This window comes from Dermacentor albipictus, chromosome 6 (assembly GCF_038994185.2).
Source record: "Dermacentor albipictus isolate Rhodes 1998 colony chromosome 6, USDA_Dalb.pri_finalv2, whole genome shotgun sequence".
NCBI classification, from domain to species: Eukaryota; Metazoa; Arthropoda; class Arachnida; order Ixodida; family Ixodidae; genus Dermacentor; species Dermacentor albipictus.
This window is the reverse complement of record NC_091826.1, coordinates 37,684,306-37,965,878: the sequence shown is the minus strand read 5'-3', so window position 1 is coordinate 37,965,878 and position 281,573 is coordinate 37,684,306. Positions and strand designations below refer to the sequence as shown.

The following is a 281,573-nucleotide window of genomic DNA, read 5'->3' as shown; positions in this document are numbered from 1 at the left end:
GACACAATCTTTCCAGCGCTATTAACTGCATCTTTTACCATCATCATCATCAACAGCCTGTTTTACGTCCACTGCAGGACGAAGGCCTATCCCCGCGATGTTTAGCATGTTTAGCAGTATTCAAACTGTTAGACTAGGAGGGCTTAGGAGTGAGGATAACAGCGAATTACTCAGCAGCTCTCGGTTTGTCGATGGCATTGTTTCAACTGATCTCCAGTTTTGCAGAACAGGACAAAAGATTGAGTACCTTAACAGAGCAAGCGCATGAGTGCAGTTCAAGGTCAATATTCAGATCAAAAGCAAGGAAACAGGAACTCATGATCGCCAGTCAGGCTGTAGAGTACCATGAAAAGTAAATTTATGGAAGAACAAAGATGGGTTAGAATGGATACGGCAGGCATTACCAAATACTGAATGGCAGCTTATACCTGTCATTGAAAAAAAAAAAGCGTGTAATCATTGCATTCTACCCGCGCTAACATATGGAGCAGAAGTATGGAGGTCAACAAAGAAGCTAGAGAGCAAATTAAGGACCGCGCAATGAGAGACGGAATGAAGAAAGTTCAAACGGCGATAGCCGAGATTCTACGTCACTATTCTAGGAAGCGTTAGCTGGGGTCCAACCCCGATGCTGCCTATTCAACCACATGTAAAACGCAAAAAGGCTTTTCAGAGATAGTCCCTGAACCGATTCTAATGGAATTTGTTGAATTTGAGAGAGAAAGATAAATTCAAGTGACTGTTGGAAGCAGAATTTTGATTTAGGGCCTGCATTTTGTTTTAAAAAAATTGGAAGAATTCGCATGTTAGAAAATTATAGACGCACGAAGTTCACAAATTAATATCGCTGCATCGAGAACAGATATCGAGCTTATATAACCAGCATCCATTAGATCATTCAAGCTTGTCTAATTCGATATGTCAATTTGTATCTTACGTGAATTTGTTACGTTGTTTACAAGGGTTCTGCAAAACATTTATTGAATATTACTAAATTTTTTAGAGTCATATGTAACATACGAAATTTGTCCGACTTAGATGTACTATCAGATTCAATTAACAGAAAGAGTACGCATTTGGGCTGGTTGGTTCATGATTCCGAGCAATAAAAACCGCGCTAAACGACAGGACGAGTGAAGGGACACAGACAACGGCGCTTTGGTTGTTAGTCAGCGCCGTTGTCTGTGTCCCTTCACTCGTCCTGTCGTTTAGCGCTGTTTTTATTGCTCGCAATTAACAGAATTGTGATATCATATTTTGTTGCCGAAATACAGAGTTGTAAACTTCACAATATCGTTATGTGAAAATTTTCTATTTTTGCCCATTTTTAATAAAATATCGACGAACTAAATCAAAACTTTCAAACGAACCATCGCTGGATTTTAAGTTGTCTTTTAGATGCAACAAACCTCATCAAATTTGGTGCAGTGGTTGCTGATAAAACGAATGATCCTTTTACATGTGTTTAGACAGGAGCCCCCGAGCCAAAAGGGCTTCCTGTTAACAAAACAAAACATCGAGCTGTACAGGCCATGTAATGCGTAGAACCGATAACCGATGGGCCATGGGAGTTACAGAATGGGTGTCAAAGGAACGTAGTCGAGAACGGCAGAAAATTAAGCGTGGTGATGAAATCACTGCAAGACAAGGATAATTGGAGATTGCCGGGAGAGGCCTTCGTCCTGCAATGCATATCCAGTTTTGCAGAAGAGGACAAATGATTGAGTACCTTAACGGAGCAAGCGCATGAATGCAGTTCAAGGTCAATATTCAGACCAAAAGCAAGGAAACAGGAATTCATGATCGCCAGTCAGGCTGTAGAGTACCATGAAAAGCAAATTTATGGAAGAACAAAGATGGGTTAGAATAGGCGCCCAGGCGCAAACTCACGCGCACAGCTGCGTGGGGTTCAGAAGGAAAGCACGAAAGCTGATGACGGTGGACCTGCTCTGACAGGAAATAAATATCATTATTGTTGGTATCATTATTACTAATTATTTAGAACCACGATCTGATTACGGGGCGAGCCTTAGTGGGGGAATAATCTTGACCACTTCAGGTTCTGTCCCGTGCCATCTAAATTTCCGCGCACGCAAGTCACCGTGTGACGTGTAACGGATGCGTATATTAACACGTGATTCAAGCTCGCATTACGAGTCAGCGGCACTATGCGACGTCATACCAGTCGGCAGATTAAATTATGAGAGCGTAGGCAGCGATAACTGCCCAGCTGGCCAAGCTACTGGTCAACGAATAGAGGGCGGTGCCTGTGCCGTTCCCGTAGCCGAGTGGGTGAAACGTTCAGTTCGCAACCGCGTGAACGGTGGTTCGAATCGCGGTACTTGCTTCGCTTAAAAAGAATCATGGCGATGCGGCCTCGAACTGTCGTTGGTGTAGGGCCGAAATGGATCCGGCACGCGGAACTGGATCCTAGCGTCTCCATCGCTAATGCGCTGATTTCTACGTTTTAGGGGAAAATTATTCTTTGCCTAATCGTTCATTTATCGCTTTAAACGGCATTTACACAAGCCCAGGGACTAATATATGCGCAGAACGAACGCTTTCGAGGCACATTATTTTTCGTCGAAAAAATGCTATTTTCATGGGCTATAGGCTTAGTGTTTTTTCAATTTTCGGGCGAAAATTATTCTTTGCCTAATCGTTCATTTATCGCTTTAAACGGCATCTACACGAGCCCAGGGACTGATATATGCGCAGGACGAACGCTTTCGAGGCACTTTATTTTTCGTCGAAAAAATGCTATTTTCATGGGCTATAGGCTTAGTGTTTTTTCAATTTTCGGGCAAAAATTATTCTTTGCCTAATCGTTCATTTATCGCTTTAAACGGCATCTACACGAGCCCAGGGACTGATATATGCGCAGGACGAACGCTTTCGAGGCACTTTATTTTTCGTCGAAAAAATGCTATTTTCATGGGCTATAGGCTTAGTGTTTTTTCAATTTTCGGGCAAAAATTATTCTTTGCCTAATCGTTCATTTATCGCTTTAAACGGCATCTACACGAGCCCAGGGACTGATATATGCGCAGGACGAACGCTTTCGAGGCACTTTATTTTTCGTCGAAAAAATGCTATTTTCATGGGCTATAGGCTTAGTGTTTTTTCAATTTTCGGGCAAAAATTATTCTTTGCCTAATCGTTCATTTATCGCTTTAAACGGAATCTACACGAGCCCAGGGACTAATATATGCGCAGGACGAACGCTTTCGAGGCACTTTATTTTTCGTCGAAAAAATGCTATTTTCATGGGCTATAGGCTTAGTGTTTTTTCAATTTTCGGGCAAAAATTATTCTTTGCCTAATCGTTCATTTATCGCTTTAAACGGCATCTACACGAGCCCAGGGACTAATATATGCGCAGGACGAACGCTTTCGAGGCACTTTATTTTTCGTCGAAAAAATGCTATTTTCATGGGCTATAGGCTTAGTGTTTTTTCAATTTTCGGGCAAAAATTATTCTTTGCCTAATCGTTCATTTATCGCTTTAAACGGCATCTACACGAGCCCAGGGACTAATATATGCGCAGGACGAACGCTTTCGAGGCACTTTATTTTTCGTCGAAAAAATGCTATTTTCATGGGCTATAGGCTTAGTGTTTTTTCAATTTTCGGGCAAAAATTATTCTTTGCCTAATCGTTCATTTATCGCTTTAAACGGCATCTACACGAGCCCAGGGACTGATATATGCGCAGGACGAACGCTTTCGAGGCACTTTATTTTTCGTCGAAAAAATGCTATTTTCATGGGCTATAGGCTTAGTGTTTTTTCAATTTTCGGGCAAAAATTATTCTTTGCCTAATCGTTCATTTATCGCTTTAAACGGCATGTACACGAGCCCAGGGACTGATATATGCGCAGGACGAACGCTTTCGAGGCACTTTATTTTTCGTCGAAAAAATGCTATTTTCATGGGCTATAGGCTTAGTGTTTTTTCAATTTTCGGGCAAAAATTATTCTTTGCCTAATCGTTCATTTATCGCTTTAAACGGCATCTACACGAGCCCAGGGACTAATATATGCGCAGGACGAACGCTTTCGAGGCACTTTATTTTTCGTCGAAAAAATGCTATTTTCATGGGCTATAGGCTTAGTGTTTTTTCAATTTTCGGGCAAAAATTATTCTTTGCCTAATCGTTCATTTATCGCTTTAAACGGCATCTACACGAGCCCAGGGACTGATATATGCGCAGGACGAACGCTTTCGAGGCACTTTATTTTTCGTCGAAAAAATGCTATTTTCATGGGCTATAGGCTTAGTGTTTTTTCAATTTTCGGGCAAAAATTATTCTTCGCCTAATCGTTCATTTATCGCTTTAAACGGCATCTACACGAGCCCAGGGACTGATATATGCGCAGGACGAAGGCTTTCGAGGCACTTTATTTTTCGTCGAAAAAATGCTATTTTCATGGGCTATAGGCTTAGTGTTTTTTCAATTTTCGGGCAAAAATTATTCTTTGCCTAATCGTTCATTTATCGCTTTAAACGGCATCTACACGAGCCCAGGGACTAATATATGCGCAGGACGAACGCTTTCGAGGCACTTTATTTTTCGTCGAAAAAATGCTATTTTCATGGGCTATAGGCTTAGTGTTTTTTCAATTTTCGGGCAAAAATTATTCTTTGCCTAATCGTTCATTTATCGCTTTAAACGGCATCTACACGAGCCCAGGGACTGATATATGCGCAGGACGAACGCTTTCGAGGCACTTTATTTTTCGTCGAAAAAATGCTATTTTCATGGGCTATAGGCTTAGTGTTTTTTCAATTTTCGGGCAAAAATTATTCTTCGCCTAATCGTTCATTTATCGCTTTAAACGGCATCTACACGAGCCCAGGGACTGATATATGCGCAGGACGAAGGCTTTCGAGGCACTTTATTTTTCGTCGAAAAAATGCTATTTTCATGGGCTATAGGCTTAGTGTTTTTTCAATTTTCGGGCAAAAATTATTCTTTGCCTAATCGTTCATTTATCGCTTTAAACGCCATCTGCACGAGCCCAGGGACTGATATATGCACAGAACGAACGCTTTCGAGGCACTTTATTTTTCGTCGAAAAAATGCTATTTTCATGGGCCCAGGGACTTAGTGTTTTTTCAATTTTCGGGCAAAAATTATTCTTTGCCTAATCGTTCATCTATCGCTTTAAACGGCATCTACACGAGCCCAGGGACTGATATATGCGCAGGACGAAGGCTTTCGAGGCACTTTATTTTTCGTCGAAAAAATGCTATTTTCATGGGCTATAGGCTTAGTGTTTTTTCAATTTTCCGGCAAAAATTATTCTTTGCCTAATCGTTCATTTATCGCTTTAAACGGCATCTGCACGAGCCCGGGGACTGATATATGCGCAGAACGAACGCTTTCGAAGCACTTTATTTTTCGTCGAAAAAATGCTATTTTCATGGGCTATAGGCTTAGTGTTTTTTCAAATTTCGGGCAAAAATTATTCTTTGCCTAATCGTTCATTTATCGCTTTAAACGGCATCTACACGAGCCCAGGGACTGATATATGCGCAGGACGAACGCTTTCGAGGCACTTTATTTTTCGTCGAAAAAATGCTATTTTCATGGGCTATAGGCTTAGTGTTTTTTCAATTTTCGGGCAAAAATTATTCTTTGCCTAATCGTTCATTTATCGCTTTAAACGGCATCTACACGAGCCCAGGGACTGATATATGCGCAGGACGAACGCTTTCGAGGCACTTTATTTTTCGTCGAAAAAATGCTATTTTCATGGGCTATAGGCTTAGTGTTTTTTCAATTTTCGGGCAAAAATTATTCTTTGCCTAATCGTTCATTTATCGCTTTAAACGGAATCTACACGAGCCCAGGGACTAATATATGCGCAGGACGAACGCTTTCGAGGCACTTTATTTTTCGTCGAAAAAATGCTATTTTCATGGGCTATAGGCTTAGTGTTTTTTCAATTTTCGGGCAAAAATTATTCTTTGCCTAATCGTTCATTTATCGCTTTAAACGGCATCTACACGAGCCCAGGGACTGATATATGCGCAGGACGAACGCTTTCGAGGCACTTTATTTTTCGTCGAAAAAATGCTATTTTCATGGGCTATAGGCTTAGTGTTTTTTCAATTTTCGGGCAAAAATTATTCTTTGCCTAATCGTTCATTTATCGCTTTAAACGGCATCTACACGAGCCCAGGGACTGATATATGCGCAGGACGAACGCTTTCGAGGCACTTTATTTTTCGTCGAAAAAATGCTATTTTCATGGGCTATAGGCTTAGTGTTTTTTCAATTTTCGGGCAAAAATTATTCTTTGCCTAATCGTTCATTTATCGCTTTAAACGGCATCTACACGAGCCCAGGGACTGATATATGCGCAGGACGAACGCTTTCGAGGCACTTTATTTTTCGTCGAAAAAATGCTATTTTCATGGGCTATAGGCTTAGTGTTTTTTCAATTTTCGGGCAAAAATTATTCTTTGCCTAATCGTTCATTTATCGCTTTAAACGGCATCTACACGAGCCCAGGGACTGATATATGCGCAGGACGAACGCTTTCGAGGCACTTTATTTTTCGTCGAAAAAATGCTATTTTCATGGGCTATAGGCTTAGTGTTTTTTCAATTTTCGGGCAAAAATTATTCTTCGCCTAATCGTTCATTTATCGCTTTAAACGGCATCTACACGAGCCCAGGGACTAATATATGCGCAGGACGAACGCTTTCGAGGCACTTTATTTTTCGTCGAAAAAATGCTATTTTCATGGGCTATAGGCTTAGTGTTTTTTCAATTTTCGGGCAAAAATTATTCTTTGCCTAATCGTTCATTTATCGCTTTAAACGCCATCTGCACGAGCCCAGGGACTGATATATGCACAGAACGAACGCTTTCGAGGCACTTTATTTTTCGTCGAAAAAATGCTATTTTCATGGGCCCAGGGACTTAGTGTTTTTTCAATTTTCGGGCAAAAATTATTCTTTGCCTAATCGTTCATCTATCGCTTTAAACGGCATCTACACGAGCCCAGGGACTGATATATGCGCAGGACGAAGGCTTTCGAGGCACTTTATTTTTCGTCGAAAAAATGCTATTTTCATGGGCTATAGGCTTAGTGTTTTTTCAATTTTCCGGCAAAAATTATTCTTTGCCTAATCGTTCATTTATCGCTTTAAACGGCATCTGCACGAGCCCGGGGACTGATATATGCGCAGAACGAACGCTTTCGAAGCACTTTATTTTTCGTCGAAAAAATGCTATTTTCATGGGCTATAGGCTTAGTGTTTTTTCAAATTTCGGGCAAAAATTATTCTTTGCCTAATCGTTCATTTATCGCTTTAAACGGCATCTGCACGAGCCCAGGGACTGATATATGCGCAAGACGAACGCTTTCGAGGCACTTTATTTTTCGTCGAAAAAATGCTATTTTCATGGGCTATAGGCTTAGTGTTTTTTCAATTTTCGGGCAAAAATTATTCTTTGCCTAATCGTTCATTTATCGCTTTAAACAGCATCTGCACGAGCCCAGGGACTGATATATGCGCAAGACGAACGCTTTCGAGGCACTTTATTTTTCGTCGAAAAAATGCTATTTTCATGGGCTATAGGCTTAGTGTTTTTTCAATTTTCGGGCAAAAATTATTCTTTGCCTAATCGTTCATTTATCGCTTTAAACGGCATCTGCACGAGCCCAGGGACTGATATATGCACAGAACGAACGCTTTCGAGGCTCTTTATTTTTCGTCGAAAAAATGCTATTTTCATGGGCTATAGGCTTAGTGTTTTTTCAATTTTCGGGCAAAAATTATTCTTTGCCTAATCGTTCATTTATCGCTTTAAACGGCATCTGCACGAGCCCGGGGACTAATATATGCGCAGGACGAACGCTTTCGAGGCACTTTATTTTTCGTCGAAAAAATGCTATTTTCATGGGCTATAGGCTTAGTGTTTTTTCAAATTTCGGGCAAAAATTATTCTTTGCCTAATCGTTCATTTATCGCTTTAAACGGCATCTGCACGAGCCCAGGGACTGATATATGCTCAAGACGAACGCTTTCGAGGCACTTTATTTTTCGTCGAAAAAATGCTATTTTCATGGGCTATAGGCTTAGTGTTTTTTCAATTTTCGGGCAAAAATTATTCTTTGCCTAATCGTTCATTTATCGCTTTAAACGGTATCTGCACGAGCCCGGGGACTAATATATGCGCAGGACGAACGCTTTCGAGGCACTTTATTTTTCGTCGAAAAAATGCTATTTTCATGGGCTATAGGCTTAGTGTTTTTTCAATTTTCGGGCAAAAATTATTCTTTGCCCAATCGTTCATTTATCGCTTTAAACGGCATCTGCACGAGCCCAGGGACTGATATATGCACAGAACGAACGCTTTCGAGGCACTTTATTTTTCGTCGAAAAAATGCTATTTTCATGGGCTATAGGCTTAGTGTTTTTTCAATTTTCGGGCAAAAATTATTCTTTGCCTAATCGTTCATTTATCGCTTTAAACGGCATCTGCACGAGCCCAGGGACTGATATATGCGCAAGACGAACGCTTTCGAGGCACTTTATTTTTCGTCGAAAAAATGCTATTTTCATGGGCCCAGGGACTTAGTGTTTTTTCAATTTTCGGGCAAAAATTATTCTTTGCCTAATCGTTCATTTATCGCTTTAAACGGCATCTGCACGAGCCCGGGGACTAATATATGCGCAGGACGAACGCTTTCGAGGCACTTTATTTTTCGTCGAAAAAATGCTATTTTCATGGGCTATAGGCTTAGTGTTTTTTCAATTTTCGGGCAAAAATTATTCTTCGCCTAATCGTTCATTTATCGCTTTAAACGGCATCTACACGAGCCCAGGGACTGATATATGCGCAGGACGAAGGCTTTCGAGGCACTTTATTTTTCGTCGAAAAAATGCTATTTTCATGGGCTATAGGCTTAGTGTTTTTTCAATTTTCGGGCAAAAATTATTCTTTGCCTAATCGTTCATTTATCGCTTTAAACGCCATCTGCACGAGCCCAGGGACTGATATATGCACAGAACGAACGCTTTCGAGGCACTTTATTTTTCGTCGAAAAAATGCTATTTTCATGGGCCCAGGGACTTAGTGTTTTTTCAATTTTCGGGCAAAAATTATTCTTTGCCTAATCGTTCATTTATCGCTTTAAACAGCATCTGCACGAGCCCAGGGACTGATATATGCGCAAGACGAACGCTTTCGAGGCACTTTATTTTTCGTCGAAAAAATGCTATTTTCATGGGCTATAGGCTTAGTGTTTTTTCAATTTTCGGGCAAAAATTATTCTTTGCCTAATCGTTCATTTATAGCTTTAAACGGCATCTGCACGAGCCCAGGGACTGATATATGCACAGAACGAACGCTTTCGAGGCTCTTTATTTTTCGTCGAAAAAATGCTATTTTCATGGGCTATAGGCTTAGTGTTTTTTCAATTTTCGGGCAAAAATTATTCTTTGCCTAATCGTTCATTTATCGCTTTAAACGGCATCTGCACGAGCCCGGGGACTAATATATGCGCAGGACGAACGCTTTCGAGGCACTTTATTTTTCGTCGAAAAAATGCTATTTTCATGGGCTATAGGCTTAGTGTTTTTTCAAATTTCGGGCAAAAATTATTCTTTGCCTAATCGTTCATTTATCGCTTTAAACGGCATCTGCACGAGCCCAGGGACTGATATATGCTCAAGACGAACGCTTTCGAGGCACTTTATTTTTCGTCGAAAAAATGCTATTTTCATGGGCTATAGGCTTAGTGTTTTTTCAATTTTCGGGCAAAAATTATTCTTTGCCTAATCGTTCATTTATCGCTTTAAACGGTATCTGCACGAGCCCGGGGACTAATATATGCGCAGGACGAACGCTTTCGAGGCACTTTATTTTTCGTCGAAAAAATGCTATTTTCATGGGCTATAGGCTTAGTGTTTTTTCAATTTTCGGGCAAAAATTATTCTTTGCCTAATCGTTCATTTATCGCTTTAAACGGCATCTGCACGAGCCCAGGGACTGATATATGCACAGAACGAACGCTTTCGAGGCACTTTATTTTTCGTCGAAAAAATGCTATTTTCATGGGCTATAGGCTTAGTGTTTTTTCAATTTTCGGGCAAAAATTATTCTTTGCCTAATCGTTCATTTATCGCTTTAAACGGCATCTGCACGAGCCCAGGGACTGATATATGCGCAAGACGAACGCTTTCGAGGCACTTTATTTTTCGTCGAAAAAATGCTATTTTCATGGGCCCAGGGACTTAGTGTTTTTTCAATTTTCGGGCAAAAATTATTCTTTGCCTAATCGTTCATTTATCGCTTTAAACGGCATCTGCACGAGCCCGGGGACTAATATATGCGCAGGACGAACGCTTTCGAGGCACTTTATTTTTCGTCGAAAAAATGCTATTTTCATGGGCTATAGGCTTAGTGTTTTTTCAATTTTCGGGCAAAAATTATTCTTCGCCTAATCGTTCATTTATCGCTTTAAACGGCATCTACACGAGCCCAGGGACTGATATATGCGCAGGACGAAGGCTTTCGAGGCACTTTATTTTTCGTCGAAAAAATGCTATTTTCATGGGCTATAGGCTTAGTGTTTTTTCAATTTTCGGGCAAAAATTATTCTTTGCCTAATCGTTCATTTATCGCTTTAAACGCCATCTGCACGAGCCCAGGGACTGATATATGCACAGAACGAACGCTTTCGAGGCACTTTATTTTTCGTCGAAAAAATGCTATTTTCATGGGCCCAGGGACTTAGTGTTTTTTCAATTTTCGGGCAAAAATTATTCTTTGCCTAATCGTTCATTTATCGCTTTAAACGGCATCTACACGAGCCCAGGGACTGATATATGCGCAGGACGAAGGCTTTCGAGGCACTTTATTTTTCGTCGAAAAAATGCTATTTTCATGGGCTATAGGCTTAGTGTTTTTTCAATTTTCCGGCAAAAATTATTCTTTGCCTAATCGTTCATTTATCGCTTTAAACGGCATCTGCACGAGCCCGGGGACTGATATATGCACAGAACGAACGCTTTCGAGGCACTTTATTTTTCGTCGAAAAAATGCTATTTTCATGGGCTATAGGCTTAGTGTTTTTTCAATTTTCGAGCAAAAATTATTCTTTGCCTAATCGTTCATTTATCGCTTTAAACGGCATCTGCACGAGCCCAGGGACTGATATATGCGCAAGACGAACGCTTTCGAGGCACTTTATTTTTCGTCGAAAAAATGCTATTTTCATGGGCCCAGGGACTTAGTGTTTTTTCAATTTTCGGGCAAAAATTATTCTTTGCCTAATCGTTCATTTATCGCTTTAAACGGCATCTGCACGAGCCCGGGGACTAATATATGCGCAGGACGAACGCTTTCGAGGCACTTTATTTTTCGTCGAAAAAATGCTATTTTCATGGGCTATAGGCTTAGTGTTTTTTCAATTTTCGGGCAAAAATTATTCTTCGCCTAATCGTTCATTTATCGCTTTAAACGGCATCTACACGAGCCCAGGGACTGATATATGCGCAGGACGAAGGCTTTCGAGGCACTTTATTTTTCGTCGAAAAAATGCTATTTTCATGGGCTATAGGCTTAGTGTTTTTTCAATTTTCGGGCAAAAATTATTCTTTGCCTAATCGTTCATTTATCGCTTTAAACGCCATCTGCACGAGCCCAGGGACTGATATATGCACAGAACGAACGCTTTCGAGGCACTTTATTTTTCGTCGAAAAAATGCTATTTTCATGGGCCCAGGGACTTAGTGTTTTTTCAATTTTCGGGCAAAAATTATTCTTTGCCTAATCGTTCATTTATCGCTTTAAACGGCATCTACACGAGCCCAGGGACTGATATATGCGCAGGACGAAGGCTTTCGAGGCACTTTATTTTTCGTCGAAAAAATGCTATTTTCATGGGCTATAGGCTTAGTGTTTTTTCAATTTTCCGGCAAAAATTATTCTTTGCCTAATCGTTCATTTATCGCTTTAAACGGCATCTGCACGAGCCCGGGGACTGATATATGCGCAGAACGAACGCTTTCGAAGCACTTTATTTTTCGTCGAAAAAATGCTATTTTCATGGGCTATAGGCTTAGTGTTTTTTCAAATTTCGGGCAAAAATTATTCTTTGCCTAATCGTTCATTTATCGCTTTAAACGGCATCTGCACGAGCCCAGGGACTGATATATGCGCAAGACGAACGCTTTCGAGGCACTTTATTTTTCGTCGAAAAAATGCTATTTTCATGGGCTATAGGCTTAGTGTTTTTTCAATTTTCGGGCAAAAATTATTCTTTGCCTAATCGTTCATTTATCGCTTTAAACAGCATCTGCACGAGCCCAGGGACTGATATATGCGCAAGACGAACGCTTTCGAGGCACTTTATTTTTCGTCGAAAAAATGCTATTTTCATGGGCGATAGGCTTAGTGTTTTTTCAATTTTCGGGCAAAAATTATTCTTTGCCTAATCGTTCATTTATCGCTTTAAACGGCATCTGCACGAGCCCAGGGACTGATATATGCGCAAGAGGAACGCTTTCGAGGCACTTTATTTTTCGTCGAAAAAATGCTATTTTCATGGGCTATAGGCTTAGTGTTTTTTCAATTTTCGGGCAAAAATTATTCTTTGCCTAATCGTTCATTTATCGCTTTAAACGGCATCTGCACGAGCCCGGGGACTAATATATGCGCAGGACGAACGCTTTCGAGGCACTTTATTTTTCGTCGAAAAAATGCTATTTTCATGGGCTATAGGCTTAGTGTTTTTTCAATTTTCGGGCAAAAATTATTCTTCGCCTAATCGTTCATTTATCGCTTTAAACGGCATCTACACGAGCCCAGGGACTGATATATGCGCAGGACGAAGGCTTTCGAGGCACTTTATTTTTCGTCGAAAAAATGCTATTTTCATGGGCTATAGGCTTAGTGTTTTTTCAATTTTCGGGCAAAAATTATTCTTTGCCTAATCGTTCATTTATCGCTTTAAACAGCATCTGCACGAGCCCAGGGACTGATATATGCGCAAGACGAACGCTTTCGAGGCACTTTATTTTTCGTCGAAAAAATGCTATTTTCATGGGCTATAGGCTTAGTGTTTTTTCAATTTTCGGGCAAAAATTATTCTTTGCCTAATCGTTCATTTATCGCTTTAAACGGCATCTGCACGAGCCCAGGGACTGATATATGCGCAAGAGGAACGCTTTCGAGGCACTTTATTTTTCGTCGAAAAAATGCTATTTTCATGGGCTATAGGCTTAGTGTTTTTTCAATTTTCGGGCAAAAATTATTCTTTGCCTAATCGTTCATTTATCGCTTTAAACGCCATCTGCACGAGCCCAGGGACTGATATATGCACAGAACGAACGCTTTCGAGGCACTTTATTTTTCGTCGAAAAAATGCTATTTTCATGGGCCCAGGGACTTAGTGTTTTTTCAATTTTCGGGCAAAAATTATTCTTTGCCTAATCGTTCATTTATCGCTTTAAACGGCATCTGCACGAGCCCGGGGACTGATATATGCGCAGAACGAACGCTTTCGAAGCACTTTATTTTTCGTCGAAAAAATGCTATTTTCATGGGCCATAGGCTTAGTGTTTTTTCAAATTTCGGGCAAAAATTATTCTTTGCCTAATCGTTCATTTATCGCTTTAAACGGCATCTGCACGAGCCCAGGGACTGATATATGCGCAAGACGAACGCTTTCGAGGCACTTTATTTTTCGTCGAAAAAATGCTATTTTCATGGGCTATAGGCTTAGTGTTTTTTCAATTTTCGGGCAAAAATTATTCTTTGCCTAATCGTTCATTTATCGCTTTAAACGGCATCTGCACGAGCCCAGGGACTGATATATGCACAGAACGAACGCTTTCGAGGCACTTTATTTTTCGTCGAAAAAATGCTATTTTCATGGGCTATAGGCTTAGTGTTTTTTTCAATTTTCGGGCAAAAATTATTCTTTGCCTAATCGTTCATTTATCGCTTTAAACGGCATCTGCACGAGCCCAGGGACTGATATATGCGCAAGAGGAACGCTTTCGAGGCACTTTATTTTTCGTCGAAAAAATGCTATTTTCATGGGCTATAGGCTTAGTGTTTTTTCAATTTTCGGGCAAAAATTATTCTTTGCCTAATCGTTCATTTATCGCTTTAAACGCCATCTGCACGAGCCCAGGGACTGATATATGCACAGAACGAACGCTTTCGAGGCACTTTATTTTTCGTCGAAAAAATGCTATTTTCATGGGCCCAGGGACTTAGTGTTTTTTCAATTTTCGGGCAAAAATTATTCTTTGCCTAATCGTTCATTTATCGCTTTAAACGGCATCTGCACGAGCCCGGGGACTAATATATGCGCAGGACGAACGCTTTCGAGGCACTTTATTTTTCGTCGAAAAAATGCTATTTTCATGGGCTATAGGCTTAGTGTTTTTTCAATTTTCGGGCAAAAATTATTCTTCGCCTAATCGTTCATTTATCGCTTTAAACGGCATCTACACGAGCCCAGGGACTGATATATGCGCAGGACGAAGGCTTTCGAGGCACTTTATTTTTCGTCGAAAAAATGCTATTTTCATGGGCTATAGGCTTAGTGTTTTTTCAATTTTCGGGCAAAAATTATTCTTTGCCTAATCGTTCATTTATCGCTTTAAACGCCATCTGCACGAGCCCAGGGACTGATATATGCACAGAACGAACGCTTTCGAGGCACTTTATTTTTCGTCGAAAAAATGCTATTTTCATGGGCCCAGGGACTTAGTGTTTTTTCAATTTTCGGGCAAAAATTATTCTTTGCCTAATCGTTCATTTATCGCTTTAAACGGCATCTACACGAGCCCAGGGACTGATATATGCGCAGGACGAAGGCTTTCGAGGCACTTTATTTTTCGTCGAAAAAATGCTATTTTCATGGGCTATAGGCTTAGTGTTTTTTCAATTTTCCGGCAAAAATTATTCTTTGCCTAATCGTTCATTTATCGCTTTAAACGGCATCTGCACGAGCCCGGGGACTGATATATGCGCAGAACGAACGCTTTCGAAGCACTTTATTTTTCGTCGAAAAAATGCTATTTTCATGGGCTATAGGCTTAGTGTTTTTTCAAATTTCGGGCAAAAATTATTCTTTGCCTAATCGTTCATTTATCGCTTTAAACGGCATCTGCACGAGCCCAGGGACTGATATATGCGCAAGACGAACGCTTTCGAGGCACTTTATTTTTCGTCGAAAAAATGCTATTTTCATGGGCTATAGGCTTAGTGTTTTTTCAATTTTCGGGCAAAAATTATTCTTTGCCTAATCGTTCATTTATCGCTTTAAACAGCATCTGCACGAGCCCAGGGACTGATATATGCGCAAGACGAACGCTTTCGAGGCACTTTATTTTTCGTCGAAAAAATGCTATTTTCATGGGCGATAGGCTTAGTGTTTTTTCAATTTTCGGGCAAAAATTATTCTTTGCCTAATCGTTCATTTATCGCTTTAAACGGCATCTGCACGAGCCCAGGGACTGATATATGCGCAAGAGGAACGCTTTCGAGGCACTTTATTTTTCGTCGAAAAAATGCTATTTTCATGGGCTATAGGCTTAGTGTTTTTTCAATTTTCGGGCAAAAATTATTCTTTGCCTAATCGTTCATTTATCGCTTTAAACGGCATCTGCACGAGCCCGGGGACTAATATATGCGCAGGACGAACGCTTTCGAGGCACTTTATTTTTCGTCGAAAAAATGCTATTTTCATGGGCTATAGGCTTAGTGTTTTTTCAATTGTGTTTTTTCAATTGTGCAAAAATTATTCTTTGCCTAATCGTTCATTTATCGCTTTAAACGGCATCTGCACGAGCCCAGGGACTGATATATGCGCAAGACGAATGCTTTCGAGGCACTTTATTTTTCATCGAAAACATGCTATTTTCATGGGCCTAATGTTTTTTCAATTTTCACACAATATAAATTTGACTTATTCATTAGTTCATTGCCTAATTCGGAGTCTGCATTTGCGTGGGGAGTGATGCATGCGGTGAACCAGCGCTTTCTAGTGAACTTTTTCGACGTCGCTGAAGCAATATTTTCCTGGGCTATAGGATTATGGTTTTCAATTATTCGTCAAAATTAATTTGAGCTTATTCGTTGGTTTATTGCCTAATTCGGAGTCCGCAATTACATGGGGAGTGACGCATGCGGTGACCCAGCGCCTCCTAGTGAGCTTTTTCGACATGCCTGAAACAATATTTTCATGGGATATAGGCTTTATGGTTTTTTTTCATGCCGTAAATGGGCGTCAGCACGTGTTTTATAGCATGGGGAGTGTGTACGCGCCGAATCACCCCATTTCAGATAAGTGATCGGACCAAGTGCGGTTATTTTCGTGCACTATAGACTTACCTTTTTAAATGCGTAAGCATTTCTATGCCTACCCATCGAGGAAACCCGGCCGTCCCTCCGTCATGTAAGGCTGTCTTGAATATAGGGCCTGCAGCAGCGAGCGAATTGACCTTCGCGCTGCCTCTCGCTTCAACGTGAAGTGGCGAGAACGCAGCCGTCGTCTGTTTCATCGTCGTATTCTTCTGTCTACTCCGACGATGAAGCCGTCGTCGGAGTACGCTTGATCACGTTTAGAACGACAGAAAGCTGAGCTAGTTGGTAAGGATTCATTATGCAAAATAGAAGTGAGGCGTGAGTCGTGCGTGAGTCAGCCTTCGATTACTTTACACAAGGAAGAGATTAAGTGCCTTAACAGTTATCTCTCACGTAGACCGGCACGTGTAGCCGATTGACGCGTGGTGTTACCATTCCTGAGCATGCGCAGATGAGTTTTGTGTCTTCTTTCTTTTTTATCCCTTCAGTGCTCCCTTCAGTTGATAGTCGGCGTTCGTGTTGTCCACTTCTCTACTCTTGTGTCCTATCTGCACGCCTCACTTCTATTTTGCATAATGATCACGTTTGGTAATTAATGGTTCGCATCGAGAGGAGGCAGCGGTATTGGACCACGCCTGCGTACGAGGTCTACCGAACGTGACATTGTTCAACTACGTCACGTACTACAGCACGCATCGGCCAGTTCTCATCTTCAACGAAGCAAAGGCATCACGAAGCAGCGGCACGAAATGCACCATCATCCAATCTGAAGACAAGAAGAAACGCAACAAGAACCAAACGACAGGCAGTGTGCATAATAAATGTCTTATAAATTTGCTTTATTTACAAAATCTGTCCCGTCATTTCATCCCGCGTCCACATGTACTCGCAGTTATCTGTAACACGAGTGAACATTGCTACTACCACTAGCCTCTTCGTTGTCTCATGCTGGTCTCAGTTGACATTTCGGTGTTGTAACCGCGCTTCTCCCTTTCATGAGTCTTTTGCAGCGTTTCTCACAATAACGCCAAACACAGCAGAATACGACGACGAAATATCAGGTGATTAGTAGCAAACGCCTACGCATCATTTTTTTTTTTTGAAAAAGCCAATCTGCGCATATTCGTTTATTCATCACGGAAATCCGTGTCAGCACGTGTACGATAACATGGGGGAGTGATATATGAGGTAAAACGGCGCTTTTGAGAGAAATGATTAGACGTTCGCAGGGCCAACATTGTAATGGGGTACAGGCTTACCTTTTTTTTCCTCGGAAAAGGCAATCTGGGCATAACCGTTTATTCATCGCGTAAAAAGGCGTCATCATAACTCGTCCGCAACGCTGCTACGCCAGGCCGTGGGATGAACAGCAGCATTTGCAGACTACCGAGCGAGCATGAGCCAATGCCGAAACGTTGCGACGTCCTGTTGCCACGTGACCATCTTTATGCGTCACGACACAACGACACAAACGGAAAGGAAGCCAAAAACACGTTAATTCCGAAAAAGCTAGTACAGTAAATGATTTATGGCGCTCCGATGGCTTGGCATTATCTTTATAAAGCTTCGAGGACCAGGGAGGCTTCATTTAACATAAATGGAAAGTCGAAATATCACGTCAGTTATGCCGGAGCATTCACTAGCGTTTTGTCCTTCTAACCTTAAGTCAGCAGAAGAAGGCCGATGAGTGGTTTTAAAAGAGAAAGTAGAATAGATAAGTACAGCGCCATTACTGCCTCTCGTGCCTTTGTGAACATCTCTAACTGGAACGCCCATCGTGTATGTGTCTCTCTGTGCGCATTTTTTTAACCTTTTCCTCTCTGTCCACTTTCTAACCTCTGTCTCCCAACCCCAGTGTAGGCTAGCAAACCGGAGACTAATATCTGGTTAACCTCCCTGCCTTTCCTCCTCCTCATCTCTCTCTCTCTCTCTTGTCCTTCTATCTGACATAGCGTGCCCGCAATGGCGTGGTCGTGTTTCAGCTACGAACTCGACGCGAGACCTTCGAGGGTGTAGCGGAACGCGCAGAAATCAATGCGCGACGGATTATCCCGGCCCACGAATGAGTGCCGCCTCCTCCGACGCAGTCGCGCCTTGACGTCAGAGGATTAGATTTTTTTTTTCCCGCCAATATCGGTTAGGCATCTTGCAGCAGTGCTACAATTTTTCCCCGTACCCCCTCCGACCAACGAATTAGCGGCTGTGACGCAGACGAACGTTATACGAGCTTGCTGAGCAGTCTCGAGATTGACGGTGTCCGTTATAACTGCAGCGGAACTGCTATAGCAGACGGCAAACGTAGCAGACGGCGTAGATTTATTTAGACGCAAGGAGAGAGAAAGGAGTTATGTTCCAAGCAGACGACGTACATACGCGATCAATTCCGGCTCTCGCCGAAGTGCCACAGTAACCGCATAATAATAGATCGAAACGTTAGGTGGCGAGGTTAATGGGAGTATTGCTTAGCTTCGCTATAGATGTAGACTTGCTTGGTCGACTAATTACATAAAAGAGACGCCGTTTCACTTGAAAATAAACTTGGAACTTCGTCTTAATAACTTCACTTTTGGCTGCGACGGACGCCGTGTTGTTATGTGGCTCCGAATAAGTTCGACAGTTTGCGGTGCCGTCGCTATAGCTCCGTAAGTGCCTACGTCACGCCATCATCGACACCCTACATAGCTTCCGCATCACGTTCTCTTCCCTCCGTCATCCGTGACTCCAAGGTCGTCATGCCGTGATCGCCATATTGTCCCGTTCCCGCCGTCTTCATGCCTTCATCTTCATTTCATCATCCTCGTTGTGACGTCATACTAATACCGCCATGTTCATGTCGTCGCGGTTGTTCCGTCGTTGCAATTTCTTTGCCGTCATGCGTGTCATCCACACTGAGATACTTTGCACCCTTAAATGTGAATACGGGTGTAAATGCGTCGCTAACTCGTACCTTTTGGGCATAAATGTGCGCGAACTATGTAGACACATTTTTACCATTATTCATCTTTAAGTGTGCAAATTATTTTAAAGTTTGAGCATGACCGAGCGCGACCTCGCTACGAACCGTATAAGGCCATGATTAATATTGCAAGACCTGGTGTTTTGCTGGCATATTAATAACACACTTACTGCAATATATGTGAGAAATTACGCCGAATCAAGCGAATTAAAGTAAATTTTGAGCTTTGAAAAGAAAGGCTATTGCTTCAAGTGAGCTCGAGGAACTTGTCACGAGAAAACATCTCTAACTAAAAAGAAACAAAACAAGAATTTTATTTCTTCTTGAAGACTTCCTATGGTTTATAGATCACACTTGTATTACTCTTCTGTCACTATTTAAGCTTAAAGCACAAGCCGCAAGTTTAGCAACAAGTGGTTCGCCCAATGGTGAAAACTCAATTCGCTGTGAATCAGAATATGAAGGAAGGGACACCGCCGGAACCGTCTTCGTGTAGTGTGCTACCGGTGTTTTTGATTAGGAAGGAAATAAAAGCAATTCCTGAAGAAAAAACAAAGCCAAAGATGAGACTTTGACAACTCTACTGTTTTTCCACTCTTCGTCTACTCTACCCTTTTTGAATTCTCTTACCTGCACGTGCCGACCCAGTGTACGATGGAGAAGGCGTAGAAGGTCGATGCTTGCACCAGCTTGCACCGTCCTCCACTCGTCCACATATCTTTGGCTCTTACCTGAAGAAGCTGCACTCAACTTGCGAAACGGCTCGCAAGTAGCGAAACGGCTTTCCTGAAGACGGCGAACGAAAAAAATATATATATAACGGCATGCATGTCCAACGCAATGTTGAAATCTAAAATGACGCGAAGCTTGTTCCGAGTTGGCGGCGTTAACTCGAGCACAGCCTTATCGCCCTTATCCTTAACCTTATCGCACAGCCTTACCTGCTGCCTGCGTCACGAGGAGAAAGACGATGCACGCTGCTTGTCCATGGGAGGGATGTTGATAAGAGGTGTGCGCATAAAGAGGAAATGCGAAACATACCTAAATGCATTTAAGGTGGTGGTAACAACTTTATTGAGATTCTGCTCAGTTATCTGGCAGGCCCGAGTCCAAGGATGGCCCCTCACGAGGAGCGACTCTTTCGGCCCAGGCAACGAGGGCTTTTCGTAGTTTTATGCGAAGCATACTAGCCGAACAACCACGCTCTTCCTTGCTGCGCCGCGCGCGGCCGCCTAGCTACCATATGACGTGTTAACAGCTGCAAAAGCGGAGGCTCAACTCGTGCGCTCGCTTGCGGCCGCGTAGCTACCATATGACGTCATAACAGCTGCAAAAGCGGAGGCTCAACTCGTGCGCTCGCTTGCGGCCGCGTAGCTACATAGCCGGGTCTCAGCTCGTGCGCTCGCCTGCATGAGTTGTTTCTTCGTCTAGCCGAACCAAACATAGCCAAGCAACAGCAGCTCACCAGGCTAAACAGTGGTTCAACAACTAAAATAAAGGCTAGTATGCTTCGCATCCTGGGCTTAACCTTAGCTAAGCCGCAGCCATTTTTTCATCCGGCGTTCTGAACAGCTCCTCCCACGTCTGTTCTGAGGGAGCTGGCAGGAGCGACCTGGGAGGGGGTAAGCCCTCGCACCCCCAAAGAATATGATTTTGGGTAGCCAATGTCTGATTTGTGCAGTTTTGACACATTGGGTTCCATTGCCCGTTGGTAATTATGGCCAGCCAGAGTGGGCTAGGGAACGACTTAGTTTGGACTCGACGCAGGATCGAGGCTTGCGCTCGCGTGAGGCTTGGGTTCATGCCTCTTACGTCACATCCATTCTGTGGTATAGGCCAAGAATAGGCACAGTGGGCTAAGTTGTCTACTCGGAAAACAGCAGCTGTCAGAACATAACCAGTGGCCCCGAGCTGTCAATGTACGTCCGCAACTGTATACACTGCAAAATAATTTACAACCTCAACAGCGAATACGGGTGCAAATGGGGCTGTAACTCGCACCCTTACACCCAAATATGGTGTAATGCTGGGAGTTATGCACAAAGTTACACCCTTGTTTGCTTTGAAGGGTGTAAAATGCACATTACAGCGTACGGTGAGGACACGACGACGAAAGTCAAACCCCGACGAGAAGGCAAATAAAGCTTTACTTTAAAAGCAAAACCTGTCTTTCTCTCTCTCCTCGTCTGTTTTAAAGCGAACTCTCCCGAAGTAAATCTAAAGCGGACAAAATTGATGTACTATATACCGCTCTGGTATATACTGCTCTTTAGTGAGGAAGACTTTTGCGAAACGTTTGCGAACGTTGTAACAAATTTACGTAAACTGTAAACTCGTATATCAGGTTTGTTCGCTTTATATACCCTAACAGATTCAGTTTATAGAACTGCGATACCTATATTTAATCGCAGACAGAGTTAAAGATTTGTAAATCTCGTGCCCTAATTATTATTATATTTTAAAAAACTGGAGAGTTTACGGGAATTTTTCTCTTTAGCGTCAAGTCCTAAAACAAATCTTAGGCGAAGCACAAGGAAAAAGACATACAATGCGATGTGTGTGTGTGCACTTCTTTCTTTTGTACTTCGTTCTGAAGCACTGGTCTTCCAAAATCTCGGCTGCCTGAGCTATATGCACTCTGAATTTGATGATGATCATTGTTTGGGGATAAGTTCCGAAATAACGCAACGTTATATATATTGAGAGAGAGAGAAAGAAAGTTCATCTCTTCTGGCCTAATGGAATGGCCAACTGCAAAGAAATATAGGGCCGTATAAAAAGCCTAGGTAGTTTCAGATAGTGCAGACCGTGAAAACGACGCTACTTCGAAGGTGCACTGCAGACAAGGCGGCGATGCGACGCCTGTCCTGCGCCATTAAACCAGGGCACTGCTAGAGACGAAGGGAACCGCGTAGTTCTTGAATTAAACACCGTCGCAAACCGGTCACCTAACGTGACCAATGCGTCGGGAGGCCCATCAGGAACACGCCTTAGGAAGACCTATCAAAGTGTCTGCTGGCCTTCGGCAACCAGCTTCTTCATATGACGCGAATAAAATGTTCGTCTGTTCCCGTTACGAGCAGACGCTAACTGTACTTTGTTAACTGCGCGATTCAAATCGGGCTGTGAAATCTAATTCCGAGGTTTTGACGTCTCAGCGACACACGAGCTGCCGAAAACGTAGCGGAATGGGGGTTCCTTATTGTGCATCTATAAATCTCAGTGTACGAGTAATTTTTTTTTTCATTCCATCGCCACAGGAAACCGTCCACCACGGTTGGCAATCGGCCACGTGACCCTGTGTTTAGCAGCTGCAGAATGCCACAGCCACTGAGTCACCGCGACAGCTAAAATCCGGTTATTTACCATGACCAATCGAAAAATGAGGGAGAGAGAGAGAGAGCAATCGTAGTATTCAGTGCCGCTTATGGTAAGTAAGTAAGTGGTCCTGATCCCTTTTAACTCAGGGCAGGCGTTTGTCAACACCACAGGAGATGTTCTGAGTACATTCAGTTCCCCTGTACGCGTCTAGAGGGCGCCACAATTTGTTAACTTCAGAATTTTGGCTCGGCAATGAAAGTTTTCTCTTAAAGGCATCGGGTAGAAATAGTTGGGGGGGGGGGGGGGGGGAGGAGCGGAGGCGATTTCGCAACTGGTACAAGGAATGAGCTAAGCGGGCCGCATAACCCGCACTTTTCTTTTCTTTTTCTGCGCGCCGGCGTCAGGAACGTGCAGTCACCGGCGACGGGATCCCGGGCCGGGCTGGCCGGCGCGACCCCGGTCGGCGTTTTATCGATCGGCGGTGGCGGCGGCGGCCAGCCTCCTCCCACACGAACTGGGTCATGCTGCGGAACAACCCGGCGCAGCGGCCCGCCGGGCTGCTTCGCCGTTCTCTCAATTTCGTGCAGGGCGGTGGAAAACGGCCTCGCGCTGCAGCAGCGACCGGTCCTACGAGGGAGAAGGGAAGAGTGCGCGCCGTGGCGCGAGCGGACGACAGGGCGGGCGATGGTTTCGAACGTCTCGTATCCGTCCGCGGTCAGCTGATTTTGCCTCGCCTGTGAATCCCCCCCCCCCCCCTTCTGTCCGCGTCGTTTATTAAAAACAGGTTCGGGGCGGGTGCCGTAACTGAGCACGGCTGTCGTCGTTCCTCGGTCGTTCAAAAGGCGGCTTCGAATGAAAGAACAACGCGCAGCCGAATTCGGGACTAGTTTCTGAAGCGTAGGCGTAGCGGGAGAGCGCGCGCCGCGCTGCTGTAGCATACCGTAGCTGCTGTCATTTCGGTTGGTGCTGCATGCGACTGCGAGATGCGAGGTGGGGGCGCTTTCGCCGAGAAACAGCAGATGAGAGCCGTGTACACGCTCTAGTCAGACTGATAAAAATGAACAGAAATAAAGCAGAAGCGGCGAGCGACAGTCGGAGAGGCGGGGAAGTTTTTTTCACCATTCCGGGCACACGCCCGGGTCGCGTCGTCGCCCTTCCGTGCCTGTCGTCTGCTACGGAGACCCCGACGGCCGCCATTGGACTTGGCAGGGCTCGCGTCAGCGCGTAGTCACAGTCGGTGTCACCGCGGAATACGAAGCGACCGTGAGCAGTGCGCGCGTTTCCGAAACCTGCCAACCGGACTGGCACGGCCAGTTTTGCATACTATCTACACGACGTGCCTGCCTCCGTATCGGCACAGGTGGCGAACGCTTCCCTTTTTCTTTTTCGTTGCTCGTTTCCTCGCGCGGGCGGCCATCGTCGAGTACAGCAACGGCGGGCCGCCTGTGCAACGGAGCGCGTAGCGATCACGTCTGGAAAAGGCGACGCGTGGACGCCGGGTGCGTGTGTGTGTGTGTGTGTGTGCGTTAGCAGACGATCACTCCCCACCCCCGCATGTAGACACACGCACAAACGTTGTCGAAGGACGCATGTTGTAAATGGCCTCACGTTTGCAGCTACAGCCGGGAGAAGAGGGGCGCGGTGGTGTGGGGCGTCATTGACCCAGGGGCTTGCTCTGGTGCGAGCGTAACACTCCAGTTACGCTGGCCCGCGGTCACACAGTGTGCCCTCGTCAGCTGGCCGGATGGCCACCGCGGGACGGCGGCAGCAGGCTTTCCATCTTGCTTCCGTCGCGCTGTGAATCCGGGACGTTCAGGAAATGGAGCGGTGACACGGACGCGACGGCGAGTTTTTCGGGCTTCTCTAGCAAAGACCTACATACGCCGTCAACCCGGAATAGGCGGAGAGAACAGCGGCTTTTTAGGAGGCGCGCTCGATACCTACGGCACGCGTTGCTATCCAAAAAAACCGGTAGCAGTAAGCTATGGCCGCTAATAAACCGCCTCCTGCGCCGTGCTGGATGTCAACGTAAACGGAACAAATTTGGCAGCCTGACGTAACTGCGTCTGCGAGGCTCCGTGTAGCCTGTTTGCAAACGCGAATAACGAGCACACATGCCATCCGGTTCACACGGGCATCCTGCAGTAGACAGTCTTGTTTGGTGCAGAACGCATAGGGCAAGTCACCTCTGTACAATGTTCGCATAACACCCAAGTGCCATCGTTGTAGCGAACCCAAGTTGAAAACATTTGTGATTGCATAAATCACTGCTATGCTATTTCGAAGCCCCCAGCACAAAGATAGCACAACACGTAGTACAGCACAAACACGCAGGCTTACTGAAGCGCGCCGTCATTTCACTGACGCAAAGCATGGCACAACAGCCTTTCACACACTGGCGTTGAAGGGGATGTTGCGTTATGCTTAGTTTGCACACGTCTACATTGTTCTTTTCTTTTGCTACCCTAAAGTAAAGCTTCACCGTCCCCGCGCTTTCGGCAAGCCTGCGCGTTATTTTCAACCTTGGAGCGTTTGGAGGGCCTATGTGGCCAGCACCTTGTTTACACTCATTATGATAGAAGCAAGCAGAAGGTGTAAAGAACAGGCGGGTGAATGCTTGCAAGGGTTTGTGTGCAGTATCTTTAACCCTAACATGACCAAAGTATAAAAACATAGCCTACACAATTCGTTAATCATATCAAGATGTCATGGAAGGGCTGGCGTCGCGAACAGGTGGCAGCACTGTCGTCAGTGTACTGGTACAGGCAGAAGTGAAGGTGAATGCCGACATGTATCTAGACACGACTTCCAGGGTTGGTCACTTCATCTGGCCTCTGCGAATGATGCCACAATTACTAAATGTGCAAACTTTATACCAATAGACATCGAAAATTTTGAAATGTGGGGAGATGCTATGATGAAAAGGCTGTACTCAAACTCGTCCATGCATCTCCCATTACGAGGCATAAATCGCATAGATTGTAGGGTCAGCGATAGTGCAGTGATAGGCCACAAGTTATTGGACATTAGGATACACTGCATTTGCTGGTGAACCACGGTTTATGTATTCACAGTTTAGGTATTCTGCCATCTTGGAAATAATCAGCTGCTAATACAAACTTTCTTGTTTCACATCACAGTTTTTAGTGAACATAGTGTTGCAAAGCCAAAATCAGCCAGCAAGGCTAGTTTACAATTCACATGTTGGCCATAGCTACATGTTAAGACGATATGGTGAGCAGCCGCACACATAAATATCCATTACGAGAGAGCCTACATGCTCTAAATATGCTTACGATTGTAAAGCACCATTACTGCAGCACATCAACTGGAATTCAATGCTTCTTGGCACAGTATTCAATGCTGATGATCTCATCACACATATCTCTGGGCAGTGGTGACTGCACAGCAGATCAAGGTTATCTTACACTCCACAGCAGATGCATTAAATGCCCTCGCATAAGGTAAGACAACACAGTAAGCAATTACTGACCATGCCTAATACACCATTCCTTCCACTTTAGCCTTTAACGCTGCAAGTGATGGATGAGATGCACTTATTCCAATGAACACCTGCTAGCTATAACTCCCTTGACCATTAAACCCCAGTGATGCATACATTCTTGACATCGCAAGTTAAATGGGAAAAGGAATCACTCAGTTGTTATAGCAAAAGGTGGGTATTATAGACACTAAGGGAACCTGATGCATCAGTGCACCGTAGTTTCCGTGCCCGTCACTATCTGCCATAAAGCAGTTCAATACGATTCTCGCTTAATTAGCACCTAGTTTTTGTCATCTGTAGAAAATTAGTCTTTGGCACACTGATTGCACTCAATAAAAGGTCAAATGTATAACGCCCAAGATCTGGTCATCCATAGACGAAAATAAGGTTGTAGAAATGTGTCAGTTTCCTTGAAAACAAGGTCCATCACAGCACAAATTTCGCTTGGAGGAGACCTGCTCTTAGGTTTCATGCGGTCATAACTACCATGTGTGCGGCTGCACTACATAAAACGTCCTTCCCAAATTACTCGAACCAGGGCCTGATAAGTGAGCTGCATGCTGGCAACTTGCTTTACCAAAAAGCTGCCCTTGGTTCAGGTAAGTGCACATGATATCCCGGGATGCGAGTGCAACTACAATACATGACCCCATGTCACTGATGATTAGGCTCCTTCAGCACTGGAACTCTCGTTTTCAATCGCAAAAGGACTCTAGGTTAAGGCAAGGCAGTCGGCTGCGTCCACCACCACTTTTATGCAAGGCATGAACAGTCTACTCGCAGGCGTAGCACAGACAACTGCCTCCAAGCTGCAATGTTGTGTGTACCACCGTAACAGCCGAATAAAAACTAGAAGAAAGCCTAAGTGTATAAAAGTTCATCACACATTGTTTAATTCCAGTTCACATATGTACAATGCTGGAAGTTCACATAGCAACCGCGCACACACTAAAATGCACACGCGCACTCACATACATGCACACAAGCTATTTCCACTGCCACTAGGTCGCAAAAAAAAATAATAATAATAAAGAGTAAGAGACGGTCCACCACGCCGCAACATTCCACAATTCACTAAGCACTCACAGAAGCGTCCTCTGTACAGGGTTCGGCAGACAACATTGACGCCACCAATGGCTGAAGGTGCACGAATCCACGTGACACCCGCACTTGACTAAAAGAGCATCGTCGTCTCCTCTCCTCCCAAGCCCCAACCATGAGATAGAGAAGAAAATACACCCAAGGTGAAAAGCCACAGTGCAATGGCTTCAGTCTAAGACACAAGATAGGGGAAAGCACAGGCACACAATTACTGTGTGGTGTCTTCCTCCCGTACACTGACATACACAAGATGTATAGACTTGAACACTGCAATTAGAGGAACAGAAAGTCAACAATGCCAGACGCCTAGAGAGCATGGAACTCGGAGGGCGCGGCAGCTCAACACGAGACCATACAGCTGTGTGGCGTGTTGCAGAAAGGTCCACGCACCAACTTATGGGTCCCTAACAAGTGTCAGGTCGTCGCACATGATGCAGTCGTGTGGGCGAGGTCGGCAGTAGGCACAATCGCAGCATTCCAGGTTAACTCAATCTTGCAAGCTACACTTTGAACCACGCCACAAGAGAAATTTTCAATGTAAAAGCTCGATCATCAAGAGCAAGACACACAGAACAGACAATGCCAATAACTTTTCTTGACGCTGCGACCAAATTAAGAGTTAACTAGCACGCATGCATTCCCACTGCTGCATCCTTGCTTGTCTGCCACAATAATTGTGCACAAACCAGCCCAGCGGCGATTTTCACTTGAGCAAAATTTGTGGCAACAAAGGGCTGCTAATCTGGCCTGAGCCAAACATTAGTGTCTGCACAAGTAAATTTTACACAGGACATTCAGTCACAAACAAACCTCGGGCCCACAAATCGCAAGAGCAGCCGACCAATATGTTAGCAAGTAGCAGTAATCGCCATTCCAGGTCCAACAGAAAGACTGCGGCACTTCAAAAATACTAGCGTGAACATGAATTCTCGGCTGTGCTGTAATGGTCATTGCCCACACCATCTGCACCATCTGTGGCGACCTTCATTTCAAGATACTACGACAGCTCACAAATGCACACAAGTATCGAGCAAAAGCGTATCCATTAACAAACACCCACAAGATGTGCGTACGTTGACCAAAACTGCGCGGGATGCAAGAGTTGACCTTGCACGGAACCGCATTACACCCAACATGTGTCACGGAGAGAGAGGAAACCGAAAAGGAAAGTTTTCAGACAAGACACTAATCCCAAGGTCTCCATGGGGACCAAGTAGCCAATGCGGCAGGGAGGGTGAAAAGAGCTTTCCAGTGTAGTTCAGCTACTGCAATCTCGTCTGCAGCAACGACTTCAGCCGTGTCAGAGATATAAGAACAAAGGAAGGGCCCAACCACACCCTGCCACGCACTCTTGGCAAGACCACCAAGAGTGATGTGCTTTGTCAAAAAAAAATAAAAATGAGGGAAGTAGTTCACAGCACAACACTGAGTGTTAGCAGGTGCATGACACTAACCAGTTGCTCCGCTTCCCAGTTCCGAAATTGGCAGCCCAGCTGCTGAGCCAGCCAAGCCGACAAAGTGCCCTTGCTCAATCTTTCAACACAGCTCTCAGGAGACAGAAGTGCTGAGCAAGTTCGCGGCCAACAAAAACACGGCGACGTTCTGGAGACAAAGAATGCACATCAGAGCACCAAAGAGACAGGGACACCACAGGACAGGCGATGCAAGTCTCTCGGCAGCTCTTCTGAAGATGGAAGAACAAAACGGAACGGCTGCCAATAACACCGAAGCAGATCTTTGGAAAGGTGATGTCGAACTTGCAAAGGAAAACGTTAAGTTACAAACAAACAGGGTGTCGTCGATTACACCAGAGCAGGGGCGAAGAGTGGAACCATCCTCCGGCTACTCGAGCTACAACAGAGTCGCAGCACGATGCGGCCCCTTCCTAAATAGAACCATCCCCTGGAAGACGGCAGCCTTGAAGAGATCAGTGTGTGTTGACGGCACGACAACTTATACAACACTAAGCTGCTGCTGCTGCTGCCCAGGGTGCCACACATGGACACCCTCCCCACCTCGACAGGACGAGAGCTATTTAAATGCTGCCCCACCGGTTTTGAGCAAGCCAAACAAGGGTCCCTCAAGGTCTGGCAAGGACCACACAAGCTGCACCAAGTTTAATACCACTAGTTTCTTAGCAAATGTGTGACGGCACATATGCAGCCAAGCAGAGAAACAAGGAAAGGAAACGCAATGATGTTCATCAAAAGCACGATGACAAAATGTGCAGCAGTAAATGATGTGCCTCAGTAAAGGACAAGCAAAATGAGTAATGCTGCTATCCTATCTCTACTCAAGGAGCACACGTGATCAGACCATCTTTATAAATTGCTAGAATTGAAGACTGAAAATATCTCGTGGCTAGCAGGCTGCTGACTACGGAAGAGCTCGAAAAGTACATTGACATGTGTGCTTGCATGATATTTTATCTAACTAGCCTGTGTTGCTTACAATCGTACAAAGCTCCTGAATTTGTGTTGCTACAACCATCTGTGTGCTTAGTAAGAAGGCCTCACGATTGAAAGTTCTTTAATCACATTTGGCAGCGGTTAAAGCACCACCAGATGCTGCGCGCCCTTTCTGACCTTGACCAGACTTTCTCGAGCAAGCTTCAGAGTAGCCTCATGGTATGCTATAGCCCACGGAAAAACCATGAACCCACGTTAACGTTGCAAAAAGCAGTGGTTACTCATGTAATGCGACTGATACTCAAACGAAGCCAGATTTGCCTAAAGCATAATTAAAGCCCTTCCTCCACATTGCTATTGCGTAAAACCAGAATTTTAGCTCACAAGCAATATCCCACATCATAGGCAATACCACTAGGCCTTACAAATATTAAGCGGCATTACACAAAAGCATATAACTCATATGCAAAAGCATATAACTCATATGCTAAATTTATGAAATAGCACATATGTCACCTTTATCAAGACTAGGTGCTTCAATAACAGAAAACGGAGGGAGTAGAAAATCTAATTGGCAATGCCAACAGTGATTTTTTTAAAGAAACAACTTGTGATGTCATGATGACAGCCAGTTAACTGCACATTAATGAAAAAAAAAAACTGAAGAATTTTTGTGCCACTTGAGCATTTCAGAAAATTTAACTTGAAGGCATCTGCAAATCTATCGGGCAGAAAAAAGCAAACAGCTCCAGCAACCACGAAACATGACATTACACCAACACTATTGCTAGTGCCAAAATTTGAATAACAGAGAAAATTACAGACGGAAGTCCAGCGATCCTGTGCAATGCTGTCCACTAATTAGCTGTCCTAGCCTGCCAAACAGGTCCCTAGAGGGTCCAGAAGCAGCCCTGAAGTTTCGCTCTGGTTAAATTGGTTACAAACAAGTAGCATGTACCATTGAAGAAATCTTGTCAAACCTGCAGGATTGCTTACTAATTGTCCAATTTTCTTATTTATAGCCTTTAAATAGCACTTAAGCATATGACACATGCATCTGGTGGTTATACAATATGACACAAGTCCCAGCATGTCGCCTTCGATACTCTTTAAGCGCCCCACAGGCAGTTGCAGGCACCAGTTAATCCCTGAGGTCTTACTGAGGAGCCACATCTTCTGGGTCATACATCACTTGCGACGAGCGATAATGGCAACAATCTTCTTTTTTTTTTCTCTTCTTCAATTCTGTTATTGAAAGCATCTATTTTTGCTACCTTTCCGTGATGCTGCCACTTGCATTACAAACACAAAATTTTTCACAGAGGCTGAAATTTATCTATGCTAGTTGAAACTAGGTACTTTACATCCTCAAGAATTTTTTCGCAGTTGGCTTTTAATGCAAGGAATTCTCGGAATTCTTTAATTCTGGGAATTACTCGCTTTGCTATAGCAGAGGGATCATCCTGACAGCCCATATGCTCTGGGCATATGTAGCCCCATATGTAGTCGAACGCGCTTTACTACCACATCCCCCTGCTGCATGTTGTTACTAAGCAAATCTGCATTGACAGAATTACCAACACTAAAGCAATTGCAAAGAGCCTAGCCTGTTTCTAAGGCCTACCATAACAGAATGCACAAGTGCGTTTAGGTCACATACGCTGTCAAGAGCTCATGCAAGATTCATTTTGCATTTTTATGTTATAATGCTCTATCTCCTGCCATTAGCCCCATAAGACAACTTTCAATGTTGACTCGATTGCAAGTAGTATTGCCTGTCCCGAGCGCTCACCACAACACAATGCACAATTTTTATGCACCACACATGATTTGAAAGATAAGCTGACCATTCCAATATAAAAAGTGCATGTATCAACCCTTCACTAATTCAACACCTGACTGAAACAATCGTTTTTTTTCTGGGGGGATGGGATGGTGGCTTATAAAAGCTGTTCATGAGAGATGTGGCTACATAATTCATTCATGCAGTGCAAACGCCCACGCACATTCAAGGCTATGTGGCTACTACACTTAGGCTGTAGAAATTGCTATAAATTAGCCTACATTCACTGGGAGAAACAAGATTAACAATGTCTCTTATTTGAGTGCTACCAGAAATGTACCTAACATGCACAATAGGAAAAGAAATACCCATGAAGAGACCTATCAAGCAACTGGATTTATAGACACGAAGAAACACTAGGCTTGGAAAGGAAAAGTGCAGAATGATGTAGTACTTAAAGAGTGATCGTTTAAAAGCACTGCTCAAAGGCATGACATAACCTTTCAGTGTTTGTCAACTAGCTATTCAGAGCGGGTTCCTAACACATGTCCACAGAACGCTACACGCTAACCAAAACTAGTTTCTTCCAGTGCTCACCAGACCACCTGAGCATGAGGAGACAGCACAGCACAACGAAGCCTCGCAAAGTAGAGCCATTCCACACAGCCACAGTGTATACTTAGCTCACGAGAAAGAGTACAACGCCAGTACAAAATGCGCGTAACGCTGGCATGTCACAACATACAACAAGCATGTGTTGTTCGTGAGTAATGCGGCACCCTGCTCAACAGCGTTCAACCTGCAAAAGCGCTTGAGCAGGTCACACACAGATCTCAAAAGAAAAGATGTGGTCCCAGCGCAAGCGAAAACTGGCCTCAATTAAAAACAAAAGCTGCGTGCAGCTATAAAAAGGAACACCCCCCATTTCCTCTTACCCCCAGGACCCGAGCTCCCCGCACAACCAACATCGGAAAGGCGAAACACCGCGGAAGGGTAAGGGGAGACTGTTGCCAGCATTTCCGGACAGAGGAGCAAAGTGGGACAGTGGGGCAGCAAAGGTGGCTTCCGCACGGAGGAAGGAAGAGCATGCACGCCTGAAAGAGACCGCGGTTCAGCCGACACCGCTTTGCCATCCAAATTAAACTTCGGGCGGCGGCACATCTGATGTGGCGGGAAGCAGTAAGGAACCACACGAATGGGCATAGATCCAATGCCGGAGAGACGACAGAGAAAAGGGACGGGGAGTCGTTCCTGAAAGAGCTACAGCTGACTAATGAAAAACAGACCGGAGGTCTTCAACCTCATGCCCGAGCTAAGGGGGGCCCTGTCTGTCGTACGGTCTCGCACACGCAAGCCACTTCAGAGCTGCCAGGAGGTCTGCCAACGGCGGATCGGTCACCGACTGCTTCCTGCACCTACACACCTGTATTGCAGAATGCACGTTCGAGAACAGTCATCACTCGAGCGGCACTGAAAGGAATCGGCCCAGGAGCTTACACGTAAATGAGATTCATGCCACAGTACCGCATTTTACCCTTTCACCAAGAAAGTAACGTCAATTAAATGAAGTGTGAGCAAGGCAACGTAAACTAGAACATAGTTTTGCCTTCCTACATTCAGCAGTGTAAGCTACATTAGCCAAATTCAGGCTGAAGTCGTCGAATTTGAGGGCTGCAGGATGTTTTTGTAACTGAAAATGAATTATGGCCGGATTCCAGAATCAGGTGAAACCACACATAGGGGATATTCTTTTGCTGATACCTGCCAATTTTAAAGATAAGCTCTGTCGATTCAAATTCTCTTTTAAGTTGAACAGTCTTTGTTTAATTTCGCGTAGATTCAGTGAACCTCTGATGACACAAACAGACAACTAAGGGCCATTCACGTATTTGCATATCAATTTAAACTAGAATATATTACCTTCACACTTCACATAACTTGACACAATTTAAACATGAAACATGGCAAACTTTCTTTTAATTTCCCACTTCGTTAAAAATGTCCCAGGAAAGTGTGATCCAGGGGAAAAAAATGCAGAGAATTATAGTGGGCACACAAACAGTAAACAGAGTGATGGACTTTCCTCTCACAGAAAGAGGGAATTAAATGTGAATTGCAGCATCATACTTTCCAGGGAACAACATGAAGTGCCACTTTGAAATTATTTTTTAAAAAAAGTTTCACATTGTAATCTCTTCTAATGTTTGGCATGAACACACCTGGGAAAAAAGCATCCACAATACTAAATAGTCAGTCATCCCTGTGCAAAAAACAAAGCACAGCTTGCAGCGCTCAAGCATACAATGACCTACAACTAACTATCAAACATGGGACAGCCGCCTAAGTCAGATCCACCAACAGTATCTACACGAAATGTTGAAGCAAAATAAAAAGAAAACACTTAAAGAGCACCACTATCTCACAACCACAGTTATCAGTTCATCTAGTTCGATTTGACTAATCGCAATTGTTTGGGGGACAAAAGAGGAACCCAACGTCAGTCCAGTCTGACTTGTCAACTATTCGTTGGGCCAAAGCAAAAAAAAGGAAACCCAGAGTCAAAGATCAGTATTCTGTGTACTTCATTTAGGCATGACAAAAAGACTCTCAGCTGCCTGCATCAGCAGTCGAGATCTACTTCGAGTAGACCCGTGCCAGCTATCTGCACGGGCTGCTACAATCTATCTTAACTTGAATCCTCAAAATCGGCTAGGGGTAAAGAGATGGACCAAACGTCAACCAACCATCCAGTTTCTGCTGACACACACGCTCTTTGTTCAAGCTCGCACAATCGCTAAGGACTTGTGGTGGGCGAGGTCATTTTGTCGAAGAAAAAAAAAAAGCAAAAAGCTCCGCCAGGCCAGAGGTGACGTCGCTGTCATATTGAAGACCCGGTGCAATCGTCGGCAGAACAGCCTCTGTGACGTCAACCCGTGCCACTGCCCAACCAACACCCTTCTCGTTCATTCATTTCAACCATTGGAACGTTGTTGTACTTGCGAGAAAGAAAAAAAAACAGAAAACAGAATCGCGCAGTCGGAGCGATAGCCGCAAAGGCGCGCAAATGTTATAGAGGTGGTAGCGCACTGCGCTCAGAAATATAGTCTGCAGTTATCACAGGACATTGGCAGTAGTTTCTTCGTTTCGCCGCCTCGATAAGACGGACGCGTTCGCGGAAAAGTAAAAAAAAAGGAAAAAAGTTTGCAATCGAAACGATGCGGCGCCCGCTCTTATGTCGGTACACTTTCTCGTCCAGTTTTTTTGAGCATTTGTTGCTGCTGCTGCTATTTCTCTGATAATAACACCGCTCTTTGGTTTCGCTGAAGAGCCGCCGCATCGTCGCTACAATTACGAGAAACAAAGAAGAAAAAGAAAAGGAAAACTGAGTATTCTCATTTAGAGAGTTTGGGCTGACACGCTAAACACGACGGTGAGGAAGGAGGGAACGAAAGAAAAAACCACAAAATGGCGCTTATAAAATGAGAAGCTGCTGATCGGACAACGGCACTAGCGATTCTCATCACACAACAGGTCGTCCGTCGGGGGGTTCGGAATAACATAGAGACCGGCGGCGACGCGAGAAAAAATAAAATCGAGCCGCTGATCCGACAAGGCGCAACGGAACGGCGTTGTCCCACTAGGGATGCCAGAGCAGCGCGCATCCAACATGGCGGCCGAATGCATTTCACCGTGAACGAGAAGCCAGCTTCTCTGGTGACTCACTTTTTTTTTCTTTTTCCCCCGAGGAATAAAGAAAGGACAGCAGCTGCTCGGCGACCGAGAGAAAGAATCATCGACAGAGGAAGGCGCGCTAAGGCGAGGCGACAATGCGCCCTTTAGGTTTCGAGCACAGCCGATGCAGCGACAAAGACGCCAGCAGGCTTCTTTTTCTTTTAGCTTCCTTTTGCAAAGCGGCGGCGGAGTAGGGCCTCGCATGGAGGAGGGGAAAGACGAATAAAGGAAAAGAAAAAAGTAACCAAGCGCCTTCTCGCTCGCTCTCCAACCCAAATATAACCGGAAAGAGGGGTTCGCGGCTCGACCGAAGCAAAAAAAAAAGTAATAATAAAAAGCGAAAACTGCCCGTGCAACCGGCGGCCAACCAACCCGCGATGGGGGAGAAGTACGACGGACGAAGCGTGCATTGGGATGAGAACAAAGAAGCGCCGAGGCGAAATCAAAATGTGGGGCTTTTTTCGCAAGTAGGGCTAGCTAGCACCGTCCGTACACAAAATATCACAGATCTGCGGACTCGATTTTGTTTTTGTTTTTTCTTTTTCTCCTGCGACAATCGCGTCTCTTCTTTCTTTTTTTGAAGTATTTCGCTGCTTGGTTTTTCGACAAACCCCTTACTACCATCGGGTAATAACCAACCTTGCCGCATCTGCAGACCTGATTTCTCAAACAAACACCTTAAGAAAATTCGCGCGAGTGAGGACAAAGAAAAAAAAAGTTCAAAAAAAAGGATTTAAATAAACGGCAGTGAGCCACACAGAGGTCAAATGAGGTCAAAACGCAGGCGAGGTCGACATGCTAATGTATATACTATATATACCGAGGGGGACCGCCTAAAAAAATGCGTTCATCTCTGACTCAATCGCCCCCCCCCCCCCCCCCACAAGAAGGAAGAAAAAATTTGTACAAACAGTTCAGCGCGATCAGCGAGAATGCAGAACCGACGCACAACCACGTGTTTTGCAAGGCAGGCAAAACGTGTAAAAAGAAAGAAACTCCGCCACAATGACATAGGAAAAGATTTTGGTTGAGGCATGCGTTAATAATTTATGCGCCCGTTCGGAACCGGCTTTAACGGTCAACAACAGGGGAAACAAGTTTGTTCCCCCAAAACGAGCGGGCCTCGACGGGCGAGTTTACAAATCGTGCATCAAATAAATTCATTCGACCTGAGAAAATGGAGAGAAAAGAGGAATATCACTGCCGGCGGAGTGTTAGGATATTTAGGAGGGTTGTTGCTTCGACTTGCCGATTTACACAAGAAGTGCGCCGCTGTCTCGTTCGCGCTGCTGTCCTTTATGCGCCACGATAGTGTATATCCGATGCAGGGTGGGAAAGGTCGCCTCGGTGGCTGCTGCTGCTGCTGTCGTCATAGAACCAGGACGAAGGAGGTGACGTACAACTACTTAACGCCGCTGCGTCCGCGGGCATTATCACCAACTGCCGCGGGAGTGAGTCACTTGGACGACACCAAACGAAACGGCCACAACCGATGGGCTCCCGAAGAAAAAGCAAAAAAAAGAAACCCCACCGCTCAGCACACTAGTTTGTCGAAGCGCACGGGGGCCCGTTGGAGCCGAGCTCTCCCAGGAGAGATCCAACACTGCACTCGGGCCCCCCATTTTTTTTTTTTCCTTTCCTTTTTGACACACAATGGTGGAGCCATGGGTCTCTCAATTTGACGTAACACGATGTAGGGGGACGGGTTCGTAGACGGGGAGGGAGGGAGAAACAAAAAAGAATCCGCGAGCACGGGATCACCATCACGACACGGGATTGCCAATCTGCGGCAGTTTGAGCGTACTCGCGAGCTCGTCTCCCAGTCGGGTCGCCTTGGACGCGATCACCGACCTCGACGAGGAAACCGAGGAGCGCTGGGTCGTCGAGTCCGACGCCGTGGTCTGGGGCGTCCGCGGCAGCCGCCGGCGTAGCCAGGCGTGCCGCAGCGCGGCAGCGGGCGTCATGCGGGTCGCGGGGTCCCACTCGAGGCACCGCTTGAGGAAGTCCACGAACAATGGGTCGTCGCAACCTTTCAGCGCGGTCGTCCAGTCCTTGGAGCCCGGCGGACCGCGCAGCTTTCCCCGCCGCGACCGGCCCGCGCCCAGCACCACGGCGCCGTCCGGTAGCGTGGTGACGGTGCAGTAGCGCGGGTAGCCCTTGGAGCTGATGAAGTTCTTGGCCCGCTTGGCCTGGTCCAGTAGCTTCTGAGGCGGCGGGCCGAGCAGCTCCATGATGCAGGCCAGCTGATCGGCCTCGTCCTCGCCCGGCAGCAGGGGGTAGCCCGTGAGCAGCTCGGCCAGGATGCAACCCAGGCTCCACATGTCGATGGGCATGCCGTACTTGGCGCCCAGGATCACCTCGGGCGCCCGGTAGAAGCGCGACTGGATGTACGTGTACACGCGCTGGTGCTCGAAGCACGAGGAGCCGAAGTCGATGACCTTGATGCCCGATCGGCCCTGCTGCTTGAGCAGCACGTTCTCGGGCTTCAGGTCGCAGTGGATGATGTGGCTCCGGTGCAGCGCGTCCAGGCACTGCAGCAGCGAGTGGGCGAACTTGCGCACCAGCTGCAGGGAGAAGCCCTGGAACTTGTTCTTCTTGATCAGCTCGTACAGGTTGATGGAGAGCAGCTCGAAGGTGATGCACGTGTGGTTGCGGAAGGTGAAGTGCTCCAGCATGTGGATCAGGTTGAACGTGTTGTCGCGGTCCTGGCGGCGCAGGAAGTCCAGGATGCGGATCTCCTCCTGCGCCTGCCGGTGGAAGCGCTTCTCGTTGCGAACCATCTTGAGCGCGACGTGCTGGTGCTGCTTGTGGTCGTACGCCTTGATCACCTGGCCGAAGGAGCCCTTGCCGATCACCTTGAGCATCTCGAAGCGGTACGCGATGTGATCGTGCGGCACGTGAAGGTACGAACCCTGGTCGTCGTCGTAGCCGCAGTTGTTCGGCGTGCCCGGCGTACCCTGGCGCTTCTTGGCGTTGGCACCGATGAAGTAGATCTGCGGGTAGTTGAAGATCTCGTGATGCTCGAACGGGCTCAACTTGTGCATGTACATCTTCATCACCTGCTCCGGCGTGGCCACCAACGTTTTGCCCGCACCGCCGCCGCCTCCGACGCCCGCCTTGTTGTCGGGCGAGTCGCCGTTCTGGTCGACGTCGAAGAGCTTGTGCACGCTCGACTGGAACTTGAAGCCCGCGATGGTCTGGCTCTTGATGGGCGGCAGCAGCAGGCTGGACCCGTTGCCGCCGCCGCCACCGAGCGCCGACGAGTTGTTGTTGTTGTTGGCGGCGTTTTTCTCGATGTAGCCGGCCTCCGACGAGGGCGCCGAGCCGTTCATGTTGGCGATCAGGGACCGCGTCCGCGACAGGGGCATCGCGGGGCACTCCCGGGAACTCATAACCGCCGCTCGACGTCGCGGCCGCCAGCCGACGCCGCCGCCGCCCGCTCCACCGCCGCCGCGCCGCCGAACAAGAGACCCAGGCCTAGCGCGGACATGGACGCTCGGCCACTTCGGCTGCGCTGCACTGGGCCACCATTATCCCCGGCTGGCGCTGTGGCTGGCCCCTGTTGCTAGGGGGCCACGTCACTAGCGCCCCCTGCCAACGCCCAATGGCGCGCGCGCTCTCGTGTCACGTGGTGCGACTTCGGCCAACCGCCGTGCGCGTTGGGCCCCACCGCCCAATCAGCTGGTCACCGGGAGAACGGCCTCACCCCCCAGGAGTAACGCACTCGGGAGAGAGAGGGTCGACGACGCCGTCTGCTTCGATCGCGTCCTGTCAGGCGGCGCCACTTGCCGGGCTAACTGGCCGGCTGCTGTTGGCTGCTTGCCCGGCTCTGCTGGGCCTGCTTTGCAGCTTCCCCGCTGCTGCCGTATTGCTCTCGGAGAGGCTGAGGCAGGTTTGGCCAGGTGATCGCCGCCGACTGCTCGCTTATCCTGCTTCGCCGCGGCGCTGTCTTACTTCCAGGAACCACGCGAAGCCGCGCACAGCGAGCGAGGAGGGAGTGGACGAGGTGATGTAAACAGGCAGGGACGTTTCACCGATGCGGCGTGTGACTCAGAAGAGCGAGCATCACTCCCATACACGCCCCGGGCACGCGGACACAGACACAGCTGTTGTGGCTGCCTGGCTGAGGTCCTTTGTTTAACTCGTTCCGCTCCGGGGAAGCCCCCCCTTCCTCCTCCCCCCTCTTTCCCTCACCGCACCGCGCGGCTTCGCTCGCCGAGTTCATTGTTCGGGGCAGGGCAAGCGGCCCACGCCAGAAACGAGGAGCGCGCGAGCATTCACTTTTCTTTTGCCTGGCCAACACACTTCTTGCCCGTCTCGGCGGGCACGTTTTCACGTGTTTCGGCGGCGAGCACCACGACAGGCACACGGCCGCCCGCGTCCGACTGAGCGGCGGCGCTAGCCCTTTCTTCGAAAAAAAAAAAAAAAGAACAGCGTGGCGATGACCGCGCGCGACGGTTTTCATCCGAACGCCGCGCCTATTCCTTGATCGCTTGCACGACGAAGAGAACTCCTTTGGGTTTCTTGGGCGTTCGTTTCGCGTGCTATACAGCTAACCGAAAGTCATCGCCCCGAGTTTCGTTTCCCGGTTGGTCACCGGTGACCTGGCGGGAAAACACGGAACTTGCTTCAGCAGAATCCGACGTGGATGTAATTAAAGGGCACCTGATCGCAGACTCACCCAACTTCTGAAAATTAACGGCAAAGTGAAATGCCAAGCAGCATGGTGCAATCTGCGAGCACATGCGACGGCCAACGACTTGCAACAGAAGCAAAGGTCCGTGAACCACGGCGCTTATCTCTGCTTGGCGCAAGTGCCTCTAGCGCTCTTTATGGCGTCGCAGATAGCGAGTCGCGCTGTTCGATAAGCGCCGATAACCTTCAAGTGCACAGATGCGTTCCACAAACATGGATGCACCTGCCCAATTCGACTTGTTGCGCGCTCTCTCTCTCGCAGATATACGGGCGCATTTCTTTTTTTTTTTTTATTCACCTGTAGCTTATAGCCTGATTGTGGTACCTTTACTGGAAGCGGCAGATATTACTCGGGAGAAAACGAAATGCATTATCAGCTTATTAACCAAAATATCACTAAATAACTTTCTTTAGCTTAATTATTATATCCGTTCACGGCACATTTTGCAACTTACAAATCGTAGCCAGCGAGCTTGAACGGTACACTTGGAACCAATTCTAAGAATCGCACGGGTTTCGGGATTTGTACCTTGACAAAAAGGAATCCAGGCTAACATTTTTATCTATGCCTTATTTGGATTAACATATTTAATGACTATTGACTTCATATGCTGTATCAGTTAATTCTCAATTTCACAATTCCCAGTTGCTAATTTGATTCCGGTTTATTTTCGCCCAAGGACACAGACACACTTGAGTAGGCTGAAGCCGAACCAAATGTCACCTGCTTTGGGATTGTCCCGCCACACGATTAGGATCCATAAATTTGGGACGACGGTGCCGGCAGTCGGTCTTGCAAGTACGGGCAACGCTTCCAGCTAGTTTTCCTTTATCGGGCTAAGCGCCCTTTTCCTTGAGACGTCATTTTTGTTCTCTGGTAAGGTGTGCCACATCCCAAGATGGCAGCGGCGAAGCTCCCAAACTGCGACAATTTAGGTAAGCTTGTCTTGGAAACTTCACTGTGTGCCTGCGCCCACGACCGGTCTTTTGAGAATGGACACACAGGCTGGTGGTCCCCCTGGCCTAAGCTAGTGCGCGTGTCCATCTGCCACTTCCTGAGCTGGCCCGGGCAACAAAGGTACACCAACGAGAGGGAAGAGGCCATTTGTGTCCCAAGTCGACAAAAGGACCAGAAGCCTGCAGCCAACAGCACTGGCACCACTGTTGTATGCATCCACAGTTACGACCTGAGACGACTGCAGAGACAAACAATACCACGAGGTGAAAAACCACCTTTCCTCGGAACCCTACGCCGGCCCTTCTCCACTGTTAGTAGAACCACTCGACATTCAGATAGAGTCACTACTACGCTGTACATATCATGTAAATACATTTTTCTTCTCATCTTTTTCTCCTTTTTTTTTTAACCATATCGATGCCAGTCTTCGTCTTCCTGTTCCTGTGGTGAAGCCCACCTCGCCCGGTCGTGGTCATACCAGCGTGTGGCACAATACTTATCTCCCTCCAGAAATGCAGAAACGTCGTCGCTGCAACACCCCCCCCCCCCCCCCGGTGGTGAGTGTTGTGTGTGTATGTGCGCGAGGGGGGGGGGTATTTCTGTAAGTGTCCACCTAGTGTAGACACCTAAGTGTCTTTCCGTCACAGATGGGCGCACCTCGTGGGAATCGCCCATCAGCCTGCGCATCAGCCCTCTCATCAGTCACGCCGATGAGGTCACACCTCATCAGACTGACCTGACTGGGCGTCAGTAGCTTTAGTAGCCCAAACCTTATCCAGCATACATATGGAGCGCCATACCTTCCCCAAATAAAGTTATTCATATATGACAGAGATCGATATTGATATGTGTGTCTGAAAGGGTCTTAACGTGATTTGCAACGCGAGCCGATCATTGAGGCATGCAATGGCACTAAGCAATAAGCGCCCCCTCCCCCCCCCCCCCACCGAAATATATATATATATATAGCACGAAATAAATGCAGGGGAGCTATCACTTGACGTTAACAACCATTTGATTTGCCGATAGTGATGGATCGATCGCGCTGCCTCGTTGTCCACTATCGACATAGATATATAAAGGTCGGATAAATGGAACGATGGTATCAGCTTTAGTTACCTGTCCGTAGGCGGGAAAGTCGACGCAAATTAAGGATATCGAAGTTGCGTCCATGTTTTTCATCGCAAGGGCTCTGCTAGGCAATGATCCCTGAGGAGGAAGAATAAATCACTGTGGAGCCGCTACCTCGAAGTGAATTTGTCACCGCTGCTTCGTTCACACCATGCACCAGGTATAGGACGCAGCTCAGACGATGTCCTCGATACCTGCTTTGAGGGTACAATTGAATATATTGCCGATGAAGCTCGTGGCGGAAGCCACGGTTCTAATCACATGCAGAGCCATGTTATATTGCTACAGTGCGCGTCACATTTTCGGACCGGGTGGCAGGAGATGCAGATTAGAAGAGCGCAGTGACGCATTTTTACGTGTGCTTCACCACAGCGATATTAGAACACTCGGACGCACTTCTAATGAAACGACTGTTGGTTAATCTCGCGTGCTTCGCTTAAACGGGAACTTCGCATAAACCAAACACATTTTCCTGGTCCCTTCGGGTTCCGTCTAGCCCGAGTCGGCCGCAGTCGTAAGAGGACGCAATAAGACGATGAAGAATTCCTTATAACAGTGTCCCAACGATTAAGGGAGGCATCAACTCCGCTTGGGGAGATTGCCGTTGCCTGTAAGTACTAACGGCTATGCGGTTTTCCCAGAAATATTCACATTGCCACGAATTATATATGCACTGTAAAAAGAAATTTAATATATAAATAAAACCGAAAAGAAGTACGGAAGTGCTGTGGGTGTACCGAGGTTAACCTTTCCCATATGTATATATCGCAAGAGGGCTTGGGATCTTTTTTTTTTTTTTTTCGTTTCGCAAGAGGGGCAAATTGGAACGTTTGCTAGGCACCCCCACGCTGTCAGCGCATTAAATTTGTTCTTCCCAGGCATGCAAATCACTTTGTGAGCGTCCATAAACGCGCGCGCTTATGACAACGTCGCTTCCACGGTAATCGCCCATTCTGCGAGAACGATGACGCAACGCAATGCGCTCTCGAAGCGCCGCTGACGCAAAGCACCGCATAGATGCATGAAGCAATGCCCGTATACATAAGCCACGTCACTGCTTACCCACAAATTCACGCCTTACTTTATCACAAAAAAAACAAAAGAATCTCTTTTTTTTTTTTTTTTTGCTCACCGCGGCTCTTGCGTCATCGCAATTTATAGCACCACCGCGCGGTCGAAAGTTATCCTCTCTTTCGACACCGCGCCATAAACACAAGTGTATTCTAGCATAACTTTTTGTTGGGCTAGTTGGTGCAATATTACTGAAGTACTATAGCGCCAAACAGATGACACAAGAAGAAGAGACACGGACGAGCACTCGTCCGTGTCTCTTTTTCTTGTGTCGTCTGTTTGGCGCTATAGTACTTCAGTAACAGAAGTGTATACTGTGGATTTTGCGTGCGTAGCCATTGGCGCACACTTATCGCAGACAATTTGGCCTGCTGCTGAATGGCTGGGGGTCTGTCTCCTTCTGACGCTTAGCCCAGCCATGCAATATAACTCCCCCCCCCCCCCCCGGTGGGGGGTATTGTGTGTGTGTGGGGGGGGAGGAGTATTTCTGTAAGTGTCCACCTAGTACGTGTAGACACATAAGTGTCTTTCTGTCATAGATGGGCGCACCTCATGCGACTCGCCTGTCAACTTGCTCATCAGACCTCTCGCCCGGGTCGCACTGATATTCAGTGACCCCATCATCCATCTGTTTGCGTCACAGTCAGAGTATCGAAACGAAACTGAACCGAAAATCGGGGAAAAAAGAAAAAAAAAAGACGTTATTTTGCTCGATCCGGAACTTAACCGGAACGTTAAGTTCCCCCCCCCCCCCCCGCCGCCCCCCTCTGGAGGGAAACCGGAAGGGAAAAAAAAAACGGTTTTCGGTTACTTACCTTTTCTGCAGCTTTTCATCCATGCATTGCCTACATTTGCTTCTCAACTACGCTACCTCACCTGTAAGTAAAAACTACCCTCCCGTGATTATAAAAGTAGAAGCACTGTTAGTACGGTTTAGCAAGTGTTACGGTTAGCAAGTCTATACCTGTTGCTTATCCCCAGTACGACTGTGAACGGCAGGCATTGATCTTTCCGTTGGCGTCACTTAAGAACGGGCGGTTCAGTGGAAAAGTGTTACCGGGTCTTTGATTCGGCAAATCAATAAAGCGAGCCATCAATGGCTCTCTTACAGTATTTAGTTAGCCCAGTCCTAGATTCAAGGCTGTGAACGGGCCCTTCAAACACGAACATGTAAATAATCGCATCCTATTGGCTGTCCTCGTCATTACTCCTTATTCCCCTATTTTTCTCATCTTCCCTTTCCTTCCGAGCTGAGTAGCGGGCTGGACTCTCTGCATTTCATCAAAATAGACTCCTCGCTCTCGATGAAGCTTGGCTTCACATGGATTCCAGCATCGGTGTTGCATCTGCATAATTATTTTGAAACTATACGTGCGGCCTGAAGAACAAACAAAAGGGGGTTAATCTTTCCGCGGAGCTTAGCAGCCACTGGCGTCGAGTTCCTGTACAAAATAAATTTGTGTTGTTTTCCTTTACATATTCGTCGCTTAGGCAAATGAACTGGAACCGGTTTGAAGTGCTTTTTTTTTTTTTTGTCCCGGAGTTGAACCGGAAGTGAACCGTTCTCGATGAATCAAAACGAAAACCGGAATGAAAAAAAAAATTGGTTCGATACACTGGCCACAATATCGCGAGGCGCTAGGGGACAGAAAATATTTCTCCGGCTTCAAATGCAACTTCAGCCTATCGATTTCCTACAGCCTTGTCAGTTACAGACAGCGTCGAGACATCATATCAGCAGAAGTATAATCTGTAGGTAGTGCAAAAGGAACTAAAACAATGACTAAGAATGTCTCAAAGGGGACGTTATCTTTCGGCATAGAAAACAAAATCGCACTTATCGATGGCTTGCATACAAAGCACGTTACGGCCCCTCGCTTCCGCAATCCGATAAATTTGGCAAGATAAAGCCGCACGCGCGACTTGCAATATTTTATCGGGATTGAGACGCGCGCTTAGTCCTCTCGAATGGTGTACACCGTATCACAGATGAAAAACCAAGCCATGCCCTCAGTGTACCCTGAAAAGATAATTCTATAGCAAGCCCAATGTTTAATGGATAGGTTGTCTCGAATTTGCTCCTTACCAGACTTGTACGAAATACTCAGAAAAACGAATTAAATGTAGATATGTTACAAAGTACCACTCGAAAATAAATATATATGCTTGATTGTAGCATTAAATACTGGATTCAGAAATGCACCTGATATAGAGATATACTAAAAACTCGATTAATGAAGTATTTCGTTACTTCAAAGATCCGTTACTTCAAAGATACTTCGTCTTCAATTCGCGCAACCTTCTCTTTGTCTTGGTACTGCACTTTGGAACAAATAGCCGCACACTTTTAGACTCTGAATAGCAAGACTACATCCAGCAAATGCGATGTGGCGCTATATACATCGCAATAAAGATGCGCCCAAAAACAGTGTAACTATATACTATTCACGATACGTAAAAGAAGTCGCCTTCTAACTTCACGTGTTTTCTCAGATTAGAATTGGACGTTCTTGCTGCGTCAATAGGGTCTTTCTCTTCGGTCGGTCTTGGTCATGGACCTGGGTGTTTATATATATATATATATATATATATATATATATATATATATATTGCAGCATGCCGACTATACGTACCTGCCCGGATGTCTCCGAGATCGGTCTACGTCACTCGGCAAGAAACCGACCGAGCAGACCCGAAAAAGCCCGGGACAGAAGGCACAGAAGGCGTCGCTTGAAGACGTATACGATTCGTTGCAGTGAGGATATACAAGTACATGTACCCTACGTTGTTTCGCAGCGTAGTTCTGTAGATAACAGGCGCCCAATTCAAAAAGGTTTTCGTTCGCAAGAACTTTTTTTCTTTTTCTGACTGGTCGGCGGCATTCGCTAATGACGTGTCCGCTGTCGTTATTGGAAAGTTTGTTTTTTTTTTGTTCTTACGAACTTTACTAGAGCAAGAAACGGTTTTGAGAATGCGGGTACAGATCCGTAGGCGTAGTACAGATGGCTGTACGCATAAGCCGATTCGTTATACGAGTGCAAGACAGCAGCATCATGCACCGCCCACCAGCCACGGTTAGCGAAATTCGGGGAGATTCTGGAATCGTGAAATCCAGTGCAGACGTGCCAGACTGTGAGTGACGGAAGGCTGTATATTAGTGTACCCCTCGACACTTAGGCAGTAATGAAGGCGCGTAAATCTCCCGGGACCGAGCGCAGCGCAAAATTTTGGGTCGCGATTCTGTAGCGATGCCTTTTTCCCGATGCCAGCGACTTTCGTAGTTTTGGACACAAAGGAAAGGCGTGTGTCTTCTTCACAAACGGTTCAGCTAGGAGACGCACCAGTTCAGGACTAAAGGACACTAAAGAGAAAAATAATTTGAACTGTATTAGTAAATTACCTTTCCCAGCAGATTACCCAGCAGATGGTGCACGCACGCGCACACCATCTGCTGGGGCCTAGTTAATTTTGCAGCGATGAAAAAGGACCCCATTGCATCTTAAATGCGGCGAAGGGGTAAACTTTGCAAGTTTCGAGAACATTTATTTAGTCACAACAGCCCAAATACGATAAAAAAAAGAACTACTTTGAAAATCGTGACGTCACACTGACGTACAACAGTTCGCATTTCGGCGCGCAATCCAAACAACGAAACGTTAAAGTTTCAATTGTGTGTGGTGGTGGTGGTGGTAACAACTTTATTAACAATCCGGCAAATTCGTGGCCTGGGCCTAGGCCGCCCCCGAGGAGGTCCGGAGATCCTGTCTCCTCGCCGCCTCACGGGCTTGCTGGATGGCCCATAGTTGATTTTCGAGGTGTGTGTGTGTGTGTGTGTGTTTTGTAATAAACATCCTATCGCGAAAATAGCAAAAATTGAGTGTTGAAATAATGCTTCATGAACGTAAAAGTGATTCAGTATTTCCCTTTAGTGCTCCCCTAAGACCTCGATCTGTATCATTTACAACGAAATCTTAGGCAGGTTGGGTCACGTGGTGATGCTCAAGCAACGATTACTGTCGAACTATGTCGACACTCTCGACTCGTCAGCATACGCTCTCCTGTCGATGGGGGAGGGAGCTCACCACACAGAAATGCGGTGACGTCAGCCCGAGCTAGTGTGCTGCACTTTCGTGTTGGTTGCTTTCTTTGCGTTCTCCTCGCCTTCCTCCTCCCCCTGCACACGAATAAACTCGTCCAACCTCCAGCTTTGTTGACGAATCTGCCCATTACAAAAGCAACGACAATCTACCATCCCGAACCCAAGCATTTGTGCTGGCACCCACACGTGATAACCAGATTCCCAACAGACGCCGCGTGCCGTGCTTAAACAGCTAAGAACCTGAGGCGGTTGGACTTTGGTTTGAGTGTAGCTTTTCGTCTTGTTTACTGCCGCGACGGATACTCCGAGAGGAAATCACGCCAACACAATACGACGTAACGCTGGCACGTGCCTCACCATCTGGTTCGAAACCGTCGTCGCCTTTGTTCGCGGAGCGGTGTGCATCTGGAAGCTCTCTCGGGGGTCTCGAAAGCGCCGTGGCTGCATATGCGTTGCGTACAAATATTTGGCTCCGAAACGGCAAACACGCTCGCTCGCGCACTCTATGCGTCCGTATAGTAGCGCATTATACGCGTGTTATCTTCTTCCACCGCTTACGGCTGACACGCGTGTGCTCGGGGTCCGTGCACATCATGTTCCCATCTTTTTATTTTTTACTCATTTTGCGCGTTTGTTTCTTTCCGCACTCCGCAACCAGGGCGGGAGCCGGCTTCTTCGCGCACACACGGAAACCTTGTCCCACACACGGCAGATCACGACATCGTCCCGCTGACTGCTTTCCTGGCCCCCAACGGATGCAGGACGCCGTTATACGTTTCGCACAGACGCGTAGCACAGCACGCGCAGACGCACAAACAGCGAGCAAGTCTTCACCGCCTGCGGGCAGGCGGGCGGCAAGGAGGACCTCAACCTTGACCGAGATTTCACCTCCGACCGCCAGGAGGAGAAAGAACTTAAAAGCGCCCGCCCCTTCGTCGCCGCCGCCGTCCCCAACCCGCTCGCTCTGCGGTCGCCCCGCTGCTACAGCGCGCGGACTGCTGACCTATTTGACGTCATTCCCCGGAACCGTGCAGCAGCAACGCGTCCGATGATGCAGGCCCGCGAGAGAAAACGCCGTCGCGCTGTGGACACGACCGGCTCGGCCGTGGAAGTCTGTCGCGTCGAGGACCGTCTTGTCACGCAACGCGAGCGACGCCTCGCAGAAGTTGCGTTACGCAGACTCCATGCATAGGCTTTTACTCACGGTCTCTTGCGGGCCGACCCTCTGCATACACGTCATTTGTAGCCATGTGCACAGGCAGGTTTTGTGTGTCTTTGGCAACACGTACAGCATACACGGTTTGCGTCGATTCCTTTGTGTGGGGGTATTCTGCACCGACTCCTTTTTTTTTGCGAAGGTACCATGCGTAAACCCTTAGCGCACAATCTTAATGAAATGCTTGTACGAAGTATGCACACAAGGAATGTAAGTATGTGTGATGTATTTTTAGGCGAAGCACTTGAACAAAAGAAATTGAGCAGACGGCATGTCACAGATATTCTTTAGACCAACCCTTTGTACAGACCACGTGCGGCACCTACGTGGATGGTGTACGCATGACAAAGCATGTGAAGAGTGTGCGGACAGACGGACGGGTACACAGTGTCTGTTGAGACTGTTAGACAAATTCCGCCGTGCTGTCGAATTTGCCACCTTGGCAGCTCCAATTGGCTCACAATATGGTTACATACTTTCTGGTTGGCTCCAAATGCTAACATGGCGGAATTCAACAAAATGGCAGAATCCAATGGCGCCCAGAACAGCACCACAGTCTACAGGTATTCAGGTATTGAGTGTACGCATGACGTGTGCGTAAGGTGTGTGGACAGACAGAAGAGTGGATGGGTACACAGTGTCTGTGGAGACTGTTAGAAAAGTTCCACCGTACTGTCCATTTGCCACCTTGGCAGCTCTGATCGGCTCCAAATACTAGCATGGCAAGATTCTACAAAATGGCAGAATCCAATGGCACCCAGAATGGCGCCACAGTCCGCAGGTGCCGCTACACGTTATCATTCGGTAGGCAATAAGAATGACACGTGACAACCACCAGTAGGGATGTTTTAGTTCATTTTTTTTTATTGCTATTCTCAACATGCGAACCAAAAGCAATGCAATCAAGATCTTTCAGAAGTGTGGTGCTCAGTGATATGGCACAGGTCCGTCTTTAGCAGACTTCCCAAATGGCGGCCAGCGCGCGCCAACTGAGCGTGTTAAAATTAGCAAAACAAAAGCAACTTCTCAATGAAAAAAAAAAAGAGTGACACAGGGTTTGAGTACAAGTGGCAGCGACACGTGATCCACTGCTACTGAAGCACACAAAAGTATCGCAGGGCTCTTTACGACCGACCGTTCATGGAGCTCTGTACAGAAAGATGCTTGACAGCTCCACCCCTCCCCCCCTTTTTTTAATGACAAGCAAATATTTTTTTTACAAAGCTCGTAATTGACTCACGGGAAAACAAAAGCACATTTGTGAACGCATATTGACAAAGCAGTAGGGCCATGGCCCCGCGGTATCGGGCAAGAACGTGCGGAGGGACTTTGACTTTTCTTTAATACACACATCATTCAAGTGCAGGCGATGCAATGCATGGTGGTAAACAATTCAGCAATTTAATTCCCTATGAAAAACGTCCACAAAGCTCGCACATCACTGGCAAACTGAAAAGCAAATAGACAGTTATTTCTCATGACATCATGAGAAATAACTTGTGATGCCATCTGCTTCTGACACCATCCCCCATGTGCAGCATGGAAACATACCAAATGGTGCCACGGCCACAAAAGTTATATCAGCTTTTTTTTTTTTTCCCTCTACTGTACTCAGTGCTGTACGACAACATTTTGTTCCAATTATAAACGCCAGTTATGCTCTCCACAGCTTTTGCCAATGCCGCAACCTGTGAAGCTGCATTTTCCTAGAATTTAAAGTCTTAACGATTGTCGCACCGTCTCCGCCAGTGTGAGGTAACTGATGGCTGCTGCCAAATGCTTGACGCCTGGCACAACTGGAAATCTGTTCTACAGTCCTGCGGGGGCGCCGTGGTCTGCATGCTGTTAAGCATGGTCACAGGTGATGGCTGAATTTCAAAGTGAAGCTTCACAAACGGTGGAACTGAAAAGAGCTCCGGCTACCTGCAGTGCTGGAAGGAGCAGCCTCATGCTACTCGATTTGCTGACACTTGCTGTACTACTGGGCTATCGGCGTAGTGCACTTCACGATTTTATCTCATTGTCACAGCGAGCCTGTTGCACGGCAACAGCTCAGCACAACTGTACATAAGTGGCACAAAGTGCCGTGAGAATTGGCTTCAGCTGTGGCTAGTGTTAGGTACATCAGGCGACCTCTTAATTCGCCTTTCTGCACACGTTTCAGGGGGTTGCACTCATCTAAGACGGTGATACACACTGGTGCCCACGACATGAGCTGACTAGCAATAGTTTGAAGTGTATTCAACGTGAAGATTGCAGGATGTGCAACTAAAGAAGAGAAAAAAAAAAGGAAACTACACTCGACTTCCATGCTCAGCTGCCATTATGAATCAGGAATGGGCCAGCTTATCTGGGAATGCAGTTACACAGACTCAAACCAACTCGTGAGGCACCTAAAAATTCACAATGCCAACAACCTATATAAATATAGCCAACTACAGTTTGTGCCTCTTACAATACATTCGACAAAGTGAAATTTTTTCTCTGACCACAGAAACACATGACAGCACTGTCCCCAAGGCAGCCTTGAAGGCTGTGATGCTTGCTGCAATTTATGTGTGTGGCCCAAAAAATGAGTGGTCAAGCCCAGCTGATGGAACAACTGCACAAAACACTAGCTAAGCCTTGCAGGTGCGTTCCTTTTGGAAGCAAACAATGAATTATCAACCTCAGCCAATGCAATTCCCCTCTCTTTTAAGCAAAGTGCCTTCAATCGGACTGCAAGATTGATGTGCTGACAATAGCTACAAGGCCTTGCACTCGTATGCCTCTTTGAAACATAATAGCAGGGGAAGAAATGTAAAAAAACACAACAAACAGATTTGGCATAACACTGATATTATGCTCAAGCATTTGTCCACATCTTGTTGCTCGTTACTCAAGCCCTGATTTCCTGCAGTCCAGCAAGATACAGTGCCTACAACTAATTCAGTTTCTATTACCATTCCAAATGGTAAAAAAAAAAGAAAGAAACATGGCTTTAAAAATCAGGTTGACCACAGCGGCGTGGAGGAAGACAAATCGCTGTCTCTTTGTGGTCATTATGCAATCAGCGATGGCAGCTACACCTGAAGAAGCCTTGCTAGATCCCGGATGGGAATTGCTCAATGAAAAGCATTTACCTAAGATTGCACGCACTGAACTTGAAAGCCTTGCTTCAGATTGACACTTTGCAAAACACCCGATGTAAACCACTGCTACAGAGTGAAGCGTGACTGAAGGACCAGAGGCTTGCATGGGCATGGCACAGGCAAGCAAGCTTGTTTTTGTCTCTTCCAAAGTAGTGCCGTTCCAGACATTTTGCATTTGCATACCTCAATTGTAGACTACAGATCACAAGCTTATATCTGCGTACCATAGCGGCTGTTAGCTACAGAGTGGTGCATGTTTGAGAGTTATTGTAAGTAGCAATAAATGCTAAAGTTAAGGAATCCATTGGTTGGGCTAGTTGGGTTTCAGCACATAAACATACCGTGCTGCTTAACTACAAGGGCAAACGAACACTTGTCTCCCATCTTTGCTCTGGCAACAAAGTAGTAGCTAAATATATTTACGACAACGGACTATAAACTTATGTTCCAGGACTGTCAACCTAAGAACACTAGACATCTGTGTGCATGCCCTGATTAAGAAGCAAGTTGCTAATGAGACCTTACATGTGCATACTAATAAAGGCCCTGCATTTTGTACCATGATCATCAGCAAACCAAACAGAACAATTTGCGGAGACACGCTGCTGAACTGCATGGCTTCGGAGATCAACACAGGCCACTGCTTTTCGGGCGCCACTTGGTACAGGCCTAAATTGGAAGACGTTCCAGTCGCACTTCTGGGAGAACAGAGAGCTGAGGTGCAAAGTTCTACGGCGAATGTCATGTTTTTGAGATGACGAGTGGTAACAGAAACTTTGGCACTACTTAAGTACACGGTACAGCTGCGGACAACCTCCCCCGATCACATTTTGCTGCTCAAAACAGAGAAAAATCATGGAGCGACCGTTTGCGCTGATTAAGGGGCGCATGACCCTTCCTCCAAGCCACGACGACAATGTCCGTTGAGCCGGACCTTTGTCTCAGGCTAAGTGCAACAAACCACGTCAACAAGCGTTCTCTGATGACACTTCATCAAGTGCATAGCTACCAAGCTGGCAAGAATTAAGGAGTGAGCGTGACTACACAGTGCGTTGACTCGAAGTGCACAGGGTGGCCTGTATTGGTACTTTCAATGCGATGGCTTTGAGAAGGGATCCTTCCTCACAGCATTGAAAGAAACTTGAAAAAAAAAAAAAGCCATGTGCTGCTCACACGCCCCAGAATACATTCTTAAAACACACACACACATGCACGCACACACAATACACTTAGGTGGCCCTAAAGAACTCTCGTGCCGACATCAGCTGTACAACACACAATCACACATTGTAGTTGCAAGAAATGTCACGTGCAGTGACGAAAGAAAGAGGCAGTGCCTCATTAAATAACTTATAAACCACAGTCGGCACAAATAAAGACGCTTAGTGGGACTCCGGAGTATGGCGTTCCATTTGGTGGGCGCTTCTGACTGGCTAACTCACGCGGCATCATTACCTTGGCAGCTGCACTAACAAAACTCAACGTGCTGCTCGAGCATTGCCAATTAAATGGCACGATCGTGCACTCCATGTGCCGTCCATCGCTTCAATTCGACTAGGCCTCACAAGCTAAACGTCACTGAAGAACTAACACAGCGAAATCCTGTACAGTAAAAAGGTAGACGCACATATGGCGTTACAGATATGTTCTCGTATGCATACAGCAAAACCGAGAAAGGCAGAAAGCCGAGGTTGACCTGAAGCAAACCTTTCTTTTCCTGCCTTGCTTGAGACGTCGAGAGTTGCAAGCGCACCAGGATATTGTCCAAACAAAACCAGTGGTGCCTGTACAAGGAATCGTCTGATCGAGTGCTCACCTCAAAAGTTGCATCACGCGGGAAATAAAGAAGGAAAGAAAACTTCATCTTTGATCAAACTCAAAACTTGTCTAACACCACAGTTAAACCGTTACTGACTTTGCACTCGCTTCAGCACTATACTTTCACAATGCAAACTTCTTTTCACGGTGAACTCCCGTTGATGCGTCAGGCTAGCATACGTACAATGAAGCGAGCTCTCTTTTCAACGAGCAGACGGTTCATGGGGTTCTATCAAACACAGGTGTTAAGCTTTTGCTTCTCGCGTATTACACAAACAGTTACAGTACAATAGCATAAGCAAAGCAGTACTCTGATGACTCATCATTCTGGGGTTGCTCCCCACGCCTTACAAGCTCAACTTTCTCCTGTCCAGGTCTTAATAAAGTAAAATCCAACGATGCTGTGCCGTTCATCTCCATTATTCAAGCAACAGCTGCCAGAAGAAGCTTCCATTCCACTAGAAAGGTTCTCGGCACTTCGAACTTCGACAGCAGCGAAACATTCTAAGCTTTTTTTTTTTTCTTCTAAGAATACTCTTATTACACATTTACAAAGACACGCAGTATGAAATTTACATAATTTACTACAAACAAGGCTTTAAAAACACATTGATAAAATCTAGTGGTCAGAGAGCTGCATGGTTGAAGGTGTCGGTCGTGGCAACAAACCACCGCATACATCATCCTTGACTCAAAAAGTGCATCTCCAATTAATATAGAGCACGTGGCATGAAACACCTACAAAAGAGTATTGATGGTATGGTTTGGACAATGCTCAATATGAATTGAACGTAGACACCCCACAAGAGGTTACAGCATCTACATACGCCTTTCTGGCCTAACGGTGACTACTGCATGAAGGCAACGATTTAGAACAAAATTGGCACAAGAAAATAAAATTTAAAAAAAAGAGAGAGAAAGGGTTGAAACACAGCATGACATCACACAGGTGCTGCCTGTCCTAATGACTCAAGAAACAGTGTAACCACTATTCCTTGGTAGTCTACATCTTTACACTAAGCTTGTAGTCTGCACTTAGAACACCAAACCACACTTTTCGTACCGCACAGTCCTCTGAAAGATATATTCTTTTGGCAGCTTGGCTTCAGCAACTTTGGGCTCCCCCCGCAACTTTGGACTCAAAGTATTTGTGTCTATTTCTGTCTTAAATTAAAACACTGCATGCCCAGCACTTCATTGTCAGGAACATCATGTGCGTCTCAGCATACCTTAATATAAAAAAAAACTATGTGATGGTTAATAATATAGACAGGAACGAAACAATCTGTACTTCTTTGTCCCACTTTTACGCATATTATCATCATAAAGTTTCTTTTTTTTTACATAAATGCTTCTCAACTAGCCCAACTTGCAAGTCTGCTTCCCTTACTGTTCCTGACAAAAAAAAAGTACTAAGCACACAAAAAAGTACTAAGCACTAAAGTACAAAGTACTAAAGTACTAAGTACTAAAAAAGTACTAAGCGCACAGTGTTAAAGAAAGGAAATTTACACGACTAAAGGCTCATTCACACCAGTGGCTGACAGTGGTTGCACAACCAAGTTCATCGCAAATGGTCGCTTTTCTTGAAAAGCGACCATTGCATCATTGCACCATTGCATCATTGCACCATTGCATCGGAGGTTACGCAAATTTGATGTAAGTCAAATTTGCGTAACCTCCGATGCAAGCATTAGGCGGTCACCCGCAGGGTTGTCTGAACAGACCAATCAAATGCTCCCCTCGTTCATAGGAGGTCACTTTTGTTTGCCTGAAAAACGAATAACATTGCTTACACTGAGCGGCTTGTCTTACCTAATTGGCTGACAAGAGGCGAGGAGCACGCTCAAGTGGAGAGGAATTCGATGGGGCCGAGCCACTGCACTGAAAATCGATAATCAGAGGAAGAGGCTGGTGCCCATTTCTGCGATTGGTCCGCTTTCTCTTACTTAACTTGCAGCGGCTCGTCGACAATCGCGGCGGCACGCAACGGAAGCTTAAGAATGACGCTGAAACGGATCCTCAGCAAAGAAGAGTTGGCAGAATGAGGTCGTAAACGTGCTGAAAGTTCTCGAAAACATTACACGGCCACGCAAAAAGTTTTATTCCTATGGCTATTCAGAAGAAAATTCAGTTTTGTTCGGCATTTTAATGCATTTTTAATGCATACACGTCACTTTGACGCAGTAAGGTTTTGTGGCTTTGTGACGTCGCGCGAGAGGTAGGTGAAGCGGGTGCAGCCCAGAAACTTTTGACCAATAGCCGAAGGCTAATGGCAAAACGGCGTCGAATCAGAAATAACTATCTTTGTTTTGTTCGGTCAAATTATGCATAAGCAGTGTGTACACGTCATATCAAATGGGGAGCTATCGCGGTTTTCGTGACGTCGCGTGACAGACAGGTGGAGGGGAGGTGGTCCAAAAATGTTTTTGACCAATCACAGAGGGCTGATTTCAGAATTGGAATAGAAATGTTTGGAACAGTTTTACGTTATAGCTGCTCGATTTTTCAGTTGTGTGACTGCAGTTGCGAAACTGCTGAACCAATCAGGTGTGCAGAAACAGGACGTCTGTATATGATGCCGCTTTTATTACGGGGCAATGGCCTTGCAAGCAAACGTAAACGACATATCACAGGGCGTTCCGGCGTGGTGAATGACCGGTCGCACTTGCCAATGCAAACATCGGCCGCCTCTAGTCGCTTTTGGTCGCCAGTCGCAGTCAGTCGCGTGACCTGAAGTCACCGGTGTGAATGAGCGCTAAAGACAATTGCATTTCCATAACAAGATTACACCCTAGAAGGTGCACACCACATTTAAAGATGTACAAGCAGGTCATACTCTCATTTCACTCCATGAGGTATAGCTGCAACCCAAATGCATGCACTGCATCTTCTGCCCCTTATGTGAGCAGGAATGCCACCACTGCCAATACTGCTTTTAAAGCAAGGCTGAAATTTAATGCTAAGTTGCACTAGAGTAATACCCCTGTCACACTGGGCGTTTTTAATGTCATTCGAACCGAATGGCATTAGCATCGAACGACATTATTCAGTAGCTACACAGCAATATTTAATGCCATTAGCACCGAATGACTTCGGCAATTGAATGAGTTCATGAAACTCATTCGGCTTTGCACTCGGAGCGAATGTGTACTCTCAAACCCAGAAACAAAGCAAAACAGGACACAGCATTTGTAAATTGAAAACCATACACTTATAGAAATAATAACATTTGCGTGTTTTGATGGACTTGTTACTTTAAAGAGACAAAATCTGTGCGGCAGGCTGTCGCAAAATTTGTTACTCTCCAGCTCAGCAGCGTCTGGCCGCTGCCCATGCCGCCGCCACTGTGCTCGTCGGCCATAACACGTCTAATCACTTCCTCTGATTATTAAGCCTAGCTCATAATGCAAAGTATGCAGCAACTAATCACTTCACCTCCTGCAACTTAGCGTCGCCATGTCAGTCATTTTGTTTGTTTTCAATTTATCGGCTACTCAGGTGGCTAAGCCTTGTTTCAACTCATAGTGGCCACATAGTCTGAAATAGAACTTTTTTTTACGCATTACTAAAATATATTTTTTTTCAGTGAAGTGACATCCCAAAAATATATTTAAATATATGGATTGATTATGCAAGCACTTTATACCTACCTTGTTTTAGTTTAGTTGCCACGTTTTTTTCGGAATCATCGCCATTGATATTGCCACCAAATGAATTTTTCGAGTGTAGCACCTCCGCGGGCGAATGAAATTCGTTGCCCTGAATGCCCTTCGATTCGAATGACATTAAAACTCCCAGTGTGACAGGGGTATAAGAGATTATGGCTCAAAATTCATTTTGTGCTTGTTTTGTAAAAAACAAAAGACTTCCAAGGGCAATAGGAGGCTAATGTAAGGTTCAAACTCTTATGTTGATGATGCCACAGTGTGATGTCACAGTTTCTGTGGTCTCCTCACAAATTTCGCTCACTTTTCTCTAGAAAGAAGTCCCCCCTAAAAAATGTGCGGTTAAGCTTACCTTTGTTTCTGAGCTGCAAAAGTTAGTAATCCATTCGCATGAATATAACTCAAGTTTTTTTTTCAAGTGTAACTAGCAGCTTGAGAAAGCCCGTCACATTAAATCTGCAATCATGCTCTCATTACAGCGAAGCTAGTGTTCTTCTTTCCTCAAAATTTCACACTTATAGAAAACAGCAGCAGGAGGCTTCAACACCAGACCACTGAGTTTCGCAAAAAGGCCAATTTCAATGGCATGGAGAGAATACAGATGAATGTAACGGGATGTGGAAAGAAAGCAAGAGCTCAAAGCAGTTCAGCGTTTATGAAACCTGAACTATTTGGAAGCAGTTGCCCAAAGCACATGCATTCCAAAGCAGCATGTCCTTGCATACAGCACTAACCATTAGCCACAGCCCATATGGCTCATAAGCCTGTGATTAACGTTTTTTTCTTCTTTTAAACCTACAAGTACAGCTACGCAAAAATGTTTTCACTGAGTTGCAAAACGTTGTCCCTCACATTATATTCATGGAGCTGTCATAGCCATAAAGATACAGCATTTTTCTAAATGGCAATTGTTAGCCCGTGCAGGATGTTTCCGGAACCTGTGACATCACAGAGGGCTGCTTCGGGGATTGGATGTACATTACCACCTTCTCTATCTTATCTCTGTTGCTTTCCTGGCATCACTGAACCACTACAGTCTGAAAATAGTCACCAGTATGCAATGTCAGCAGTAAAACATGCCAGTCCCAGCCTGATGTTTTAGTGTTACGTTCACACTATTATTCAGGACAAACAAAGCCTCTGAGAGTCCTCCTCACGGCAGACGTGTTCATGGCACTACCTTCTCTCATCTTCAGGCGTCGGCGTCAGACGATGTGACCAGACCAAAGCGATCAAAGGTGCACTGAAGGAACAGCAACAGCAGCAGCAGCAGGGGGGTAGGAGGGGGGGGGCCAAAGCGTCCAACCCGCAAGCGAAGCCGAGGCATTCCAAAGGCATTCACTCTGCGTGGTTTTGTATGAGCCGAGCTGCCGCTGCACAGGTGGGAAGAGAGGGGTCGTAGCAAAAGACAAGCAGTCCCAGCAATTTATCACCTCTGCACTCCACCCTGCGAGGACGAAGGGAGCGTGGAAAGAAACAGTGGAGGAGGCGGGGAGAGGTGGGAGGGAAAAAAATGGTCAGAAAGGTAAAAAAGCAGCCGAGTGCAGGCGAGACTTTTGACCAAGCACATAGGCAGCACAGTGTAAAAAAAGAAAAAACTTGTAAAGCCAATTAGCGGCACAATGCAGCTATTCCTTTCGTTCGATTCTATTCCTCGCTTATTGCGCACCAATCATGGCCAGCCAATCCAATGGTAACGTGGGAAGCTTGGTGAAACCAGATAGCCAATTACAGCGATAATGTGACGGCTACATGAGCAGGACTCGCAAGGTGCAAAAAGGAAAGGAATTTGAAGAATAATTACATTATCATAGCCCACATTCACAAAACTTCCCCTAATGGCCTTGGTGGGGAATGTTCGGGCACCCATTAGCCACAGAAGCAATCAGCACGATGAAACCATCACCGCACTGACAGCCCACTGAGGGCAGCCTAAAAGAAGTTTTGTGAGCACAGGCCCTGACTGGCACTTAAGAGAGTAGACAGTTTTAGCATTAGCCGAGAGGTACTAGTGCAGACATACACCTAAACATCGGAAGGCACATCCAGCGAATAACATCACCAGTGCCTTTATTGAAGTGCGTAGAACTCATATTTGGATGACAGGTTGTACTCTGCCCCTCTGCTGCTGTAACATGTCCAAAGATCTATAATTATGAACACGTTGACTGCAATGTGGATCACGGGTGAGTCATGGGACTCACTTTCCACTGTACAGCTGTGCCGGGTTTTCCTGCTTTGCGCATGTCATTACTAGAAATCAACGGAGAGAAAAAAGAACGCTTGTTGTTTCTGATCTGATGCATCGGGGCGCCATCTCTCTGCCCCTTGAGGAAGTTTCCTAGGAGCACGACTTCCTGGTGACTCACGATGCATGGGAATTAAGACTTCACAAATGCTGTCGCAGTGAATGTGTTAAAGGTATTTCAGTACGTTTCTCTTTGTCAAAGAGACTTGCAATGAAAGGATCCTTTCAGTATGCTATGGTTGAAGCACAGCCCTGCAAGATCGCCACCAACACCGTTGCTCTTGGATACGTCCTCTCGTATTAAAGCACATGTCTCTGCTAGTACCCTGCCTGAATGCAATACTCTCTAACTTGTCGTCCTTAAATTTTGAAATCAAAACAAACTTAACAAGGCACATTCAACGCCGCGCAAAGTGACTGCCCGGCAAATGCGGCTTGAACTTGCACTCGCGGTAACACTGTGTGCGCAAGGATTAGGTTTTGCTTTTTATATAACACCATTATTGTACACAACCCTAATATTAAACCGCACAGCAATGGTAGCGAGTCTTCATCAGGCTTTGCCTTTCATTGTTGCTACATTTTCTGGTCTTAGAAAAAAACTTTCATGAATGCTAATATGCCACCAGCTCTACTATACAACCATATCTTGCACTGCACCTCCCGATATAGGAGCAGATTAACACAAATGTTCTGAACTGAGCTTGTTGGCTTACGTACATTATGGCAAAACAGTGCAGACAATGGGACACAAAAACAGGACACGTGTCCTGTCCATTTTTCACACGTGCCTTTGTCTATGCTGTTTCGCTATAGTGCAACTTAAAACTTTTATCATTTAACACACAACCAATTAATGCTTGGGGAGTTGGTAGTGGGTTCTTTCTTTTAAGAAAACATTCGCTATTCAAGTTGACATTTACAGCCAAAATTTTCTGAATACAGTCAAACCTTGATATAATATTTATTCTTTCGAAATATGTATTCTGGCAACAAAAATATGTCAAGCAAAGTGCATGTTTAAAATTTCTGATTACTCGTATGCCATATATAGGCCCAGCGAGTTGCTGAAAGGACATCAAAATTGACAGGAGACCTTTGCTGGCTCGTCGGAGGTGTCACGCTTCCAGTTTATGCAATCACTCAATTGCGACATTTTTTTTGCCTGCTGATATTAGCGCATGTGCTTATAACAAATACGCACTGGATATAACCACGGTATTTTTGTCAGACACAACTTCATTACAACAAGGTTCGACTGTACTATATTTCATTTTATTAGATGATTTAGCTATCTGAACAGTCATAGTAATTAGCTTGTAATGCAACCAGAACCATGCAAGTCGCTCCCCTAACGACTTAATAGTCACACAGGCAGCACAATCAGTCACAAGTAACCTCGCTTGCTTCTCACTTTTGGTTAATGGTACTCTTGTGAACGTGCATAAAATAAAAGTCACAAGACAGACACTGGGAATTGCTAAGATGAAGCAAACATGTTATCTAAAGATGCCATGCTGTTACAGGATGCACAAACGTACAACAGAGAAAGGAAAGGGTGAATCATTGAGTATTGCATTGCTGATCCAAGAGATGTCTCAATGCTACTTCCTGCCCAAGCCATTACCTATTCTGTGCTCAGATTTTCATGAAGCATTTGCTTTACTGGAGGGTTCTGTCAGAAATCAGGCACACCAATAGCAGTCATCCGCTCTTCACTAAAGAAATTAAAAGGGACTTTTCTCTACTGCAAGGCGCAGCTGAATTTGCCAAATTCTGCAGTTCCACAAATGGGTTCTACCAAGTGTAACTGCGAAACATGAAAGACGCACAGTTTTTCTCCTCTTTCTGAAAAGTGCACTGGTAGAGAAAGGTGGTGTCACTATAATTTGCTGCACTGAACTGTGCATCTTTACACCACCTCAAGCTCACTTTTAACAAAACATGCGAGCAACGTTTTTCAGGCTTGATGTGGCACAAAATCTGCCGCTAGATGCCATGACACCCGAGAACAGACAAGCCAGCACTCTAAGCAGGAGACAAATTTATGCCTGCCTCCATTAGCACTGCCACACCCAGCACGACTGTGGGAAATACCGCATTTACTTAATTCTAAAGCGCACCCCACGTCCGAGAAAATCGACCCCAGAATTGCCTGCAAGTTACAGTGGGAGGCAAAAATCAAAACTGTGCACGTAGCATTGGCAGTAGCCTACTGCCAGAGCCAAAGCTATAGCAACAATGAGATGGCAGTAAAAAATTCGCAGTTTAGCACGAAAGCAAAGCGTTCAAAGCGATAACAAGGTTTAGCGCTACACTGAAGGCGTCTCAGAAGCTGCTGTGATGAGGAGTACTGCCAATGGCGTCGAAGGTGTCGCATCTCGACGGTGCAAGAGATGAGACCCAAGGAAAACCATCAACGTTTGTCGGCGCCCAGGGAAAGGATTTACCTTGACATTCACTGGCCGTTCTGCTCGGTCCAGTGTGAGCCCCAAGGTGTGGTTTGCACACGGCTAATGTTTGCACACAGGAACACTAATGTGCGTGTACACAGCACTCATGCCAGCAGCGGAAGCTCGAATGCTGCCCCAGCTCTGTCAGAGCCGACTGAGCACAATAGACAGTTTTAGCATAGTGTACGCTATACCATTGCGTACGCCAAAAAATAGCGGATCATCAGTGCGCATGCGCTGAACGCTAAAAAAAATAGCGGGTATAGCGGCCGTACGCAACACAAACGACTTAGCGTTAGCGTTTTTGCGAGGTTTCTGTGAAACATGGCGGCGGTTCCGGCTGCCCGCTTCGAATTGAATTTGGTGTTGCTTTTGTAAAATGCACTTCGTTCGTAGCAAATGACTGTGTAAATGGCTTTCGCTTAGTTTCAGGCCGCTTCGACGACAGAGTATTATGGATAACCTCGTGGTGTATTCGAGATCGCTTCTCGTTTCGAACGACTCGAAGCCCAACGAAAGAAACATTCGAGATGTCAGCGCCACCTATCGCTACAGGCGGGATATAGCTGCAACAATGGCGTATGGCCTCTGAGATCTGAAGATATCGCCGGCCAACTAAAATTGTTGAAAATGTGTGCTGCTTAGCGTACACTACACTATGATGTATAGCATACGCTATAAGTTGCGTACGCTAAACTAAAACTGTCTAATGTTACGAGTTCATCCACTTGCAGATAGACGCACAGCGCATTTTTGGAGACAGTCTACCCTTCCATGTGCAGGCTGCATGGGCGCATCAATACCGTGACAGCACGACGACGACGGTGGCAAAATCACGTTTTGAGCACCCGCGCAATTCAAATAAAAAAAGACATCTTTCCATGTTTCTGAGTAGGTTGGCAACAATGGCCCGCTGGTTTCATCCCGACAGTTTATTACAAAAGATAAGTTATTTCACACGTTGAAGTTAACAGCAACAGAGAAGAGTGATGTGTTTTCGGCATTTTAGAAATTTGCGCATGACATGTCGCTGGACGAACTAGCGAAGAGGTTGCTCCAAGCGTGTGCCAACATCCTATTCTCAATAGCTGCAAAGCCATTCATAAGGATGATGAAATATAGCAGATGGCACAGAGGACAACCTATTGCAGTTCACTCACAGCAACAAAAATCTGTACGACCGTAATAAATTACCATTCCGTGAAGGACAGATTTCCCACATTTCACATTTTCTTTCGTTCTTTCTTTTTCTGACTGAGAAAAAACATGAGCATGCTGCTTTCTTCATGTTAATAAAAACTGAGTATACTTTAGAGAATGATACGCAGTTTTCTGACTTTGAGCATATCGAAACAAGCATGCAGGAGATTTTGGAGGCATGTTAGAACCAGGTTAATACACTACAATCCCTTCACAGTGCCCTAAAGCATCACCTTGAGAATGTGCAAAGGCTCAGTGACAGGCTGGCGATCCATGCTGCTTCTGTGCAGAGAAGAATGTGAGGGGGTCCTCGAAGGTCACGTGCAGACAAGACAGCGGCACTCGAAGAAAACCCAAGACCAGGGGCCGTTTTCGAGAGCCACTCCGCGATGAACTTGCCACCAGCATTCACACGCATGCAGGGTACAACAAGAACCATGCACAGACGAGACTATCTACTAAGTTCAGCGCACGTCCCGAACAAAATTGTGCATGTTGCCGCCGGTTACGCATCAAGCACAACAGAGGAGTTACAATGTGAAACACAGGTTGCCAACAAACTTAACAACAGCTGTCAAACGTCGCACACAGCACAGGTATCACATATCGAATAAACAAAAAGAAGGCACTACAGTCGCCGACCGACAATTCAGACACGATGGGGACCACCAAATGGTTTGAATAATCGAGAGTCCACAATGCGTACTGGATTGGCCCAAAAACAAGTGACTTCATTTCACGAGTGGCCACAACAGGTGTGCTGTATTCGTGGCCACAACAGGTGTGCTGTATTCTCGGATCGTCACTTTCAGAGAAACCTTCAATTTTGCCTGAGTATAGCGTAGGGCGCATCGGCGCCTGGAAGAAACGGCATACTTGGCGCAGTTCCACGCACGCTATCCTTCAAGTGACTAGCGCATGACACATCGGTGTCTGCAAGAAATGGTAGTCTTGGTCCAGTACCAAGCATGCTATGTTTCACATGACTAGCATATGAAGCGCCGGCGTCTACGAGCAACGCCATTCTTGGCACTCTGCCAAACATGCTATCTTATCAATGCGTGGAAAAGCTGCTCCTTTAACATGTCTGGTGCTAGTCATGCAAAGTATAGAGAAAATGAAGGTATTTTTCGAAAGTGATCGTTCAAGAATACGGCCTAAGTTTGTCAACGCAGGTTTGCTGCGCGTGGATACGCTTGCACTTGCCTAGACATTCTGCGGCCATGGTTTCCTGGTAATGCCTTTTGTGCTATTCCTTCTCACGCTTTTCGAGCTTTGTCAGTGGTCAGAGCGATACTCCGCATGCATAATCAACAGGATCAGCCAGTCATTAACAGCGGACGATAAGAGTGGCCTAGAATCGAGCAGAAGGCGTCGCTATAAAAATCATCGCCCTTATCTCGATCATTGTCATGCTGTCACTACAGATAGACGAAAGCAGCGAATGCGTGCGCTGAATTCTCGGTGGCGACTACTAGCAGAGACACGACGTTCGCGAGGCAAGATGATAAGAAGCGCGCATGGGCAGTCAACCTGTTGACATAAAGAAACCAAACGAGGTGGGAAGTATCAGGTGGGCAGTTTTACAGGAGCGCTTTCGACTAGGCTTCGCTTGTTTCGGTTTCGCAGAGCTACGGCAACATGGCAAACAACCGTGTTGCTGATACCTCGAAACGAAAATACTGCTATTTCTGTTTGACTCGGTGGCCACATTAGCACACTGTCCTGCAGGTCAGAGTTCCGATTGTCACATGATGCAATGTAAGGTGTCCGAAATTTTGGTGCAGGAATAATTGAGAAGCACCACCGTCATCATCACCACTAGGCGATAACATGCAGAAAGAAGCGGATTCAGGGGAAGAATTGGAAGACCAGTGGGAGGCTCTGCTGGTGACGCAAGACCCTGACAACCAGCTGCGGTTGGTGAACAGGGCTCGGGCGGCGGCAGCGAGCCATGGCTACCTGGACGGAGGAGGCCACCCACCTTTGGGCTCAAGAAGCCTGGTCTAACAATAAAGTTTATTCCTCTCTCTCCTTATATATTAAGCTTTTGGGGCTGGCGGCGATGCCGTGGGGTTGTCCGGTTGATCAAGCATGTCCGAATTATCAGTGCCCGAATAACCGGTCGCTGACTGCACCACTTGTCATACCATGCTTGTGAGTGCACATAACACTAGCAATCCAGAATGCACACTCAATCCAAAATGCACACTTCGATGTGAGTGAACAGAACGAGAACAATTCGTAACCTAAGAAACAACACATTATTTTCTCTAACAAATTCACTATCATCATTGCCACTCACCAGTTCACACTCATTAAATGATTACACACACAAGTTACACACATACAAGGATGCTTTTCATTCTGTACAGGTTTTCTTAGTTCACTTTGAAGCTGCCATCACTTGCCAAGAAAAACCACGTCGCAACAACATTTACACAGTCATGCCCTGCTCATTACAGCTTGGCAGCAGCCTCTTTCAAACAGATGCGACTGTTTCAACCAGGCAATGAAATGGGTTGCTTGGTTGCTGCCCATACCTGTGCTACTTGCATATGTTGAGCACTTGGCTCACATAGCAGAAATGAGACATCTACACTAAAGGCACTCAGTAACAAAAAAAAAAAAGATAACATACATGACCAAAAGAACACAAGTTGGCACGGCAACTAAACAAGGGCATATGCCCTAAAAACACATAACAGTAATTATTTTTGTAAAAGCTAAACATTTCTTTTTATCTTCCATCAATTGAGAACGGTCGCAATAACACAAATAACCGACCACTGTTCTTGACACGCTTCTACTGGTCATGACCTGTGCTCAATGCGTAAAAATCGTAACAAAAGCTGTAGTTCTCTCCTGCGAAAAAGAGTAAGTCCCATGCCGCAAAACAAAGCTGTTGTCAGCACAGAATATATGGCACATTGACAAAAAACCGTAAAACAGGCCTTAAAAGAATGTCAAACGAGGGCAGTCAGAATTAGACCTCACTACCCTGTAGGATGCAACTATAACGGAGCAAACAAAATTTAGTAGTCATCTCATTTTGGAAGCAGTACCAGCGTACGCACAAAAAGGAGGAGACAACAGAACGAACACCCTTGTCACGAGGAAACAGCATAAAAAGGACAAAGCAAGAAAATACACTAAAGAAAAAGAGAGAGAGAAAAGCAAACCCTTGTCACGATTATTCTGCCTCTCAAGGTTGTTTTTTTTCCGGCCCCTCCTTTACTGTGTTTCATCCCTATTTTTACTGGCTCTACGTGACAAGGAGTCAACCTTAGAAATCCTCTTACAAACAGCCTGCCCGATGTGACTAATACAAATAAACAACTGTGCGAAATAAAGAATGAGGTTGGAAACATATAGGAAAAAGTAAAGAAGGCATTGTGCGTTTGGCTTTTCGAGCGTCTATGGCCAGTACACGAAAAGCCATCCAGCAATGACTAATGCCAGTGACACCTACATAATTATAACCAACCAGCAACACGAAGATGAGTGTGCGCAATGACAAGCTCTACAGACTGTCCAGCAAAGTGCCAGTTCAGTAAAAACAGCTCAATGAGACACAAACATCGACGACCTTTGATGAGGTGAGGCCTCTCAGTGGGATTGAAGAAATACAATGGACCAACAATTGGCCTTTAGGCCTTAGCCCTAATGGCTGAAGTATGCTTTGTGTAGTACAAGCCTGATTACACCATGTGCTTGTTTGATACGTGTCAAATGATGATGTCAACTGAACATAATAGACCATTGCTCAGCTGGTGAGGACAGTGGCTGCATACATGACAACGCATGTTCAAATCTGGCTCACTCTTGTTTCGCACAAGGTTATTCCATCCCAGGTAGCCATGCAAAATGTGGCCCATAAGGAGAACTCTGATGATTGTAGGTATTTATTTGCTGCAGCAGAGACTAATTGAAGCAATCACTACAATTCTGTTAAAAGTGCAGCTGCATCAAATTTAGCTGCCCTCTTGGCAGATCATATAGACATGGCTGTTGAGGTACAGGAAAACGACAAAACATGAACCTTTTAAAGAGGTGCTGAATGCAGTTTATCAGCAAAGGCAGCAACAACATTGCATCGTTCAAATGAACAAGCAATAGAAGACACAGCTACTCAATTGTATCTTCGAAAAACATTTTGTAGTTGTTTTGACGCATCTGGTTGTAATCAAACAGTAATTACCCTGTTTACTATCTAAGGCGGTTGCTAAACTAGGTGGAAGATTGAGCAAATCAGGAATAAAGACGAAAATGTGGACCAATATGCTTCCAGGGGCCTCACTTTTTATAAAGACCGATGCAAGACGAACTGCAGAAACAGGCCGCAGACTTCAAAGTACTCTGTAAGGGTACTTAGCGCGCAGTTGCATTTCCGTTTGCCTGAAGTAAATATTTGTTAGGTCGGTGGTCCATCGTTCACTTTCCCGTCTATCAGGACTAACAATTTGACGGATGTCACAATGGAATTAAGCTGCCAGACACTCACAAGCTTATTTGGTTTCCCTGCAGCGAACCCTCTCGCTTGTCCACTGCCGCAACAACAAGGAGACACTGAAGGAGCCACCTCAGGTCGAAAAAGGTCAATATCTGGCACAGGAAGGACTCTGGGATGATGGCAACATTTTGTGCGCCCGGAATAACAGGCCCTCAGCGTAGTGGGAATGAGAGCCAGAAGATGGTATTCCCAGTGAATAGAAATGCTACCTCTGCTCACTTTTTGTGACTAACGTCAAAAAGTTAAAAAAGGCACCGACTTTAACATACCCTGTAACTAACGTGATCAAAGACGAATTCTCTTCCAATGTCAGCCAAAGACAAGCAAGACTACCGCAAATGTTTCTACCTGCGAAGGATGGTAATGTGTAGGGCCAAAGCAAGATGCAAGACTTCCGCAATGCTCTACGACCTGCCCAACACGGGAGATCTAACAGGCCTGACTCACCCCCCTCTCGAAAACAGACATGAAAAATGTCCCCGAAATTTACCGACTTTATCATAAGCTGAAAGTTAGGATGCACAGTTGGTAGTTAGCTGTTATCCTAATGCTTTCTCACTACCCAGTGCTATTAATGTTGATGGTTCTGCTCCCTACCCTATCGAGGGTTGATGATGGAACAAGAAATAAATTGTGAGACATCTACAGCCCTCTAGGAACCACTGCGCAGTGGACTGTTTGGCTTCTCCATGGCCATGGAGACCAGAACGCTCTGAAAGTCGGCCAGTTCGGGTCCAATCAGATCGAGGCCCGACGCAGAGGCTGTAGCAGGCCCCACCCTCTCTGTAGGCGACGCCATCATGCAGCGAACGTAACGGGCGGGGCTCGAAGTGAAGCCACCACCCACCTGTGCTGTGTCTGGCACCGTCCGGGGGGGCACAGGAGGCTTCGGTCCCAGATCCTTGCGCTGTAGCACTGGCTTGTTGGGCGGCACGGGGGGCGGGGTGGGCCTCAGAATGGTCCCAGTCGCTGACGCTATGCCGGCTGTGCCTGGTGTCGTCGGTCCTACTGGCTTTTTGACCAGAGTCCGGTCGGGAGTTGGCTTTGGCGGCACCTGTTGCGAGGAAATGGCAGGCAGCATCTTCAGCATTGTAAGATCTCGAGATTGGAAGCAGTATATACACATTTTAGTAAACACAACTTGTCTCTAGGAGCAATGAACTGAGGAAGGCAACGTGGAGTTGAGAGCAGCCAGGAACTATTGAAGCAACAACTTGGTTCCAATAGTATTCTGACAAAAGGGGGAAGAAAACAATAAAAGAGCTCTGCCATGGTCCTAATAAAAGGACCTGTCAGTACTGGTTTCTTAAGCTCTTCAGGTTCCAATGATAATTTTCATATCATAAGAGACCCAAGTGATTGTATCTATCAACAATGGGTGAATGAACAAGGGAAGCCAAAGCCTGGAGCCAATGTCTCGACGAGGGGACTTGAACTTGTTAGGGACCTGACAAAGACAACTCTCCTCAATAAAAAACACTGGGCGGATACAGAGGCCTCACTGGTTTGATGTTTTGATAAGAGGAGTTTTCTTCTTCCCAAATTAAAGGAGCCTAAGCTTGGAGTCACACACAAAACAAGAACATAGGTGTACACTGCTTCAGGAACACACACAAGGGAAGTAGATGAACGCTCTAAGATGGCTACATACCTGCGGCACTGTCGGGGGTGGAGCCTTGGTTGCAGAGGGCGGGACCTTGGGGCCGACTGCCACCCCCCGGGGTGGGGTCGGAGTGGGAACAGCCGCCCTGACAGTGGGTGCAGGTGCGCTGGCAGGGGTGATGATGGTGGCACTGCGGACCCCCTCTCCAAGGGGTGGAGGTGCGGGTGCGGGGGGCGGAACCAAGCGCTCTGCCTCCTGCCGCAGTCGCTCCAGCTCTAACTGCTGCTGGGCATTCTGCGCCTTCAGCTCAGCCACCTGTTGCCATGTGTGCAACCCGTTCTAGCTCACTGAAACTCCCCAAGCGTTGTTTGTGCGATTGGTTCAAGGGGCCTTAAAAGGGTACCGAAACACTTTTCTAATCATCATAGAATGGCCTCACTCGATTCATTGTGGTACATGATGAAATCGCAAGCCTTTGTGACACGTTATGACTGCCTATCTGGTCCCCCGGTGTTCACCCGGCACCCTCCGGCGACACAAAAAGCACCAGTTGCCATGCGGTCTGATCATCATGTAACAATCACTGAGCACTTTACACGCAGCACTGCATTTACAAGCTTTATTTTTTTTTGCCAATTGCGGAATAAAAATGCTTACTTTTTGGCCAATCCTTGCATAAGTGTGCAGCAACATGTTGGCAGCCTTTATTTGGATACTTGAGGAATAAGGACACTCCATCTTCTGGCAAATCCCTTATTTCAGATTCCCAACTATTAGCCAGTCTCCCCTGAGTCCAAATTATCAGTGGGCAACTGCATGCGATTACTTGAGCATACGGGAGTGAACATTCCTCGGCAGGAATAGGAACGCCTGACTCTTTTTTCTTTCCTTTCTCCCCCCATTACCTTTCACCAAGTGTAGGGCAGTCAATGGCGCGCAAGCGTCGTTGAGCTCCCTGCCTTTCCCTCTTTCTCTGCCGCAACAAGAGCAGCATTCGACAAAAACATAAAAGGAAGAAAGACTAGCAAGATTTCTGTGCTCACCTGTGTCTGGAAGCGTTCCCTCTCCAGCTCAAAGTCCGCTGCTTGCCGCTCCAATTCCTCCTCCATCTGGAGCGACCGTTTACTCTCCTCTTCCAGGCCTTCCACCATTTCGGACGACCGAGCCTTTTCGTCCTTTAAGCCCTGCAAAAAGATTTATATTAAAAAAAAAGAAAAAAACAGGCTTCACTAGGTGCTCCGACGTGCTGGAATAGTCTCCTCAGGAAAAAAAAAAAAAAAAGCAGACCAACAGTACAAAGGACAATGGGATAAGACACAGTGCTTTTTGCGTCGTCTTTCACTGTCTTTCATAGTTCGCACTGTTCATTTGTTAAGTGAAGGGCAGATGAGGCCAGTGTTAGAGGTGGCATAGTAGCACAGAATGAATGAGATTATTAAGACAAAAGGTACAAGTACAATACCGTATAATGATATACAATAATTATAGGGTTTTATGTGACAAAACCACTTTCTGATTATGAGGCACACCATAGTGGAGGACTCTGGAAATTTCGACCACCTGGGGTTCTTCAACGTGCACCTAAACTTAGGTACACCGGTGTTTTCGCATTTCACCCCCATCGTAATGCGGCCGCTGTGGCCGGGATTCGATCCCGCGACCTTGTGCTCAGCAGCCCAACGCTATAGCGACTGAGCAACCACGGCTGGTTATAATGATATACAGGAGCAAGATATCAACACAGAGAATTAAGTTAAATTATGGGAGATTAACATCTTAAAGCTCCGCAGTGGACTATGAGGGTGTCGTAGAGGAACACTTCGTATGACTTTACTCACTGGGGTTCTTTTAGCATGCTCCCAAAGCACAGTACAGAAGTGCTGTAGCGTTTACACTTCACTGGAATACAGCAGTCACAGCCGCAACCGAACCCGCAAGGTGGCCCAGTGGCAACTGGGTGTGTATGCCGAAAGAAAAAGAAACGAGAAATTGCATTGCCATTGCAAACATTTCATTGCACTTCCAGCCTCACACGACTCTCTCGCGTCTCCCTTCCACCCCTCCGAAACACGAATCAAAAGCACTGATGACCTTCGTTGGAGCTCTCTGCTCATGTTTCGAAGCGGTGAAGGGAGAGGCGCGTGAAGCTGGCAATGCAATTAGGGGTGGCTCATGTTTCTTTTCTCCCCCCCCATGATTATGCCTTTCTTTTCCTTTGCATGTAGATACCTACAGCCCATATTTCACTGTTATGGCCAATAACATGGCATGTTAACATTAAGCAGTTTATTTTACCATGGAACACATAAAAAAGTTCACCAGGTATCATTACATGCGATATACTGATAACCCCAGCATTGCTATAAGTGGGTTTGACAGTAATTACACAAGGAGTGGGTTACTGATAACAAGAAGCTGCAGGGACTTGGCAATAACAACAAAATGATGCAGCAAAGGATATTTCTGATAGAAGTAGAAGATAATGATTAGGAAGACAATGTAACAAACAAGTGGTAGTGTGTACTGGGACTGGAAACTGAGAAGACTATGAGTGCTCAAAAATATGTGCTCACCTGAAGAAGTTGATCTCCCCGTTGCCGTTCCTGGATTAGTCGCACAATTAACCGCTTTCTTTCGGCCAGGAGGAGCAATACCATCTGCTTCTGTCGACTTCGCTCCATTTCAAGTGCTTCATTCGCCTGCGTCGTGCATCCCATAGACCTTAGCAACAAATTTAGCAGACGGACTTCAGTAACCATTGTCCAAGCTCGGGTAACATCAGTCTTTCTTTTCGTTTCTTAATACTTAAAGGAAGCAGTCCGGCTACAGTTGTTGCACAAATAAAAACATTAAGCATTTCTAGCCAAATATGCCTCCACTAAAGTCAACCTATGTTTCTTTGTTGATTGAAACTATAACTCGTGTATGCTGTAATGAATCATGCTCTTCAAGGCTAGGCCACCTTTCAGCCTAGCTTCAAAATAGTGTTCTCTGGAGTTCCGCTCTGCTCAACCTCCTTTTCGCTTCTCCCACTCGTCCTCCTTTCACCTGTCGTCTTTCCCTATGCCTGCTCAGTCCCATCTTCCTCCAAACTGGTGGCGTTATGCCCTTCAAGGAGACAGGTAATTTCAGGCCTACCTCCAGATCGTTTGTTTGTATTTACAAAAAACAAAGAAAATAACAATCGGTACAGTAAAAATCTGTTAATTTGACCGTCATTAATTAAGAAAATCTGATAATTCAGACTCATCCTCTGGTCCTGGCAGGCTTACGCATTATTTAATGCAATGAAACTCTTGTTAATTTCGGCACATTTGGCTGCACATCGGTTAATTCGGACAACTCTCGAAGCTCAGCGAGAGCCGCAAATGTGCGACACAAAAGAGCAAAAACGGCATTCGCATCCACCAAAACCAAGCGGCGGAGTTCACATCACCATAGTGATCCGTGGAAATCGTATGTGAATGACAGCAATGCCAGAACGCATCGTGCCTATTTGTGCCTTTAAAGCCTTTTTTACTTGCGTTTACTGCCATGCTTAGCACCACATTGGCTGCGTGCCTTTACGACTGTGTAGTGGCCATACATGATCACGTCGATAGCGGCCACAGTTTCGTCCTCGACAGTTGCGGCAAACAGAAGTTTCTCTTTGACTTGGTGTGCACATTGGCCGCATGCCTTCAACACTGCATGGTTGCCATTTATGATCACGTCGATAGCGACCACGGTTTTGTCCGCAGCAGCTGCAGCAAACAGTAGTTTCATTTTTACTCGGTGCGAAGCTGTCGAGGATGAAGAGCACTGTCTACATCGCGACAGGTGGCAACCTGGCGACACTGGTAAAAAAATAACCGGGTTGTGCGCGCAGTAGTGAAATGCGTCTCAAATGAAGACACGTGCCGCGGCCGCGCGGTGAAGGAAGTCGCGAGGCCTTTGCTGCTGCGAGCGCTAATCGGACATGAGATTACAATTGCAGCTTCTGCACTGCTTTTGTGCAACATAGAAACAGGATTTGCTGATTCATTCAGTAAACAAAAGCATGTTCACATAGTATACATTTGCTTATTGTTTCCTTGATACCCTCAACAATACAACATTTTTTTCAGGCCCGTGAAATCCAAATTAATGAGGTTTTACTGTACCACTACCATTGCTACTACTACTGCTACTACAATGACGACGATATCTCACCTGCTGGAGGTCCTTCTCGAGCCTCCGGCTCTGCTGCCTCTCGAGGTCCACCTCATGGCGAAGGTGCTCTCGTTCCTTCTCTAGCAGAAAGGTCACGTTGTCGCCCTGGGCCGTGTCCTGCGCCCGTTTCCCTTTTTCCTCTTCCAGCTCCCGGCAGAGCTGCACAGTGAAGAGCACAAAGGACACCTGTTAGAGGATATACTAACAGGACATTTTGAACTTCTTATGTTCTTGCTTCAAATGAAGGTTCCAAGACCTCAAAACCCTAGAAAAGACCCTGGCAAGCCTTGCAGCACTCTAAATAACTTGCTATAACTGCTTTCTTACGGCCACTTTCAGTTTAGTTTTCAAAAAAAAAAAAAAATTATGGGGTTTTACGTGCCAAAACCACTTTCTGATTATGAGGCACGCTGTAGTGGAGGACTCCAAAAATTTCGACCACCTGGGGTTCTTTAACGTGCACCTAAATCTAAGTACACAGGTGTTTTCGCATTTCACCCTTATCGAAATGTGGCCGCCGTGGCCGGAATTCAATCTTGCGACCTTGTGCTCAGCAGCCTAACACCATAGCCACTGAGCAACCACGGCAGGTGGTTTAGTTTTCCGGGTCGTGTAGATGTCCTGACATCACAGAAAATGGTTGCGTAGGAGAACATCGCGATGTACAACACAGATAGCAGTGTTCCAGACAACCAAGCAAGTGCTAACATCTCGCTATGTCCTGTTCCCACGTGACCATCGTCATGCCACTACACATACACCTCCTAGAAAACAAAAATGAAAACGGTCATTGTACGCAGTTATAGTAATTTACTTAGGACTGCCAGTATGTTTTCCAGTCTTTCGAGGTCCAAGACTTTCATCTAAAGCACGAACATTAAAAGTAGAAAACTTTATGTTAGTGCTCCGTTAACAAGTAGTGCCAGATGAGTTGCCATGTGAACAGTCAAATGATGGCCTGTCTGCAAACAACCGATCCTTCCATGCACACAACATGTCTGCTCCTGCTATAGGCAGTTCGAAACACCTACAGGAGCATCTCATTGCCACTTTAGACACCAAGGTCAAAACTTCCAGCATTCTCCACAGAATATGCTATGCAATGGAAGCGGGCAGACCACACACAACCAATTGCATTGCCAACTAATGATATCGTGCTCACCTGTCTAATGGACCGTTGCTGAGAAGTGCGACACACAATGCGGCGAAGTTCCAGGAAAAATTGCAAAAGAAGGAAAAAATCTTTCACAAGTAAAAAGACTTGACAGAATATGACAAAATATGTTTACACGGCGAGGCTTTCTTCTTCTTTGCACAGCACAGGATCAAACACGTCAATAGCAAAAAAAAAAAAAAAAAAGCTGCTAGTACCAGCTAACCACTGTCAAAGAAAATGACAGGAACTTGCTATAAGGTCTCTTCAATTTGGCTGCACGTTCTGCGCTAATTCGGGCATTGCAGCAATTTTGTCCTCGATTTGAGAATGCACTATGCACCATCTGCACTGCCCTCTTCGATTTGGCTTCATGTAAGGCAATTTCAGCAGGGCTTCACAGCTCTCCTGCACTCACTAGATTGGAGTTGCAGATGTCGTGCAAGCTCTCTGTAGCAGAAGACCAGAAGAGAGGCAAGCTCTCTGTAGCTCCAGCTGGTTCATGGTGCTCTCACAGTTACTCTAGCTGGCATAAGAATGTGATGTGTAAGTTTGATGCCCGAGTAGATGTCGGGGCACATTAGTAAAGATTAGTAATGTGTTAAATTGCAACAGATTGTATGAGGTCTTTCTTTTGGCACGTGACTTCTGACAAAAGAAAGAGCCTACGCAGCAACCACTCTGTTTGCACAACGTAGTACTGTTAGTGATAATTGCGATTATTGCAATGACAAAAAGAAAGTATCCCTCCCCCCTTTTGCTTTGTCTGCGCTTGTCGAAAAGGCTTTACTGCCCCACAGCAGACAACAGGGTTGTTTGTTGCTGCACTTTCCTCTTCTATTTACAAGAGCCACGAGGCAAGCAGGTGCAGCATTGCACTTGCACAACGTGAACTCATGCGGTATCATGCGCGGCACTCTCGAGAACTGGTTCAGAAAGTGCAGCCAATTCAAAGAGACCGTGAATTTTTCACAACAGCTGTATATGCTCGACCCCCCTCTCTAGGATATGTGATGTCACACCATAACATCTGCCCTTTTTATCGAGTTAAAAACCATCACTGTCGCAAGGTGCCACGCTTGATTTATGTCGTGTAAAAGCGAAACAACACTATTACTGCAAGAGACTCGTCCCCCACTTCAGCAGCTACAGAAGCGCACCACGCATCACGCTTAACTACCAACCTTTGCACAGCGCTGTTCCAATGCTCGGAGCTCATCTCGGTTGCGCGCCTGGACCCGCCGGTGCAACGCGATGAGTTGTTCCAAGTGGTGCAGTTGAAGACCGTGTAGAGCTCGCACCGAGGTCATGTCGAATCGCCCATCGTAGGCATTGAGCACGTCCCGTTGCAGGGCTGCCCAGGGGTCGCTGCCCGATGCGCCGTTGGCGCCTGCCTTTCGCGGGTACAGTAGCTGCTTCACCTGCTCGGCCTGCATGTTGAGAATGGTGCAACAGTTCTTAGCCATTCTCATACTGCAAGAAATGACAAAAATTGTTCAAAATTTCCCAGAATGTGGCGTGAATGCAGGCATGTTTTGAATGCATGTGTTTTTGCAACCCTTGATAAAGTGCATACAGAATGCCACTAACATTGATAAATGCCACCATCTAGTGCAGAAAACAACAACTAGAAACGAGCAATGGATGTACCTGTCATCGGTTCACACTCTGAGGTATTCTTCCTCTTGATGACTTTACTAGTCATCAGCTAACTTAGTACAAATTCCCATGACAATACTTGTCATCAGTATAGGAGTTAATCGAAGATGAAACAATATTGTGCCTACGCCCAGATGGTGTTAGCAACCCCTCTGTCCACCGAAAAGAGAAGGAACTAAGTGTTTCGCGGGTGATGATGGTATCGCGCATGTCACATGGTTGTTCAATGAATGTTTAAATGTGCACTTGTGGCAACAAAACCTTGCTGGTAGCAGTTGCACCTTATGTTTTGTCTTTCTACTGACATGTCAACCATGCACGAGCATCAAAGATCATGCGCCAACATGCCCATATTTCCACCCATCTTGAGTCTGTGCCGAGATGGGAAAGCATTCCCTCCAAAAAGAAGACAAGAAATTAACCAGTCTAGCAGAAGGACCTAGTGTACAAAACTATGGTACAAATAGTGATGTAGGGAACTGAAACACTTGAAGCAACAAAGAATTCTGGTATTCATAAGTTCTACAGAGCTGAAGCGAGAGTGCGGAGATAATGCACAGCACGAAAGGGTGAGTTTGGAAGAACCACACTCAATTTATACTGAAGCTGCAAACAGAGTGGCTAAGGTAAACTTCAATAGTGTAAGGTAGCTTGTCGAAGCAATGAGTAAAGACAATAAGTGTGCCAGCAAGATAGCCACAAAGGCTAAATGTTAGAGGTAAAACAACACGTCTGCGAAAGAAAAGTAGGGTCACGACACTGAAGCAGCTCTTTAAAAATCTTGAAGCTGAGTATTTAATATAGTGAGATTTAGTGTAAACATACGTGTATTAGTGTTAACCTTCTCAAGTGGACTTCAGGGGTAGAGCTACAAACAGCAACAATGGTGCAGCCACCCTGTGCCAATGTGTTGAAATGAAGTGTGTACTTTTCCGCATTGTGCACATGTAATATTATTTTTTCACACCCCTTTTTCTTCTGCAATACGTCTGTTTTTCTTTGCTTTCTTTCCTTCAGACATTGTAAGGGCAAAATTAATCTTGTCCCCTCACCTAAACGTTTCTGCAGAAATGTAAGCTTCTTAATGCTCTTGTGTTTTTCCCCCATCAAGAAGCCATCATGCAACCCAACACATTGCAGTTGCACACATTGCCACAAGATGTCACTGCACGCATTTCCGTTCTAACCGACAGGTTGTTACTGGATGAAATCTATAATATGGGTGTCACACGGTGCACTTTTGACCGCGATCAAGCCCAATCCAGATCGAATTTCTCGGTCGTGATTGGCTCCTTTGCACAAAATGTGCGAGAGCGCCAATTGCAGTCGCGAATTTCGATTCGGATCGGTCCCTATCATGACCAAAAGTGTACGTGTGACACCGGTATAACATCAACATGTGTGACTTAGTAGGCCCGTCTTCTTTACCTACACTGGCTACATGAGTGTAGGTGTTGTAGAAAGTCACCATTTTATTTAACTGGTGTAGAAAAAGTGTAGCTCCACCCACCTACACAAAGCCATTTTTTATAGCAGTAGTGTAGCATGAAAGCTACCCTTTCTACACCGCAGTTTTGATTATTGTAGGTAGCAGGCGACAAATAAACAGGTTGGCACTGCAACCATGTGGCGCTATTTTTGTCTGTGACTGTCGGCTCTGATACAGCGACGATAGTGAAGGTTTTCTGCAGGGACGGGCACTGAAGTGCAGGCGTGACTGCCTGTCGCAGACGGTCACAGAGGAAGGTGAGCTAATTCTTCAAGAAGATAAAATTACGTCACCCATGGATGGTGCGGGCTGTTTCAGACTCTACGCTGTATTATATGCAGAGAAGTTGCCTTCATGCACTGAGCATTTTCGATGTATTTATTGTATTTAGCTGCAGTTTGTCTAGATTTATAGCTGAAAGGAAACTCATACATTGGCTTTTAGTTTCAGGCAAGGGCATATACCCAGCCATCAAGTGCTAGGTCATGTGCTTTTCGTCTGCTTATGCAGAAGACAACATGCAGTCTGCTCCAATTGGCTACAGCCCAGTGCACCACATGATGTCATGGCCTCTGCCCAAAACTACACTCGTCTGCACAAGCCTGCACGAAGTGTAGGTAAAAAAAAATATATAGCCCTAATGCTAAGTCTCCCTAATGGATGGATAAGCAGATGTGGTACTAGAATAACCAATCTCTCAGACGTCTGTTTGCTGCAAGCCTTCAAGTGGACACACACACACACTTTGCACAGCTTGCTGGAATAAAATAAGTTACGCAGGAAAAAAATATAATGTGGGGAAACTTGTGACTGCAAGGCCAAAACAACACCTCTCAATCAGCCTAACAGACTACACCACAGAATAACACGACAACGAACAGCACAACACTCTCACCGTGTTTTCACTACTCTGTGGTCGATTCCTGCTAACCTCGCAGTGTATGTATGCTACAGCCACTTCATACATCAGGCATCCTCAAGCCATTTGCATAGTCCTTAAAAGCCGAAATACCACTCAATATTTTTTCTCCTCAAGAATGAAGCTATGATTGTAAATCATACAGTGGCAACAGGTGAAGTAGAAGATGGCAATGGAATGTGGAGTGATCGGAGGAGAAGAACCTGTATTGGACCATAAATGCATCTTGAACACATCCCCACTGATGTTAGGAAGCAACAAGTGGATGCGGCCACGACATACAACAGGCTTATTAACCTGATAAGTGAATATTATATTAAGAAATCTGGGCAAGCATAATGGTAGGCAAGGTTAGAACAAGGCAAATATAACAGCAATGTATATGAAAAGGCCTTTATCCTACAGCAGCCTGGATTTGGTTTAGGATGACAATGGTGTTGAAAACGCAAATAACACTTTCTTTTTTTCCATACACAATGCAAAACACTAAAAGAGTCGGCATAGTCATGTAGTTTACAAGGATTTAGCGTAGGCAACAAAACTGCATGAAGTGGCCTCGTATACATATTTGCAAAGTAAGAAACTTTAACATGACTAGAGCAAAAGCATGTGGCCAAGAAGAGACCCATTACTAGCACTTGAAAGTGTGCCTGAGGGCAGTTCAAAATACGATCACACTGCTTACTAGGACAATTCGGTTATAAAAGCAAAGGAAAAGAATGTGCCATACAGTCATATAAACATAGCATGCCTAGTATGAGCTGATCAAAAGGATATATGCCAGCAATCTATGCGTGACTACTGTGTCACAGTTACGTACATGAAAGAACAGTATTGTGTGTAATCTACGTGTAACTGTTGTATCATATGTTACACATGTGAAAAGAACAGTGTTACTTGTCGGCATTTACTGTTTACAGGGACATACGTGGTTGACAAATTTCAATTACACCATTAATACCAGTGTTGCACGGGCATTTTAAATCATGATCGAGCATAATCGGGATTAAATTTTTCGATTTTGATTGGCTCATTTACCATGCTGTGGAAGGGAATCAATCACGATTGAGGAACTGAATCCCAATTGGGATCAATAATGGTCAGAAGAGCCAGTGTGACTGGGTTATAAGAATAAGTCACTGACCTCAATTATTAGCTCTTGACGTTTACATAAAAAAAAAAGAAGGAGTTCAGCAGAAACACTGAAAGCGATAACTGTCAGGATTTCTCATGCACTCCTTTGCTCATAGCAGCTTCAACTGCCAATAATATGAAGCAGAACTTGCCTTCAGTACAGCGATCACAATTTCTCGAGCCTGAAGTTCACCCTCAAGCACACTGAGTAGCTTGAGGAGGTCAGCTTTACATAGTTCCATCTTAGGGTGCCTCTGGAAAAAAAAAATATGAAAAGGGTTATGTCCTGAATACACACAAGGAGGCATAATCAAAAGTCAATAAGTAGCCACAGACATGCTGATAAACCAAACCACCTGATGTAATCCCCTGAAATCGAAACAGAATCAGTAGCTTAGCAAAGCAATCCATACATCAAAACAACCTCGCATCTCTCAGTAAACAGAAATAATGAACACGGAGAGAGGACGTGACCACAAGCGCTGGCAAATGCTTACAGAGACAGTAGCTACTCTCAAGCGTTTGTAGCAACCGAGAAGCGTGATAGATGCAAAAGGATAGACAGTTGGGCGAGTTGGTACGGTAACATGATCTTGGCTTGTAGCGCGAAGTGTACACGGGCACAGAAAGGAGCAGACGGCGCTCGTCCTGTCTGCTCCTTTCTGTGTCCGTGTTCACTTCGCGCTACAAGCCAAGACCATGTTAAGCGAGATAGACTAGAGGGTTGGGTGGATGAAACAATGGAATATTCGAAACAGCGGTTGTCACAGGGCTTTTCGTTTCGGTTCAACTCGCATCAAGGAGAGACCGTGCATATTCACCGCCACTGGAAGAGACATTTTCCAACGGTGTGCGATTCGCTGGCGTACGAATACGCGCAGCTCACTTCCACACAGGGCACACACAGATGAACGGAACTCCGGTACCGCGACCGCCGCTCATAAAAGCGGAGGCGATATGCAACTGCTCCGATAGGATGGATAGACGGAACTCCGACGGCGCGAGAGTGGAAGAGGAGGACTCGATAGGAAAAATAAAAATAGAGCGTTCCGGGTCGAATCGTCGATACAACGGGAACTCGAGAAGCTAAAAAAAGAAACTCACACAAGAAGAGAATTCGGTCAACCCAAACACGCTCACAAAAAAGAGCGTCCGCTCACGCACGCGCGGGTGCGATCATTTACGGGCAAAATCGTCGTCTGCCGCCGCGGCTCGCCGTGACACTATTTTACACGCGCCGAACGAAGCAAGCACCCCTTACCGCCCTCAAAAAAAAAAAAAAAAAAACGCTGCCCCCGCGACCGAACGCGCGGTTTCAAACGGATTTTTTGTTTTCTCGTTTCACGTCCATACGCACGCGCTAGCACGGATACATCAACACGCGACGGACTCCATTCCACTACTACGCGTGCCGACTGAAGTGAAAGAATATGCACGGCGCGTTTCAGTTCGACCGCGGTTAGATCCACCGAAACGAGGCGGCCAAGGCTACAAGCGTTGCCCGAAAGGCTCACGATGCGAACCGCGCTGTCATGCGGGGTCGTCGAAAAAACGTGGGCGCCGTTTCTAGCGCTTCGCGCCCCCCCTCTTCATCCTTTCTTCATCTTTCTCTTCTGGGAGGCGCGAATTCTTATTCACAGCCGAGGCAATACATACAAAAGTCTCTACACTGATGTAGCGCATGACACCGCAGCCTACTCACGCGACCGCGCGGATCGGAGAAGGAAGGATGCGCTCGGGATCGGAACGGATGATCCGGGTGCGATCGGCGAACCGACTTACCTTGAGCGTGCTGCTGGACAGCTTGTCAAATCCCTCGTAGGAGCAGGCGGCCGAGCCGGGCTGGGACTTGAGCGCCCCGCGACCCGCCATGTCGTCGCGGGAGGGGATACAAAGCGCCCTGGGCTTGTTATTTTTATTACTCGCCGACGCTGGCTGCGACGGCTGCTGTTTCCGCGGGTCCGGAGACGGCTAGCCGGCCGACTGTGCCGGCCGATGGGGCGCCACGGAATTGCCGACAGTCGCGGCCCAGGAGCGGCATCCAAGCGGGCCAGGTGATACGGATCAGCGAAGAGCTTCGCGTAACATCGCTCGCTTCGCTTGCTACGGATGGCTTTCACTCGGCGCCATCTTTTTTTGCTTGATGGCTGCTGTCCGCCGCCATAACGACGTCATGCGTCACGTGACACAAGATGGCGATTTCAGGGAAAGGGGTTCTTGTTTTGTTTTTCGTGGCTATTTCTTTTTCTTGCTTCGCTCAGAGCGCACGAGCAGCTGTCACTCGCCTAAGTTTCTCACGTGATTAGAGTTTCGACAGCCGCGAGCAAATACGCGTGTCTTGGCCCGCCGTGCTTCTTGACATAGGGCTGCCTCTAGTTTTCTTATACCTGAAAACCAGTGAAACAGTGGATGCGCAGTTTCGGTTTCGTGTTTTAAATTCATTTTCTTATATCTATGAACAAACATAAGTGTTCGTCGCTATTTATCGAATGGATAAATTCAGAAAAAGCATGTGTGACAAGCTTTACGGATAGGTCATTCCTATCACAAAAAACCTTTCAAGTTCAGCCGCTTTCTTTGCAATACTTCATAGCCTAGTGGCGAAGCCCACTTTAAGCGCAAACAGTTTGAGTGCGTATTTTAGACAAAACCTGGGCCTTGTGACACAAGGTATTGTACTGAAGTAGTTGTATATGTAGTTCTACGCTGTTAGTAGGAGTTCAGGTGGTTATCCCAAACATAAATATTGGTACCTGACACGTTATATATGGCATTCGCATGAACGTCTGGCCGTCTACAACCGAAGAGATTGCGTAAGCGGCATGAAAGTTTGCTGGGGTTCCAAATTTCCGATCTTGCGACATACCGGAACCTTGCTGCACTCTGTTTTATTCCTAACTTCGCATTTTTGGCACCGCTATTACTTTGGAAACCGCGACGTGATGAAATTCAAGGTAATTCTCTCGTTGACGTCTCAAAGCCAAAAGGTGCGGGGCTGCGGCTCACACGTTCTCCACGTCAAAATGCACCCATTTATTAAAACAAAAATTGTTTATGCTTAGCTGGCTTAGACGACGCTTACCATGTAAAACAAAACAAAGTTTCATAAAACCTGCACTACAAACAAAAGGCATAGTTAATTTCTTGACACCAGGTGGCGCGACAATTTGTAAAATAAAATAAAATAATGAAGTTAGTTTTTATGCGTTAAATTATCATATTATTTGTTTATTGTGTTTTGAAAAGCATAGGGTACGTGAGGAGTGTCGCTGCAGTAATATACTTGTGAATAATAATTTCCGTATTTCTGAATTGCGAAACCTTTCTCGCAATATATTACCTCTCGATCGTGGCTGAAAGCTTTTGTTGCGCCAGTGCGTTGCTAAATGTTTCTCATATGACTGCTTACAAACGAGTCACGTTTTGCGCGAGAGGTCCTAGAAGAATGTAATCGCGCTTTACGACTGACAACTGCCGCCCAGCGACAAGACCGCCGTCGTCTGCACCATTCTTTTTTTGTTGTGGTCACGTGACAAAGAATCAGGCGATAGCCGTGACGTCATTTGCTCGTACCAGCGATACCCCCCCTCCTCTCGCTCGTCATGTGTTGGGCGCGTTGTTGATGAGGGGAGCTGCTAGCTCCCTGAGGTGTGTACGCAATTATTAGCTAATCATGGGGAACAAGATGTCCCAACCGAGCTGACGAACTCAACGCGGTGTGGATTCGGAGACATCGTCCGCCTGCGCGAGGGACGAGATTCGCGATTATGCTGGCCCGAAGGACACATTGGATCGCCCGATCCAACGGTTACTGCTGGCGTAGGCCGTCAAGCAGCAGGTGAGCAACGTTTGTCCCTACGCGTTTCTTTTCTTCGCATACGAAGGCGCAGGAAACCAGCGGTTGTCGTCGCTCAAGCGAGCGTCCAGGGGACGTATTCTGAAACGTTCGCCGCGGCGAACTTTTCGCACTGGCCACGCCTCCGCCGTTGCGGCGCGCGCTGAATGGCTGCTTTGACAAAACCGGAAATTCATTTGCGCCACCTGAATTTCCGGTTTTGTCAAAGCAGCCATTCAGCGCGCGCCGCAACGGCGGAGGCCTGGCCAGTGCGAAAAGTTCGCCGCGGCGAACGTTTCAGAATACGTCCCCAGAGTTGCGAGCTGCAATTGGCGCACAGCTGACGAGAGGCTGCAAATTGCTGCTGGTTTCGGATAGTTTTCGCGAGGAAAGGAAGGGAAAGTGTTGCGTGCGTCCGTCACATACTACCTGGCTCCTTATCTTTACCTATCGCGCGGCTCCCACGCAGGTTGTGTGTCAAAACACAAGAGCTGGAGGTGCTAAAGTTCGATGATCTGATATACGATAATGCTGCAGTTCACGGGGATGCTTTTTTGGCGTACGTGACGGAAAGTCAAGGCTGTATATGTCGCTCTACGTACGGCGTTTCGCGGAAGCCAAGTTTTTTTTGCTTGACGCGAAGCCGCGATCCTCGCGATCCATTCTGGCGCTCGTCTATGTAGGTAAGTTTAAAACAGCAGCGATCGCAGCTGCAGCTCTGATTGCAGCTCCCAGTCAAAAAAAGTGAATTGGTCCAACTGGTCATACCAGTTGCTATGGCAATTTGACCCAAATGGAATGAATTGGAAACCATCTGGAATGCGCTGCACTTGAATAGGAAAAACCAATTGGACCTCACAGTTCCAATTGGTCATACCAATTGGTCCACCATTTTCCATTGGGAGACCCATTGGAACAGTGATTTCCGATTGGTCTTCCAATTGTAATGCTTGTTTGTCCAATTCGTTGTACATCTCCAATCGGAGTGGACCCATTGGATCGTTGCTGTTCCAGTTAAAATTCTTGTTGTAATGTTCCTAATTAAAAGTGTCTTTAGCTCACATTAGAATTCCAGACCCACTGAACTGTCTAATTAGCTCTTGACCTCATAACTGTCCAGTCAATTGAACCAAGCATGCATTACGTCTTAAACCAGTTAGCTGGTATTTAGACAGTTCCATGTGGTCCTCTCATGTCCCTTTGGGATATATATCTGAGGCATCATGTTGCTCAAGCGATTTTTAAGGATTTCATGTTGGAATCTATATAATTAGCAACTGGAAGAATCCTGAATGCCAGCTGCTCTCGATGGGACTTGATCCAGTTGGTTTTAGTGCGACTTCATTGACACGCCAATTTGTTTCACTAGGAAGTCGCACAGATGAGCAACGCTGTGAAACAATAAAATGTTTAACAAAAAGAACTACGCAATTAAAGCACAAGTCCTGAAATAGGATATTTTTGTGCTTTGATATGATACACAGAGAGCAGCATTTATTTCTTCTTTCGTGTTGAGAATCTGCCATAAAAATTTACTTTTTTTTTTGAAAAACTCGCACTACCATGCTGGGCTAGGGATGGTTGATTAATTTTCTTATTTGATTAAAGATTAACCATTCATCCTTTTAGCCTCTAATTGGTTAATCACTTTCGATGCAGGATTTTTTATTGATTAATCGAAATTTTTGCCGGGCACTTTAGAAAGGCTGAAGCAAGGTTATCTAGATTTTTAGGACCCTATTTTAATGTTTGAGAGGTGGAGGCAAGTTAGAAGTACAAGTGTATAAAGTTTGATGAAAAATAATTTTTAATTTGTTAAAGACTAAATAGAGTTGGCACTAGTGTCCTTTGAAAATATAAACAACATATGTGTGTTATAACATGACACAGATGTTACCATGACACCAGTTACTTTCAATTGGACGACTACAGAGGTCCAATTGGGTAGCCACTTGGATTCCAGTTAGATCTAATAGGCTTGCAACGGAAATCTAGCTTGGCAACAAGTTGCATTTAGTTAACTCCAGTCAGATCTAACTGGCTGCCAGGTTTTTTTTTGGCTGCCATTCAAATACAACTGGAAATCTAATTGGACTCAAACAGCGTTTCCAATTCGTTATGAACGGTATGGTCCAGTGGGTGGCAAAAATCCTACTGGATCAACACCAGCTGGTGGTAGTTGGAAAATTAACAATTGGGCCCATTGGACTTTTTAGACTGTGTGTATATTGGATCCGCACATATAGCACAAGAATTGTCAACTATGTGCAGCATTGCGAAATTATGCGAATGCCACCAAGTTCCAGCTGTTGGGAGTACAAAAGCGTTACAACTGCCTCGATCACTGTGCGCTGGTTTTAGCGCCTGCTTATCTTCAAGTTTCGCACATTTCAGGTTGAAAAGAAAGCCAGGCTTGATGCTGACCCGCCAGAACAGCACTTCCAAGTCCATGCCAAACCCATACTGGACGTCCAAGCTCACCAACTCGCTGGAGCGTCTTCAGAGCAAGACGCGCCTCAAGTTGAACGCCCGCGTGTTGTTCGACAGCATAGCTGCATTCAGGGATACTCACTTTCAAAGGATGGCACTACTGTTGCGCAGCAGTGCATCGACGCAGCACAAGATGCAAGTCAGGCCAAGTACTGATCTCGAAATACAAGGGGCATCGCAGAGCTCTGCAGACGACGGTAGAGCAGACGTCGAGGATCTGAAGCAGACGCCCTCCGAGAGCCTTGGTTCTTGGCGAGAGTTTCTTCGCAATGCCATCACACCGGGTCCAGGAGCTGGAGACCACCGGACAGTACGGCTGGGTGTGCAGCAGGCGACGAACAAGGATCTGTCATCTGATCACAGCGTAGTGAAAGGAGAGATGATAGTCAGAGACCCCGCGAAGGGTGACACCTCCTGGCAGGAGTTTGCAAAGGCACAGGAGTCTGAGGTGAACAAGATTCTGTCCGAATTGGAGCTGGCGCAAGACCAGAAGCCCAAGCCTCAGAAGGAGGATGTAGCTGCTGCAGACACTAAAAGCAAGGTTCCTGCTATGTCACAGGTACACACGCCTCTTTATGTGTAACTGTGTAATTGGTTCTTGGCCTTAACTGGCATCATGGCTGGTATAATGCAAGGATCTTTTCTCTCGATTTTGTTCCGTTCTTACAATCCATCGCTCACGAGCAGCCGATAGTGATGATAGCATAGATGGAGCGCTGCTCAGTTCACTGACGAAGCTAAGTAGAAGGATTGGAAGAGAAGTGTTGCATTATGCCAACCCATGTTTGCCATTGACTTATAAGTACACACAATGTTTGCATCATAAGGTTCTTGCACTTGACATACTGACAAGGATGTTGATCTTAAGTTAGTTTCATGCAGAACATCACTGTTTAGTTTCACAGTGCACATTATTGTTTTGGAGATGCACGCAAGTGAAGTGTGCAACATTTTGTACATTGTGAAATCAAGTTAAAACATAACGGAATGAAGTAAGTACAAAAGTGACTACCTGAGTCTGCAATTTGGTATTGATATGAGAACTATTGCTGAATGTGGTGTTATAGATGAGTATTCATTTTGGGCTGTGAGTAATAAAATTTGCTTCCATTGGTGAACTTGGCAAACTGAAAATAGTGTGCATGCTGTTTCACGCTAATTGTCCCTGCTTGTTTCAAGCCAGCTTCAACAAGCTACAGAAATGTTATTAGCATGTAAGTGCTTATTATTAACAAACATTATGACTATACACTGTTTTCGGGACTCAGATGCCCACATCAGTGGAGGACAAGAGCCTGCCCGGAATATTACTCTGTGGGAAGCAATGTAATTGTCCAAAGCTGCTAATGATAGTGAAGATCTGTACTGTTAACAGTCCTGAGGTATGCAGTGGTTAGGCATTTAGGCTACTACAGCAGTTAGTGTAAGTCACGCAACTACTGACAGTATCAAGAGCCAAGTGCGTTCACTCACTCAATTTACTTAATCCCCAGAACCTGTCGCCTACTTCACCTTGATCGGTGGCTTCCATTATTATTCCTTTGCTTTTGTTTGCTCCGTCTGTGATTCACACATATATATAAACAAAGTTGAATCATACGCATTGCCCTCTGCTAGGTGGAAATAGACCGAACATCGCGCGTGCTCCTGAAATCAGTGGTGGCAGCCTCATCACCGGCATCTCAAGTGGCGCGACTGGAGGAACTAAACAACCACATTCTGAGCAATCCCAGCAGTCTGTGCATACTTGTTAAGGTGAGCTGAGTCCTTGATCAAGAACAACAAGTTACAACACAAAAACCCCACAAGGACAACAGCTAGTAGACAAAGTCGATACACAGCGCTTTGCGTGCCTTATTCACACTGTGTCTTCTACTGTCCTCGTGGCTTTCTTGTGCTATAACTTGCTTTTGACAAGACGGAAACAACAATCCTGTATTGCAACCATTCATCTGTTTCTGGTCTCTAATCTCATGCATGTGCTCCAATTCAGAATTTGGTAACTGCATATTAAAAGAAAAAAAGAAAGCTTCCCATGAATATGCGAAATGCAGGAGAGTTTCATTCTCACACGTGCTCACTTGTATATCTTGCTGTAGGAATGTTGTTATTTAGCAGCTGCCAGACTGACTTATGTTAAACCTGTTAACTCCTGGTGATCACTGTTCAAAAAAGTTTACATCCTAGTGACCATTCGGGGCAGAGTCTTTATTCATACGCATTCGCAAAACATTGTGAAGAAAGATAACAGAAGGCAACAGTGAGTGCAGAAAGAAAGAAGACTGCAGATTAACTTACCCATTACTGACAGCACATAGCAGTTCTTCAAATTTTGTGACATTGCACCTTGTGGCAATCGTTAAGTTGCCAATAAGCTTTGAATTCATTCACTGATTGTACGTTGCATGAATGATGACTAGCATGAAACAGTGACTTCGCAAACCCCGTAAATGTCCTCTTATAATAACATGAAGTTGAGTTGGATCACGCGAACTTGTGCACTGTTTGTTTGGGACTTCCTTTCACTATAGAACTAAGAGCGCAAAAATAGAACTCTTGTCTCAAAGTTCTACTTCCACACCCACAGCGTTAGTCCAGTGGCTATGGCACTGGGCTGCTGAGCTCAAGTTCGCGGGTTCAATCTTGGCCGTGGCAGCCACATTTAATAGAACTCTTGTCTCAAAGTTATACTTCCACACCCGCAGCGTTAGCCCAGTGGCTATGGCACTTGGCTATTGAGGTCAAGTTCGCGGGTTCAATCTTGGCCGTGGCAGCCACATTTCGACGGAGGTGAAATGAAAAATTGGTTGTGCGCTTATATGTAAGTGCATGTCAAAGAACCCCATATGGTCAAAACCAAAGGTGTGCCTCATAATCAGATTGTGATTTTGGTATGTTAAACAGCAGAATTTTATTTAATTTATTTTCACGCTGTTAGTGTAATTATGTCCAACCAACTAACCCAAACCTGCACCTTGCCTTCCTTTCGTGGTACTAATCTACGCTTGGCGTTTCCTTAGGAACGGGTCATACTAATCTACTCTTGGCGTTTCCTTAGGAACGGGCCATTGCTCACATTCTCCGAATGCGGGAGTACTCCAACAACAGTTCCGTCATGTCCACGGCACGTGAGACTCTGGCCTTGCTGGGATACGTTGATCCGCCGAGGGGAAGGGGCCTCCGTATTCTCTCCATCGACGGCGGAGGCACGAGGTGAGCCTTTCTCCTGTGGTCAAGAAATTTTGGTGAAAGGAACACTAGAGGGAAATGCAAAGCTGAGCTAGGGTAGTGGTGTATGCTTCTAGTATACCACACATACACTAATAAACAAGTTGTGAGATCTTCGATTTTGGACCTTCTGAGCAGAACTGACCAGCAAGTTAGCCCTTCGCTATGCCAGACCGTTAGCCCCAGATAGCCACCCGAGTACTCACTCTCAAATTTATCACTTCCACGTTCGCCCCAAGTAGCCTACCCATCGTACGTGCTGCTTGTGTAATCCCAAGAATGTAGCACAAGGAAACCATATACATCAACCAGTGCATCCAGAAATGTGCTCGTGCTAGTCAGAATAAGTTCATTGATAACGGGAGAGGTCAGCTACGCTACTCTAGGTTTAATATATAAGAGATGAAGCAAGGAGAGAGAAAAGAAAGAAAATATACCTACACACGCAAGCATGTACTCACACACAAGCTCGGGGAATGTGAGCAACAGTGAGCACCATATCAAATGAACACAGCGGAAAGTGGAGCCTTACAGTACCGGTAGTGAACAAACAGATATTCATCTCTGTCCCCCTGGTGGCAGCAGTGCACATATGATTTCAAAATATCTCTTTTTGAAAAAGATGGCAGCTGATACCTTCAAAGCAGAGGTAATGAATTTTTTTCACAGAAATCCACATTATCACACATATTTTTTACCTACTGTATGTACAATCTTAGATTAGGGGTGAGTCTGTGCTTGGAACAGCTTTAGAGCAGAGGATGTTCACTTTGTCTCCTTTGAAGTGGCCTCCTTGGCAAGCTGTGCACCGTCTCCCCATCTTGGTGTCACTTTCGGAACTTGTCTCAAGTGAACATGCTCAAGTGGTGCGTCACAGCTAGTCACATGTTCAGCATATTTGCCACAATGGCGACCTCTCATCTTCAATTTCAATTTTAGGGAATGAGATAAGTCAGCTGGGCTAATACAATGTGAGCAGAAGGGGTCATGGAACCACAGGTATGCACATCTTTAAATGCAAAACTTCCTTTGTGGAGGTGAATGGGTTCTGACGCTGCAGTCAGTTGTACCTGTGCAGACAAGGGTGTGTGTGGAGGAGGAAGGTATATGTAGGGTGAGGCACCAATTGATCGACTGCATAAGTGATGATGCCGTCCCCGCTGTAGTGAATGCACATCTGCAATCGGTCGTGTCGGAACTCTTCAGAGGTGGCTCCAAATGGAGTGGCCTGTCAGTCGGTGCAGAGTGACACATCACGTTAAGCTGTTCTAGCCGAAATACAAGAAGCTCAATGGCAGTGAGAGGCGGCCAAAGCTGCTGAACAATGAAAGCCTTTATGTCAAGTTAATAAAATTTCTGTATTTGAACGACGCCAGCAAGGCGATCGCAGTGACCACGTCCGATAGCACAGCACCACTTTCCAGTTCTTCCTCACCAGAAACCCGACATGGTGGATGAATTTCATCTGCAAGCAATTATCAGAAGCTCTGTCAGTTCCGGAGCAACACGGAAGGTGCCTCTACCGGCATGTCGTCTCACACATACTGTGCGGTCGGGCGTGTTCGGTGCGGGCGCCATGCTGGCATTGCTCAAATAAAGAGCTTTTATTAACTTGACACTTTCCTTGCTTCGACAACAATCTGTAACTGGTATCTGTGTAATTTTTTTGTCAGAAACTCTTGATCTACACGTGTGAGCAGACCTGGACAAAAATGAAAACTTCTTCCGGATTACTCAGTGGAATTGATCGTATTTTGGTTGTTTCCCCATTTCATTGCAGGGGCATTCTGGCCATCGAGTTTCTACGACAGCTGGAGGTCTACACGGGGCAACGGGTGTTCGAGCTGTTCGACTACGTGGCCGGCGTGAGCACGGGCGCCATCCTGGGCTACCTGCTTGGCGGCCTGCACACTTCCCTGGACCGGTGCGAGTCTCTGTATCGCAGCATGAGCCTCGAGGTGTTCACCCAGAACGCTTGGTGGGGCACGGGGCGCCTGGTGTGGAGTCATGCCTACTACGATACCTCATACTGGACTGATGCCATCAGGTGCGTGCAACAGCATCACACTCTTATTGTTGATGGTGCAAGTGGAAGCCAACGCCATACTGTCCAACCTTGTTACGAGAAACTGAAAGGCACAATCACCTAAAACACTAATATTCACAAATTAACTTTTTAATTACCTTATTATACATACTACTGCAATTTACAAATTGTAGCCGGTGAGCTTGAGACGCTCATCCACTAGGAATTAATCCTAAGGATCGCGCGAATTTTGAGATGAAATGTAATTTACTGCTATGAAATTTGCAATAAAAGTGCACTATTGTTCCACTTATTTGTGTAACTAACCGATGTTTTATGCATTGAAGCAGCACAAAAGAAATAGAACACTCATATGTATTTCGTTGCACAGTTTGAAAATGAATATGTCAGAACTGGTGTCATTCTGAAAAGTTGTTTCAAATGGATACACCTTGTGAACTCACCGGCTGCAATTAGTAAATTGCAATATGTACCCTAAAGTAAATAATCAAAAAGCTAATTTGCTAATTTGTGATAATTAATCCGTTATGCCTTTTGATTTCTCGTGCAAAAAATGTCTGCCTCTGAATAACTTAGCTCAACGGCTGGGATTATGCTATCTGCCACAGGCGATTTAAGAAATTCTTTATGGCATTAAAAAAACACATGGTAGTTAATTGCTGCATCTTCATTACACTATGCTGTGTGGCCTATCTGTATGTATATATATATATGTATATCATGACTTTTTCCTTTCCTTGTCCTACCAGGCGGGTCTTTGAGGACAAGACCCTATTGGAAACCACAAGAAATTTGTGCAGTCCCAAGGTAAGATATCGTAAAACAGAAAGTGTTGAATTTATCAATGATGTGTTAGAGGCAGCAGTGCTAATGACACTGCTTCACCAGGTGCCTTCATATTTGTAGTGCTATTTTTTTCTGCGCACTGGAAATTTCTTCTATGTTCGGTTATGCTGACCTCCGCCCGACTCTCGCGTGACTTGCAGTGGTCATGAAATGCCTGAAACTAGGCCTCAGTTGTCATGCAGGGTTCTGAGCAGCACCATTGTCTGAAAAGAAAAATGTAGTCAGGGAGCTGGAACATGAAGTATACGAATTGAAAGCCTAGTTGTCGTACTGCTGTTTAATGTAGTAAGATGAACTGTAGGCCTATATACATGTAATGTTATGTACTGTGTATATAACTTATACGATGTAAGTATAGTAGACAGCCGTAAAGACAAACTTGAAGGGACCGCGAAAATCTGTTATTCTTGTCAGAAGTATGTCTTAAGAAGAAGCGATTCACGGATCTCGAAGCATTGCAGATCTTGAGTTCCGTGCAGTACGTATAGACTATCATCGACAAACCAAATGTGAAAGTACAAAATAACATTTCTTATTAGCAGTAACTTGGCAGTGCTACCTCTAATCACTATGTATCTGGTCACCAGAAATGGTATAATTTCAGACTGAATGTGCTAGGCAAAATCATGCTAACTCGAATGAATTGGTGAAAGTGAAAACAAAAGAATTTATCGCAGCGGGCTCTGGATTGCTTGCTATTGAGTTATCCATGATTGCACTTTATGAGATTAACTGTATAATGCAGCTGGGTAATGAAACAGCCTGTTGCCAGTGTAATATTTACAGTGTTGTGGTAGTATGAGCCTTGCAACACTTGCCAGTTTATCACCTTGTGATATATTAGGAGCTGCTCAAGCTGTCCATTCAGGGCCAGTATAACGTAGTGACTGACAAAACACGGAAAGCAAAAAAATCAAAACAGAATCATTTACATTCTCTCAACCCAGCTCCTTTCTGGGCTGTCCTTTGGGGAAATGAAACAAGTTGGAACTACTACATTGATTTTGCAGGTGGGAGCCATATCAGTGGCAGTGAACCAGCCGACTCTGAAGCCGTATGTCTTTCGGAACTACAACCTCCCGCACCGAGTGGAGTCGCACTACTATGGCAGCTGCAAGTACAAGATGTGGCAAGCGATCCGGGCCTCAGGGGCTGCGCCGGGGTACTTCGAGGAATACGACCTGGATGGCTTCGTCCACCAGGTCTGTACTCGTTGAGTCGCTGCGTGTCTACATCCAAACCACACGTCTCACTAACCTATCTCACTTGCTTTGCATTGCACATCTGACTGTTTACCCAGCCACAATGTGAAAGTGTTGCAGTTTAAATCGTTTTTCAGTTCTTGTTTCCTGAAGCTAATTGACTTGTCGTCATGAGTCGATGGCTGTGGCGTCCCACTGCTGAATGTGAGGCCACAGATTCAAGCTTGGCCGTCATGGCCATGTTCCGATGGAAGCTTAATGCGAAAATGCTCTTGTGCCAAGCTTTGGGTGCATGCAAAATAACCTAAAATAGTCAGACTTGATCTGGAGCCCTTCGCCATAGTGTCTGTCATAGACCCTGCGTTGCCTTGGGATGTAAAACACAATCACTCAATCGGTACGTTAGTTGGTCAGATTGCATGTAACCACGCCATCAATGCAAAGGGCCAATGTTGTCTGCTCTTTCATGTCTTGCAGGATGGTGGCCTGATGTGCAACAACCCTACAGCCGTGGCGATCCACGAAGCCAAGCTTCTGTGGCCCAACGAGCCAATCCAGTGTGTGGTGTCGTTAGGTGGAGGTCGCTTCATTCCGGAGGTGACGGAGCAGAACCAGGGGTTCACGTCGCTCAAGAAAAAGATCCTCAAGGTCATCGACAGTGCCACTGACACTGAAGGTGCGTTTCTTTGGAGCAGCTCAGATGGCCAAACCTAATATTGCGTGTGAATTAACGGCCGTATGTACAAATTAACTCTAAGCCCTTCTTTAACTCACACTGAGTGAAGCATATATTCTAAAAGAATGATTGCTCTCTTTGGGACAGATGTTTTCCCCAAACAGTAATTGTCATCTGTGTTGCTTGCATTTCCTATCTTGAAAACCGTGCGCTCACTACTTTCCTGTCAAGAATGCTATGTCACGCTGATAACGCGCATGCCATTTGTGATTTGAAAGTCCAAGGTACGCAGCATTAAAGAAAGGAAAAGACACGCAAAATAGATGATGATTATTGTTTTGGAGATAAGGACACACCCCAACGAGTGCAAACTTTTTTTATACCGTAGCGGCTCTTGAAGAGTGAACAGCACTTAAATAAAGCTTCTTTGCGATTTCTATGACAGATAATGATCAGGCCTTAGGCAACAGCTGCGTGAAAGGAGAGCTGATGGTCAAAGACCCTGCGAAGCATGATAGCTCCTGGCAATAGTTAGCAAAGGCACAAGGGTCACAGGTGGACGAGATTCTGTCCAAAATGGTTTCGGTGATTCCTACGATGAGAAGCTGCTTGAGAAATGCACCGTTGTTCAACTGCACTCAATGAGGTGCTGAAAAGCACCTTGATACAAGGTCTCTGCTAAATCTTCATGTAGCATCATTCAAGCACAACACCTGCTGGGGTGCAGCGGAAACACCACCATCCACTTTCTTTAGCTATGATGTGAAGCGGAAAATCATTCCAGAATACAGAGGATAAAGTTGTACACTTGACCACAAAAGCGTACGGGCCGTACTACGTGACAAAAAGCTGAATATCTCCATGGTCTCGGAATGCAGCCGGGTATACAGTAGACTGTGGATAAGCAAAACTTGCTTGAATGAAGATGCCGGATAAACAGGACAATGGTATCAACTTTCATTGGCTGCCCATAGGTACAATGTTAGTTAACTTTGGCTAAACGGAACCCATGTTCTTGTGAACTCACTTTAATGGAACTTTACCAAAACTAGCACCTACCTCATCGGCTTATGGAAAGTGCGACAAACATGTTGAACTTTTGTCATGTAACACTATGAAAACTTGCGGTGCTATTGGAAACACGTGATGCTACAAATAAATAATAAAGATTACACCTAATTCATCAACCAGCTACTGTAAAGTTAAGGCCAATTAAAGATGTCGAAGTTGCAATGGTGTTTCTATCAAGAGGGCTTCTCTGGGAGAGTAGTGATTCCTGAGGAAAAAGAGAGCAGCACTACAGAGTAGGTAGGATCTTGCAGCTAGGCTGCCTCTACTGCTTCGTTCACACCACCATGAATAAGAGACCTCAGATGATGCTCTTGTTACCTGCTGTGAAGAGACGGTTGAAAATATTATGGGTGAAGTTCACGGCGAAGACTTTGTCTTTATACACATAGACAAAACCCGCCAGAGTTGGTTAGCGGCTATGGTGTTGGACTGCTAAGCACGAGGTCGCGGGACCGAATCCCGGCCACGGTGGCCGTATTTCGACAGATGCGAAATGCGAAGACACCCGTGTACTTAGATTTAGGTGCACGTTAAAGAACCCCAGGTGGCCCAAATTTCCAGAGTCCCCCACTACGGTGTGCCTCATAATAAGATCATGGTTTTGGCATGTAATACCCCATTTTCTTTTTTTCTTCTTTTTTTTTTACGTATTGATGAAGACATAGATATTACTGTTCCAGTGAGTGTTACAGTTACGGATCAGGCGGCAAGACGTGCGGTTGAAAGTCAATAGCGCACTTCTGAATGTGAAGCCTGCGCTGAATTATTGCTAATATTTTCGCGCATGAACATACCGTTGCGGTAAAAAAGCAACAAAATAAGAAGCACAGCGCACATAAAGTATCTTTTTTTGTTCAGCAGTAATATCAAAACACCCAGACACTTTTTGAATAAAACAATTCTTGGCGATTCTTGTGTACTTCGCTTAAGTGAAACTTCGGGAAAATGGAACACATTTTAATGCAAGAGCATTAAGGACCTTGTGTCGCAGAAAATCTGGCGACAGCGGAGTTGTCTGCGAGCGAAAGTTTCCGTATATACTGTTTAGGCATATGTATATGCCACGCCTTGCTGTATGACTTGCTGTATTTGTGAGCTATATTTGCACACCATTCTATCACTAAAGTTGCTCATACCTTGTCTTACATTCCTGACAAAGTTGTTCCTCAGAATTTTGAGAATGACAGCCCATAAAAAAATGTCATGAAATAAAACACCAACAGCACTTGCCTTTTATGTTAAATCTTCTCAGATGTAAATATTCAATGTGCGAAACTATAACAAAAACCTGAAAATGATGTAATTTTTTCGGTGTGGTTGTGCACTACCTCTGTGATCAGCCCACGCAAGAGGCCACGTTCGTACCAGAAAGCTCACCTTCGTGCATAGCATTCGCCGCCAGCATTTCCCAGTAAACATTATGGTCACATAAGCTGCAGTTGCCAGGAAATGCAAGAAGCAGTCAGGGATCTTTGAATGCTATCGTGTTCCACTTTTAAAGGTGAAGCTTAAGCGTCCTCCAAATTTTCCTGTCCATTCGAGTTCCATTTAGGCGGAGTCTACTGTACTAAAATTTTCAGCCTGTACCAGTGCAGAACCTCAATGTTGTGCAGAACCACAAAAACCTGAGGAGTGGTTTAGGACCCCTTTAAGGCCCACACCTCCCACTTTGGAGCACCAAAATTATTTTGGGGGAAAAAAATTGTTTCACCAGGTGTTGCATGTCTACCCATGTGTGAGGGTTCGTTTTAGTCTGTCTAAAAATGAACCTTCTTTTTTTTTTCAGCTGTTCACACCACAGTTCAAGATCTCCTGCCTCCAAACGCCTACTTCCGTTTCAATCCATACCTGTCGGAATGGATCACTCTGGATGAAAACCGCGCTGAAAAGTTAGACCAACTCAAGCAGGACGCCCAGATGTACCTAAGGCGCAACTCCGAAAAGTTTGACTCTGCCGTCAAAAGTCTGCTGACGAAGCGAGGGCCGATGCAGAGGGTCAATGACTGGCTAAGGATGCAGTTGACTATTAAGTGGTGATAGTCGAACGTTACAGACACGCATCACTTGTAAAAAGTCAGAACTTTTGAACAAAGGAATATAGTGTGAGCAAATGGTCTTTCTTGCATTTGGCAAACAATGCAATTTGTTCCTTTTTTACTATTTTAAGGCTAGGAACATTGATTGTAAAGGCTAGGCAAGCGATTTGAAGAGATATTTGTCCTTGACTTCTTAAGCAAATTGTGTTGGATGCGTGCGTGGTTACCTATGGAAATCATTGTTGATATAGTGAAGTACGCACCTTGTATGATAACTGTTCGTACAAATAATTGATCGAGTTCCACCTACAACAGGCACGATGGTGCCGTCCTGACTTGTCAATTATGCACATTTTCACAACCTCGACGTACTTACTTCCACACAACACCGTCGTACTTTTGTTACGTAGTGGGGCAGCCTGCCCAGCGCAGATATGTTATATCTGTTCTCTGCAAGCTTTTATATGTATATTATTTCACCCGTACTTCGCTAGTCAGCCTGCAAGCCTCTGTCACTCTGCATGCATCGTTGTGTGCAAATGGACAAGTTTGTCACTGGGGACTTGACATCGTCCTGCCTCCTAACGTTGTAAATAAAATAAAGTTGATTGTTTTCTTGTATGTGTGTGTGGAATTCCTGTTGTCGCTCGCATAAACCAGATCTTCCATTTGGTGCATGCAAAACGGCTGTTAAAGAAGGAGAAAAAGAAAGAATGAAACTTGGAATAGGCAATACCTAGAACACAATGGCATAACTTATACTACATTTCAGTCTGTCTCAATTTACAATGGTTGATCACCATCAATAATGACATTGCTCATGAATAGCAATTGTGCACATTCCTGAAATGCTGCCGATGTTGTTGAGGCACAAACAGCCTTGGCTGTCTCGAAATAAATGCTGCTGTCAATAATCTGGCTTCACATACAACACTGCGTGGAGCTTCTGTGGAAGACATAAAACAAGGAAGGTTCCTGAAAATTGGTTATTAACTTCAAAGAAAAGTAAGTGGCAAATATTTCAGTAAGTGGATTAGTGCTAATTTGCGAAGTGATCTGTTGCCTTCAGATAACCTTTATAAAAATGGATTGAATTGCTTAATCAATGCGCATTTTATTTATTTTTCTTTACATAGAGGGCGCTTAAGTGGGTTAGCGAATATTAGTGAATAGTGCTACTGTTTAGGCTTTTTACTAAAAGTGAAGGAGACCGACGAAATGTGACTGGATTTTTAGAATCGAGAAGGGCTTGCTGGCATGACCACAGCCATTGTATGATACCACGAATGCGTTCAATTTAGCGCCCGTCGCGCTCTTAGCAGTAGTCCTGTAACACGGCTATGTCGGTGTGGTAGTTACATTCAATGCCTTGCCTAGAGACTCGTTAGGTAAAGCCATTGGGTTTCCAGTGAGAAACTATGGGTAAAACCCCTCCATTATCACAATTTTTCACTGGCCTTGAATACCATGGAGGAATCCACAACCTAATGGAAATCGTTGCATAGGCCGTAGAGTTTCATATATACTGTGGCTTGCATAGCGTCGTGGTGGAATCATTCAAACTCGGCAAGCGTCACATCCGGTTTCTGCTGTTCTCCTCACGCGGCTTCCGGTTTCCTTCCGCGACTTGTGGTGGTGGGGGGGGGGGGGGACAGACATGGCAGCGAGGAAGATGGCCGCTTCCACGGTGGTGCAGCGAAACCTGCCCTACCTGCGACAGCAGTTCCTGGCCGCGCTGCAGACCTGCAGCGCGGTCGTCAAAGTGCTGAGCCTGGCCGTGTTCCTCTGCTACTTCCTCTCCTACAGCCAGGTCGCGTCGCGGGCCGTGTGCGTCACGCCGGGCTACATCATACCGCCCAGCTTCTGGATATGGACCGCGTTCACGCACGCGTTCTTCGAGAACAGCGTCTGGATGGTGATCGCCGACATCGTGACCGTCGGTCTGTGCGGAAAGCTCATCGAGCCCCTCTGGGGCGCCATCGAGATGCTCACTTTCTTCGCCATCGTCAACACGAGCGTCGCGTTCCTCTCGGTCGCCTACTACATCGTTCTCTACTCGATCACCTGGAACCCGGACTACCTGTTCGCCGTGCGAATCCACGGGCTGGCCGGCTACTGCGCTGCCGTCATGGTGGCGGTCAAGCAGATCATGCCCGACCACGTACTGGTACCGTTGCCGTTTGGCAAGATCCGCAACCGGAACGTTCCTCTCACGGTGCTCCTGGCCTCGATCATACTGTGGGCATGTCAGGTGCTTCGAGGCACCTACCCGGTGATGTTCGCCTCGGGCGTGCTGTCCTCGTGGGTCTACCTGCGCTTCTACCAGCACCACAGCAACGGCAGCAAGGGTGACATGGCGGACCACTTCACGTTTGCTAGGTGCGTGTCCTTCGCGAAGCCGCGGTTGGCCTTCACAGAGAAGTATGCGTGCCCGTGACATGTGACGGTTCGTGGTGGTGACACAACTAGTTGGGGTGTGTGGTAGGCACGCGCGGTTCGCGTCTTATCTGCGTGTAGCTGGTAAAATCATCGACGTTTGTTTTGCCGTCTGTAACTAACCGATGCACCTTCTTTTTGCCGAGGCTCGGAGACTTGGAAGAGCGGTTGCAAGACGACGCGCTCCACTGAACACAGCGTCCGTTTACGTTTTGGCGTATTGCGAGATACGCCAAAGCCTGTGTCGCACAGATATGTCTGCAACGTGCAGAAAAGCTCGACGCTGAGCGAGTCTAAACGTATACGCTTATCTGCGGATTAATAGGAGGTTATGAGGAAAGCGTTTACTCTTTAATATATGAAACAATCTAAAGGGAGTTTCACCCCCGTACGCATATCTTAATTTCAATATTGCGTCGCTTGTGACATATTATAACGACAGCTGCTACATTTGCGTCCTCGCTTATAAAACTGCATGCGGAGGAAGTTGATAGGATTGCTTAAGGCTCTCCCACAGTTTGCCTACGCAGCCTTTAGTCATGCTGTTGACTGCTTGTGTGTACGAGGTGATTGTGCTATTTCCTCTTTGCCTTCTATCTTCTCATATCTCCATTGCTGCTGTGTAGGCTCAAAGAAGGCGCAGATATGGCTCACAATCCTGCCTTTCCTCTCTTAGCTGAGTCCGTCTAAACGTAAATGGCAGCGGTTGTGTAAACGCAGGCTAAATGCAGAACGTGCAGTCTTTCCCCATCTCGCAGTGCTGCATTTTACGTTGACATGGTAACGCAGGCAACTCCAAGAAACTGATTCCCGCTACGTTTCCGTGTTTGAGATTACCATTATATGTGCATCATGGGCAGCATTCCAAGCATTGGCAATATGCATGGCTTTTGTTTATTTTCAAGGAGTTTAGTTCAGTTTTCGGTAGACCGTAGTTTTGAAATGTATTGGTTCATGAAACGCTTTGGCAATTTCCATATAACAAGCAAATCTACTCGTCGGCTAGGACATAACATGAATAGGAAAGAAGGCTTATCAAAAGTTCAAAATGCCTCTTAAGCACAATTATCGAAAACCACTGCATGACATGGTTTCATAACATACCAACATCATCTTGTCACCCAAAGATTCTTCAGACACACTATTGTCACACTCGTTGGCAAGCCCAGAACAAAAAAAAAAGAAAGGGTATTGCATTTTACTTCATTTTTACCCTCTATGTTTCATAACTGCCTATATTCGATTTTTCTTTTTCTTTTTTACTTAAGAGGCAACGTAGTGGAAGCTAAAAGTCTCACTACGTGCATCTCATAGTGTAGTTGTTTTTGAACTGCTATGCTTTCTGTGGAATTGCTTCACGTATTACAACTACAACTTGATAATGTAAGGTTACATCAAATCACATGTTATTTGTTCATCTTTGTGCTCCTGACATGCGATATAACGTGTTTTGGTCGCAAGCGCAAGTAGGGTGCCATGGCCACAGAAACTCGTTGCTCCATTTGCTCTGTGATAAACGGATTCATATCTGTAATGCAGCCGTATAATAATTGTGCCATGTTTTGTGGCATAAATGTGTGAGACTTGTTACATAGAATTACATGGCACATACTTATGTCTTTCATTCATACGTTACATGCTATTTTGGTTCGCGAATGCTAGCAGCCAGGGAATTCTCTCTCGACTTCATAGTGTCCCCTACTATGCAAGAAACTGAGTATAGGTACCTCAGGACTATTACACTGAAATGCTGTGTTCTGTTGTTAATATAAAAAGGGCCTTATGGTCAGAGTCACCACACATATTCTTGTTGAAGGAAGAATGTGCTTCAATTCACTAATAAGTGAACGAGAGAGGTTGCAACACTACACTCTATTTAAACCTACATTCGTTTAAAATTGAGTACTCGTGTTTTCTAGGTGCACATTATTTGCACCCTGTAACCATTTAACCTACTGTAAAAAAGATGTGGTTGTTTTTCTTGAGGAGGTAAGGCAGTGATAGTCCATGTTCAGCATGGATTAACTTGCACATAATTAAAGGGACACTATGTTGAAAAATAACTCGAGCTGTGTTGGTACATTACCTTTTTATGACAAGAAAAACAAAAGCCACTCTTACAGTGACAGCAGGCTTGGTGAACCAAAAACAAGAGACAACCGGTGATGCTGTCTTGGAAGTTCCAGCGCCAGATCACTAGGACATCATGGATATTGATGGTGTCTGCTGGAGCCTAGCTAATTTTTTTACTGGTAAATGTAGACTACATTGCATTCTTAAGGAGCCAAACATTGAAATTCACAAGTTTCGAGAATGCTTACAGCGGCAGATACTAAAAGTACTTTGAAATGCGTGATGTCACACAGGCATATTGGCAGTATGCTTTCCGCATGATATTCAGAAAATGGAAGTTCAGAAATGGAATTGATGAGCCCCTTACCCTGAAATTAACAAAAAAAAAAAACTTCTGAAGTGAATAATTTATCCCTCTGTGAACCGGTTTGGTGTTTCCCTTTAGCATCTATGTAATTGTCATAAAGCGGTTCTCCCACAACAGTAACATGCTATTGGAAAAATTTGTCTCTAGCATTGATACAACCACTCTTAGCAAATTGCAGGCCATTGCTAAAATTTGCGAAAATTTGCCATATGTCCTTAAATTTCTGATACTGTACCCCAGTTGCAAGTTAAGAGCTTCTGTTAGCTGAGCACAGCGTAAAAAAGAAAAAAAAAATTGCCTCAGTGAAGTGTAAAAATTCAAAAGTTGGTGACATTGCTACTCAAGAGACTTGGAAGTGCAGAACAATGCTATGGTTGGCAGCACGCTAGACGTTCGTTTTGTTTAATTAAAGCAAGTGTCCGCTGATACCAACACGCAGTGGCTCAATCAGTTGCTCAGTATATCAGTCATATTTATTTTTCTTTAATTGGCAATAAGGTTTTGCAAAAGGTAGTGACTACAGTGACGGGGCCCGGCACTTTAACATCTGCGCTACAGTGACGGGGCCCGGTACTTTAACATCCACACTACGGTGACGGGGCCCGTCGCTTTAACAACAACACTACACCGACGGGGCCGTCACTATAAAGATGTCGGTATTGGGGGCGAGGACGACTTACGGAGTCGCCATCTGTCGGAAACGCCTCACATGCGTCGGCGTTAAATAAAGGTTAAATAAACATACTACGCGGCAGCCCTCCTGAACAATTTTGCAAGTACTCTCGAAATGGCAGTATTCTACCTTTAAAATAATCATGTTGGACAAACAGAAAGCACAGAATGGTTTACAAACGCTATCTCTTTGCCTACTACGTACAGTAAGCTGGGACACTGCGAGCGGTCGCCGCAATCGATTCCACCGAACCGGTTTGCGTGAAACGTAAGCAATCGCTGAGAAAACTATGTGAAATATGTTCTTATAGTGGGATGGCTGTCTGTGTAAATAAGTGTAGCATAACAGAATGAAGCTGCAATGCAGCGATCGCACGGGTTCGCGGTGACCGACTTCGCGTCTGCATGCATGTCCTCGCGCAATGCTTCGCTTTCGCTCCGAGCACGTTTTCGCACCGTGCCGTGAGCTTTATGCCGCAGCATATGAGCACTTGACAGTACGCAAGCTACCATTGTTGCATGGACACTGTCGGAGCTGTTCAAAAATAATTTCGTTATAGCTAAGGTCTTCGACGCCTACAGCGACTTGTGATGTTCTGTCGCGATGATTCAGTCTTAATTTTCTTTTTCTTTTCTTCTAAAGTCTTGGAAGCTTCAATATCATTATTTCTCAAATTTCATCGAACTGCATGTTTATCGGTCTTCTAAGCGAGCAATTACCCGCTGCTTCTTTTTCTTAATTCAGTAGAATATTCATTGTCTGGTGCTACACAAGCAGGAACATGGGCCGTGCCTTTTTAAATGTGTTTTTACCGTTCGCCTTCCATTAGAGTGAACTTTCTTTCTTTATTATAATCATCATACGTGTTACAGTGCATACGCAAAAGATTGTACATTCGTGGACAAGTACCCATTGCGGTCGTTCGATCCGTATGTGTGCAATCAATGTATTCGATTACTGCACGGAAGTTGCTGACATCGTGAAATTCACGTGGTGTTGTGGACAGTACTGGAATAAAATACCGCGGTCTGTGAAGTGCTTGGCATCCCCATAGGCGCCAGCACCGAGAAGCTCATGCAGCTGGGGGTCCACAGCACTTTCGATGAGGTTGGGTCACAGAAGTTAGTCCAGGTTGCCAGGCTCGCTTCCTCGCCTGCGGGGAGGCGGATCCTGGAGGCGCTGGACTTTAACCCGTCAGGGAAAGGCGATGCGTGCTCGACGCGTGGTCGCGGGATGTCGTCACGGTCTCGCCGTTCCCGCGCAACGTGCACCCGCAACGCAATGTAGGCACACGCCGGGCCCGAGCGGCCGCACTTCTCGGATCCGTCGCCGACGATCCACGATCGGTCGCGTTCGTCGACGTCGCCCAATACGGTTCGTCCGACCGGCTCGCGGCGGCCGTGGTGGATCACAGGGGCAACCTAACGCCGCGTCCGTGCGGGGCAGGTGTCCGGATTGCGGAGATCCATTCTGCACTTTAGAACACATGCTCTGGCGGTGCCCCTCGTTACGTGACCACGGTCATCTCACCACAGAAGAAGAGTGGGAGGAGGCGGTCAGGCACGGCCTGCCCTTCCCAACGTCGGAACGGCTCGCGGCGGCCCCCTCCCTCATAAGGGGGTTTCGGAGTCGCTCCTCAGGACCTTAATAAAGTTCACTGCCTGCCGTGAAGTGCTCGAAGTTGTTTGCATAGAATGTTTGAAAGAAGCTTGTGCGGCCACTGACGTCTCTACAGTGTTGACGTAAAGTGCCGGTCCCGTGGGCCCCGTCACTGTAGTGTATATGCTAAAATGCCGGGCCCCGTCACTGTAGTACAGATCTTAAAGTGCCGGGCCCCGTCACTGTAGTGCACGCATATGTTAAAGTACCGGGCCCCGTCACTGTAGTACAGATCTTAAAGTGCCGGGCCCCGTCACTGTAGTCACTGCCTTTGCAAAAATGCTTGCAGCAAATCGAGGGTGGATTTTTCTAACGAGACTGTACTCCATTTCTTTACTCACCTTTTCGTGATTTGTTGCTGCTCCACGTGGTGCTCCATTTACATTATCTCGGGTGGGTTGGCTGATTGTGAGCAGCGATAAATGCGGAAAGAATAGAATCAAGCATGATAAATTGTTACATTGTACCTGGCCACACCTCTAGTGACGAAAAGGCTAGCTTCGATTCATTTTTGAGTACACAAGCAAATTATAAACATTGCAGGATATATCTGGTACAGAATGTACATTTACAGCTACCAGGGTGAAATTCATGTGTGTTCCCCTTCTCCCCCTCCCATCCCCCACCCTTTCTTTTTCCCCAACAGTTTCTTTCCAAACGTGCTCCAGCCTCCCATCGCTCTGTTCAGCAACCTCATCTTCAACTTCTTTGTGAAGATCAAGCTGTGTAGGAAGCCACCGCGAAAGTACAACCTGTCCAGTGGGTCTGCATCCACCGTCACCATCAACCTCCCGGGCACCGATCCTCAGGATGCGGAGCGGAGGAGGTAAGTCCTGGAGTTTCAGCAGCGTGCTAGTACTAGCCTGTGGGCTAAAGCTTTTACGATAACAAACTCGAAATCAACCGGAGGACATAAAAGGAAAAAATGTCATCCACCTAGCGGAGATCCACTAGGTGGAGGAAAGTTAACGACTGGGAAATTTATTGACCCTACTGTAACATGAAGCTGCAAAGGAAATCCATGTAAGGGTATAAGTTGAAGAAAAATTCGTCCTGGTCCATGATTTCTTTTTCCTAGTTGTATTTTTATTCAAGTGCGAAGCCTTCTTTCTGAGAAACCTGTATGGGTTTTCTTTGTAGCTTTGTGTTACAGTAGGGTAGGTGACAATATTTCCCTTTCAGGCTGCACATATGTTAGGGCAAGGAATCACTATACTAAATTGGGCTTTGCTTTTGAAAACTAAATTAGAGGTATCATTTATGCAGCCGTTGCCTCTTTCATAGAGAGCGTTAAGTATGTCCAGTGCTACAGAGTGATAAAAACCTGGATTCAGTAGCGAATCTCTAGTTCCTAGAATGTAGCAATCTCTTTAGTTCATTGTCTTCCTTTCTTATCATCCACCACTTGCTGGTGACAACATGGGCAGTGCCCCCTTCAAACCACTGATGAAGCTTGAAAAGAAACATAATCAAATTGCTACATTATCACGACCCCAGTTTTTATCACTGTGATTTCTTTCAGTGGTACACCTGTAGTATGTGTCCGTGTGCTTACTTGTGTATACTTATATCCTTGGTGTCAGGGGATGAATAAACTAGTCATGAGTAGTACTCAACCTTGCATTACCTAGGTGTGATCGTGCTAGTTTGCGCTATTATGCCTTCCCTACACATGAAAGAACTAGCCAAGCAAAGAGTTCTGTTAAGCTTGTAAAGTGCTCCTGATGAAGCTAGTCTACAGGTACTGGCTTTGGAACAATACTGTCAGAGCATGTGATGCTTAGTGCAGCTGCTACCAAACTGCTGCTCTTCTGTCACGAACAGTTATGTTGGGATTGTGCCATTGAAGGGCTCAAAGGTAATTGCAAAATGAGAACACGCAATAAAAGAGCAGTAGCCTGGAAGCAGCCATGATTCCACCTCGGTTGCTTCACCTCTAGTGCCACTAACTGGAAACTCTTAAAACTAATGGTGCATTCTTTCTTGCTGACTTGCCACTCACATCAATTTAAACGGAGCAGCTGCTTCTATGCTTGGAGAGGCAGAGCTGCCCCTGTTCCGAAAGAAGTAATTAGTTTAATGTTGTCATTCTGGCCAGTGACATTGACTAGGTTATTCTGGCTGACATTGATTAGCTGCCATAGGGACACGCAAGATAGCAGTGCGCGTAAGCTTGCATTACAAAGCAGCTGGTGACCTGCCCATTGTACCACTTGAATCTGCCGTTGCTTTGTTTGCTTGTGGTGCTATGCAACCAAGGCAAACATTCAGCATGGCCTTAAGAGGAAACTGTAGCTTCAGACTAACTCTGATTTCTCTAATCAAATGTGTACGAAATGCAATAATTAGGCAACTGCTATGGTGATTTAAGTGAGGTTTGTTGGGTTCTGAGAAAATGAAGGTATACTTGCTGTTAAAAGTCGTATTTTGATTGAAAGACTCAATTTTTCTTTTAAATTAATATTGCCATAATTTAGCAAGTAAAAATTGTTCGAAGCGTAAAGTTTGCAACTTCATAACTCTGTGCAAAGAATGGATATCAAAATTTTGCGAATTCTATCAGATTGTCTGAAGCAGACAGATATACGATATATTAGTTTAAGTGCTTTACATGAAGTTGCTTACATGGTTTTTGCTGTAATCTTATAACCAGATAGCAATATGAACAAATATTATAGTAATTAGGGCACTCTGAAGCTTGTCAGTATAATCAAAATTCAACATCACCACTTCTAGGATATAACAAAGTAAATCTGAAATGTTGCATGCCAATGTTAGCATGTAACGAATATATGCTTATATTTTATACATGTTGTATATCATTTTAACGAATATATGCTTACATTCGATACATGTTATATATCATTTAACAAATATCAGGTATAATAAAGGCATTCTTGTGTCATGTGTGAATTCATTCTAACCAAGTCTTTTGCTGTGTTTCTTCTAAGGTTTAGAGGACTTGGACCTGCATCTAATGCCAAAAAAAAGTGTCAGGTTGCAAATGTAATTTGGTTTACCAGCATCGCAGATTTGATCCAATGAGCATCTTACGAATCCCAACATGCAGGCAGATAGCGCTGCGTGCCCTGAGTGAGCGGCTCACAAAGGTGGAACAGCAATGGCCGCTGCTCTCCGACGAGGACCAGTCCTCGACAGCCAGCAGCAGCACGACAGCGGCGCCCTCTTTGGGCACCCCGCTGCACCATCAAAAGCCGGGCCCTTCGGGCGAAGGGCCCGCATCATCTCAGGTGGCCATCGCCATTCCCAGCCTACCGCCGCCAACTGCGCGAGAGATGCCCACCAGCCGCGAGTCGCCGCACGACAGCTCCGCCAAGGCACAGTCCTTGCTGGATGCATGACCCTCAACGAATTGAGCGTCGTCCGTGTGGGTGATTGAGTGGAATCATGCATCTGTGAGTGCTCAATCCTTGCTGTCCCGATTACTTGCTTCTAACTCGAGCCAGCTGGATACTTGAAGCACCTACTTAGAGGTGTGGAGTAGAACTTGTTACTGGACGAGTTGGTTGAGATCTAATGAATACATTGTTGTACCAACAGGACAATGGACTTAGGAGGGAAAGTAAGAGACGATAGTTGTGGCTTTGGTGAGTTGATTCCTCATCATCACAACCAGCAGGTAATGGGAAACAAAACACACAGGATGATGAGGACAGCGCATGTCCCAATCTTCTTGCATGCTTGTGTCTCCAATTGCACACTGCTGGTAACAAGCTGCTTAAAGACCCACTTCGATTTCTCAGTGGCCATTGTGATCTGCCGTTGAGTACTAGGTTGCAGGTTTGATGCCCAACCTTGGCAGCCACATTTCGGTGGGGTCAGGATTCAAGAAAATTCAATTAATTGGATTTAGATGTCTTGGAAGAACCCTAGATGGTCTGTATTAAATTGAACAGTCTCAGACAAGGTAAACGAATGCAGGTATAATGAAGGTATTTTCCGTGTTGGATGTGATTCGTTATAACAGAGTTCGACTGGCAATTTACGGCCATTTGTTCATCATCTAAGTTTTGTGCTTCAGAACAATACCAAGAAAAATAATCATTCAGAACGCCAGAACTAATTTACTGGTGGTAAATGTCAGACTGTCCAAACATAATCTAGATTCACAGGCGTACATTTGCTAAATTGCCATGACTTAGCAAAGCAAAGAACAAGGCTGCTTGGTATGACATCACGGAAACTGCACTAAGTACAGTCAACTTCCATCCATTCGACAATGATGAGACCAATTAAATTTGTGGAATAAAACAAGAGGCAGATAAAGTTTTGAAACACCACTGATGCACCTGGCAATGTTTGACCCTATTTCAACACGCCCCCAAATCGTGCATGCACCCACCTTTTATAGGTTCAAAGTGGGGAAACTGACATAGAAATGCCATTAGAGCTCCTGAACAAAGTAGAAATCAAATGTGCACCTTATTTTTTTTAGCAAGAAAACTGTACCATGTCCCCGATTTTGGTAATAGGAAACATAGGAAACCAGCGAACTTTACCTTCACAAAATGGAAATTTATTGATCTGCTGTCCACCGTCACCACTTTGTCACATGTTTCCGTTTTCTCAAGGTCCCAGACATGCCAGAGCTATGCTGTGTTTGCCTGGCCTTGTGTGAGTTGCGAGAGAATGATCTTGGGACTGTGCCTAAGTATTGTGGAGGAGCCTACACTTTGCTCCGTTTGTCCCTAGACCGAGCTGCTATGCACACTGTGCAACGGTTGTGGGTAAACATACTCCTTAAACAGACTCATTTTCCATTCGTGTTTCCATGGCATTGGGAAGAAAGAATTGCGCTCATGACTGCAAGGTCATCAATTTCGCAGTGCCAGTGTGTCATTATTTATTGGTCTGCTGCCACTAAACTGGCACTTACCTAACCTGCACCCTCCCAATCACTGCGCACCAAGTCGCTCCGTGTCAGGCCTGGCATTTTTCCCGTTGACTTCTGCAGTACATGTTCTTGTTTTCTTATGCTTCACCGCCAGACCTGACATAGAGGGTTCCTGCCAAGGGGAGCAGAGAAACCTGGCGTGCAGCGTGGTGGGACAGGTTAGGTAGAAGCCGCTTTAGCAGCCACAGACCAATGAGTAATGACACGTTACTGTGAGTTTGTTGTATTATCTGCTTTGCCATTATGGACTCTGTATTGGCTGTTGTGATCCCGTGTGGACGGAAGTTAAGCAGCAGTTCTCGCGTAATGCGCATTGCCATCGGCTAAGGAGAGAGTGAAGCGTTCCCTTCTCTTTAGTACTTGGGCAAATGCAAATTTTGAGAAGCGAAATTCTCCACATTTCTCTCTCGCAACTCACACAAAGCACAAGGGTCGGGCAAAGGCGGCGCATCTCTTTCGTGTAGGCACCCTTGACAAAACAGAAATATGCCACTTTATCGCTGTCTGTGAAGAACCACAACATGTCGTCCTCTGTATGGTCCATAGAGCATTTGATATTTTGCATTTATCGGACGTCTCCGCAACAATTGCAAATGAGGCAGTGGCCCACCCCTAGACTAACCATTTTGCAAGTTCATCCTACGATGCAGCGACGTTTGAATGTGCTGTCATAATCAGACTCAAAGCGATGTGTTGTCATCATGCTATGCATGAACTTGCTCTGTCACAGTCCATGGTTGGCATCTTGTGATGGCAAGGCTCTGATGGTAGGCTGTCATGCCGCAGGTGCAATGTTGGTTTCATATTGAATTGTACTGCCCAAGCAATTCTCGGGTGATTTCTCTTGGGGAAGAAAAGTGTATATTAGAATCGGTTAAATATTGTAATAATTAATTGTGAGATATGACTTTTGTTTATGATGTTCCTGTGTGCCCTAAGCGCCATCAAGACAGACACTGCTATTATTGGAGTCACCACTGTGGTCTTCATTGGTGTCAGGCGTGTGCATAATGACAAGCCAAGTTCGAATTATCCAGCGAAGGCCGATTCCAGGTTTGAAATAACAACGGTTTGGTCCCATAGGAATGTATGGGCACCGTCCAGGACCTTCCATCAGGACCAAATTAACTGGAAAATCCTGTTAACCATAGTCAAATTAATGTAGGTGTACTGTGTTATGAAAAGCCACACAGAGAGATGGAGGAGCACATCTGTGCTTGTCGTATATGTGTGTGCTTGTACGGTCTTCACCTGTGCCTTCTAGTAACAGTACTTTGTGCACATTTTATGATGCTATTTGTCTAGTTACTGAAATTATGTCTTATAGACAGTTACTTGCGACTGTGGAATGCTTCACTACTCTAACAAAGTGTTTGTGAGACAAGTGCGCAACATAAATTAGCCGCAGTGTACTTCTTCAGCAAAGCTGAGCCATGTCATGGGAAAATGCGTCTACTACCCCTGATTTTAAAGGTGCCTGATTCATCATCGTCATCAGCATATTTTATGTCCACTTGCAGGACGAAGGCCTCTCCCTGCGATCTCCAATTACCCCTGTCCTGCCCCAACTGATTCCAACTAGTGCCCGCGAATTTCCTAATTTCATCGCTCCTAGTCTTCTGCCATCCTCGACTGCATTTCTCTTCTCTTGGTACCCATTCTGTAACCCTAATGGTCCAACGGTTATCAAACCTGCGCATTACATGACCTGCCCAACTCCATTTTTTTTCTTAATGTGCATTAGAATATTGGCTATACCCATTTGCTCTCTGGTCCAAACCGCTCTCTTTCCATCTCTTAACGTTATGCCTAGCATTCTTCGTTCCATCGCTCTTTGCGCAGTTCTTAACTTGGTCTCAAGCTTCTTTGTCAATCTCCAAGTCATAGTTTTACCCCCATATGTCAGCACGGGTAAAATGCATTGAAAAGCACAGTGCCAAATTTTACTCTTGTATTTCAAGCATGAAGCTTCATTAGCTAGCTGATTCTGGCTGCTTTCTAATCCTTGTCGTTCCATTTTCTTTCGTTCTTTTTTTCTTTCAGCCCATCCGAAAGACTGGAGACGGATGAGCAAGATGTCACTCCATAGTCACACATTTGTATATAGACTGTCAACGTGAAAAAAAGAAACACGCTGAAGAAAAAACATGTTGATATAAGGAAAGGGTTGCACGTCATTCCTATACCCTTCACCTACCAGCTGAAGACGGGAGCTGTGTACAGAAGAGACACTCAGTAATTAATGAAAATGGCTTTGGTGTGTGTGCGTGCATGTGTGTGCATGAAATAAGCAATTGTTCTTTCTCGTCTTTCTTTTAGGATGCGTGCGAAGGAGCGCGCGTGTTAATGCTGCACAGACTGCCTTTACAGGTGCTTTGGAATCCCATTGTGTACAGAGAGACGTGTATTTAAGAAAAAAAAATTAAGAGAAAGGCTTCCTGAGCGAAATAAACAAGTGTCGTTTAGCAATGTACAAAAGTGTTCTGGTGTGATGTGTGCTTCCTGTTTCCAACAAGGGCTACTGCTACTGGTACGGTGAACAATGCCCGTCATGTTCCGCCCATTACTGTTGTGGGGGTCTCGTCCGTACTCTTGGGACAAAGGAACGACAACACAGTAGTGCAAACAATCACAAGGGCATTTATTGCACCTTTCATAGATCAATGCCTGCTAGCCGAGTTGCCACCACAAAACATGCCGATGGGCGCGCGAGAAATCTAGAAGTCCGACTCGCCGCGACCTCGCGAGCGAATAGGTTCGCCCCATGCTGAATCCCAACGCCTGGTCGTTCGCGCGTACTGTCACGTGAACGGTGGCGCATTCCAAGGCGGCCACGCGAGACGGTCTCGCAGAAGCATGGGTCGCTGCACGCGCGGCACGGCACGCCCGTGCTGCTTGCTGTCTCGAACCCAAGAGCGCAAGCGCCTTCTCTTTCGGCGCCCAAGTAACCCCGCAGCAGCTAACGCAGCAGCACGACACTCGCGCCATCTCCCGCGCTGCGCCTCAACCACTCCGACCGCCGCGGGCGCCAGGCCACGCGGCGGGCGAAGCCGCCCTGCAGGAGACGAGCTATGCGGGAAAACTAGATCGCAGGGGAGGCGTGAGAGTCACGCATCCCCACACTGTGCTGAGCTCTAGTGATGGGATTATCGGCTTGACCTCAAAGTTGGGTGGTGCGACCCTCTGTTAAGGTTGGCTAGACCACCATATACCTCTCTCGCTCCGCCGGATCTAAAAATATTGCGCAGCGACATTGTTATCCACCACCAGATGGCGTCATCATCTCAGAATAATAAGGATAAGGGTGGCACATAAGTAGAGAGGAACCAAAGCGATGTCGTATAAAAAATTTTACCGACAATTATGATACTCCCTAATACGAGTTTTGAGTGCAGCTGTTGTTTTGCATTCGCGATGTATTGTGGCAAAGAATTTGATTCTAAACCATGGGGTGCTCTCGTGGAGGTACTGAACCTCTGTTCGGGCAGCTTGTTTATCAGAAGCGGCAGGTGAATCATTTGCACAGGGTTGCATTGCTCATTGTTCAGAAAGAAAGCGTGTACACAGGAACACGTGGCTCGCACGAAATACATTCTCTAGTGGCGGCGGAGTGCGTGTGCAGTGGATCCATAGCCCATGCCATCACTTTGTTACCGTGCTGGCCGCATGCCTGATCGTTGCCACACTCCACTTGCCACCTCACGGTTCCACTAGGTGGTTCTGCACCCTCCTCTCCGCATTCGTCCTTGCACCTCTTCGCTGTCGCCACTTTTTCAATCCCTTATGCGCTCCGCAATATCTCTCATCTTTCGCTGTGCTTGTTCAGTTGGTTACAAGTGACGCCGGCGCTTGCAGCAGGAACGGGCGCCTAAGAGCTGTGCTCTGAACTTGGCACATGGTTGCAGAGGTGTATGATGATGCGCTTGTACAGACAGCAAAGAGTGGAAATAAAAGGTAAAACATATCATTTGCATAAGAATATAAATATTATGCTGAGGTGTGGGCAGCATACCATCACCCCTTTTCAAATGGGAAATCACTCATCATCATCATCATCATGACATTTGAAAGGGATGTTCATATCATATACAGATAGCATCGATAAGTGAAGTTACCAGCCATTTCAGAGAGGTCGATTTTTATAAGAGCCATTCAATCCTCCATCTGAAGAAGTTTGGCAAATGGTCATCAGGTGTACAATTGTGTGAGAATATGCGCCATTAACAGGTGAGGAGGTTTCAGAGGGGAAGAGAACATTTTATTGTTGAGCGTTCAGTGAATTAATGAGCAGGTGATGCGGCCTTGGTCCAGGCCACCTCTGTCAACATGCTTGATAGTAGCTAAGATGTACACTGCCAGAAGACGGAGGTAAAACTGGATGTCATAAGCAATAAGCTCCTTGCTGCAAGTGAAACGTCTTCCATCTGCACTGGCTGTAGCGGCTTTCCTGGCAATTCTCACGGCATGTGAGACTGCGCGGGAGTCTACGCAACCATGCAAGACGGTCTTGCTCAACTTACCTGCGACGTAACCTAGAGGTGTGGGTGGCAGACTCCTGCCTTGATGCCATGCGGGCCATTCTGTTCCACCTTCATCTCTTAAGCCTAGATGTGAACTACATGCTGCCCATTTATTCTTCCCTTCCCTCCCCAAGCTCCCCCCTTGCAAACCCAGCGTCAAATTCTGCCATATTGTCGAATTCTGTAATGGCAGCATTTTGAGCCAATGAGAAAGGCCGTAGGAGCCCTCTGGGCCAATCATAACTGACAAGATGGCAGAATTGACTGCCCAGAAAAGGACCTTCGGCACACATACTCTACCATCAGACTTGGGTGCTGCAGCAGCAAATGTTATCTCTCTGTAAAAAAAATATCTAAGTTAAGCGACTTGGCAAGTGTATTTGCTGTATTGAAGTATAGAAACTTGGGTCCTTCCTTGGGAAACTCGACCGTACCGCGTCTTCGGTGAGGTAACACGCAATGTCCGTTGTCCGATGGTGGAATCGCCTTTACCTCGTTTAGGAGTGTTCGCGAAGGAGAAGAAAACGACACCTCGCGCGCGCCGAGGCAGCCTCCCGGGTGCGAGCCACGGTCCGTGGTGTGGCCGGCGGGCGCGCTCTCCCACATTCCTCGCCGCGGTGTCTCGTCTCTGCATCCACCCTCGATCGTCGACCGCAAAATTGCGCCTGAACCCTGCCGCGCCCGCACAACATGCACCTGGGGGTCATCGAGATGGCCTCGCTGGACGCACTGCCCGGCACGCACTCCTCCTCCGCCGCTGCTTCCTCGGCCTCTCGCAAGGCGGCGGCGGTATTCAAGGCGGCAGCGGCAGCTAGATCCGCCGCCAGCGCCGCGGCGGCCGGGTCCGGCGACGTCTCGGCCAAGACCGTCATCAGCGTGTTCGTGGTGCTGGGCGCCTTCCTGGTGGTCAGCGTCGTCGGCGCCGCCGTGACGTTCGTCGAGACGCAGGCCAAGGACGCGAGGAACCACAACCACTCGGCGCCCTTGGTGGAGTTTATCCAGTTCGCGCCGAACGAGACGCTGCCCGCGGCCCAGCATCCCGAGCTGCAACCGGCGCACGAGCGGATGCAGCGACCGGGATCGTTGCCGCCTCGTCTGGAAGGACGTTCGCCGCCGCCGCCGCCGCTCTCAACCAAAGATGCCAAGATGGCGTCGGATCGCGAGTACACCAGCAGCGACGCGCCGTCCAACGGAACGTTTTCGCTCGGCAGGATCCTCGACGCTCTCGCGGCGGGCAGAGACGTCAGGATGGGGGCAGAGCGCCCGTGAGGCACGTGTATGCCGGCCCTAGTGTTGTATCATGCATGTTAGTTAAGATGATATAAATGCAGGAGACGCCATGTTTTAAAAAAAGCTTGCTTTTCTGTTTTCTTCTTCGTTAGGCGGTCGCCCAGCACGTGCCACCTATTGGCGCGGTAGGCGACGTCGACGTACTATGTACAAGTTTGGCCCACTTAAAAAAAATATGAAGTAAATGTCGCAGTTTCGCGTGAAAGGCGAAGCATCGATTGCAAGAGCGAAAAATAGACAGCTATACGAAGTAAGAATAGTCGTTTTATTAGCCGTATCAGAGTCCTTCGGCCGTATAAACCTAGCTGTAAACATTCGCTTACTAACTAAATTAACAAGCATGGTGTCACGCGCGCACAAGCAAACATGAACACATCGCTCGATGACCACGCCCACTCGTCAGAACGCCGGAGTGAGAAATCGCGGCAGCTGCAGCGAGCGAATTGGCCTTCGCGCTGCCTCTCGCTTCAACGCGAACTAAGCGGCGAACGCAGCGCACACGAAGCTATCAGCACTCGGTGCACTCTGTCCTCGTCGCAGATCGCTTTCAAGACGGGAACCACGCGGCCGCGCCATATGTAGACGCTGTCGGAGTAGAACGCCCCCTCCCTCCTTCCCTCCCCTCGGTGCCTTGCGCGCGACGGAAAACTGCGCGCTTCCTCCGCGCTTTTCCCCCTTGCGCGCACGAGATTGAGCCACAATCGTCGACTCACCCTCGCCCGCTTTCACTTGTCCATACAGCATACGGCGCGCGTCGACGATGTTATCGCCCCTGGACTCTATACGGAGCACCACGGTCACGACAGAAATGCGTCTGGAGTGTCCACGTAATTGTTATTGCAGTAATAAAGAAAGACACGTTATTCCAGGCAGTGCCCATAAAGCCGGATGTATAGTCCAGCTTCAGTGTCGTTGTAGCGCGAGGCATATCAAGGTAGCGAGAGACGTGCGCCTAGAGCATTTCGATCTACCTGAGCGCTCGCAGTATGACTGGATGAGAAATTTTGCCTCTTACAAGTTCCGACCTATATAAAGGGGCCGTAGGCGGTGCAGTGCCATAAAGGTGAAGGTGCGTATGTCTTTTGTGGTGAAATATAACAACCTTGTTGCTGTAACCGTGTGGCGTTGTGCATGTCGAAGTTCCAAACTGCAAAAATAAGGCATCAAGCCTTATAATGGATGTTCGTCGTGGAAATAAACCTGCCGCGCAAGACAAATGTAAGCACGCGGCGACAGAGGAACAGTGGATTGTCGGGGTCACTGTCACTAAATAATGACGCAGTTTGTCTTGCCAAGCACGTACAATACTAATTAAAGGTGCGGTTATGCGATGCAATAATTGCCACCCTCGATATCACTCACGGTCATCGGATGACTTGCTTTGGTTCTTTGGTGAAATCTGGGTTTTCAAAACGCGCGCCTAATCACCAATATGGCTGCGCGAATTCAAGGCAATCCAAGACCAGATCCGATTGAAGGACGCAAAACAAAATGACGGGCATCCCGGATAAATCGTGGCAGCCACCGTACGTGACTCTAGAAACAACGTAAGTTTTCACTCCTTTGCTCGAACTTTTGTATTGATTCGATGCAAGCAAAACTCGATAATCACAAGAGCATGTTGACAATGTTACCAGGTTACTTGAAATACTACTTACCGTGTTTCGAACGCATGCCGGTGACGCCGGTGCCGTGTTCTCTTGTGTACTGTGCAGCATGGGCGACATAACAGTGGAGCTTTACTGGAAGCACGCCCCCAACACGTGCCGAAACTTCGCCGAACTGGCCCGCCGTGGCTACTACAACAACGTCAAGTTTCACAGAATCATACCAGACTTCATGATTCAAGGCGGAGATCCTACGGCCACAGGTAACCACGTAGCGTCCATATATACCCGCGTCGAGCTTGCGTTGACAAGTTTTTAGTGCCTTTAGACAATTTTTGTCGCCGAATTATTCCTGCGCCGCCAGACGTCGTTTGCCTAACTGCCTACTTCCACGTGCGCGATTGCCTAAAACTTTTAGTTTCTGTGTGTGTGTTCTCATTTTATGTGCGCGTGCATGTGTGCGCGCGCGAGCGCGCTAAAGTATACATAGCCGTGCTTTATAGCATTCAGAGAAAACAAATTTTTATGCAATTTCAGGTAGAGGCGGCGCGTCGATCTATGGCAAGACCTTTGAGGACGAGATACATCCGGAGCTCAAACACACCGGTGGGTATTTCTCCCAGCGTCCGCGTTCGGACCGTACCACAGTTAGATTATTGGTCTCAGACAGCCAGCCAGCCACTTTCTTTAAACTTGTGTTCTGGTATTACGACGTGTTCAGACATACACAACGTACCGGAAATTTAAACTGCGCGAGCTGACGACCACAGAGAGAGTATGACACAAGGACAGGCACAGTTCTTTTCTCGTGCTCTCTCTGTGGTCGTTAGTTCGCGCAGATTAAATTTTTGTTAAGATGTACCAATTCGACCAACAACAAGGCCTTCTAAAATGCACAACGTACTCGTGCAAATGTACTTCATGCTTCACTGATAGTATGGAAACGAATAAACCTTTTCTTGAACTGGCCATGGTGCTGCCGAACACGTCGCCCACGGCCACTCGCATAGCATGCAAATTGCTTTGGGACCGTTAAGCCCCATAATAAAATTTCAAAACATGATCGTGGTGCCTGTAACTCTTGGTGAAGTACATCATTTAAACTTTTACTCACCTGCTGAAACTGCCGTATGCTCCACCCATAGCCTCCTAAATTTTTTTTTTTTTCAGTGCTAGCCCAGTGATGGCAAAACCAGGGGTCACTGATAGGTGCCACTTTCCTAGTAGTTTTCAACAGTTTATGGGAGCACGGTTAGGGCCAACTACTTTCCTAACGCGTGACCACACGTCACGCAGAGGGCAAGGGTCAGACCAATCGGGCACGGAGCCGCAGAAGTGCCCAGCCATAGTTGTCCACGGCTCTAGCAACAACAGGAATAAAATGACTGGCAATGTGGTGCCGCTGAAGTGTACCAGTGGCTCCCATGCGTTGTGGAGCTGGCACTGAAAAATGTAGGAGGCTATGTTCCATCTCTCAAGTCGTTTGTAGCCCTGCGGAAGCTGCAGCACTCTTTAGCCAACACAAAGTCCAAATGCCCCTCGAGTCCACACAGCGGCTGCTTAATTCACGGTATATGACGTGCATGCGCAACATGCCTAACACGTCACGTATCGCTGTAATGCATCCTGCACCAAACAAAAGCAAAACTCTAATCCTGCCAGTAATCAAACAGTTACGCCAGAAACTATAGTCCACTGCAGAAGGACATTGTCTGTGCACGCCTCGTACTTTCGGCAGTGCTGCCGACGACTTGAGCAATGGAGTCCCGAGAGCAACTGTGACATTCTAAGTTAGAAGTTGGCGATTACTATTAATTTAATTATAGTACCCCATAGAACATGAGACTTGGCACCCGGTATAGGAAACTTCAAGATGCACAGTATGCGCATGCATAAAATTGTAGGAAAAAAGAAATGTATATCCTTGTAGGTGCATACAGTGCAGTAATGCAGGGCTCATATTTGGCATCTCCAAAACAGGAGCCGGGATACTGTCCATGGCGAATTCCGGTCCAGACACAAATGGCAGCCAGTTCTTCATAACTCTGAGTCCGACGCAGTGGCTGGATGGGAAGCACGCCATCTTTGGTCGCGTACAGTCAGGCATGACTGTCGTTCATCGCATGGGACGAGTGCCTACTGACAACAATGACGTCCCCCTCGAAGACGTCAAGATAGTGCGTGCTTTAGTGCGGACAAAGTGACCGGACCCTTGGTCTGTGCGCCCATGACTGTTATCACAACTTGTCATCCCTGGTACTGAAGTCAAGCTGCTCTGTTAGAGTAACAGTGAAGTTTGACAGGCAGTTCTGTGCTTTTTTCACTTTTATGATGGTTCATTAAATGATGTATTTGGCATATTTGATGTATTAATCGTCAGATACATTACTGGGATCAGATACAAACTTATAGACTTATAAATTTATAGACTGCTATATCCACTACAGTGGATATAGCAGTCTGCTGCCAAGCACAAGGTCATGGGTTCAGCTTCCAGCTACGATGACTCAATTTTGTTGTAGGTGAAATGTCAAAATGCTAGTGCACTTAGACATAAGAGCTTGTTAAAGAACCTCAGCTGGTCATAATTAATGGATTCCCCTAAACTACTACCTCTTTTTCAAACTCCTGTTTCCTTACACTAAATCTTGTCAACCAAATCTAGTCTAATAATCAATGCTAAATGAATAGCGGTGCTAGGAAAATCTCAAAAGAGGGCAAAGGTAGCTAGCTTGGCAGGCTCAGAGGAACAGCTCTAGTAGACTTCAATCATAATTCTATCATACAACAGTTTACAACCTTCGGGACGTATCTTTGTCCCACAGTAATCCTCTATCTTGCCTGCCTTTCTTTAATGGTGCACACCCGGTACTTCCAGGTCACGAACAGCATGTCCGTTTTAAGTGCGGCAGCATTCTTGACAACAGCAAGTTTTAAACAAACGAAATGCAACCAAATACAGACGATTATTATTGTGCTTACATACCAAAGGGTATAACTGTTTTCAGAGCGTAGGGCTGATGCTTATTTATAACCTCAATGACATCGCAAAATGAATCGCTGTTGAAGAGAGTGTGTCCAAGAATGAACGTGAATGACAAGATCAGCCACATGAATCTAAATTACGTTGTGCTGCGAGTCTGGCTCTACAAAGCAAAGGATGGCAGTCATTAGCCACTGGTTACACCGCAAGGTGAAGAAGCCGTAATAAACTGTCACATGAATTTGGACGATTGAACACTACTGAAATACTTTGCATATATTTAAATGTGTTCTGAATTGTAACCGATCTGCAATCTCCCAATCCAATTATCTGCCACATTACGCAGCGTTTCTATTCTGTTGGCACCCATTCCTTAGCTGTAATAGATTTGTCCGCCTTTCTTTCTTTTAAAGAATATTGCAACTGTTTTTTATCAGTTCTATGCATTGTGGCCTGCCCCCACTAATTTTTATCTGAACTAGCTAATATGTATGTTCTTTCTACAATATGTGCAACAGTTTTAAAGACGTGCCAATGGTTTTCCATTCCATTGTTTCTATGCTCCCTTGCTTCCTTTCAGATATGTTACCCTACAAGCCAGTGAATGCGCTATACAAATTGCCTGCCTCTGAAAGCACTAAAATGATGAAAAATGTTGAAACGATTTGGAGGCTAGACCATTCCTGTACCTTTTGTCTAAGCCAAGTGTTCTACATTCTTGGAAGCTTTTTTTCCTAAACTCAGTTTCGTACTTTGCAGGCAACAATGTGGAAGCTACACATTCATAGAAGTTCAACTTCGTGCATTTTTCAGAGCAATTTCTGATCTGTGATGCATTCTACGGAAAAACTAATTTACATATAACAACTTGCAGATGCAAGGTTGTATGTAAAATCACAAGGCATTTGTGTACATTTGTGCTGCCGGTATATGACGTACCATGTCATGGTTGCAAGCGCAAACGGTGTGATGTGGTCTATAGTTGCACTAGAAACTTGTCGCTCTCTTCTGTCGGTGGTAAACAGTTCGAGGTCGGCGACACCTTTCGTGTAATAATCGCATCACGTTTTGGCACGTGAACGTATCGGACAATTTTACATCCCATTACAACACACGTCTATTTCATATGTAATGCACTATTTTTTGGGCGCAAATACAAGCACTGAAAAAGTCCCTAGCCTTCATAGCATTGCTTGCTGCTATACATGAAGCTGTGCATGGTTAGAAGCAGCGCAGCTGCCAACGGAACGTGACCTTGAGGTAAAAGCTTAAGCGCAAATTTTCCAACAAACTTCTATTGCAATTCTTGTCCTCCGTCACTGGCCCACATGTGGTCACAAATGCTAACACTATCCACACTGTGCGCCGGATGTGGAAAAAATGGGGAAAAAACACGAAATATTGTGCCAAAATTTCATGTACAGTCGTAGCTCTGCGCTGCCGTCAGCACTAGGGAACGCAGACACTCGCTCTCCAACAGATATTCAGACGCTGCTGGAACTCGTCACGTTTTTGCTACAGCTACGGTAATTTCAGGCACAAATTGCAACACCTTCCCCTTTGCTAGCTTTTGTAGTGTTGTCACACACCATGCTCTCTGCAAATGACCGTTTCAACTTCAATATTGAAGGGGCATAGAAAAATTGTTTAAGCTGTAGACCCTTCTGCCCCTGTGCGTACAATCGTGCATGCCAAGATAGCGCATAAGAAGCAATAACACCGCTAGAATGACATTTAAAACATGCTGCATACATCCCAAGACACTTGTTTCGATATGTGCTTCCGATGTAAATACTATGTGCAAAGTGTTTTAATTAAAGGAGTTGAAAAGTTCGCGCACGGTAAATGTACGCCGTCATGTGGCGGGTTCACTGTTTCCGATAAATTTTTACAACAGGCTCATGTTTCAAGCGACTGGATGAGTGCTTTACCAGTATGCCAGACAGGAAAAAAATATTGGGAGATGCTTAATCTTTTTGCCTTTAAGTCTAAAAATCGACAGCATTATAGGGTCTCCGACTTCTTCTCATGCTTTCATTTCTCACCACTAAGTCAAAGACCACGATGCATTCATTATGACCCCGTCCAACACGCTTGAACCAACTAGCCCTTGTGGCCGTTTTGCATTCCGAAGGTTATGGGTTAAATTTCAACCTAAACCCCAATTTTCTTTTCAGCTCAATTACGTTGCTTTGGTTACAGGAACCTCGCTCAGAAATTTGGCGTCAGTGCGAATATTCTGTGACCTGCTAATGAATTCTGTTAATTCTTTCTTCCATTGGGAGTTGTTGCTCGCGTCCAACGCATGGTCAACACACAAACGCTTACAACACTATATTTTGTACGTAACAGGGCCTTAAAGCTTTAATAGTTCTTTATGTTTCTGTAGAAAATTCTCGTATGCTATAAACATTTTGTTAGATTGTCAAAACTCACTCAAGAATTCAAAATTCTTAGTCTGTTCAAGCTGCAGTACGCTTTTCAAGTATTTAATGTAAGAAGAGCGAGATTAAACAATGTTTTTGAATGGGCAGAGTCAATTGACACCTAAGGGGGTACTAATAAATTACCCTGCAACAATTCTTTATATCGCTCTTCAGGTGAGGAGAGGGGCCTGTTAAGCCAGGAAAGGTGCCATAACAAAAGACTGGTGGAGACTTTCTTCTGCACCAGTTCATGCCGCAGCGACATGGATTTTGACATCTGCTTGGCCCCAATTATTTTTAAGCAAAAGATGGTTCACATTTTATGCCAGAGTAGCCAAGCATTGAACTCCACAAGTTTCAAGAACTTTTACAGTGCCACAATGGCCCAAATACAACAAATAATGCTTTAAAAATCTACGACCTCGCACCGACGTACCGGTGCCAAGGTTTCACCACAAGATTCAAGAAACGGTAGTGTAACCTTCATTTTTCTACTCTAGTAACCAACTCTTTACCACTACATTTACGTATATGGTGCCTTGAAAATTTATTAGTGAAAACCGGTTTAGTGTTTCCGTGACCGCCCAAATTTAAGTTCACTACATAGTGCATTGAAGTGAAAATGTATGCGCCATTGCAATTGCTCCAGAAACTTGTCAAACCTAATGACCTTATCAGTTACCGACTTTTCCTCACAACAGTGGAGGAACACATAACAAAGTGATGGATCAGAACATTACAGTGCATTTGCGTGTTTGCAGACACAAATTTCAGAATCTACTGTCCATGCTGAAAGGCATGTCTACTTCCATTACACGTGCCTAGCACACTGTGGAGCAAAGCCTTCACTGACCCAGAGCATAGTTTGTTGTTGCCAATTGGCCCAAGTAAGGGACGAGCACAGAGGCAACGGCACACGATGAATAAGGCGACGACAAAACAGCATTCAGGAAACATCCTTTCTTTTTTTTTTCTCCCTTGGCTAGATGCACTGAAATGATAAAATTTAATGCGGAAGTCACAGGAAACGACAGAGACACACACACACACTTGCAGGACTCGATGACGCGGGAGGTCGAGGCAAGAAAAGTCAACCGTCTGTCGTTTGCACCACATCGAGGGAGGTTGCGGGGGGTTGAGGCCAGGAATGTTGACGTCGGAAATGCTTCTGTACAAACTGCGACGCCACCAAAAAATAAATTGGAGTGAAAGAGAGAGACGCGATGGTGGCGAGAGAGGACTGCACTAGATTGAACGATGCGCTAAGACCGCGCGCACACACGCACCTTCACGGCTTCTAGGCCAAATGGAACGGAAAGAAGAAAAAAGGTCTTTAAATACTGCATTGGCAAGCCCCCCTTGTCTCCTGTCCTGGTTTCCTGAAAAACGTGCCGACACTCCGTCCACGCTTGGAGCTGGTGGTTGTTGTGCCCTTCGTTGCAGCTCGGCATGTCCGGATCCGCGGCGGCGTTGCTCCGACAGTTCATTTTTGTTTAAATTTTAAATAAATAACTTTCAAATTTTCTAACATGCATCTTGTTTTCATCTCTCGGTGCGACATACACACACACACGCGCACACACATGCACACAGCAGCCGTCCATGGAGTTTGCGCACAGTGAGTTCATTGTTTCTTCCGATTCTCAAAATCAGAACGCTCGGGGCAAAAGAATAAAAAAAATCAAGAGGCTTCATAGTGGCCACTTGAAGAACGAAGGGAGGGAAACAAACTCATTGAGGTGTAGAAGGTGTTGCACGTCTCTCATCAGTTATTTTTTTCTTTTTTTTCTTTTTGGAATGCTCTTCTTTAGTGGTGCCCGCTGTTCCAGCTGGCACCCGGCGCTGGAAAAAGGCTGTTCTTTCGGGAGAACACAATGTCCGAGGAACACAGTTTTCTCTTGGTTTTCAACGTGGTGTGCGCACAACAATGCCGTGGCCCCTCGGCAGCGCGCGGAGAGCAGTCGATGAGCCGATCTCACCTACACGCACGCGCACACACAGGCAGATGAGAGATCCGCAACGCGGCGGCACTGCTCTTAGGGCGATGCCGTCGTCACACCGGGACCGACTCGCCGCCACTGCCGTTTCCTTCCTTGGGCTTTTCGATGATGGCCGCCGCACCCTTGACTGCTGACACGGGAACGATGGCACCATTCTTGCGCCCACTGCCGTCTTCGTCGTCGCTGCTCTCGTCAGGCAGGTCACTGTCGTCGTCGAGGTTGATGACCTCGGGCGGCCCCTTGCTGATTTGTCGCCCCGCGACACCCGACAGTTGGACTCGGCCTCCACACTGCAGCGACGGTTGAATGATCTGCGCGGAAGAAAGATGGTACAGCAAGCGCTCGAAGCTCTGAAGTGATGCAATGAACAACTGACCAAAGGGGTTTCCAGAGTATGAAATTCGAGAGAGAGACTGCTGCCAATGCATTTATTCGAGGATTGAAAGCTGCAGCAGTGCCTAGTTACGGTGCAGCCATTGCAATACATACCCGAGTGCGACACTGAATGAGCAAGCCGAGGCTGACGCAAAAAAATAGCTTGACCACTCTTTCAGAGGAAGTGGTGGTCATAACGCGAGAGACATATACTCTAAGAACGAGCGGCAGCTTTGTTGCACATCCACAAATACAAGTCCATAAATGTGCAAAGTCTACTATTAATTACAAGTTTTGCTTGAAAAACGAAAATGAAAGCAATAGCAACGATGTCAGCGATGTGCGGCTGCGTAGCGTAAACAGCATCCCTGAGGATACCAGCCGTCATAAGTATATCTGGCCCGACTGAGTGTGTTACTATATGATACAACTGTCATTAGGGCTCCGGCAATATCGAGCACCTGTATGCATGTTTAAGGGGGGATGAGGGTCTTGAAAACTTTTTTTTTATTTCTTAACATATCTTCCTGAAAATTGGCATGCAGATATATCTTTGAATGCTGATCCCAAATATATATTCAGATTTTATATATCTCATCTAGAAATGAAGATATTGCAAAATAATTGATCCCACATAGGTCTTTTCTTACGGGCCATTATGATAATTTCTTAATTAAAAAAACTAGTTTCAAAGAATAGCTTTCATTTCCAAGGGCCCACTGCACATCCTAAAGCTAAAGAAATTTTTAAAAAGTGATCATAGAGGTCGTGAATGAATAACAAAGTAGGAAGAAAAAAACAATGCAGGAGTAATTAGCTTACATCTGACCTAATTGCTAGCCTATTGGGTTTAATGAAAAATGGAAAGCTTTAGGATGTAGCTGAGGTTTTACTGAAAAAAATGATACCTAATTCAATAAAATCAATTGATGCAAACACTATGAAAAGTTCTGTAAGGCAAAGGCATTTGATCGAAAAAGCAAAGCTGAGAAAATTGCATTCAAAGTTTTGCTTACTCTGCCACTTTTGTTTACCTATCACATGGAAAAATTTAATGCTTTAGCATGCAGCCCAGTCATTACTGAACACAATAACACCAAACTCACAGAAATCTGTTCATGTAAAGATTGTGAAAACCTCTGTATTGCATTGGCACTTGACAAAAAAAAAAAAAAAAGAGCTCAGAAAGTCGTCTTCACTAGCTGCGCCGACGTTCATTAGCTCGAACTTGCGGGAAGTCGCGGACTTCTTCGCCAATGAAGTTTTAATGTTGTCTGCGTACTTTTCACGCCCCGCGCACTCCGCGCAAAACACCGTGTCGAAGCGTTGAGCACGCGAGCTCGGTTCAGCCGCGTCCGTCGGCACCGAAGCGGCGTGCGGAAACGCCGAAGTCGACGTTAGGCTTAGCTCAGCCGGCTCGGCCGCTTTCGACGACACGGAATCCGAAGCGACTTGCAGCGTCTCAAAAGTTAGCATTTTCGACGGGCTTAGTCCAGGCGCATCCACCGGCACTGCAGAGACTTGCGGTAACACCGAAGTTGACACCGATCGGCACTGTCCAGCGGCGTCCACCGGCGAAGCTGTTGTTGGCGAGCTCAGTCCAGCCGCATCCACCAAGGGCACAGCAGCTTGCGGCATCACCGAAGCTGTAGTTCTCGACGATGTAGCGCTCTTATTCCATGTGCCCCCCTTTTTGCTGACTGCTTTTCGGGTGCTTGCTTTCAAGCGCGCGTCTCGCGCCATCGTGACACGCGGAACAACGACACCAGGCACGCAAAAGCAAGAAATTCTTGGTTAAAAGAAGCGACTCAATAGCCAAAATATCTACAAGAACGATAAAGAAAAAGGCAGAACGAAAAATACTAGGAAACAAAGATGAATGCGAAAAATGACGTGCGCGCCGGCGAAAGCAGACGACGCGAAGGAGTCGAACAACGCGGCCGCGGGGCCGCGGCAGGCGTCACGGCCAATCAGAGGGCTGCGCCTCGGGGAGGCGCCCGTTTCACCCAATCAGCGGCTGTCTCGCGACGATTTCGGGCTTGAGAACGGGTGCCTGGGTTGCCGATCGCTCCGCTGCACGAGGGTCTGCAGCGTGCCGAGGGGCGCCAGAATGGAGAGCGGGAAACCAGCTTTCAAACGAGACCAAGATGGCGCCGATCGGTTCGCGTCGCGCGGAGCTACGGCAGCTTGAAAATGAGGCAAACCTTCGCGCTTGGCGTTCAATTTCGGCTCACCGACGTTTATAAATTACCGTTTTTTTAATACTTCGAGTAGGAATTGAGCCATAATAATTTGTAGAGGCATAGTTGGGACATTAAAGACTTCAAAAACGCAATTTTTGAAAATTGCCATTTTTGACCATTTTTCGAGATTTCAAGACCCGCGTCCCCCCTTAAAGGCATGCCGTGGCGGCAATCAGCTTGAAACAAGCACTAGAAATACTGTCACATGCAGATGCCGACTGAGCTAGAATGCAAGGCACTTCCAAGCAGTACCATCTTTACTACTCTTATAGGTGTCGTGGTTGCCAGCCATATTTTTTACAAAATTAATCAGTGACAAAGCGAATGATACCAGAATATTCTCACTGCAACAAACATACGTTGTCAAGGGCACAATTCCGTTAATAAAGCAAACCTTTCTAACCTTTCTACACCTACTTTGCTAACCATAAGTAGACAAAAATGACAAAGTAGCTACACCTCGCAGATTTGCGCGACGTATGTACATGGGAGTCTCCGTGGAGCACGTGATAAACACTTTTGTGTCAAAAAGGCAGCAAAGTACCGTCAATGCACTGTGAAAGATAGTTTTCCACTGCACCTTTGTCAGCAAGATGACTCCTTTGACTTCTACAGTCGTCAATGCTAGCTCATCTTGGTTGTGACGACCAAGCTACCTGACTGAGCTTCTAGATACGCCAGCTCGCATTGCAATATCTCGGCACGTGAAACATTTTCATACGCGCATCAAAAGACAGCGCCAGTACTTACGCCAAAGGACTGCTTGTTCCCTGCGCTTGTTGTGGCAGCGTTACTGCCCACAGATTCACCTGTGAAGAGCAGAACGCGTTTCTTGTCACTTCAGCTTAATGAGATTTGAATGAAGTAATGTTACCACCGGGGGAAAAAGACTTTGGGGTAGATTTGAATAACTTTTGGAAGCTCAAACTTTTCTCTCTCTTCATCCCTATATCCCGTTCCCCCAGTTTGGGTTAGCAAACCTGACAGAAGTCTGGTTAACCTCCCTGCCTTTCCTCTTTTGAATCTCTTGCTCTACACTACATGTAGAATAGTTGCCCTGCACCACGTAACTCCTGAATTCTTTCACCTCGCTTTGTTTACAACTGCATAAAATGAAGGTCTTACAGAGGCATGGCCAGAAAGCTAACGGTATCATTGCCGATTATGGCAAAGACTGCGATTTTTTGTAAAACCACCCCAAATTCTTCAAAAGTATGCCACAGTGCAGAGCAATCAATGAACCAGCTACACGACCAAACCATGGATGCTCTCAGTGAGGCTTTGGCGCTTTAACTGAAGCTGACAATGTTTTGGCCAAGTTGAAACAGGTCCACAATGCAAAAAGTGGTGACTACACTTTGTCCATGATGTACAGATGTGGCCACTGATAGCAGGAACGAGGGAGCCCTTATCGGCACCTTGCAAAGTCTTGGCATATGATTTGTCTTAACATACGACTCGCCAGTTCTATTTGCTTGTTTATCCGCGCCTCCCAACTGGTGGCGTTTTGGCCAATCATTCCGGCTGCGCATGTGCCGCAAGACTCCATGAGGTGCCTGTGTTCACAGGCTGCCGTGTTCCCGCTAGCAGTGGCCATGCCTGTACATCCGAATACCAACGCTGTAAAAACTGGCTGCCCCCAATGAGTTGTCAGTGATACCGCAGACATCGTAACGGTGTTCCTCAACGCGGCCACCATCTGCGTCAGCAGAGAAGTAAAAAAAACTCACCTCTAAGAGTTGAAGCGAGCTCAACGCTGCTTAGCTACAATGCTGGTCTCACAAGAACCAGCACATTTGGTGTGAAATAGCAGACGGCAAAACCCCAGGTTGAAGAAGAACTCAGCTTTCGCAGTTAATGTGAATGGGCATTGCCAACTTTGTACCACTAACTTTTAATCACTATGTTAGGAAAGCCACACATTTAATCCAAAGTGCAAGTACTGTAGCCCTTTCACTGCACTTCTGTGTTACTTTGCAATGCCAGGACAGAAAAGTCATAATTAAATGTGCAGGCAGAATGTAGCAGAATGGTACGCTGGCCATTTGATAAACCAGAGCCGCCGTTTGCAGGGATGCCTTTTCCAATGCTATTCCTTTTCGCGCTTCTTTTGTCAGAGGGTCACAGCTCCACTCCGCTCGCATTATCGCCGAGATCAGCCGGCATGAACAGTGGACGATAAGAGTGCTGTAGAATCGAGCGGAAGGTGTCGCTACAAAATCGCAGCTCAGCAAGTTGTAACGACAGTGCAACGGTAAGAAGCAGGATGACAACAGTGTGATGGGACTGACCCGATTGTCCGGCCACGGCCATCTCTCCAGTCGTGGGAAGGCGCACCGCAATGATGCGGCCATCTGGAATCCGAAGGTACACGCCCTTTGGCGTCTTCATCACCAGAATCTCAGTTCCTGGCGGGATCTCCACTGGAGGGTCTGACGAATTGTTCAGTGGTATGGTCACCTCTGCACACAGGTAAATTTCCCCACCATGTTCAGTTACTGCAGGCTTAGTATGGACACCTAAGGCAAACACTACTGTATTTACCCTATTCCAACATGCACATTACCTTTTCCCCAGAAATGGGTCAAAAGGTAAATTGCGTGTTACAATCGGACACAAGAACGAAACAGTTGTCAAAGACAGTGGTGTTACAATCGGACACAAGAACGAAACAGTTGTCAAAGGCAGTGTCACTGTCATCACTAGATGGCGCCAGAACAAGTTTTCGTGTATGTTGGCAAACAGCAAAGCAACTGCTTTTCCATCACCTTTATTATGAAAGCATCATGAAAAATCAATTCGCATGCTAAGATTAGTGGTAACAACACTGTGCTTTTGTCGTCCCATGAGACTTGCATGAGTCGCAGGACAGACTGCCAAAGTAGTTAGTAGTCAAACCAATGCGGTGTAGTAAACATTAATGGGCTGCACAATATACGTCATGTAGCGGGCCATGGACAGCAATAAATGGCTGGATGATGGGCATTAAGTGATCATAAATTTATGTTCTGTGAGGGTAAAATATGCAGGTTTCATTCTTTTCTGATTGCAAAAATCAGAGGCGTGTTACTTATCTCTTGTTATAAAATCTGGTATGCGTTAGCTCTGGAGGTGCATTAGACTCAAGTACGGAAAGTCAAGCTAGTCAAGCTAAAATGCCTAAACAAAGTCCGCCTACATTGCACCCTGTGAAAGTGGGATGTACGGCCATGTATGGTGTGGACGTTGGACAAGTACCACCACACCAACTGACATTAGGTGACATTACACAAGCAGGCACGTATGCAGAAGTGCAGCACACGTCCTCATTCTTCTAGGTCATCTGCCAAGCACAAGCGCCTTATTGAACCAAATTAATGTTTAAAAGTCAACTGCGTCAGAAAATGCATAAAGTACAACTTACACACAAGCTGCAGACATGATAACTTCGGATTGTAATACGAACGTACGAGAAAACATAATTCTGTTACGCAGAATATAAACATAACCCCCTCTTCCAGCTGCCAGTTTTTGGGTGAGCACGCCACAAAAAATCCTGACCAAGCAGAGGCTAACAGCTTCGCTGTAAAAAGTGCCCCAAAGTGTTCAAACCCCGCATTTACAGAGAACAGAGCTTTCCCAATCAATAAAACAATTGTAAAAATACATTGCCAGCTATCATGGCGTAAGGTTTCTGGCTTATTGGTAAGCTGTGGTCAACTGTCAATAATAACGATTTTCAAATTATGTTGTGTTTAAATATGAAAGGTGATGCACCTTAGCCAATCAAATTTTAGATTTTGGTCAATGAAATTTTACAGGATTTGTTTTCTGCAGCTGGGTGCTTTGGAGCATACAACATTGAATGTACTACAGTCAAACCTCGATATAAACAAAGTTTGCGAAGTAACGAACTATTTTCATTTCCAGATTTTAGTTGCATAGACAACCAGGTATTCTTTTTGCGATTTAACGAAGCAATTTCATGACAGTTTCGGTTAAACGAAGCTTCCGGCCATTTGAAGCATGTACTTGGAGCTTGTATGGCTAGTGAATCTAGCAAAAGACTATAAAGAATGTTGGCCAAGGCAAAAGTTACCATATTTGCACGATTCTAGCACGCCCCCGATTGTAACCCGGAGTTACATCGTCGCCCAAATATTTAAAAAAATTAACTTGGTGCCAATTGTACCGCGCACATAAGTAACGAAACCTGAGTCGACACGTACCGTGCTGAAAACCCTTTATAGAACATACAAAGGCACATAGGCCAGTCACTATTGGAGTTCGACGACACCTCCTTTTCACTGTCTAAATACTACAGAAAGTCGTCTTCAGTTCCATCTAATGCATTACAGATACAACATGTACAGCAAGCTGGAAAATGGCGACCACTAACCAAGGCATAAAAAAACAACCTCCGTTCAATGGAAGTCTGGCATAGCTACCTTGCACTGAGTGTTTTTTTTTTTTTTGATAGGAATCAGTTTCGCTTTTGATTTTGAGTAGAATTAGTTACCGACTGCAACACGCATGCAAATTTAAACGCACTTTTTATTCGAAAAGGGTGCACGTTAGAATCATGCAAACACGGTATTTCAAGCGTCCTTCTATACAAAAAGTTTGAGCGGCAAAATTGTTATCAAAGCATTGGGACGCAGTAAACAGGAAACACCACTGTGCCATTTGTCACGATGGTAAACAACTTGCAGAGGCCACAAGGCATGGGGCAGCCGCAGTGCCCAAAGAAACACGAGAACTGGTGATTCCTTCTGTGCAAGATGGATGGAGAAGGAGCAGACGCACGGTAACGTCATCAAGCACGCACTGTAGGGGGGTGGGGTGCAGAAATGTGCGCCTATCTGCCTTCTTCTATAGCGTGGGCCGCAAAGCTTATCTTGGCGGAAATCTCTCTGGGGCAAGTGCAAAGGCCGAGCCGAAATGTTTAGCGCCTTCACGCACATTTTTGTTGTTCCCGCGCGTCTAGTGTGGGTGGTCGCATAATCTCAAGTCTCCGAGACACTGTGCGTAGCACCGTTCGCTTGCGCTGTGACTGCGAGTTCGTGGTCACCGAGTGAGACCTGTTAATATCTGCACGAGTGCGCGTCACACCGATAAAACTATGAACCTTACTTTGTGTAGTTGTCTCTTTGCTATTGCCATCCGCCTTTCTGGAGGAACTGTAGCTTTTCTCTCCTTTTTTTTTGCTCAGGACAAATATTAGATTTTTTTTACACTTTTGTGTTTAACTTGTGGGCGCCAGCTGTGGGCACGAAGTGCGGTCAGCTGCGGCGTCCAAGATTCACGGCGCTGCGCAACGCAACACACGCAGATCTCGGACATGAGCCAAGTCGATGCATTGCTTGCTTTTAAGTGCTTACTAGGATATTAACTCCCAGGAGTGCTGTTTTTAATGCTGAAACTTTAAACCCCGAATTACCAAAATTCGAGATTTATCTATGTCTTTTGCTGCAAGTACACTTCCGTTATATCAAGGTTTAACTGTATAAGTATTTGAGTGCTGCTAAATTTGATGCTGTCCATACTGCCACTGGCACTCCCACATTGTACAGCCTGGCTGATGCACTCTTAAAGTTTCACAAGAAAGATGGCAAAATAACCACTTATTAATGGATGCTTGCTGTACACTTTTCATCACCTACATTTTCTAAAGAAAAAAGAAATGTAGATGTCATATTCCGTTCATTTCTCATTAAATGTTTCTTTTAACAGTGCCCAGTGATACTGAACCTTTCTTTCTTTTCTTTTCCGACATAAGTTAGCCCAATAAGCAGCTTTTATGTTCACCATCGCCTGCCTCGCTGTCTGCCCGCACTCACCGCTTCTATGTGAGGATATGCACAATTAATTTTTCTTGCCTCAGGGCTGCATAACTGACAGTGCGTGTTGCCTACCTTAGCAGGATGTACACATGAAAATTTCGTACTGAAATTTGCGTTATCTCAAGTCATCCGAGTTTACCTCCACTGCCTGAAATCAGAACTTACTTGCAGGGACCCGCATCCTTTGTACCGTCATGCCTTGCCGCAGCAGGGACTGCATGACGTTTGGCGTGCCCCAGACGGGCATGTCTCCATTCTGGGAGCCTGGCTGCATTGGCGAAGGCGTGGTTTGCGTCGGGCCGGGCCCGAGGAAGGTCACCGTGCCTTGCCGGTTCTGCCATGTCTGGTACCTGGTGTTACGAGAGAGTGCAACGTCACCACCTCCTATGAGCTAAGCCAAAAAGAGATTAGTAAAACTTGAGGGTTAAGATTCGCCCTGCGACCTCTCCTGGCAAGCTGGCTTTCCCACAACCACACCCACCACCACCACCAGCATCATCATCCTATTTTATGTCAACTGCAGGACGAAGGCTGCGCTTCCCTTCACTTGGCACCCATCCTGTAACACTAATGGTCCACCGCTTATCTAACCTACGCATTACATGGCCTTTCCACAATGCAGACTGCCAAAGCTGGCTTTCCCACAATGCAAGAAAGGTGGCTGACTCCACACTAAAAGGCCCATTATTGTTCGACCGGTAACTACCCTCACTTCTGCGCACTCCTCCTTACGATGCCCAAAATCCAGAATAATGCATCACCTCGCCAGTCATAACTGTTTTAATCACTGGTGGCAGGCAGCCTTTGCCATAATGCGAGGTTGTTGCCATCATTCTGTTACAATGGAAATGATTCGTAGTGGCTTTCTACAATCCTTGTGCTTGTGGCTTCAACCTTTCTTGTGGTGTTACAGTCGAATGCCTTGGTGCCTCCGAAATCATTTGTTATACAGGTCACTTCGTTGTGAAGGTCGTGCACTGCACAGCTCGCAACAGAACCGGGACAGAATTAGTCCTTCGTTATACAGGCCATTTCTTTGTATAGTTTGGTGCAGTGGTGCTCGACTTTATTTATTAGGCTTTACTTTTCTAAATTTACAAGCACTCGTGTAACTTTCCCAACACAGCGAGGCAGTCAATCTCTACCAACATGCGTAATCACTGTTAATCGTTGGACGCGTAACGTAAACATCTTGTTGAATATGATCGACTACATCAACAAGTCAAACAGCAAGTCTAAATGTCGTTCGAAGCCAAAGGACCAACATTCAGGCAAATACGGGCACTGCCCCTTCTTTCCATGCTGGCTGAAACTACTTTCCCTGGAGCTCCCCAAGACACTAGCATCGGAGCTCCCCCGTAGTCATGTGTGTAGGAAACTACGAACGACACGGATATGATGAGAATGCAATGGAAAGAGACAAAGAGACGGACATACAGAGCAAACTCAGTTTCCAGCTCCTAAATACTGTCGCAGTACGTAACTCTGAACAGCCCACGAGCTATCACAAGGTGCGGGAAGCATTTGAATGCTCACCCGTTGGAGTAGGCAGCGGCATGCATGTACGTGCGACCTCCATGGAGGGTGGCCCTCTTTTCCAGCTCGTAGCTTTGCTTGGCCAGACGCTTCTCGAATTTGGTCAGCTTCAGGTCCTTGCGGTCGAGCAGGAGAGACTCATGCTCAAAGGGTTCCTGCAAACATAGGAGGAGAGGAGAAAAAAAAATATGATGCCATGCTCTCAAGAAGAGAGAGACAGAGAGTGTACGAAAAATCACAAGCAGCAGATGCAGAAAAGACGGCAATGCCGGCAGTACGAAATTCAAACTAAACTGATTCGTGAAACAGCCACGACTGCAGGAGAGACTGGTGTTTTTTTGCATAAAAAGGGAAGCAAATAAGTGGAGTCAAGTTTTTATGTTTTGTACCCAACATATTCAAGGCAACTCGAAAAAATACGGGTATGCACACTGTTCAGCTGTGATAGCACAGGAAATAACCACGAACACTGAGCAGCAAACCAGAACTGGTGTCACTGACAATTTGTTCCTATGCCAAATGGCAAACTACGAGGTGGTACCCATACATGGTGTACCCTTCAAAGTAATCCCCCTTCAGTCTAACACATCTACACTGTCCTCTGCCGCACCTCTATGCACTGATGAAAGAATTCTGGGATGATCCACAGGTCCATCGTTAAGACATTTTTGATGGCCTCCATGCCTTACAAATGGTTTCTCATGATAGTCCTTTTCAGCTGGGAATAAAAATGAAAGCTTGCAGGAGGCAACATCTGGGGAAAAGCGAGGTTGTTCCAACGGCGATGTGCCTCTAGACCAGGAACTGCTGGACGCTGAGGATGTTGCTGCAACTTGAATGCGTTGTCCTGATGCAGCAGCTACGATTTGTCCTACCACAACTTTCGCCTCCCTGCAGCGATTGAGTGCTGGCCTTGTTGGTATGAATCTTTTCTAGTGCTTAGTAAGCACAAACTTGGGACAAGACAGGACATGAGCCGAGCATTTGTGTGTTTCGGCTTCTGTCCATTTTTATAAATATAGTTCTGCACTAAACACTAGAAAAGATTTCTGCTCGCCTTATGCACCAAGAGAAGGAAATGTTGCAGGTTCTTTTTGTAGATTTGCTGATTGTGGCAGGAACTCATTGTGGACAGTGCCTCTCACATCGAAGAATGTGATTTGCATGAATTTCACTTTCAAATTGGACTGCCTTATTTTCTGCAGCCTCAGTGATGGAAGAGACTTCCCAGTGGCAACTCGGGTACTAGGATTCTAGGCCTTAGTGAAAAATCCATGTTTCACCACCAGCGATGACACTATGAAGCAAATCTGGTTCTGTTTGAAAACGCGAGATCATGTCTTGAAACACTTCCGTGGAGATTCTCCTTCAAATCAGCATTCAGCAGCCATGGCACTACTCTTGAGAAGTTTTTGCTTGCCAAAATCTTTGGTAACATCCTCATCATTGTCTTTCGACATTTCTGGTGAGCTGGCGGTCATTCGCCGGTGATAAGCACTCAAAACATGCCTTACACGTTCAACACTACCGTCAGTCTTGAACCTCTTGTGCCACTCAAACACACATGTGCATGATAACATGTCAGCTACATACATTTGCTGAAACATATCAAGCACTTCTGAAGAAGTTTTCCTCAACCGGGCCAGAAATCTCTGGCCGACTCGTTGCTCCATATTTGTGGTTATTTCCTATGCTCTCACAGCTGAATGATGTGCAAAGACAAAGGATCAAACAAAAGTGTGCTTTGAAAAAAGCTAATGGTTCCAGAAAGCTCAGGTTACAGTCATATACTATCAAGACATCATATTACTTGATTACATAATAAGTTCACCCCTATTCTGCCCACAGCCTACGCGATAGATCCAGTCGTTACTTTACCGGAAGACTTCGTATGTGTTATAAAGTGCTACGAGAGGACATGAGCAAACAAACTAGAAGGCTCCTTTCCAGCATCCCCATTGTGCGAGTGTAATGTAATGTAATGTAAGCTGGAGCACATAAAACTGGTTTACACTGTGATCACGCATGGAAATGTCAAGCAATTAAAGCATAAGATGCGTCTCCTTTTATTTAATTTCCTCCCATTTGCACTTCATTAAGATATGAGAGTACTACGACAAAAAACACAACTTGCCTTGGTGAGACACTGCGAGTACTCCATGGTGAGCGTGCGCAGCACAGAGTCAGTGAACCCGCTGGCGACGGCCGAGAGGTCCTGCACGGGAGGGTCGTCCTCGTTGTCCTGCACCAGGGTGCTGACGTCCTTCCAGGTCAGGTTGGCCTCTGGGTTCATCTCGTCCACCACACGGTCTGCATGTGCCGGAAGGCCGGTGGTCATTACAGCACACCACTCGTTAGCCTAATGAAAGAATTAGCACTAGACTGCCAGAGCAGAAGTCGTTCCGCTGTCATTCCGGAAGACAGCAAGTGCTTGGTACCAGATTTGGGCCCTCGCTGTTCTCAAACTGTGCTACTGTCCTTGAGCAATGGCCTTGTCTGTGAAAGCAGCCTTCTGAGTGGGCAAAGTAAAGAAGCTAAGCAAAACAGTACTCAAATGAATGAGATGTCTCACAGATAAAAATGAGTTCAGCAGCTGAACTGCACACAAGAGAAAAGACAAGACAAAGCGGAGTACCCACTTTCCCTTTTGTCCCCATTGTGGGTGTTGAACGCGCTTTAGCTAAGAAAGCCAAACTTTTGTGCCGACTAGAGAGCAATGAAAGTGACCACTGTTCTGTCCACTCCTAGCACACAACATCATATACTGTCTATTACAGTGTAGACTACTTATATTGCAAGTTGCCAGAGTTGCGAACATTCACGTTGCAGCCAAATCAACTTTTGAAGCCTACACATGTGGAAAGCACATTGACCAACCAGCTGTGTGTATCTCAACAGCACAGTGGACCCTGCAATGATAAAATTAGCAGGGAAAAAGAAAAAAAAAAGAAGAATGCTTTTGTGAGAATTTAATTGTTGTGAAATGCTACAGCACGGACAGGGAATGCGCTGAAAAACGAAATTTTACGGTCAAAATACCACAGGCCTACTTTGCCGAGCCATTCTCGAGGGCGTCCAGAACCGCATTGCCAACAGCACAAAGTGCACCCCATGCGTCAGTCAGATGGCAACACTGGCATGGAGCAGTTTTGCGAGCTCTCGCATGGCTCAGAACTGGATGTCAAGCCTACAAGCAACAATGTTCCTGCAGTGATAAGCATACTGTCTTGGCACCTGGAAGGCCGTTGCTCATGTGTCTGGAATGACGCCATCCGTCGCACTCTGTACCGTTGCCGCTATAGGTGAAATCTCGCGAAAGTTATTGGTCGAGTGTAAGGGTGTTTTCCGGCAAATCTCTAACTGGCAACGCCAACTCCTTACACGATGCCCGACGGGTAGTACCGAAAGAAGCCTGCTTAACAAAATTCGACAGAATGTCAGTTCCCATATTATCTGCTCGTGTAACATTAGCAGAGTCCAAAAAGTGCTCAAACGCATTTTCTGGCCGCATTTCGTAGAATACCGCCACAATCACACTTGCTTAGCCATTGCCATTTTTGTTTACAAAAACAGCAGTGGGCCGAAGGTGACTACTGCAGGTGCCAGAAATGCGTCGTGGCTGCAAAATTGCTTGACGACTGCCCATTTCGAAATGCTGCATTGCCAACAACCAGTACTGACATGTGATGGGGGTTTGCATACTATGTGTAGTGTGTTTATACTCTGCAGCTTGGTGTGCATTGAAGTTGTCCTGTCCTCTGGTGTGGTGTGCAGAGAAAAATAAATCCTCATCCCACTGACATGGACTTGCTTATGGTGGCTCGAGATGGGGGCCACCGCATTGGCTGAAAGGCCTCTGGCTGCAATTGAGAACTTGAAATCTCTTGTGTCACTGAGAGTGACCGTCTGAGAACACGGCTCCACATTTGATGCAGGATTTCGTTGTTGATAGATATAAAATACGTCGATTCCTACGGACATTAGCCGGGGATACGAGAACATTTTGTTGTGGCAAGAATTTCGTTGCCTTATGCTTTCGTTATGTGGACTTCATTGTATAAACATGCAACTGGGACGTTTGCAGCGTTTTCAATTTGCAAAAGTTCAAAGGTTGTCTACCTGTAAAAGCCCGAGGACTGGACTTTCCAGATGGCATTTGGAAACATGGCCAGAGGCATGGCAATGTTTTCAAAAGTTTCTTTATAAAGACTGTTGTATAAAGTGGCAAACAGCAAGGAAGAAGAGAAATGTCAATGCAGTTTTTGCTCCTCTGTTACAATGCACCATGCCCCTCTGTTACACCCTACGGGTGACCTTTCAGCCACTGTGTGCCAGAGGATTTTTCTAAAGTGCAACAAATTCAATTTCTGTCTAAGTAACACATTAGCAGGTTTTAAATTAACACGCTAGTTATTTGCAAACTTTACGGAAGATCTAGGAGAGCTGGCGGGCATGCTGCAACGAAAGAAGCAGAAAACGCTCGCGCCAAACTGACCTGACATGCCCTGCTTGTTGACCTGTCGGTCGTAGATGCGCTTCTCGAGGCAGTTGTCGCACACCAGGCGGTAGATGTGGCACGGCTTGGCCTGGCCGTATCGGTAGATTCGGCACACAGCCTGGGCGTCGTGGCAGGGGTTCCACGAGGCATCCAGCACCACGATGCGGTTGGCGCCTGTCAGGTTGATGCCCAGGCAGCCGGCCCGCGTAGACAGCAGGAACAGGCTCACCGACTGGTTGCAGTTGTACTCATTGATGAGCTTCTCGCGCTCCTGCGCCGAGGTGCTCCCGTCTAAGCCTGCAGGTGACAGGACGCAAGGTTCAGTGACACAGCATGTGATGATCGCTGCGCTTCATCGACCAAGGCGCAACTATCAATCAATCAATCAATCTTTAATGCACATTCATTCATATACAAAAAAATGAACGTTGGGACAAGATTAGTTACTAAAAGCTGCTTTTTTTTTGCAGCTTGACAAGGACAAGGTTCTTGCCCGTATTCATGACAACGGGGACATAATAAAATAAGGTTTGTACACTTTAGTGTGTGCAATGTACAAATGTATAAGTGAAAACGTGTGAAGGCGAAATGTACAATCAGCGATACAAAGCAGTCGAACTATGACGAGTCTTGCCTGTGTGGGTTGTTCTTTGTTTAACCTTCTGCACGTTAAAGCCAATAGAGGCTCTAACACTCAGTGATGAGGTATAAGTGTGGCGTCATATAGAAGAGGAAAGCTCTCGATAAAAAATGAAATGCTGGAAAGGGCTCACGGTTGTGTTGCAGGCCCCCTCTAAGACACTGTACCCTTGAAACTTAGGCACTCAATTACCCTGTGCCTTTTCTAATTTCAATTTCTGCGGATCTCTTCGGTAGCTTAAGGGGGGACACCCCACTTAAATTTTCTTTTTTTATTTGTGGCCACAATTTGATAAAACTTCCATCACTTATGTATTTCGACATGCTGATTTCAAATATTCAATTGGTTTTCCCATGCAACAAGTACTTTTCAAAATATAAGCAATTCATGCTTTTTTGTATGGACTAATTTGGAGGCAAGTTCTCTCTACAATGCTGGCTGTTAATGAAGGAGACTGGCACATCAAAATGATGTTGAATGATCAGAGGTTGCAGTGCTACAAGAATGAATGTTCTAAACTGATTTATGCCGAAGTTACAGCATGTCAAACTTTTGTAAGCAGAAGGCATTAGTGAAGCCCTGGAGAAATTATTACTTTTTCAAAATTTCTGTAATGATATTTGTTCACTTTTTAGGCCTACTGCACTCCCAATTTGTCTACCTTTCTGACGAAAAAAGAATTATTGCAATAAGATGAGTAGAACCAAAGATATCGTCACTCCAAAACTACACTACCATCAAAAATGTCGTTTTGAGAAAACGAGAAAAAACATTTCAGGACATGTTCATGGTGATTACGGCAAATGCTTGAATACTAAATTGATCAAGGATGATACAGGGGTCCAACCAGGCAAGAATGAAACTTTTGCTTCTTTAAGGGGGGACAATAATTCAAATAATGTTCATGATGTTTTCCATCAATATTCATGAAACTTTCCCTTCTTGTTAAGACTTTTGTGCTGATTTCACATATATAATTATTTTTCCAATAGGCCATTTAGTTCTGAAGATAAATTGAATTCATTGTTCATAATTTGCAGAAACAATAGGGAAAAACATGCGCTACGAAATTCGTATTGGCACATGCCTGGGTACTAGAGAACATGAGGAACATAATGGTAGGAATACTATTTTGATATATCAGATATTAGTAATTTTATAGCAATTCAATCTTTACTGTTCGAATTGTGGCTACCCTACTGTCTGATCTAAAGCAGAATTGAAAATTTTTAAAGCATAAATTCCAAAATCTGACCCTACATTGTGTACAAGTGAAAAGTCGGTGTTTTGAGAAAACGAGAAAAAAGGATTACATTCACTTTTAATCAAAAGTACAGAAATAATTTTGCATGATTTTGCAAGTGAAAGTGGCTAAAAGCCACCAGGAATGTAGTCGCTCTGACCACGGCCACCCAAATGCGGCAAAAACATCGTTTAGCGCCGTTCGCCGATTCCCGGTGGCTTGCATCGCGCGCGCGGCAAGGCTGTCGTTCATGCGGGTCGAGCTCCACCCCGACGCGATATCGCCGCAACACGCGCACGTGATAACGATCTTTATGGCGAGGCCAGATTACCGTTCACTTTTGCCTCCTGCGACGCTGCCGCCGCACACCTTGCACTTGACAAACGACATCAGTGCGTTCACGGAGTCCTACTGACGAAAGTGAAGCCTGCCTCGGCGTCGACTGGCGCGGCTGCAACGCCGTCGGCGCGAGTGAGCAAATCCAGCACCCGCTTTGTTGCTGACGTTGACGCAAGAACTTGAAGTTTTTTTGAGCATTCATCTCCCTCTGCAACAAATCCGCACGCTGCAACATTGCAGTGTCACGCCGAACGCGACCGCTGTCCGTAACGATTTCACTCATTTGTGAGCTGGCTAGGCCTACTTCGGCATCGTCCGCGGTTTCGGCATCATTTGCGGTTGGCGGCGAGCCACTCTCGATGCTTTCAGAAGGACTGGAGCGCTTTTGAAAGTTATAAGCTGATCGCTTCTTCTTTTTGCCGAACTTGTGCCTCGTGGCGAACTTTCCCGGTGGATCGGACATCGTTGGGCATGCGCCAACAAACCTACGAGACACGCAGTCGCGTCGCCTGCGGAGTGGAGCAGACGATGGGAACCTCGCGCAGCCAACCACAGCACGCGTTTTTGGTCACGTGCGCTAGTCAACGAATCGGATCGCGCGTTCGGGCTTTTTTTCTCCCCGGATTTCAACGTCACTGGCGTACCGACGGAGTCACGTTTGGCGGGAAATTAAAGAAGGAAGGCTCCTCTTTCCAACGAGACCAAGATGGCTGCGATCGCGCGCGTAGAAAAAGTTACGCGCCGCGATAAAAAGGGCTGTTTTTGCGCGAAATTCAGCTCACAGTGATGTTATAAATTGATATCGCGGACGAAATACTCTTCCCTGAGATTCGAAACTTTGTGAATTAAAGGAATATTAGCTGTAGATATCGAAAATTTCTTTTTCAAAAAATCGATTTTTTCGCGATTTTTTCGCCGCAAAGAGCCGTGTCCCCCCTTAAGGGAATACAGTAAAGACCCGTTACAACGAACAGTGATAATCCAGCAAGAAAGCTCAGCTAATCCAAACTCTGTTCTACTTAAAGTCAGGTCTCTGGCCATGTTGTAAAAAGAAAACGGAACTTCACAAGCACCACCTTCGAAGCTTTTGATTATTAAAACCTGGCCAATTGCAAAAACGAACAAACAAAGAAGTTTAACAAACATAATTTCAGTGCTAATCATACCAACACACTATAGCAACATGGTGTGCTGTCTGCTTTTTTCCCAAATACTGGCTGCAGTCAAATGACAGTTTTGCTGGTTTCCTCACACAATGGCAAGATTTTTCCACCAGGAGTAAAATGGGTTCCAGTGATACTTTGGCAGCTGCAGCCCGCCTTCCACGTGAAACACGAAAACTTCGAATAGCCAATTTTCCGAGTAGAATGCGACTCAAATAGCAAATGCTATTCGATTTCCCGCAGCCTTGCTCTATGGGACCTCCTCCTGTATACTCGCACATCCGTGTAGTATTTGTATGGGCAGTATGAATAAATAACTGACTGAATTTGTGTTTGAAGCTCAGAATATTTGCGTACCCCTACACACGAAACTGAATGAATCTCTGGGGTTTTACGTGCCAAACCCATGATTTGATTATGAGGCATGCCGTAGTGGGGAACTCCAAATTAATTTTGACCACCAGGGGATCTCTACCGTGCCCCAAATGCATGGGGCAGGGGCGTTTTTGCATTTTGCCCCCATCGAAACGCGGCTGCCGCGGCCGGGATTTGATCCTGCGATATCGTGCTCAGCAGTGCGACACCACAGCCGCTAAAAGCCACCACAGCAGGTTACATGTGAAACTGAACTCCTTCAAAGGATTCTTGATTGTCCGCTCTGTCTACTCACGGAAGTAGTTCTTGCCGCGGGTCCACTTCTCGCCGTGGGGGAGGCCTGGCCTGAGGGGCACCTCCCGGCGGCTGAGGAAGCGCTCGACAAGGTCCAGCGTGGACAGGGACTGGCTGAAGACGAGCAGCTTGTCCCCGACGCCCAGCGTCTGCTCCACGATGGTCATGAGCACCAGGAACTTGTAGCTGTTCTCCAGCATGTCCGGCATGTACTTCTCCATCAGGGGGTATGCCTGACGTGACACGGGATGACCACATTGACATAACCACCCTTTCTTTTGTAGTAGTCAGCTTGAAGAGTGCTATGTACAATCTCAGAAAGAACTATGGAATGTTGCCTGCATGAAATGTGGTGATGAGGTCGAGCTCACAAAGTTAAATGAGAATAGGAAAAAGGAACAGCCACATGCTTCGGCAAATCCTCCGGCACTGAAACTTCGAGAGGCATGACAACAACAGCTGCTATTTCTGGGACTATAGGTTCATTTCTCTAGTAATGTCATTTACAGCATTGTATGTTAGAAATTGAATAGCAGATGTTTGATTACTCATGCGCTCATACTCATACATGTTTTTCTCTTAGTGGTACTGCGCCCACAAAAGACTTAGTCCTCAGAGACCGGCATGGGTGAAAATTCCCGTGATACTCCCACATGGCAAGTCAAACATAGTTACCCAGAGTGTCTAGCTGGCATTGCTACAATCAAGGAGCAATGAATGCCCCTTTTGCCAGCTTGCACTCGTACCTCGACATCTTCTGTTTCTCAGTGCTTGTTGACCCCCCCATTGCAATCAAGTGAAGCTGCAGTTTTTCTACAAATTAGTAATAAGTAATTGACTTACTGGTTGACTGAGTAAAGCTTTTGGAAGTTGCACAGAGGGGGCTAGTTTGCAAGGTCCCAAGTTTTCTGATACTACACCGATGCGCTAGTCAGCTTCACTCGCCAACCTTTACAGCTTCAGTTTAGCTTTGGCAGTGACAGAGCAGCTTGTAAGGCTCCTGAAGGATCCAAGCTTTTTCGATTCTTCTTCTTTCTCTCTTTCTCTCTCTCTTTTTTAGTGACATGCACCAAAGTAGGGCCATGCTACCCACTCACCCACTCGTAGCTGATGTTGTTGTCCGACTTCTCCCGGAAGGGTGCAACAATGCCTGGCTCCTGCGTGTACTTCGGCTTGTTCACACCCATGCCGGACACGGGTGTCGAGACGCCGTCGCAGTTGAGCCCATAGGAGGAGTACGGGGAGTCCTGTGGCTGACCCAGAGGGTCCAGGCACCCGGCCAGGCTGCCGTCCGGCCCCACACAGCTGTTTTCCGCAACTACGGGGTCTGGGAGGCCTGCAGGCACACGTGGGAGCAGAAAAAAAAGGGGGGACATCTGAATTTATTCTCACAAGATCAGTGAGATTATCCAAAGAACCTTGACTAAGTATGGGGCGGGCGCCCAGGTAGAGTGCTCACAGAATGAAACGCGTCAATTTAGGGCTAACTAATGGTCGTACTTTCGTTCCAGCCGTCTGCAATTCATGTGACACCAACGCAATTATTGGATGTACAGTTAGATCAGAGTACAAAAATGAAAAGAAAAAGAAAAGAGGAACCCTTAGTCATGACACGATCAAGCGACATAGAGAATCTGTGGCACGCAACGTTGAAATCAAACTGTGCCTGGTCCACAATAAAAAATAAAAAAATAAATAAAAGAAAGAAAGAAAGAAAAAAAAAATGGCTGGCCCCCCCTGACCTGCTGAGTTGGTGTGGTGGTGGTGGTGATGGTGGTGGTGCTTCTTGGGTTGCGTCTCCTTGACCGTGGGGCCTATCAAGTCGATGTCCAAGTCGATGTCTAGGCCCTCCTCATGCTTCTTATCTTGCACCAGGTGGAACAGGATGTCCGGGTGGTTCCACACCTGCAAGTACAGTCCCGTGTTATTCTCGTTAAGCACTTAGTCATAAAAAGCTCAGCCACTTAATTGCAAAATTAACCATTGCAGAAAAGAACTGCAAAAAAAAGAAATTAGAAGTGTTGTTGCAAAAATGTTAGTTGCAAAAAAACTGGAAAGTATCTGAGCTAGTTCTTGGCTGTTTTTACAAGTACTAATACGAGGACAAACCCAGCTTGTACACAGAAAACTGGAGGAGTTAATGCACACATAAACATCCCTCAATATCTCCTCAAAGAAGGTGCACATTAAAACAGAGTACATACACTTCCTTTACAAATTTTGTTGGGCGACACTGACCTTGCAGCAGACCGCAAAGAACTTGAGTGGGTTGGTGACCCTGTAGTTGTGAAGAAACTCCTTGACAAACTCCCGATACAGCGTCCGCTGGATGGGCGTCATCCGAATGAGCAGCACGTGCTCTTCCTTCCGGGGTAGGGCGTCCCGGAGCACCGCGTGGCCTCGCCTGGAGAGAGCAACCCAACAGAACATTAGGATTTCCCTTGTTGCCTAGGTCGTACCCGTGGGCTCATTCACATCGGCTATTGACAGAGGTCGCACAACAGATATTCACACCGGCAAGTGGCGACCTGCCCGTTGCCACACTGAGGTGTCTCACAATCGATGTCGGTCACATCTGCTTGCACCGCCATCTCCAAGTAAAATAAGTGTCAGCATACACAGACCGGGGTACATGACCCGGTACATGACCGGGGTAGTTGGAGAAGTATGGCAGAAGCCTTTGCTCTGCAGTGGGCCTAACCAGGCTGATGATGATGATGATACACAGACGCACTCGACATCAGAAGAAGCTTTGTGAAAAACTTGGGAGTTGCTGGTATGAATGAGCCCTGTGGGCTCATTCTATGAAGCTCTAAGAACCGCTAACGGTATGTTCGACTGGTGGTTTTCAAACGCTCCAGTGGCACTAAAGCGCATTCAGCTCGTCAAAGTATAGCACTCAGAGGTAGGAGTGTGTGAATATTCGAAACTTTCGTATAATGACTCAACTGTTGCTGAGTACGTCTTGGTCTCCAAATCAAATAGTCACCATTTCACTGTATTAGCAAATACAAACATTTTAAAAGCATTACAAATTGCCAACCACAGATGGCCAAACATAACATCGGAGCAAAAGTGCAATAAATGTCATCTTGGAAGCCATAGTAGGCAAAAAATACCCAAGAAGCTTCCTAATGAAGAATGCCATATGTCACTCAAGGAGCCAGAGGTTTTCGGCTAAACCGCTATCATTTGGCACTCACTGAAGGGAGTTGAGTATGCTAATAAGCTGCTTTTTGTTCCTAATGCTCCATTTTCACTTTTAATAAACAGCACTTCATAACGTAAGACGTAATGACAGAAGCTTGCTAACGTTGTGATTACACTACGATGTAAGCATAGCTTTATATTAAGGGTGAAAACCGTTAATTGTTCCAATTTCAAAAACTTTTCAAAAAGTGTTCGACTCCTATTCAATCTGGTCTCAAAAATGAGTTTTTGCAACTCCTTACTCGGGACACTTTCGCCTGACTCATTCCGAACGTCAAACTTGGAGTGCTCAGACACGCTTTCACACTTGAGCTATGGGAATGCAGCCACGGTGCAGAACATCGAACTAACGAAATCACCGTGATGGAATAAAATAAGCAGCAAGGGGTGCAGCCGACCTCTGAACAAATCCCTGCAGCAGGCTGTGCAGCACGTGAGCGCGGAAGCGCATGAGCTGCCGGTCCTTGGGTGTGCTGTCCAGGCACTGTCCATTCTGGATGGGCCGTTCAAACATGTTGCAGAACTCAGAGCGCGTGCCCAGGTACGAGGGGCGCACAAAGTCCACCATGCACCAGTACTCCAGCAGGTTGTTCTGCAGCGGGTAGCCCGTCAGCACGATGCGCCGCCTGCGTAAGGGAACACGACAGCGGGGGCTCGCCTTGAGAACATGCGTCTGCCATGCGAGCAGAAGTTCAACTGCATCGAGCCTTGAGGGGAAGCTCAACCTCAGAACTACCATGTAAAGACATAGGAATTGGGAAATCGTCGTAATTGGCATCACCAAACCTGATGAGGCTTGTTGCATTTAAGAGAAGTTAGAATCTATCAAATGGATGCAGTACACATGTTTTATTAGGACCATCAATATATTTTTAGAAAATTCACCGAAAATTACGCAATTTCAAAAAAGTGAAGCATACAGATCGCAGCACTGTAAGCTAAAGTTCTGTAGACAGTACACAGCTGTGTCATACAGTCGAAACTTGCGACCAAACAAAAGCCCGAAACAAAGTTCTCATCACAATGAAAGATTTTCATATTCCCAGTGAATGTTTCAAAGCTATAGGAACATTAGGCCCACCATCCCCTAGCCGTGTAATGCTAACATAATAAAAAATGTCTCAAATGCATTTTCTGCACAGCTAAATTGTGCAAACATGCTTCAACAGCGTGCTTGTATTGGCTGCCGCCATTTTCATTCACAATAATTGCAAAGCATTGGAAGCGACTGCAAGTGCCAGAAACAGGTCCCAGCCGCCTTCACGTTAGTTGATCGCCTGTTTCAAATGGCACAGCTGCATTGCCACCGACCAGTACCAACATGACTGACTAGTACCAACCACTACATGACCAGTACGAACGCACATGCAGCTTGATGTGCGTTGAAGCTGACCTGTGGTATGCACAGAAAACAAAGAAGTCCACAACCCGACGGTGCGAACTCATTTGTGGTGCTTAAAATGGTGGCTGCAGAATGGGATGCCATTTCTCCAGCCCCGACACCGTGTTAAGGGGGGATGAGGGTCTTGAAAACTTTTTTTTTATTTCGTAACATATCTTCCTGAAAATTGGCATGCAGATATATCTTTGAATGCTGATCCCAAATATATATTCAGATTTTATATATCTCATCTATAAATGAAGATATTGCAAAATAATTCATCCCACATAGGTCTTTTCTTACGGGCCATTATGATAATTTCTTAATTAAAAAAACTAGTTTCAAAGAATGGCTGTCATTTCCAAGGGCCCACTGCACATCCTAAAGCTAAAGAAATTTTTAAAAAGTGATCATATAGGTCATGAATGAATAACAAAGTAGGAAGAAAAAAACAATGCGGGAGTAATTAGCTTACATCTGACCTAATTGCTAGTCTAATGGGTTTAATGAAAAATGGAAAGCTTTAGGATGTAGTTGAGGTTTTACTGAAAAAAATGATACCTAATTCAATAAAATCAGTTGATGCAAACATTATGAAAAGTTATGTAAGGCAAAGGCATTTGATCGAAAAAGCAAAGCTGAGAAAATTGCATTCAAAGTTTTGCTTACTCTGCCACTTTTGTTTACCTATCACATGGAAAAATTTAATGCTTTAGCATGCAGCCCAGTCATTACTGAACACAATAACACCAAACTCAAAGAAATCTGTTCATGTAAAGATTGTGAAAACCTCTGTATTGCATTGGTACTTGGCAAAAAAAAAAAAAGCTCAGAAAGTCGTCTTTACTTGCTGCGCCGACGTTCATTAGCTCGAACTTGCGGGAAGTCGCGGACTTCTTTGCCAATGAAGTTTTAATGTTGTCTGCGTACTTTTCACGCCCCGCGCACTCCGCGCAAAACACCGCGTCGAAGCGTTGAGCACGCGAGCTCGGTTCAGCCGCGTCCGTCGGCACCGAAGCGGCGTTCGGAAACGCCGAAGTCGACGTTAGGCTTAGGTCAGCCGGCTCGGCCGCTTCCGACGACACGGAATCCAAAGCGACTTGCAGCGTTTCAAAAGTTAGCATTTTCGACGGGCTTAGTCCAGGCGCATCCACCGGCACTGCAGAGACTTGCGGTAACACCGAAGTTGACACCGATCGGGACTGTCCAGCCGCGTCCACCGGCGAAGCTGTTGTTGGCGAGCTCACTCCAGCCGCATCCACCAAGGCCACAGCCATATCTCTATGCCACAGCAGCTTGCGGCATCACCGAAGCTGTAGTTCTCGACGATGTAGCGCTCTTATTCCATGCGCGCCTCTTTTTGCTGACTGCTTTTCGCGTGCTTGCTTTCAAGCGCACGTCTCGCGCCATCGTGACACGCGGAACAAAGACACCAGGCACGCAAAAGCAAGAATTTCGTGGTTAAAAGAGGCGACTCAATAGCCAAAATATCTACAAGAACGATAAAGAAAAAGGCAGAACGAAAAATACAAGAGGAATGCGAAAAATGACGTGCGCGCCGGCGAAAGCAGACGACGCGAAGGAGTCGAACAACGCGGCCGCGGGGCCGTGGCAGGCGAAGCATGAGTCACGGCCAATCAGAGGGCTGCGCCTCGGGGAGGCGCCCGCTTCACCCAATCAGCGGCTGTCTCGCGACGATTTCGCTCTTGAGAACGGGTGCTTGGGGTGCCGATCGCTCCGCTGCACGAGGGTCTACAGCGTGCCGAGGGGCGCCAGAATGGAGAGCGGGAAACCAGCTTTCAAACGAGACCAAGATGGCGCCGATCAATTCGCGTCGCGCGGAGCTACGGCAGCTTGAAAATGAGGCAAATCTTCGCGCTTGGCGTTCAATTTCGGCTCACCGACGTTTCTAAACTGCCGTTTTTTTATACTTAGAGTAGGAATTGAGCCATAATATTTTGTAGAGGCATAGTTGGGACATTAAAGACTTCAAAAACGCAATTTTTGAAAATTGCCATTTTTGACCATTTTTCGCGATTTCAAGACCCGCGTCCCCCCTTAAGCCAGCGCGCTTGGCAGTGCCAAGACTGCTGTTGCTGATTGCATCTAGCCCTAGCTTTGAAATCTCATGAAAGCGTTCCCGAAAGTGAGTGTCCGAAAGTGCTGCCTCGGCTTTAAGCACACCTGTTTCGACACCACCCAACAGGCATAATGTACGAATTCAGCATGACCTGATGAAGGTTTGCCCAAAGATGCAAATCATGCTAGTGCCCTTGGCAGTGCTGACCAATGTGTGGGGTTGACTTTGTGCTGCCGAAAGTGCTATGATGGATAGCCTTGAGCAGTAATTGCCACTCTGGCAGTAAATTTTCGTCTGGGAGCGCCGTCTCGGCTGTCTCATTTTACAACAAAATTCTAACGAAAGCGAATTTCTTCACTTTTCAAGCTGATTTCGTCACTGCTGGGTTCAACTGTAGTGCCACAGCAACAAAGAAACAATATCACGAATCTGTAAGCTGCATACACTGAGACATCAAAACCTGCTGACAAAATCCGATGTACTGTACAAAATTCTGTAATAGCAACACACCACAGAGATTTTCCAACAAATTAGAGATTAATGTAACGATAAATAGAGATCTCGGAAGTCCTCTTCAAACAAAAATCCTTGAAAACTAAAGCAGAACTTGTTGTGCACAAGCAGCTGCTTCAGCACACAAACCAGTACACGAAGAACTTGCCCGCAAGGACTAACTTGAGTATGCATGCTCGCTCACTTAGTTCGTATGCTCTTGAGTGCAGTGGACGTGCTTGCATTGCAGTTCTTGATGCGGTGCCCCTCGTCGCAGATGACAAGGTCGGGGCCCGGGTTCACGATGGCCTGGTGGATGTCTGGTAAGATGAGAGAAAGCGTCAAACAAATCACCAGCTATTATCCCCTGCAGGTCACAGCATTGTGCTTGTCACCGACACTACAATGTTACACATTGCGGGGAAGCTACGAATTCCAATGAGAGAGAGCGGCCCTCTCTTGCCAGGTAGCTGCTAACAACATCACAAGTGATGCTGGAAAAGTAACCTGCAGCTCTCCTTTCCCCTGTTTAATTGTGGGGCTTTACAGCCTAAAGTAGTGTGTTGTTCCTGACATCATTTCAGCTTGACATATTTTATACTCATATTTTAACGCGATAGCGTTAAGGAGCTCGTGTCGCAGAAAAGCCGGTGTCGTCGGCGTCGGGTGTCGGCGTTTGCGGCGTTGACCGTGAGCGATAAATCACGGCAGGCGCTTCATAAATAAAAAGCAGCTTCCAAGATTGGCCCGGTGGGAATCGAACCAGGGTCTCCGGAGTGTGAGACGGAGACGCTACCACTCAGCCACGAGTTCGATGCTTCCAAGCGGTGCAAACGCGCCTCTAGTGAATGCGGTGTTGCCTTCGAAACGAGCCGTGGAAAGTTATACTGCGGTGTATATCGGTAATTATGAACATGTAACGTACAGAAGTCACAATTACACGAGTTGCGAAGTGCGTTTCCGCTGCATTTCTTCTGCGCTTTCCGCACACGCAGAGCCATCTTGCGGCAAACACAGAAGACCCCCTCCGCTCAATGTACGGCGCTGCCCCGACAGGAGGCGCGCCGCGCGCGCATTGGGACCGCTGCCAGGCGCGTCGCGGGACTCCCTCTCCCCTGACGACGCTTCGCCGTGCTCCCGGTCCTTTCTTTAGATTACCATCTATCTCTCTGCCCGTGCCGATCGCGACGTTTGGCTGGCGTAGATCGTTTCCCCTCCGAGACACCGAGTTCTTTGGTTCGTTCCGTTCGCTCAGGCGCACGTTTCGTTGCCGCGCCGAACGCTGCGTTGGTCGACGCTCACCGCGTGATAGGTGGGCGCTAAGTCCGATGCGGGGCGCATCGTAAGTGATCGCTGTGCCGTAGCGCACTGTCTTATACCCCTTGGCGGGTCGACGGGAACGCTGTCGCGTCCCACTCTTGAAGGCGAAGCTTAAGCGTCCTCCAATTTTTTTGTATGACACACTATGTTCACGTTATTGGATGATATGTTATCCAATGTTCTGTTATATATTGCTGTGTTATCTGGTGTTATGTTTCTGTTCAGGTTTAGGATGTACATCCAAGTCGGGCACCATGTGTGCCATGATGTCAAGCTGTGCTTTGAGTTTCGATTCCAGGACTCTGTCAAGCTGTAGACTGCAGATTTTTAGTCCTGTGAACCATTTCAAGATTGTTATAGAAAAATAAAAGGAACTGAATTGCATTTAAATTGAACATCGCAACCTGGCTCCCCAAAAACCGACAAGTCTTTACACTACGGTTGATGAAGATTGTATTGTATTGTATTGTATTGGGTTTTATGGCGCATAAGCAACTTAGGCTATCATGCGCCAAACACATGGTATAACTTATTTCAAAAATTGGGTATCCTTAGCGAGGTCCTTGTCCAGACAAGGACTCCGAGGTTGATGAAGAAGAGGTAAACTACGACATATGTGGAGGAAGAAATACAGTAAATTGTCATAACAAAGTAATCAGGACAGAAAATTGCTTTTGTTATAAGCAGTATTTCTTTAAAAGCCAAGGAGCAAAACGAGACTTGTAGAAACACAGAACTTGAAAAATTTTTAAAACGCAATATTTTGAACAAAGCAATTTCGCTAGGACAAGCCTACGTAATTCATGTGGATTCAGCATGTCAAAATACATATACAGAGCAAGATTAATCTATTGTATTTGTAAACGAGGTGGTTAAAAACGGAATTTAACCCCCCCTCCATTCAGGATAGAAATGCAGGACGTACCATCCAGGAGCTGCGAATGGCGAGATTCGTCCTCCGGCACAGAGAGGTCCTCCTTCTTAGGACTTCTCCGGCGCTTGTTAGGACGCACCACCTTCTTTAGCGCCAGCATCCTGTACATCTCGTAGCCCATCAGCAAGACGCCACCCTTCTTGTGCCAGTCCACTGTGAAGGTCGACACGTAAGCGTTTGGGCACACATTCATTCAGACAAGGTCAGAAAGGCTTCCTGAAGATTTGCTATATGTTTTCCTGCTTGGCACAATGTAAGCAATGCGAAATGGAGAAAGAGTAGAGACAGACAAGCACCAGCTGCAAAATTTGGTGCCAAGGTGATATTATGTACCAACTGCAAACTTAGTACTAAAGTGGCAGCAAGCGTAGACTACCAAGTTGGCAGTACATACCAACCAAGTTCATTGTAGACACCTGTTTGCTAACTGTAGTTAGCAAACAGCTTGGGCTTGTTGGTTTTGCATCCTAGTTTTAACAGCGCAAAACGTAGACGCCACACGAGATGAGAGTGGTGTCTTCTTGTCTCGTGTCCCGTCTATGTTTTGCGGTGTTAACACCAGGATGTAGTTGTGCTGTAGGTAGGGACACACAGTTGAGGACAGCAGCTGATTAGGTGATGCAACAAGATTACGAAATTTGCAGGCACAGTGTGAAGGTACCTCATGCAAGTCGTAGGTACTCGGGAACCGCTGAGACAGGACTTCATCGAGCAGTGGACCTAAATTATGAGGTGAATTAAGCCCTATTCACCAATCAAAGAAAGCTACCGCTTCCAAAAGGTTCGCTGGAAACATTGCTGTTCTACTTACAGATCAACTCAGCCCTGGCTGGAGTGGAACGGTAGATGTCGTTGAGGAGGTAGACGCGGTACGAGCGGGGCCTCACTTGGCCCGAATCCACCAGGTTCTGCGGAACAGCCTCGGGCGCCGGCACCCACTTGTCAAATTCCGCGAGCCAGTTCTGCGCCACGGAAAGCAATGCGCACCTTCCGTAAACACTCTTGCTTGAAGCCTTGGATGACACGCATACATGGTACACTGCTTAGTTAAGTTAACCTGCTCAACTGTTACCCTGTGAGGGACCTTAACGGCCTGAAATCGTCATGAATGATCCTCACTTTTTGACCTATGGTGAGCCCACCTTGCCATGACTATTTTATCACTTTCAGAATGGTCTTATTGCACGTGGCGTATATCAAAAGGTCTTTTTTTATTACTTCATGACAAAGATGACAGTAGACACTCTATGAACAGTGCGGTGCAGCGGCTCACAGTTTTTTTGTTCTTTCTTCTTCTCAGGGACATTGCATTTTTCTTTTTGTGCAGACACCCAGAAGCCAGACGCAATTGTTATGATTGATTGACATTGTAGTAAGCGGTTTATTTTACCACAGGCCACACACAAAAGTTCACGGTGCTGCGGCTCCTCATTGTTACATACGAGTATACTTTGAGCATACTTTTTTTCTGTCGAATTCTTGTATTGTTACGCTCTTGCATTTCTTTTTTTTTCACAGCCCGGTTATAATAATTATCGGTTATAACAATGGAATTTTTTTGGCACTTGAATACAATCATAAGTGTGTTCGACTAGTTTGAACTGACACTGTAGCCGCGTTTACATGAATGCGACACTGTCGCATCGCATCACATTTCTAGCGCATCACATTCACATAAACAGAAGTAATGCGCTAGGAAGGTGCATCGCATTAATGCGCCAGGCGAGGGTAGATTTACGGGCGCGAGTGGACTCTCGCGGAGCATGTAAACACAGGATCGTCGCATTAGGAATTATGGGAAGGAATTAGCCACCAACATGGCGGCGGTCCCGGCTGCCCGCTTCGAATTGAATTTGGCGTTGCTTTTGTAAAACGCACTTTGTTCACAACGAATGATTGCGTAAACGGCTTTCGCTTAGTCTCAGGCCGCTTCGACGTGAGAGTATTATGGATAACCTTGTGGTGTTTTCGAGATCGCTTCTCGTTTTGAATGAATCGAAGCCTAACGAAAGAAACATTGGAGATGTCAGTGCTACCTATCGCTAGAGTCGGAAAATAGCCGCAACGAAGACATATGGCCTCTGAAATCCAAACATCGCACTGGCCAACTAAACCTGTAAGAAACGTGCGCTGCTTCGCATACACTACAGTATAGCGTATAGCGTACGCTATAAGTTGCGTACGCTAAACTAAAACTGTCTATTTCTCGGCACTTAGCCACCAACGTGCACTCGGCCCACAACCGGAAGCCAGTTACACCGGAAGTCGACTGCACTTCCCTTATACGACATCATGTGGCGCTATGTTCTCGCTAGAGTTAATGCGCTACATGTAAACGGCGTCGCATCGCCTTTCCCAAATGCGCTTGGAAATGCGATGCGCCACTGTCGCATTCATGTAAACGCGACTTGTGGTCCTGTCGTATTCATGCGTAATTCAATGTGCGAGAGCACCCGGTAATCGAAGTCACTAGCTTTTGCTCAGATTAATTCGAACAGAGTGCGCCTCAAGACACCCTCGCTGGAAGCTGCTGCCAGCTGCTGCCAGCTGCAATGGTTGCAAGTAACCATGGCTAGAGATCACATCGCCACCTTGAGCTCTCAAGAGTCTATTAGCTTAGTCGGCGGTGCAGCTAGGCGCAGTTCCGGCACATTCGCAACTGTGGTGATGTGCATAGGCCTCCGTAGGCGCGCAGCTTACAATGAAGTGAGGGACTAGTAAACAAGCTTCAAGCAATTTTTGTCTAGTCATGGCAGATACGCGTGCAGGCCCGTATAATTTACTTTCTATCGTAATGTGTTTTGTATACAAATAAAAAGTTGGCAACGAATTCTTTGGACCTGCACGATTATTTAAACATCCCTGTGACACTGCCATCTTATACAGAACTAATGGCAACTGAAATTTCGCACACCATATAATGCCTCACTCGTTCTTGCGGGTCAACTCACGTGGACAATGCTGATAACATGCTTAAAGGGGTGTGTACAAAGTTGAGATCTTTTGGGTTGTCGCCCATGCCCGCACTTTAATTTTTGAGGTGGTACCTTCAACTTCCGAAGTGCCGTACAGCCGTTGCAAAGAGTTTCTTCGACTCGCAACTTTGGTTGCCAACTCCCAATAAGGCGGCACTGGTTAGGCCTAGCCGGTTGAAGCGGCAGGCGACACGCCATCGGGGGAAAGCTTGCCCTTCATATGTCCGTACCCGTAAACAACTAAGTTGGAGATGGGGCAGATTAGGTGTGTGATCGCACCTGATCTGGCACCTAATCTGGCACCTAATACTTTTACTTTACTTTTGTCCAGAATTGAGACTAGCGAGATTTCAAATGTAGTACAAAATGATGGCAAGCAACTATCACGTGACAAGGAGGAAAAGTTACACGATAACAGTGGCTATCTGTGACAACCACTGTGCTTCAGAGTTGACTAGCAATGCAAGTAACCTGCGGTTTTGACTCTTTTGAGATTCATTCTTTCCGTGTATAAAAGATGAAGTACGCAACCAACGTCCCAGAGCCCATTCTCCGACAGCTTTCACCCATCACTTGCAATGGACACACACCTGGATTGTGTTGATTGGGGTGATGCAGAGGACCTTGCGTGCTGCCGTGTGCCGCAGCAGGACGTCCACAAAGGAGATCACCTGGATGGTCTTTCCCAGGCCCATGCTGTGAGCCAGGATGCAGCCGAAGCCGCTCGAGGTGTCGAAGCGGCTCACGCACTCCACCACATTGTCGAACAGGAACCGAATGCCACCAATCTGTTCCGTGTCATGCAGGGCACAGTCGTGACAAAGGGAACAGAGCGAGTGCACATTATGTGCACATATAGCGGATGAAGGAAGAAAAAGAAAGAGAGAGAGGGGGGGGAAGTGGTTGTAAGCACAGAATGTGCATCTGTAGCAAGCCTTCAGATTTACCAGTTGGCAGCTAAACGTAGAAAAATTGCTTTTCAAAACAAGCTCTCTTTAACAAGTTCGTTATCTTGAATACTCAGGTTTTATGCGGTAGTGATGGCAAGTCGGCGCCACAGATCACAACTCGCAGCAATTGTAGGTGGCAGCCATATTTTGCCAAGGACTGTGGGAACTGGTGGAATGAACAACATGTTCTTCCTGCATGCTTATGGCCAGCGCTCATTTGTCATGGCTTTGTTCTCAGCTGTCCCATCAGTGAACCCAAAGATCTTGTGTGGTCCGAACGGCCAGACAGTGACTGGAGTCTGGATTAAGTATGCTTGTTCTGAAGGCAGGTGCAAGAGTAAGAATTATGATTTATAGATCAGACCGTACGTGCGAGTGTCTGATATCATTAGCGGAGATCGAAAGGAAGCGATGGGGTTGCACGGGTCATGTTATAAGGTAGAATAGACAACGGGTGGTCTATTAAAAGCAGCAAAATGGTTGCGAAGGGCAGGGGAACAGACTCAATGGCAAATAAGGATGAACTGACGAGATTTGAAAATTTGCAGGCATAGAATGCAGTCTGATGGTACAGGGAATGAATAAATGGGGATCGCTGGGAGACATTTGTGCTGGAGTGAACAAGATGATCATGATCATTAATGGAGTGGTCATAACGTGCACATACTACGTACAGGTGTAATCTCATTACATGAGATCAGGAAGATGGCCTAGCTGGGACAACAATCCCAAATGAATGTGGCTATGGCACTACGTTTACATGACACTTGAACACCAACCTGATGAGGCTTGACGATGGGTGCCAACTGGGGTGCCAAGAAGACATCCGGATCTTCGGGTGGATGCCCCACATTGACCAGGACACGACCCATAGTGTCTGGTAGATTAACCGCATCGTTGATGTGTGCACCATCATTCAGGTCATCGCCCTTCTCGTCCTCCGCGTCATCTCCGTCACTCACTACCATGACCACGTCATCGTCCTCTTCCTCGGGGATCTTGGCTTCGTCTGATGACGAGATGTCTATCACATCTCCACCTGAAGTGGGGAGAGAGTTACTGCTTTGTTAACAATCGGTAAGAACTTAGTGGCACAGCTGTAAAACCATATGTCTATCATGCGCTTCAAGCTTAAAGAGCACAACGCTTTTCTTGTTGAGGTTACAGCGGCCTAGGACATTTGAAATAAGGAGACACATTTACAATTCCACCAAGAGTGAAGTAAATGTCTTCCTTCCTAAAGGTTTCAATAATCTAGAACTTATCCGGAATCTCATTTTATGGACAAGCCATTGAGCAAAAAGCAAGACAAAGAATATGTGTCTACAATAGGCCTTAAATTATTCCCAGCCCTCCACCACTTAAAGAAAGCAAGAGATCCGACCTTAAGCAACAGATTTTAACAACAATCAAAGGCTTGGGCTACAAAACCAAACACATAAACCACATGTTAACGAAATCTAAACAACATAAGTTTTTGCAAACCTTGTTCACATACTGAAGTTGAAAAAGTTATGCAGATCTTACACGTTCCGGGAATTGGTCTAAGTGAAACTTTCTATGTCTACTGTGAGGAACACTATTCTTGTCAAGTGACAATTTGCAAGCATAGACCACATGATGAAGACAGACACATATTCACTGGAAAGTGCTTTGCTGAATGTAAGCTTGTGATGCTCCAACACCACAGACAGGTCCGACTGAAACCAGAGTCTACTCAAACACAAACTACACACGAAACCAAAATTGTCTTGCACAAAGCATTACTCTAAGTACTTTTTTTGCACCTGTGAAAGACACGGTCAGGTTATACTGCCTTTTCCTCACTGCTCATCAACGATTCTCGGCTTTCCATAAGTGCGCGCTCGCGTTCCAAGCCATTCGTTGTTGCTTATCATGCTACTCCACTTCGCATTTTTTAACTCCTTACAGCAAGAAAAACTTGTCACAGTCAGAAATGGTCACCACACCCGATTGTGGAAATCACAGCTTATAAACAGTCTATCCCCACGCACCCTTAGGCTGGAGCTTTCTTCCCGAGCATGTATTTGAGGTGGCTACACGTTGTCGGTCAAGTGCCCACGATAAGAGTCGACGACAAGGAGCGCACACCGATACGGCCGACACGACACAGGTCAAAATGGCAACCTCGCTTGTGTACAGTTGGCTACTGGCACGGCTAGTAGCGGCTGCGATACTGACTTTTACAGATGGCACTAGCTATGCCCCATATTTAGCAGTTTCAATGAAAAACTGGCGCGTTTCTTAAATATCCTCGATTCTAAGCCGACCCTAGAGTTTGGAATATGATTATTTGAAAAAAGAACTATCGGCCTAGATTCGAATAAATATGGTACGTCCGGTGCTGAATCCACACGCGATGCTTGTCAGGTGGCACCGAAACCAGCATTCTTGAAGCAAGTGATGTGTATTCCGGGAAGATTGCTTAATCATGGCCCGAATTGTGGCACTCCATGCTGCAACCACCATCTCAAGCGCCATATTCCATGTCGGTGGGATGTGGATTTCGTTGTATTTGCTGCACTTTGATCACTGAGGTGCACATTACGCACACCATTAGGTGTGCGAAAACCACCGTCACATGTCGGTAGCAACATGTGTGCCGCTTCGAACAGGCGATCATCAAACAAGATGGCGGCTATGATGCGTTTCCGGTGCACGTGATCACTCCTGGCACTTGGTTGTTTTCGCAAACAAAAATGGTGGCGCCCACGCAAGTGTAATGTGGTGATATTTTATGAAATTTTACTGCAAAGCAATTGCATTTGAGTGCATTTAGGAGCCCACTAGCCTTGCGCGAGTAGGTAATATGCGGTGTTACAATCCGGCAAATTTCGTTGATGCCGGATTGTAGTACAGCGACATTTCGTTGTCAAGAAGTTCGAAATGCATCGATTTTTATTGGTGTTTGCTGGGGATACAAAAATATTTCGTGGTCGCGGGTTTTGACTGTAAATGCGAGGGAAATGCATTCGCAGTACATCACATTGCCTTCATGTGCATCCATTATTTAAACCGCATCAACCACATTGTAAGTGTTGTTCAACAGCACACTCAACACACATCCTGGCTCTTCCAAGGATCGTAGAGCAACTGACGGCTATCCGGAGCAGACCACCGCAGTGTCACTATATATGTATATATTAAAAGTATTAGAAGCTGCTGCCATTACCACTCGCCAGAAATTATGCATGACCCGGTACGCATAGCACTGCTCCTCAGCACGACCTCCTAGATTAGGCGTTGCCTGTGCGCTGAGGCATCTCGGTGGCAACATGCTGGGGCCCCCACTTCATATCTGCTACCCATAAGGCATGTGTGTCATCAGCTTATGTGCTATTTAAAGGCTGCTGCTAAGAAAATTAGACAATTACCGGACAAGCATCACTGCCAAACTTGCTTCAATGTTAAAAATGGCATGACACAACATGCATGAATGTGAAGTGATGGGATGGGTAGAGTGCCATGTGACAGACATTGAGTGACGAGTGTCACTTCATGTCCGCCTGCTTTGTGCCATGCCATTATTAACCTTGAACTATGTGCCACGTAGCCCGGCAGATAGTTATAGTAAATCATATTGCTTAAATGGTACATAACGCTACTCACTTGTAATCGTTTTAGCCAAGGTGAGATATTGTCGCAGCTGGCCTGTAACTAGCCCCCCCCCCAACACACACACAAGATGCAGTGCGCCCCATTTACCTGTCCTCCGTGGTGCGACAACAGGCATTGCCTCGTCCTCAGACTGTGATGCGCTGTCGTCGTCATCGCTGCTGCTGCTGCTGCTACTCTCCAGGGCGATCGGGGCGACTGCAGAGGGGGGGATGGGCGTTATGCCCTGGCTTTGGAGTGCACGGAGCCGTGCCTCCTGCAGGCGCTTCATGCGCTCCTGCTCCTCTTTCTGGGCGTTCAATGTCACCTCGTCCAGGTCCGACTCGTTCTTGATGTCCCTGCACACATGGGATGAAGTAGTAGATAATGTAGTACCATCCCGAGGCTACAGTAGGGCTATTAACTCTTTCAGCAGCCCGCCCAGGTATATTCACCTGGCTGCTGATGAACACTCCGGGCCATGGTGAAGATAATTCATGAGCTTGAAACATCTATAGACGGGGGATCTCTTCTTGGAAGATCACTTTTGGTGATACTATCATTTTCATGTGATGTACTACAAGGCGTGTTGTACGATTATAGCGGTTTTGCTCAACCAGTTGATCAGTGCGCACTGAAAATGTTATCTCCGAAAGTAACCGTCCGAGAATACGTCTCTTGGTTGTGCAATCTATTCAGAAGTTGGTTTAACCACAATTTGACGGTAGGTTTCATTTTTATATGACAGATGGTGCGACGAACCTTATTGACTGCGTCGGTGTTGCTCTCGTCTCTCGCTTTTCTACATAGGGGGTCGACACAAAAGCCTGCCTATTTTGTTAATGCTGCAGAAATTCAAAGAACTTTTTCTGAATCCAGATTCAGAGGACTTCAGTATTCAATGTGTCTCCGAGGGGCAATGACAGCGACAAGTACGGCATGTTACCTGCGACACAATAACTATTCTAATTAAAATCATTAACTAGCATGCCTCATTTATGTTTGAGCTTTTAGATTAAAAAGTTAGTGAAATGTTTCGCCCCATCTTACCAATAAACAGCATTTCAATTTAAAGAACGGGAAAAAAATGAAAAAAGAGCAAAGCTGACCAAAGAAAAGGAACTGATTTTGTGTGCCAAGGAGTCTGATGATCATATAAAGCAAGAAGACCACACGAAAAAGTTTGTCAGCGATGTAAATATCACTAGGCAAAAAAAAAGAAAGAAAAAATTTACACTGTAACAGACGTTGGCTTCAGTGCATGCATGTTAATGTGTGCTCCCAACGTAACATGCAAACGATTCTGAATTTCTGTCAGAATGAGGAAGCTTACCAAGAAAAAAAAAAAAATGTTTAAACTGTAACGATGGCCTGACTGTCCCAACGTGGGAGTGGGCTGCAGCACGCTGAGTCGCGTACCTCAGGACCTTCATTAAAGTTTTGCATCCATCCATCCATCCATAAACCGTAACGAAGGTGGGCTTCACTACATACAAGTGAGTCTATGCTCTCGACATCACACAACAGCTCATTGCGCTAACTGATGTTATTGCAACAATTACAAAAAAAAAAGCAAGCCGCCTGGAAGAAGCGTGGAGCAACACAGGAGCTTAATCGGTTTTCAGGCTTGCACAATAAACAGAAAAGGCGCTGGACGAGCTAGTCTTGTCCGTCTTTTTCGCAAGTGACGAGCTCACACAGACGAGACATCAAAATACCTCAAGGACTGTTTCTTTTGCAAACATGTGCAAAATCCATCCATCCAAATCCATCCATTTGCATCCATCCATCCATTTGCATCCATCCATCCATCCATAAACTGTAACGAAGGTGGGCTTCACTACATACAAGTGAGTCTATGCTCTCGACATCACACAACAGCTCATTGCGCTAACTGATGTTATTGCAACAATTACAAAAAAAAAAGCAAGCCGCCTGGAAGAAGCGTGGAGCAACACAGGAGCTTAATTGGTTTTCAGGCTTGCACAATAAACAGAAAAGGCGCTGGACGAGCTAGTCTTGTCCGTCTTTTTCGCAAGTGACGAGCTCACACAGACGAGACATCAAAATACCTCAAGGACTGTTTCTTTTGCAAACATGTGCAAAATACACAACACATAAGGGTATTCAACGAAAATATATACCCCGGAAACATTTTGTTGCCTGTTGGCAACCCCAGGCAGAACACTGAAGGTGAGCTTTGTCTCGGGCCATTTATGGCTTTGTATGGAACTTGCACAAACAGTCCTACTTGGATGAAAAAAAAAATAAAAATACAGAAGCGTACATTGCATTTCCTCTAATACATTACTTGTAAGATACCACTGCAGCCTGGGATATTGAATCGGTTTTTTTCGACTCTGGTCATGCTTTAAAAGAAAGCGAATTGTGCACAGCATTTTCTTCCTCATCCTGTGTTCCAGCTATACCACATGACTGCTGCCTGTCAGTCAGTATTGGCTGAAGACAACCAGCCAGAAGCTCCGTACACAAAACCGAAACTTAGCAAGAAACAAATATTTTTCTGGCCTGTTGCCTGTAGACAACACTCGTCCATAAAGGGTTAATTAAAGGGACTTAAAATACTAAATTAGCTTAGGTTGATTAAGTATTCTTTCAGAACTATTTTCGTTGATTTTGCGCTGAGTGGTCAATTACTAGAAGAGGCCAAACTCCCACAATTTTTAAAGAATTCAGACCGAAACCCCGGCAGCACCTGTATCATCAGTGTGACATCACGAAATTCAAAAGTAATTTCTCGTATTTGAGCCATCATGGCACCGTAGAAGTTCTCTAAACTTGCCAGGTTCAATCGTGGTCCACCTTTATCGATAAAAAAAAATAATTAACTGGGCCCTAAACGACAGCTTTAAGATCTGCGTCATAGTTAGCTAGTACATGAACTTCAAGGCGGCATCACCACCTGACGTTCGTTTTTGTGTCTTTTTCAATTTAACAAGCCTCTTCTCATGTTAAGAGCGGCTTTTCAGTACAACAGAATGGTAATTTATTATTACAGCTCTAACTTCGAAATGACAGCGCTAAGACAGAACACGGACAAAGCAAAAGGCCAAGAAACATAGCACTATGTTTCCATCTCTTTCTTTCCTTTGTGCAAGTTCAGCTTTTTTTTTTTGCTGTTTTTAACCGCACAAAAGAGTTGTGCACCAGAAGAAAGCACTAAGAAGCCTCAAAGTGCCCTAGATAATGTACTATAATAGCTTTTCCATAAACCAGTTGCGACTTCGTTTCCCGGAAATGTATAGGTGTCATAACACAGAAGCTGGCCACTTGGGAGCAGAACATTGTGGTGGTTTGAGCTTTTTCTCCGGTTCATTTGGTCTCCTCCTATGCTGGTATGTACCTCAAGCTTCAGAATGAGTAGCAGCATTGCAAACGACCAAGTGAGCAGGAACGAGTGCCATTACATCATGATGTTCTGTTCCCATGTGACCACCTTCTGTGTCGTCGTTTTACACTACCATCAGGCTACCACTAACGTCAGTACCATCAGGGCACTCTGATTCAGAGCGCTCAAAGGACCAGTTCTGTGCACCTAGCTTATTCCACCCCCATTTGAATGCAACCAGGAGCCAAACCTGGCGACCTAAACTCTAAAAATCATTACTCTAACTCAAGTGGGGGTGGGGAAAAAGAAATCTTTCAATGTATGACTCACCGAATGTTCTTCCTCTGGAACCCTTTCTTCGCGTCGGCGAGAATCTCCTGCTGCTTCTGCTTCTTCTTAGACCCTTCTTCCTTTTTACGTCTCCCTTTGCCTTTCTTGGTGGGTGAACCAGACGCCGCATCAGGCTTAGCTGCATCCTCTTTGGTGTCATTCTCGGCCGCTGCCTCGGCGCCGGCCTCAGGCTTGGCCCACTTGGCCTTGGACAACTCGGAGCTCGCCTCGGGAGGTATCCACGTCGTCTGCTGCTGCAGCTGTGCGAAGCCCTGCTGGTTCGCAGAGTTCGCGGACATGTCGAACCTTGGCTGCTGGTGGTGGAGCTGCGAATTCTGCACCGCTGCTAGCGGGTCGTGCCCGTACAGCTCGAAGATGGGCTGGATGTTGGCATCGAGTCCGCTGGAGGCGATGCTGTTGTGCAGGTGCGACTGCGGCGCCATCATCTGGGAGCTCGAGGACATTGGGGGCATCATGCTCTGGTGGTTCATGCGCTGCGACGAAGTGGACTGCACGTGCTGCTGTGCCATGCTGCCATAACTGCCCTTCGGCTGCTGCGCCTGCTGTTGTTGCTGTGCTCTCGGTACCGCAGGCCTTTGAATTTGGTGATGCTGATGATGCTGCTGATGCTGCTGTTGCTGGTGCTGCTGGTGTTGTTGATGCTGCTGGTGTTGTTGTTGCTGATGCTGTTGGTGCTGTTGTTGCTGATGTTGCTGATGCTGCTGATGAGATCGACTCGTCTGGCCACCCATGCCATCATGCTGCTGACCCATCATTGAGGTCGGCGAGGCCAGCTGCTGTGATGATGAGGTCATCAGCGAGCGCTGATGCTGGCTGGAGATGCCAATAGATTGGTGCTGACTTGATGGAATTGGCTGGATGGGGGTGGTGGCGGGGGATGACATGGCCTCATGCTGGGATGTGGCCGGTGAGTGATGGTACGTTTGCTGCTGCTGCTGTTGCTGCTGTTGCTGCTGCTGGACCGATGACTGATGAAGATGCTGCTGTTGAGTGGCAGGGGACGGCACGGCAGGCTGCTGCTGCTGCTGCAGGTGCTGCTGTGTCGCCAGCCCATGCTGGAGGTAGCCCGGAGTCTTCGACTGGGTTGTGCCCGACGCTTGGAAAGGGTTCGACATGTGGTCGTTGCGCGTCATGTGCTGCTGGAAATACTGTGACGAATGGAGCCCACTTCCTGCAGCCGATGTGCTGTGTCCAAACCACCATGGGGTCGCAGAGGTTGAGGCGGAGTACAGGTCATTGCCCGTGCCGTAGCGCGACTGGTGCGGATCAGCGGTGGGTGTGGCCGTGTACTGGTGGTGTGGAAGCCAGTATGGAGACCCTGCCATCGAGGTGGAGGCAGTCCCCGAGGCGCCCGAGTGAAGGTCAGCCATAGAGAAAGCTGACTGGTGAAACCAGGGGTTGGCGGCTGCGCTGGGGTTCAAAGGGGCAGATCCCGGCATGGCCTGGGATGAGCCGGAGCTCGGAAAACCCGGGAACATGTCGGAAGACGCTGGTTCGGTGCTCCTGCTGCAGCTGCTTTCAAGGAATCCTGCGCATGGCACAAAAAACAAAATTTTTCCCACTGGGAGCATGTGCTTCTGTGAATGCTCTTGCATCAAAGCGGATGTTTAAAAAATAACAACAGGCAGATTGGTATATCTGGCTGCTTTGTGTACAGCCAAAACAAGTAAAGAGTTAAGTATGACATCTGGACAAGCTAATGGAATTTAAAAATACACAGAGTACAGTTTACAGTTGGTACTGAAGCAAGTGCACAGATCGGAAAAAAAAAGAAAAGAACGAATAGGAGCATGCCACGAAATCTGATTCACTGCCACTGCTCTTTTCACGGAACTCAGGAAGAGTGAATCCCTCGCCAAACTTTTGCAACACATGCCTTGACTGTAGGTTTACAGGAAAGTTACTGCGTAGACTCGTGTAAGACTCGTGCGTAGCCTCATGCTGCAGCCCCAACTTGGCAGCATGAGGCTGCCGAGTCGGGGCTGCAGCCCGAAATTTTGAGAAAATTGTTTTCTTTCAACGAAGAAGCAAATGCGTTCAGTGCCCCGACGCCACGCACACGTGTTGGCAAATTTCCGCGTGCTGCGCACTTCTGCGTGCTGCCACTAGATGGCAAGAGCTGCGGTGTGCACAAGTCACAGGCTGTGCCAGCACCATTTTGACTGAAAGGTTTGGTCCCGTGTAAGAACCAAACCTTGTCGAAATTGTTATGGCCCTTGCACAAGTCTACATGGTAGGTACACAACATTTATGTTCCAACGAACGAAGAACAACAGAATTACGAACACTGCAATCACTTCGTGAGCAACTCATTCTGAAAAGTTTGTTTAATAGGTAAGAAGGTTGGCAAATAAGTAATGTCTCTCTCCTTCATTTTTTTTTTTCATCCTGAAATGAAGCTATTCACACCAAATTTACTACTGGCACATCAGTGTTTACTACATCTATGCATACTTAGCCATCACTAGTCTGAAGGTGTTACAACGGCATCCTGTATAGTTAATTTTGAGAATGGTCTGACCTGAAAGCACAAACTGAATAATAGACAGACACACAACACAGGTTTCAGAACTAAGCGCTTTTTACCATGAACTTAACATTAACATGAACTTGCCCCATTTATTGCTCTCTTCTAGAACTTTACGACAGCTCCCTGGGCGTCGCCATAACACCCTCTGGACTGCTGTATTTATGCACAAGCCCCCGGCAAAAGCACTGTAGAAGCTGCAGCTCGTGCCTTTGTACCACTGTGCAACCATCCAGACAGGATGGTGCTCTCTCTCTCTCCCCAATGAAAATGTCTATGGTTAACATTACTGTCTAAGACTTATCAAAATTAGTGACTGAATTCCTAGTAAAGAAAAAGAAGTGTACGAAGCACACAAATTTATTTTAGGGGTGGGACATTATTCCTGATGACAGAAGCCTTGAACGGTTTATACTGGCGTCACACGGCCACTTTTGACCACAACAGAGCCTGACCTGGTTCAAAATTCTTGACCGTGATAGGTTCCCTCTCACACCTTGTGCAAAGAAGAAAATCGCGACTGAGAAATTCACTTGATCGTGATCGAAAGTGCATTGTGTGACATCTGTACTACTGACATTTTCAATTTATCTTTACATGTTTTTTTTTTCCTTGACATAAGGTCCAAGCACTCTAAACCCAAAAAGGAATACTGTCACATGTCAGAGTGCCCTACACAATTTACTATAGAACCGTATGTACTCGCGTAAACAAACTTTTTTTTTTTTGCCTTTTTACCTGGCGTGAGTTTTACACGAGGCAGGCTTATGGTTACTCACTGAAGTCTTGAACTACGCTCAGAGTGCTGTGCAAATAAATGCAACCAGTGACTGCCGACTATGAACACAGTTGCCGACAGATCTTTCAGACATGGACTAGTGCCATCTTGTAGCATGCATAATGCTTCCCGAAACTTTGTTTAAAATTTTCATGCTTCAAAAAGGGGGTGCAGACCTTGCAAGAGGGCAAGCCTTAACGGTACTTGATAATATGGCACTTGTTATTTTTAACCACTTTTGGTTCCAATGTGGCCCCATCATGGTGTCAACTGTACATTGGCTCTCTTCATATCTGTGGTCGCTGTGGCTACCTGTGCAGCCAGAATAAAAGCCCGCAGCACTATATTTTATTTTGTTACGAGCAACGTTGCCATGCATAACCTTATTGCTACACGACGTAAGCAAATTTTGCTCTCGGTCATGACCTCACAAGGTCGGCGACGCAAACTTTGAGACCGAATTTATCAAATTGGAATGAAGAGTTTCAACATCTTCATAATTGCCACATGTCAGCCTTTCAAGTGCAACAAGTATGCAGCAGTTTCTTTACAGCATCAAAATATGTGTCCATATTCTATTAAACAGACAGGTTAAGTGACCCTTGCAACCTAACAGAAATTAAAGACATATTTCTCTGGTGTTACAATGCCAATTCTTGTACAAATCTGAGAGCAATGGAAGGCAATTACAACATTTAACCAGATGGTGCTTCCCTGTCCACCACAAATTCATTACTCATTTGATATTTTCAGAATTTCAGCGCGTTCACTGAGATGTGGGTCATGGGTGGGTCATGGCAGTTATTCCTCCTGTGTGGCTGTGCAGGGCTTTCCTGCAATGCACAAGTGACATCTTTACTAGAAATCGGCGGAGAGGCAAAATTCTTGTTGATTCTGATCTGATGCATTGTGGTGCCATCTCTCTGCACCTTGAGGAAGTTTCAGATAAACACAACCCCCTGATCACTCGCTGGTGGATCATCAAGCCCAGTAATTTTGAGACTTCAAAGAGCGCTGCCACAATGAATGTGTCAGAAAGACACTAAAGGGTCACACCAAGTCAGTTTAGGCTGGTAAAGCGCTCATCCAAAACTATTTTCATTCATATGGCGGAGGAAACGTTAATTATTACATCAGGAAAAAGAAAGAGGGCCATACTTTAAATTTTGCCCTACAACCTTGGTTTGGTGCGAGTATGTCAGTGCCAGGATGTTAGCGTAAAGTTTACAACAAAAATTACCAGAGGAAACTCTCAACCTGCAATCTTTACACATTGCTGCAAACAGCTACAAACACCTTAGAATTTTAACACAAGCGTAAGAACTACGAATTCCGGCAGGCAAACTAAGAGCAGCCATGATATATCTGGAGTTCTTCGACAGCTACGCTCTGCTTAAGCACTTACTTTGGACCAGGGTGTTAATTCATGTATTTGTCTGCTTTTTGTGCTTATGGCTTCCGATAGTGTTAATGTTTATGTATCATGTTTAAAAATTTCCAAGCAATCACACTTTTCCAAAAATGTCAAGGTATGCACACATGCGCATGACCATGGCAAAATTGCTGCTTTTACAATGCATTACACACTGTCGAAATGGATCAACTTGCAAAGCTGTTTGAAGCCAGAAGTATTATGTTTAAGCGAATCCATGTAATACTGATCAGTCTCATGCCAATTGAATTGCAATACATGTAGCTTCAATAAGCACTAGTGCCACAGTTCCCTCTAGTAATTTTGTAGAAAACTGAGCGTGACAATGTGGATTTCAAAGCATTTAAAGTTTCTGAAACTTGTTAGGTTGGGTCTCCGGTTCCTTCAGAGTGCAATGTAATCTTTCTGTATGGGTAAACAATTAGCTAGACCCTACTCAAGTCTGGGGACTGACTCTGTCAAAACCCACAGTGCTATCAGCAAGCTGGAAGAGAGAACTTAGTACACCAAGGCCTGATCTTATGTTTACTAAGCCCACTCCTCTAAGGCTAAAAGTGGCCATTTCACAATGGAGAAATGTGATCTCCTAACACAATTTAACACAGCTTAGAGGGACACTAAAACGATTTAGAATGATAAAAGTATTCCTTCAAAACTATATTTTTACTAATTTCCTGGCCATACCCTGATTACTAGATGAGAAAGTGAAGGTAGGAGTTCCGTTTCATTAACTTAGTGCCAAAACCCCAGTGCCAAAACCCCAGTGCCAGTACCTAGTGGATAGTCACGAATTTCAAGGTACTTGTATTGTTGTGGGCGAAGTAAAGGTTTAAGAAAATTGCTAAGCCCAGCCTATGGCTCTTTTAGAATACAACATGGTAAATCGTTAACTGGGCAATAACAGACACCATCAAAATACGATGATTCATGGTAAGGTTCGTTACAGCACAACACAAGACGAGGACAAAAGAAGGCATAAAACGACAACACAGCGCTGACTCTCAACTGATATTTTATTGAAGATATGCCTAACATATATAGGTGCCAGTTGATAACCATGACATACACGAGACACAGAGATGCATCGAGGCGTCTCTGTGTTATGACACAAATACAATGACGTCGCAGCAAGGTGGCACGAGAACCTTGAGATGGCGTTGCCACATACCGTATTTTGTTTTCGCGTGATTGTGGAAGGGCTGTTTAACAACACAGCTCAAATTTATTTTATCTTTAGTGTCCTTTTCATTCTGTGTGGGTTACTCAATGATGCAGAACAGTGCACAATAAAGGTCATGATGTGACTGTCAGAATGACAGCCTTCATGATCAAACTGAAGTCCCTTGCAGTAGACTGATAATGCATAATTTAGCGATCTGGATGAAAATGTCCAGTGTGTCACAGAGATGCGAAAGCCAATCACTTCCACGGCAAACTTAACGCAAATTTTCATCAAACAGTTTTCCAAGCATACAGGAAATGTGGAGCATAATCTTTGTGGCACGCATGAACCTGCACAGCACGCAGGAAAAGCAGCGATTCGACCAAGTTGCGTCACGTCAGAACTTGCGTGTGGTTTGTAGGCGAAAACGCAGCAACCACCAGCAAACGAACCCAGTGCCACGCAATTAAGGATGAAAAATCACCGTTGAAATCAAAACTGAACCAAACACAAACATGATCAAGGTCGCTATTCGGCGCGGTGAACGCCAAGCTATATGATAGGCGCACACAAACAATGGCCAGTTCTTCCTTAACGAGTACAGGTAGTTAGCGTGACAGTGACACGGGTAGTCGGCACTCCCTAAGCGACCAAGTAACGACGCAGCACAGATCGGTGGTACTACTCACTTTCTAACTGGCCTAACCCTCCGGTCCATGCCTTCATGGTGTCCAAGCGCGGGTCCGGAAACACCAGGTCTTTGATGTCCATCACCCCTCAACGCCATCGTAGGAACCTGCGGTCAAGCGAGGCGGGAGATGGAACCGCGAATCGGGCACGTCTGGTGCAAGTCAGCGGCGATCGCCTCTCGTGGCAGGTGTGCTATAGCGTCTCAAGACGCCCGCCAACGACCAAGGAAACGCCAATGGAAACGCTGCTGCTCGACCCCGAAAAGCCGGCGACGCGATCACGGTGGCCGAAACGCTGCCGCGCCACACAGCCGACGCTGGAGCTCGCGTTCGAAACATTGGTCGAAGTGCACCATCCGTTGTTGTCAAGCGCAACTTAACTACGCGTGCGTTCTGGGTGACAGGACTAGATTACTCGCCTTCCCAGACAGCGGCAATATCGCGGGGTGCGTAACACGAGGAACGAACGCAACTACGAGGAAACGCCGAGGAAGAAAAGAGCCGCGACGGTCGCACTGAAGAAAAATAAAGCGCCACAAAAGCGAACAAGAGCAGCTGCCCGTCAAGCTCGCGCATCCACGAGCTGTACAGTTGGTTGTTAAAAGGAGGAAAAACAAATCGTAACAACCGTGGTTTCAAAGCCCGCCACCTTTAGGGCGGCCTTGACGCGTATTGCAAGTCGGGGAACACTCAACTTTCCGTCACGATTCGGGCACCAATTTTCGGCGAGGGCAAAGCGGGGTAGTAGCCGAAGGAGTCACTCAAGGGCCGCATTATCTCGCAAATGCACCCCGCGACGACTTGACGGTCCCGTCGCGCCGAATGACAAGTGAGCGAACAGCGGGGTCCCCCCCCCACTCCAGCAAGACTGTTCCCGGTCAAACGCCGAGAGAGAAAGAAAAAAAAAAAAAAGCGCCTCTAGTCCTGGGGTCTCGAACACGGACTCACCTGCTATGAGCGAGACGTCCATCGTCGGCGTTTTACAGGGGCCGCAAGATCGCGGGGCAAGGTTAACCGTCAATCACGAAAGCCGCACACACAGGCACGCACCAGCACTCGCAGCAGTATAAACCCCCATTGTGAAAAAGCAGAGGCCCAGCCAGCCGAGAGAGAGACCGCACTAACCCTACGGTTAGGCCGGTCGGGGGGGATTGCCGTGCGCACGGCGATCTGCGGGCCCGTGGGTTAGGCCCGTACTTACGTGCTGGTGCCTGGGCCGGGCATTTCGAGGCTCTTTGGCGTTCCCCGACGCGCCGAACGACGTCAAAAAACGCTCGGGATTCCGACACTGTTGACAAAACATCCACAAGACACGGACGAAATGGCGACACGGTGGGGTTCACGCTGTTTCCGGTTCCGGAGTTGCGTACGGGAGAAGCAGCAGCGAGCGGGCCTCACCCCCTCCACATCTCCGTGGAAAGAAGAGTCCGTGGGGATGCAGGTCTCGAGGCAAACGCTGCGTTTGGCTGTTCGGTGCCTTCTTTTCTTTACTTCGAGAGGAGCAGCCTTTTTTTGCTCCTTTTCCTGCTCACCCCGGCAAAAAAACGGTTTCGGGGATGCGCGCGGACCTTCGCTTCAAGCCATTAGCCGACGCGGTACGAAGCGTGTAGCTGCCCTAGTTGCAAAGCGCAGGAGGCATTCAAGCGAATATCGGACAGGCACGGGAGGAAAGCCGGTAGGCGTATGGGTGTGTAGCTGTTTGCCTTTTCATTTTCCAGTTTGCCGAGACGCGCGCAAGAAGACGGGAATTAAAGCTAAACGTGCGTACTACTACAGTCGCGCGTTACCTCATGCCAGCGCCGCGAAGGCGGCGACATCGAACGCCGCTCCTGTAAAAAAAAAGAACCGTTTCCTGGCGGGTGCGAGACTCGCGACGGTTGCAGTAGTTTCACAGTTTTATTTCATCGTTTGCGTTTGTGTCGTTTCATTAAGACGGCGCGCAGCAGCACAAGCGAGCCGCGCGCGTTAGGAGAAGGTGTTGTGAAGCCGCGCTCTTATCGATTTATGCAAAGTGCGCGCGTTTACCGCGCGCTACGCGTAGGATGAGTGCGACTAATTTTCACACTTGCCGCTGTCGAAGAAGGCCGCTACTGTACTGTCAGCGGTGGTGATGAGGGCACTAGCTCGCACCGTCTTGTAAACCCACATGCATGATATATATGGCAAAGTGGGAAGATATATGGTAGGAGTGGGAAGTTCCACAGTGCTGCAGTCCACTTTGGTGGAACAGGTTGTGTCTACCACAAGTTATAAAAGACGCGTGGCCGAAGCAAATTGGTAACTAAAGCGTGTCATTGCGTCTTGATAATTACTCTCCGCCCAAAACAACCTCCACACATAAAGGCTTATCTTAAACAAGTTTCTAGTGCTCAAATTATTCAGTACAGCCGGCAATTAGAATGCCAAAAAGTTAGTTCATTTGTCGCTGCTTTCCGCCAGCTTGTTTAAGAGTTCAGTCCGAAGTTAATGCCTGACTCCAATTAATAAACTAAATTTGACAGCGTACATGACCACATTTTTTTCTTCGAAAAGGGGCCGCCGTTCACATAAAATGCTGCCAGTGAGCACGGTCCGACGAAACCTGTGACAATCGTGGAACTCATCTAACTGTGCAAGCCATGCCGGATTCCATTCCGTCGACACTCGATCGCTCAAAAAATAAATAAGAGAGAAAGAAAAGAAAAAACAACCGCCAAAGCGCATCTCTGAAGCCTGAAAGAAGTGCAAAGAATTAATTCTCGGCTCAAGGCCGGCCGGAAAACCCTGGACAACCAGGATACCGAGGCAGGGATCAGACGCAGCTGGGGGTCCCCGATGAAATCAGGCGCAACATCAGAGTGGACTCGATACCGAGGAACATGTGCACCAGGAGTATAACAAAGGGAGGAGAGCGGCGACAGCCAAGGGACGCTGATAGACAAGCACGTGGACTCGATACCGAGGAACATGTGCACCCGGAGTATAACAAAGGGAGGAGAGCGGCGAGAGCCAAGGGACGCTGATAGACCAGCACGTGGACGCGGCTGAGTATACGCCAACCTGCGCGGCTTCACAACGGTCTTCGTCGACGCGACCGGCAGCGTTCGCATGACTGCCAGCGCGAGATGCACCCAGGGCAGCGCAAGTGGAGGAGGTGGCCATCGCCAAGCTTGGCCACCACCGACCACGACTGCCACACGGTGCCTAGGTATACTTTGTGGCGCAAAATGCATTTCTTGAAAAGGGACAGAAGAAAGGAAGACCAGTTCACTTTCTTTTATCCTTTCTTCTATCCCATTTCAGGAAATGTATTTTGCGCCACAAAGTATATACCTATATAGGAAATCTAAGCACCAGCTTGCCCAAGCAGAAGTCCTTTTGCCACATGGTGCTGTGTGACTCGAGGCGGGCGGCGAGAAATACTGCAGGCAACAAAGAACGACGACGGCAGCAAACGACAAGCGTGAATCGAGTGGTACCCGGCGGACGAGGCGTCGGACCGCAACGCCAACCACAGCGAGACGGCACACGCCGAGGCGCGCCCAGAGCCACCTAGAAAAAAAAAAAAAAAAGAAACATTGGGCGCGCTCGCTAAACTGACCGCGCGTCGGTCGACTGGCCGTTCGTGGTTCAGCACCAAGGACCGAATGACCGAACACAACGAGATAACCAAGGCTTCCCGCCTGCCTCGCAGAATCCTTCCACCCCCTTGCTCGGGGCTGAGTCGAGAGCAAGCTGTTTTATTCAGACAGCTGCAGACGGGCTCACTGCCCAGACCGTCGCTGATGCACAGAATATATCCCGAGATGCACCCGGCAGACAAGTGCAGAGTCTGCCGAAGGAGGACGACCGGCTTCGCACGCGTACTTGCTGTAGAATTGCACCAAGTACCAGGAAGAAGCCAAGTCTGGGAGGGTCCCGCCGCAACTCGAAGCAGCCGCAGGGAGCGACGATCGAAAAGAACAACTCTGGGCTGTCCAGCAGGTCATCGAGGCGCTGGCCCGGCAGGGACCCAGCGAGCCGGCAACAGCGAGCGGGGACCCAGGCCGCAGAAGACGACGTAGGCCCCGTCCGGAACGCGCGTTTTACTGCAGGCTCAAATAAACGATTTACCGATCGAATCTCGGTTCAAACTGTTTCAAACCATGTCATGATGTATAAAGACTGAAAGTTGCCCAAGTCGGAACGGATTAATAGGCAATATGCGCAGCATATAACTAGGAAACACGCAATGAACGACAAATTGTACGCAACGTTACATGTCTCGTAAAAGCAGCTAGTATAAACCGCACGTACAGAAATGTACAATACAGTACAATACACAGAGCAATATACACAGTACAATGTGCAATACACGGAGCAATACATACTGTACAAAGCCCGTAGGCTTTGCTGATACCAAAGGATGGACGGATCAAACAAAAGCAAGCCCTATAAACAATTACAATAAATCAATAAATATAGAAGTATCTTATGGGCCATAAGGGTCCCTTGTTCACGATAAAACTGGAAAGGAAACGGCTCTTGCATAACTACAGATTAGGTGACGCACTGTGTAGATGGGTCGGGTCTAGAGATTATCAAGGGAATAGTTTATCGCATGGTGTCCTCTGCATGTGTACGCTGACTCAAACGGCAATCTCTTCGATAAAGGCATCTCCACGCCGACGAAGACTTCTCCATGGCGTCTTGTCGTTATTGTCCTCCCCCCTCCTCCACTTAAATCAATATATACAATTGTCCTCGCTTGCACGTCGGGCCTAGATGAACGATGTACAGTAAACCTACAGACACAAGTTTTTTTTTTCATTCTTGGCTTCTCAACCTTTCTAATGAATTTCTCTCTCAGCTCTTTCTCGACTAAAACATGTCAATTCTGACTTGATTTCAGACTGGTGAAATATTCTTTCTATGCTCAATAATCGCTCATCTGGAGGGAAAACGTTAATTGCTGGAGAAAAATGAAGGCGATAATATAATCTTGAACTTCGCGCCCTAAATCACCGCTGCCACGCCATTGATCGTTACAAATTAACTGCAAAGTATTTCCCTGAATTTGCGCCGTGTTTTTGGCGCAGGAAAATTTATGAATAAAGCTTGCTACTGGTTGAGTGCTCGGTTCTTTAATGATACATATGTAGCACTCTTTCTTTTTATTGATAAATGATTAAATGGCGTCGTCAAAATTCATGACGTCATCGTGACTTCCATCGGTGAGGAGAACGCGGAGGAGGAAATCTGGAGGGAAAAAGATGTATTAACAAGATTTAGTGATATTACCAAATTCTATCAAAATCGGAGGCGAGTATTACCACCGCCTCACACTAAACTGAACAGAGCTGAGTCTGTTACTTGGAGGCGACTACAAACAGAAACTTATACGAGTGCCGTGCAACTAAAAACTTTCTACCCGATATATACGAGAGCGATATGTGCAAGCTATGCAAGTCTGTTAGAGCCACCCTTCAACACATGTTGTGGGGATGTGAAATATACCAAAATAAAATGGCAGTCTCCCCAGAAAATCTACGGGCGCGGTGGTCGGTCGTGCTGCTCAGCTCAGAACTCCAAGACCAACTTTGGGCCGTCCAGCGAGCCAAGGAAGCCGCACGGGAGCAGCAGCTCCCAGTGGCCATCTAGGCGGCCCCAGGCCCGGGCCTCCCAATCGCCGGATTCCAAATAAAGTTATCACACACATGACGAACTGGTACGGAAAACTGCGGGTGGCGGCGCCATGGGCCAACACCCTCTAGAGAACTAGGAGGTGTTGCATGGGCACCGTATTCTGCGTTTGAGTGCTTTTTGATTTGCCGCGCCTCCTATACGGTAAGTGTGGCTGCTTTGATATTGCAGACGCGTAATTTACTTTATAAGTGCCAGCTGGCCAACAATAAGTGCTGCCGGCGGTGGCCACCATAGTGATGGCGCAATGTCTTTGGTGTTGCGCGCTGCTAAGCCTAATGGCGCGGGATCAAATGATGAAACGCCCATGACGTGCATTGGGTGCAGAATTGATCCGGAGTCCACGACTACGGCGTGCCACATGGTCATATCGGGGTTTTGGCGCGTAAAACACCAGAATTCTTTTTTAAATGGTGTACATGGTAATAAACGAGAATGGGGTTTACCGGGGGGCCCGATTTTTATTAGTCATATCATACGACGCCAACAAACACTGACACCAAGGACAACATAGGGGAAATTACCTGTGCTTAATAAATGAAATAAAGAAACGATAAATTATGGAAATGAAGGTGGATGAAAAAATACAACTTGCCGCAGGTGAGGAACGATCCCACAACCTTCGCATGCTTGCCGCAAATGGCGAACGATCTTCGCATGCGAAGTTTGTAGGATCGTTCCCCACCTGCGACAAGTTGTTTTTTCATCCACCTTCATTTCCATGAATTTCATTTCGATGAATTTATCGTTTCTTCATTTCATGCGAAGGTTTTGGGATCGTTCCCCACCTGTGGCAAAGGTGTTTTACAGCACCTCTACCGTCCAAGGAAATTTTCGTGTCGTAAGCAAAAAAAAAAAAAAAGGCTCCCGAAGATAGTGAAATGCCGGGCCGACCCGCGGCGGAGGTGAAGCAGGCGTTAAGCACTCCCCATACGTGAGCCGATCCTGAAGACAGTGCAATGCCGGGCCGACCCGAGGCGGAAGTGAAGCAGGCGTTAAGCACTCCCCATACGTGGGCCGATCCCGAAGACTGTGCAATGCCAGGCCGACCCGAGGCGGAAGTGAAGCAGGCGTTAAGCATCCTTCATACGTGGGCCGATCCCGAAGATAGTACAATGCCGGGCCGACCGGCGGCGGAGGTGCAGTTCGCCATTAAAGGGCGCACATACACAGCTTCGCTGGTCATCTTTCTTTACAAAGTGGAAGGGCACCGAGTTTTTTTCATCCACCTCCATTTCCATGAATTTATGGTTTCTTTATTTCATTTATTAAGTACAAGTAATTTCCCCCATGTTGTCCTTCGTGTCAGTATTTGTTGGCTTAGCATGATATGACTAAAACATGGTGATGACGTTTTCGGCTCCGCAATCACTTCCGGCGCATGCAGTTAGCAAAAGCATGGTCTTCAAGATCAGTATCTGTACGCAGAGGGAGTCATCGCTGGGGCGTGGATTCGTGCACCACCCATATTATGCGCGATATACTATTTGGGAGACCATCAGGCGTCGCTTCATTTTGTTCTGACCAAAGGCAAATTTACTAATCCCTGTGTATACCTATATTTCTTGACAGAAGCATAGCCAGAACTCGTACTTCGAGGAAAATCTGCCATTAGAGGGACATTGAAAAAAAATAATAACTTGAGACTCTTTTCAAACCCGCTTCAGGTAAAACCCCTTAAACTTCGTAAAGTAGCGACACTCTCCTCCTCCGCCTTCACTCCTCCTCGTTTCTCCTCTTTCACGCTCCCTCCTCGACTGTGGCGCCACCTACACTGCTCGAGCGTAGCAACGGCGCAAAATGCGCTCCTCGCCACTCCTTGACGCTTCTCGAGCAAAAATGGCGCTGAAGCATGGCGCGAGGGCCCACGTGATGCTATTAGGCCAATAGTGACGCGGCGTCGGCCAGAGCACGCGAGGAGGAGCTGGCATTGTTCAAAGTGTGGCACTACTTTACGAAGTTATAGGGGTTTTAACGGACCCCGCCTTTTTCTTTCTTTCTTTTATTCTTCTCTTTCGCGTTTTTGCTGAGTGGCGCACTTCCGGGGTCGGTCTCGCGCGCGAGCTGTTGCGTTTGTCTCGTTTCGCGCAGCGGTTGATTTTGCGCGCTCTGCACGAGAACACCTGATTAGCGGTATAAGTCAGGGCCACAATCACGAGCCCTGAGGCAGGCTCGAGAGCTCGGATCCAAGAGCATGATCGCGGCGCTCGAATACGGCAAAAAATGACATCGTTTCGTTCTCTTGATGAAATGAGCGCTGCGAAGACGCGGACGAAAGAACACATGTACGACAGACAAGGCGCTACTTCCAACTAAAAGTTTTTTGAAGAAACAGAACTTTAAATAGATGCAACCAAGAACGGCCCAACGTGACATCACGATCTCCCTATCTCTCGTTCTCTGTGCGCGCGACGTGGGTACAAGCAGACGAAACGGAAGTACATCTCTTGCTACGCTACGAAGTAAGACAAAAACACGTATGTTATATGTTTTATCATTTCTATAAACTTTATTTCATCTATTCAAGTAACAGATTAAACAAATAACTGATGGTGCCTTGAATGATTCTCGAAGTCATGCGTCAGTAAGAGTGACGTCACAGCACTGCCATATACGTAGCGGCACTCTCCTCCCAGTGGCGCTTTCCTCCTCGATTCTGCTCGCGCGCCGGCTGCGCGGGCTGCGCACGGCACGCTTCTTCCTTGGCTCCCGCGGAAGGGCCGCAGTATTCGATGGAGGCGCGTGATTTAGGACCAGTTGCGTGCCCCAGTGGTGTAGAAAATTTTGAAAAATGGTAATAACACTATCGAGAATGTTGAAGGTTTACTTATTTAATTTATTAAGCACTAGTAATTCCACCTACGTTGTCCTTGATGTTAGTGTTTGTTGGCTCTTTATGAGAAGGTTCCGTGATGACAGTCATGCCCCACTTACTGATGTCGGCAGCGGAAGAGACCCGGCGGTCTGAGCAAGGGTGCTCGGATGTTTCGTACAGTTGGGGCAGGAGGTGCAAAACACCGCAGTTGGTACGAACAACTACAAACACGATGGGCGCGAACTCGCAACTGCAGGCCCAACTACACACAGTGTATAGCTGAGCCTTACAATGCGCATGCGCGCATGAAATGCAGAAAGAAAAAGAAGTGGAAGCGAAGAACGTGATCGATATAGCCACCCATACCTATGTCACACCGTAAACGGAGGTAATGTGACGATTCTAATCTACCCTCTGTACAAAACTCACACGTGAGACATGTAGGATTCACGCAGTACCATCATCAATATGACTACGCACAGTGGTATAGCCAGAACTTTTTTTTTTTTGGGGGGGGGGGGGCTTGTGAGAGGGGAACGGATTTGTGTTGGTATTTGCTGCCCAGCTCTACCCATAACATCTGCCCGGTGTGCACGTGGTCTGAAAGAACCTGCCTCCCTATGAATATCGACGTTAAAGCTAGTAGCATTGAAGCAATGTAGAGATACACTGGCCGCGATGACAATGCCGAAACGTGCATGCAGCCAGCTAGGTTTCTCTCTCGCGCTTCACACTGCACGCGCTGCACCATCTTGCGGTGCCGCCTCGAAGTTTGCGGCAAGAAAATTTGAGGATTTTTTTGTCATGGAAGAGCGGTGCATATGCAGTGCATGATACACACGTACCTAGTATACCATTTGAAGCATTTGAACACTTTCAGCACTACGCGCAACACCGGTGGTGGCGAGTTGTAGATGTAGTAATTCCTTGTCTTTGAGCTCCCGCTGCTGCTTGTGGCCACAGTGGCCAGTTTGACTAATGTACGCATAATGCAGATGAGCAGAATCTCGTGGATTACTTCCGGGCTACAGCAGATGAATATGGTCTTTGGACCCTTGATTTTGAGAGGATGATCGAGTGCAGCGTATGCAAGAGCATCAGCTTTTCCGTTGCCAGCAATAGCAATGTGGGAGGGAATCCAGTGAAACTTTACTGTGAAGCCTTTGTTGCCAAGTTCTTTCACAAGGGCTAGTGATTTGCGCGGGACAGTGGTAGAGTTGTTCCACCAACGCATGCGTTTTATGCTTGAAAGCCGAACGCAAGCCGCTCGCCTCCTCATAACCTACACACTTTAGCACAACATGGGCCTTTATGGACGTCGCTTTATTAAAAATGCTTACCGCAAGTTTTATTGTGGTAGCTGCGCGACAGTTAAAACGGACAAATGACTTGGGAGTTTAGAAATGCGAGTCATTCTTGGTTCATTTCTGTGAGGGACCGGCGGAAGTCTGTCAGAGCCCGCGCTTTCCGCTGCTCCTCGAGGAGTCGAAGTCTCAGCTCTTCGCCTTCCATCTTCGAGTGCAGCGCGAGGACCCCCAGCGTGCCGGCGAGCTCGATCTCGGCTCTGCGCAGCTTCCTCTCCACGTCGTCTTCGAAGAGTGGACTCTGCAAAGTTTAGAGGGACACTTAAAATTAAAAAAAGAAAATGATCACCGGCGATTACGATATTCCCTAGTGCGAAACCTGAGCGCAGCTGTATGCGTGTTTTCATTTCGCGATATACTGGCTGGCGTATAGACAATCGGTCTCGTGCCGCACGTACGTTGCAAACGGAACGAAGGGTAGCGCCTCCAGTATTCCGGCAAGTGCGGGCGGTTTGCCGGAGCGGCCTAAAGCCCCTGAGCGGCCAGATTGGTGGCGCCAGCTGGTGGTGCAAAGCTCAACCACACAAACACAGAGCTAATTACTATATTCTGCTTAGATGCAGGTGTAAATATTCGACAGTGGCGTAATCGTGTTCACAATTACGCCGCTGCCAAAAATTTGCACCACTAGCGAAGCAGGATATAGTGGGTTACTGCAGTTTTGGCTCTGTGTTTGTTTGGTTGAACTCTACGCTACCAGGCGGCTGCAGCGATCTAGCTACGTCCCCGCAAATCCGGTAATCCGCCCAAACCGCTCCCGTTCACCGGAATAGCGGACAGGCTAAAAGTCTCTAATAAAGACGTCTAGCGTGTCCGCTATTCCGGCAAACTGGGGCGTTTTGGGCGGATTGCCGGATGGTGGGGGGTAAACGTGAGCGGCCGGAGCGGTGAAGCCGCCTGGTGTTGTAGAGCTCAGCCAGACAAACACAGAGCTAAAATTGCAGTAACCTACTTTATTCTGCTTCGCTGCTGGTGCAAATTTCCGGCAGCGGCGTAATTGCGTTCACAATTCACCAACCTGCCCGCTCAGGTTTACGTCCCCGCTCATCCGGCAAACCGCCCGCGCCTGCTTAGCGTGTCCGGTATTCGGGCAAGCGCGGGCGGTTTTCCGGTTTAGCGGGGGCGTCAAGGTGAGCGGCCCGATCGGTGGCGCCAGCTGGTGGCGCAAAGCTCAACCACACAAACATAGAGCTAATTGCTGTATTCTGCTTAGCTGCTGGGGTAAATTTTCGACAGTGGCGTAATCGTGTTCACAATTACGCCGCTGCCAAAAATTTGCACGAATGGCGAAACAGGATATGGTGAGTTACTGCAGTTTTAGCTATGCGTTTGTCTAGTTGAGCTCTACAATACCAGGCGGCTTCAGCGCTCACGTTTACGCCCCGACCATCCGGTAATCCGCCCAAACCGCTCCCGTTTACCGGTATAGCGTACAAGCTAAAGGTCTCTATTCTTAATACCGCGAGAGCCGGCGCGTGGGTGACGCGCGGGCGCGATTCACAGACGCCGCCGCCGGCAAACCTCCTAGACGACGCGCGCTACTCTGGCGCCATCTCGTAGCCACCGTCGGCGCGCTAAGCTTTTCCTCTCACGCTTTCGCCATACCCTCCTCCACTTTGCGCCTCATGGTTCCGCTGCACACCTCCTCGTGCCTCTTCTCTCTCTCCGCTTTCTTCACGCCCCCCCCCCCTCCCCCGCTGTGCGCCGTGTTCGCTCTCATCTTTCGCTGTGCTCGTTCGCTCGGTTACGCCGGGAACGCCGACGCTCGCCGCAGGATCGGGCGCTTAAGAGCTGCGCTCTAAAATGGTTCTAGCTGTGTTAATCAGTAAACCAACTTTAAACAACACTAAACAATTGGGCTCCAATCCACACTGTGAATGTGGTTAGCCAACGAAGCTGGTCTCGTGACCGATAGCCTATGGTCACGCACAGAGAGCTTGCGATGTCACTGGAACCACTGCCTCCTTTACCAGATGCCTGCGAAATGGTTCGAGCTCCCAGGGCAACAGGCCTGCCCTCAGTTGTGAACAAGTGTCGCGAGGTGGCGTTCATGACCACACTATCATCATGGACGGTGGGAGGTGCCGACGGCTTGTGACCCAGTGGATGATGTTTACATAGTCGGTACCGCGATGAAACCACGGTCGGCACAATCATTTGGGTGCACTCTTTAAAAGCTGGTTGTCTGGCTCTAGTACATCTGTCGCCTGTAATGCCTGCAACCATACACTGAGCTATGATCAAGGTTAACGGCCTTCGAGATTGGCGTGCACCCCTGATGAAGATTTCAGAAGCCACGCGAGGTAGTGCCCAGTGGGTATGCCAGCCACATGTGACGCTTGCGACAGACACCAGTGGAGAGAAAAGGGAAAGGGTCTGGCAGCTGGTTTTCCGCTCATGCGGCAGGCATCTAGCAAAGGAGGCAATACCGAAATAGAATGGTGGTGCCATCTGTCACCTCTACAGAGAAACACAGCAAAACATGCCACGCAATGACAGACAGTGCCATTGTTCAATCGCAGAGAAACTGACATCTTTTTAACAGTGTCACTGCAGATGACACACACTTGTGCCTGGCATAGGCGTTGCTTCAGGAAGCAAAAGCCAGCTTATGTGCTTAATTCCCTCACTCATGCAACAATGCTTGAACGCATCAAAACAGTTTTATAGATATTTCATGACTCCATAATGCATACTACATGCATGAGCATACCTCTATCAGGAGTGATGGCTGCATCCTTGCCAAAGAATTCAACGGACTTCGCAGCTTCTGCAGTAACCTACTTTGGTTCAGCAATGAAACAGTGCCAAAATTATTTTTGGCATTGTATGAAGTTGCAAACCCTCTAAACACTAGAAACGATACTGCCAAGCATCAGCACACCCTAAATAATTTATTACACTTGTCTCTATAAACCAGTTTCGGTTTCATTACCCAGGGGGTGGTTGTAACTCATAACTTAGATACACATTGGCTCAGTTTGTTCCTGCGATTACTGCGGCTGCCACATGCCAGCGTGAACAAAGTGTGTCCAACACTCTTTGCTACCTTTTTTTTTTCTACGACCAATGTTATCATAACTAGCTGTATCACTGCCCAACAATGCCAAAGCTTACTCTGTGTCATAGTGGCATGTCTGGTGTTCCGAGACTAACTTTAGCATCAAATTAAAGTATCTTACAAATGTTTCCTGACCGCGAGACTTGCTAAAAAAACGACACTTGCTAAGTGTCGTTTTCTGATGTGTGAGAAGCATGTGGTTGCATTATGACTTCGAGCATGGGTGTCGGTACTCACTGAATAGAAAGTGAGATCGGTGAGTGACGAGGTAGGACTGCTGTGATACAGGCTAGATAGACGCTGTTGTTAAAGAGTTCTTAAAGGTACTCTAAAGACCAAGGTTAGTGAGTTTAGAATGGTGAAGCATTCCTTCAGAACTATATATTCACTTACCTGGAGCAAAATAAGAGGTTGATTATTACTGGAGAAAGTGAAGGCCACGCTTTGCCCTTTCTGAATTTCGTGCCTAAACCTTGATGACTGCGCGTCTATGTCACATTACTGATTTCAAGGTATCTGCTCACATTCAAGCCATTTTGGCGCATGAAAAGTTCTGAGCACTTGCTATACGTTGGCCTTTTGGCTCCTATAGAATACAATGTACTTGTTATTTACCAAAGAACAATTAACTAGACCTGTGCAGACGTAGTCGAAAGACATGAAGTCACACCAAGCAGGCGCAGAAAATTCAGGGCAGGTTTGCCACAAGTCTTTTGTTCTTGCGTCTCTTCCGACTGCTCAAAGCCTCTTCTCATGCTAAGTTTGGCAGCTTTTCTATTTCAGAAGTAGAATGTACCAGTACAGCTGAAAATTCCTCTAGTGTCCTTTTAACACCAGATTTTAAACATTCTAAGGCAACATCGGCACAGTGGATTGCAAGAGCTGAAATAAAGACCAATGCACATGTACAATGTATGGTGCATATAAAGGGTAATTACGTTATCATCCTCGGAGAGACTAGCTGAAATTAGGTTGGACACTTCGTAGGCTCTTGCCAGGACGTCGCTGGGGGTGTGGGATATCTCTGCCAGCTTCAGACCTGTGAAATAAGTGCGACAACGGTCAGGAAAGATTAGGCTACGTACTACCATGCACGCGCATGTGGTAGAGTTCTGACAACTTTAAAAATAAATGTCAGTGCTTAAGAAGGGCTCCCTAGTGGGTGGTGTACTTAGGACGTGGCCACGCACTAACCGTAGTTAGGCTCGGAGCACGTTCCCCTGGCCAGCCTGTGTATGTACCGCAGTCTCGTGGCACCGGCGTCGGGACTGTCATCGCCTTCCGCCTCGGTCTCGGTCTCCACTTCCATGTGGTAGCTGTGGGACGAGAACTTTAATACCGCTTTGCGGCTAGGTGCACAGGCACTCCATGGGAATATGCAAAATTTCTCAAGTGCATACTCTCACACACATCTTGTCTGACCTAGCTAAAATGGCAGACCTTTGACTAACACTGAAAAGAAGGTATAGGCATGTAAATTAGGGAGCTTCAGAAACAGCAGATACGAAGTTAGGGGATCGCTATTGGCTGGGACAACAAAACAATGTGTAAAAGTGCAGCAGAATCTAAGTGAAGTTTGGGTTTTGCACATGTGAAGTATCGATGACAGTAGGCTAAGCCTCTTGGGTGCACTATTTCTAAAATTCCCTATTAGGGAGTTGAAGAACAAAAATACTAGCACAGATATATACTGGAATACCGAAAGTCATGGGCAAGAGGATGAACGTTATGGGCAATCTGCTGTGAAGCAGGGCAATAGCAAGTTAAGGTCTTTCTTTCTTTTTCTCATTCAACTGCGCTTCCTCTTAACTCTTTGAGATCTATAGCGAGATTCGTGGCAAAAAAAAAAAAAAATCTGCAAGAACTCTGTTTGGCGACGAAACCTGCGTCAAGGGTGGGAGATAAACATGCACCTTCCGTTCAGCGTGCTAACACCAAGAAGAACCCAAAGCACGCATTATTAATAAACTCTGGTAGTAATCGTAACTTTAATATCTAAGCAGCAGTGCCGGTGGCAACATCTCGTGATGCTGTGTTTACCCAAAGCATGCTGAGCTTTTATTCAACATTCATTATTTACATGCTGCCTGTTCATGCTGTTCACGCATCTGTCTGGTCTCCCCATAAGAAATACTTGATAAAAAACTCTGGTCTGTTCAAAATAGGACTGCACGTGTTATTTCACATTGTTATGACTATAACAAAAGCATAACACAAATTAAACTCGACCTCTCACTACAGCCCTTGCATGATCGTCGTGATACAGCCCTGCTACCATTATTTCATATATATATGTCCATAATACAGTGCCATGAGTTTGGCCTCTTGAAACTCCTCATTACAGGTCACAACGGCTGCACAATCAGTTCAATTTCACGTGCATCTATGGAAAGACTAATTCATTTAACTACTCTGCTCTTCCAAAAGCCATTTGCCTTTGGAACGACCTTCCTAAAACTATCGCTTCTGAGAGTGACCAAGGAAATTTCCGGCTTCTTCTAACAACGCATTTTTCAAACTACATATCCCAACATGTCATTTTTTTCTTGCCTTCACCATTATTAATGTGCAACTGTTTGTGAAATACTGCTTCATTATAACCTAATTATGTCCCACTTGCTTTGTAATTCTATTGATTATATTTTACTGTGTGAAAGGTTATTGTTCAATGACCTGTTGCATTCAAGAGCACTCGGTTTGTCCATTGTACAATTGTAACACCAAATTACTGCATGTTAGCACATTTATTACACTGTATCTTTTTATATCTATTCACATATGTATTCTAATTACTGTATGTTATAATCTTTGAGTGTACTCTCCCACCTTACACAATGCATCTAAGGGCCTGTACAGCATCGTTAAATACATAAATAGATATGCTCCATGGAATGTTTGTGTGTTTCTTTTTTCTTATGTGGAGGGGGCAGAGAGGACCTCTTGACCATATGTTTCTGTCTGGATTTTATCCTTCTGTACTGTGATAGTCATGGTGCAGCAATGAATATCAAACTATATCTTTTGTATTTTTTACTCATCTGGTTGACACAAGTGTATCGTCAGCGCAATGCTAACTACCACGAACGCACTTTTGTGCATTTCTTTTTCTCAAGGAGTAGTCGTGCGATACCCCAATGTTTCTCGTACAATGCGATTGGTTACAATGCCACGTGGTGTCGCCACTAGCATGTCGTCGCTGCTCCGCGATGCAGACAGTACACTCTCTACACATAACCCCAATATATATATCAGCGCTGTAAAGTCCGAAGACCTTGTTGTCTGGTAGACCAGGCTTCAAGTACAGCAATATGCTCGAAGAGCCGAGAGCAGTGCATCTTCCAGTGCCATTTATTCCAGCAAAAAGATGAAGAACTCCCGTCATGCCACGTACCTTTGATCACCGCACTTCATTTTCTTTCTTTCTGCGTGAGCTATTTCTTTGCTCTTATTAACGCTCATGGCCCACAAAGTGATATGGGTGCATTTCTAGAAAGCGCAAATATTGTATACGCCCATGGCCACTTAGTCGTTTCCAAGCTTTAGGCGACATATGCATTAGTATTCTTACAAACACTGTAGTCAAGCTGAGAATTGGAAGCATCGTTCGAATCCATCGTGTTGCAAGAAGAGGTGGAACGCACAAGAGATTAGAAGGCATGCGGTGCTTACTTTATGACGTTCGGGTACATGGATTCCAGCTGTGTCATCATGTCAAAGTGAGTGGCGATGATCACAAAAGCCTGCAGGATCAGGGAGGAGCAAAGTATGACAGAGAGCACAGAGGCGATTTAAAGGAGTATGCTGTGCCCAGTTATATATCCAGGCATTTAAAATATAAATTGAATCAACCTGTGGGGTCTAATGTCACATGGGTTGCGAGAGACTGCGAAGTGGGGAGAGTGCCTGATTAATTTTGACAACCTGGGGTTCTGTCACATGAGCCTAAATCTATAAATGCAACACCCCCATCTGAATGCTGCCACTGTGGCAGAAAATCGAACCATGACCTTGTGGCCAGATGCAGAAAGTGATGGCTGTTGTGGCAGACATCCACACACTTTAAAGGGGCACTAATAGCAAGAATTAAATAAATTTACATTGTGGTGTATTATATTTCTGGAAGCCTGGAAACGTTTGTCTTATGTCGAGATTACTTAGTTGCAGAGAAATTTCAGAACATAGAGACCAAAGGGGCCATATGATTCACCGGCGATGAATGGGACCACTGAATGAGTCCCAAATTTAAAGTTAAATTACAGGGTTTTACAAGCAAAACCCATAATCTGATTATGAGACAGGCCACTGTGGATTAATTTTGACCATCAGGGGTTCTTTAATGTGCACCTTAATGTAAGTACATGGGCATTTTTGCATTTCGACCCCATTGAAATGCAGTCACTGTGGCCAGGATTTGATTCCACGACCTCGTGTTTAGCAGTGCAACAGCCACTAAGCAACCGTGGCGGGTGTAGGAGTCCAAAGCTGTGCCCATGATCACAGAGGTCATACTCTTTTGTGCTCTACTGCATGCTTCGAGCACGTACGGAGACGATGCCACAGCCAGCACATATTAGCAGATAGTGCCAACACAACAGCTTGAGGACGTACCACCAGCGAGTTCTATGCGAAAACCTAATAAAAATTGCCAAACTTCATTTTATTTTACGTTGAAGAGCCAATTAACTGTAATTTTTTCTTTGTTATGAATGGCTGACCATCATCGACCAGCTATAACCAGGGCATATGTTGCATTATGGGAGCTCTTATCGTACCACTGGTACCATACTTCTACAGCGACAATGTCAATACTACTTTATATGCTTATGATCTTCTTACTAACACAAAAGCTCCATTACTGGTAAAAGTGATGATTTGACTTTGGAACACTAATGCATCATTTTATCTTGACTAAATGTTTGCATTTTGTGTCCCTCTAAGGTAATTACTACTCGAGGCAAGCTTACTTGGTAAAACTTTATTGAATAGTGTGCACTTATGTGGTGCTAAGGCACTCAGGTTACAGCTTGGCGATATAGTTGTAAAATGTAACACGCGTGCGGTAATAGTAACTTTTGTTCAAGTCATACACCTTACAAATTTTACACCCACTGGGGCTTATCTTGTTTCTAAACCATAATCATCATCTGTCTTGTAGGCATTTCCTTTCACACCCTACACGCACCGCTTTCCTGCCATGAAAGCAATGCCGTGCTAATGTGTATGCCGTTCGTGATATGAAAGTACCGGGTGCGTAGCATTAAGGACATGCAAGATACATAGCTAAAATTTATTGTTTAGGGACAAATTAAGCCCCAAAGAGTGCAAAAATCTTTCTTACTGTACACTTTCTGCAACGGTTTAACATCTTTAGCGTACCGAGTGTGCGAGGCATTTGAGGCAATGGCTTCAAATCGCCATGCACATTAACATTCTCTTTCTTTCTGTCTGGGCACTTAACTTCCTCCGCACAAACATTTTGGTCACCTATCTAGCACACTTCTTCCAAGGTATCAAATTTAAGTATGACGCTGGAAATGAAGTCACATGTTATCCTAGTCGCTTTATACACCGACAACAGCGACTCAAGATCACCACCTCCTTGAAAGTTACAAAGTCCTTTGTTTTTGGGGCGATACAAGCATTCATAGGCCGATTATCATATGTGACAATAAATACAAATGGGCGCTACCAGTTGTTGGATGCCGTTTAGGGGGCGAGTTTCTCTAGAGGTTGGAGGCCATCATGAGTCAGAACCCACGAAACACTGATTACGGCCATTTCTGAGTAGCTTCAGGTGGCAGAGTCAATATTCCCGAGCGCGATTTCATAAGGATCCACTTATAAGGCCCTGTGTGACCTAAGAATGTCTGGTCGTGAATTTCTATTGCTGTGTCGCCCTCAGTGCAGCATCCGTGTTCCAAATATCTAAACCTGTACGCTGCTGTATAGTGCAGGCATCACTAAGAGAAAGGACTAACAAACAGCCATGCAGTGATAAAAATTCGCTCAAGGACACTATTGCTGAAGCAGTGCACAACATCAACACACACTATCTGACCCGAGTATATAGCTGTTATCGAAGCAAACTTCAGTCAATAATTGAGGCAGCTCATGGTGGCCACACAGCTTAAGACAGTTCACATCTGTGAGGCGCATGAGTAATTCCTTTTTGCTAATGCAATTACACTGATGGCAGTGCTAGTGCAAAATTTCTACCAACTTCTATCATTGGACGACGCCTAATTGACCATTAATACGCTACTCTCCGGTATTTGTAAGTGTGCCCAATAAATTTTGCAAATGTGAGTGACTGGCCGGGTATTTACTGCACACTGCAAAACACACAGCAGCTTGGTGTTCTAAGCTGCGCCCTTCAGAGCAACAGCTTAAAATATATACAGGCACACAGGGTCGCTATGACAAAGTTTTGCTGGTTTCACTAATCGCTACCAGCACAAAACTGATCCATATTTGAAATTTCAACTCTTACTCGGTCTTACTCAATGTGAAGCAACTTCTCTCTATTGCCTGAGAACAGGCGTTGCTTTTATGAACGCCTATTCATTCCCAATGGGAATGGCAGACAGTGTCAACTGCAACACTTGTGGCACAGAAGGAACCCTCAAGCACCTTATGCCCATCATTCGAAGATCAGAGGCATGCTCTTTGGTAGAGTGCATAAGCGCGACTGAACGAGGATGTAGAAACAGATACACAGACACAGTGCTTCACAGCACTACGTCCTCGTTCTGTTGCGCATATACACTCTACCATGGATTCTAACCAACTGGCCCGCCAATGTGTTTTAACCATGCCCTTTGGACTGCCTTAGGGAAAACTAGATGACAGGCCCTTTACAGAATACAAGATCTGGTGTGGCCTTGTGCATCTGCGATATGAAAAGGCCATGAAAGTGCTGCTGCGCTTCTCGAGGTCCACCAGCTTATATGACTGCCCTGTGACACACTAAACGATGGACGCTTGTGCATGCATGTGCGTGCGCAATGTGAACTCTCCTTCTTGTCCTTTAGCTCCCCTTCCCCAGTGCAGGGTAGCCAACCGGGCTCAGCCTGGTTGACCTCTTTGCCTTTCCCTTATCCCACCCCTCTTCCTCGCGCAGCGTGCCGCACGTTGTACAATTTGTTGCCATCCTGTCGTTTGTTGATAAGTGCCGCTAATTCGGTCAACTTACGTCGGAGTTGATGAGCTTCTCAGTTATTGCAATGCACATCGCCGAACCTTCCTCTTCGCTGGTACCTAAGGAGGGAAGAATAAGCAAGCATGAAACAATGCTGTACTCAACCCAACATAACTGAGCCTAAGCACACAATCCTGACTTACTGATTTTCACGAAACAAACAAAAGGACGTTTTGCAGATCTTCGCAGGCTAACAGCTCTGAATCTTCCTGCATGCGTTAGCCCCGAAGCTCACCACCCGAGACTTCAAGGATGGCAACACCCCATTGGCAAACAATCAAATACGGAAAGGATCAAAGCGATACGGAGGGCTTTCATAAGCAAAATGGTGTAATCACAAGATGGGATTAGAGCCACCAATGTTAATATATGGCACCAGGTCCCATGATATGCAATGTCTCACTCTATAGTCGGAAAGAAATAGTGTAAACCAGTGATAATAACAAATTTTATATTTGCTTAAAGAGCTCATCTATGTAGCCCTCCAACTCAAAGCTGGAGGCAGCACCTGACAAGGCTAAAACCTGCTAAGTGCTGGCGAAAAATCAAAAAAAGAATTAAGAAAATGATTTTTTTTTATTGCTCAACTGGATAGCACACATTTTGCAGATCTGAAGTATATATAACATGGGAATAGTGAATTCACAACTTGTGTCTGAAAATATGAAATAACAAGAGCCAGGTTTCGTCGATCTGTTCATCCACTGCCGTGTCGTGTCAAAACTATCGTCGTAGTCGACAACACTAGATGTGTCTATGGCACTGGAAACACTGCCATCACTGTCAATGCTTTCATGCCGAAGCAAATCATCTTCGGAGGTTCATGACTCAATCAAATGAAAGGCACGCTATTGCAATGGACGTGGCAACATGCCGCTGGCAGCCACTACAGATTCTGCCTTGAATGGAGTCTGCAGGCTCCCTAGCAGCTAGGGGGCTAAAGAAGAAAACTCCCCAGAATGTCAAAATAGATTGGACAAGCCAGACTTGCTACCGGCAGTTAGAAAGAGCACCCGAACACGTCGACACCTTGGTACCTTTCGAAAAAAAAAAAAAAAAAGTAACTGAGCAAGACTTGTCTAGGGCACTTAAAGGGACTGACAACCGGCCAGAATGTGTTGTGAGATGTTGGTGGAAGTGAAGGGACCATAATTCATAGCGACAGAATCGAGCATGCTGTTTGTGTTATAAGTGAAAAGTATGATTTTAAACAGGCACAGAAAGTTGCCAAGAACAGTAAGCGGCACAAACTAGCGGTGAAGCCTTGGTACTTCGGATGCAGTATTTATGAGAGTATGGTATGCAAGTAGGCTGTCATTAAATACTGCATGCTTATTGTATAAAATTGCAGTTCTTCTATTATTAGGCCTGTGCACTTTATTCTGTGCATATTATGAAGTAAGGAAAGTGCAAGCTAATGAGCGGCACTGCTGTCTTCATGGTAACGAGTGGAGCGACAGAGCCTTCACGTCCCTCAATGCGTGGTGGCGCAAATGAGTACTGTTGTACGTGTGCGAATTTGCGAGTGATTATCCCTAGTTCTGTGGTCTCTGTGAGGTACAAATCGCCATAGACTAATTGCGGCACAAATGGGTGTCAGCATTGCAACAGTAGCACTACTGGCATATCCTACCACTTAGTTTGCCTTGGCTAAGAAATAAAAGAGCCTGGTGCATGTAGCCAGCAAAAGCATGGCCTACGATATTGGTTTCCATCACTTGGAGGGAGCTGTTATGGGGCACAGATTTGGACACTACCTATTATAGCAGAATTCAACACTTTAGAAAACATGAACCGTGGGAACATCGTCCTGATAAACAAACATATTACAGCTTGTCTGCACTTGTTGTCTGCTTCCCACCAATGTCAGTGTATAATTGCTATCACACTCACGTATCACTGTTTCCAGCATGTTTCTTAAACATGACTAAATCTAGAATGCAGATTGGAAAATTCTGCTAAAAAAATGTTCCACAGTGTTTTCCACGCGGTAGCATCAGTGTTTCCCGAATTCTCTCTCAACAACATGTCATTGTGACCTACTTTGCCATATGAAGAAAAAATAAGCGCAGCAAAATGAAAGTTTAACATCCGCTAGTCGCGGTAGCGTATGCGCGTTGCAAACCAACCTCGTCCGAGCTCGTCGATGATGATGAGAGACGTGTCAGTGAAGTTCTGCAGGATGTAGTTGATTTCCCGCATCTGGAGTGGGCACAGAAGTAACAAAATAATGTTCTCTAGATTCAGAAAATACCAGTGGTGTTATATGGACCATTCATACACAAACATGTGCAGAGCTTGTAGAACGGGCTAAAAGGTAGTCATTGCAAGCTAGCTACAAGCAGAATTAATGTCCTATGATGCATACCTAGCTTTCAATTTGAAGATGGTTGCACGGCACACAAAGTGGCAGGCACAGGTGGAGGAGGGCATTAAGTTGATGCCGCAACAAATTTGTAAACACAATGTGAATGTGAATGAGATCTTACAAGCTACTGCCTGCAACATTTGCTCATTATGGTATATGAACACGCGATCTTCCCTTTGTCATGAAGACCCCTGTAGCTTTTTTTGTTTCGTTTTTTGAAACAGTCAAAGCTTTTATTCGTGCCTGCTGTAGTGCTTCGCCATCAGATGAATGTCTTTACATTTTGCCTTATTTTATAAGGAATCCTGCAAGGCTCCTATAATGCTAAGGGCATTGTAGGTGCTTTAAATAAATAATAACATCAAATTTAATGGCTTTACCAGGTCCCATAAAACTGTAACCAACGCAGTGAACTTCTAGCATCACAGAACCACCGCTCACATTACCAATACTGCACGAGGGGGGCCTACACTGATAACATCGGCGAATGAGATTTTGTTCAAATGTGGAAGCTCCTTTGTGGTCTTGTAGCAAAGCGACATTACAGAGTGGTGACTACATAATCTAGACACTGCCTGATCAATGAAGTTGTGCAGATTTGTTCAATAAAGCTCCCTCTAACATTAAAATATTTACGCTTGCATAAGATGCCCATGATGTTTGCCGAGACATATACAGTGAAAGCTCGTTAATTCGAACTTCAATAATTCGAATTTATGGATAATTCGAACTGTACGATTTGGTCCGGCCAAGCTCCACAGAAGTCTATGTATAAAAAAGTCCGTTAATTCGAACGCGAGAAGGTTCCCTCACGGATAATTCGAACTACGCTCACCTGGCACACGGCCAGAGAAACGCACCTACAGCCTACGCACAAGGCTGTATTGCCTCCTAAACGGAGAGAACGGCGAGAGAAGGCAAAATCGGACAAAAATCTAACCGACGCGGGGTCAGCCAGAAGGCAGCGGCGGCTGCTGCCTCTCCGTTCTACGTAACCTCCGAGACTTCTTGCCCGTTGCGAATCTCGGAGGCTTTGCAAATCTTGTACAGCTGCTAATGTTGTGCGGAGATGGCACGGCAAGCGCCATCGTAACACAGCGAATCAAGCACGTCGCAGCTGCGCTTGCAATCAAGAACCAATGAATCAGGGCCTTCGCCACCTTCACATGTTCGGCGTCTTTGTCTCTGCAGTCTTCATCGGTTGTGTACCTCTGTTTTCAGCTTAGGAGGTATCGGCCGTCGCGATTCATTGTGATGGTGTTAAGCTTTGGCTAACGTTCGTTTCGGTGGACATCGGTGGTGTGGCACAGTCGGACCCAGAGCTTTGACTTGAAGATGGCGTGTGCCCACGGCACACGCCATCACTTTCTGACACGCCAAATTTCTGACATTCCCTACTGCTTCCAAATCGCAGTGTACTGTTGCTCTCCTTCACTTTCGTTACTTCGAACTTTCGTTAATTCGAACTGGAGCGGCTTCCCCTTGCGGTTCGAATTAACGAGCTTTTACTGTAGTATCTCTCATTGAACGTGGAGCAGAGATGGATAAGAATGTAGATACCTCCATAAGGAACGTGGAGCAGTTGGTCTCGATGTCGTCTCGGTGTCCCGTGCGTGCAAAGATTTGGTCGGCAATGCGAAACGATGCGTACTTGGCCGGCACAAAGGACCCCAGCTGGGCCATCACTTGCAGCGCTGCCACCTGCTTCAGGTAGGTTGACTTTCCACTCTGTGTGGTGGTGGTGAGGACAAGAATGCGCATTTAATTTTATTCACATTTCTTTATTTCTGTAAATTCACACCATGAAGCCTTGGTAATGGTGCACTTAACAAATTTTCGGAAGTGATTTGAAATTATCATACATAAAAAACATGGTGAAAAACGAATTTAAGAAAGCAGCGGACAGATTTTCAGCAATGAGAGAAATCACTCGTTACTCAATGTGCTATGCGACAAGAAAAGTACACGAAGTGGTGAGTATCAATCGAAGCTGGCCCTTTAACCATGCAGCGCAGCTTGTCATAAGACCTTGAGACAAGCAAGGCATAAGGTCTGAAGGTATATGCAGGGCTTCTACAACAAGGTGTAAAAGTTTTTGTTCTTGTCTCTGTCAACGTTTAGCCTTGTGCTGTAAGCATATTTTAGGATGACTCAACAATTAGGTTAAACTTTAAACTTGCTGATAGATATTCTGGTTGAGATTAAGATGAATTGGAACTGGGCAGGTTGCGTAATTGCATAGATAAGCTAACCGATGGCCCATCAGAGTAACAGACTGGCTGCTAAGGCAAGGGAAATGCAGCTGAGGATGGGAGAGAATTCGGTGACGTGGTAAGATTGGAAAATCATGCAGGTAAAAGATGGGGTCAGCTGATTAAATGCACAGGGGTATTTGGAGTGCTCACTGGTGGAGGCTGTCATCCTTCAGTGGACATAAAATACAGGCTAAGAATTAGGGTTGAGCAACTGATTAATTTCCTTATCAATTTTGTTTTCATTATGCTTGTGCGTGGATGAACAGTTGCAAACATCAACATATTTTTGCAACTCACCATGTTTGGACCGGTGATGACATTGCAGTTGTGGTGTGAGCTTGCAAACTAGAAGGAAGAATTTGAAGCCAGAGGTGTTTAGATAGAAATTACATGGAAAACCGCACAACTCTAGAATAGTCACACCACGCACATTTCTGCCTAGGATTTACTCTGAGACGAGGCCAAGTAAGGTCAGAAAAGAAAGTTTTGCAACAACGATGTCATGCCACGTAGCGAGTGGTACAATAACAAAACATTCTTACTGAGTCATTTGGGATGAAGGTACGCATGCCTAATTTCTCCAGCACAGGATGACGACCTTCGACAATGCACAGGGTGTCGGTAAACTCTGGGCGAACTGCAAATGACAACAAAATGGATGCACTGCTACGCACCATGTTGTCCCACTACTTGTTGCTGGGCCGGATGGTTCATGCTTCCTACGGCAAAGAAGACCCGAAACCATGTGAAGAAACAACTGGACAGAAAAGCGAGACAGTGGGTGACACTCCTTTCTCGTCCGGTCGTTTCTTCACGTGGTTCAGTGTCTTTTTCACCATAAGAACAATGTTGCCTCACATTTCGCACACGAAGTCTTCACACAAATACCCGCATCGTGCAGGCTCACTACACACTGGCATTGGGAACTCATCCGTGTAAAAACTGCCTTCATAAATGCTTTACAGCAACAGCCTCTTAAGGGCTATTCTCCCACTTGAAACAATAATGTTGTTGTCATGGTAGACACTACCACTAACACCCTGATCAATCAATCAATCAATCAATCAATCAATCAATCAATCAATCAATCAATCAATCAATCAATCAATCAATCAATCAATCAATCAATAAATAAATAAATAAATAAATAAATCAATCCACATACATACACCACATACAGAAAATGGAAGCAAATGAATAATATGCATACAGCCGAGAAAAAGTGACAAGGAACTGCAACTCCATCCTCGGAGCAGATATTTAGGAAACCTGAATAACCAAGGCAAGAGGAACTCATGCTACAGAAGAATAGGTAATAAAGCTCTGACTTACTGACATTCGATAACTGAAGAGAGGTGGATATCAGCATAAATTGAAATATGAGGGCGAATCAGAAAGTCCTTGGGGCCCTATTTTCTTTTTTAAATCCAAATTACAGCTGTAAATGCAAAGTCAATATATCCGTTTGCAGCGGTGGCCCTTTCTCAGATCGGCCCAGCCTTATTTGCTGGTAGCTTCACGGCACGGCACTGCTGTCAGTTGTTGAAGGTGGCGCTTGTGCTTCACACGTCCACGGCGTATGAGCAACAAAGTATGATTAGTTTTTCATGGAGCAAGGAATGGACACCCATCGAAATCCACAGGGAAATTCAGCCCACGTACGGGGAAAGGTGTCTCACTTTGAGAAGTGTAAGCTGTGTGTTGTGAGTTCGCAAAAGGCCGTGAACGTGAGTGTGTTGAAGGTGAGTGTGTGAGTGTGGCGAGTGAGTTCGCAAAAGGCCGTGACAGTGAGTGTTCGGGGAGGTTGCGTGCATTGCTGGCAGACAACAACATGGCACAGGGGCGTCTCAAATTTAGTTTTGCGATGGGACAAATGTCTGGACTGGTGTGGGGACTGTGTGGAAAAATAGTATAAGGTATGTAGAATAATATGTACATTTGTATATGCCTGTAGGTACCTTATTATGGCTAAAAAACAGGGGAAAGACTGTCTGGTTTGCCCTTGTACAATCAAGTTGAAGCGAACAAGAATGCACCTTTCTGTTCCTACATTCATCAGTGTGAGTGAATTCAGAATTATTTGTTCTAATAATGCGCAAACTTGGGGGCAACAGCTGTTTAGTTACTCGATATGCCATGATACTACACCACTTTCGTATCGACACGCATACTTGCTTGACGTTTCCCAGCGACCATTTATCACTGGTTAACAAATGTTACAATGTTGTTGCTTGGTGCAAGACGCACATCCTGCATCGGAAACTTCTTGAATGTTGTCGCCAATTCTATCAGTTGTCTATCTTGAGCTTGAGTGATTTGAAAAGTGCTGCACATTCTAGGATGCACGTGAGCACCAGCAATAATGCTGGAATCTTCGATAGGTCATGTGTAAACAGCCAACGCACTTGACCCACAGATAAGATTTTGACGATCGATGCCTCTGAACATTATTATCGTTGTGTCTGAGCGCAACTTGTTTTGTGGGCCCAAGTTCGTGCAATAAAGAGTTAGTTCTGGGACTCTTAGTTGTGCTACGGTCTGGTTCATCAGTGTAACTACAACATGACTGCATACCAATCATGATGCTCAAAATGTGTTCTAGTTTACTGTTTCCCTATACAATAGACTCTCTTTAAATGGAACCTCAAGGGACCAGAGAAATTAGTTCCATTTATCAGGAGTTCCATTTACTGAGAGACAAAGCTACATACAATTGCATGAATACAAAACCAACCAACCATGAGGATGGTGTTCCGTGTAAGAGGCAGTTCCGTTTAAGCGATTTCTGTTAATCGAGATTCCGCTGTATGTGCTACACTTTATTGCAGGTGCTGCTGTGCTGTAATATTGCAGGAAGTGGTGCGTAGGAAAGCTGCCGGCTTGTGAGCTAACAAAAGGCTTGTCTCGAAACCCATAACTGCAACGAAATGCTCACCGTAGTCAGACAGCGTGCAGGCTTCTGCCAGCGAAAGGAGGAAGTCGACGTTGGAGACCACCTCAGCAAGCTTGTAGAGACAGCCAATGTCTGAGACAACGTTGTGGAGGACAGAGGTCAGGACACTGCAAAATTGGCAAGCGTGGTGAAAACATGTACATGCACCATTCTTGTACATAAACACACTCACATATAGACAGAAAAACGCATACACACACGTACATGCATACTGTAATGAACAAGGGAAGCGGCACTTGGGCTCGGGCACTTGCACGGCGGGCACAAGAGAAGAAGCAAGCCGACGTTCTGGCGGACAGTCGGCTGTCTGTTTCTTTACACTGTCATATGTTTACAGAGGGCTATGCTTATTTGCATAAAGGCACACGATACGAAAATGAATGAAGAGCACGGCTTAAGTGGCCAGTCCTAGGTGTTCCTGTAAGACAAGGGGTGCTCTATCAAGACTGCTATGACACTACATGACATCACATAGTGCTTATATAGCTTAATCTTGCTCTCCATCGTGTCTGCCGCGCTATTTTACCCTTGACAATGCGACACCGACTGGCTTGCACTTCTATACATCACAGTAACTCATTCCGAGCGAAAGAAACGGGGCATACCTTGAGCTTAGACGAGCAATTTCGTGCATGGCCTCTCTAGCTCTGTCTGCAAAAGAAGAAATAGAAAAAAGAAAACATAAGCTCAGTAAGGTTCAGCAAGGTTTTCTAGAGGTTCATGGACAAGGGAAAGTAGTATAATTCTTACCATTCATCTTGATCTTGATCACAGGAATGCACAGCAACAGCAAGGCACAAAAAAAAGAGAACGAAAATACGCAGATTTCAGCAACTTTTTTCGGTTCTGAACACACTTATCATGACAGGAGCAAGCTGCCGGACATAACGAACATGGATATAGCAAAGCAAATCATAGTAATATGTTTGCCTCCCGCCAATAGCAGCATGTAACGAACATACCTACGCTTATAACAAATATCAGATATAACAAAGGTATCTGTGCCGAATGCGACTTCATTGCAGCAAAATTTGAGCTGCATAGCCGGATACGTTATGCAGGTAAGCAAGCTGGTGGTTAGTGAGCTAACAAGCTAGCTTATGAGTTGAAGAAAAGACTACTTGCTGCCTGTGGGCATCTTTTTGTTCGCTTTCATTTCCCCTTTTCATTATAATCTCTGCATTTTAATTCAAGAAACGCAGTCAAGTTCCCAAGCTTTCCTTAGCTTTACTGTCTTTACTACCAAGAATACTGTGCAAGAACCGTCATAGATGATCGTCATCGTAAGCGAATGGATGAACGCTTCCAAGAAAGCTGCCCTTCAAGGAAAACATTTGTTGCAGGGAGGATATTTAGGCTTACTTTAGTTGTTTCATTGTGTAATTTGTAGAGAACTGAGCTGTTAACTAGTACATATGTAGTGATATATAGGCGGCAGTAGCAGGCAGCCCTAGTTATGTGAAAACAGGTCCCCTTGTTCAAACGTTGGCTTCAGAAACATTGCTTGTTTATCACTGTTGATCTATTCTTCCCGTGAACCTCTGTCTCATTTGGAGCTGCACGTTGCATCACACAAAATTGAATGCATTCCCCGAGTGACCGAGAAGGGATCGAGAATGTCGGCCCTGACATTTTGTGAGAAACACACAAGATATGTGCATCTTTGCAAGTGCAGGCTTTTTCTTTTCCTTTCTTTGTCTTCATTTATTGGAACCGTTAATTTATTTAATAATGCAGTGCGCAGGCCACACTGTTGATAACTCAGTGAGAAAGTTGCTATATATATTTAAGCATGTTTCTAGACTCGGAGTTCCCAACAAAAAAATTACTAGCGAGAACTATGGCACTGAGACAGTTTGATACCAAGGTAGCGATGCGGTAGTATGCATGAATTTGTGTAATCTTCGTGCTTGTCGCCTCAAACGTTATTTTGATGTTGTTAATTGCGCTATCTCTTCCTAAATTTCCGAGCGCTCGCAGCTTTGTTGAACATGGCAAGGCAATTAGTCTCTGCCCACACAGGTAACCATTGCGAACTGTTCCATTCGTAACACAATATCTCGGTTGGAAATGACCAATTTTCAAAGTTAAAAAAAGCTGTTCGAAGCCAGAAGGACGAAGTTTAGGCAAAAATCCAGGTACTAACTGTCATTTTCCATGCTGGCCGAACAGCCATGCTTGTACGTCCAATAGACATGAGCGCTAGAGTTCCCTGTAGTAATTAGAGTAGGAAGCAATTTTTTTAGTCGTCCTAATGACAACTTTGCCTTTTTTAAGTCTTACCAACATTTTTATTGACTTTCCTTAGGGGCTTAAATAGCCGGTAAATTGTCCAGCTAAAATTCCTCAATGGACCTTGGCTAAGTTTAGCGCCACGTCTCGATTTTACACCAAGGGGGTATACGCACCTTCTTTTATCACTACTCCTAAAGAAACAACGAAGAGCTTATTATTGCGCCAGGCGGTTGCATCAAAGTGGCTCTTCTGGGCTAAGTACAATCTTGATAACTGACACTGTTTTGGAAAGTGCGGATTAATTCGCTTTTTCTGATTTTGACCAATCACTCGCCAGCGCAGGAGCTAAGTTTAAATCTACAGTGCCAGTAAGTTTCCTAATTTCATCACACGATTTAGTTCTCTGCTGTCTTAGACTGCAGCTTCCTTCCCTTGGCACCCATTCTGCAACTCTAACAGGCCTTACGCATTACATGGCCTGCCCAACTCTATTCTATTCCTGATGTCAACTAGAATATTGGCTACTGTCATTTGCTCTCTAATCCAGACCGCTGTCTTCCTGTCCCTTAACGGAACACCTGCAATTTTTCATTCCTTCGCTTGTTGAGCAGACCTTAGCTTTTCCTGAGGTGTTCTAGGTAGACCCGAACTTTCTGTCCAAATGATAGGACTGGTCAAATGCAATGATCATACAGTTTTCTTTTCAAGAATAACGGTAAGCTTAGAACCTTGTGATCTAAGTGATACCTGTTGCAGTTCACATCAAAAATAAACACTATTCCGTGTTTTCAAACCCACCAGGCTGTCGGTGGTGAATGAGATAGTTGTCTTTGTGACTGAAACCTTGATGAACTTGTCGGGCAGCTCAGGAATGCTACCCGTGTAGTTCATCTGGATGTAGAAGCCGCGAAGCTGAGAGTAGGCCACCCTGAGCGGCAATGCGCATTCCAGTGCCATATCTTTCTCGACCATCTCTGCATTGAAGATGTTGGAAATGAGCATCGAAAGTATGGAAAGCTGGGCGAGTTGGTATGACTGCATTCTTCGAAAAACTGCACAGTTAGAAACGGGACACGCACAAGAAATTTCCTTGCACCTGTCCTTGACAAATTTCTTACACTTGTCTTGTCTTTACCTGTGCAGTTTTTAAAGGATTGCAACGTTGGAGATGGTTGGTCAACTGTATCAACGCTCCACTGAGACTGTAGAACAGAGAGCGATGTATTGAGGGAAGGCAGCTACCTTTGTAACAGCTAGAGGTGTTCAAATAGTCAAGTCTTCTAATCAAATCAAATTTAACAGTAACCTGGAAAACAGAAAAGACTGTTCTTTCCGGTCAGCATGTATTCAACCAGACAGCAAGGCGTATTATCAAATCAAGTACTGGACATTTTCCTGCGGCCAAAAAATGAAAAAGAAAATGGGAAGTAATAATAGTATAATATAATAAAAAAATTGCATCTACTTCCTTAAATGCATGTAACGCTAGAACTGACAACAGGGATAGTTTGTACAATGATACATTATGAGGACAGTAGCACAAGACAAGGCAAGGACAAGGAACGAAACAGGACAGGAATGAAGGGAAAAAAGGGAAATGGGCTCAGAGTCAGCGTGCATCCCATCTCCTTCCTTGTTCTCGTCTTCTCTTGTACTACTGTCTTCAAAACATCCAACACTATTTGCAAATCTGTTCGACTGGGCAAAACTATTTGTCTAACTGCCTGAGACAATAAATTTTTCACAGAAAAGAAAAAAAAGATTAGTTTCTTTTTGAACAGCCCTCATAGATACATTAGCAAGATAGCTGCTGAATGCTACAGTTGTCCGATTCATTGCTTCTGGAAGGTTACACTGCAATATACACTCAAAAGTTCTTCAATTGTGCCTTTTGGATATATATTTATGGTTGACGATTTCTTCGAATCTTGTTTTTGAACTTCCAATTAAACCTGTTTTGTGTGTCTACCTTTATACCTTCTTTCTTCATTGCCTGCTCGGTGGTTTCTCTCCACAAAAGATGAGCAACGCTAAACACTTCTTTTTTTTGACCCCGAAAAAAACGAGATGGCACTCTGAACAGCAAAAGACATGTGCCTATTACATGGCTTGCATGAAACTGTTAAGCAAAGGTTTGCCTGATGCCCGAGTGTGTAAGAATGCATAATTGATGGGCCTCTGTCACAAAGTCATACATAGGAATGCACTAACTGTGTAGTTCCCAGTTACAGCACAAATGTGGATAAAGTATGCACTTACCATGAATATCATCTTGCACTTCTGAGTACGTCCTCCGGGCGATGTCGAGAAGGCCGTTGACATCAGGCTGAAGTGGAAAGCAGTAGTAACGAAACAATAAATGTGACATCGACTGCGGCATTCCTATCTTAGTGGTCACACCCTGTTAACAAATAACCATCTCAATCAAATCACATAGACACACACACACATACACGTTGAGTCCGACTGGATTTTTCAAAAAGACACTACTAGACCTTATTGCGTTGCCAGACACTTCTTGTGTCCAAATGGTTCCAAATGTAGATCACCGCGAGTCCAGTTGATTTTAAGACAGTTTCAATCAGGCCTCTTTGCATGCCCATCTACTTGGAATCTAAAGATCCCAACTTAGATGCATGTTGGTCAATTTCTGTTTATAATTTGTTTTATACTTTCTCTTGTAGTTGCAGACTACAGTGCAAGAATGAATAGGTATCTCTGTTTTCTTCTCCTAGCTAATGCTATATAAACAGGAAGCACCGACTGTTTTCACGCCATTCTCTGATAGCAACCACTCTCCTCTGTAATGCGACTAAACCTCAAAGGCAATTCAAATAAATAAATAAATAAATGATTATCCAGCAGTTTACAGAGGTACCATTGGTATCTTACGTGCCAAATGGTCTGGCACCCTAAATGCCAGTTGGGTTTTGTGGGATTCTATATACCAACTGCTCTCAATTAGAAGCCAGATGGATGCACAATGCAGTGAAACAGCGAAATCGTTGGAAAAATATACTAATGGCAAAATTAAAATTCAAGTCCTCCGATGAGAGATCTTTGCAGGTTGATATGATCAATGGAGATAGGCACTCGGATTTTTTTTTAAGCTACGATACCTGCAGGAAATTTTACACATTCTTTTTAAACGCTGGCACTACTACTCAGTGATGCAAATTCTTTTGGCATATGCAGCATGCGAGTGAGATTACATTCACTGAAATTTAGTGTGTGTGGGGGTTCCTTTTCGAGCCAAATTGCCTTTGCTTGTTCGTGCATGAGTAACCCTGACTCGCACAATGGATTATAAAGAATGAAGGCTAAAACCATCTTTATTTGCTATGTGGTAATGATCTGCAGTGGTGGCTTAGTGGCTATGACATTGCGTTGCTAAGCACGAAGTGGCAGGTTCGAATCCCAGTTGCAGTGGCCGCATTTCGACGGGGGTGCCCAATGCAAGAATGCCCATGTACTTAGAATTAGGCGCATGTTGTGGAACCTCAGGTGGTGAAAATTATTCCAGAGCACTTCACTGCAGCATGCCTCATAGCTTTCACACATAAAACCTTAGAATTTATTTTATGTTGCAATAGTTGTCGGCTGGTGGGCTTAGTTTAACACCCTGCTTTAGAACGTCAGCTCATACTAGCCCATAAATGCGAAATGAGGCAGCCAAGTGGCTGCGATGAGCACCGAGGAGTGCGGTGAACATTTCGCCCAGAAATGCAAAGTGAAGCAGCAATGACATGCTGTAAAGGAAGGCTTGGAATGCAAGTGCATATTGTATCTGCTTATACACATGAAGACAAATGGCACTGATATGTAGTATTGAGACAGAAGCTAAGCTGGGCCAAATCATTTATAGGTGCAACTACTACTTTGAAAAACACTTTGTGTAGGGAGACTTCAGTTTGGTGTGTAGTGTGCGCTACATATACTGGTTCTTGTTGGACGTGTCTGCAGTGTTCAAGTTCCCCAAGTTTTCATTGAGCGTGGCGTTTCCTGGTGAAAATGTGTCCAACTTTGCCGTGTGGTCAATACTTGCAAGAGGTCACTAAACAAGAAGTCGTTGTTGCAAACATTAAAGAAATATTCGCTTAGACGCTTCTCACGATGCGTAGGATGCGCATAATTTTGTTCCACTCAGCTATTTATGGCTACAGCTCTGACTACACTCACTGATGCAAACAGGACGCAGCAACCAGAGTACAACAACCTTGTGGACCAACCTTTATGCTGAAGCAGAGCTGGAGGACCCTGTTCCATATGCCCTTCTGGTAAACGACGTCTTCCCTTATCACCGCGCAGATGCTTTCGTGCATTTGGCCGTACCGGACATCGGTGATGTACTGCGCCAGGAAATCCAACAAAAGCCGAGGTGTAAGCAATTGCTTTCTGGTGTGTAAGCAGTGTTATCTGACACTTGTGCTACAAGCTGAGAATACCTTAAGGGGCATCAAAGCTAAGTCAAGAGGCAAGTTAGGTAAGGTTACCTTAGCTTGGAATTTGCCATGTGGTGTTCTAGGTCAAGTTAGGATTGCGTAGCTCACCTAACCTAGGTTAGGGTAGCTTGGCATTTGCCAAGGGATGCTACAGGTTACATTAGGATAGTAAAGCTAACCTAAACTAGGTTAGGTTACCTTGGCATTAGCGAAGCCATGGTTTAAGATAGGTTTGGACAGCTTCGCATTAGCCAAGTCATGCATAGTTAAGATTAGGATAGCTGACATAACCTAAGTTACATTAGCATTAGCAAAGTCATGCTTAAGTATAGGTTAAGATAGGCTAGCTTACCTAACCTAGGTTAGCTCGTCTTTTGCAAAGTCAAGCTATAGGTTAGATTAGGAGAGGTCAGGTTACAGAAACTCTTATCATATGCCTCTTGCACTTAAATGCTGAACCTGGTGCCATTAACCTCATTGGGTTATCATGAGAGAGAGCTAAATTTGCTGATGTGATGTAGCTATATGGCTAGATATGATGACGCTGCTCGCAGAAAAAGCAAACGTAAGTGCTGCCCTCTTTTCTTCTATTTTTGCACTTTCTTGTGTTTGCAGCAACCTTAGTGTGTTTTGGCAACCTTAGAGAGCATAGGAAGGGAATGAGGCAGCATTCACCTCCTGGGTGCTCAAACCGAAACTGGTTCACAAGAAACACACATAATCATAAATTACTTGATAATAGTGGCAAATTGGGCAAGTTGGAACTGGTTTATCCTTGAAAAGACGCTTAAAACAAGAAAAAGCAACGCAGGGAGTCAGGACACATGCACCTTCTTTTGTGGCTTCTTTTTCTTTTTGTTTATTTTAAAGCAGGTTTTCATGATCATGGGTGCTGTATGGCTGTTTTATTGCCAAATAGGCCAACTGACCACTGCAGAAGATGCGCGTGACGTTGTCGTCGCTTAGTACCTTGCAACACCACCAGATGGCGCTTGCCTCCGTGCATCCAATTTCAGTGAAGAGCTGGGTGGCACAACCCACCACCCCATTCCAAAGGGAACGCTTATAACATCCATCCAGCACCCATCTGTGGCGGCACAGTGCGGGGGAAATAAAAAAAAAAGAAAAAAGAACCATCAAAATAACAGGACTCCTCATGATCTTTATTTTCAATCATTGCACCACCATCGTATGGTGCTTGTCTTTGTGCATTCGCGGTGGCAGCTGTGTGGGGGAAAGAATGAACACAAACTTGTGTTTTGACTCTTTATGCACTCATGCAAAGCTTCGCTGTAGGTATATTCCAACTCATTGGATCTGCTGCTTTTTTTTTTTCTTCAGTGAATGCTCACGGTGCCCTTATTGGCCTTGTCCCTCATTCTAAGCACTTGTTCAAGGATGTCAATTATTTAGGGTGCTCTGATGGCTTGCTAGCATTTTTCCTAGGGTTTAGGCCTTCACCTGACACACACACAAAAAGATAATTTGAAGATAGGTCTAAGGTTCTACTTGAATCGTGTGAAAGCAAAAAAAGCTGTAGCCGCTGGGTGGCGACACTCACCGACGCGTACGTCCCCAGCAGGGTGTCCTCACACTTATCCAGCACGATGCGCAGTGGCTCAACGTGTTCGAGGATGTGCTTGATGCAGACGCAGTTGTGCACGGCTGCCTCCATGGTGCGTAGGGTCTCGACGCGCGGCACCTGGACCAGCGCCGCCAGGAGGGACTCCATGTCCGCAAACTTGGCCAGCAGAAACTGCACGAGTGGGGCACACGTCAGCCAAGGCTTGGAGAGGACTGCCAGATAAGGTAGCTTATGATCACGGTATGCATCGACACGACCTTCGGAGCAAAAAGACCAATAACGTTTGGTTAGTTGATTGATTGATTGTTAGATGGATTGACTGAGTCATTGACTGACAGAGGCGGTCAATGCTCAGAGAAGATTGTCAGAGAAAAATACACCTGATGCTCACAGAATGCACTTCGGAGAAAAAATGATGTAACCTGCAATTTCTATGGACAGCTCTTGACATCCCGTGGTGCACTGTGCAACCACATGAATTATTAGACCGACAGAAAGCTGAGCTATTTGGTAAGGATTCATAATGCAAAAAAAAGTGTGTGTGTGTGGGGGGGGGGGGGGGGGTAAGGCGTGCAGACACGGACGCAAGAGAAGTGGACAACACGAATGCCTTAACAAAGCCTTAACAGTTATCTCTCATGTAGACCGGCATGTGTACCCGATTGACACGTGGTGCTATCATTCCAGATCATGCGCAGATGAGCTTTGTGTCTTTTCTTTTTTTTGCCTCAGTGCTTCCATCAGTTGATAGTCGGCATTCGTGTTGTCCACTTCTCTTCTTTTGTGTCCTTGTCTCCACGCATCACCATCCCTTTTTTGCATCACATGAATCCTGTGCACTGGGATCCCATCCTCGTCGCTAATGTTTTCCAGGGTGGTTCAATGTCTTCTTTACAGAAGGAGAGGTGTTATAGGTAAGTGAACAAACTAATTGGTTTGTCTGGGTTAACAGAGATTAGCTCGTCATTACTGCTCTCATCCATGTCTGGGTGCGCGCTGGTGTAGCCTCGTCCCCGGTGCCCTGTGCACAGGACTCTTGTACATTTAAACCTCAATGTAACGAACTCGGTAAAATCAGCAATTTGCTTCGTTATATCGAAATTCTGTCACATTGAAATTCAATTTTTTTATGCAAATAAGTGCAGCTTCTGATGTATATTTCTTACATAGAAGGGGCCGTAATACTGTCCGAATCATCATGCAATCGTAAAAAGCAAATCTGAATCAGAAAAAAAAAAATTTGTTGAGTTTGAGAGTTCGCCATGAAAGATACGGCTGATGCCGTGTCATGATCTATTTTCACATCGGCAGTACGAAGTGAAACCAGCCTTTCACATCCACTCCACTCCCGAGGCTGATAGTGTCATCCGCTGTGGGACGCCGCTATCATGAAAAGCGCCGGAAGTGCAGGGAGTGAATGCTTTGTCTGCCTTTTGCTTCAACGCATCTCATGAAGCATTAAACACACAGGAAGACAGCGCACGATGCGACGCCATCTCAACTTGCCCAGTCTTTGCACGTGAGGCAGATTACCTCTAAAACAGCGTGCATGGGCTGCACGCTGACAGCCGTGCAGAGCCACCCGCCGCCCTAGAAAAGGAGATATGTGCCAACCTGGCTTCCACTTCCTTTCCCCCACCCTCGCTCCACTCCTCCTTTCCCCTTGCTCATGCGGGAAGACTGTGCACGTCTAGCCACCAACCTCCTTGGCCACCCTCGCTTGTTGCTTTCACTCGTGCCTAAAGCATACAGCACGCGAAGCGTGATAGGATCCTACAGCAGTTGGACTTTATATGGAACATTAAGCTGCTCCACTTGAGCTGTTGGTCACCTTCTTTCTCACTGCCTCATCTGCAAATAACCACAAACGATGGATCACGTTTTTCTTCATTGTTGGGGAGGGGTATATTTTTGGGACGTACTACAAAGAACGATTAAGAAACAATTTCTCCTTGACCCTCATGGAATACGGTATCTACCCATTACCAATGAGGATGGTGTTTTGTTTGATTTAATAATGTTAATTTGGCGCTGCCGAATGGCAGGATACTGCTGCAATCCCGACGCACGACCTATGCGAATTTATTTCCCTGAAACTGTGCATTGGTTTGTTGAGATTTTGAAGGCCGGTGGCGATACTCCTGAGTGGCTGTCAAGGGTGGAGTCATTGATGGCTCTAAATGAATTTTAATGTGACGAAGCCAGCGCCCCCACCAGGCTGATTACGTCAAGGCGATGTGATCATTGTATCCTGTAAATTTTGTTTTGTGTAATGCTGTCCTTTGTCAAAGCCAGGCAATAAAGAAAAAAAAAGTCCGTCTCCTTCGGTTGGGCGTGATTTGAGAGGTGCATTCACAAGCAGCCACATGTAATTCAATCATTTGAACATCTGCCTTCATGGAAGTTTCCATGTATTGTCCGGGTATTTCTATTGTCTAGGCAGAGAAATTCCCTTATACTGAAAATGTGTATAAACACACTTCGTTATACTGCGGTTCGAAATACATAGTGCTCTATTGACAAGAAGTTACAAAAAGTTATAAATACTTGATTACATCGAGAATTTCATTATAGTGAAGTTCGTTATATTGAGGCTTAACTGTAGTTGTACAGAGGATGTCAGAAGCTGTCCATAGGAATTGCACGTTACATGACAGTTTGAATAACTGACTCACTAATGTTTGACTGTTCAGTTTTGTTAATTGGCTGACTAGTAACTGAATAATTGATTGACTAATTGATAGATTGATTGACTGGCTGATTCATGGGTTAACTGACTGGCTGATTGACAGCTGAATTAACTAACTGATTGACTGTCAACCAAGCTGATTGGCTGATTGCTTGACAGTCTGATTTTACAGAGGTAGTCAGGGCTCAGGAAACACTGCCAGACAGTTCATGTGCACAGAATGCAGAGAAATGAGCTTCAGAGCAAAAAGACAATAGAGCTTGATTGGTTGACTGATTCACTGGCTGACTGACTGATTGGGTTCGATGTTCTAAAGAAACACAGGAGCTAAGAGAGGGGACAGCGAAGAGCTCCTGATTCATTTGGACCACCTAGGACTCTTCAATGTAAGCACAGGACACGGTACAACAGTGTTTTCACATAGTGCTCCCAATAAAATGAGGGCCCCTATGATTGGGCGTCAAGCCCATGGCCTTGTGTTCATAAGCAGAACATGAGAGCTACTACAAGGAGTAATAGAGTTAGGAAAGATCTGACAATCATGTCTTAGTACAGCATACGTAGTACAATCTTGATGAAATGAACACGGATAAAACAAATTATCAGGTTTAACGAAGCAAAAGTGAAATTCAAACATTTTTTTCACCCTTACTGGCAAATGTGCTGCAACAAATATCGAATATAACAAAGGTACTATTTGCGTTGTATGCAAATTCATTATGACATTCGAATGTACTAATTAGGTGTGCTCTTCAAGAGCGAGCTACACTGTACACTAAATACCACTCCCAATACACCCTGATGCACAATCCTTAGGCAGGAAATCACAAAACAATAGATAAGCCGTGCTGCATACCTGTGACCATGACAGCGAATCTCCGATAGCACTGTTCTGTGACAGTGAGGCGTTGTAGAATAGTAGTAGTAATAACATTTATGTTAGACAGAGGATTATGAGCTGACAGTACTGAGCATACCCAGTACAATACTTTCTGCCAGAAAGTCGAGGTTTAGCGAGACGTGGATACCTGTGGACACACCCCCCTAACAACTGACTCACATGGCCCATGTGACCGCGGATAACGCTGGCTGCATGATCAGCCTACTTTTCACCATGCCAGCTCTGGATCAACCCAGTTTATACTCTACTGCACCATCTACAGGGCCGGCCCGCCTTTCTCGGCCGGAAGCCTACTGTGCAGACGTGCCAAACATCGAAACAGAAGGCATTGCTTTATTAAAGGAATTACGTGCTTGGTACGGCCACCGGCACGTCTGTATGAGTAGCACAGATGGAGCTATACATAAGCCGATTTGTTATTTCAGTGGGCTGTCCTGTGTGCAAGCTACTTGGCGAGACAGCAGGAGCAGCCACGGTCGGCAATGTCCAGGATGGTTTGCCTAGAAAGCTTCACTTTAAAAATAAAAGTGGCAGAGAGTGTTACTTCCCAGTACAGTGCAATGTTGCAGGCTGCCCCACCCCCACACACACACCTGGAAGTTGTAGAAGAACTCCTCGCTGTCGATAATCTGCTGCACGGCCTTCTGGCGCTGCACGATGGTGTCCAGGTCGCGCGGAGGTTGCAGCATGTTCACCCGCATCAGCCGTGACCCGCCTGGTGTCTTGGCGTGGTTCAGCACACCAAACAGCGACATCGAGCTCCTAGGATCCACGGTGTTGGTCAGCAGCTCAAGGTCGTGCATCGTGGTTGAGTCTGCGTTGCATTGTTACTTTTCTTTTTCAAAAGTCGCAAGGACGGAGGCGATGTTCTGGGTCAACAAGTGCAAATGTTTTGTTGATGGAGGATGTAATATCTGAATGTAGCAGTGCAAGGAGGGCCAGCATGCTATCATCCTGAATGGGCAAAATCAGCACTTTGTTCGCATTGTTCTTGCATCTACCGGCATCCCAGTTTATCACGCTGTTGTTAATACTGAAGAACAGGCAGCAGGACAAGAGTGGTACATACTGGCATGCTGATCTGTAGTTGTCGCCCTTGGTTGAGTGTAGATTCTGTATATGTAGTTTGTTGTCTTAGTTTAAATACATCTTGTCACTACAGTTTTTGCAAAGTGGGCAGAAACACTCATGGGTAGTTTCTGTTGACTGTACGTACAATATGTGCTCCTTGCTACAGTACTGGCGGATCCAGAGTGGGGGCCCTGGACCCCACTCTGTATGCTTTTATGCTGCAGTAGTGGCAGTAGCACTGGCGTCGCACGAATAAAATAGCAGACGCTCGCATCCTCATGAGCGCGGCTGCTGCGCTTGGCCTCCGCCAGCACCGGCTAGCTTTGGGCAGATTAAACCAAGTCCGAGACATGGCTGACGTGTCCTCTCTGCTTTTTTCAGAGGCCTGTCGAGACCTACGGGTTTGCACTGTCGTCCGTTGCCACATTATCGCTAAAATCTATTCAGATGAACTGGGCTTTTGTTTTGCATTTCAGCTTGTGCACTGCACATCCCATGGTGACTTTGGGGGAAGCTGGTTCTAAGACTAAAAATTTGTAAAAAATCTAAATGCTTCTAGTTACGGTGCTGAAAACTTGTGAACACGTGTAATTTGATGTGCTTGTCTCGAACATAAAAGCCATTTCTGCTTCTCGCCTTTGGGTCTAATGTAATGCAAGTTTCTTTTACATAATTTCGTGAAAAAAAAATTACTAATATCAGTGTCTCAGATTTTGCTAAACAGGGTATCAACAGCTTCTGCGTGTTTAAATATCCAATAAGACCAACCTTATTGCTCTGTCGACCTTTGAACAAGTATTGTGAGACTTTGAATTTGACAGTCAGTCTAGTGCTTTCCTAAAAGTTAGCTTATTTGTCTCGAAAGTTATTCTTAGGGGACACGGAGAAATAAGGTTAGCCTTATTGGATCTTTTTTTATCATACAGAAGTGAAATCTGAGGTCCTGACTCTTCGTAAATTTTTCCGGAAAGTCAATAAAATAAACTTGCATAAAATTTGAGCAAAACAAGAATAGACAAGGATGGTCTTCATATCCAAAATAAGCACATCAACTTGCATATACCTACAATTTTTCAGCACGATAACTCAAACAATAAAGATTATACAAAACTTTTAATCAAATGTACCTAACTTTTCCTCCCTTCAGTATGGTAAACCATGACACAGTGCTGCATCGTGCTGCAGCAACAGTAGAATGCCACAATCTCGGACGCCCTGCAAAACAGTCACAGCTCTGCCATGGTATTGTAAACTTGGACAGGACATAGTGATCGCATAATGTTTGCTTATGCTGACCTGCTTGCTTTACTGTCACAAACAAGCCATGCCACAATGCAGAAACACAGTTGCATTTGTATTTTCATGCTTTTGATGATACATGCCACTGGGACACTATATATACCCTGGACAAAAGCGGGCTGCAAGCAACTCTACCTGATGCTGACTGCAATGGAACCTCAATATAACAAACATGGATACAGTCACCACTCGTTATAACCAAGTAGCTCGCAACATGAAAATATCTTTCTTGTACAGTTAAACATCAATGTAATGAACTTCGGTACTATAACGAAATTTGCGATATAACCAAGTATTTAACTTTCATCATAGCCCACCTGCTATGATCCCCTTTGGATTGGCAGTAGATTCAAATAAATAAATAACTCCTTGCCCGTGGAACACCATGCATATTGAAGCACACTACAGTGAGGCCTGTTTACACACAATATCAACACTATATCGAAATTTCACTGCTGTCGCAAAGGAATATCAGGGCAATAAATCGAAACTGCCGGGGACATGGATCGTCAAATGGTTGAACGAAATGCAGCGGCTTGCGAATGCACTTCTCCAATCGCATGCCACGCGACAGAATGCAGCTGCCGAAGTGCAGCAACAACATCCTCATGCCGTCACATGCCATACAAAGTCCACGTGTGATAAGATCTTATCATGCCCTACGCTACACATGCTGTGGGTGCTGATGTTTGTTATATTGAGGTTTGACTGCATAACAAATTATCAGATACAACAAAGTAATTATACGGTGCTCCTTGTTGATATCAGTGTATAACGAATATCAGATATATAACGAAGGTGTTTTCATGTTGGGTACAACTTCATTACAATGAGTTTTGACTGCATGCCGTAGGAAATGAAGTGCACATACCGATTCGAGCGACTCCCTCTCCGGTACTAAAGATGACTTTGATGGAGTGAGCTGTGCAAGCGACGTTCTGCATCACTTCCACGTAGTGGATAAGCGCAGCCGTGGCAGACAGGGCATAGTACCTGCACGATTCGCGCTAATTGTGACTTCATGCCAGCTATTAGCTGAAGCGCAAACGCACAACTCTTGAGTACTCGTGGAAAGCGACATGAGCATATCCTGCTCAGACCAGAAGACAGCTTAGGGATGTAACCTTTATTCAGGTTGGTCCTCACTGTGAACTAGTATGCTACAGATGTGAAAGAATCCTATATCTTACTTTCTTTTTCTTTCCTTTCCTTTTTGAAAGTGGAGTTATGTTTTCTTTCTTGAAAGAGAGAACTAAAGCAAAAAGGCAGACGGGCCTGAAAGGGCATCGGCTCCTCTACAATACAGTTGACAACGATTTACAAAACAAGATTTTGAAACATGACTGTACACATAACGTGAGGTGTTAAAGCCTATTACATTGCACATAATACTGGTTAACCATCAACATCAGAAGGGGAAACACAAATAACACGATAATAGTAATAATACATCAGCATCAGGAAACACAAGTAGAAATTGGGTGGTGTACCAATTGAATGGATTAGTTGTGACATTTACTTTCACAGCACCGTAATCAAATCAAGGTTCGGAATACTATGCCCACAGCTACTCAAGGCTATATAGCCGTAATTATTGCTGCACTAAGTCACTGTGAATTATTTTCTAATGTCCTTTTTTAAATCTTCACATAGAAAGATCAAAACTGCAGTTGAGACTAGGGTTATTTAGAATGATGCAAGGCAAACAACTTAACTTTTGCTTACAATAATATGCGTGCGTTTTGGGAAAAAGATTTCTCTGTGTCTGTAACGTGTATTTTGTGGTAGGACGATTTGGAATTGTAAGATATAAATAATTTTGGTGCATGTACTGCAGTAAACAAAAAGTTAACGCCTGAATGACTGTGAGAAGTTATTTGTTAAGTAACGGTTGAGTGGGGGGTAAGCCTTGAGGTCGACCGTGACTGCTAAGGGCGAGGACGAAGTAAAAGCACATAAGAAGACAACATGCTATGCTGTGCACCTTTATGTGCCATTTCTTTGCCCTTGTTCTTAGCACTGCTCTTGCCTGACAAATGGATAACTAACTAGCTGATGCTTTTACATCAACAAATCGTGTTGTACAGAATGAGCTAAGCTGTATGTCCAGATGCCACTTACATACTGTCTTCTTCTAATCTTTAAATAAAACTAAAGCATAAGCAATGTATTACCCAGGTGAAGAGAGCTAAGGCAATACAAATAGCACAGCTTGCATGCGCCAACTCACTTGTTAACGACTTCAGTCTCGACTGAACTGTACTCGGGTACACAGAGCTGCCTGACGTATTGGATGCCCAGGTTTTCGTTGAACAGCTTGCGAGCCAGGCTGGTGACGGTTGTGGATGGCATCTCCTGCTTCAGCTGACTCATGAGCTGGGGCATCGAGTTGGCCTCAAACAGTGTCTTGGGCAGGAGGATCTGAAGATCGATGGATTGTCTCGTGAAATTACAATGGTTCTAAAATGCCAACAGGAGCATACGAGAAGCGCAGTGGAAAAAAAGAAGAAAGCTGTCAGACTTCAGCAATTCCTTCAGTTCTGAACTCATTACTGCGACAAGGGCAGGCTTTCACAGCAAGACACTGTCATCTTGTCAAGAAGACATACCTACCACCCGTTAACTTAAAAATTTGTAAATATCTCCTAGATGTGACAATGAAGATTAATGCGGGGGGAAATCGGGGGCGTGCTTTTTTTAAAGTTTGCCCTGACCTTGAGCACATCCTTTTGTGAGATACATATGCACTTTATTAATCATGATTTACCTTCGACACGGCACACAGGCAGCAGCAAACTTACAATAGCAGTGACTGTTTAGTCACTGTGATATAAAACATACTGTTTTATATTAGAATGACTTTTTGAGTAACTCTGCTGTTGCCGATTTCAGCTGCCTTATGAACTTGTTCGAATAATCCTGCTAGTAGTAAGAGCCTCTCAGATGCCGTTCCTGTTCCGGCATTAGAATATGCACTTCTAACGGTGCAGTCGGAGATAAACGAGCGAAAGCCCATTCGGGTCGTGTATACAGTGCTAAATATCTGCTCGAATTCAGCATTACTGAGAGGAATTGACAGGATCCCCAGCACTATCGCTGCAATCCTGAGGAACTTCAAAAAAATGTCCACGACAGAATGTTTCCTACTTTTGCCCGCTGCTTGTCGTGCCTTGGTTCGATCAATGAAAGCAGTGAAAGTTTATAAATTTGCAATTTCCTAAGCTCGACTTCAATTCCTGACGCAACATAAAAAAAAAGAAACATAAATGTAGGAGCTGTCTGAATTCACAAATGTCACAGAAAATTGTGAACAGAAAATGCCGGAACAGCTGGCAGGTGTAAAAACAGCTTTCTTGTTCACAGTGCATGTACCATCATCCTTATTTGCTACAATACTGCGTGTTGCGACCTCTTAAATACACATGCAAAGACGCCGCACCACTCTCGGGGCATGAAATGCCCGGTGCAAATTACCAAGCACCAGTTGGACGACAGTGGTGCTGGTTAGGGCGTCTAGCTCCAAACTACACATTGCCAAAGGGGAGCTGGTTTTGAGTCCCGTGGTGGTGGCCAAAGGTTTGCCTTTTTCTTTTTTTCGTCCTATAGGTTAAGGCTGAAGCAGAGAATGATGACATAGACTGATGACGACACAATAAGAATGTCAGTTTAGTGGCAAGGACAGATAGGCACAGCAAGCCCAGTTTCAAGATTTTATATGTTGTCACAGTGAAATATTAATTTAAAAAAAAGAAAGAAAGGTAAGAAAAAAGAAGGGCAACCAATATAGCAGAGTAATAAATGTGGCTGGTTGCCTCATCTTGCTTCGTTGCAGTGAATCTACGCTGCGCTTAGATTCACTGTGTTTTTGTCCCAGTTTTTCGTGTCCTTCATAAAACTGCACTCTTGCCATTATTAATGACAATGACTGCTGGCCCAGGAACCTTCCAGTTGTTGTAGAGTGTTTTTTTACCTTGGCCACTCTTATTAGCCTAGTTTAATTGTGGAGGTTAACATTTCGGAAAAGCGCAGCAGGCTATAAGGGGCATTGTTGTCTGCTGCGGCTCTGGATCAACTTCAGCCACCCGGGTTTCTTTAACGTGCACAGCTAAATGTACGCGCACGAGCATTTTTTAGTTTCGTGCCCCATCGAAATGCGACCAGAAGTCAAAGCCATAAGCTCGTGATAACGCCACAACCACTGAGCAACCATAACAGGTTTCACGAGCAGATATTTATTTATTTAGTTAGCTTCAAGGCCCTTAGGGCATTGAGAGAGGAGTGGGTACAGTGTTGATAAATATAATACCAATAGCAGTAATGATAGAAACAATACAATACAATTGACAAACACAACAGGACTGATACAACAGTTGTGCACCTATATTACAAACCAAGTACATAGCAGCATTTATAAAATAATTGATGTTTATAAGTAATAAGTAATGTTTATAACGGCAGCAGCACTGCGTGAAAGGAGATTCCAATAGAAGCTAGCACTGGGAACAAGTGAGTTACAAAAATGTTTAATGTTTGAAAATAGATTACCTACTTCATGATGGTGATCAATGCACGTGGAAGTGTAGGATGGTTTTGTTAGCAGTCCATGGGAATTATAACTGTTATAATAAATCATACGAAATAAACAAAGGCAGAAAAAGTTTTCTACGATGAGAAAGGCTGGGTAAGGAAAGGGTGTCCCTCACAGCAGTAATACTAGCGGTCTGACGACAGCTGAAAAAAAATTAAACATGATACACGAAACGTGAGATGTGATACATCATGAAGAACAAAGTGAAATGGGCGAATGCTTGTTTCGTTCCGTCTGCTACCTCGTGAGGGTCGAGAACTTGCAGCTTCATGAGGGTGTTGGTGTACATCCTGTTGTCTGGGAACTGCGCCAAGACCAACTCTGGGTTTCTGATGTCAAACGATGCCATGCCGATCTCGCCTCTGGCCAGTCCGCGTCCCTCGACAAGTGCTGCATTTACCATGCAGTCACACGATTGAGCAAAAAAAAAAAAACACACACACACAAGGTTGATGCACAGCTCTGAGTTTCATAATATTTTACACAAGCTGCGCAGGCAAGTAAGAACTTCGACAGACTCACCTGGCACAAATGTTCTCGGAAAGCAAGATTAAAGAGTCACAAAAAAGAAACCCTAAGTGACCTTGGACTGGTAAAGTATTCTTTCGAGACTATGTTTTGTTACTTTTGCAAGAACACGTCGATTACTGTTTCATTTTTCGAACTTCACGTTGGAACAACAGAGCTGGCACGTAAGAGTGACATCATGGATTTTGAAGTATTGATACGATGGGCTGCTGCGACTCAGTAAATGTTCTTCAAATTTTCTAAGTTCAGTATATGGCTGTTTAAGTATACAATGCAGTCTATCGTTACTGATAACAAAAAAATCAACTATGCCTGAACAGATGCCATAAAAATCCATGATTTCACAGCAAGCTGATGCAGGCGGTAACCATTTTTGGTTTTTGCGTCATTTCTGGCTTACCAAACCTCTTCTCAAACCTCTTCTCACAGTAACAGTGGCCTTTTGTGGTATTTTAGAAAGGTAATTTACTAATACGCAGCTCAAAATCTTTTTTTCCCTTTTGCATTCCTTTAATGTATGTGATGAAGTTTATCAGGTGTACTTGGCAAAGGTTTTTGTTCGCAGTAGTGAGCAGCAAAGACGAAGAGAAGGGTCAACTTTGTTATCTGCTCTTGTTGCCTGCACCTCGCCCCCTTTGTTACCGTCACATAGCTTGTCTATTAAATGATAACCGTTCACAACCTACACATTTGAGAACCGCAGCCCTTTGGACTAGCCTGCTGGTATTTGCTTCTTTCAACAATGATGCCACTTCGTGATGCAATAAGGAAATATTTATTCATTAGCAGGTAAGGAATGCATCATTACACATCAATTGGAATGCACAAAGAATGGCTACCACTGCGTAGCCAATGGCATGCGAATGCTTGCATCTACATTGCAAAACGCTACCGGTGCAGTATTTTTTTAAGCGATTCAAGACTGCCTTTCAAGCCCCAAAGACTCGAGAGTACATCTTTAAGGGCAGGTGCTACAAGAGCTGTCATTTTCTGCATTTTTTCCAGAGCAGTCGAATGTTGACTAATGTTCACACAACTTGTAACCGACCATTTTGTTAAATAATTATTTATGACGATGTTTTGCTATCTTATAAAATCCCACCCCTTATGAAATGCCCCTACGGGGGACCTTTAAGGTAATAAACTGAACTGAACTGAAGTGATAAAAGAATTTCGCCATGTCACTGTGTGCCTATGCGCACATCAGCCAAAGATTAGACGAGGGCTCACCGACAACCACCGATTTGGAGAGTGGGTCAGTACTGGCAGTTCCAGGTGTCGGCCTGCGCCTAGCCCCCGAAGAAGAGTTTGTGGCGTGTCCATGGCGAAGGAGCTTTTTCGGCGGTGCTGGTGTTACCAGCGCTGCACTAGAATTGCTGCAGAAATAAAAATGTGCAGTTGAAGGTAGAACCATGGTTGCACTTCAGGAAGCATTGCCAAAGCAGACATCTAGATAGTGACTGTGGTTGGGGCAAGGTTAGATCAGCAGTTGAAACGTTTCTGTCGATGTTGAGTACGGAGTGATGACCAGGGTTTGTATCAATATAGCAGATGAGGAATATAGGCTTTTCATTAAGAAAGATATGTGTGAATTGATGACAACTATATCTATCAGCTTGCTTCGCAGTTTTTGACACTAAATGGCAGCACCTGTCAATGTTAGTAGCATTTTGTGCAGTTTTTTCCCTTTGTGGGCTGCTTGAATGCTCGTATTGAAGATATGATTGCCTGCACACTGCATTTCAGGGAAATTTGGAACAATTTACGCAATTTCTTGCTGTATAGAAAACATTAACTCCCACAGTTCCTTTTCTGTAGGTACCTTATTTTGTTCTCGTGCAAATTACAAGCATTTCAGTGCTCTTGCTAGACCTGTGAGCCCACACATATTTCAGCAGTGGCCACAAAATTTTAACCTTTGGGTCGCCTTTCGTAATACCATAACAGCGCCTCAAAACAGTGTTTTACATCTAGCGTGCTATGCAATTATGCCACTAGAACAATAAGTCTATACTCGCTAAATGTTCATAACTGCAGATCAATGACGAAGTTTTCATGAGAAGGGTATCACACTTTGGAATCAGATACAGATTTTCTGTTAACGCAGTAATGCCAATGCACTGACCAAGCCCGGATGAAATGACAGGTATACTCTTATATATATTACTGGTCGTACTTGCTAGAACTGCTGTAGCGCGTCCCTTAACTAGGATTTGTTGAAAACGTAGAGGCTTGTGTAGTTTCACCAGTTGATCAAAATTTCGGTTAAATGACTTTTCGAACTCTACCACACCGACAACAACAACAACAAAATCTAAAAGAAGGGCCGTAACTGGAAACATGTAGGTTTGTACGCGGAAACAGATTACCTAATTGATATATATAGCTGTAGAAGGACGCATACAAAAAATTTGCAAAAACACAAGGGCTCGTGAATGCCTTCAGCGAAAGCAGTAGTTAATACGCATCGTGCGGTTCGGTCATAAACACCGCAAAGCGTACATCGAGCTGGATAGCTTATGATATGTATATATATGCACATATAAAGAAGAAACGTCCTTGCAGCGCATATGATATGAGAAAAATGGCCAGCGTTTATCGGTCTGCAAAGTTCTTGAAGCGAGCTCTCGGGTGTCGTTGCACAAAACCATGACGAGATGGTGTAGACGAACGTAAATAAACCCTGACAACACGTCGCATGACATCCGTGACTGACACCTGTGCACGAAGGATCGCAATCCGAAAACAGCGCGTTCCCAACCTCGCGGCAAGTTTGAACTCTACTGTAGGGATTTAGCTCGTTTAGCCCACGGAACACGCAGTCAGGCCAATGGCGTGCGACGTTGATATTCCTGACGACACGCAACGCTTTCGTTGATAACGTTATATTGCACTCACCCTACAGCTAACTATAAAAGCCACTGGCCGAAGATACGCGCAACGAAGCCCAGGTAGGCATAGCCCAGGTAGACGGACCGTAGATAGTAGAGTCATAGAGTAGGTAAGATCGCGCGGTAAAGCCCCTTTACTGCGCAAGCGTACGTAGCGCCATCTTGTGCTTGCCTTAAAACCCTACGCCACTCTCTTTCATTGCATACCATAGAGTCTCTCACTACATTTTGCATACAATCATAAACAGCCAAACAAGGTTTCATTCACTCATTCTGTGTAGCTTGGAACATAGAGTTTCTCACTATATTACACAGTGGAAACTCTATGGCTTGGAATTAAGTAAAATCGCTAACAGAACAGAACAGAACATTGAATACAGGCCGCAAACATATGACAGCACTTTTCGTGCACCGTGCAAGTCGGTCTTTTGCTCCGGACGTTTTTTCTTCTTGTTTCCTCGCGCTCTGCTTTGATGAGTGTTCATACAAAATATAGTGGTACGCTATAACCCAACAGAATGTGCGATATAATTGCAGGGCAATTAAACACACTATTTTGTAGCTTATGCATATGCAACCTGGATAATTACCAAGCTCACAATTCGAGAAAACGCGCCAGTTTCAAATCCCGCGGCTTCGTGACTGCTGCGGTGTATCGCTAGGTGCATTAATAAATAGCAATAATAAAATAAATAAACGAATGAACCGCGCTGTATAGTGTTCTCACCCGCTCGAACTGGTGTTGAATATCGCATTCAAGTTCAGAGATGAGGACGAGGTCGTGCGGTTGGTTGTTTTTGTATTGGAAGGCCCTTTTGGAGCTGCGGTGACGTTAGCGCTCATGTTTGAACCTTATTAAACAGAATTATCTCAAAGTACTTGCGTTCCACACCGGCACAACCACCGTAGGCCCAACCATATGAACAGGACGCCGTGAAAACTGTCGTCTGCAAGGTTTTGGCCGAGGCCGAGTGACACTTAGCGCAGAAACAATAACCCATCGTTCAGCGCAAATTACTAGCGGTAGTCTTAATATAAAACGCGCCATGTTGTAATAGCTTGTTGATATCAAAAATAATTTAAAGCACCAAGGTTTTAATCGCGGTTGACTAACGCACCACCACACGGCAGACGTATACAGACTTTAAGCCTTTGAGATCCTCAATTTATACGACCATCTCAAAGGCTATGCTAAAACATATTAAAGACACATGGAGAGATGGATAAATCGTTGGATAGGTAGAGTTACTATATGGTTGGATAGAACCACGTCTGTTGATGCTGGATGTACTTGTCTAAACGCCCTACTACGCGCCAGATATAACTTCTTTTTCAGGCGGTCAAATTACAATATAGTGTCGTGTGCTCTTATGGTTGGTTGATTGATTGATTTGTCACCAATATTGGTACATTCCACTGGTTACTACCAGCTCGGTTTGCAGCATCACATCATGGCTTTGCACCAATGCGCAGCACCCTCGAGATGGGAGCCAGAAAAAGCTTGTCCCAGCCGAACGTGCAACAGAGCAATCGGAGTCGCCACTGGAACAAGTTCCTTCCGGACATGCTTTCGGATCTCAGTTGCGCTGCCAGGTCGAAGGCGAGAGCGCTTTGAGCGCTCTGAGCTGGCGCACGGCGCTCTGAACGAATCGGACAAATGTGTTCCGATAGCTCAATTTCCACCAGTCGGATGTGACATACGCATCGGAGCCATTATTTTAGTGTCTGAAACGTCGTATTCAACGCATGACACCCGTTTTTCTTTTCTTCTGCTGCTGTCAAAAGCACACGCCGTAGCATGCGAGCGTGCTTGTCTTCGCTGCTTATTGACCCTTAACGTACAGTCACGGACAGAATATTACGGACCATGAAATCTAAGAAAAAGCTGAATATCTCCGCAACCTCACAACGCAATCTAGTATTTGCATTTTGGACCTCGACTAGAATACCCTAACAAGGTTGTCGTGGGCAGTTTTACTGGTTACTGCTACAGGCTGCTCGGGAATTTAACGTTTTCGGAGATCCCGTGGTCCATTTTATTCTGTCCGCGACTGTACGTTCCTGTGTGGTCTTGTCGCACTCAAGGCTCCATAGGCGCCGACTACGAGGGGTGGCTCCCGGTCCCCGGGCTTCCTCCCAAGCTTTCCGGGGGAGGGGCGGGGCAGGGACACCACCGGCGATGCCGAAGCCTTACAGCTTCCCCTCCCCCCTCCTGAAGTGTTACTACCAGAGTTTCGTCACCCACGTCATTTGAGGTTTCTTTTGAGTGGCCTCGACCTTTTCACTTAAAGTTTTGTGGTGGCTAAGAGCTTACTGCATCATTGTCACCGTGCGCGGCTTGTAATTCATACTTGCGCTTTATTTCTGAAAATCCTGAGAATAGGAGGACAAGCGCATTAGGAGCAACAGCGGCTGCTACGTCATCCGTATTTTCTCACTTTAACTTTAAAACAAAAATTCTGCTGTGTACACCGTGCACAGACAATATATTTAAATATATACAAAGGACAAAGTTTATATTTTTTAAAGAGAAGGCGGCAGCCAAGTAACAATTATTTCTGATCGTATGGGTAGCCTATGCTTAGAGAATGAATACGTTGCTGTATGTTCACCTGGATTCAAATTGCTCTGCGTGCATTTATTGACCCTGAAAAAAAAAAAACCCTGCAGACTTCAGTGACCCCTTCAGCAAAGTCTTTTATCAACGGCGCGTGAAATGCACATGAACGATATGTGTCTCAGTATTGCTTCTCTTTCCGGTAGGCAATGCTAATGACTCATGAAGAAAGAAGAAAGAGAAATCTTCTAATAATTTACAACATGTATTAGGGATGGAAATATCACCACTGGCATGCGGAGGTCCTAAATATATAAAGAAATTCCACCTCAGTGTTCGTGAAGCTGTTGCCGACGTTAGACGAAGCCCCACCACCACAAGCGACGTACGTCAATTGCGCTCACGCACGCGTGCGGAAGTGCAGCATGTCTCCTCATCCTTTTGGACCTCCGCCAAGCGCAAGTGCATCATTGAATTAATCATGTTTAAAAGTAAATTGCGCCAGAAAAATGCCTAAAGTACGACTTACAAACAAGCTTCAGACATGGTTGCTTCGGACTGTTATTTGAATATACGATAAAACATAAATCTGTTACGCGGAAACTGAAAGAAAGCTTCTTTTCAACTGCCATTTCATCTACCGTTTGAGGTCTGAGTGACCGCTAGGTCACCGCTAGCGCAACATACGTTCTCATTCTTGTAGGCACTTCACCCGACGCAAGTGCGTTATTGAACTAATTGAATTTCTCAAAGAAGAATGTCTCGTAAAGGTCGTAAAGTACTACTTACACACAACCTGCCGACATGATAGCATCGGATTGTAATTCAAATATGCGAGAAAACATAATTATGTTACGCGGAAACTCAAGCACAAAGCATTCCCACTGCCGTTTGTTTTTGTGTGATCACCACGCACGCGCAGACGCTAACGGCTTCGCTGTAATAATTCACTAACTAACCGAAATGAGGTCGAGCCGGATTCACTCGAAATCAAATCAATAGCAGTCGTGCGCAGCTGCGCTTATACTCAGATTCTCTCTCTCTCTCTCACTCACTCACTCACTCACTCTCACTCACTCACTCACTCACTCACTCACTCACTCACTCACTCACTCACTCACTCACTCACTCACTCACTCACTCACTCACTCACTCACTCACTCACTCACTCACTCACTCACTCACTCACTCTCACTCTCACTCTCACACACACACACACACACACGCACGCACGCACGCACGCACACACGCACGCACGCACGCACGCACGCACACACACACACACACACACACACACACACACACACACACACACACACACAAAGGGGAAAAGATAGAGGCTGCCATTTCGCTGGAAAGGCGAAGCACTATTAGTGATAGCGAAGTATAGGACAGTTACACGAAGGAAGATTACACCAGCAAGAGATGCCAGATCCTTGGTGATTCTAGAGGACTAGGGATGTGAAATTGAACTGTCTTCGACTATGAGGCCTTTTAAGTACCCATATAAGGCCGTCACTTCAGTGAACAATTCTTCGAGGTCACACGAAGTGTCTTCGCATGCAACTGTTACCCTATACACTCCTGTAAGGGCAGCACTTCTTTTCCGCGATCTTGATGGGGTGCGGCACTTCCACGGAAGTGTGAAATTTTCGTTCAATTTTCGATCCGCGTACGGAAAAAACGTGTTTAATCGTGCCATATATGCCTAACGACGGGATGTCTGGCGTCTATAGCTGCGGACATCCTCGCTAGATGTCTTCGTCGGTGTCGCTGCTCGGGCTCGGCTCGTCGCCGTTGTTCGCGTCATCCGCACTTTCATGCATCCAATAGTCCTCAGTGCCGTCCATGGCATTGGAAATCCCGATGACCTTAAAACTCTCTACAATAATGTCCGTGGACGCGGCACGCCAAGCGTGCGGTGTCCACATCGTACGTGGTTAAGCGTTTTTTCTGCTCCATCGCGAGCGGTTGTGCTATATAGGCAGTCGTCAAAATGAACGGCGGCACAAAGGATCAATGGCGGCGGCGAGAAAAGCGACAAGATCTCACAGATAGCGCCGCGCGCGCCCGAAGCTCACAGACAGCGCCGCGTGACCAAGCCGCAGGAAAGCCAAGAAAGTCGGAGTTTAGCCTTAAAGGCGAATATACGGTTCAAATTATTAGACAACTATACGAAGTAACAATATTGGTTTTGTCAGCCGTATCAAATTGTAAACATTCGCTTACCAAACAAATTAACAAGAATGGTGCCACGCGCGCACAGGCAAACATGAACACGTCTCACTCGATGACCGCGGACACTCGCTGTCAAAACGCTGGCGCGAGGAAAAACGGCAGCAGCAGTGAGCGAATCGACCTTCGCGCTGCCCGTCGCTTCAACGATAACGAAGCGTCAAGAACACAGCGCACACGAAGCTATCAGCCCTCGGTGAACCTAGACTCTGTACCCATCGCAAATCGCTTTCAATATAGGACTCGCGCGACCGCGCTCAGCCACGCCATACGCAGCAGCCGCCGTAGTAGAATCCCTCCCCCCCCCTCCTCCCCCGCCGGTGCCTTGCACGGGGTGGAAGAGGGCGCGCTTCATGCCCGCCTTCCTTCCTTGCGCGATGAGGTCAAGCCACCATCCTTCTTAACTCACCCACGCACCTGAACTTAAACTTACAGCGGAAACACCTAAGACGGACCACAAAAGGAAGATACACTGCCGCTGACGAACCACGTCTTTATTTCTTCGTCGTCGATGCATGTATAAACCCTAGGCCACACAACCGCGCAGGCCGCACAGATGATATTACAGAGATCTGCCAAATTATCACATACGTATGTGATAATAATTGCGTATGTGCTGTGTTGCGTACGTGATAATATCACATGGTCGTGCTAGAGTCGGCCACAAGAAATCCAATCACCCCTTATGGGGCAAAACTCCAGCAGTAGGCAGTGGGAGGTGTGGCTAGCCAGCACGGTGCGGGAGGACCAACTGGCCCTTCTCGACCAAGCCCGGCGTGCCGCGATCGCCAGTGGGGCCCTGGACTGAGGGACCCACCCACTGGACCTGAATGTGATTTTTAATTTTTTTAAATAAAAGTTTTATACTCCTACTACTACTACTACTACTACTACTACTACTACTACTACTACTACTACTACTACTACTACTACTACTGCTACTACTACTATTACCGCATGCACGCGCATTTCACGCCTAAGTAGTGTTCGAGCTGCTCTCCAGTACCGTCGCTCCCCGAATTTACTTATTCATGATGTTCTCTTGTGTTTTTCTTTCTCCTTGTTGTATTAAGTTCCATGTACAATGTTACCCCGTTTCGATCTCTTTGCTTGTATTGTTTGAGCGTGGACATTGTGTATACAATCGGCTTTTTACATTACGCAGTGATTTCGCGCATGTTACCACTGTATACTAATTGTGTCACAATTACTTTCCCTGTATATATGTATTTTTTTTTGTAATTGGCCACCGCATGCATCGTTAGTCATGTGTGCTCAAATGAGTAACCTGTAAGGCATGGCGAATAAATAAATAAGCAGTCATTTTTAGAGATAAAAACGGGTGAATTTCCGCAGAATGTAACATTACTTCTCTTTCTTCGAAAGTTGGGATTATTAAATCTGTAAACGTTCATGGTGTTTTATTTTTCTGAGACTTTAGTGCGGGAAAGTCACGTGAATGACATATTACAACAATAAGGCCACATTACTGACATATTAAAGAGAAATTCTTGATAAACTTGCACAGCATGCAGTACAAGATTACGCGTTTACCAATGTACATCTGTCAGCGGTGTTTACCGTATGTTTAATGTCTATTGTGTGTGTTGACATGATGTGTCCTATTTACGTCTTTATTGTCTTGTCCTTTTTCTATTGTTAGTTATTTTTTCATCGCATGTGTGTGTTTTTGCTTTGTTGTCTCGCTGCCATATGCTGTCAGGGGGTTGAGGGTTCTCAAACCGTCTTTCGGCGGCTTCTCCCTCACACTCTTGCATCATTCAATGAGAAATAAAGCTTCATTCATTCATTCATTCAAATAAACAAACAAATAAATAAATAAATAAATAAGTAAATAAATACGTGAATTGTCCTTCGAAACGAGGTGCGGTGACAGGTACTGCCGCATATGCCACCGGCCACGATCACACCATCCTGCCGCCACGTAACACTTTTCGTTCAACGTCACTTTGGTTCTTCTCTACTTACTGTCTTTACACAGTAGGCCATAGTGAAGAGTGACGGCATAGTTTCCGTTTACGTGACCATGAGACCGACCGCGTGATCACCCAAACGTGACCAGCCGCTGACCGTCAGACCCGATCGCAAGAAAGAGGGTAACCAGTGCCATCCTACGGCGCACTGGTTGGCGCACTCCAGTGGCCACGTAACACATTTCGTTCGACGTCAGTCCGGTTATTTTCTACTTACTGCCTTTAAACAGTCGGGCATAGTGAAGAGTGACGGCATAGTTTCCGTTTACGTGGCCAGAGACCGACCGCGTGATCCCACAAACGTGGCGAGCCTCTGACCGTGAGAACCGACCACGAGGAAGAGGGTAACCAGCGCCACCTTACGGCGCACTCGAACTATCGCACTCCAGCAGATTCCGCCGCGATTTCGTCTGCAGCAACAGCAGCAGCAGACGAACAAGTCCGCACAGAGAGATCGCATAAGAGAACACCGAGGTCACGTGCCGCCACCTGGCGGCGGCGGCGACGAGCGCGCGCGCGCGCCCGTCGTCGTAGTCTGCGACGGGCCCGCCGGCAAATCGATCGGGGCCAGGCGGGCGCCAGCCAGAATGGCGACGTCTAGATCCCGCCGCCGGCCAGCGGCGGCGACTACGACGCGCAGGTAAGGGGAGAGCGTCGGGGTTCCGCTGGGCGGTTTGGCGGTGCCCGGAGCCGTCTGCAACGACGGCTGCCTCGCGAGATGGCGGCCACGCCAACCACCACCAGCTGCTGGGGATGCTTCCGATGGCGCCAGCTGCAGCAGGTGAGAACGAAAGGAGAACCCGTTAGGTAATCTCTTTTCCCCTTTCTTTCCTTTCTTTAAAGAAAAAAAAGAAAAAAAAAGCGTCAGCCGGGCTTCCCTTCGCCGAAACCCGGGCTAACAATCCCGGCGTGCAGCCTGGGATAAGGTACGCGGCTCAGAAGATAAACGCAAGATTGGTCTCGCGTTGCCGTCCGCGCGGACCTACAATCCGCACGTACGCACGCCGGGAATTTAAGTCGCGAAACCGAAATAACTCGGAACGAAAACCCCCCTTCCGGGATCTAAACGAAGCGCGGCGTACGCGTCCCTAATCGTCCCGGTACGGGACGCGAGATTCGTCTCTCGTTCGATCGCGTAGTGGGCGAGATCGCTGTGCTCTCCGAGGACTGGCGAGCGAGTACGATGCGAGCGGTGCGGTATGCCGTGCGTACTGCTGTAAATTGCGTCCGCCTGTGTGTAGAGCTTGCTTTTGCCGTCCTGCTCGCGTGTTTCGCAGCGAAGGCCGCTTTAGTGCTGCGGAATTCTCAACGGTTTAGTAAAAAGAAAAATAAAGGAAGGAAGAAAGACTCATAGGTGTCCATCCTGGTGTTAAGAGCGCAGAACGTAGACGGGGACACGAAAAGAAAAATAAAGGAAGGAAGAAAGACTCATAGGTGTCCATCCTGGTGTTAAGAGCGCAGAACGTAGACAGGGACACGAATCGGGAAGACGACACCACGATGATACAAACTGGTAGCATTATCAAGATCGGCTCATTCGTGCATTTGATTACCCCGCCTCTAGAAGGATTGGTCGGTATTAGATACCCCATTAAAAAAAAAAAACATTCGCGAAGAGACATACCGTGAACTGCTATCCACATCGCCCCTTAACGCCACCTCTGATTACGCTATCTCCGGGATTGGCCTGTTTTACTTTGCATCGACACGAACAACGAAGCTAAGACGTCGAAAAAAAAAGAAAGGAAAGTTAAGGAGAATCATCAGTCGAAATGTTACTGGTGTTACGCTGCGTGGGATATCCGGTCTCTTTCACTACGGGGGACAACGTTGTCTCTGTATATCGTGGTGCGGGAAGCGGTTCGGCGTAACAAGGACCACTTGAGTCACTCCGTTCTGTCCAAGAAGGAGCGAGGCCCGTTCCGACAGCGGCTCGACGAATATTACTTTTGCCGACTGCGAAACGTGAGCATGTTTCTCGATTGCACCAAACTTTATAGCTGTACATCCTGTTCAAACCGGAAGACGTGTAGCTCAGGGATTGCATGCGCGCTTTTCAGGTCGTTTTTTTTTAAATTATTGACGGGTACATTGTTTGTTTGTTCGCCCTCTACTTGCTGCTCTAATACTCTTATGCACCCACTAATGATAGGAGGCACCCCTGGCAGTTTCTCACTCTGGGACCTGCCGATGCTGTTTGTTTTCTTTTTGCCAGTCAAATGTATTCTTCAATTGATTGACATATGTATGCACTCACTCCTGCAATATCTTGCTATGCAAGATGGCAGTATATGTAAATAATAATAATAATAATAATAATAATAATAATAATAATAATAATAATAATAATAATAATAATAATATGTAAGCCCGTTTCTTGTACATGCAATACATTGCGAACCCAAATCCATTGTTCATTTAAATAGCACGGTAAGTTGCAAAAGATCCGCCAGGTTCCTTGTCGCAAAAAAGAAAGAAAGGAAACAAAGAAAGGAACAACAATACACACAAGTTTTTCTTCTTCTTTGCATAAGCACATAGACAGAGGTGTAACGACGTGTGGAAGGTTGGCATGTTGATGGTGCATCCTGAACTTTTTGCGCGATCTCGCGGTATTGTATTCTAAACGCCCTTCACTTGTGCTTTCCGTCACTTGCGAGAAAAGCAAAAAAAAGGTCTAAGTCAAATTCATATGGGTGTACAGATAGTAGCAGCCTTCGACACCGAATTGCATACGAATCGAATAGCGCCTGAAGCGAATAGAACCGAATATCGAATAATTTTCGAATAGTTTTCGATGAATGAGCAGCTCTTTTCAACGTTGTTATAAAAAAATATGTTCACATCCTAGCATAATCCAGCCGTTGGCCCGTTTGTCATTAAATTGCATGGTACGAAGTGTTGTTTATTAAGAGAATACAAATGGAGCATTAGAAGCAATTAAGTTCACTCGCATACTCGGCACTCATTGAGTAAACACGGATGTTTAACTGGAAAAGTCTGACGCCCTGAGCGACGTAGCGGGGTACACTACGCAGATTCTCGTGTCTCATGTCCTATGGCCGCCGGAATTAATTTTCTTTTTTTGCACATTTGGTCCAGTTTTATGCTTCATTGCGCGCAGTTGGCGATTTAAAATATTCGTAACACATTCAATATGCGCGCGTGTTTACGATTAGCCACTATTCGATTCAAATAGAGGCAATTATTCGATTCTTTAGTCTAAAGTTTCGAGTATTCGCACACCCCCAATCGAATTGGTGTAAACTACGCCGAAAACCGAGGGCTCGAATACGATTGAACCACTTCCGCACGGTTCCTCACGCATCTGATTATAAGCGGGATGAATATTTTACGCACTCGCTCCCCAAGTTAACTTTAAAGAAGAAAAAAAATAACGGACAATGTTCATTATAATGTACCAGAAGTCTGACGGACGGCGTACATGTCGCAGCAGACGACAAGCAACGAAGGAATCCGTTTGTTGAAAAACAAAACAGCGTGTAGTGGGCAGTAATTATTACCCTTGCCTTAAATTGGTTCTTGACGCCGCAGGCACACATTCTTGCACGCATGCTCAAAAGAAACAACAAAACAATGCACGATACAAATAACTATTCTGAAAGCTTTATTCGCAGAGTGCAAGAACCTCTATAGCGCTGGCAGCGGATTCCGCGTTAGATGTATCCAATGTCTGATACAGTTCGCCACGAATGAGTTAATTTTCCCGAGTATCGGTGAGTAAGTTTTCGTGTGTTCGATACATATAATAATTCGCTTTATCCGGGCTGGTTATATTTGGGATTCAATTCAATTCATTTTATTCACATCGTGTGGATGTGGGAAAGCTTGTGCAAAAAAAAAAAAAAGCGAGACGATTTCCCTGAGGAAAGCTCAGACCCCCTGTGCATGGCATATAATAGAAATATACATGCGTATTACATACGCGGAGTCAAAGGTTAAATCACATATGCCTGAATGAACACTCTTTGAGAAAACTTACAAAAGAAAGTTTCGATGTTTATATTACAATTTACAAGGCACAAACTTATGTTTCCCTAATTTGACACCACTAAGCCATTGATCTTACTATATCAAGGAGCACAGAAATGCGTTCAGTTGGAAGTAAGCATTTCAGCACGTTTACCTTTCTCAAAACAAACTATCACAATTGCTTTGAACTCTCTCCTTAGGGTCGAAAAAAAAAGGAAGTTACTGTAAAAATTTCTTTTTAATATCTCGGATGCTAAGGGTTTCCAATAGTATTCCACTACTTGGCTTTGTGCTGAACAATTGAGTTCACCAATGTGTTCAAACACTTCATCAACTGCACTGCACGCTACGAAGCGTCCCGAAAAGTGCATGTGTACGCCTCGATTGCAGAGCTCCCCTCGCTGCGTCAGTGGGCGGATATGACGATGGAGACTGTGATAAGGCTGGTTCTGGGGGGTCGATCGTTACACGTCGTGGGTTTGGACCGGGCGCCAAACAATGCGGTAGTTCAAATTATATATATATATATATATATATATATATATATATATATATATATATAGTCATATCATGATGAGAAGCCAACAAACACTCACACCATGACAACATAGGGGAAATTACTCGTGCTTAATAAATGGAATGAAGAAACGATAAATTAATGGAAATTAAAGTGGATGAAAAAACAACTTGCCGCAGGTGGGAACCGAACCCACAACCTTCGCATTTCGCATGCGATTCTCTACCAATTGAGCTACCGCAGCGCTGCTTCCCCATCCACTTTCTTGGGTATTTATGTGTACTAGTAGAACCCAGGGAGTTTCTTTCTTCTCGTTTCTTCTCCCCCTTTCTTGTCATATATATATATATATATATACGTCAAAAGAAATTCTTCAGGCTACCTTTCAGACGTAAAGAACCTGAGTGGCTCTACATGGCAAATAGAACAAGTACTTGTTCTGTTTACCTTGTAACACCGCTCAAGTATATATATATATATATATATATATATATATATATATATATATATATATATATATATATATATATATATATATATATATATATATATAATATATTATATGTATCATTTGGAGGGAGAACGCATAAAATCTGTTATCGAAACAAAATATAATCTGAACACATGTGATCGCTATAACGTTTCATGTATACATGTTCATATAAACCACAAGGTGATAATTTTTAAGGGAAGAAGAGAGTAAGTCGCGTGGTGCTACCAATAGATTTTAGAGGTTTGTAATTAATTTTTGGGTGAGGAGGGAAATCGTCCTCCTCCAGGAAATACGAAGGGGAACCCGCACGTATTTCGCAGAAAGAAAGCTTTTCGAAATTGAAAAATTCGTCCTCGTCCGGAGATCGAACCGCCGACGCCCTTACGGGGGCCGTCGCTCACCCATCCGAGCTAACTGGGTGGCTAGCAGGCCGCCGGGCGAGGTTCGAATTAATCGACAACGGTGAAGCTGCAGGACAGGCCCGAGACGTCAAAGAGCTTTCCTTTCTGAGAAAGCCCTATGGGTTGTCTTGGTAATTTCGTGCTATACTGTCGGGCATATGACAGTTTCCCTTTTTTCAAGAATCTTGCCTCCGCTTTGGGGACGCTGTTTTCCTTTGATTTATGGGCTTTTAGCGTTTCAAAGCGACGCCGTAGCGGAGGGCTTCGGATTTATGCGCCCTACATTAGAACGCTACTGGCCGCGACTGGGAAATCGAACCCACGACCTCGCGCTAAGCAGCAGAACGCCAACGTTGGTGAGCCACCGCCCTGACGGCTGCTGTAAGGCCCAGAGATGAAAGCAGGTCGCCAAGGGTGGCTTCGTGGGTTTCCAACCAAGTACATGAAATGGTCGATAAAATGAAATCATAAATGAAATGATACATGAAATGGTTTCATGTATCAGGCACATTATAGTGCGCGTAACTTTGCTGAAATTTCAAACAGTCCGTGTTTCAAGGTGTCAAATTTCAAACGGTGTGGATGCTGCACACCTAATGACATGTTGGCTACTGATGCCGTAATTAACTATGTGTTCTGTACTAGCTGCATTACCTTAATTTTTTTTGAAACACCTCAGTTTTGTTGTTTAATTTAGTTGTTTACTTATGTTTACATCGTCACGCTGGTCTACCTTGATGTGGTCTCTTGGGTCCAGTCAAGCTGCTGTTTCGCACAGCTTTTTGCCCAAGAGCTCCGATCGTGTGTATGGCAAAATAAAAGGAATTGAATTGAATTGAATTGAAGTGCGTGAGCCGAGTCGTCGAGCGGCGAAGCCGACATTCCCGGAGCTTCTTCCGGTGGTAAAAAAAAATTAAATTATGGGGTTTTACGTGCCAAAACCACTTTCTGATCATGAGGCACGCCGTAGTGGAGGACTCCGGAAATTTTGACCACCTGGGGTTCTTTAACGTGCACCTAAATCTAAGCACACCGGTGTTTTCGCATTTCGCCCCCACCGAAATGCGGCCGCCGTGGCCGGGATTCGATCCCGCGACCTCGTGCTCAGCAGCCCAACACCATAGCCACTGAGCAACCGCGGCGGGTACTTCTGGTGGTCGTTCCGCTCGTTTACGTGGTGGTCCGTCCAGTTTTCGACGTCCTTCGTAAGCGTCACCGTTTCAATGGCCTTCAGGGTTCACGGCACGTTGAAAAAAAAATCCACAGAGCAGGCGGAGTGGTTGTCTCTCGCGTCTGGCTAGCCGTCGTACTGGTGGCTGACATCTTACTCGAACGGAATGAGAGAGGGTCAGATTCAGGCGGTGTCGCAGTAGTCCACGTTGCTCCAACGCCTCCACCAGAAATGTCACGTTTTACTACTGTAACGCGACTCACTACGGTGAGGGGGCCCGTCATAATAGTCTAAACACTATTTTTAATGGGCCCCCTCAACATACAGCTGCTGAACTGAAGGGGCCCCTTTTTTTTTTCGTTTCATCGCATGTTGTGCGCGCAGGGTTTTGCTAATCGGTGAATTTAGAGGAGAATTTAAACGCGAGTTAATGACATATTAGTTGAAATCACGAAAAAGAAATAGGGCATGGGCAGGACATATAATGAGGCGGGAAGATAACCGATGGTCATTAAGGGTTAGGGACTGGATTCCAAGGAAAGGGAAGCGTAGCAGGGGGCGGCAGAAAGTTAGTTGGGCGGATGAGATTAAGAAGTTTGCAGGGTCAACATGGCCACAATTGATACATGACCGGGGTAGTTGGAGAAGTATGGGAGGGGCCTTTGCCCTGCAGTGGGCGTATCCAGGCTGCTGCTGCTGCTGCTGATGATGAATTTAGAGGGGAGGAGGAGGGGGTGTCGTATCATTGGGGTACGCAGCAATAACGAAACAGCGCGTCATTATTCATTTGTCTGCGGCCGCTAAAGTGGCATCTACCTAAGGTCCTGCTTGGTGAAAAGAGCGCTATGAAGTCGCGGACTAAAAGAACAACATGTACGACGGATAAGGCGTTCTTTTAGTCCGCGTCTTCGTAGCGCTCTTTTCATCAAGTATGCAAAACCAACTCGCCCACATCAAGCTTCTGCACCTAAGGTCCCCATCCACCTCCGCCTGGGCTACGCAGCGAGTTGCTTCTCTTCCCTTATTAGGAAAGCTCCGTGTCAGGCGTGTTGTTGTAGCACAGGACAAGCGAACAAGTACGGCAGAAGTCAACCAGGAAAGAAAACACGTAGAAATAAATTTACAAAACGCCATTTGAACCCAGGACCCCTCAATCACAATCCCGATGCTTTTCCGCAGTGCCATGAAACCTCTTTTTTTTTCTTTATTACCTTCTTCGCAACAATAAGTACACACGTACAATACAGGTCACTTGGTGATAAACAATATCAACACATCATTTGGTTAGACTACTAATTTAGAAGGCTTTTAAAGAGGCTATCGAAGAAACCGTACCGACTAAACAAACAAACAAACAAACAAACAAACAAACAAACAAACAAACAAACAATAAACAAGAACTAACTAACTAACTAACTAACTAACTAACTAACTAACTAACTAACTAACTAACTAACTAACTAACTAACTAACTAACTAACTAACTAACTAACTAACTAACTAACTAACTAACTAACTAACTAACTAACTAACTAACTAACTAACTAACTAACTAACTAACTAACCAACAAACCAACTAACTAACTAACTAACTAACTAACTAACTAAATAACTAACTAACTAACTAACTAACTAAAATTGCAAACCTAATATTGCGAGATCTTGTCGACGTAAAGAAGGCTTCACCTCTGCATTTATCACTCAGTGGCAAAGCTCGCTTCACAGGCTCCATTCGTTTGCTTCAATTCTTTGCGACTCCGTCACGGCCTGGGACGGAACGGAGGGAAACCGGCTTGCGGATGGGGAGTAAATAAATTCGAGTAATAAAGGGGGACATAGACAGAGAGTAATAAAAAGGGGACACGGAAAAAAACAAAAGCGAAGCTGCGGCGTGCCTGAAATAGTAAGGGATCAATAGGGCGTGTAGCGAGCGGGAGACGGTGCTCGGCCTGGCCGCCCCGACGTATTTGTGTATACCGCGACGAAATGTGAGCGGCCGACTTCCAGAAATGAAGCGAGCGCCGAGACGGGCGGGGTGCCGTAATACGGAAACTGCACGAAGCGGAACAGACTTGTTTTTGTCTTTCTTTTGCGCAATGACAAAAGAGCGATTTCTTTGACACGCTGCCCGTAAAATTTGCTCTTTCGCTTACCGTACGCATCTCGGTGACTAAAATTAGACGATTTCGCGGCGAATAAAGGACACTGTGTGCATTTTAACGCAGTTGAAGTGAATAATGATGACAACTTTATGCTGCCTCCTTAATCTTTTGTATATCTTTGGCGACGTCGATGTCCCGAAGATAGTGGGCTACGACGTCTGCACCAACGTTTCTCTCAAAGCACGCTTTTGTACTCTTTCTGCACTCACCGTTTGCACTGATGCCAGACAGTGCATGAAAGACTGGTAACTAAGAAATAGAATTGCGCGCTTCTATCAGTGACATTGAGGAATGACATCGGTTGGGTTCAGGATAGTAAATTTATTTATGTTTCCTGCAGGATGCAGAATTTTTATTTAGCGTATCAAATGCTTCACACTAATGCCGAAGGTTAGTAAGTAAAAAATAATAATGCACAAGCTTGCAAATTCCTAGCTCTTCACGGAGAACAGATATCGCAGTTCAGTAAGCTGCGTCTGTTTGAGTACCTAAGCGGACACACCTGACACGTGAATTTGTAAATTACGTGTAACTGTTGCTTGTTTGCGATGGTTCTGTAGATGCCATACTAAGAAATCAGTGGCGCATTTCAGAGCGGGGTATGATATATCAAATTTGTCTGCTTGAGATGTCTTAGTAGGTGCTGTTGATAAAACTGTGATACGCTTTCGTGCTTCAAATAGCGGGATATTTCGACAAGATTGCTAAAAAAAGTTCAAGTGATAATAAAAAAAATGTGCACCTCACAGTGGGTAGGTTATTTTTTCTTTGAAGAGGAAGCTTTAGTCCGGGTGCTCTGAACACATGTAAAAGGAGAATTTGTCTTTCTCGGCAACCACTGCACCAAATTTGACGATGTTTTCTGCATTTAAAAGAAGAACTTAAAATCTAGTGACTGTTTGTTTCCAATTTCTGACTTAGATTGTCAATTTTTCATTAAAAATGGGCAAAGATCGCAAATTTTCAAAAAACGAAACTATCAAGTTTACAACTCTGTAATTCAGCAATAAAAAATGTTATCACAATTATGTTTATTGTATCTAATAGTACATCTAAAGCGGACAAAACTGATATGTTGCACATAATTCTAATAAAATTCAGCAATATGGAAATACAGCTTTTGCAGAAACGTTATACACAACGTAACAAATTCATGTAAGATGTAAACTGACATGTCAAATTTGTCCGGTATGAATGATCTAATGAATGCTGTTTACAGAACCGCGATATCTGTTTTTGATGCAGAGCTAGTAATATATAAACGTCGTGCGTATATCTTTCTAACGTTCAAATTTTCGAAAACCCTTTTCACATAATTCAGGCCCTAAATCGAAAATCCGCTTCTACGGTAACTAGAATTTAGCTGCCTCTCTCAAATGCAACAAATTTCATTAAAATCGGTCCAGGAGTTATCTCAGAAAAGCGCTTTTGCGTTTTACATGTATTTGAATAGGACGCGTTGAAGTTGGGCTCGAGCTAAAGCTCCTTAAGAGGAAGTAATGCTATGAGCAGCACACATATTAAAGAGTGGTACAACCGCTTTAAAGACGGTGGCACATCGGTGGAGAGCGAGCTACGCTCCGGTCGACCATCAACATGCTGAAATGAGCAGGTCATTGCCGAAGTGAACGCTGTGGTGATGCGGGACCGTCGTGTGACTATCCGAGAAGTTGCGGAAGAGGTGGGCATCGGCACTCTTCCTGCACATTCCATTATGACCGAAGATTTGGCCATGAAAAGAGTTGCGGCGAAATTCGTGCTGAAGCTATTCACGGTGGAGCAAAAGCAACTTCGCGTTGAAGTCTCACAGGACATGCCGGATTGCACAAACAGTGACCCCGACTTTATGAACACCATAATCACTGGTGACGAGTCTTGGATGTTCGGGTAAGACCCGGAAACCAAATCCCAGTTGTCACAGTAGAAGCATTCCGCGTCATCAAGACCAAGGAAGGCCTGTCAAGTGCGCAGCAACGTCAACGTGATGCTAACTGCTTTCTTTGACTCCCGCGGTGTGGTACACCACGAGTAAGCACCACAGGGTCAAACAATCACCAAAGAGTACTACAGGGATGTCCTTCGTCGCCTACGTGATGCTGTGCGGCGCAAGAGACCGGAGTTGTGGTCAACAGGACGTTGGCACATCGATCACGACAGTGCTTCGGCACATTCCTCGCACTTGATTCAGACTTTTTTGGCGAAAAATCAGACTCCTGTAGTTCAACAGGCTCCTTACTCTCCTGATAAGGTCCCCTGCGACTTCTGGCTGTTTTCCAAAATCAAGAGGCCATTGAAAGGAGCGCGATTTCAGACAAGAGAGGACATTATGGCTGCAACGACAGCTGAGCTAAACTCCATTCCGAAAGAAGCCTTCTCGGAATGCTTCCAATAATGGCAGCACCGCTGGAGAAGTGTGTGGAGTCTCAAGGAGACTACTTTGAGGGTGATTAGGTTTCCAACGCTCCACTTATACCAGTTTATTTTCTTCGGCCAAAGGTCGGATGCTTTTCTAACAGACCTCGTATTTAGATAGGAGCACCCGAGCTGAAGCTTGCTGTTAAGTGCAATCAATTTCACTAAATTCGGTACAGCGGATATCGGGCAAGATGATTTCTCCGTTTCAGTGTATTCAGGTAGTGACTCCTGCGGTAAATGCTCCGCTTAAAGTAACAATTATTCCAGCCTTGACAGTGTTCTATTAGTCCAGTTTGATTACCTCTGCTTTTACTGATCAAACATCCACCTATTGGGGCTTTAGTGTAGACAAATGAATACAAAATATATCCCTCTCGGCCGCGTTTGCTGTAATTACTCCCTAATGCCGCTGGGCGAGGTTTTCATTCGTTCACTCGACTGACCGTACAATCAATCAATCAATCAATCAATCAATCAATCAATCAATCAATCAATCAATCAATCAATCAATCAATCAATCAATCAATCAATCAATCAATCAATCAATCAATCAATCAATCCTCTAAACTGCTTTCGAGGCAAACTAACGCGTTTTCTTTGTCTCCGATCGTACCGCCTTCCAGAGAATCGAACGTTCCGTGCTACTGAGAGCGATTTTACAGAGGACAGGCGCGGAAGCCCCGAATGGTGGGGAAGCATACAGATGAGGTCCATTTGGATATATGCGCTGCAGTGCGTCCCCGCGTCTCTAGCGATCCGCGCTGCGTGTATGTGCCAGCGTAACAGGCGCAGCGTAGCGAGAGGTTGTTTGTTTTGACGGGCCTCGTATTACGGCGTTTTACGCACAAGTGGGCTTCGACGATGCCCGGGGCCGCGCCTTTCAGTGAAACGGAGTTTGTTGTTTGTGTCTCGTCTCGTCGACGGTCGTTTGTTCCCAACTGCTTTTCGCTTGTCGTTCGCCTGATCTCTCGTTTTATTTGTGCGTTTCATGTCTTCGCCATCCGGGACTCCTTTTGATGAAGCTTGGCTCGCGTACTGTCTTCAATGTCTACGTCACTGACTGTAGTTTGCGTTGTTCGAACGCTTCCTGCAGCGAGCACGCCGCGTGCATGTTTTACTTGCGTTAGCAAGCGAGACGGCGTTTGCGGCGAGTTCGTTAAGCCTCTTGTCTGAAACCTCTCATGTGTCACGCGTGAGTCGGAGTACTTATACTTAGTGATTGCACTGGTTCGTGTCATGCTGTTTTAAGCCTTTTATGTGTAGAATCACGCGAAAAGCAAAGCCAAAACGCAAAATAAAGACGCTAAGGCGCGCGCACGCACGCACGCACGCACGCACGCACGCACGCACGCACGCACGCACGCACGCACGCACGCACGCACGCACACACACACACACACACACACACACACGCACGCACGCGCACACACACACACACACGCACAAAGACACACACAAACACACACGCAAAGACACACACACAAAGACACACACACCCCACACACATATACGCACGCACGCGCACCTATGTCACCAGGTCCCGCAGAACTCACTCACGCTCTGTGAAATGCACAGTGGATGAAACTTGTTGGCTATCGCACTGATCAGTTTAGATAGCCAAAAAAAGAGATCGGAAAGTAATTTGTTTCTTTATTTACGAATAGTAAAGCGTCTACACATACTTCAGCGTTGTAGTTGGTTACACTCTAGAAGCTTCGAATTCCGCTAGTTCGCTGTTACAAAATATTTCTTCAGAGGATATTCGTTGTGAAAGACTTATTTAAAAAGAATATCTTCCATGCTTCGACCATTTCACGAAAAGGCACTTGGCGCGCATTGATGAAAGCACGACGTAGGGAAGGCGATCTGCTAACACAGGCGTGCTAGACCGTGTCCTGCCTCAACGGATCTCATAGCGGCTTATCAGCTGCCCGTATGAAAGAATAAACTTGACTAGCTAGCGTATTGAAAGCGCGAAGGGGAATTGGAGACAATGTACGCATTTGTCTTTATATATTAGTTTGAGGAGAAGTTCTCAGTCGCAGTTTAACATCTGACAAGCTGAAGGCCATTATGTTCACAAGAACGTTTTCACAATAGCCTTTGACAGTGGTATGCCATGGAGAGTGACTTGCTTTAGCAGAAATTATCAGATGCGCACCCTTAAATCAACCGGTGAAAAGTGGACTTCTCAAACTTGATAATTAGCGAAGCTATTGCTACGCTTTGTAGAGAAAACTGTGTGTACGTGTTTGCCTGTGTATATTACAGCCGAACTGTAGATGCAGATCTGCGTTCTGTGTGCCAAGCATAACGTTTTAAAAATGTTTTCGAAATCAAAAGCTAATCTTTTTCTTTGAATGGCAGAATTGGGTTGGCAGACGGGAATTTCCTTTAGCGGATATCATACTGACCGCAAATAAAGACATAGGACAGCGGAAGAGAACACAAAAACGACACCACTCTGGTTGTCCCCGTCTTTATTTGCGTTCAATATGATATGCAGTAAACACCAACTAGGCCAAACTGAAGTTCTTCCTTTACCGGAACTACGATAGCGGGGTGTCCGCTCCAGCGGTGCTACTCTGCAGGCTGTCAACTTCTGCCACGTTGTCAATCGTTTCGAACCAATCAGAGAGACGGTAGCTTACCAGTGAGCCAGTCAGAGCTGAGAAGGCGGCAAATTCCACAATATAGCAGAATTTGAGTGTTTTAGACTAGCCGTCTAGAACATACAAATAGACATGATTTTGCCATGTCGTTTCCCCGTATTCATTGTCCTTGTGCTTCGAGCTGTCAATTAATTAGCTCTCGCACTGCCATCTACTAGCCTCATGGTTAGTTCACATGGTAGAGCGATCGGCTCGGAAAGGCGTTGGTACCGGGCTCCAATCCTGTACCAGGATTGATTTTTACTCAACTACGAAGCTTTTTCTGTGTGAAACCCGTATGGTTTTCCTTTGTAGCTTCATGCTGCATATGGGTGGATGACAGTTTCTACTTTCATAGATAGATAGATAGATAGATAGATAGATAGATAGATAGATAGATAGATAGATAGATAGATAGATAGATAGAGATAGATAGATAGATAGATAGATAGATAGATAGATAGATAGATAGATAGATAGATAGATAGATAGATAGATAGATAGATAGATAGATAGATTTAAGCTTTATTGCGGCAATCACGCTTTAATAACCGGAGCTTCCAGCTGCGATTTACATGATTGATTTGGTTCCTGTGAAGCGAAGTCAACACGAACGTGGTGGGGAAGTGCTGATGACTGAAATACTTCGCAGAAATTTCAAGAATTACTGGTAGGTCTCCTTCGCTAGCGATAAGCTACAGATAACAAGCAATTAGAGTACCTAGGTACGACACAAAAGATGCAACGAGAATGATTTGCAGAACAGACGAAGCTGTTGTTCGGGTTGATAAGCTTTATGATTATGTCTGATTGCGCAGTTTAGCACAAAGCAATGCACGCTGAAGAAGGCGCTTCTGCATTCTTAAGGGTAAGAGTAAACACCGTCTCCTCACGGGGGAAGAAACCCTGATATGTAAATTACTCGAGTAGACTGAGTGGAAAGAAGATTAGAATATAAATAGAATAGATTACGATAAGAAACAGAGGGTGAAATTCACACGCTTGCCGCGCATTTTCGTGTACGCAATCGGCAGGCCCGGTATATGTCGAGCATAGCGAGGAGCCCCCCTCCTCTTCGAAGTTAAATTAAGTTTTCGTAACTAAGCGTAGCAAAGTATGCGCGGCCCAGTCGCAGGAGAGGCGCATGTAATTCTTCAAAAGAAGCGTGGCAGTTGTGTAACGAAGCAGTGCCTTGCGCAACCACGTGATCTTGCACAAGAACGGACTCCCGCAGGGAGCGGACCGACCGGCGAGACTCCTGCAACACGTGGATGGGCTTGCAGGGGAGTTTTAGACCCTGGGCGATTTCGCAATTCCCTCGTTTCGCGAAAGTGAACTCTTCGTCAAAAAATCACGCACGCACGCACGCACGCACGCATACACACACACTTTAGAGGCGACAAGACGGCCACCTGCGATCCCAATCTCTTTCGTACGGAAGAAGATAACGAGCGATGATTCCCGCAAGTCCTAGATGGCACGGACGTAGCGAAATATAATAGTTGAGCGGATTTGTCTCCCGGCGAGCATTGCCTCACTGTCCCGGTCCCCCGGAATAGCCAGACAAGATTTCCAAAGAGCTAGGCTTTGCACGTAGGCAGAGTACGTCGGCCAGACGTAACCGGTTCGCGCGTGGCGAAATGATAGGGGTTGATTGTGGCTTTTTTAGACGTGAACTGCCTTCGCACGTTGAACTGCGAAGGCTGGAGCAGCCTTCGCAATGTTCAACCCGGGATTTCACTGCGTCTCGGACGATTCCAGTGCAGTCGAACGAAGGCTACATAGGTGGCTTCTTTCAGCCAATTAGTACAGCTGACCTGTTCCAGAGAAGCAAGAAGGGAGTCGCCCGTAGCGAGCTATTGATCTACTCCGTAACGAAGCTTCAGTTTAAAGAGAGTACGCAGTGAGGGTGGGGCGGACAGTGGAGCTGTTCTTGTGGTTCTCTTTTCTGCTCGGATGATGCGACCTCGTAACTTTCACTACGCTGCGCGCAGTTGCTGAGGTGGAGTATAAAAGCAAGGGCGACCGAAAAACAAAAGAAAGAAGATAAAATTAAAAAAAAACGAGACGGCGTGAAGTTGCGGTTTTTGAGAAATTGTGAAACGCAGCGGAGCGCCAGTTGCAACACTGGTTAGATTGTATCCTGTTGGAGTACAAAGCTAGATTGCAAAAACGCCTCACGGGATGGGAGTAAAAGCACAAGCTTCCGTTGAGAAGGAAAGACGAATGAGCTTTATATAGGTGGAATAGATGGATGGGTGGACCTATGGATCGTAAAACTGAGCTGGTGTTGGTAAATGGGGTGCGGAATGCATGGATGTTCTAAGGTGTTTTTCTTTTTATTTCGTAGTGGTTTGATGACCTACCAGCCTGCCTGTGAGAACAAATTCTTCGAATCATAACGTAACCTTGTGCATAACCATTGGCGCGGCTTCGCTTTTATTTTTCTTTCTTTACCTTCTGTAGTCACGGCTACAAAATTGCAGCAAGAAATGACCAGAAGCTACGCAAGATTTCTCGACGAATCCACATAAGAAACGCTATAAGTAATGAAGCACGAATTTGAAGAAATGCATGTCGTCTTATTGCTCGAGGAAAGCCAATCGGGCAAGTTATCGCTTTCTGTATCTTTTGCTCTTTCTTTAAATCAAATGTATGTAACGAGACTTCGGCATCTCGCCGTTTTGCCGTACTCTGCTAACATGGATGACGTCTTATTCTCTGCGGCAAATTCTCGAACTTCATTCAGATTTTCCTACATCTCGAGATATGTGACATATATGTAACATATATGTAACATATATGTAACATATATGTAACATATATGTAACAAATATGTGACATATTGGCGGCAGCCTAATCGACGTTATGCACGAAGGAAATGTGGACAATCCAAAGGTAAAGCGAGAATAACCGAAAAACGTTTATTGTACGTATATATGACTAAAGTGGTAAGGGAAATTCACAGGCAGAGAAAACTTGGCGCATGCGCACTGAGAGAGCGTACATGACGCAGCGTGTTGATGCCACAGGTTGCGGGTTGATACCACATATTTTCAAAAATAAGATCAAGAAATTGCGCGGAGTATGTAGCCCAATTTAGCCTCTTCAGGCGGAAAGCGTGAAGATGAAGGCATTACATGCACCACAAGTTGCAATGTCCGGCTGTGATACCTAAGGAAAGGTTCATTGATTCACTGTTTAATGATTAAATTTAGCACAAACAATGCAACTTCAAAATGATTGAAGTTGACCAGAGGTGAAGTCAAATCTGCTATGAAATCTTGAGAATAGCACTGCTCGAGAAAAAATTAGGGCCGAACATTGATTCCTCGAATTTCGCGCCGCAACCACATCGCCGGCTTGTAAGTGTGACGTCAGTGTGACGTCAGTGTGACGGCATAAGTTTCAAAGTATTTACTTCTATTTGGGTAGTTTTGTCGCCGCAAAAACATAGTAAGAGCGCTCGGGCGAGTTCTCTTTTGTTCATCATTCATTTCGTGATTTAGCATCTCCCCTTCCTTTTTTTTTACCAATATCGAATTAATTAGACCCGGGTACACTGCGAAAATTTATGACGTCATAGCAAGCTGGAGCCCGAACTTTAGGGTGCTGTCGCCGCTTGCCTTTCAGGTTTGCGTCTTTGGTCACTTGCCAAGCCTGCTTTCGCGGTAAGAGCGGCTGTGTTGCTATAGCGTAAGCGCAATTACTACACCTCATCGGCGCCCATTTAAGTGTTACACCGGTGTACAGAATTAGTGCAGGCGCGGTGGCCCGAAGTGGTTGCAATAAATACAGTAAACCTTCTCAATAACAAAGCCATCTATAATAGTAACAACTTCGATATAAGCAGCATTTCGTTAAAAGCGGAGTGACTACAAGGAAGTTGTAGTAACTTGAAATGTGCGCTTGAAGAGCACGCGGGAGCTCGTAAAATGCACATTTATAACAAAGCTGCACTTGACAGTGGAGAAATTCTTTTAAGGCCCACGAACAGCTACCGCCTCTGTCGATTGTCGTCACGTGACACGGTTATTCCCAATAAGCTTCCGCCACGTGGCGGAGTGACCTTCGCATCCCTCTGTGCATCGGACAGGTTGGCATACTAAGAAACGCAAAGTGTCATTGTGCGCGCTGCAGGAATCGGTCCCGTGTGGATTTCCGGTTTCGTGCTAAGCGGAGTCGTTTACTACTGCACTTCGATGCAGCACGGCGGTAGGGATCACAAGAAGCTTCGAATAAAGGGATATTTCGAGTAAAGCGATTTCGATACAACGAAGGATTACGGCAAGTGTAGACCCTCATTCCAACTGCACTTACACCTACCGAAAAAAAAAAACACTTATATTCGTATGCACTGAAACGCGTTGGCCGCGTTGGCCCGCTTTTACGATTCCCGATCGACGTTCTCAAAGCCTCCGTTCAAAGCGTGCTGCGCTGATTACCTTTCCAGATCACCCGGCGGGTTTAATTAGAGAACCGTCGAACAGAGGGGCGAGCAGCCCTCTCAGCCTTTCCCGCACTCCCAATCACAATAAAGTGATTCTCATTTGCTCGTTTTAGCAAATGGCACACGGGACTTCTTCTTTCTTTCTTTCTTTCTTTCTTTCTTTCTTTCTTTCTTTCTTTCTTTCTTTCTTTCTTTCTTTCTTTCTTTCTTTCTTTCTTTCTTTCTTTCTTTCTTTCTTTCTTTCTTTCTTTCTTTCTTTCTTTCTTTCTTTCTTGCCGTTGCTGAAACATGTGACCACCTGGAAGGCACTTTCCTGTGCCGCGCGCGAGGTCCTGGTTCCCAGGTAATTTTGACCCTTCGCTGTGCCAGGAAGTGAGAGCGACTACGTGAGCCCAGCTCACAGTGGCCCGCCGGACTAGAACGGGGCGAATCATCGATCCTGTTCTTGCATATCTGGGCGGCTCGCGCGCTGCGAAATCGAATTCCGAGCGCGCCTTTCGTAGACGACCGTCGCAGACATAAATCATGACAGGTATAGATACACAAACAGGGCAAGTAGGTAGATGGATAAATATGCAGAGATGTAGAGAGGTATGTGGGCAGGTATGCAGATAGATTACACGTCTGCTCTCAAGTCTGTTGCCTTCGGGTAATGAAGAAGTACCAGAAGGCAACGGACCGTCACAGGCATAGATCCTGACATTTATAGATATATGAACGGGCAAGTATAGATAGATGGATAAATACACAGAGAAGCGGAAAAGTAGATGGACAGGTATGTAGATGGATAACACGTCTGTTCTCAAGTCTGTTGCCTTCGGGTAACGAAGAAGTACCAGAAGGCAACGGGTCTGATGGCTCAGACTGTAGACACGCTGTACTTCGTACAACGCAAGTGATTGAACTGCTGTCTTCTCTCTATCTTTTTCTCCCCTACCTGCGTGTAAGGTAGCAAACTGGACAAAGTCTAGTTGATCTCCCCGCTTTAACTTGTATCTCTAGATAGATTACCAGATACAAAGTGAGATAGATACAGGCATAGATAGTTAGACTGTTAGGTAGATAGATGAATGGATATGTGAATAGAGGTGCAAAGAAGTAGACAGATAGGGAGACAGCTAGGCGGGTAAGTGCACAGGTGTTCAGATAAATACAGAGACAGATAGATAGCTATAGAAGTAGACAGGTAGGTAGGTGGTGCCGCGTGCGAAATTAAATGAAATGACCAAGAATTCCATTGCAAGAACGGCATGGGTCCTGCTTGGACCCATTGTGATCAATAATATCGAATAACTCAAATAAAATAAATTTTCGATATAGGCTAACGCCTAGCGAAAGGTACCGAAGAGAAGACACAGGACAGAGAAGAAAACAAGACGATGTTGACGCGTCGTGACGTATTGAATAATGTACTGCTTGGTAAATAGACGATTTATGTGATATCGAAGGTGCAATTCCTTGTGAGCGGCCTTTCTATAAACTGAAGAAGGATTTTGGTTGTTTGAAGTCTGATGATAAAGTTTGATTGTTATTTGTTTTGAACACATATACACAGTTAACAGGAAAGGGAAAGCGAGGAGCTGGCTGGATGATTGTTATGTAAACCAGCAAAATGACGCGAATGACGCAACGTAATCGTGGGTGAAAAAAATCACGATCACGATACTCCCTAATGCGAATTCTTCAGCGCGGCTGTTTAAGTGTTGCGAATTCACGGTATATTGCGGCAAATCATTTGATTCTGAACGACAGGGTCCTCTCGGTGACGGTGCTTATCCTCTACTCGTGCAGCTCGTTCAGCAGCAGCAGCAGACGACGAAGCATTTACACCGGTTGCGTCGCTGACTGTTCAGAGAGAAAGCGTGAACGCAGGAACGCTTGGTTCGCGCGGAGCGCTTTCCCCAGCGGCTGCGGCGCCGGCGAAGTGGCGCATGCGCAGTGGGTCCGAAACCCACGCCAGCACTCTTCCTTTCGCCATACTCTCCCTCCCCGCTTTCCTCCTCATGCTTGCACCTTGCCCTCCTCCTCCGCTTTCCTCCTCGCCCTCTCTCCGCTATCGCCGTCCTTCATCCTCCGCCGCGCTCCGTGTTTGCTCTTTCATCATTCGCAGTGCTTGTTCGTTCGGTTACGCCGTGCATTACTGCAATACTTGAGGTACACCGGTTTAAGAGACCGTTTATAGTGTCCCTGTGCATAGTGTCCCTCCCACACGTACTCTGTGCTTACTCTCTCCCTTTCTTCTTCTTCCTATTCCCCTTTCCCCCACCCCCAGTGTAGGGTAGCAAACCGGATACTCTTCTGGTTGACCTCCCTGCCTTTCCTGTCCTTGTTTTCTCTCTCTCTCTCTCTACGCCGAGGGACGCCGACCTTCAACACAGGAACGGGCGCCTAAGAGCTTCGCTCTAAAGAAAAAAAAAAGAAACGGGATCGTCGTTTCTTGGCCCTAAGCCGTATCTGGCGTCCGCTTGCGTAGGCTGCGTTGACTAAGCTATAACCCCAACAGCGTACACTTTGGACTGTAAGGGTGATTCTCGAGCCCAAATGCTTAAAACAGGCCACCGTCTCTGTAGAAGGACGTCGCTTTGTATTTTTTATTTCGTGGATAACCACCAGCTGCATTAACACCGAGGCGACGCCTTTGCGGAGAAAACAGCCGGTGCAAGCTGAGCCCCACATCAAAGGGCGCAGTGATATTCTATTTCTCGTTTCTCTTTCCCGAAGAATTCCTGTTGTTCCGTAGGGAAGGGAAGAGTACGAGCCTACTAGCATTGTGAAGGAAGAAAGTACCCAGGAAATTCGCATGTGAGTAAACAATGCATACCCGCGAGATACAGAATGCCGAAAATTTGCACTGGAGAGGCTGCACTGCAGCTCGGAACCTAGGCTGAACAGAAAAACGTACCGGGCAAATGTATACGCGAGAAAGCTACTTTATAGATATTCGCAAGTGAGGCGCGAATGGACGTCTCGAGAAATGGTTGCTTGAGAATAAACTCTGTGTTCCCAGCTCAAACTGTTCATGAGTGTAAGCAGAAATGTTGAAGTTGACGTGAATCCTGAAATTATGATGTAGAAGCAGGCGTTCTCAATACGTATTTGCAACTTTTGTTCTTATTAAATTTTTTGAACCACCGTTCTACTGTCACTATTCCGCATGCTTTATTTTCTTCAATTGCGTGGACTAGTCGGTGTCTTTTTCTGGAAACTCTGACCTTTTCACATCATTTTTCTTTTAAATACAAAATAAAAATCTAATTCTCTCACTGCCCTGTTATTACCAGCGTTCAAACGAAATATTGCAGCAGACTGGAAATATCCAAAATTTGGAGTAGCCGTAAGTGACTTGGCTTTCAGATATGTAGCAATATGCGCTCAAATGCGGTGAGAGTTTTTTTTCAAGCCTCACATAACCGGGACCTCCGACCTTAGGATCGTCAGGATTTATTACCCTGTACCGCCATCGACGTTTCCGCCATATCCCGTTTCCTCCCTGTGACCTCTCTGTCTAAAGCCGTGCCTTCAAATGACTTTCGTACTCCCAACTGGGAACTAAATATAAGAACGTCCATGGCGTGCGTGACGTTGGTGCAGCTCTTCCTTAAGAGACAAATAAAGAAAAGAAAGGAAAGATAAGGAGTAAGTGCAAGCAGTCGTGCACTCTCGAGATCCTGCTTGTGGGCTTTCCGGGTAGGGGGGGGGGGCGACACGCCGACGTGCGATGGACGGATCAGTGGCAAGGCAACGACCACTAAAGAGACGGGGCGTGTGAGGCGCTCAGGCGGAGAAGCGACGCGGACTATTCCCCAAAGACGAGGAAGGCCGCTGGCCGACCCAACTCCTTCCCCCACCTCTTTCCCTAGTACTCCGGCGCCACGAAGCGACTCTTCCTTTTTTCCCTACACGAGAAACAACGAAAGGAGAGCGCGTAACTCCTTAGACGGGAAAACAACGGGGACGAATCAGAACCGAAGGCGCCTCTGGCCAGGCGCTGGAAATGTAAGTGACGAGAAAAAGATAGGGACAAACCAGGGACAAGTTGCACAAAGAACGGAACAAATGCGAGGAATCTAGCATCTCTTCCCTATTTTCCGGCGCCTACTGCAGCGAGTCCCGGGATGAAACGGGAGCGCACGGAGCTCTTGGACTGGAGAGAAAACAATGGATGTTGCGGAAAGCGAGGACACAGAGGATGTAGGAGGATAGGAGGATGTAGCAGAAGAAGTTGAGAGAGAAAGACGGGGAGGGGGTGAGGGCGTATTAGCGAGAAGGACAACAAAAAGGAGTGTAGCACACCGTTTCAAAAAGCCATTCCGAGAGACGTGCGAGAGACAAAAGAAAAAGAGGGTAGGTGGGGAAGAGAAGGCACCCCGCCGTCCCGCGAACGGGACGCCGGCGACATGGTCATCGCTCAAAGAAGCGCGCGAGGCACGGGCGGGCGGCGGTGATTAATTTCAGGACGCCGCAATTGGGTGCGTTTTTCTCGGCGTCTCCGCCCTCTTTCTATATATGGCCTCGGGCACGCGGGCTCGTTGGAGAGAAAGGGAGAGCGTGGAACGACGAGATGAGAGGAAGGAGAAACCAGTTGTTGGGGGAACGAGACGTTTTTTTGGGGGAGGGGGGAATGAGCGCCATAGTTGTGCGTCCCGGATCCGGCGCGCAGGGTTCCTATAGAAAAATCATGAAGATAGGGAAGCGGTAGGCGGGAGCGACGGGAAAAAGGGAACGAATGGAGAATGTAGTTTTGGAAGTGGGTGCTGGAAGCTAAGAAAAGTGTGGGCGAAAAGAGGAGGAAGGGAACGGAAGAGAGATGACGATTAGGGAGAGATCACCGACAGGAAATGAGGGAAGGGAGAGACAGGCAGGAAAAAGTAGAAACGGGAGGTGGAAATGAGGAAATATGGAAACTATAGGACAGAGGGAAGCGAAGGTTCCGTAGAATATGACGGGAAAGGTGGAAAAAGTACATAACAGTAGGGAAAAGAAGAGGTGCAATAGGAGGAAACGCTCTGGAAAAGAGTGAAGACTGGCTGGAAAGAAGGAAATGCGTGTTTGAGGAGTGATGGACAACAGAGGGAAAGAAGGACAGTGGAAAAACAGTATCGCCTGGAGTGAACCTCCGTTGAGAGGGTCCATCGTCGTTGGGAAAAAAGGAATCGAGAACAGGGACAGCGCAAACAAGGGAACTTTAGCGACCCACGCCATTCCCATCGATCCTTTCAAAAAGCACCGCTATCTTTCCGCCTCCTGTTTCCTCCCTGCTGTGTTAGCCCTTTTTATGCGTTTCCGCTGTTCTCGCAAGTTCCTTCTCGCTCTCCTCCCTTTTCTTCCCTTTACGGAGCAGTTAGTTTATCTCCCTTCTCGGCATCATTTTTCTTAATTCTTTCCCTGGCGGCGTGTCCCCGCGCGTCCGCTACTTTCCTCTTGGCAAGAGAATCAGTGTGGGCCCGGGGGTGCGAACAACCGGATGTTTCCCTCCTACTTTTTCCCCCTCGTCCTTAATGACGTGTATTTTTGTCCCGGGTGAGATGCAGTGTTCATTACGGCTGGCATGAGATTAGCTCGGCGCTGGTTGCCGCACGAGCTGCAGCAAGCTGCGCGAGATGGGCGTTCGCGGGACTCTCTACATGTTCTGCGTGACGGGCCCTAACCCGGCTCCCTAAGCGCATTGTCGCGGGCACATTGATTGCGCCTCGCTCACGCTGTTAGACGCACGCGGCGCGCATTTCCTCGCGCCACGAACTGCACATTCAATTGTCCACATCAGCAGGCAACTCGGGGCACGTGCGTTTTTTGGGGACGCGCTACCAGTCGCGAAGGATACGCCGTTCCACGCGGTGCTGAGCACGGAGGGGAAGAAAGGAAGCCAGGAGGGAGAGTTGCGTGTCAGTTCTTGTCACGAAGAAATAAACAAAAGAGGAGTCAAGGGTAAAGCGCCCAATCACGTGATGGCAGGCGGTGGTTTCTAGCTTCCCCCCTCAAGGTGGCGCGTGGGTTCCTCACCCGCTCGTCTGCTGCGCCGCTCGGGAGTTGTAACGCAAGGCTAACGGTGCGGACACATCGAAGCTAGTGTTGCCATTGCAACGACAGCAGTGTTTCCGGGTATAGAGGCTGAAATTTAAGAGCACTGTAATGGTGGCGAGCAGAAAGCGGCGGCAAGTTTCCCGGCAAGCGACACTAAAACCTACCGCGAACTAGGCTATGTACAGGATGTTGATCCCATGGTTCACTGCGCGATTCCCATGATTCCCCAAAAGAAAGCAGGGGAAGAAGGGTGTCAGAAGAGGTTGCCTCGCAAAAGCTGACTACATGATGACGTCTGTTATCCCTCTCAAGTTTTTTTCTCTTAGGCGCCCGTTACTGCGGCGAGCGTCGGCCCGGCGTCATCGGTGTAACCGAGCGTCATCCTCGGCGTAAGCAAGAGAACGAGCACAGCGAAGAATGAAAGAGTGAACGCGGAGCGCAACCGGTAACGAAAGACGGCGATAGCGAAGAGAGCGCGAGGAGGAACGCGGAGGAGGAGGGCACGGCGAAAGCGTGAGAAGAAAAGCGTAGTGCCGCGCAAGACGGGCTCCGCGGCGACGATGTCTGCGAGATGGCGCCAGGGTAGCGCGCGTCGTCTGTATGGAAACAAAGCGCTGCATGAGCGGAGGTCTGTCTGCGGCGGCTGCTGCGAATCGCGCGAAAGCGTCACCCTCGGGCTGCCTCTCGCGATTTCCCGATCAGTGAGGCAGTCGCGCCACACTTCGCTCCGTTTGCAACGTGCTGCACGAGACAGATTGTCCGCGCCAGCTAATGAATATATCGCGAAATGAAAATACGCATAGAGCTGCGTTCAAATTTCGCGTTAGGGAGTATCGTATTTGTCGGTGAATTTTTCTTTCTTTTCACCATAGTGCTGAACATCATGTCGCTTGTTCCACTCCCGTCCACGGTGGACTCCTTGGTATGGGCGCAGAATGTTGGAAGGCCTGTGTAGTTAGGGATTGAAATTTACGTTAAGGAACTACAGGCCGCCGACATTAAACCAGAGCTCCCCAATACGGTGACTCCTAATAGACTTCGTGCTACTCTTAGGCTTTAAGCCAAGCCAAACGAAATCTGTCAGTCGATCAGTCGGCCAGTCAGTGAGTCAATAAATGAATAAGGGGATCGGTTGCTCTGCGCCCCCTTGCTTTTAGCAAATGGCCTATCAGCCCTTTATTAGACAAGCCACGCTCTCGTCCCAACCTTGTTCAAGCACATTTCTGAACCATTCGAACACCATTGCAGTATCCCGCAGACCCTATTGAACGTACTCACATAATTTAATGACTTTAAATAATTGTTCTAAGAGCAGACGCATTTAGTTTCCTTCTTTAGCTCGCGCTAATCGAAGTACTCGGACGTCAGACTCTGGGATAGAAGAGCCACTGACGTCAGAAAGCGCAGCCTACGTACTATATACTGCTTGGATTCGGAATTTTACCATCAGTGAAAACGAAAGAACGAGACCTCGAACATTCATTCATTCGTGGAAGCTTCGTGCCCGCTAGAGCGTTCAATATTTCTTACCCACGTGCACATTTATACAGAGTGAAGATTCGATCGCGAGTGTGCGATATATAAGGAAACGGGACCGATCGACTCGGCAAGTCGGAAAAAGAAAACAAAGAAAGGATATAGGGTTATAAAATTGATATACATGAAGGGAAGAGGCCGGGAGCACGCCAAGTGGACATTACGTTTCTGGTCACGTCGCTGTCTATAGATATCGCCGAGACTTCCACTGCAGGTCTTCGGTGTAGCGCGAGAAAGAGCGGCTTCCTCCGGGACTCGAGAGATGTGCAGGCCCGTGGAAGTGTGTTTGGGTGCCTAGGTCTATCCGTCCCTCCGCGGCCATCCGCGCGGGCACTTTGTTTCTCTGCACGCTGGGTGTGCATACAAACGACGTTGAAATAAGTTTCCGAGTGTCCCTGTCATTTATATCGACGCGACGCGGCAGCCTACTGTGCCCCCGACCTCTCTCGGCAGGAAAGCGCAGAAGCAAGTGGCTGCCGGTGGCCGCACGCTGGCGCGGAGGGGCTAACGCACCACAGAGAGAGAGCACTACGCAGCACGAGTGAAGCCAAACGTTTCGGCCCATCACGTGATCGTTACGTCAGAGGGCGCGGTAGGTTTTAGTGCTTCCACTGCAGACGAAGCTATGGCAGGGCGACCAAACATGTGCGCATCGATTAAAAACTGAAGTACTATAGCGCCAAACAGACGACACAAGAAGAAGAGACACGTACTTCTTGTGTCGTCTTCTTGTGTCGTTCTTCTTGTGTCGTCTGTTTGGCGCTATAGTACTTCAATAATATGCACCAACTAGCCCAACAAAAAGTTCTGCTGGAATAAAAACTACCGGGAACCAGACTTTCTCGGCCAATACGCTGAGCCTCAGAGATTGCGTGCTGGTCCGATACTGCGAGAGAAAAGGCGAAGGGAATAACTTCACAGAGAGTTCGCTTGCGAAGGCTGGGTGTACGACTTAGTGCTCTCTCTTAGTTTATGTGCTTCCCCCGTGCACACATGAACCACAAGCCACGCTGCGTGGCCTCTGAGATCCGGTGGCTCAGGCAACAGACGACATAGTAGCCTGACCAAACGCTATGAATCACCCCGCAGTTTTTTTTGCACATGACCTATTGTGGCGCGCGGTGCGAGATCTCGGAGGCTATGTGCGCGGTGGTTGAGATCTTTTGGTCAAGCTACATATTGTCTGTTGCCCGACTGTAGGCACTTGCGTTTCTTACAAATTGGAGTTAGACAGCCTCTAGACTACGTGAAAACTTCAGCTAGACTGCTTTGCTCTCTCATAAACGTCATTTCGTCAGAGAAGGTATTACACGCTGTTTAGTTACATGGCGATGAGTCAATTTCCCTTGTCCTTATTGCGTTCCGTAGACATGTGGGTTGTTCGCAGTCGTTAGACACGGCTACAGACATCACTCGAGAAGAAATGTAATATCACATTGACACACGTGCATTGCCGTTTTTTTTTCGGTGACCGGTTTTAATAGATCTAACCCCCAACCGTTTTTAACCAGCCGAAGTGAACCCGGAGCTCAAAACTGCGATGTTTCGACCTCGTAAGCATTTGTGTTGCCACGGGGTTGTTAAATTTTAGGTGAAATTTATTGAACTTTACTGACCTCGTAACAAATCAAGACGAGGTTGGCGATGAAAGCGAAGAAAGCTTGACAGAGGCCCCAACTCCCTCATGCCCAGCGTTGCTCGGAGCTTTATGACCCCACTGATAAACACAGAAAATTTCGACCGCTTGGAGTTCGTTAACGTGCACCTAAATCTAAATACATGGGTGATTTCGCATTTCGCCCCCATCGAAATGCGGCCGCCGTGGCCGGGATTCGATCCCGCAACCTCGTGCTTAGCAGCCCAACACCATAGCCACTAAGCAACCGCGGTGGGCGAACGTTTGCAGAGCATCAACTCTTTCAGATACGAACTCAAGCTTACGAATAGGAAATTGCATACGGTCGGTCGGTCGGTCGGTGAATTAGCCAGCCAAGTCATTCATTCATTCATTCATTCATTCATTCATTCATTCATTCATTCATTCATTCATTCATTCATTCATTCATTCATTCATTCATTCATTCAATTAATTTTATTTCGGCATTATGGTACATTATAGCATGTACAAAATGCTGGGGGCACAGACTAAAAGCCAAAAGCTTCATGGGGTCTCTACCAATGTAATCTGTAATCAATGTATGAACCTAATAACCAATCAATCAAACCAGTCAGCCAGTAAATTAGCCAACAAATGAATAAATGAATAAATAGATAACCAGTAATATACCAGTCATTCAGTTTCATAATTAACTGTTTATAAGTCTATCAATCATACAGCATATGAGTGCCTCACTTTGAACCAAACTCAGACATTCAGATGCGATACTACACACATTCAGTCAGTCGGTCGATAAACAAACGAACCAAACAACTAGTCAGTGAGTAACTTCCAATCAAGCGACGATCCATCGATCACTCAGTAGATCGATCCATAATTGAACATATGCATCAGTCAATCGATTGAATTCCCATTCACATGCCTCTCTTTCTCTCTCTCTCTCTCGGCAATTCCGCAGGAGCGCAGTTCGCGAGAGTCTACCCTCAGCTTCCGTCCCAGCCACGGTGTCTCGTACAATCACCGCCACCAGCAGCAGCAGCACGGACAGGGCCCTCAGCTCGGGGGCGACTTCCAGCCCAGGGGCCACCGCCCCCCGTTCCCGGAGCGCCCCCAGCTGGAGCAGCCCACGAGCCAGGCGCCGGGTCCCAGCAGCCAACCGGGGTCCGTGCACAGGTTGTCCTTCCCTCCCAGCGGCATCGAGAGGCACCTGGCTCGCTTGCACAGGTGAGGGACGCACACACACACACACACACACGTCCCCCCCCCCCCACACACACACGTACCCAACCACCCACACACACACACACGCACGCACGCACGCACGCACTGCTTTCATTAACGAGCTTTCACTGTAACGAATTAACGAGCTTTCACTGTATATACAGTGAAAGCTCGTTAATTCGAACTTCAATAATTCGAATTTATGGATAATTCGAACTGTACGATTTGGTCCGGCCAAGCTCCACAGAAGTCTATGTATAAAAAAGTCCGTTAATTCGAACGCGAGAAGGTTCCCTCACGGATAATTCGAACTACGCTCGCCTGGCACACGGCCAGAGAAACGCGCCTACTGCCTACACACAACGCTGTATTGCCTCCGAAACGGAGAGAACGGCGAGAGAAGGCAAAATCGGAAAATAATCTAACCGACGAGGTGTCAGCCAGAAGGCAGCGGCGGCTGCCGCCTCTCCGTTCTACGTAACCTCGGAGACTTCTTGCCCGTTGCGAATCTCGGAGGCTTTGCAAATCTTGTACAGCTGCTAATGTTGTGCGGAGATGGCACAGCAAGCGCCAAAACACAGCGAATCAAGTACGTCGCAGCTGCGCTTGCAATCAAGAACCAACGAATCAGGACCTTCGCCACCTTCACATGTTCAGCGTCTTTGTCTCGGCAGTTTTCATCGGTTGTGCACCTTTGTTTTCAGCTTAGGACGTATCGGCCGTCGCGATTCATTGTGATTGTGTTAAGCCTCGGCTAACGTTCATTTCGGTGGACATAGGTGGTGTGGCACAGTCGGACCCAGAGCTTCGACTTGAAGATGGCGTGTGCCCGCGGCACAGGCCATCACTTTCTGACACGCCAAATTTCTGACATGCCCTACTGCTTCCAAATCGCAGTGTACTGTTGCTCTCCTTCACTTTCGTTAGTTCGAACTTTCATTAATTCGAACTGAAGCGGCTTCCCCTTGCGGTTCGAATTAACGAGCTTTTACTGTATAATAATATTTGGGGTTTTACGTGCCAAAACCACTTTCTGATTATGAGGCACGCCGTAGTGGAGGACTCCGGAAATTTTGACCACCTGGGGTTCTTTAACGTGCACCTAAATCTAAGCACACGGGTGTTTTCGCATTTCGCCGCCATCTAAATGCGGCCGCCGTGGCCGGGATTCGATCCCGCGACCTCGTGCTCAGCAGCCCAACACCATAGCCACTGAGCAACCACGGCGGGTTATATATATATATATATATATATATATATATATATATATATATATATATATATATATATATATATATATATATATATATATATATATATATATATATATATATATATATATATATATTTAGAGAGAGAGAGAGAGAGAGAGAGACTGAATGAGGTGTCCGCTCCGGATCACTGTCAGTTTCCATTCGCGCCTCCATGAGAAGCAGGGCGTGCAGAACAACATATTGCAATGTGGTGAACGCGGCTTAAATCATGCACCCGGGACGGGACCTCACAGAGGCGCGGCGCGATGCCGCCGCATTTGTGTCGCACGTACCGTTAAACCACCACTGCATATTTTCTTCTTTGCAGTACGACGAGCACAGACAACAGGAAGTCGTTTCCTCCGTGCCAGGTGAGCCCGATGAAAGCCTCGCTTGTTTTACACCGCAAAAGGGTAAAAAAAGGATGTCCGTTGCATTCGTAGCACAGAGCAAGGAGCTACGCTATGAATGTAATACGACTACTTAAGAACGATGTCGACACAATGAAACATGCGTAAACACTTGCGTAGGGGAAAGGGGTTTATAACTGAGGGGCCCGACTTTTATTAGTCATATCATAAGAAGCCAGAAACAATGACAGTAAGGACAACATAGGGGAATTCACTTCTGGTTAATAAGTGAAAATAAAGAAACAATAAATTAATGGAAATGAAGTTGGATGAAAAAACAACTTGCCGCAGTTGGGGAACGATCCCACAACCTCCGAATTTCGCGTGCGATGCTCTACCAATTGAGCTACCGCGGCGCCGTTTCCCCATCCACTTTCTTTCTGCCGCCAAGGTCCGTGAGTGGTGGCGCTGGCTAACACCCCAGGATTCTACTAGGAAACATAAATACCCAAGAAAGTGGACGGGGAAACGGCGCCGTGGTAGCTCAATTGGTAGAGCGTCGCACGCGAAATGCGGAGGTTGTGGGATCGTTCCCCACCGGCGGCAAGTTGCTTTTTCATCCACCTTCATTTCCATTAATTTATCGTTTCTTTATTTTCATTTAATAAGCACAAGTAACTTCCCCTATGTTGTCCTTGGTGTCAGTGTTTGTTGGCTTCTTATGATACCTGCGTGGGTGTACTACCTGGCTGTAGCGCCTTAGGCGGTCAGCAAGGCAAACCTCTCCATGTAGTTTTCATTGAAGACCCCCCCTCCCCTCTTATTCTATATGTCACCAACTCCGTGTGGTGCTGCGAAAACCTTTGGGTCGCGTCAGTCAACTGGAAAGAAAGCTTCATCGCGTAAAGATTTGAACATGCCTGCCATCTCTCCCGATTTGTCCGGGAGACTCCCGAATAACGACCAGTCCTCCCGATTTTAGGGATAATGCAACAAAGCTCCCGAAAAACTGCCTCAAGAGAAAGCTTTAGCTCGGCGGCTCGCATATAAATACATGGGAAGGGAGAAATACTTTTTCACGACAACCACCGCACCGAATTTGGTGAGGTTTGTTGCATATAAAAGAAAAATAAATATTTGTGACTTTTGAAAGCGGAATTTTTATTTATGTCGTTCATTTTTTAAACAACAATTCTTGAAAATCATCACATTGCAGAAATGAAACTATCACGTTTACAACTCTGTAACTCACTAAAAGAAAACAATTCCACAATTCTCTAAACTGCAAATGGACAAAATTAATTTATTATACACCTCTGTGAAGTATATCCCTAATTTCCGAATATGACTTTCGCAAAAACCTTGTAAATATTCTAATGCATCCGCGAAGACTGTAAATTAATATGCCAACTTTACCCACTTCAGACACTCTAACGAATGCAATTGGCAGAACTGTGTTATCTGTTCTTGGTGCAGAGCTATGAAATTAAAAACTTCGAGCTTCAACATTTTTTCGTACTTAGCAATTTTCTTGAATTCTTGAGAAAGAAGTTCGGCCATAAATCAAATTTTCACTGCCTACAGTCGCTTGAATTTAACCTTTTCTCTCAAATGCAACAAATTCTATTACAATCAGTCAAGGGGTCATCTCAGAAAAACATTTCCTCGTCTTTTACATGTATTCGAATCGGTGACATCGAAGCTGGGCCCGAGCTAAAGCTTTCTTCTGAACCCCCCGCCAAAAAAAAAGGAAGAGGGAAAGACGCTAATTGAGTTCGCCGCATATTGACACATGCGTTTAGGAATGTACGCGAGACAACGGTCTAATTTACTTTCCATAATGGTCGGTTCCATCAAGTTGGTTCCCTCGCTCTACAGTATCGTTATACGGCGAAACATATTAGGAGTGGGAAGGGGCCACTGTCACGGCAAATTGTACGTGTTCCTTAATTATACGCAGACCCGTCTCCGGTCAAAAGTACGAGCATCGAGACCTCTAATAACTGTACCGGCACCTAGTCAGAGCTCTTCCTGACGTTGCTATGGCCCAGCAAAAAAGAAGCTAATCTTGTTACTGACTATAGAGAGAAGCTCACAATGGGGGAGCCACTGCTCCTCCCTTCTCTGGGAGCTCGTAACGCACATCCACACACGTTTCCGCCGGCCCAGCTGGCGCTCGCCACTGATTGGTTGATGCGAACCGCTGTCTTCGCTGCACTGCAAGAGGTTGGTGATCGGACCAAGAGGAAGACGCGGAATCGGGCAAGTCGTATGCGCTCGTAGATACTTCGTAGATCGTAGACTTCAGTAGATATTTGGTGCACGTTCGGAGGGGATGCTTTGGAGTGGACAAAACGGAGAACGCTCTTTCTTAAGTTGCGTGCAGTAAAAGCTCCCCTGCAAAACTAATCCAACTGTGCGCGGACGTCGGGGCAAAAACACTGTACGTGAGTCAATGTGCAAAGCCTAATTCTCGCCCCGGCTTCTTGTACCAGACAGGGAAAGCGTTCTTTTTTTTTGTACACCGATCAAGAGAGGCAGGACGTACAAGTCCTCGCCAAGTCATCGAATCTAGGCAAAATGGGAATCGGTTGAGCAGTCGCTGTGACGGAGGCCACGTGGAAAGGTCGAGTGCTGGTCCTTCCTATCGCGTCGTGGAATAGCTAGGTGTCCCCATTGATCGAATCACTTACGGCGTCCACGAAGTTCCTTTTGTTCACAGGCAACAGAAGGGACCTTTCGCTGCATGACGTAGGGTACCGGGGTCATTGAGAGGGCGTTCACGGACACTAACTGATTGGTTGACGTCTCGGGGTTTGCAGGTGTCTGACACGGACTCCGGTCTCGGCCGTACCATCACCGCCGAGACGAGCGAAGAAAGCTTCGCCGGAGCCGTCGCCGCTCCCCAGGCGCCGCCACCTCAGCCTCACCGTCTGTGCGGGGGTAACGTCTGCAACGGCATCTACCGGGCGAGTGCCGCGGCGGCGCACGATCCCGGAGGCGCTACCGGCGCCACTCTCGGAGGCGGTCCGGACGCTGTCCTGGACGACGGCCTGGCGCACGAGATGGCGCTGCTGCGCGTCGAGCTCGAGATCGTGCGATGGGAGTGCGAGAGCATCATCCGCCAGAAGAGGCGCCGCGATCAGGACCTGCTGGGTTCGTGGTCCAGGCGCCGCCGCGTCCTGGACTGGATGCAGCGACACGACAGCAGCGACACCTCGTACGACCCTTCGACGCTCTCCTCCAACTCCGAAGACCGCCGCGAGGCGAGTCCGAGTCCGACGTCGTCCGTCGAAGCCCTCTGCAGCCGGACTCCGCCGCCGTCCTGCCTGGGTGGAGCCGCGGAGTCGCCCGTGATCCAGCAGCACATCTACGAGTCCGTGGCCAGGAGCCCGTCGCCCCTTACCGCGGCGATGACGTCATCGCCCCACGTGCGCTCTCAGAGCATGACACTGAGCAACAACGCGACGCCGAGCGGACCGACGGGTCGCGTCCTGTCGCCGGAGCACAAGAGGTGTTCGTCGGCGAGTCCCGTGCGTCGGAAACTGCAGGCCGCCGCACCACTGCCGGCCGTGCTGAGTCCCGTGCGAACTTACCGGTTCTCGTGCACCATCAACGAGTCGCCGCAGGCTCCAGCGGCAGCGGCTCGGAGCAGCGCGCGGTCGCCCAGCTGCTCTCCCGTCAGACACAGCGCGGCCTTCAGACCCCGGTGCAGCTCGAACCCGGTGCCGCACGCTGTGACGCCGGCCGTCATTCCGATGGCGACGTCTCGGACGGCGGGCCAGATCAGCGACCTGTACAGGCGCCAGGAACACACCACCTCCTGTTTCCCGACCCAGAGCATCCCGGAGAGCCCGCTGGCGCTTCACAGCACCAGTTCCAGTCCGATACCGGTTGTGACCTATAGCGACCGCTCGCCGGCGGCGTCTCCCGTGAGGTTCCAGCACGAAACTGGAGGGAGTCCATCCCTCGCGTCGCCCTGTGGGGGTGCGTCCCGGCAGTCAAGACCTCCGGTCAGCGAGGACAAGCCTCGGCGGTGGTTCGACAGCATCCTGCAGCAGCAGGACGCTTCCGGCTACCAGGTCCACGAGCCCGCGCAGCTATGCTCCTTCTACAGCCCTCAGAGGCAAAGCGCCAAGTCCGGCAGCAGGCTTCAACCTGTCTTCGAGGCCGAGTGCTACGGTGACAGGGGTGCTAGGGGAGGAGGCATCCTCGACTTGGACCTCGAGTTCGTCACCAAGGAGTACGAGATCTTTCCCGGCGACGACAACGCTTGCCGGAACGACGTCGGCGTGGCTCAGAGGGCGAAGAAGACGCGTCGCCAGCTGCGGAAGGAGCGAGCCCAGCAGATCGCCGCCCGCACCAGGGCGGACACGACCACGTCCACGGACTCGGACGCCACGCTGAAGCACCACCACAGCAGCTGCCACGCTTGCGCCCGGAGTCGGAGAAAGGGCGGAGGCGCCGGCTTGCCTCAGTCGTCGCACAGGTCGTCGCCGTCCAAGCAGGAGGCGGCCGTGCACCACGGTCGCAGGCCGGTGCAGATGACGCATCGTGACGGAGCCTCTGCCGCCTCTGCCGCCACGACCGACTACATGCTCTGAGTCGCGGTCGTTGTTTAGACTATATGTACGCACTCTCGCCTCGCTAATTCCGGGCTCTGTTGTTTCTGCAAGCTGAAGGTGGACCGTGCTGAAGAAATGTGGATCTGTTCTCGGCTTTCAGTCGTCGTTCCCCAGTGGAAGGTAGCCAATGGCCAATGGGGCTAAGCGTTATTAAATTCTCTGCCTTTCCCTTATCACTTCACACTCTCTCTCTCTCTGTCTCTCTCACATGTACTATATGATATATTGCAGTCGTGTCAGGGTAAACACCACGTGACGAAACATGTATAAACGCAATTGAATTGGACACATGCGATGGATATTGGCATCGCGATCTCTTGATACTTGTGTCCAGCATTCGTTTGTGTTTAGTGGCTTGTTAAAATGTGCTGGTTAGCTATGTTTCACAGTCCAAGCAAGCAACTAGATCGTGTAACTGCGCCATTCAAGGATACATTGTTTAAATTATGGAAAGAACAAAAAGAAGGCAGGAAAGACAAAATATGAGAAAAATAGGTGAGAAGTGGGCGCGTGTTAATGAAAAAAAATGATAAGAGGAAAATGAATGCTCATTACACTGGAACAACGCAGCTCTGCTGAAATTATCGTCCTTTCCTTTGAAATGGTTCTGCTTTCTTTGCATCGCTTAACGAAGTGAACAGGAAACCGCGCTTGCCAAATTTATATGCAGCTTGGAAATAAGGATCGTGATTAAACATAAAACTAACAGACCATGTTTAACAGTGGAACCGAATTGAAAGGCTTTGGCAAACAGACGTAGGAGGCATGTAGAGAGAGAGAGAGAGAGAGAGACGAACTCTTCAGAGCCAATCTTCGCACCCACCCATGTTTCGTCTTGTTCACCGAGCTATATTCCAAAATTTTCTTGCAGCTTTGACCACGGGTCCCAATTTGCTCCATACACAAATGTGAAATAGCGCGGTTAGGAGATACGATGAGAATTTTGACGACACAGGCTGCGACGAACTACATTATAAGTGGGACTGGGCCTTCGAACGCTCCTGATCGATTCAGCCACACCTTCGGGTTTCATAATGGTGCACGGAATTAGCAAGGCGGAGCATAAGCATTCCGCTAGTCTTCTATATAGGGACCACCGTCTGTTCGAAACAGCCCCTTTACCACGGCTGATGTTAACTGCTTGCACTTCACTTCGTCTTTATGTATACGTTGTGTTCGACTCAGTGCACGCTACGATTCAACGTATCGACCTGTTAGCCCCACGTTGAGGAGAGAAAGAGAGAGAGAGAGAAAAGACGAAGTTCGCGTGAGCACGTCAGGTGTTCTTGTCGACCGTAAACTCGCCAAGTCTGAGCTCCTGAAATGAAAATGCAGCACTGCGTTTACAAGTACGTTCCGACTACGCCACACGTGGTCTTTCGCTCCTTGCCTACAAAACCCTGCAGCTGCACCTTTGAGGCTGGCCAATGCGGCCATTTGGAAACGATGCGATCCAACTTCCTATCTGCGCCAATCAGGAGCAAGCGCGCACGCGCGCTCTGCTCTCTTTGACGTGCGTGCAGCTTTATCTGTTGGCCTCGCTGCAAATGAGGCGTGAAGCTCCAGTTGAGTGGCAGGTCAGTAATCGTGAGCACGCATTCTCGGTGTTCTCAAGACGAAGAACACAAAGATGGCCTCTATAGCCACGCTCGCCATATGGAGGCGGTATCGAAAGCGAATACGCGAATGAACCATTCGGCACTGTTCTTATCACTCTTGCAGTGTTTCATGTTTATAGCAGGTGCATCAAAATTTCAACTTTCGACCGTTGGGAACCAGTCCTAAGCCACGCCACATTACTTGCGCTGTGCTGTACAATCGCCGCTAAATTGTTGGGCCTTTTTCCGCAGAAATTTATTTCGACAGTCCGCAGAGAGTCTACGAATGTTTTGCAGCTAAGCCATGAATTTCTGTAGACTGTCTTTAGGGTTATGACGTCCCACATTTCGTCGTTCGTGGGCTCCCTAAAGGCTACCATTCTGGAAGTGTATGGATCTCAATTGGAAGAAGTGAACTGGAGACAGTTTTTTTTTGTCTTCAGAATATCCGCATTCGTAAGGTCCAAAGGACCTTACGATTGAGAAGGCAAAACAGTCAACTTGAAGTTTAAAGGCAATCTATAGACTATCAGAATCAGTTTGCAATGAAGTTGTCACAGCAGAGTACGGCTATCTCCACCAGCAATATAATGACTAGAGCTGTCCATGCCACCTGGACCTCTTGCAGCCGGAGGTTTCTGTCACAAAAAAAATTAATCCGGCATCGGATGTGAATCATCCATCACAAAAACTATTTGTACAGTTTAGAGAAAGTGCGCAGACGTTCTTTTGCGAAGGCCATGCTATTGATTGTCTATAGGCAGCCTATGGGCTTAAGTCCTTACAGTTCCTATCGACACGTTTCTATGACTTGCAGCAGATAACCTGCTGGGAAATCTGTGAACCCGAACGGACTTGCGAACTCTCTATATGGACAGTTAGTGCACTTTGTGTAGCCAAAATGACAACCCTATTGGAAGGCAAACAGGTCTATAGGCAGTCTATAGAGTGCTAAAGTCAATTTTGATGATAAACCTGGCCCTATCGAGTCGGCTACATGAATGCGCACCTCCCAGAAAGTGAGCTTGTTGCAGCGGCTTCAAATGGTTTGCGGCGCAATCTACGTTACTACACTGCCGAACGCTTTCAAAATCGAAGCGGAAACTCATGACACATCAGGGCCGCAGCGTGACGTGAAAACATTACGCATGCTGTTAACCCGAACCATTGAAAAGTAACTCAGAGCAGTGCCTTCCGGAGGGCTGCTGGTGCAACATCGCACGATTCTTGGCTTCGAGTTGCCAGAAATGGTCCGCGTTCCGTTCACAGTACAAAAAGCATCGGTTTGCGTGGCTCTCTTCCATGCGAGTTGAAATCGACACAGAAGCTTTAAGGCAGCCCAGCCCACGCTAGTAATAATTACGTCTTCTGTTGTGTTCCCACGGAATCCTGGACTTCTCTTTTGAGCCCCGATATGGGCTTGAAGTTCACCCTAACAGCTGTACTGGGAAACGCAAACGTAAGGCAACAACAAACTTAATGATCGTTATGAAAAGCATTCATTATGTCCATACCTGAACATGTGGCTATGGTCTCTGACCACCTAGCAAGGCCTGCTGGACTGAGGCTGTCTTGGCCACTTTATGTGGCTTTCAGCGACCACTCTCACAATCACGTGCACTGAGGTGACGAGGAACCGAACTGTCTTGCGTCCCAAATTCGGTGCTTGAATAATGCTACTCAGTGCACTTAGTCACGTCATGTCACGTCACTTCACGTCACTGCGACAACGGTCGTCATCAAAAAGTACGTGGGTCCCCTGTACACGTTTGTTCTTCTGACGAACCTCGAAACGCGAACTGCCTGCAACACGCCTCGCTGTGTGTCCAGGTGGTGTGAGCAAAGGGTGGGGGTGGGGGAGGCTGCAAACTTCTTGTGAAAACTGTACCAAACGGAACGAGTGCCTGCTTGATCATCTACCCTCGTTCCAAGCACCCCCACAAGACTGCTTCTATCTCTCTCTCTAAGTGTAGCGTTCCTTTAGTACAATGAACGTCATGAAATCTACTCGCATGCTAAGAAATCTCACTTCACACGTTGGCTCATGTTTTGTCGATTGCTGACGGTGCATGTTCGGTCTTCTTTTTTTACTCGAATCACACTGCTGCCTCTACAAGTGACCCGCTATATTCTGCTGCCGCTTTGCTGTTTGAATACGTCGCTGTTGAATTTTTTACTAGTCGTGTCGACTTACTTGTCTTTCTTTCTCACCGTTGTGTAAACAAGTCGGGTGCTGTTGACGACGAGATATCTGTTCATTTTTTTTGTCTCATCCATGTTCAGTGTCGGTGTTTGTGGCCGCCAGGTGTTTTACGTGCCTTACTCTTGGCACACAAGACGGCGTGGTTCTTGCGTTGGGATGTCCGTTGTTGAGCGAAATAACCCGACAGGATATACAAGCAGTTTGTGGGTACGAACAGGTGCTTTCTTCGCGTAGCACAAACCTCGCGTTGTCCACAAACCAGAAACCGAGAATCTGTTCCTTCGTAGAACTGCCGGTGTTCGGAGTGTTCGAAGTATTTGGGATGCATGTCAAGTCATTTTTTTTTCAGATTTTTTTTTTGCACTGTATGGAGTGTACGTTTGATTGCTTCGAACAATCGGGTGCTCAGGCACGAGTCGTGTCGTGCTAAGTTGCGCATGCGCAGTCTCTATGACGCACCAAATGATGCGCGGCCCACATGCGATGCGTGGCAGAGAAGAATTAAGGCTCGTAGAATGGAACAAATAGTGTAAGGACTCGGGATGTGATGCGAAGATCAAGAAAGGTTGCCTCAAAATATATTACTTCTCTCTTTCCTTTTTGCCACAGCTCTGCAGTGTATTAGCTTCTAGAATGGCCCACGAGATCGGGATGCGTGTGTGGTGCACAGCGTGCGCCTTATGATTTCGGAGGCCCTGTTTTCAACATAGGATTTCATATTGCCAACACTAGTGGCAAATCTGGGTCCTTTTTGTCTGCGTGTGCAGCCGATACGGTTGTTCGGTCACTATGGGAACGATGGAAAGCGAACGAATTTGCCTATGCGTCTTCAAACTGGCTTCGAAAAATGTTGTGAAAAATTTACACTCGGGTCCTTGAGGCTAATTTTGATGGCGAATCCAACGCGTGGAACAAATTAGTCTTACTTACTCCCACGTGTCCACATCTCGGTGGTTATCAGAGCGCTACAAGAATAGTTGTTTTGAACACGTCGAAACGTATTCACTTATGGCAAATGCTACTTGCCTGACATCATTCAGATTAACGACACAGATGCTCACAAGCGTCCTGGTTGATTTAGGCGGGTCAAATTACACAACGAAGTGAACTAATCGAGAATGCAAAACTATTAAATTCTAGAAGGAGTCCTTTGAGTCTCGTTGTGAAGCTAGCAATTAACACAAAGGAACCGCGATAACAATAAGATAAGCTGCAAAGTGCTATGTAAACAAATGCGTGCCAAATCGTAGCAGAATCCATTCACTACCAGCAATTCCCGGGGGGACTGAAGGATTTCAGCGCCGGACTTCCCTCTAGTGGTCATAATATGAAGCGCTGTGGTATTTGTTGCAGGGTTTCCAATGAAGTTTATCGTGCACGAAGCATAACACGTGGCGAGTGAAATACGTGACAGCGTAAGAACTGTGTTGAATCTCTTCAAGCGTTAAGCTGCAGCTTTTTGAGCTCTGCGTAGTTTTACAGCCCAGTGCATTCGCAAGGCCTCTTGCATTGGCGCGTTCCTGAATCGCAACGCTGTGGTACAGCCGAGGCGACGCGTAACGTGAAGGCGTGAGTCATATCGATAGAAACGCGTGAGGTGGTTCACTGTCGAGGGTTGCGAAGCAGGGCCGTCAGTTTCATTTCACTTGCGCGACCAAATGAAAAAAAGAACAATAGAAAACAAACAAACAAACCAGGAATTAACCATTGCTTATAATGAGGAAGCCATTTTTTTCCCACAGGAACGATTGCAGTCAGAATATTACGGAATCCCTGCGAAGATGCACGGAAGCGCTCTTTCTCAACCAGACTGGTGAGCAGTGCAATTATTCAACCCAGAGCATCGCACGAGTGCATTTGTCGCATTCGATGCGATTTTCAACAATGCAACGGCGTCTCTTCGCTGTTTAAAACGAGCATTAGTATACCTATTCCATAGGATGCTGCGAGGAACAACTGAAAGTTGTTATTAGCTTCATGGATAAGGCTGAAGAAGGGAAAGGGCTGCACGCCATTGCTGAAGAAGTTGGGCGAAGAAACAGCGCCTTGTTTCTCTGCCCAAGTGTGTACCAACCGACCCTGAAGAAGTGTTCATCTTTCACGATACCTAGCAATAACAATGCCACTCGCTTTGAATAGGTCCCTGTATATTAAGATATCATCGGGCAGGAGAAGAAATGTTAGTACACTGAGGTGCCTGGTCACTGTGTTTGGCTAAAGAGACAGCGCAAGACGCTACTGATAAGGAAAGAAAACGCCGTGGCTTTAATGTAGTCGGCCTGCACACAGATCAGTGAAAGGTCCGCTCTTCGTGAATGCTGTTTCTTTATCGCATTTTTCATGCAATCTTTTCGACCGTGGGTCATTTTTGGACTAACATTGCCGGATGCGAAATTGGTTGCTCATCGCAGCGTTACAAAAGAGCTGACGTACCCTGTCTTTGATGTCGGTCATAAAGAACTGAGTTGAACCGAAATGAATAGTGTTATACGTTAAAACTGCTGAACATTGATCCAAGAGTGTTATAAATACACATCATGTATGATATAAAGGTACTGTCTAGGTAGCTGTACCTTCGTTATTAATTTGTACACCAAAGAATGTTAGTAAACGCTTGCTGGCACAAGTACAATTTAAAACAAACAAGATGAAGTGTCATTGACCTATGTAGAGTCACAATGTACAATTCTGTGTGTGTATGTTTGAGACTTCTGACGCAGCTATTTTTTGTTTTCTGTTGTTTATGTTGGTTAATGCGGGAACACAGTGTTGAAATGCTTTTTTGAAGAAAGCCAAACGTAAACGGATGCATGTCAAAGACTTCCCTGCTATACTGCTTATGAATGGTTTTACAAGTAAGCGAAGAGTGACCGTAGCTTGAGAGCACACAGTTTGTTTGGAAAATAAGCCAGCGTGAGTGGACCTGTATCAACGCAAAGTAATAAAAAGAAAGCATTTTGAAGTTTTCACTTTATCACGTTGTTGTAGCGTGCATTTGTGTTGCCGACGAGAACTACAGTGGTCGAAGAAGGTTTGTCTCAGGTTGCAGCCAATGTTTCGACAATGGGACTTGTATCCGTCAGGGCAACGCCGATTATCATCATAATCATCGATCATCACCTTCCCTATTGAAAGAAACCTATACCCCACATGCACTTTACCTACAACGCTTTATGATCTTAAAGATTCTGTATAAAACAACTACGTTCCCATATAAACCCATATGGTCATACAAGATTATGGTACGAACATATGGGTGTATTTCGGCGGAGGTGCCATAACGGGCGGGTACTGTTATGGCCATTGTCAAATTCCAAAATGTTGTGGAATTATTTATCTCCTGAGCCAATCAGATAGGCTGTGGCTGCCCGGTCAGCCAATCAGAACTGACAGTATGGCAAACATTCTGGGCACTGTAAAGTTTCGCCATCTTGTAGAATCCAACATGTCAACGCTTTGAACCAATCAGAGAGGGCGTAGCTGCCAGTCAAGCAGAACTGACAGTACGGGGCAACGCCATAGTCTGGACACTCAAATTGCACACTGCTGTGGAATCCAAGATCTCGACGCTTCGAGCCAAGGAGAGAAGGCGTAACCACCCCGTCAGCTCATGAAAACTGACAGTATGGCAAAACTTCTGGACTCTGTGAAATTTCGCAATTGTCGATTCTATTTATCTCGACCTGTTGAGCCAATCAGAGCGGGCGTAGCTGTCCCATGAGCCAGTCCAAATCGACCACTATGATAAAACTTTTAGTACTCAGAATAGTAGACTTTGCCTAAAAGTCAACATCAGCAGTAGGTAAACGTCAATAATGCTCTGCCTGAGCTTTTACTGCGATATGCTCTGGTACCCTCCCGTCCGTGCCTTTGTTTATTGCGATAGCAATTATATCGGCACTCCAGGAAGATTTTCGCCCACGCCGTCGCCAGGATGTTCCGTATAAAGTCAAAGTGCGATAAGATAGCGGCCCGCGCGATGTGTATGCGCGGTTGGAACGAGGAAAAGAGAGTGAGGCCAAGCCGAGAAAGACGGGGGAAGGGGGAGGGCTTGATGCGCGCCGACCTTCCGCCGCATGCGGGCATTCGGCGTGGAAAGGAGAGTGCGGAGAGGAGAGTGCGCATCTCCTCTACACCGTAAAATAATTTACGCCCTTAAATGTGAACGAGGATGCAAATCGGTCTATAACTCACCCCCTTACTATGGTTTACACCCTCATTCATTTTTTAGGGCACAAATTACTTAACAGTGTTGCCCGGCCGTGGGCACTCATTCCAAGTGACTGAGCGCATACGGGGCCGGTCGCCGTACCTTGGAGATAATCTGCGGCGGGTGCAAAGCACAGGCGAGCCGAGATGGCTGATGGCTTCGTGTGCACCGCGTTGTCGCGCGCCAACAGTGTTGTACGTCGCATACTCCCACGTTTAGGAGACGCGTTTAAGCAAGATGTAACACGAGACGTTCGCGAGCAGCCATTACCGCTCTTCATAACTCCAGCGCTGTGACAGTGAGTGCGCGCAGTCATCGAACGAGATATGTTTATGTCTGCCTGTGCGCGCGTGACACCACTCTTGTTAACTTATTTAGCTAGCGAACTTTTAGGGCGATTTATATGGCCGATAAAACTACGAACTTGGCGTACTTCACTAATACTTTGCTAAGGCCATCAATGTTCGCATTTCGGGTGGAAGTGCGTCTTTTTTTTGTAATGAGGCACATACAACTTATGACTTCTTCATTCCTCTGAGAGAAAAAGAGTATTGGCAATTCCCGCTCGCTTATTTGGTCTGTATCTGACAATTCCTGCAATCTTTTTTTCTTTCTTTAGAAGCTTCGAGTCTCGAGTTTAACGTCAGAGTGCTTTTGTTCTGCCGTCCAGTGCCGTCTCATCGATTCCAACCGAATGGTCTGCTAAATTTCCTTTTTTTTGTTTTCCCATTCATGATCCACGATTCTTTGCGCTACATTCTCATACATTTTTTCACCTATAACATGCAATTCAGGCCTTTCGCATTGTAGTTGCTCGTCATCTATGACAGAACCGGGTTACGATTGTAATTTACATTCAATAGTAGCGCCCGCCTCTGCTCGGATGCCAGGTGGCGTTTACAGCGAGTCAATAAAGAAAGAAGAAATATGGGCGTGGGCGCGTGCTGAGGAATCAGTTCTGCAGTCCACGTGCTGGCTGTTTCTTTCTTTCGCACTCTACGCTAATTATCATCTCGCGCCTCGCGCTCGTTCCCTTAGATTTTTTTGCCAATTCCCTGCAGTGGGTATCTGCGATGGGAGAAACAGACGACAGCAGCAGCAGCAGCAGCAACAAGGCTGGCCGCGCGTTCACGTGACTCACCCAGGCATCTCGTGTCCTGCGTGGCTGCGTGATCGTCGCTGAGGCCGGCGAGCGGCTTCATCAAGCGCCCATGGCTTCCGGTGATTCGTCGTCATCGCATCCCTTGAACAGTCGTAAAGACACGCAGAACCAAGCTCAAGGTACGGTCGCACTGGCATACGGCGGTCCCGATGCGCTCACAGGGCCGGCCACGGGTGAGCCGTCATCGTCTCGGATGGCCTCGGGCGTCCCGCTTGACCTTCGCGATACACGCGACGAAGGAAGTCGCCAACAGGTGGCGTCGGCGTCGGCGGCGACGTCGTCCCAGAGCCTGCAACGCTGTCCAGGAGCTTTGGACCTGACGAAAGGGTCCGGGACTACGGAGCAAGTCGCGAAGAATCCCCCGAAGCGTAAGCTGTCCAAACCGTTTCTCAAGGACTGGGCGGAAGTCGGCGATGCACTTTCTATGGACGTCGGGAATCCGCAACACGGCGCCGCGCCGACCAAGAAGATGGCGTTGAAGCGAACGAGGCAGTACGAACGCTTGGTGAGGGCTCTTCAACGCCTGCACATTACGGACGCCGCAGAAAGGCCGGGGCGAGTTAGGAGTAGGAAAGGAGCGTTAAAGATGGATCTGGACGGCGCCGAAGGGACGTCTGGTCAAGGTACGGGGAGACAGACGACTTCGGAACACGGGAAGGAGTCGAAAAGACGCTCGAAAGGGCAGAAGAAGAAGACCAAGCGGGCGTCGTCTGCGGACGCAGTCGTGGCACGCGCGCAGAAGGCAAAAGAAGCTAAGAAGAAGCCTAGAGGCGCAGGCGGCAAGCTGCCGCAGTCGGAGGGCCAGCAGAAGCCGAAGACGGATCCGTCGAAAGCCGAGAAGAAGCCGAGAAGCGGGCCGTCCACTTGCAGCGGCGGAGGCAAGAGCAAGAGACCGCGCCGCACGTCGAGTGACCCTGGAAGTCCCTCGTTTGTCAAACTGAAGTCATACGTCCACCTACGGTGACTTATGAACCATAGTCACGAAATGTATTGACGTCGAGAGAGGATGACTTAAAACATGAGTTTACACTTCGTAAGGAAGTGCGTCAGACGGTCCTCTATCGTGTTAGGTTGTCGGATAACGGCAATCTTGGGACCGTTTTCCGGCCACACCGCAGGAAATTTGTGGCTGGCCTAAGTCACCATTTGAAATCAGACAGGGACCTTCAATGAGCAGATGAAACTGATAAAAAACCCTTCCACACTGCCGAACAGATGATTCGTCTATATATAACATTCGGGATGATTGCCGCTACTAGGCGCTGAAAGTCTAGCGGAGTGCCTTGAAGCGGTCCCAGGCGTTGCAGACTGAAGCACCTTGTTCGAATTCGGTGACTTCAGCAGTGACGTAGTGCAATGATGTCATAGTACCTTCACAGGAAACCTGAACGTTAGTTTTACAACGTGATCGACATTGCCGCTTGAGCAAATGGCGGATAACTCAATTATGTGCCGCATCTTGACGGCAATTCACTGCGAGTTGTGTATATTAGTGGGCATATTATTGGAATAACCACCGGCTTTCTATTCCATCTACCCTGGGAGGCCCAGCCGCTACGTATGAACGGATGATACATTTAGAATGTAAATTCTTATTTATGCGAACATGGCTGGAACGAAGCAAGTATAAGCGCTGGCAAGAGATATTCAAGATCGAGGATATCATTAAGCCAATCTAGAATACGGTAAGGCTTTGGAGTTCTGCGCTGATTCGAGGAAAGTCGCATAAACTTTGTATAGCTTCTTTTTTTACCTTTATTGCAGCGAAGACTCATCTCAAGGCAAAGATGTTTGGTACGTATAGAATGTGAACTGTAAGGCCACATAAAAATTACGATAGTTTGCGGGTATTTAGCTATCCTACGTTACAGAAGTCTGTTTTCAAACATGAGGCTCGATGAATTCTTACACTTTTACAGTGTCATATAGTATACAGCACACAATAGAACAATGTTGCAGCGAGTTTCCAGTACGGCTATAACTCTGGACACTCGAATTGCGCACTGTTGTGGAATCCAATATCTCGACGCTTTGAGCCAACGAGAGAAGGCGTAACCGCCCCGTCAGCCCCTGAAATCCAGCAGCATGGCAAAACTTCTGGACACTGTGAAATTTCGCAAGTTCTCGATTCTCACATCCCGACGTACTGAGCCAATCAGAGCAGTCCTAGCTGCCCTATAAGCCAGTCGGAATCGACATTATGGCTAGGATCTTTATTAAAGAAACTTTATTGCTTAAAAGGATTTTCGCGCAGTTATCGGAACCCCGTTAGTCCAGGGCCCCACTGGCCTCGGCCACCCGCTTGACCTGTCTAATGAAGGATTGTTGTCCCGTCAAGTCCGAACTGGTTAGCTGCTTCTCCCATTGCTCCATTGTGAGGTGTGATTTATCAAAAAGGTGTGATTCACAATCTCATGTAATGTGTTGTAGTGTTGGTATGCCTCCGCACCACGCGTATTTGGGCCTGTAGCGAGTGGGGAACGCGGCATTTTGCAATTGGGATTGCTGTTGCGCAAACTGCCGAGGCGACGGCAGCTTGACTGCAGCATACGAAGCAGGTAGTGACGTAACTACGCTTTCGAACATAAAAAAAGAACCCACCCAGCAACTGAGTTGTGTTATGACAGTGCTATGGGAAGGCCACATATAGTGAGGACTCTTGAAAAGCAGCGTGCATACGAGGCACGGGGAATTTCTTTTCTCTCTGAGCCACTCTGTGTAGGTGCATGAAGTTGCGGCGCAAGCCATGTCACAGACCGTCGAAACGTCTTAGGCTAATAGGTATGTGAATGTGAAGTGTGAAGACATGTGAATGTTGCCATGGGAATAATTTCAACTTACATCGCAATGGGCAATCGTTCTCGCCGTCGTTTACAGCTTCGCTGTCCAACCTCCTTCACAGCGCGAATTGCAGACCATTTTTTCATTAATATAATCATCGTCGTCGTGTTCATTATAATCATCATTACATGTGCGTCATTTTATGTCCACTGCAGGACAAAGTCCTCCCGCTCTAATCTCTGCGAAAATTCTTATACTGCGTCCGCTGACAGCGCCCCATGCTCGCGAATTTCCTAATTTTATCACGAAACCTATAAAAATTTTTTCGTCCTCCACTACATTTTCCTAACCTAGGCACCGATTCTGTTTCAGTAGAAGACCACCGGTTATCTGCTCTGTGCATTACGTGCAACGGGGAACATCTCAACAACTCCTGCTTCGGAGAATACACATTTTTCCCGTTCACCTACTCTGGTGACCATCATCATCATCATCAGCCTGGTTACGCCCACTGCAGGGCAAAGGCCTCTCCCCATACTTCTCCAACAACCCCGGTCATGTACTAATTGTGGCCATGCCATCCCTGCAAACTTCTTAATCACATCCGCCCACCTAACTTTCTGCCGCCCCCTGCTACATTTCCCTGCCCTTGGAATCCAGTCCGTAACCCTTAATGACCATCGGTTATCTTCCCTCCTCATTAAATGTCCTGCCCATGCCCATTTCTTGCCCCATTTCTTACATGCCCATTTCTTGCCCGTGTCCCTCCTACATGAACACAACTCTGGTGATGACTTGAAACAATTTATTTAACTCGCAAAGTCGTAACAGTTGGCTCGAAGAATAACATACCAGTGGTGGCTAACTTACGACCCTCCCTCTGTTCTTAAGTGCGCCTTGACTCGAAGCCACGACTTGTCTCGGCCAAGTCCGGCACGGGATGACGCCTGACGTGACTGCGCCGAAGGAAACGCGACGAACTTTTTGGGCTCGTCCACTTCGGTCCTTATCTCTTGCCAGGCTTGTCCAAATCAAGTCGTGGCTATTAGCTGAGGCGCAATACGGGGGTAAGTCAATGTCCAACATCCTGGCGAGACAACACGAATTCCTCATCGATAGTCGGCCTTCAGAAGCTGCACAAGAACACATACTGACACGTGTACATTGTTCATCTTCTTTACAGCAGACCTGTATATGGCTAGGGCATTTCCGTCGTCCGCGGACAACCCGCGAACTACAGCAGTGGTACGAGGGCAACCGAGTTCGTGCCACTGCTCCTGCGTTCGTCGTCGTTGTCGTCTTCTTCCACAGCTGTCTCCGCATCCGCTTATTGCCTAAGGGGGTACAAACCACTCATTGGCAAGAGGAAGCTATCGTCGTCGTCATTATCTTGATCACCAGCAACTGTCATCATCAGCAATGGATCGAGCATTGTCTTCTTCCACAGATGGCTCCGTTGCCGCTTATCGCTTAAGAGGGTACGAGCCGTTTATTGGTGAGAGGAAGCTATCGTCGTCGTCATTGTAATCATCATCAACTATCACCATCAGCAATGGCTCGAGCATCGTCATCTTCCACAGCTGGCTCCGTTGCCGCTCATCATTCCAGCGTAGAATTTCATTTCTCTTCTGTCGTCGTAATGGAGAGGCCGCGTTAAATTTTTCGATTTACGCTTATGGGGGTACGAGCCATCCACTGTCTTACGTGACGGACGCATTTAATAACAGAGGTGATTCGAAAACGTGTGTGCAAAGCTATCGTTACGATGACCACCGATCAGGGCAATAGATACGTTCGTACCTTTGTTCGAAATTCTGTCACTTCTTTCTCGCGTGGTGAACAGGTTCGCTGGTCATCTGCTTTCACAGAGTGGAATGGCTCATAATTTTTTTCCCCAGTTATTCATTTTCTCCGGTTAACAACTGTTACAAAGTTATCGCTCGGCGTAATACACGCCTACATGTATCGAAACGTTTCGGTACGTTGTCGCCGATTCTATAGCGAGATAATATTGTTTGTAATCAGATTGCATGACACTGCTTAAACAGTTGTCTACACTCTAGAACGTACGCGAGAACGAGCTGATTAAGCTGGAATATACGATAAGACATGCATAAGTAGCTGGTGGACTTCACTCATGGTGGTGGTGGTAAACATTTATTGCTTGAGCCTTTTTACAAGATTACTTGTGAGGGGGCTCAGGAGCGCGTAGGGTGTCCGGGAGTTTGTGGCCCTCGGCGACCCTCAGAGCCCAGTCCACCAGCCGTATTTGGTCGGCTGGGTTGGAGCTAGACACCGCGGTCTCCCATCCCTAGACGTCGGTGAGTTGCCACTCAGAGGGTGGCTGGAGCTCAGGGCATAAGAACATAATGTGATGGAAATTAGCCAACTTCAGGCACAAACTTTTCTTTCTCCAGCTTCACTCATCGATCAGATTTCGACGACCGCCAATAGCGCTCACCGCAGTTGTTGTGCTCCGACTGGTACTTGCCTTCTGGGCACAAATTTAGAGTCAAATAGAGAGTCATCTCCTTACTTCGCGCCATTGGCACTGCCTTAAGCTTCATCGTCACGACAACGCGGCAATATACCGGAGGAATTATGCACAGGGTGAAACGCGTCTTCGGAATGAGATTTCCTAAAGTAAAAATGGGTTGGGGTGCGTAGATGAAGCAATTAGACGTTGTAACCGGCAGTTTAGCCCTGATGATCTCGTAAAAAAAGAAAACAAAAAGAAGGGCACATTCATTGCACTTTACCAATATTAACTTGTAAGGTGGTAGTTTGGAGGCTAATAAATAAGCTTATAAGACGAAGCTACTGACTGCGCAACGAGGCATAAGAGGGAATAATACTTTCGTTCGCCTGAATGAAATCACACATTTAATGCACGAATTACCTGCAGCACCTAAAGACAAAAAGAAAAAGGAAAATAATTAAAGGGAACAGGTTGAGAGAAGTTGGAATAATTTGGCGCAAGACAGGGGTGATTGGAGATCGCAGGGAGAGGCCTTCGTCCTGCAGTGGACGTAAAACAGGCTGCTGCTGCTGCTGATGATGATGATGAGGATGATGACGTAGTCATTCTGTAGCTACAGTGCAGAACCAGACAGAGCTGAAACCGTGAGTCACAAATTTAACTTTTTTTTATTAGGCGAATCTGGGCCCAAACGCACACGTGACACTAAAGCAACAGCCATAGTGCGGCACAACTATAGCGGCGAGCGCAGTCGTCTGGGCCGACAATCTTGATTCGCGGGTCACGTGCGTCGGCTGCTTATGCATGAGTCCTCGTGCACTTCAGCGCAATGACTCGTGCGCTTCCAGACTGTACGCACAATTATTCGCCTCACGCGTGTAATCCGGTTAGGCAAGCTTCTTTTGCTATAGCATCGGAGACAACGTTCGGGGAAGTTAGTACACACGCAGGCGTGTCTTGCGCCAAGAGCTAACTTTGTAACAGTTAGCCAGTGAGAAGGCGGTAACCGGAAAAAAGAAAGGGTGAACAATGCACGCGTGTCAATACCAATCGTAGCTAGAATTTACGGCTTTAGCTGTGCGACAACGCCTACGTCTTGAGCGTGCGTGAAAGCGACAGACGAGACAGTCAACCAACGAGAACGTAATTAAATCTTTCCACTCGGTTTAAGGAGACGAAGCCCGTACGGGTACAATGCGCGCCGCATGACGGAAAGAACGGAAACTAAGTTTTTTTTTCCTGTGCATAGGTAACGGAAGATGTTGTGAGCCCACGCCATTTTTTTCATACCTCGACTATATGCTAGGGCTCGCTTGGCTGCACTCGAAACGCTCGCAACACAGACTCCATTTATCAAATCCGACCCCCCCCCCCTACTCCTCCCCCTCCCACCTCTGTTTCGTAATTGAATAAGAGTGAAGCGGGGAGCTATTCATCTCCAACTGTGCATCCCCTGACTGGGAAGCTGCTCGTGAGTCCTAATTGGTGTCGCTACGGAAAGAACGGCAAAATTTGCGTCGGTAATGACGCAACGAAAAAAAGAAAGAAAGAAAGTGTTAGAAGCCATACCAAACAGCGGAATGCGCTGAGAAACAAGCGCAATGGAATAATAAACAACAACAACAACAATAAAACAGAAGTCTTCCGAGAACGCCTTAATAGAGAGCTCTGGCATATCGGGGCCAACTTTATGTGAATGCGTTGAAACGCAGAAATACCGCGTGGTTATATATATATATCTATGTATACATAGATATATATAGAGGCAACTGTCTCATGTATATAAGCACTCACCACTTCTCTTATCATCGTCATCCATCCCAATACTTTCACTCCCCTTCCCTCTTCCCCAGTGCAGAGTAGCAGACTAGAGCGCACTAGCTCAGGTCGACCTCTCTGTCTTTCCTATCACTAAATTTTATTCATTAATTATATATATATATATATATATATATATATATATATATATATATATATATATATATATATATATATATATATATATATATATATACCGCAAATACTCTTATTTATGCACTAAGATTAGGAGGGGTCGCCACGACAGTTTTTACTTCTTATCTTACTGATGTTCGATAACTATGCGTACCCGCTGCTGGTATAAAAAAAACTGGCACCCGCGTAATCGTGATGCCGATTTCGAAACTTTACGCCAGCAGCAAAGTAGAATACACTCGGTCACTCCAGTATCAGCTCCATGTGTTCGGCTGAGCTCTTTGCCACCAGGTGGCGCCATCAATCTTGCCGCTCCCGTTTACGCCTCCGCTAAACCAAAAAAAAAAGCGCCCGATCTGCCTGCGTATACCGGCACATCGGACTCGCTAAAACTCTCTAACATCTGGCCAGACCAGATATTTCTGACGAACGGTCGTCTGGCGATCGCACGAGAATAAAGAACACGATAATCCACGAGAAGGGAGAAATCGTTTTCCTCTGCAGCCAGTGCACCGATTTGATGAGGTTTGTTGCATCTAAAAGAAAAATGCAGAAATCTACTGAAATTCAGCAAGCGTTTTCTATATTTAGGGTGTCATTATTTTACAAAAAAAAAATGTTGAAATTTGCAAAGTTAAAAACAACACCACCAAAACTGACTTGCCCTCCCGGCCCTGGGAAAGTGAATGTCCAGCGAAGCTGTTAAGAACTACAACTACAACTGCTGATGGGGCTATGCAATTCTTTATTCGTGTAGAGTAATAGTAAGAGTAATTTAGAGTAATGGTCTTATTTTGACAGCACGCCGCCGCGGGCCCATAGAGGTGCTGCAACAACGTTGAAATCAGTTGCTAGGCTGGTTCTTTCATATACGAAAGGTCCTGTGACTGGCGCAGCATGGGCTTAGTCGCTTTTGCGCCAATAAACTCGAACTAACATATACGAAAGGCTAGTGACGTCACTCTCGACGTCACAAGCTGCCGTCGGCGTGGCAGCTTGCGCAACAGTAATCTTTACTAGGGCACGTATGCAGGGAGCGCTACGTGCTTCGCATTGTTATCAGGAGCACTTTATCATCAGTTATGAGGTTGGGATGATTGCTTAGTGCATGCTATTTATTGAAACGCATGATGTTCGGCATGTTGTATGCATGATCCCAAAGAATGTATGCACTGTTCGCTTAGCTTTTCCGACTGCTTGAAGCCGGTGCCTTACGGGGGTAGGAGCCACTGCTCCTGATCCTGCAATGCTGCCGGGATCGGCCCACTTTTTATCGCGATAGCATTAAGGGTCCGGTGTCGCAGAAAACCCGCCGTCGGCGTCCGACGTCGGACATCGTGCCGGCAAAACGATGTTCGTACCACTTATACCCAGGCCGTCCATGTGGCGTGAGGAAGTTACTGAAGTAATCGCATTTGTGAATCTAAAATACGTAGAAAGAACGTAAAGTACGACTTACACGCAGCCCACAGACATGATAGCGTCGGATTGTGATTTCAATATACGAGAAAACTGTCACGCGAAAACTCGAGGAAACTCCTTTTCCAGCGTTTCTACCGCACATAGACCGGCCACGGCGTCCGCCATTTGCGCGAATATCTCGGAGTCCACAGAGCGGCTCGCCCGTTTTCTTGAAGCACTTCCAGATGGCGTTCGCCTCCGCCGCATCGCGGCTCGCGCAAGAGGCCGGGTTTCTACCAGAAAGTGCGCCTTCGTGCATAGCGTTCGCCGCGACCGCTTTGGAGTAAACATTACGGTTACATTTTATTTCATTTCATTTATTTTTTCCCTTAAAGGCCCGAAGGCATTACATAAGGGGGGAGCAAAATCAAGGTAAAAAAAAGAATAACTTGACAAAAAAAGAGAACAATAACAAAAAAAAAGAGTACGTAACAGTTAAATGTTCTTGTCCCGCGTATACAATGCAAAGTAAAATTCAGGGGGTTTGAAACACGAGAAAAAAAATATATGTGAAACACTCAATTATTACACGAGAAAAATACAGTGAAAAAGGCATCACACGGAAAACAAGTAAAAATAAAAAATAATCAGCAGTTCAGAGTGCCGAATTGAATATGACAGGAACCTTTTGCCCTCATGAAAAATGGTCATTTAGTTTATCCCGGAACGATTTGCGGTTAGTGCATGATGCGATGGTATTTGGCAGGCCATTCCATAGTGCTATCGCGTCCGGAAGAAATGATGACTTTAGAGCTAAGGTGCGACAGTTGATGCGTGCGATGCTATGGTCATGGCTTAGGTGGCTAGACGTCCTGTGCGGGGGTTGCAGCTTTTCGTGTCTCGTGCGTGGGTGATAGTAGAAATGATGAAGAAGACAGAGGCGAGATATAATGCGGCGTGACTCGAGTGATGGGATGGCCACAGGATGGATACGCTGCAGTTGTCGGGAAGCGTGAGAAGCAGCCAGGGGTCTTTGAATGCTATCACGTTACACTCTTAAACGCGAAGCTTAAGCGTCCTCCAATTTGTTTTATGCTGACGGACGCGGACCCGAAAGATGCCAGCCAATTAGAGGCTAACAGCTTCGATGTATTAAAATAACGCAGGTATGCAATTTACAATTCTGTAATTCAATAAAAACAAAAGCGATATCCCACTTCTGCGAAATTGTATCAATTGGTACATCACAAACGGCCAAAATTGATGTCCTATACAGAGCTTTGAAGCATACGAGGGCTTTGTAATTAAAGCACTCGTAAACATTGCAATAATTTTATGTAAGCTGTAAAATTATTTACAAAATTTGTTCACTTTAGATGGTCAAACAGGCGCTGTTTACAGAACTGCAATATATGTTTTTACTGCGGTGTTACGGATTTGTAAATTTGTTGCTTCAATATTTTAAAAATTACCTACCTTAGGGAAATAAAAAAAAATTCAAAGTCCTAAATTAATGTTCTGCTCCCAAAATCCACAACAATTTACTGTTTTCTGCAGATTACAACAAATTTCGTTGAAGTAGGTCCAGCGTTCGTCTCATAAAACCAATTCTGCGTTTTACGTCTACTTGAACAGGGAAATTGGAGTGGGTCTCGAGCTATAATACTTCATCCTAATAAATACTTATTCAGCGTATTTCAATATGGCGTGTCCACCTATTTTTGCATGCATATACTACACATATTCTACAGTGATGTCGTCGCTCCCCTGGTATTTTCTTGCTTTAAATAATATTATTGGTGATACCAATATTATCTCATAGTTTTCGTTACTGATGTTATCCTTCAAAAAGCCCGCCGTAGTGGCGTAGTTGTTTCGAAGAAACGCTGCAAAGCTCACGGTCGCGGCATCGAATCCCGGCCAAGGTGGCCGCATTTAGATATAGGCGAACTGCCAAAAAAAAAAAAATCTCGTGTATCATGCATGGGGGGCACGTTAAAGAAACCTGGTGGTCAAACGGAATTCAAAGTCCGCCTCTACGGCGCTTCTCATAATCATAATCGTGGTTTTGTCACATAAGATATCAGAATGTAATTATTTGCCTTTCAATAACGCCCACCATTCACTGTGCTTTATGTGGCTTGTCTCAAGCTTCGTACTGCGTAGGTACACTATAATTCCTTAGGGATGGGCGAATACGAAGTTTAGAATACGAATAGAATATTGCACACTATGAATTCGTATTCGAAAACGAGCTTTTCAGTACTTTCTAATGGTCAACTGTTTCGCAACAACCGACAGTTAAAGTTTGGTTACTGTTCTCTGTCTGCTCAACGAAACATCGCAAATAATCAGGAGTTGAAGAATGACAAAGAAAGTTTTCGAAGCAGTGTAGAAACGAAATGCGTAATACAAGCTTCGCTTCCGGCTTCGCGCCGGAAGCCTACATTGCATGATCGTGGATAGTATCGCGAAATAACAAGGACAGAGACTAGAAGCAGACAGGACGACAGACAGCAGACAGAGCTAGTCATGCAGCGGCCATTCACTCTTGGAAAATGTGT

General features: G+C 46.2%; 8 protein-coding genes and 1 long non-coding RNA gene across 20 annotated transcripts; 4 read left to right on the top strand and 5 right to left on the bottom strand.

Moving 5' to 3' along the window:
* Positions 1 to 36,174: 36,174 nt before the first annotated feature.
* On the bottom strand, positions 36,175 to 39,304 carry LOC135914574 (dual specificity tyrosine-phosphorylation-regulated kinase 2-like). The gene has a single exon (XM_065447488.2). It carries the CDS (start codon positions 38,543 to 38,545, stop codon positions 36,917 to 36,919), a length of 1,629 nt encoding a protein of 542 aa, XP_065303560.1. The 5' UTR covers positions 38,546 to 39,304; the 3' UTR covers positions 36,175 to 36,916.
* A 9,857-nt stretch (positions 39,305 to 49,161) lies between these two features.
* On the bottom strand, positions 49,162 to 81,889 carry Naus (cortactin binding protein N-terminal like nausicaa). Of its 5 annotated transcripts, none has more exons than XM_070540367.1 (10): positions 81,285 to 81,889; positions 79,655 to 79,756; positions 75,486 to 75,731; positions 73,149 to 73,307; positions 71,531 to 71,656; positions 70,001 to 70,141; positions 69,006 to 69,272; positions 68,202 to 68,408; positions 63,075 to 63,292; positions 49,162 to 58,387 (listed from the first exon to the last, which is right to left on the bottom strand). In XM_070540367.1, the coding sequence occupies exons 1-10, from the start codon at positions 81,372 to 81,374 to the stop codon at positions 58,279 to 58,281; spliced, it is 1,665 nt and encodes a 554-aa protein (XP_070396468.1). In that variant the 5' UTR covers positions 81,375 to 81,889; the 3' UTR covers positions 49,162 to 58,278. The 5 variants fall into 5 exon arrangements, with proteins under 5 accessions (XP_070396468.1, XP_070396470.1, XP_070396469.1 ...); XM_070540369.1 differs by having other exon boundaries at positions 63,075 to 63,123; positions 81,285 to 81,866; XM_070540368.1 differs by lacking the exon at positions 81,285 to 81,889 and adding an exon at positions 80,607 to 80,753.
* A 1,090-nt stretch (positions 81,890 to 82,979) lies between these two features.
* LOC135914579 (calcium-independent phospholipase A2-gamma-like) lies at positions 82,980 to 97,554 on the top strand. Of its 2 annotated transcripts, none has more exons than XM_065447496.1 (9): positions 82,980 to 83,340; positions 85,732 to 86,386; positions 87,445 to 87,582; positions 88,886 to 89,040; positions 90,836 to 91,102; positions 91,852 to 91,909; positions 92,959 to 93,150; positions 93,628 to 93,826; positions 96,684 to 97,554. In XM_065447496.1, exons 1-9 carry the CDS (start codon positions 83,270 to 83,272, stop codon positions 96,932 to 96,934), a joined length of 1,986 nt encoding a protein of 661 aa, XP_065303568.1. In that variant the 5' UTR covers positions 82,980 to 83,269; the 3' UTR covers positions 96,935 to 97,554. The 2 variants fall into 2 exon arrangements, with proteins under 2 accessions (XP_065303568.1, XP_065303569.1); XM_065447497.2 differs by lacking the exon at positions 82,980 to 83,340 and adding an exon at positions 83,689 to 84,020.
* On the bottom strand, positions 86,046 to 116,659 carry LOC135914581 (uncharacterized). The gene is made up of 3 exons (XR_010568345.1): positions 116,525 to 116,659; positions 88,904 to 89,053; positions 86,046 to 86,180 (listed from the first exon to the last, which is right to left on the bottom strand). It is a non-coding gene; the product is annotated as an uncharacterized lncRNA (long non-coding RNA).
* Positions 98,558 to 111,534, top strand: LOC135914577 (transmembrane protein 115). Its single transcript, XM_065447490.1, has 4 exons — positions 98,558 to 99,312; positions 104,788 to 104,967; positions 107,212 to 107,557; positions 111,100 to 111,534. The coding sequence occupies exons 1-3, from the start codon at positions 98,591 to 98,593 to the stop codon at positions 107,501 to 107,503; spliced, it is 1,194 nt and encodes a 397-aa protein (XP_065303562.1). The 5' UTR covers positions 98,558 to 98,590; the 3' UTR covers positions 107,504 to 107,557; positions 111,100 to 111,534.
* Cypl (peptidyl-prolyl cis-trans isomerase-like 1 Cypl) lies at positions 116,266 to 118,833 on the top strand. The gene is made up of 4 exons (XM_065447498.1): positions 116,266 to 116,413; positions 116,582 to 116,736; positions 117,011 to 117,079; positions 118,454 to 118,833. Exons 1-4 carry the CDS (start codon positions 116,358 to 116,360, stop codon positions 118,675 to 118,677), a joined length of 504 nt encoding a protein of 167 aa, XP_065303570.1. The 5' UTR covers positions 116,266 to 116,357; the 3' UTR covers positions 118,678 to 118,833.
* Positions 118,834 to 122,827: 3,994 nt separating this feature from the next.
* Positions 122,828 to 171,419, bottom strand: LOC135914578 (helicase ARIP4). Of its 3 annotated transcripts, none has more exons than XM_065447492.2 (21): positions 170,604 to 171,419; positions 169,656 to 169,762; positions 163,047 to 164,595; positions 159,479 to 159,726; positions 156,532 to 156,791; positions 155,393 to 155,590; positions 152,639 to 152,789; positions 151,819 to 151,980; positions 149,779 to 149,893; positions 146,019 to 146,246; positions 144,649 to 144,814; positions 144,153 to 144,315; positions 143,508 to 143,746; positions 142,412 to 142,643; positions 138,354 to 138,653; positions 135,993 to 136,168; positions 133,859 to 134,013; positions 132,488 to 132,672; positions 128,792 to 128,962; positions 127,251 to 127,309; positions 122,828 to 124,193 (listed from the first exon to the last, which is right to left on the bottom strand). In XM_065447492.2, exons 2-21 carry the CDS (start codon positions 169,735 to 169,737, stop codon positions 123,936 to 123,938), a joined length of 5,097 nt encoding a protein of 1,698 aa, XP_065303564.1. In that variant the 5' UTR covers positions 169,738 to 169,762; positions 170,604 to 171,419; the 3' UTR covers positions 122,828 to 123,935. The 3 variants fall into 3 exon arrangements, with proteins under 3 accessions (XP_065303564.1, XP_065303563.1, XP_065303567.1); XM_065447491.2 differs by having other exon boundaries at positions 170,857 to 171,418; XM_065447495.1 differs by lacking the exon at positions 170,604 to 171,419 and adding an exon at positions 170,075 to 170,099.
* An 8,017-nt stretch (positions 171,420 to 179,436) lies between these two features.
* Positions 179,437 to 271,947, bottom strand: LOC135914582 (mutS protein homolog 4-like). Of its 5 annotated transcripts, none has more exons than XM_065447499.1 (22): positions 270,375 to 271,947; positions 217,899 to 218,044; positions 216,382 to 216,530; positions 213,783 to 213,973; positions 212,424 to 212,545; positions 209,776 to 209,996; positions 205,569 to 205,763; positions 203,795 to 203,914; positions 201,825 to 201,891; positions 200,364 to 200,539; positions 198,081 to 198,093; positions 197,936 to 197,981; positions 197,313 to 197,437; positions 194,920 to 195,014; positions 194,675 to 194,722; positions 193,683 to 193,850; positions 191,884 to 191,956; positions 189,749 to 189,813; positions 186,226 to 186,296; positions 183,751 to 183,872; positions 183,495 to 183,595; positions 179,437 to 179,736 (listed from the first exon to the last, which is right to left on the bottom strand). In XM_065447499.1, exons 1-22 carry the CDS (start codon positions 270,530 to 270,532, stop codon positions 179,542 to 179,544), a joined length of 2,667 nt encoding a protein of 888 aa, XP_065303571.1. In that variant the 5' UTR covers positions 270,533 to 271,947; the 3' UTR covers positions 179,437 to 179,541. The 5 variants fall into 5 exon arrangements, with proteins under 5 accessions (XP_065303571.1, XP_065303572.1, XP_065303575.1 ...); XM_065447500.2 differs by lacking the exon at positions 270,375 to 271,947 and adding an exon at positions 220,287 to 220,517; XM_065447503.1 differs by lacking the exon at positions 270,375 to 271,947 and adding an exon at positions 219,567 to 219,692.
* Positions 224,767 to 262,066, top strand: LOC139060995 (uncharacterized). Its single transcript, XM_070540366.1, has 4 exons — positions 224,767 to 227,126; positions 254,732 to 254,997; positions 256,576 to 256,618; positions 259,420 to 262,066. Exons 1-4 carry the CDS (start codon positions 227,064 to 227,066, stop codon positions 261,199 to 261,201), a joined length of 2,154 nt encoding a protein of 717 aa, XP_070396467.1. The 5' UTR covers positions 224,767 to 227,063; the 3' UTR covers positions 261,202 to 262,066.
* Positions 271,948 to 281,573: the final 9,626 nt, after the last annotated feature.

What these genes read in the sequence shown, in the direction of transcription:
- LOC135914574 (XM_065447488.2), bottom strand. Translation starts at nt 38,545, where the DNA reads ATGAGTTCCCGGGAGTGCCCCGCGATGCCCCTGTCGCGGACGCGGTCC.
- Naus (XM_070540367.1), bottom strand. Translation starts at nt 81,374, where the DNA reads ATGGCGGGTCGCGGGGCGCTCAAGTCCCAGCCCGGCTCGGCCGCCTGC. An exon ending in CGGTGCCAGACACAGCACAG is followed by an intron (nt 63,293 to 68,201) that starts GTGGGTGGTGGC and finishes CTTAGTAGATAG; the next exon opens with TCTCGTCTGTGCATGGTTCT. An exon ending in AGCCTTTGCACATTCTCAAG is followed by an intron (nt 58,388 to 63,074) that starts GTGATGCTTTAG and finishes TCGTCCTCGCAG; the next exon opens with GGTGGAGTGCAGAGGTGATA.
- LOC135914579 (XM_065447496.1), top strand. Translation starts at nt 83,270, where the DNA reads ATGCTGGCCCGAAGGACACATTGGATCGCCCGATCCAACGGTTACTGC. An exon ending in GTCTGTGCATACTTGTTAAG is followed by an intron (nt 87,583 to 88,885) that starts GTGAGCTGAGTC and finishes GCGTTTCCTTAG; the next exon opens with GAACGGGCCATTGCTCACAT. An exon ending in ATCGACGGCGGAGGCACGAG is followed by an intron (nt 89,041 to 90,835) that starts GTGAGCCTTTCT and finishes ATTTCATTGCAG; the next exon opens with GGGCATTCTGGCCATCGAGT.
- LOC135914577 (XM_065447490.1), top strand. Translation starts at nt 98,591, where the DNA reads ATGGCAGCGAGGAAGATGGCCGCTTCCACGGTGGTGCAGCGAAACCTG. An exon ending in GACCACTTCACGTTTGCTAG is followed by an intron (nt 99,313 to 104,787) that starts GTGCGTGTCCTT and finishes TTTCCCCAACAG; the next exon opens with TTTCTTTCCAAACGTGCTCC. An exon ending in CAGGATGCGGAGCGGAGGAG is followed by an intron (nt 104,968 to 107,211) that starts GTAAGTCCTGGA and finishes CCCAACATGCAG; the next exon opens with GCAGATAGCGCTGCGTGCCC.
- Cypl (XM_065447498.1), top strand. Translation starts at nt 116,358, where the DNA reads ATGACGGGCATCCCGGATAAATCGTGGCAGCCACCGTACGTGACTCTA. An exon ending in TACGTGACTCTAGAAACAAC is followed by an intron (nt 116,414 to 116,581) that starts GTAAGTTTTCAC and finishes TGTACTGTGCAG; the next exon opens with CATGGGCGACATAACAGTGG. An exon ending in CGGAGATCCTACGGCCACAG is followed by an intron (nt 116,737 to 117,010) that starts GTAACCACGTAG and finishes ATGCAATTTCAG; the next exon opens with GTAGAGGCGGCGCGTCGATC.
- LOC135914578 (XM_065447492.2), bottom strand. Translation starts at nt 169,737, where the DNA reads ATGGACATCAAAGACCTGGTGTTTCCGGACCCGCGCTTGGACACCATG. An exon ending in CCACCACACCAACTCAGCAG is followed by an intron (nt 143,747 to 144,152) that starts GTCAGGGGGGGC and finishes GTGTGCCTGCAG; the next exon opens with GCCTCCCAGACCCCGTAGTT. An exon ending in CCGCGGCAAGAACTACTTCC is followed by an intron (nt 138,654 to 142,411) that starts GTGAGTAGACAG and finishes TGTCACCTGCAG; the next exon opens with GCTTAGACGGGAGCACCTCG.
- LOC139060995 (XM_070540366.1), top strand. Translation starts at nt 227,064, where the DNA reads ATGGCGGCCACGCCAACCACCACCAGCTGCTGGGGATGCTTCCGATGG. An exon ending in GATGGCGCCAGCTGCAGCAG is followed by an intron (nt 227,127 to 254,731) that starts GTGAGAACGAAA and finishes GCAATTCCGCAG; the next exon opens with GAGCGCAGTTCGCGAGAGTC. An exon ending in AGTCGTTTCCTCCGTGCCAG is followed by an intron (nt 256,619 to 259,419) that starts GTGAGCCCGATG and finishes CGGGGTTTGCAG; the next exon opens with GTGTCTGACACGGACTCCGG.
- LOC135914582 (XM_065447499.1), bottom strand. Translation starts at nt 270,532, where the DNA reads ATGCCAGTGCGACCGTACCTTGAGCTTGGTTCTGCGTGTCTTTACGAC. An exon ending in AGTTCTTCTACAACTTCCAG is followed by an intron (nt 205,764 to 209,775) that starts GTGTGTGTGTGG and finishes CCACTCGTGCAG; the next exon opens with TTTCTGCTGGCCAAGTTTGC. An exon ending in TCATCACCGGTCCAAACATG is followed by an intron (nt 193,851 to 194,674) that starts GTGAGTTGCAAA and finishes ACCACCACACAG; the next exon opens with AGTGGAAAGTCAACCTACCT.